This window comes from Pseudophryne corroboree, chromosome 11, assembly GCF_028390025.1.
Source record: "Pseudophryne corroboree isolate aPseCor3 chromosome 11, aPseCor3.hap2, whole genome shotgun sequence".
NCBI classification, from domain to species: Eukaryota; Metazoa; Chordata; class Amphibia; order Anura; family Myobatrachidae; genus Pseudophryne; species Pseudophryne corroboree.
Window position 1 is genome coordinate 170,410,642 of NC_086454.1, and position 278,927 is coordinate 170,689,568.

Sequence of the window (278,927 nt, forward strand, 5' to 3'; positions counted from 1 at the left end):
ACTGGTGGTCAGCAAACTGTGCAAAACTGAAATGCACCACAGGTATGGATGGATAGTATACTTGACGACACAGAGGTAGATACATTAGTGGCCTACTGTACCGTAATGCTATATATTATATACTGGTGGTCAGCAAACTGTGCAAAAATGAAATGCACCACAGGTATGGATGGATAGTATACTTGACGACACAGAGGTAGGTACAGCAGTGGCCTACTGTACCGTACTGCTATATATTATATACTGGTGGTCAGCAAACTGTGCAAAACTGAAATGCACCACAGGTATGGATGGATAGTATACTTGACGACACAGAGGTAGCTACAGCAGTGGCTTTCTGTACCGTACTCCTATATATTATATACTGGTGGTCAGCAAAATTATGCACTGTACTCCTACTATATACTGTCTACAATGCAGCACAGATATGGAGTGTTTTTCAGGCAGACAACGTATACTGGTGGTCACTGGTCAGCAAAACTCTGCACTGTACTCCTATATAATATTATACTGGTAGTCCCCAGTCCCCACAATAAAGCAGCACACTGAGCACAGATATGGAGTGTTTTTCAGGCAGACAACGTATACTGGTGGTCACTGTCAGCAAAACTCTGCACTGTACTTCTGCTATATAATACAGCTGCTCCCCAGTCCCCACAATTAAGCAGTGTGAGCACAGATATATGCAGCACACTGAGCACAGATAAGGAGTGTTTTTTTCAGGCAGAGAACGGATAAAACTGGTGGTCACTGATCAACAAAACTCTGCACTGTACTCCTCCTATATTATACAGCTGCTCCCCAGTCCTCCCCACAATTAAGCAATAAAGCACAATCAAGTTCAACAATAAACGGAGAGGACGCCAGCCACTTCCTCTCCCTAACATTTCCAATGCACGAGTGAAAATGGCGGCGACGCGCGGCTGCTTATATAAAATCCGAATCTCGCGAGAATCCGACAGCGGGATGATGACGTTCGGGCGCGCTCGGGTTAACCGAGCCATACGGGAAAATCCGAGTATGCCTCGGACCCGTGTAAAATGGGTGAAGTTCGGGGGGGTTCGGTTTCCGAGGAACCGAACCTGCTCATCACTAGTCTTAGATGACACTACTAACTTTGTAAAATCAGTTCCTCTGAGCCATAACAGACACCACGCAAGAGGAACCACAGGCAAATGTTAGTGTCAGAATACCACTGTGTGTAACAATTTCATATATCCCAACATATACAGTATCCTGTTAAAATCCTGATAAACCCCACCCCCAATGTATGCAGGTTGCTAATTTGCATAACCACTCACACTTTCCAAGGCAGTGCTATCCATTTCCATGCCTTCAAATCAGAGTGATCCTAAGCTGGACATACATTATACAATTATCTGTCTGATCTGACTGGTTGGAATTCAAATCTGTTAATGGATGAGAGAAAATGGCAATTGGCCATTTGCTCCCAAACACTGCACAAATCAAAAATGACCGCTGCACCATTTTCCTGGTATTCTGTGCATGCGCAGTGGCAAAATCACAAGGAAAATGGCTGCCATGCCATCTTCTCAGAGACTTGCGCATGTGTACTAAACTCTGGCACAGTGCTAGGTTCTACTAGTGACCCTAGTGCTCTCTCTACGGCGCTGATGTGAGAGAGGAGGGGGCCTGGGTGGAGGCTGCACACGAAGAGAAAAATATGAAAGAGTGGTCCTGTGCACACCTGGAGCTGCAGGTCTATACGTAATACATGTAAAACACCCATTTACATAGTAAATTAGCACAAATACAAATGGATACCACATATTGATCAGCGCTCACAAGTCCAAAGTCTTAATAGGATTAATGAGATGATGTTCATAATGTCCTTCTGAATTGTCATCTGCGCGATAGTAATGTCCTGCACGTCCTTTTCCTCATGACAGTCATGAACATAGGATAGGAGGAAAAGAAATACAATAGTGTAATACTGTATGTCTTAAAAATTGGGTAACAAGCCCCCTTGGTGGTAAACACAGACTAGATGAGGGATAGTCAGAAATCCTGATCCTCCATTATAGTGCGCTTATTGAGTGTCATACCGTACTCAACGATGGGGGTGAAAACTTCCACATATAAAGGTTTCTTTTCATGGGGGTATGCCTTCCCTCTTTCCCTTCACTATGCTTATTATGGTCAGCACAGGGGTTATGTGGAATAGGAGCATACCTAAACCTACGGGTTTAGATGTTCTCTTAATCGTGTAAAGGTTTCTTTTCCGGGGGTTCTCCTCGGTGTGTCCCCGTCTCACTTCTCGTATAATCGCAGAAATACGTGACAGGCTTGCTGCCTGTTTTCCCAGGTGCTGTAGTAAGCGGCTTACTACAGTACATGGGAAAACAGGCAGCAAGCTTGTTGTAAGACACTGATTTGATGACTTCTGCCACATATCACTTACTTCTGTTATTATTAGTGATGAGCGGGTTCGGCTCCTCGGAAACCGAACCCCCCCGAACTTCACCGATTTTACACGGGTCCGAGGCATACTCGGATTCTCCCGTATGGCTCGGTTAACCCGAACGCGCCCGAAAGTCATCATCCCGCTGTCGGATTCTCGCGAGATTCGGATTCTATATAAGTAGCCGCGCGTCGCCGCCATTTTCACTTGTGCATTGGAAATGTTAGGGAGAGGACGTGGCTGGAGTCTTCTCCGTTTATTACTCTTGATGCAAAAATATTTGTGCTTATTCCTTAATTGTGGGGACTGGGGAGCAGCTGTATTATATAGGAGGAGTATAGTGCAGAGTTTTGCTGACAGTGACCACCAGTATACGTTGTCTGCCTGAAAAACACTCCATATCTGTGCTCAGTGTGCTGCATATATCTGTGCTCACACTGCTTTATTGTGGGCACTGGGGACCACCAGTATATTATATAGGAGGAGTACAGTGCAGAGTTTTGCTGACCAGTGACCACCAGTATACGTTGTCTGCCTGAAAAAACACTCCATATCTGTGCTCAGTGTGCTGCATATATCTGTGCTCACACTGCTTTATTGTGGGCACTGGGGACCACCAGTATATTATATAAGAGGAGTACAGTGCAGAGTTTTGCTGACCAGTGACCACCAGTATACGTTGTCTGCCTGAAAAACACTCCATATCTGTGCTCAGTGTGCTGCATATATCTGTGCTCACACTGCTTTATTGTGGGCACTGGGGACCACCAGTATATTATATAAGAGGAGTACAGTGCAGAGTTTTGCTGACCAGTGACCACCAGTATACGTTGTCTGCCTGAAAAACACTCCATATCTGTGCTCAGTGTGCTGCATATATCTGTGCTCACACTGCTTTATTGTGGGCACTGGGGACCACCAGTATATTATATAGGAGGAGTACAGTGCAGAGTTTTGCTGACCAGTGACCACCAGTATACGTTGTCTGCCTGAAAAACACTCCATATCTGTGCTCTGTGTGCTGCATATATCTGTGCTCACACTGCTTAATTGTGGGGACTGGGGAGCAGCTGTATTATATTGGAGGAGTACAGTGCAGAGTTTTGCTGACAGTGACCACCAGTATACGTTGTCTGCCTGAAAAACACTCCATATCTGTGCTCAGTGTGCTGCATATATCTGTGCTCACACTGCTTTATTGTGGGCACTGGGGACCACCAGTATATTATATAGGAGGAGTACAGTGCAGAGTTTTGCTGACAGTGACCACCAGTATATATAGCAGTACGGTACGGAAGGCCACTGCTCTACCTACCTCTGTGTCGTCAAGTATACTATCCATCCATACTTGTGGTGCATTTAAGTTGTGCGCAGTATATATAGTAGTAGGCCATTGCTATTGATACTGGCATATAAATCCACACATTAAAAAAATGGAGAACAAAAATGTGGAGGTTAAAATAGGGAAAGATCAAGATCCACTTCCACCTAGTGCTGAAGCTGCTGCCACTAGTCATGGCCGAGACGATGAAATGCCATCAACGTCGTCTGCCAAGGCCGATGCCCAATGTCATAGTAGCAAACATGTAAAATCCAAAAAACAAAAGTTCAGTAAAATGACCCAAAAATCAAAATTGAAGCGTCTGATGAGAAGCGTAAACTTGCCAATATGCCATTTACGACACGGAGTGGCAAGGAACGGCTGAGGCCCTGGCCTATGTTCATGGCTAGTGGTTCAGCTTCACATGAGGATGGAAGCACTCATCCTCTCACTAGAAAACTGCAGTGCCACACAGCGACCTTGGTGCGCCTCTTTTTTTCTTTGCATCATGTGCTGTTTGGGGCCAATTTTTTTGAAGTGACATCCTGCCTGACACTGCAGTGCCACTCCTAGATGGGCCAGGTGTTTGTGTCGGCCACTTGTGTCGCTTAGCTTAGTCACACAGCGACCTTGGTGCGCCTCTTTTTTTCTTTGCATCGTGTGCTGTTTGGGGACTATTTTTTTGAAGTGCCATCCTGCCTGACACTGCAGTGTCACTCCTAGATGGGCTAGGTGTTTGTGTCGGCCACTTGTGTCGCATAGCTTAGCCATCCAGCGACCTCGGTGCAAATTTTAGGACTAAAAATAATATTGTGAGGTGTGAGGTGTTCAGAATAGACTGAAAATGAGTGGACATTATGGTTATTGAGGTTAATAATACTATGGGATCAAAATGACCCCCAAATTCTATGATTTAAGCTGTTTTTGAGGGTTTTTTGTAAAAAAACACCCGAATCCTAAACACACCCGAATCCGACAAAAAAATTTCAGGGAGGTTTTGCCAAAACGCGTCCGAATCCAAAACACGGCCGCGGACCCGAATCCAAAACCCGAAGAATTTCCGGTGCACATCACTAGTTATTATACGAGGAGAAGTGAGATGGGTACATACCAAGGAGAACCACCGGAAAAGAAACCTTTACATGATTAAGAGAACATCTAAACCCGTAAGTTTAGGTATGCTCCTATTCCATTGATTCCACCTAACCCCTGTGGTGACAATAATAAGCATGGTGAAGGGAAATAAGGAAGGCATACCCCCACAAAAAGAAACCTTTATACGCAAGGGGATTTATGGCACCTGCAAGGGGCTTTGTGGATCTTGCCAGCCCCCCTCCTCCCTGCTCCGCCGGCAATGTGGAGACCGGGATCCCAGGGTTGGTATGGTGACCGACGGTCTCCCAAACCCAACTCCTTCCCAATTGTTTGTATATTAGCAGATTGTATGGGGGCAATTTACATGCAGGTACTGTGTGTGGACAGCAAGGGGCACACCCTCTGGGGCGGAAGCTTCATGATTGGAGCAGTCCCGCATTACACTGGATTGTGCTTTGCTCCTCCCCTCCTCCTTCCTGATCATCCTATCACATGCCTGATGCTGCCGTGTGAGTGTTTGTACTAGGAGTTGGATGAGAAAGTCTCTGACATGCAGCAAGTCCTGTCCTTGTGTCACTTGCATTGTGCTTCTTACAGCAGGCCAGGGCTGCCATCAGAAATTGCGGGGCCCGGGACTGAGAAAATATGCAGTGTTCCCTGCATCTCTAATATACACCCTTCCAGTGCTGGTTGTTACCGGTGTCTCTAATATACATCAGTGCTGAGTTACTGGCGTGTCTAATATACACCCTTCCATTGCCGAGTGTTACAGAAATCTCTAGTATACACCCTTCCATTGCTGAGTGTTACAGACACCTCTAGTATACAACTTCCAGTGCAGAGTGTTACAGGCACTTCTAGTATACACCCAGTGCTGAGTGTTACCTGCATCCGTAGTATATACCCTTCCAGTGCTGAGTGTTGAGTGTTACCAGTGTTTCTAATATACACCCTTCTAGTGTTGAGTTATACAGGCATCCTTAGTATAGACCCTTCCAGTGCTAGTTGTTACCAGCATCTCTAATATACACTCTTCCAGTTCTGAGTGTTACTGGTGTCTCTAGTATACAGCCTTCCAGTGCTGAGTGTTACCTGCATCCCTAGTATACTGTACACCCTTCTAGTGCTGAGTTTTACCGGCATCTCTAGTATACACCCTTCCAGTGCTGAGTATTACCTGCTTCCCTAGTATACTCCTTTCCAGTGCTGAGTGTTACTGGCGTCTCTAATATACACCCTTCCAGTGCTGAGTGCAGTGGCGTAACTAGAAATTTTCTCCCTCAAGCCAAAAAATTCTCTGGCGCCCATAATTGCCACTAGAAAAGTGATGTGTGCACTCGCCACAGGCGCACACTTGGAAAAGGGGCATGGCCTTGTTAGAATGGGTGAAGCTTCACTGGAAGGGGCATGGCATTGTGGGAAAAGACTACCTTATACCCCAGTTTTGCAACCTGCACACCGAGACATTGGCCACCACTGATTCATGCCAGTTACATTATTTGTGATTTTTCCACCTTATAGTAATGCCCCTTACACATTATGCTACACAGGAAAAAGGATATGATAGAGTCTGCACAAGATCACTCAATATGGGTAATAGATGTTATAAAGTGATGTTGTTAGAGCAAAGGCTCTAATATATGAACCAACATCTGGCCAATATACAAACAAAAAATTACTATTAGGCGCTAGGTTGGTGGTGCTCCCAGAGATAGTTCAGTAAACTGATACACAACAAGAGGGGGATGGTTCCCGTATAGTACCGGAGCCAAAAGAAAAAAGAAAGACTATGGGGTAAATTTACTAAGATTCGTATTTTCCCGTTTCAGGTCAAAGTTCAATCACGAATGACATCGAAAGTGTAAAACTGCAACTTTTTGAATTTGTTACGATGGATTTACTAAGCTGTCGTATTCGGGTTTTTCTTTTCTTCCGATGTCGATGTCATTCGTGTTTTTTTTGTGTTTTTTACGGCAGTGATTAGCAAAACACTGCCGACTTTTTTACAATTAATCTCGGCCGGATCTGTGTGATCCGTGCTGGGGTTCTATTTTTTTTTTTTTTTTTAATTAAACACTGTAAAATTTTAAAAAAAAATTGCGTGGGGTCCCCCCTCCTAAGCATAACCAGCCTCGGGCTCTTTGAGCCGATCCTGGTTGCCGAAATATGGGAAAAAAAATGACAGGGGTTCCCCCATATTTAAGCAACCAGCATCGGGCTCTGCGCCTGGTCCTGGTCCCAAAAATATGGGGGACAAAAAGAGTAGGGGTCCCCCGTATTTTTAAAACCAGCACCGGGCTCCACTAGCTGGACAGATAATGCCACAGCCGGGGGTCACTTTTATATAGTGCCCTGCGGCCGTGGCATCAAAAATCCAACTAGTCACTCCTGGCCGGGGTACCCTGGGGGAGTGGGGACCCCTTCAATCAAGGGGTCCCCCCCCCCAGCCACCCAAGGGCCAGGGGTGAAGCCCGAGGCTGTCCCCCCCCCCATCCAATGGGCTGCGGATGGGGAGGCTGATAGCCTTTGTTGTAAAAGAAAAGATATTGTTTTTAGTAGCAGTACTACAAGGCCCAGCAAGCCTCCCCCGCATGCGGGTACTTGGAGAACCACAAGTACCAGCATGCGACGGAAAAACGGGCCCGCTGGTACCTGTAGTACTACTACTAAAAAAATACCCAAAAAAAGACAAGACACACACACCGTGAAAGTATAATTTTATTACATACATACACACATACATACATACTTACCTTAAGTTCCCACGCAGGTCGGTCCTCTTCTCCAGTAGAATCCAAGGGGTACCTGTTGAAGAAATTATACTCACGAGATCCAGGGGTCCAGGCTCCTCGGGAAATCCAGGGGTAATCCACGTACTTGAAAAAAATAACAAAACGGTGTCTTTTTTCTGTAGTAGTACTACAGGTACCAGCGGGCCCGTTTTTCCGTCGCATGCTGGTACTTGTGGTTCTCCAAGTACCAGCATGCGGGGGAGGCTTGCTGGGCCTTGTAGTACTGCTACTAAAAACAATATCTTTTCTTTTACAACAAAGGCTATCAGCCTCCCCATCCGCAGCCCATTGGATGGGGGGGGACAGCCTCGGGCTTCACCCCTGGCCCTTGGGTGGCTGGGGGGGGGGGGGGAAATATCAATAAATAAAAAATAACAAATAAACAAATAAACAAACAATTTTTTATTTATTGATATTTTTCTCCCAGTGATACTTTCACTACCCATTCAATTATCATAATTACAGGGAGACAAGCTCATACTTACATATATGGTTTCTACCATATTAATCATTTGGAGACACCCATATAATTTTGCTCACAGAACCATTATGCCAATTTGTTTTTGTTATTTTCTTAGTGATTTATTTAGATAACAACCAAATTTTTTTTATTTGATTTATTTAGACTATAGTCTTTCAATCAATACCTGTTATATATCAGTGCCTTTCCTCACTTCCCCCTCCCTCCCTTTGCCTATAGTCAATATTTTATGAAGGTTGACAATAAAAGTTATATTTTAATGCAACTCATCATTTCATTTCATTTCATTTACAAGTGTGCCCCAGAAAAGATATATAGTCTTTCTTTTTTCTTTTGGCTCCGGTACTATACGGGAACCATCCCCCTCTTGTTACATTATGCTACACATCATAATGCCCATTACACAATATGCCACACAACGTAATGCCTGTGACACATAATGCCACACACCATAATGCCCGTTATAAATTATGCCACACACTGCAATGCCCCTGAGACATTATACCACATACAATGTTCGTGATGCCATACATCGCAATGCTTGTGATACGTTATGCCACACATCGCAATGCCCATTACACATTAAGGCCTACATTAAAGCTGCTAATTACTTTTAAATGATCTGATCATTGCCAAGGGTTTCATGATCTTGGTTCCATTCACAGTGCCAGGGGTTTTCATGCTCAGGGTTTCATGCTCATTGCCAGAGGTTTCATGCGCCTCCTCCCATGTTAATATGTCTGGGTGCTGTAGTGTATGAGGAGGGGGTTGTCTGTGTGCTGTAGTGTATGAGGAGGGGGTTGTCTGGGTGCTGTAGTGTATGAGGAGGTGGTTGTCTGGGTGCTGTAGTGTATGAGGAGAGGGTTGTCTGGGTGCTGTAGTGTATGAGGAGGGGGTTGTCTGGGTGATGTAGTGTATAAGGAGGGGGTTGTCTGGGTGATGTAGTGTATGAGGAGGGGGGTGTCTGGGTGATGTAGTGTATGAGGAGGGGGGTGTCTGGGTGCTGTAGTGTATGAGGAGGGGGTTGTCTGGGTGCTGTAGTGTATGAGGAGGTGGTTGTCTGGGTGCTGTAGTGTATGAGGGGGGGTTGCCTGGATGCTGTAGTGTATGAGGAGGGTGTTGTCTGGGTGCAGTAGTGTATGAGGAGAGGGTTGTCTGGGTGCAGTAGTGTATGAGGAGGGGGTTGTCTGGGTGCTGTAGTGTATGAGGAGGGGGTTGTCTGGGTGCTGTAGTGTATGAGGAGGGGGTTGTCGGTGCTGTAGTGTATGAGGAGGGGGTTGTCTGGGTGCTGTAGTGTATGAGGAGGTGGTTGTCTGGGTGCTGTAGTGTATGAGGGGGAGTTGCCTGGATGCTGTAGTGTATGAGGAGGGGGTTGTCTGGGTGCTGTAGTGTATGAGGAGGGGGTTGTCGGTGCTGTAGTTTATGAGGAGAGGGTTGTCGGTGCTGTAGTGTATGAGGAGGTGGTTGTCTGGGTGCAGTAGTGTATGAGGAGAGGGTTGTCTGGGTGCAGGAGTGTAACCCTACCCTCAATACCTTGAACGAGAGCTGTCTATGTATTCTATTAAGGGATGGTTACCTAATAGCTGTGCCTCCACTCAAGCTATGTGTAGTATTTAACTACCGTTAAGGCTTGCTTGAGTAAGCCTGATCTCTATCCTTAGGGGATGATTCCCTTATATCATAGATATATTATCTAATATACCTGTCTCTTTCTTCCAGGATCTTCAGATCAACTTCCAGATGGACCAGACACACATGGAAAGTATAACACTTTAATGACCAGTACCAAATGGATTAAGTATACATTAACATTTCATCAATTACACATTCCCCTTTAAGTCATTAATCCATGCTAACCCCCTGTCAATTAGGCCTATACACAGTACCTGCATGCAATACAACAAATCCTTTTTCTTTTCAAGACACCCTTAGGTGTTAGAGTGACCCGGGTACTCTTAATATGATAGTGCACTATAAGGGCCCATAAACTTCCTAAAAATAACAGCAGTTAATACAGAATGTCTGACACTATGTTTTAGTATCAACTATCAGTTCTCCCTTCAGTTAAAGAGAAAGATGTTTGGCTCAGTCTACTTATGGTAGCGATTACTTTCTCCTATAAGGTTACTTATAGTTCCTCCTTGGCAGATAACAGAAAGTATCTATTTAGCTCATAGATAGTAACATCAACAGTTGATTACCAAGGAATCTGTATCCTTTCCTCAGTAAAAATGTTACCGTAGTTGTCCAGTATTAAACTAAACTCCTAAGAAGCTGGTATGATAAACCTTTGTTATGCTGCGTCCTTGTGTCCACTTGAAGTAGCTGATGCTTTCTATATTTCAGAGCATATATAGCTTTTCGATTCCTGTATGCCTCAAATTATTGTTGTCTCTTAGGATGAGTCTATATTAAATATATCTGCAAGAGATTGTTTCTCTTATCATAGTCACAGCGAGCTCAAATCCTTTAACTTTAAAACTAATAGTCTCTTACGTGTCAGTCCTTCTTACGGGTTCACGAATATACATATAACACAGTTGTATTAAAATGCCACAAGCTAGTCCTTGAATCGGGATGATATTCTAATCCTTTGTGGCTAAGAGGCTTTAACATCCATCCAATGTCACTGTAGTATGGCTACCTTTAATGTCCTTGACTCTAATTCTGTTAATTCAGGGGCATAAATACACACATTAGGTGGCAGCTTTAGGGTGTTACTTTCTATTTAGCGCTGCGGAACAATGTCTCTGGCTCTCCTTTGACTGATGTGATGCTGATATATGGGGGAGCTTTAAAACTATTTATGAAGCGTTAAACAGTTCTAGTTTCACTCCACTCCTCCTGTTACATATATATATACCCAGTGCTTTCTACCTTCTCCTTAGCACTATGATTAAGCCATACATGGAACTGTAATTATAGGTCACTCTGACTACTGTGACCCATTACTATCCTCCTGCTTAATAGCCATTATTGCGGCCTAGCCCTGGAGTCCTTAGTCCCAATATGAAATTGACTATGTACCATAGTCACCTATGGCTTGCTGTGCTTAGTGTAGGGGTAATATAAATGGCTGGATTATGCACTCACACTTCTAAGATCTAGTGATGCTGCAGCAGGATGCTCCCCCGACTCCTCCCTTACACTTACAGCCACACAGAATGGAGCCTCTGCTGCTGGTCCTGGCTTTTTTGTTGTGGCTGTCAGAGTCTGTGCCGGTAATAGGTAGGAAGGAACCCGCTCTGTCTCCCTGTCATAGGTGCGCCCTTCCAATACAGCTGGGTGAGTTGACTAGCGCTAATGACGGGTTCTGTGAACAGTGCTGAGTCTCAATGCTGCTGTCACCACCTTTACAGTAAGGAAGCCCTGTTCTGGCTACACACACTAAGCCCCCTCCGGCCGCCGCAATGTATACCACTCAGCTCTAATGCGGGCGACGGCCGGAGCAGCAAAAAACTATGTCCTCTCACCAAGGGATATGCAGTCTCTCCCCCAGCTACACTCACAGCACCTCTCCACCCCTCTCTAGTAGTCACATGACCCACTCTGAGGTGATGCCCCGCCCACTGGCAATTACCCCACTAGGTGATTGACAGTTAGGAGCACAAGGACATTAACCCTTTAGATACACTGTGAAACCATAAAATAAGCCTTAATTGTATTCACCACTACATTTACATCAATGTACATACAATTACATATATGTGAACTGTATTATTTACCTCAAAACATGCATACAGTATTACAACATCCATTAACTTTTATATGAATAATATATAGGCTTATACTCCATTTTAGTCACCATATTATAACTACCTCAGTATAAGTGTTGTTTAAACCCTAAATCAGGGTTACATTTCTCCCCCTGGTGCATTGTCACTGTTTAACATCTTTAGGTGCCAATGCACCATCTACCTTACTCACTATGCTAAAATAGTATATATTCATTCACATCCATTAGCAAGCCACCTCATCTCAACCATTTTAACTGTTGGCCAAATAGGGAGGGATGGAACTACATAGCCTTCATGCCTCCCAGGGATAGTGTTCTCTGATCGTGCTGGTTTCCCTAGCTCTTCTACACCTGATTTATTGACTTCTTTTAGTACTGGACTTCGGATGGAAGATTTAAGAGATTGTGCTAGGGTAAAGTTATCATGTACCTCACTACGATTGTCACTGAGACTAGTTTCTTTCTCTGACGAAGCTTCTAAAGTTATCAAGTCTTTAGCATCTGAATTTTCCATTTCTTGATCCTGGGACTGATTTAATCTACCATTGAATCTCGAGAGAGGTCGGTAATGTAAGGTTGTAGAAGGATGACATGGAGCTGGATCTCTCCCTTGCCTTTGTTCTGAATATGCACTTCCTTCATCAACCGCTTTTTCTCGTGGTTGATAACAATAACTGTATGATCCTCGTCGGTTTGGAGCAAATCGACTCCCTTTCACTGGTACTCCACCTATGCCAGTCACATTTGCTGCATGTACACCTTTTTCCCCTTCCAACACTTCAAATTCTACTTTCTCTCCATCTCCTACACTGTACAACAGTTTTAGGGGGTTATTCTTCGTTATGGATGTCCAATGTACAAATATATCTTCTCCGGTGTCATGCCTTTTAATGAAGCCATAGCCTTTCTTCACATGGAACCACATTACTGTGCCAGTCATTTTAAGAGACATATACTGTGTCCCTTTACTATCAACTTTATTCATAGAAGATTGTCTCAGCAATATACCATCCACTACCTCAGTCTGTAATGCTATGTCCTTAGTGTCCGGTCGCATAGAAAATTCATGGATACGGTCTTCAGGACAGTTGTTTAGGAAGTTGGCATCCTTGAGTATTTTATTCTCAGATTCTAGCTGAGACAGTCTTTCTTTCATTTCATTCAGACGAATATGATCCTCCTTTTCAGTTTCTTTACCCACTTCCAATAATTCAGACAACTCAGTTATTTTTGATTCCAGAGAATGAATATTGTCTTCCTGCTGCTGGTACATTATCAACATTTTTTGCTCCTGATCCACTCTGGTTTGTCTTTCATCAGATGCCATGGTTTCCATCTCTCTCTGTATAAACCAAAGTTCTCTTTCAAGCTCTTTGTTCCTCTCATCAATTTTGGTGTTAAACATCTGTTCTTCTTTTAGCTTCCATCGGGTTTCATCTAGAACCTCCAACAACTGATAAATATGTTTAGACCTGTCCAGTGCTATATGTCTTATCACCTCTATCGGGGTCTGTAGATCCACTGGGCTATCTCTTCTTGTTGGTTCCTCAATGGAAGTTGGAAACAGGGAAAGCAGGTCCTTCTGTTGATCTTTTGGCAGAGCTAATACTAATTGTCCATGTTTCTTATAATCCTCAGCTATTTGCTTTAGCACAGTTTCTAATTTCTGTATACCTACATCTATCTTCACTTCCCCTGGAACTCTCTCTTTCAGTGGTAGAACATTCTTATCTCCTTTCATTCCATAATCCATGTTAGCGACCAAAGTATGAGCAAGGTTGTCACTAACACCTCCCTCACTATCCTTTAGGTGGGGATCAAGTCTGACTTTCTTGTCCTTTGATTTTTTCTTTCTCTTCTCCAACTCTACAGGGACATCTAATATTTTTTCATTTTTCACACCTAGGTTATTTACAAAAGTTCCCACAAACTTGCATGTCACCTCTTCCTTTAAGCCTGGTCCCTTATGGTACTCTTGTTTGTCCGTACTTTTACATTCTCTATTGGCTTCAACTCTCCCAACTGATACAGCAATGGCTTTATGTCCAACCTTCTCCCTGTTCCTTTGCTTCTTTCCCATATTTGTATTTTATTTTTAGGGATGTGATGACTTTATCAATAATAATTAATGGCAGCTGACACCTGTGGTGTAACAGGGCCTGAGTGTAACTTCTATCTCAGCAGTGCCTCCAAATGTAACCCTACCCTCAATACCTTGAACGAGAGCTGTCTATGTATTCTATTAAGGGATGGTTACCTAATAGCTGTGCCTCCACTCAAGCTATGTGTAGTATTTAACTACCGTTAAGGCTTGCTTGAGTAAGCCTGATCTCTATCCTTAGGGGATGATTCCCTTATATCATAGATATATTATCTAATATACCTGTCTCTTTCTTCCAGGATCTTCAGATCAACTTTCAGACGGACCAGACACACATGGAAAGTATAACACTTTAATGACCAGTACCAAATGGATTAAGTATACATTAACATTTCATCAATTACACATTCCCCTTTAAGTCATTAATCCATGCTAACCCCCTGTCAATTAGGCCTATACACAGTACCTGCATGCAATACAACAAATCCTTTTTCTTTTCAAGACACCCTTAGGTGTTAGAGTGACCCGGGTACTCTTAATATGATAGTGCACTATAAGGGCCCATAAACTTCCTAAAAATAACAGCAGTTAATACAGAATGTCTGACACTATGTTTTAGTATCAACTATCAGTTCTCCCTTCAGTTAAAGAGAAAGATGTTTGGCTCAGTCTACTTATGGTAGCGATTACTTTCTCCTATAAGGTTACTTATAGTTCCTCCTTGGCAGATAACAGAAAGTATCTATTTAGCTCATAGATAGTAACATCAACAGTTGATTACCAAGGAATCTGTATCCTTTCCTCAGTAAAAATGTTACCGTAGTTGTCCAGTATTAAACTAAACTCCTAAGAATCTGGTATGATAAACCTTTGTTATGCTGCGTCCTTGTGTCCATTTGAAGTAGCTGATGCTTTCTATATTTCAGAGCATATATAGCTTTTCGATTCCTGTATGCCTCAAATTATTGTTGTCTCTTAGGATGAGTCTATATTAAATATATCTGCAAGAGATTGTTTCTCTTATCATAGTCACAGCGAGCTCAAATCCTTTAACTTTAAAACTAATAGTCTCTTACGTGTCAGTCCTTCTTACGGGTTCACGAATATACATATAACACAGTTGTATTAAAATGCCACAAGCTAGTCCTTGAATCGGGATGATATTCTAATCCTTTGTGGCTAAGAGGCTTTAACATCCATCCAATGTCACTGTAGTATGGCTACCTTTAATGTCCTTGACTCTAATTCTGTTAATTCAGGGGCATAAATACACACATTAGGTGGCAGCTTTAGGGTGTTACTTTCTATTTAGCGCTGCGGAACAATGTCTCTGGCTCTCCTTTGACTGATGTGATGCTGATATATGGGGGAGCTTTAAAACTATTTATGAAGCGTTAAACAGTTCAAGTTTCACTCCACTCCTCCTGTTACATATATATATGCCCAGTGCTTTCTACCTTCTCCTTAGCACTATGATTAAGCCATACATGGAACTGTAATTATAGGTCACTCTGACTACTGTGACCCATTACTATCCTCCTGCTTAATAGCCATTATTGCAGCCTAGCCATGGAGTCCTTAGTCCCAATATGAAATTGACTATGTACCATAGTCACCTATGGCTTGCTGTGCTTAGTGTAGGGGTAATATAAATGGCTGGATTATGCACTCACACTTCTAAGATCTAGTGATGCTGCAGCAGGATGCTCCCCCGACTCCTCCCTTACACTTACAGCCACACAGAATGGAGCCTCTGCTGCTGGTCCTGGCTTTTTTGTTGTGGCTGTCAGAGTCTGTGCCGGTAATAGGTAGGAAGGAACCCGCTCTGTCTCCCTGTCATAGGTGCGCCCTTCCAATACTGCTGGGTGAGTTGACTAGCGCTAATGACGGGTTCTGTGAACAGTGCTGAGTCTCAATGCTGCTGTCACCACCTTTACAGTAAGGAAGCCCTGTTCTGGCTACACACACTAAGCCCCCTCCGGCCGCCGCAATGTATACCACTCAGCTCTAATGCGGGCGACGGCCGGAGCAGCAAAAAACTATGTCCTCTCACCAAGGGATATGCAGTCTCTCCCCCAGCTACACTCACAGCACCTCTCCACCCCTCTCTAGTAGTCACATGACCCACTCTGAGGTGATGCCCCGCCCACTGGCAATCACCCCACTAGGTGATTGACAGTTAGGAGCACAAGGACATTAACCCTTTAGATACACTGTGAAACCATAAAATAAGCCTTAATTGTATTCACCACTACATTTACATCAATGTACATACAATTACATATATGTGAACTGTATTATTTACCTCAAAACATGCATACAGTATTACAACATCCATTAACTTTTATATGAATAATATATAGGCTTATACTCCATTTTAGTCACCATATTATAACTACCTCAGTATAAGTGTTGTTTAAACCCTAAATCAGGGTTACATTTCTCCCCCTGGTGCATTGTCACTGTTTAACATCTTTAGGTGCCAATGCACCATCTACCTTACTCACTATGCTAAAATAGTATATATTCATTCACATCCATTAGCAAGCCACCTCATCTCAACCATTTTAACTGTTGGCCAAATAGGGAGGGATGGAACTACATAGCCTTCATGCCTCCCAGGGATAGTGTTCTCTGATCGTGCTGGTTTCCCTAGCTCTTCTACACCTGATTTATTGACTTCTTTTAGTACTGGACTTCGGATGGAAGATTTAAGAGATTGTGCTAGGGTAAAGTTATCATGTACCTCACTACGATTGTCACTGAGACTAGTTTCTTTCTCTGACGAAGCTTCTAAAGTTATCAAGTCTTTAGCATCTGAATTTTCCATTTCTTGATCCTGGGACTGATTTAATCTACCATTGAATCTCGAGAGAGGTCGGTAATGTAAGGTTGTAGAAGGATGACATGGAGCTGGATCTCTCCCTTGCCTTTGTTCTGAATATGCACTTCCTTCATCAACCGCTTTTTCTCGTGGTTGATAACAATAACTGTATGATCCTCGTCGGTTTGGAGCAAATCGACTCCCTTTCACTGGTACTCCACCTATGCCAGTCACATTTGCTGCATGTACAACTTTTTCCCCTTCCAACACTTCAAATTCTACTTTCTCTCCATCTCCTACACTGTACAACAGTTTTAGGGGGTTATTCTTCGTTATGGATGTCCAATGTACAAATATGTCTTCTCCGGTGTCATGCCTTTTAATGAAGCCATAGCCTTTCTTCACATGGAACCATATTACTGTGCCAGTCATTTTAAGAGACATATACTGTGTCCCTTTACTATCAACTTTATTCATAGAAGATTGTCTCAGCAATATACCATCCACTACCTCAGTCTGTAATGCTATGTCCTTAGTATCCGGTCGCATAGAAAATTCATGGATACGGTCTTCAGGACAGTTGTTTAGGAAGTTGGCATCCTTGAGTATTTTATTCTCAGATTCTAGCTGAGACAGTCTTTCTTTCATTTCATTCAGACGAATATGATCCTCCTTTTCAGTTTCTTTACCCACTTCCAATAATTCAGACAACTCAGTTATTTTTGATTCCAGAGAATGAATATTGTCTTCCTGCTGCTGGTACATTATCAACTTTTTTTGCTCCTGATCCACTCTGGTTTGTCTTTCATCAGATGCCATGGTTTCCATCTCTCTCTGTATAAACCAAAGTTCTCTTTCAAGCTCTTTGTTCCTCTCATCAATTTTGGTGTTAAACATCTGTTCTTCTTTTAGCTTCCATCGGGTTTCATCTAGAACCTCCAACAACTGATAAATATGTTTAGACCTGTCCAGTGCTATATGTCTTATCACCTCTATCGGGGTCTGTAGATCCACTGGGCTATCTCTTCTTGTTGGTTCCTCAATGGAAGTTGGAAACAGGGAAAGCAGGTCCTTCTGTTGATCTTTTGGCAGAGCTAATACTAATTGTCCATGTTTCTTATAATCCTCAGCTATTTGCTTTAGCACAGTTTCTAATTTCTGTATACCTACATCTATCTTCACTTCCCCTGGAACTCTCTCTTTCAGTGGTAGAACATTCTTATCTCCTTTCATTCCATAATCCATGTTAGCGACCAAAGTATGAGCAAGGTTGTCACTAACACCTCCCTCACTATCCTTTAGGTGGGGATCAAGTCTGACTTTCTTGTCCTTTGATTTTTTCTTTCTCTTCTCCAACTCTACAGGGACATCTAATATTTTTTAATTTTTCACACCTAGGTTATTTACAAAAGTTCCCACAAACTTGCATGTCACCTCTTCCTTTAAGCCTGGTCCCTTATGGTACTCTTGTTTGTCCGTACTTTTACATTCTCTATTGGCTTCAACTCTCCCAACTGATACAGCAATGGCTTTATGTCCAACCTTCTCCCTGTTCCTTTGCTTCTTTCCCATATTTGTATTTTATTTTTAGGGATGTGATGACTTTATCAATAATAATTAATGGCAGCTGACACCTGTGGTGTAACAGGGCCTGAGTGTAACTTCTATCTCAGCAGTGCCTCCAAATGTAACCCTACCCTCAATACCTTGAACGAGAGCTGTCTATGTATTCTATTAAGGGATGGTTACCTAATAGCTGTGCCTCCACTCAAGCTATGTGTAGTATTTAACTACCGTTAAGGCTTGCTTGAGTAAGCCTGATCTCTATCCTTAGGGGATGATTCCCTTATATCATAGATATATTATCTAATATACCTGTCTCTTTCTTCCAGGATCTTCAGATCAACTTCCAGACGGACCAGACACACATGGAAAGTATAACACTTTAATGACCAGTACCAAATGGATTAAGTATACATTAACATTTCATCAATTACACATTCCCCTTTAAGTCATTAATCCATGCTAACCCCCTGTCAATTAGGCCTATACACAGTACCTGCATGCAATACAACAAATCCTTTTTCTTTTCAAGACACCCTTAGGTGTTAGAGTGACCCGGGTACTCTTAATATGATAGTGCACTATAAGGGCCCATAAACTTCCTAAAAATAACAGCAGTTAATACAGAATGTCTGACACTATGTTTTAGTATCAACTATCAGTTCTCCCTTCAGTTAAAGAGAAAGATGTTTGGCTCAGTCTACTTATGGTAGCGATTACTTTCTCCTATAAGGTTACTTATAGTTCCTCCTTGGCAGATAACAGAAAGTATCTATTTAGCTCATAGATAGTAACATCAACAGTTGATTACCAAGGAATCTGTATCCTTTCCTCAGTAAAAATGTTACCGTAGTTGTCCAGTATTAAACTAAACTCCTAAGAATCTGGTATGATAAACCTTTGTTATGCTGCGTCCTTGTGTCCATTTGAAGTAGCTGATGCTTTCTATATTTCAGAGCATATATAGCTTTTCGATTCCTGTATGCCTCAAATTATTGTTGTCTCTTAGGATGAGTCTATATTAAATATATCTGCAAGAGATTGTTTCTCTTATCATAGTCACAGCGAGCTCAAATCCTTTAACTTTAAAACTAATAGTCTCTTACGTGTCAGTCCTTCTTACGGGTTCACGAATATACATATAACACAGTTGTATTAAAATGCCACAAGCTAGTCCTTGAATCGGGATGATATTCTAATCCTTTGTGGCTAAGAGGCTTTAACATCCATCCAATGTCACTGTAGTATGGCTACCTTTAATGTCCTTGACTCTAATTCTGTTAATTCAGGGGCATAAATACACACATTAGGTGGCAGCTTTAGGGTGTTACTTTCTATTTAGCGCTGCGGAACAATGTCTCTGGCTCTCCTTTGACTGATGTGATGCTGATATATGGGGGAGCTTTAAAACTATTTATGAAGCGTTAAACAGTTCAAGTTTCACTCCACTCCTCCTGTTACATATATATACCCAGTGCTTTCTACCTTCTCCTTAGCACTATGATTAAGCCATACATGGAACTGTAATTATAGGTCACTCTGACTACTGTGACCCATTACTATCCTCCTGCTTAATAGCCATTATTGCGGCCTAGCCCTGGAGTCCTTAGTCCCAATATGAAATTGACTATGTACCATAGTCACCTATGGCTTGCTGTGCTTAGTGTAGGGGTAATATAAATGGCTGGATTATGCACTCACACTTCTAAGATCTAGTGATGCTGCAGCAGGATGCTCCCCCGACTCCTCCCTTACACTTACAGCCACACAGAATGGAGCCTCTGCTGCTGGTCCTGGCTTTTTTGTTGTGGCTGTCAGAGTCTGTGCCGGTAATAGGTAGGAAGGAACCCGCTCTGTCTCCCTGTCATAGGTGCGCCCTTCCAATACTGCTGGGTGAGTTGACTAGCGCTAATGCCGGGTTCTGTGAACAGTGCTGAGTCTCAATGCTGCTGTCACCACCTTTACAGTAAGGAAGCCCTGTTCTGGCTACACACACTAAGCCCCCTCCGGCCGCCGCAATGTATACCACTCAGCTCTAATGCGGGCGACGGCCGGAGCAGCAAAAAACTATGTCCTCTCACCAAGGGATATGTAGTCTCTCCCCCAGCTACACTCACAGCACCTCTCCACCCCTCTCTAGTAGTCACATGACCCACTCTGAGGTGATGCCCCGCCCACTGGCAATCACCCCACTAGGTGATTGACAGTTAGGAGCACAAGGACATTAACCCTTTAGATACACTGTGAAACCATAAAATAAGCCTTAATTGTATTCACCACTACATTTACATCAATGTACATACAATTACATATATGTGAACTGTATTATTTACCTCAAAACATGCATACAGTATTACAACATCCATTAACTTTTATATGAATAATATATAGGCTTATACTCCATTTTAGTCACCATATTATAACTACCTCAGTATAAGTGTTGTTTAAACCCTAAATCAGGGTTACAGTAGTGTATGAGGAGGGGGTTGTCTGGGTGCTGTAGTGTATGAGGAGGGGGTTGTCTGGGTGCTGTAGTGTATGAGGAGGGGGTTGTCGGTGCTGTAGTGTATGAGGAGGGGGTTGTCTGGGTGCTGTAGTGTATGAGGAGGTGGTTGTCTGGGTGCTGTAGTGTATGAGGGGTGGTTGCCTGGATGCTGTAGTGTATGAGGAGGGGGTTGTCTGGGTGCTGTAGTGTATGAGGAGGGGGTTGTCGGTGCTGTAGTTTATGATGAGAGGGTTGTCGGTGCTGTAGTGTATGAGGAGGGGGTTGTCGGTGCTGTAGTGTATGAGGAGAGGGTTGTCAGTGCTGTAGTGTATGAGGAGAGGGTTGTCTGGGTGCTGTAGTGTATGAGGAGAGGGTTGTCTGGGTGCTGTAGTGTATGAGGAGGGGTTGTCGGTGCTGTAGTGTATGAGGAGGGGGTTGTCGGTGCTGTAGTGTATGAGGAGGGGGTTGTCTGGGTGCTGTAGTGTATGAGGAGAGGGTTGTCTGGGTGCTGTAGTGTATGAGGAGGGGTTGTCTGGGTGCTGTAGTGTATGAGGAGGGGTTGTCGGTGCTGTAGTGTATGAGGAGGGGGTTGTCGGTGCTGTAGTGTATGAGGAGGGGGTTGTCTGGGTGCTGAAGTGTATGAGGAGGGGGTTGTCTGGGTGCTGTACTGTATGAGGAGGTGGTTGTCTGGGTGCTGTAGTGTATGAGGAGAGGGTTGTCTGGGTGCTGTAGTGTATGAGGAGGGGGTTGTCTGGGTGCTGTAGAGTATGAGGAGGGGGTTGTCTGGGTGCTGTAGTGTATGAGGAGGGGGTTGTCTGGGTGCTGTAGTGTATGAGGAGGTGGTTGTCTGGGTGCTGTAGTGTATGAGGAGAGGGTTGTCTGGGTGCTGTAGTGTATGAGGAGGGGGTTGTCTGGGTGCTGTTGTGTATGAGGAGGGGGTTGTCTGGGTGCTGTAGTGTATGAGGAGAGGGTTGTCTGGGTGCTGTAGTGTATGAGAGGGGGTTGTCTGGGTGCTGTAGTGTATGAGGAGGGGGTTGTCTGGGTGCTGTAGTGTATGAGGAGAGGGTTGTCTGGGTGCTGTAGTGTATGAGGAGGGGGTTGTCTGGGTGCTGTAGTGTATGAGGAGGGGGTTGTCGGTGCAGTAGTGTATGAGGAGGGGGTTGTCTGGGTGCTGAAGTGTATGAGGAGGGGGTTGTCTGGGTGCTGTAGTGTATGAGGAGGGGGTTGTCTGGGTGCTGTAGTGTATGAAGAGGGGTTGTCTGGGTGCTGTAGTGTATGAGGGGGGGTTGTCTGGATGCTGTAGTGTATGAGGAGGGGGTTGTCTGGGTGATGTAGTGTATGAGGAGGGGGTTGTCTGGGTGCTGTAGTGTATGAGGAGAGGGTTGTCTGTGTGCTGTAGTGTATGAGGAGGGGGTTGTCTGGGTGATGTAGTGTATGAGGAGGGGGTTGTCTGGGTGCTGTAGTGTATGAGGAGGGGGTTGTCTGGGTGCTGTAGTGTATGAGGGGGGGTTGTCTGGGTGCTGTAGTGTATGAGGAGGGGGTTGTCTGGGTGATGTAGTGTATGAGGAGGGGGTTGTCTGGGTGCTGTAGTGTATGAGGAGGGGGTTGTCTGGGTGCTGTAGTGTATGAGGAGGGGGTTGTCTGGGTGATGTAGTGTATGAGGAGGGGGTTGTCTGGGTGCTGTAGTGTATGAGGAGGGGTTGTCTGGGTGCTGAAGTGTATGAGGAGGGGGTTGTCTGGGTGCTGTAGTGTATGAGGAGGGGGTTGTCTGGGTGCTGTAGTGTATGAGGAGGGGGTTGTCTGGGTGCTGTAGTGTATGAGGAGGGGTTTTCTGGGTGCTGTAGCGTATGAGGAGGGGGTTGTCTGGGTGCTGTAGCGTATGAGGAGGGGGTTGTCGGTGCTGTAGCGTATGAGGAGGGGGTTGTCTGTGCTGTAGTGTATGAGGAGGGGGTTGTCTGGGTGCTGTAGTGTATGAGGAAGGGTGTCTGGGTGTTGTAGTGTTGAGGGGGGTGCCTGCGTGCTGTAGTGTATGGGGGGGTATCTGGGTGCTGTAGTGTATGGGGGGGTCTGGGTGTTGTAGTGTATAGGTGGTGGGTGTCTGGGTATTGTAGTGTACGGGTGGTGGGTGTCTGGGTGTTGCAGTGTATGAGGTGGAGTGTCGGCATTGTAGTGTACAAGAGGGGATGGTATCTGGGTATTGTGTGTGTGTGTGTGTGTGTGTGTGTGTGTGTGTGTGTATGTGTGTGTAGTGCACCAACCACTATTTTGCCTCCATATTTCTAGGAGGGCACAAATTTATAGTTTGAAGGGGGGGGTGTTGTACACCCTAGCACCATCCCTGCACCTACCCCCCTGTATCATTCAGGCTGCGCTGAGAGGAGCAGCCAGCAAGGTGGACGGCAGACTGCACATAACAGGAATCGCATTCATTACCAACAAGGAGGATTAATAGGAGGAGTGAAGCAGAAGAGGATGGTGGGGGCGTTGGCACCATGGTGGCTGCTGCAAGACTTAGAAGTCAGGAGCAGCAGGATGACCTAGTCGCCCAAGCCCCACTGGCCCTGAGGCACAGGAAGGATGGAGGTCTGGTCAAAAGTTGTGGGAAAGCTCATGTACTGTGTATCAGTGTGTTGTGTTGTGTTGTGTTGTGTTGTGTGGCCTGGAACGGTTTGTGGTAGATAGTTGCAGATTTCAATTTTCACTGATGCTTTTTGTATAAATCTATTTATTGTAGAATCAGTAGTGTACTGTAATGGTTAACATTACTGCTTCACAGCACAGAGTTCATGGGTTTGATTCCCTCCATCGCCCTAACTGTGTGGAGTTTGTATGTTCTACCCGTACTTGTGTGTGTTTCCCCTGGCTACTTCGGTTTCCTCCCACAATCCAAAAATACACTGATAGGTTAATTGGCTCCCAACAAAATTGAACCCTAGTATATGTGTGTACACAGGCAGACTAGATGGGCCAAGGGGTGCAGCGGCGGCTGCAGTGAAAAGGGGACGGGGGGCACCTGGGCCCTCCACTCTATAGTTCCGCCACTGGCCACACTGTAGGTCCCATATTCATATTATGCGACACTGTAGGTCCCATATTTATATTATGCCACACTGTAGGTACCATGGGGGTCATTCCGAGTTGATTGCTCGCTAGCTAGTTTTAGCAGCCGTGCAAACGCTATGCCGCCGCCCACTGGGAGTGTATTTTAGCTTAACAGAACTGTGAACGGTTGTATCGCAGAGCGGTTACATAAAATTTTTGTGTGGTTTCAGAGTAGCTCAAAACCTACTCAGCGCTTGCGATCACTTCAGACTATTCAGTTCCGGATTTAACGTCACAAACCCGCCCAGCGTTCACCCAGCCATGCCTGCGTTTTTCCTGGCACGCCTGCGTTTTTCTGCACACTCCCTGAAAACGGTCAGTTGCCATCCAGATACGCCCACTTCATGTCAATCACTCTGCGGCAAGCAGTGCGACTGAAATGCATCGCTAGACCCTGTGCAAAACTACATTGTTTGTTGTGCCCGTACATCGCGCGTGCGCATTGCGCCGCATGCGCAGAACTGCAGATTTTTAGCCTGATCGCAGCGCTGCGAACAGATTCAGCTAGCGATCAACTTGGAATGACCCCCCATATTCATATTATGCCACACCGTAGGTCCCATATTCATATTTTACCACACAGTTAGCCCTATATTTATATTATGCCACACTGTAGGTCCCATACTCATATTATGCCACACCGTAGGCCCTATATTCATATCATGCCACACCGTACGGCCCATATTAAATTTATGCCACACAGTAGAGCCCATAGTCATATTATGCAACACCATAGGGCCCATATACATGTTAAGCAACACAGTAGGGTGCAAATTAATATGTCACACAGTAGTCAGGGTGTTGCAGAAAGAATTTAATAGCAGAATACAGTACAAACAAATGTGACCTAAGAAATAAATAGTGAGGGCACGGCTAAAACCAACAAGATTCTGGGGTACATAAATGTAAGAAAATTCATACCAGGGCCTCATGTGGACTACGGATTAATGTTGTGAGGGATTTTGATAGAGATGAGCGGGTTCGGTTCTCAGAGAACCGAACCTTACCGGACTTCACTACCTGAGCCCGGATCCGAGTCAGGCTCGAGGATTTCCAGCCTGACTCAGAAACCAGAACAAGGCAAAACGTCATCATCCCGCTGTCAGATTCTCGCAGGGTTTGGATTCCATATAAGGAGCCGCGCGTCCCCGCCATTTTCACTCCGGCATTGGAGAGTGTAGAGAGAGGACGTGTCTCCGTCCTCAGTGTCCGTGTCTTGTGCTGCATCAGTCCAGTCACAGTGGTGGTGTCCTCTGCTGCCATATGTCCAGTGCTGCTGTATAACTTCAGTCCATTGCAGTGGTGCTGTGTTGTCCTGCATCAGTCCAGTGGTGGCGTCCCTGTGCTGCAGTATATGTCGAGTGGTACTGCCGTATATGTCCAGTAATCCTGCCGTATATGTCCAGCGGTACTGCCTTATAAATCCAGTGATCCTGCTGTATAATTACAATGATCCTGCCATATAATTACAGTGGTACTGGCGCATAAATCCAGTCCAGTGATACTGCCGTATATGTCCACCGGTACTGCTGTATACTTACAGTGTTCCTGCCGTATAATTACAATTATCCTGACATATAATTCCAGTGGTACTGGTATATAAGTCCAGTGATCCTGCCGTAAAATTACAGTGGTACTGGCGTATAAGTCCAGTCCAGTGATACTGCCGTATATGTCCAACGGTACTGCCATATAAATCCAGTGATCCTGCCATATAATTCTGTACGAGTCCAGTCCAATGGTGCTGCCATATAAGTTCAATGGTGCTGTCCTGTCCTGTATATTATTTACTCCACATAAAGGGGTTATTAATATTTAATCCAAATAATTTTCACAGGTTTTGCCCTGTGTGGTGTAGAGGTACGCTCTCCTGTACCGCATATTGTTTTATAACTCCAGAAAAATAATGGAGAACACAAATTTTGAGGATAAAATAGGGAAAGATCAAGAACCACTTCCTCCTAGTGCTGAAGCTGCTGCCACTAGTTATGACATAGACAATTAAATCCCATCAACGTCGTCTGCCAAGGCCGATGCACAATGTGATAGTAGAGGGCATGTAAAATCCAAAAAGCCAAAGTTTAGTAAAAAGACCCAAAAAAAGAAATTTAAATGTTCTGAGGAGAAACGTAAACTTTCAAATATGCCATTTACGACACGGAGTGGCTAAGGCCCTGGCCTATGTTCATGACTAGTGGTTCAGCTTCACATGACGATGGAAGCCCTCATACTCCCACTAGAAAAATGATAAGAGTTATTCTGGCAAAAGCACAGAAAAGAACTGTGCGTTCTAAGATGGTATCACAAATCCCCAAGGAGAGTCCAAGTGTGTCGGTGGGTGCAATGCCTGACCTTCCCAACACTGGACGGGAAGAGGTGGCTCCTTCCACCATTTCCATGCCCCCTGCAAGGGCTGGAAGGAGCACCCACAGTCCAGTTTCTGATATTCAAACTGAAGATATCACTGTTGAAGTACACCAGGATGAGGATATGGGTGTTGCTGGCGCTGAGGAGGAAGTTGATGATGAGGATTCTGATGGTGATGTGGTTTGTTTAAATCAGGCACCAGGGAAAACACCTGTTGTCCGTGGGATGAAGAAGCCCATTGTGATGCTTGGGCAAAATACCAAAAAAGCCACCTCTTTGGTGTGGAATTATTTCGCCACAAATCCGGGCAACAGGTGTCAAGCCGTGTGTTGCCTCTGTCAATCTGTAATAAGTAGGGGTAAGGATGTTAACCACCTAGGAACATCCTCCCTTATACGTCATCTGCAGCGCATTCATCAGAAGTCAGGGTCAAGTTGTGAAACTTTGGGTAAGAGCGTAAGCAGTCCACTGACACCTAAATATCTTCTTCTTCTTGTACCCAAGCTCCTGCAAGCCACCCCACCAACTCCCTCAACGTCAACTTTCTCCTCAGTCAGGAACATCAGTAGTCCTGCAGGCCATGTCCCTGGCAAGACTGAGGAGTCCTCTCCTAACTGGGATTTCTCGGGAGGATCCTTGAGTGGTATGCCTGCTGTTGCTGCCGCTGCTGTTGTTGCTGCCTGGAGTCGATCGTCATCCCAGTGGGGAAGTCGGAAGACCACTTGTACTACTTCAACTAAGCAATTAACTGTCCATCAGTCCTTTGTGAGGAAGATGAAATATGACAGCAGTCAACCTTTTGCAAAGCGGATAACTAAGGCCTTGACAGCTATGTTGGTGATAGACGTGCGTCCGGTATCCACCATTAGTTCAGTGGGACTTAGAGAATTGTTTGAGGTACTGTGTCCCCGGTATCAAATCCCATACAGGTTCCACTTCACTAGGCAGGTGATACCGAGAATGTATAGAGACGTCAGAAAAAGTGTCCTCAGTGTCCTACAAAATGCCGTTGTACCCACTGTCCACTTAACCAAAGACATGTGGACAAGTGGAACAGGGCAGACTAAGTACTATATAACTGGAACAGCCCACTGGGTAGATGTATGGCCTCCCGCAGCGGCACCAGTAGCAGCATCTCACAAATGCCAACTTGTTCCTAGGCAGGCTACGCTATGTATCACCACTTTCCGTAGGAGGCAAACCACTCACAACCTCTTACAGAAACTGAGGGCCATCACTGCACAATAACTTACCCCAATTAGACTCTCCTGGGGATTTGTGATATCGGACAACGCCACCAATATTGTGCGTGCAATACATCTGGGCAAATTCCAGCACGCCCCATGTTTTGCACATATAATTAATTTGGTGTGTAAATACCAAATTGCTTTCTAACAAATATTTAAAATGCCCGCTCTAATATATACTGCAGATGCCAGTCGCATCTTATTACCATATACGATAAAAGTGCGCTGTACATCTCAAAACACTACATCCCTTTAGAGAAAAGAATACACCCACACATTATCTGAGTTCCAAAGCTCATTGATGTATATATTTGTTATTAAAAGGATATGTATTCAATATATCACAATGCACAGTATACATATAGTTACATGGTTACAATTTATACAGTAAGCAGTTAATACAAAATACATACAGTTACAGGCCAGCATACCATACCATTCCCTCAATGCATCCTCCTCTTAATATATCTCTCTCTCAGCAAATAAATACAGGAACTGGTCTGGCAACATCTCCACCATCGTCTTGGACAAAACAGCAACTAACTCCTGTGTATGTCTGATCAGCAATGTGTTATCTAGTTTGGGGGAGTGCACACATCTAGACTAAGGGAGGGAACTTTCTCATTCATGATGAGTCACTGGTCTGTTCGTATGCTAACCAGGTTCAGCCTTGAAGACATCAAAAGGGCTGGCCTGAGTTTCCTGTCCACCACCTGTTTGGAATGTCCATTGTCCTAATAAGAGTGATTTTAGCTTTCATACATTTAATCATAACTACTTGTTGCAATGTCCTACAACTTAATAACATGTATCAAAGGAATCTACACATTAACCTGGTTGCTTTAATACCAAATATGACATGTCTATCTTGCTCCGCTCCAATAATACGCATACATGACGTTACTCCATTATATAATTTTAAATCATTATGATGTCTGGCACTTGATTTGTTATAATTATGTGCTGTATGAAATAAGTGTCGAATCTATCTCTGTGGCATGTCCGTGTAAATGCATGTGTTACCATATATTGCTGTGCTCGCTGCGCGTATTTGCAAGCATAGCAACTCATATTGTGTGTAGTCTGTATGTTCTCTCTATGTAATATTTTTGACTTCGACAGGTGGTGCAGAAATTCTTTTAAAAATGATAGGGGCATGCAGGAGATGCTGTCGGTGGCCCGAAAAATTGCAAGCCACTTTCGGCATTCAGCCACGGCGTGCCAAAGACTGGAGCGCCATCAAACACACCTGAACCTGCCCTGCCATCACCTGAAGCAAGAGGTGGTAACGAGGTGGAATTCAACACTCTATATGCTTCAGAGGATGGAGGAGCAGCAAAAGGCCATTCAAGCCTATACATCCACCTATGATATAGGCAAAGGAGGGGGAATGCACCTGACTCAAGCGTTATTGAGAATGATTTCCGTCTTGTGCAAGGTTCTCCAACCCTTCGAACTTGCCACACGTGAAGTCAGTTCAGACACTGCCAACTTGAGTCAGGTCATTCCCCTCATCAGGCTTTTGCAGAAGCAGCTGGAGAAATTGAAGGACGAGCTAAGAAGAAGTGATTCCGCAAAGAACGTGGGACTTGTGGATGGAGCCCTTCATTGGCTTTGCCAGGATTCAAGGGTGGTCAATCTGTTGAAATCAGAGCACTACATTTTGGCCACCGTGCTCGATCCTAGGTTTAAAGCCTATGTAGTGTCTCTCTTTCCGGAAGACCTGCTGGTGAGAAAATGGTCAACTCATGCGGAATGTGACCCGTCAACAGCTCCTTCTTCACTTTCTCCCACAACTGGGGCTGCGAGGAAAATGATAAGATTTCCGAGCCCACCCGCTGGCCAGTCAGGAATGAGTGCTGACATCTGGTCCAGACTCAAGGAACTGCCAACGATTACTGTCATGTCTACTGTCACTGCTTAGGATTCTGTCACCATTGAAAGAATGGTGGAGGATTATATGAGTGACAGCATCCAAGTAGGCATGTCAGACAGTCCATATGTATACTGGCAGGAAAAAGAGGCAATTTGGATGCCCTTGCACAAACTGGCTTTAATTTATCTAAGTTGCCCCCCCTCCAGTGTGTACTCTGAAAGAGTGTTTAGTGCAGCCGGTAACCTTGTCAGCGATCGGCGTAGGAGGTTACTTCCAGAAAATGTGGAGAAGATGATGTTCATCAAAATGATTTATAAATTCCGCCGGGAAGACCTTGACCAGCAATTGCCCCCAGAAAGTACACAGGGACCTGTGATGGTGGATTCCAGTGGGGACGAATTAATACTTTAATACTCTGTGAGGAGGATGTACACAGTGAAAAGGGTGAGGAATCGGAGGATGAGGTCGACATCTTGCCTCTGTAGAGCCAGTTTGTACAAGGAGAGATTGATTGCTTCTTTTTTGGTGGGGGCCCAAACAAACCAGCCATTCCAGCCACAGTCGTGTGGCAGACCCTGTCGCTGAAATGATTGGTTTGTTAAAAAGTGTACATGTCCTGTTAATACACCATAAGGGTGGGTGGGAGGGACCAAGGACAATTCCATCTTGCACCTTTTTTTCTTCTTTGCATGATGTGCTGTTTGGGGCCTAGTTTTTAAAAGTGCCATCCTGTCTGCCACTGCAGTGCCACTCCTAGATGGGCCAGGTGTTTGTGCCGCATACTTGTGTCGCTTAGCTTAGTCATACAGCCACCTCGATGCAACCTTTTAGCCTAAAAACAATATTGTGAGGTATTCAGAATAGACTGGAAATGAGTGTAAATGAATGTTATTGAGGTTAATAATACCATAGGATCAAATTGCCTCAAAATTCTGTGATTTTAGCTGTTTTTATGTTTTTTTCCAAAATCATCCAGATCCAAAACCAAAACAGGAAAGGGTGGTTTTGGCAAAACCAACCCAAAACCAAAACACGAGCGGGGGATTAGAACCAAAACACGAAAAGTGCCCGCCGCACATCTCTAGATTTTGATCAGGGTTACTTGCAATTAATCCAGCATTGAATAGTTACTATCCTATAGTACCAGGAACTGCAGAACAGAAACTCTGTCATGATCTGGGCAAGCCCTGCCTTCAGCTCCCGTGTGCGTGACTCGTGGCCTCACGTCCTTTTGTGCAGCTCTATGTAGTCTTCTCCAGGTTATGGTGTGGCAGCAGGTGGCCGCACGGGTCCGAGCAGCAGCAGAAGAGGGGGATAGGTCGGAGCGGGGTTTGCCTGTGCAGACAATATCCTGGATGGCAGCACCCAGTTGGTGTACCACACTGCTGAAAATGCATTAATTAGTGCATACAGCAGTGTTTTTCAACCACTGTGCCGTGGCACACTAGTGTGCCCTGAGCAGTCTCCAGGTGTGCCGCCAGAGAAACAGAGCCAGGCCCTTCAGTGTTTTGCTGCTACCGAGGCCCTGGAAGGATCAATACTGGTGGGGTTAGTGGTTACAGAGCCAGTTCTAATTTTGGGCAAGGGCAGTGTTGGGCTCTTCTGGCTTTCTCAGATGTGGCTCAGGCGTTACCTATAGAGAAGCTGAGACATGACATCCTAAGACACGCAACTGCACCATGCATCACCATATTTGAGTGTTCCTTGGCAATATTTAAATCTTGTTCAGTGTGCCGCGAGTTGTAAAAGGTTGAAAATCTGTGGCATACAGTGCTTCCATCCCACCCGTTCCCACACCACGCCCCCTCACAGGTGCAGGACCGCAGGTGCTGCTCCGGGAGACTGGCAGTCACAGGTCCCAGCAGCAGGAAGGACACTGAATCAGTGGTAGCGCCCTTGCAGTCCTGCGCCTCCAAGCCTCTGCAGTGGCTGCGGGGTGGTAGTTACGCCACTGGCTGAGTGCTACCGGTGTCTCTAGTATACAGCCTTCCAGTGCTGGGTGTTACAGACACATCTAGTATACACAGGCCCAGCGACACAGTGGGACAAAGGGGACACTTGTACAGGGCCCGAGGTTCAGGGGGCCCCCAAGGATCAGGGACACAAAAAACGGGGCCACAGTGCCAATATTGCTTTTTAAAGTGTATGCTCCAACTGCTCAATTTAACTTGGAAAACAATTAACAGGCCCCCTACACTCTCCCCACTCCTTTTACCCCATCACTTTGTCCAGTCCCTGTGGTCCATGCTGTATTGGCATCATTATGAATGTTGCTGCGCTGTCGCTTTTCTGTATGTCCCTGCCACCGCCACTGAACTGCCGGGTAGCCCAGCAGGAAAACCACCTGCCGGGCTCACTGACAGTCTAAATCAAAGGCTCCACACAGAAGCCCGCAGTCCTACAGCTATGTAATTCCGCTCCCTACAGACAAGAGGGGAGAGAGCCCCTTTTCATACAGTGTGTATATATGTGTCTGTGAAAATATAACACAACAATAGTGAAATTGGTGCCCTAGTGGAGGTGTATTCCTGACCCCTCTTATGTTAATATATCTATCAATATACAGTATCTTACAGAGAGTAATTTAAAATATCAATTATGTCCTTATATCTTTAAATGCATTAACAGATGACAGGGTAATAGGGTATTCTATTATGCTTTGATGCAACTTCCAACCTGTATGATTGGAAAGAGGATCTCATGAAAGAAGCAATCTGTTCATCTATGAGAAATCAAACCTCCATGTTATGTGAGGAGACTGTCATCTGTTAATGCATTTAAGGATATAAGGACATAATTGATATTTTAGCAACGTTTTAATAAAAAATCTGTATATTGGAACTCACTGTGTATTTTATGCTCTCTGTAATGGTGTGTACACACGGTGAGATAAATCTGTAAGATTTTGACTATATAGTCAAAATCTTATGAAAAGTTAGTGCATATCTCAAGGTATTAGGCAGCTTGTGATACAGATTCGATCCCAATGCGTACTCCCTTGGGTCGGTATCGTAAGGCTAGATAGACTGTGCAGGCAAGTCAATCTTGACTATCTAGTGTACTATCTAGTACAAAGTAGTGATGTGCACCGGAAATTTTTCGGGTTTTGTGTTTTGGTTTTGGGTTCGGTTCCGCGGCCGTGTTTTGGGTTCGGATGCGTTTTGGCAAAACCTCACCGGAAATTTTTTGTCGGATTCGGGTGTGTTTTGGATTCGGGTGTTTTTTTCAAAAAACACTAAAAAACTGCTTAAATCATAGAATTTGGGGGTCATTTTGATCCCATAGTATTATTAACCTCAATAACCATAATTTCCACTCATTTTCAGTCTATTCTGAACACCTCACACCACACAATATTATTTTTAGTCCTAAAATTTGCACCGAGGTCGCTGGATGGCTAAGTTAAGCGACACAAGTGGCCGACACAAACACCTGGCCCATCTAGGAGTGGCACTGCAGTGTCAGGCAGGATGGCACTTCAAAAAAATAGTCCCCAAACAGCACATGATGCAAAGAAAAAAAGAGGCGCAATGAGGTAGCTGTGTGACTAAGCTAAGCGACCCTAGTGGCCGACACAAACACCTGGCCCATCTAGGAGTGGCACTGCAGTGTCAGACAGGATGGTACTTCAGAAAAATACTCCCCAAACAGCACATGATGCAAAGAAAAAAAGAGGCGCAATGAGGTAGCTGTGTGACTAAGCTAAGCGACCCTAGTGGCTGACACAAACACCTGGCCCATCTAGGAGTGGCACTGCAGTGTCAGACAGGATGGCACTTCAAAAAAATAGTCCCCAAACAGCACATGATGCAAAGAAAAAAAGAGGCGCAATGAGGTAGCTGTGTGACTAAGCTAAGCGACCCTAGTGGCCGACACAAACACCTGGCCCATCTAGGAGTGGCACTGCAGTGTCAGACAGGATGGCACTTGAAAAAAATAGTCCCCAAACAGCACATGATGCAAAGAAAAAAAGAGGCGCAATGAGGTAGCTGTGTGACTAAGCTAAGCGACCCTAGTGGCCGACACAAACACCTGGCCCATCTAGGAGTGGCACTGCAGTGTCAGACAGGATGGCACTTGAAAAAAATAGTCCCCAAACAGCACATGATGCAAAGAAAAAAAGAGGCGCAATGAGGTAGCTGTGTGACTAAGCTCAGCGACCCAAGTGGCCGACACAAACACCTGGCCCATCTAGGAGTGACACTGCAGTGTCAGGCAGGATGGCCCTTCAAAAAAATACTCCCCAAACAGCACATGATGCAAAGAAAAAAAGAGGCGCAATTAGATAGCTGTGTGACTAAGCTCAGCGACCCAAGTGGCCGACACAAACACCTGGCCCATCTAGGAGTGGCACTGCAGTGTCAGACAGGATGGCACTTGAAAAAAACAGTCCCCAAACAGCACATGATGCAAAGAAAAAAAGAGGCGCAATGAGGTAGCTGTGTGATTAAGCTAAGCGACCCTAGTGGCCGACACAAACACCTGGCCCATCTAGGAGTGGCACTGCAGTGTCAGACAGGATGGCACTTGAAAAAAATAGTCCCCAAACAGCACATAATGCAAAGAAAAAAAGAGGCGCAATGAGGTAGCTGTGTGACTAAGCTCAGCGACCCAAGTGGCCGACACAAACACCTGGCCCATCTAGGAGTGATACTGCAGTGTCAGGCAGGATGGCCCTTCAAAAAAATAGTCCCCAAACAGCACATGATGCAAAGAAAAATAGAGGCGCAATGAGGTAGCTGTGTGACTAAGCTAAGCGACCCTAGTGGCCGACACAAACACCTGGCCCATCTAGGAGTGGCACTGCAGTGTCAGACAGGATGGCACTTGAAAAAAATAGTCCCCAAACAGCACATGATGCAAAGAAAAAAAGAGGCGCAATGAGGTAGCTGTGTGACTAAGCTAAGCGACCCTAGTGGCCGACACAAACACCTGGCCCATCTAGGAGTGGCACTGCAGTGTCAGACAGGATGACACTTGAAAAAAATACTCCCCAAACAGCACATGATGGTAAGAAAAAAGAGGCGCAATGAGGTAGCTGTGTGACTAAGCTCAGCGACCCAAGTGGCCAACACAAACACCTGGCCCATCTAGGAGTGACACTGCAGTGTCAGGCAGGATGGCCCTTCAAAAAAATACTCCCCAAACAGCACATGATGCAAAGAAAAAAAGAGGCGCAATGAGGTAGCTGTGTGACTAAGCTCACCGACCCAAGTGGCCGACACAAACACCTGGCCCATCTAGGAGTGGCACTGCAGTGTCAGACAGGATGGCTCTTGAAAAAAATAGTCCCCAAACAGCACATGATGCAAAGAAAAAAAGAGGCGCAATGAGGTAGCTGTGTGACTAAGCTCAGCGACCCTAGTGGCCGACACAAACACCTGGCCCATCTAGGAGTGACACTGCAGTGTCAGGCAGGATGGCCCTTCAAAAAAATACTCCCCAAACAGCACATGATGCAAAGAAAAAAAGAGGCGCAATGAGGTAGCTGTGTGACTAAGCTAAGCGACCCTAGTGGCCGACACAAACACCTGGCCCATCTAGGAGTGGCACTGCAGTGTCAGACAGGATGGCACTTCAAAAAAATACTCCCCAAACAGCATATGATGCAAAGAAAAATGAACGAAAAAAGAGGTGCAAGATGGAATTGTCCTTGGGCCCTCCCACCCACCCTTATGTTGTATAAACAGGACATGCACACTTTAACGAACCCATCATTTCATTTCAGCGACAGGGTCTGCCACACGACTGTGACTGAAATGACTGGTTGGTTTGGGCCCCCACCAAAAAAGAAGCAATCAATCTCTCCTTGCACAAACTGGCTATACAGAGGCAAGATGTCCACCTCATCATCATCGCCCGATTCATCACCCCTTTCACTGTGTACATCCCCCTCCTCACAGATTATTAATTCGTCCCCACTGGAATCCACCATCTCAGGTCCCCGTGTACTTTCTGGAGGCAATTGCTGCTGGTGAATGTCTCCACGGAGGAATTGATTATAATTCATTTTAATGAACATCATCTTCTCCACATTTTCTGGAAGTAACCTCGTACGCCGATTGCTGTCAAGGTGAGCGGCTGCACTAAACACTCTTTCGGAGTACACACTGGAGGGAGGGCAACTTAGGTAGAATAAAGCCAGTTTCTGCAAGGGCCTCCAAATTGCCTCTTTTTCCTGCCAGTATACGTACGGACTGTCTGACGTGCCTACTTGGATGCGGTCACTCATATAATCCTCCACCATTCTTTCAATGGGGAGAGAATCATATGCAGTGACAGTAGACGACATGTCAGTAATCGTTGGCAGGTCCTTCAGTCCGGACCAGATGTCAGCACTCGCTCCAGACTGCCCTGCATCACCGTAAGCGGGTGGGCTCCGAATTCTTAGCCTTTTCCTCGCACCCCCAGTTGCGGGAGAATGTGAAGGAGGAGCTGTTGACGGGTCACGTTCCGCTTGACTTGACAATTTTCTCAACAGCAGTTCTTTGAACCCCTGCAGACTTGTGTCTGCCGGAAAGAGAGATACAACGTAGGTTTTAAATCTAGGATCGAGCACGGTGGCCAAAATGTAGTGCTCTGATTTCAACAGATTGACCACCCGTGAATCCTGGTTAAGCGAATGAAGGGCTCCATCCACAAGTCCCACATGCCTAGCGGAATCGCTCTGTTTTAGCTCCTCCTTCAATGTCTCCAGCTTCTTCTGCAAAAGCCTGATGAGGGGAATGACCTGACTCAGGCTGGCAGTGTCTGAACTGACTTCACGTGTGGCAAGTTCAAAGGGTTGCAGAACCTTGCACAACGTTGAAATCATTCTCCACTGTGCTTGAGTCAGGTGCATTCCACCTCCTTTGCCTATATCGTGGCCAGATGTATAGGCTTGAATGACCTTTTGCTGCTCCTCCATCCTCTGAAGCATATAGAGGGTTGAATTCCACCTCGTTACCACCTCTTGCTTCAGATGATGGCAGGGCAGGTTCAGGTATTTTTGGTGGTGCTCCAGTCTTCTGTACGCGGTGCCTGAACGCCGAAAGTGGCCCTTAATTCTTCGGGCCACCGACAGCATCTCTTGCACGCCCCTGTCATTTTTTAAATAATTCTGCACCACCAAATTCAAGGTATGTGCAAAACATGGGACGTGCTGGAATTTGCCCAGATGTAATGCACGCACAATATTGCTGACGTTGTCACAAATCCCCAGGAGAGTCCAATTGGGGTAAGCCATTCTGCGATGATCTTCCTCAGTTGCCGTAAGAGGTTTTCAGCTGTGTGCGTATTCTGGAAAGCGGTGATACAAAGCGTAGCCTGCCTAGGAACGAGTTGGCGTTTGCGAGATGCTGCTACTGGTGCCGCCGCTGCTGTTCTTGCTGCGGGAGGCAATACATCTACCCAGTGGGCTGTCACAGTCCTATAGTCCTGAGTCTGCCCTGCTCCACTTGTCCACATGTCCGTGGTTAAGTGGACATTGGGTACAACTGCATTTTTTAGGACACTGGTGAGTCTTTTTTTGAGGTCTGTGTACATTTTCGGTATCGCCTGCCTAGAGAAATGGAACCTAGATGGTATTTGGTACCGGGGACACAGTACCTCAATCAAGTCTCTAGTTGGCTCTGAATTAACGATGGATACCGGAACCACGTTTCTCACCGCCCAGGCTGCCAAGGCCTCAGTTATCCGCTTTGCAGCAGGATGACTGCTGTGATATTTTATCTTCCTCGCAAAGGACTGTTGGACAGTCAATTGCTTACTGAAAGTAGTACAAGTGGTCTTCCGACTTCCCCTCTGGGATGACGATCGACTCCCAGCAGCAACAACAGCAGCGCCAGCAGCAGTAGGTGTTACACTCAAGGATGCATCGGAGGAATCCCAGGCAGGAGAGGACTCGTCAGACTTGCCAGTGACATGGCCTGCAGGACTATTGGCTTTCCTGGGTAAGAAGGAAATTGACACTGAGGGAGTTGGTAATGTGGTTTGCAGGAGCTTGGTTACTAGAGGAAGGGATTTAGTGGTCAGTAGACTGCTTCCGCTGTCACCCAAAGTTTTTGAACTTGTCACTGACTTATGATGAATGATCTGCAGGTGACGTATAAGGGAGGATAATCCGAGGTTATTAACGTCCTTACCCCTACTTATTACAGCTTGACAAAGGCAACACACGGCTTGACACCTGTTGTCCGCATTTGTGTTGAAATAATTCCACACCGAAGAGCTGATTTTTTTTGTATTTTGACCAGGCATGTCAAGGGCCATATTCCTCCCATGGACAACAGGTGTCTCCCCGGGTGCCGGACTTAAACAAACCACCTCACCATCAGAATCCTCCTTGTCAATTTCCTCCCCAGCGCCAGCAACACCCATATCCTCATCCTGGTGTACTTCAACAGTGACATCGTCAATTTGACTATCAGGAACTGGACTGCGGGTGCTCCTTCCAGCACTTGCAGGGGGCGTGCAAATGGTGGAAGGCGCAAGCTCTTCCCGTCCAGTGTCGGGAAGGTCAGGCATCGCAACCGACACAATTGGACTCTCCTTGGGGATTTGTGATTTCGAAGAACGCACAGTTCTTTGCTGTGCTTTTGCCAGCTTAAGTCTTTTCTTTTTCTAGCGAGAGGATGAGTGCTTCCATCCTCATGTGAAGCTGAACCACTAGCCATGAACATAGGCCAGGGCCTCAGCCGTTCCTTGCCACTCCGTGTCGTAAATGGCATATTGGCAAGTTTACGCTTCTCCTCAGACGCTTTTAATTTTGATTTTTGAGGCATTTTACTGATCTTTTGTGTTTTGGATTTTACATGCTCTGTACTATGACATTGGGCATCTGCCTTGGCAGACGACGTTGATGGCATTTCATCGTCTCGGCCATGACTAGTGGCAGCAGCTTCAGCACGAGGTGAAAGTGGATCTTGATCTTTCCCTATTTTTTTAACCTCCACATTTTTGTTCTCCATATTTTAATGCGCACAACTTAAAGCCACCACAGGTATACAATGTAGATGGATGGATAGTATACTTTATGGATGACGAGTGACGACACAGAGGTAGGTACAGCAGTGGCCTACCGTACTGCTATATACAGTATAATGGACCTGGTGGACACTGTCAGCAGACTGCTAAACTACTAGTATAAAAAAAAGCCACCACAGGTATACAATGTAGATGGATGGATAGTATACTTTATGGATGACGAGTGACGACACAGAGGTAGGTACAGCAGTGGCCTACCGTACTGCTATATACAGTATAATGGACCTGGTGGACACTGTCAGCAGACTGCTAAACTACTAGTATAAAAAAAAAAGCCACCACAGGTATACAATGTAGATGGATGGATAGTATACTTTATGGATGACAAGTGACGACACAGAGGTAGGTACAGCAGTGGCCTACCGTACTGCTATATACAGTATAATGGCCCTGGTGGACACTGTCAGCAGACTGCTAAACTACTAGTATAAAAAAAAAGCCACCACAGGTATACAATGTAGATAGATGGATAGTATACTTTATGGATGACGAGTGACGACACAGAGGTAGGTACAGCAGTTGCCTACCGTACTGCTATATACAGTATAATGGACCTGGTGGACACTGTCAGCAGACTGCTAAACTACTAGTATAAAAAAAAAAGCCACCACAGGTATACAATGTAGATGGATGGATAGTATACTATTACGTTATGGATGACGAGTGACGACACAGAGGTAGGTACAGCAGTGGCCTACCATACTGCTATATACAGTATAATGGACCTGGTGGACACTGTCAGCAGACTGCTAAACTACTAGTATAAAAAAAAAAAAGCCACCACAGGTATACAATGTAGATGGATGGATAGTATACTTTATGGATGACGAGTGACGACACAGAGGTAGGTACAGCAGTGGCCTACCGTACTGCTATATACAGTATAATGGACCTGGTGGACACAGTGTCAGCAGACTGCTAATCTACTAGTATAAAAAAAAAAGCCACCACAGGTATACAATGTAGATGGATGGATAGTATACTTTATGGATGACGAGTGACGACACAGAGGTAGGTACAGCAGTGGCCTACCGTACTGCTATATACAGTATAATGGACCTGGTGGACACAGTGTCAGCAGACTGCTAAACTACTAGTATAAAAAAAAAAGCCACAGGAGTGTTTTTCAGGCAGACAAACGTATACTGGTGGTCACTGTCAGCAAAACTTTGCACTGTACTCCTGCTATAGCTGCTCCCCTGTCCCCACAATTAAGCAGTGTGAGCACTCAGCACAGATATATCATGCAGCACACTGAGCACAGATATGGTATGGAGCGTTTTTACGGATAAAAAAAACTGGTGGTCACTATCAGCAAAACTCTGCACTGTACTCCTCCTAACAGCTGCTCCCCAATCCTCCCCACAATAGTAAAATAAACAAGCAAAGCAAAGCAATCAGATCAACTGTAGTGTCTCGTATAAACGGAGAGGACGCCAGCCATGTCCTCTCCCTATCAATCTCAATGCACGTGTGAAAATGGCGGCGACGCGCGGCTGCTTATAGAATCCGAATCTCGCGAGAATCCGACAGCGGGATGATGACGTTCGGGCGTGCTCGGGTTAGCCGAGCAAGGCGGGAGGATCCGAGTCTGCTCGGACCCATGTAAAAAAAGGTAAAGCTCGGGTGGGTTCGGTTTCTCGGAAACCGAACCCGCTCATCACTAGTACAAAGTATAGTCAAAATTATCACTTAGTCAAAATCGTGGGTGTGGATCATTAGATCGACAGTGTCTAGGTCGACAATGTTTAGGTCAACAGTCACTAGGTTGACAGGGTTGGAAGGTCGACATGTGCTAGGTCGACAGCTGTTTTTTTGTGTGTGTCATTTTCTGCGTACTGTGACCGGGAAGCCAAATTAGTGCACCGTGTCCCCTCACATGGCTCGCTTCGCTCGCCATGCTTCGGGCATGCTGCCTCGCTCCGCTACCGCTTTGCTTGGCACAGATTACCGTTCCAATCGTAGTCCACGTGGATCGTTAAATATGAAAAAGTTCAAAAAAGAAAAAATAAGATTTTAAACCTACCGGTAAATCTTTTTCTCGTAGCCCAGTAGAGGATGCTAAGGACTCCGTAAGGACCATGGGGATAGACAGGCTCCGCAGGAGACATGGGCACTTTAAGAAAGACTTTAGATCTGGTGTGCACTGGCTCCTCCCTCTATGCCCCTCCTCCAGACCTCAGTTAGAGAAACTGTGCCCAGAGGAGATGGACAGTACGAGGAAAGGATTTTTGTTAATCCAAGGGCAAGATTCATACCAGCCACACCAATCACACCGTATAACTTGTGATATACTATCCAGTTAACAGTATGAAAACGACATAGCATCAGTCCAAGACCGATGAGACTATAACATAACCCTTATTTAAGCTATAACTATATACAAGTCTTGCAGAAGTAGTCTGCACTTGGGACGGGCGCCCAGCATCCTCTACGGACTACGAGAAAAAGATTTACCGGTAGGTTTAAAATCTTATTTTCTCTTACGTCCTAGAGGATGCTGGGGACTCCATAAGGACCATGGGGATTATACCAAAGCTCCCAAACGGGCGGGGAGAGTGCGGATGACTCTGCAGCGCCGATTGAGCAAACAGGAGGTCCTCCTCAGCCAGGGTATCAAACTTATAGAACTTTGCAAAGGAGTTTGAACCCAGCCAAGTAGTAGCTCGGCACAGCTGTAGCGCCGAGACCCCTCTGGCAGCCGCCCAAGAAGAGCCCACCTTCCTAGTGGAATGGGCCTTGACCGATTTATGTAACGGCAATCCCGCCGTAGAATGCGCCTGCTGAATCGTGTTACAGATCCAGGGAGCAATAGTCTACTTTGAAGCAGGGGCACCAATCTTGTTGGTTGCATACATGACAAACAGTGCTTCTGTTTTTCTGACTGTTGCCGATCTGGCCACATAAATTTTCAAAGCCCTGACCACAACAAGGGACTCGGGATCCTCCAAGTCATGCGTAGCCACAGGCACCACAATAGTTCATATGAAAGGATGAAACCACTTTTGGCAGGAATGGAGGACGGGTCCGCAATTCCGCTCTATCCATATGGAAAACCAGATAGGGGCTTTTATGTGATAAAGCCGCTAATTCCGACACTCGTCTAGCCGAAGCCAAGGCTAATAACATGACCACCTTCCAAGTGAGATTTTTCAACTCCACCGTTTTAAGTGGTTCAAACCAGTGTGACTTAATGAAACTTAACACCACGTTAAGGTCTCAAGGCGTCACCGGAGGTACAAAAGGAGGCTGAATATGCAGTACTCTCTTCACAAAAGTTTGTACTTCAGGGAGAGAGGCCAATTCCTTTTGAAAGAAAATGGATAAGGCCGAAATCTGAACCTTAATAGATCCTAATTTTAGGCCGAAATTCACTCCAGTTTGCAGGAAGTGAAGGAAACGGCCCAGATGGAATTCTTCCGTAGGAGCATTCCTGGCCTCACACCAAGAAACATATTTTCGCCATATACGGTGATAATGTTCAGCCGTCACATCCTTCCTAGCCTCTATCAGCGTAGGAATGACCTCATTCGGAATGAATTTTTCTGCTAGGATCCGGCGTTCAACCGCCATGCCGTCCAACGCAGCCACGGTAAGTCTTGGAATAGACATGGCCCCTGTTGCAACCGGTCCTGTCTTAGAGGAAGAGGCCACGGATCTTCTGTGAGCATTTCCTGCAGATCCGGGTACCAGGTCCTTCGTGGCCAATCTGGAACAATGAGGATTGTTCTCATTCCTCTCCCTCCTACTATTCTCAACACCTTGGGTATGAGAGGAAGAGGGGAAAATACATAGACCGACTAGAACACCCACGGTGTCACTAGGGCATCTACAGCTACTGCCTGAGGGTCTCTTGACCTGGTGCAATACCTCTGTAGCTTCTTGTTGAGGCGGGACGCCATCATGTCTATCTGTGGCAGTTCCCACTGACTTGCAATCTGTGCGAAGGCTTCCTAAAGAAGTCCTCTCTTGGATGCAGGTCGTGTTTGCTGAGGAAGTCTGCTTCTCAGTTGTCCACTCCCGGAATGAACTGCTGAAAATGCGCTTACATGATTTTCCGCCCCGCGGAGAATCCTGGTGGCTTCTGCCATTTCCACTCTGCTCTTTGTGCCGCCTTGGTGGTTTACATGAGCCACTGCGGTGATGTTGTCTGACTGGATCAGAACCGGTAGGTCGCAAAGCAATGTTTCCGCTTGCCGAAGGGCGTTGTATATGGCCCCCAGCTCCAGGATGTTGATTTGAATACAAGTTTTTTGACTTGACCCAAAGACCTTGGAAGTTTCTTCCCTGTGTGACTGCTCCCCCACCTCGGAGGCTCGCGTCCGTGGCTACCAGAATCCAGTCCTGGATAGCGAACCTGCGACCCTGCAGAAGGTGAGCACTCTGCAGCCACCATAGGAGAGACACCCTGGTCCTAGGGGACAGGGTGATTAATTGATGCATCTGTAGATGTGATCCGGACCACTTGTTCCGTAGATCCCATTGGAAAGTCCTTGCATGGAACCTGCCGAAGGGAATGGCCCCGTAAGATGCCACCATCTTTCCCAGGACCCGAGTGCAGTGATGCACTGACACCTGTTTTGGCTTTAATAGGTTTTTTACCAGAGTCATTAGTTCCTGGGCCTTCTCTATCGGAAGATAAACCCATTTCTGGTCCGTATTCAGAATCATACCCAAGAAGGGCAGACGAGTCATAGGAACCAACTGTGACTTCGGGATATTGAGAATCCAGCCGAGTTGCTGTGACACCTTCAGCGAAAGTGACACGCTGTTCAACAACTGCTCTTTTGATCTCGCCCTTATTAGGAGATCGTCCAAGTATGGGATAACTGTGACTCCTTGCTTGCGTAGGAGCACCATCATTTCCGCCAATTACCCTGAAATTGGTAATGACAATACTGTACTGTAATTCTCAGGTACGCCTGATGGGGTGGATAAATCGAAACATGAAGGTATGCAGCCTTTATGTCTAGATACACCATAAAATCCCCCCCTTCCAGGCTGGCGATAATCGCTCTGAGCGATTCCACCTTGAATTCGAACATTTTCAAGTTTAGGTTCAGAGATTTTAAGTTTAAAATAGGTCTGACTGAACCGTCCGGTTTCGGGACTACAGCCAAGGTTGAGTAATATCCCCTTCCTTGTTGAAAGAGGGGAACCTTGAGCACCACCTGTTGGAAATACAATGTGTGAATTGTATTTAATATTATCTCCCTTTCTGGGGGAGAAGCCGGTAGGGCCGATAAGGATGCACCTCTACGAATTCCAGCTTGTAACCCTGAGAAACAATTTCTATTGCCCAGAGATCCACCTGTGAGTGAACTCTGATGTGGCTGAAGAGTCGAAGACGTGCTCCCACTGGGGCGGACTCCCTTAGCGGAGCCCCAGCGTCATGCGGTGGATTTAGTAGAGGCCGGGGAGGACTTCTGTTCCTGGGAACTAGCTGTGCCCTGCGCCCTTACCTCTGGTAAGAAAGGACGCTCCTCGTACTTTCTTCTTTTTCTGCGACCGAAAGGACTGCATTTGATAATGTCGTGCTTTCTTAGGCTGTGAGGGAATATAAGGCAAAATATCAGATTTACCAGCTATAGCTGTGGAGACCAGGTCCGAGAGCCCTTCTCCACACAATTACTCACCCTTGTAAGGTAAAACCTCCATATGCCTCTTTTAGTCGGCATCACCTGTCCATTGCATGTTCCACAGGACACGTCTAGCAGAAATCAACATAGCGTTGACTCTAGAACCCAGTAGACCAATGTCTCTTTGAGCATGTCTTATATATAAGACAGCATCTTTTATATATCCTAGGCAGAGCCGGATTAAGACCATGGGGGGCCCAGGGCACTCAAGAGAGTGGGGCCCCTAATAGAGAAGGCAGAATATATATATATATATATATATATTTGCCTCCCCAAGCAGCACACGGCGGACCTCCTGCCCTGCACTCCTGTCCCCTCTGCAGCAGCGGGCGCATAGACAGGACAGCTGAGCTGAGCGACGGCTCAGCTGTCCAATAAAGTATGAATGAAGCAGCCTGCCGCTCAGTCATTGACTGGGCACGCAGGCTGTTTCATTGATACATTATTGGACAGCTGAGCCAGGGGCAAACGCAGGATTTTTGCAGGGGGGTTTCCAAAATAATAATTAAAAAAAATTATATATATATATATATATATATATATATATATATATATATATATATATATATATAGAATCCACGATAAGCCGGCACTCCATGTACTAATAGCAGCGTGCTCTGGTGCTACACCAAAGAAGAAAAATCCAATGCAAAACAGAGGAGGCACTCAGAGTCAGCAACATGTAGAAAAATGATGTATTCAAAATAAGGTCAAGTACTTTCGAGGTCAGCACCCCGTCATCAGGACCACATCACAACATGGCTGTAATTTGTTATGATGTGGTCCTGATGACGGGGTGCTGACCTCGAAAGTACTTGACCTTATTTTGAATACATCATTTTTCTACATGTTGCTGACTCTGAGTGCCTCCTCTGTTTTGCATTATATATATATATATATATATATATATAAAATGTGTGTGTACCCTGAAGAAGGGTGTTAATCGATGGATGATTCACAGACAGAGGAGTGCCATCATTGATTTTTTATATACAGTATGTATATATATATATTATATATATAATACAGCTATATAGATATGGCACACATGTATGTCTGACACACATGCATACAGCTGTATATTTAGCACACATGTATGTTATAAACACACACACAGCAATATATGGCACAAATGTATGTCACACACACACACACCACAGTTACAGTACATAGCACACATGTATGACACACACACACACACACACACACACACACACAACGCAGTTACAGTATATAGCACACATGTATGACACACACACACACACAACGCAGTTACAGTATATAGCACACATGTATGACACACACACACAACGCATTTCCAGTATATAGCACACATGTATGACACACACACACCACAGTTACAGTATATAGCACACATGTATGTCAAACACACACACCACAGTTACAGTATATAGCACACATGCATGTCTCACACACACACACACACACACACACACACACACACACACACACACACACACACACAGTATATAGCACACATGCATGTCACACTCACACACACACAGTTACAGTATATAGCACATTTACACTGTCACACACACACACCTTTTTCACAATAAAATAAAACAGCCATGTAAAGCAAGAAAATAGTCAATAAGCACCCATTATTTATAAAAGCCCCCCCCCCATATACCCAGGAATGCGAGTCAGAGTCAGACACACTCCTGCTGATGGGATTACTGAGTACTGACCCAGCCAACATCAAAGTCACCCACACATCACTCTCCCAGCCTGGCTCCCCCGAAAGAGACACAAACCTTTTGGCTTCCGCAGTCCGTGCCACTCAGTGGAGCCTCACATCCGTACAGCCTAACCAGCTCTCCCCAAGGGAACTTCCTGAGAGGAGCTCCCTCTACTGGTCATTCAGGCAGCCTCCAGCGCTCAGAAAATATGTGGAGACAGCTACCGCGTTCTACACACACCCTGCGGAGCTCCTCCATCTCCATAAAAAAAAAAACAGATGTATCGGTAAGTTGTGCGATAGATCGGTGGGCTGGGGGGGTTTCCAGGTACTCTGAAACCCCCCCTGCGTGCACGTCTGAGCTGAGCCGTCGCTCAGCTCAGCTGTCCTGTCTGTGCGCAGCTGCTGCAGTGAGGAAGGGAGCCGGGGAGCACAGCACGGATCGGAAGAGAGATCTGATCTGCGGTGTGGCAGGGGGCCCTTTTGGAAAGGGGGGCCCGGGGTACGTATCCCCCGGGCCCCCCCCTTAATCCGGCTCTGATCCTAGGGTCAATAACATGGTATCCTTATCTAGGGTTTCAATCTCCGCTGATAAGGTATCTGTCCACGCTGCTACAGCGCTATAAACCCCTGCCGACACAATCGCCGGTCTGAGTAGTGTACCAGAATGTGTGTAAATGGACTTCAAAGTACTTTTCTGCATGCTATCTGCAGGATCCCTGAGGGTAGCTGTATCTTGGTATGTCAGCGCTACCTTTTGGGTAAACGTGTCAACGCCTTGTCCACCCTAGGGGAGGATTCCCATCGTATCCTGGCCCTAGCAGGGAAAGGATACGCCATGAGAATTCTTTTGGGAAACTGCAGTTTCTTGTCTGGAGATTCCCTGAAGGTCCCTGCGACATAGGGACAGACATGGGTAGATTCCCTGTCTGTTCTCTAATCTTTTGGGCAATAAATTTACCTCAGCACTTAATTCCACATATCCAGTCAGGTGTCGGCGTTGTAGACGGAGACACCACACACACACACATTTGCTCCATCTCCTCCTTAGAAGAGCCTTTTACCTCAGACATGTCGACACACACGTACCGACACATCACACACTCAGGGAATCCTCTTATCTGAAGACAGTTCCCCCACAATGCCCTTTGGAGAGACAGAGAGAGAGAGAGTATGCCAGCACACACCCAGCGCTAATACCCCAGGAAAAACACACAATGTGTTTACCCAGAAGCGCTGTAATACTATTATTTGCTGCCAATTATGTGCCCCCCCCCCCCCCCTCTTCTCTGAAACCCCCTTTCACCGTGAATAAGCAGGGGAGAGTCCGGGCAGCTTCCTCTCAGCTGTGCTGTGGAGAAAATGGTGCTGGTGAGTGCTGAGGGAGAAGCCCCGCCCCCTCGGCGGCGGGCTTCTGTCCCGCTTAAATATAATAAAAACTGGAGGGGGCTCTTTATATATACAGTGCCTAGCTGTATATATATCTCTTTTGCCAGAAATGAGGTTTATATTGCTGCCCAGGGCGCCCCCCCCTGCGCCCTGCACCCTTACAGTGACTGCCGTGTGTGAGGTGTGTGGGAGCAATAGCGCACAGCTGCACTGCTGTGCGTTACCTCAGTGAAGATCATGAAGTCTTCTGCCGCCTCTGAAGTCTTCTTTTCTTCTCATACTCACCCGGCTTCTATCTTCCGGCTCTGTGAGGAGGAGGACGGCGCGGCTCCGGGACGAACTCCAGGGTGAGACCTGTGTTCTGACTCCCTCTGGAGCTAATGGTGTCCAGTAGCCTAAGAAGCAGAGCCTTGAAACTCACAGAAGTAGGTCTGCTTCTCTCCCCTCAGTCCCTCGATGCAGGGAGTCTGTTGCCAGCAGGCTCCCTGAAAATAAAAAACCTAACAAATATACTTTCTGTCAGAAAGCTCAGGAGAGCTCTCTGAAAAGCACCCAGTCTCCACTGGGCACAGTATCAAACTGAGGTCTGGAGGAGGGGCATAGAGGGAGGAGCCAGTGCACACCAGATCTAAAGTCTTTCTTAAAGTGCCCATGTCTCCTGTGGAGTCCGTCTATCCCCATGGTCCTTACGGAGTCCCCAGAATCCTCTAGGACGTAAGAGAAAAATGTGAAAAACTCATGTCGACCTTTTGACCTGTCGACCTAGAAACCCTGTCGACCTGGTCAGGTAGACAAGTATGGATCAGGAGTATACCATACCTCCCAACATGACCCTCTCCAGGACGGACAAAATGCTCTGCTTCTGGACTTCCCTCTAATGTATGATTGCTGGCACCTGTGTTGAACAGGTAATGGATAAGATAGGTGGTTCACTACAGGTGATGGCAATCATACAGTAAGAAGGAAGTCCAGAAGCAGAGCATTCTGTACCTCCTGGAGAGGGTCATGTTGGGAGGTAAGATGTCATGCTCCGGTGAGTGCATACTGCCCAATAACTCCAGGAGGTACAGAATGCTCTGCTTCTGGACTTCCTTCTTACTGTGTGTTTGCCATCACCTGTAGTGATACACCTTTCTTATCTATTACCTGTTCAACACAGGTGCCAGCAATCATAAATTAAGAGAAAAATCCAGAAGCAGAGCATTTTGTCCCTCCAGGAGACGGTCATACTGGGAGGTATGTGAGTGGGGAGATCTTGTGTGCTAGACATGCCCCTAGAGTGGTGCAGCCATGCAACTAACAGGGTGTGGCCACACCCCCTACAGGGGGCCCCCCGGAAAGGTTACTGTACCGGGGCCCAGGCTGTGTGTGTGTGTCAGGCCAAGGGGGTAGCTGGTTAGGGAGCAGTGGAGTTTAGAGTCTCAGTGCAGAAATAGAGACTCGCCAGATGTCCCCCAAAATCTGTACGCTCTATGCGGCAGCCTGATTAGCCTGATGGTGATCAGGCACTGTTCCCACGGCATCCCAGGGTGCCACAGCACCCAGTTTGGGAACCACTTATTTAAACTATTCATGTAAAATATCTCCTGAAAGACTGTGTACTGTGATTCTCAAACTGTGTTCCTGGGCACCCTGGGGTACCGCAAGGCTCTTGCAGGGGTGTCTTGGGTTGGTGGTACAGGGCCAAATCAAATTATTTATGGTTAGTGATAGGCAAAACCAGTGCCAGTGGCTGCCATCATGATACATGTTAACAATCAGAAGCACCAGTACATACTGACCCTAAGGATGACCGGTAGGCACAATTTCCTAAATTTTATATTTTATCCCAAATTTATATATACACAAAACTTTTTTCCTAGGGGTGCCGTGAAAAAAATGCTAATACTCTAGGGCGCCGTGATACAAGAAGGTTTGGGAACCACTGCATTACTGTAAAGACGAAGCTGATTCTGTGTAAAGTATATACCAAACATTTACTGTACATAAGAGTATAACAACACAAGTAAAAAAGTAACACCAATTCCTCACAGATGTTTGCCCATAAGCACAGTTACACATTTCCCTACACAGGCATCGTATTACACCTAACGGAAGAGCCGGCAGCTGCTGGAGAAGGCTCTGGGTTTGGTCGGAAAAAAAACCCAAAACACATTTCCTTCCTGTTCTCGTGAGATTTCCCCACTGAGGAGAGAATCCTGTAAGTAAGTAGACATAATAGTCTGATGATCCAGTGTCAGTAGTTGGGTAATCAGTAACTATGGCAGTAAGGTGAGCACTAATAATGAGGCACTGCAGAAGATGTGGGTTGTGGTATGGGAAGAGCACAGAGAACAATGGGAGAATGACAGACAGCAGAACATATCACAGCAGTGAGCTAATAACAGGCTTTTATCTGTACAGTATGTAATAAAGCAGAAAAGGGAACTTTTTAGTTGTAGGAGAACTGCAGGGCATGCTGGGAGGAGTAATTCATCAACATCTGCAGAGGTTTTGTGTTTAGCAACAAACTAATATTGTTTGGAGTACGGGGGTATATTTACTAAAGGTCGATTTTGTTTGTTTTTGTTCGATTAAGATCGATGCTAAATCGATTTTAATCGATGTTGGGCTTCCAGGGTTAAAACATACATTTACTAGCAGATGATTTCTTACAGAATTTTTTAAATGTTAGTAAATGTGTGTTTTAACCCTGCATGCCCAACATCGATAAAAAACGATTTAACATTGATCTAAAATCTAACAAAAACAAACAAAGTCGACCTTTAGTAAATATACCCCAGATGATCAAATAGTTTTTGCAAAATACAGGATCAGGCAACACACTTCTATTAAACTTTACAAATGATTGTCTGTGCTACTTCTCACTAAAGTTTTATATGTTATGTCTTACCTACACTAAGTAAGTACTGTATAAATGCATATATGTATTATAGAGATTACTGTACGTTCCTAAATGCACTGAAATGGGACAAGGAGTGTTTGAAAAAATATACATGTAATTATGGCCAGCCAAAGCTTTTTTATTTTTTGGGTAAGCAATACAAAATTTGTCGACCTTTGATGGGATAAACTTCTTAAAGGGACAGCGTGTGGCGAAGGGGAGCAAAAAGGGGTATGGTCTCACAAGAATGGGGCATGGACACATTACTGTACCCCCAAATGTACAGGTAGATAGTAGGTAACTGGGGAGGCAGGAATGATACATTGAGTGACAGGGGAGGCAGGGGTCACAGGTAGGTAGTGGGTGACTAAGGCAGGGGTGACAGGGAGATAGGTGACTGGAGAGGCAGGGGTGACAGGGATATAGTGGATGACTAAGGCAGGGGTGACAAGGAGATAATGGGTGACTTAGCAAGGGTGACAGGGATATAGTGGGTGACTGGGGCAGGTGTGACAGGTAGATAGTGGATGACTGAGGCAGGGGTGACAGGGAGATAGGTGACTGGAGAGGCAGTGGGCACTCACCTCAGACTGGGAGCAGGCAGCAGGATAGCAGAGGCACAGCACCCAACAAAGCTCCCATGTTCTTCCCAGCCGCGTGACCCCCCCTTCCTCGTCTGCGTCTCTGTCCGCTCTGAGTCCGACCCTCTGTCAGGCAGCTCTGAGTCCCGTCGCACGGAAGCAGCACGCTCATCAGTTTGGCACTTTACGCAGCCGCATACCTTGCGTATGCATCGGGTCGGCCCTGCAATGTAATGGATGTAAAAACGCAAATGGGTATGGTATCACTTGATACTGTATAAGTTGTTTAACTATCAAACCTTGCAGATGCAGCTGATCACTATGGGGGGCAGGGTGGGGCATAGTCATCATTAGACCCACCCCTTTACAACATGAAGAAGAAGTTTTGCGTTCAAGATGACGCATTTCTCCGGGAACAGCGTTGCTGCTACTACTGTCCTGCACATTTCAGTAGGAAGTGGGAAGGTAACCTACCCTTTCAGGAGTCCACAGAAGTTTCAGGAGAATAGACAAGTATTACAGACAGGAAATTAACACCTTATGCTGGGTACACACTAGTCGATATATCAGCCGTTCATGTGAATGGCCAATATATTGTGAGCCCGTCGGCGGGTGTGTACTCCCAATATGTCTGAGAATTACATCATTCGCAGACATATTGTGTTGGCTGTGCAGCACAGCCAATGGCTGATATATCTTCAGATATATGTGGCCATCTGGCTGTGTGTACGGGTGGTCTGCCGACTGCCCCTACACTTGTTGCGGGGGGCTGGCGTCACAGCTAGGGGGGGCAAACGCAACTGCTCGCCCAGATCCTCACCAACACGTGTACACTTACCTTGATCAGTCCCTCAGTTGGCGTGACAGCCGGTCTGCTGACGTGTTGGTGAGGTATGCACCCAACCTAAGCTTGATGTTGACTGTTCAGTCCCCGCATGTTATGCCCACAGTCAATGAGGGGCAAATAATTTGTTGTTCATGATATATTGGCACACCAATACATTGGATGCAGTTTTGTAATATTGTATTTGTGGGTATCTGGTCAAATGCTCGACAGTAATAATGTCAATGTTAATAAGGTGGCCACTACAATGTTGATATCAGAACGTTGATATGGTTCAAACTGTGGATAGGTACCTGGCCAACATCCTCAAACTGTTGACAGACACCAGGCCAAAATCAATAACCTGTTGACGGGTTCACAGTGTCAACATCTGAATTGTCACTATGTGAAATGTCAACATTCTGAGAATGCCAACAGTTAGGGTTAGGGGCCACTGGAAGGGTTAAGGTTGGGCTGCGGGTGGAGGTTAGGATTAGGCTGCTGGGTAGTGAAGATGTTGGGGTTAAGCACTTGGTGGAGGGTTAGGGATGGGGGCAGAAATACTCACTGGAACGCTGGAGCATCAGAAGGCTGCACCGGTAGTCACTCTCACATGACTGCAGGAAACCAGAAGCAGACTCTGGAGCCGCCGCTGCCTCCAGGAGATGGTAAGTGGCCATTAGAACACCAGGGACAGTTTGTAGAAAGTTCATCATGTTGAAATATCATCTAGATAGACATGGATGAATGCCGTAATGGTCACTGTTGACATACTGAGCATGTCATATTGACATATTGACCCTGTCGACATCCTCATATCAACCTTGTGAGTTATATACCACACCTGTATTTGTGGATCTAACAAAATGTTGAATCCGTGTAGACAATAGCGTTCCTGGTATCTATGCTTTTTTAATTGCAACTATATGACTTGCCCGTCTTCATTTATTTGCAGTTAATTAGAGGCAAAACAATGTCATTTGTGGAAGATGATCCTTGGATATTCTCTGCAAAGTCCTTACCTTCCGACCCTCGCCTCATGGCAACGATGGCTAATGGTTATCTGGGTACAAGAGTGTATGGAGATTTCCTGCATGTGAACGGTGTGTACAATGGGACAGTAGGAGACTGCCACAGAGCAAATGTTCCAAGTCCTCTCAATGTCCAGCTTTATGTTCCCAAAGAAAAGGTTCTGGATGAGAGTTTCTCGCTAGATATTAAAACAGGTAATAAACAGTCTTTTCACTTTTCCCAGACATTTCTCATTGCCTTACCATTATATGTGTTTTATATTGCTCTTCCATTACTGAAACATATGCCATGCAGGTCCTAGGCAATAATGCTTTCCATCATGGCTGGCTTCCTCCGCCATGGGTATATATGGTCACTGAATACTTATATATTCTCACAGATCAGTTGGTGTAGTCTCTCTCTGCACTATTGCTGATGATGTGACTTACAGATTCAACCAATATTTCAAACGATTAATTTTAGGTTGAAAAAATAAGATTTTAAACCTACCGGTAAATCTTTTTCTCGTAGTCCGTAGAGGATGCTGGGACTCTGTAAGGACCATGGGGAATAGACGGGCTCCGCAGGAGACATGGGCACTTTAAGAAAGACTTTGACTCTGGGTGTGCACTGGCTCCTCCCTCTATGCCCCTCCTCCAGACCTCAGTTAGAGAAACTGTGCCCAGAGGAGATGGACAGTACGAGGAAAGGATTTTTGTTAATCCAAGAGCAAGATTCATACCAGCCACACCAATCACATCGTATAACTTGTGATAAACTACCCAGTTTACAGTATGAACAAACAACATAGTCTCGGTCCAAAACCGATGAAACTATAACATAACCCTTATGTAAGCAATAACTATATACAAGTTTAGCAGAAGAAGTCCGCACTTGGGACGGGCGCCCAGCATCCTCTACGGACTACGAGAAAAAGATTTACCGGTAGGTTTAAAATCTTATTTTCTCTAACGTCCTAGAGGATGCTGGGACTCCGTAAGGACCGTGGGGATTATACCAAAGCTCCCAAACGGGCGGGAGAGTGCGGATGACTCTGCAGCACCGACTGAGCAAACAGAAGGTCCTCCTCAGCCAGGGTATCAAACTTATAGAACTTTGCAAAGGTGTTTGACCCCGACCAAGTAGCTGCTCCGCACAACTGTAGTGCCGAGACCCCTCGGGCAGCCGCCCAAGAAGAGCCCACCTTCCTAGTGGAATGGGCCTTAACCGATTAAACTTGCCGTAGAATGCGCCTGCTGAATCGTGTTACAGATCCAGCGAGCAATAGTCTGCTTTGAAGCAGGAGCGCCAATCTTGTTGGCAACATATAGAACAAACAAAGCTTCTGTCTTCCTGACCCTAGCTGTTCTGGCCACATAAATCTTCAAAGCCCTGACCACATCAAGGGACTCGGAATCCTCCAAGTCACTCGTAGCCACAGGCACTACAATAGGTTGGTTCATATGAAAAGATGAGACCACCTTAGGAAGGAAGTGAGGACGAGTCCTCAATTCCGCCCTATCCACATGAAAACCAGATAGGGGCTTTTATGTGACAAAGCCGCCAATTCCGAAACTCGTCTAAGCTAAGGCTAGTAACATGACCACCTTCCAAGTGAGGTACTTCAACTCCACCGCGTTGAGTGGTTCAAATCAATGTGACTTAAGGAAACTTAACACCACGTTAAGGTTCCAAGGCACCACCGGAGGTACAAACGGGGGCTGAATATGCAGTACTCCCTTCACAAATGTCTGAACTTCAGGAAGAGAAGCCAATTCCTTTTGAAAGAAAATGGATAAAGCCGAAATTTGAACCTTTATGGACCCTAATTTTAGGCCCAAATTCACTCCAGTTTGAAGGAAGTGAAGGAGACGGCCCAAATGGAATTCCTCCGTAGGAGTATTTCTGGCCTCCAAGAAACATATTTTCTCCATATGCGGTGATAATGTTTCGATGTCACGTCCTTCCTAGCCTTAATCAGGGTAGGAATGACCTCCTCCGGAATACCTTTTTCCGCTAGGATCCGGCGTTCAACCGCCATGCCGTCAAACGCAGCCGCGATAAGTCTTGGAACATACAGGGCCCCTGTTGCAGTAGATCCTGTCGTAGAGGAAGAGGCCACGGATCTTCTGTGAGCAACTCCTGCAGATCCGGATACCAAGTCCTTCGTGGCCAATCCGGAGCGACGTAGATTGTTCTCACTCCTCTTCGTCTTATTATTCTCAACACCTTGGGTATGAGAGTAAGAGGAGGGAACACATAGACCGACCTGAACACCCAAGGCGTCACCAGGGCGTCTACCGCCACCGCCTGAGGGTCCCTTGACCTTGCGCAATACCGCTTTAGCTTTTTGTTGAGACGGGACGCCATCATGTCTATTTGGGGCAGTCCCCACCGACCCACGATCTGTGCGAAGACTTCCTGATGAAGTCCCCACTCTCCCGGATGCAGATCGTGTCTGCTGAGGAAGTCCGCTTCCCAGTTGTCCACTCCCGGAATGAACACTGCTGACAGTGCGCTTACATGACCTTCCGCCCAGCGAAGAATCCTGGTGGCTTCTGCCATTGCCACCCTGCTCCTTGTGCCGCCTTGGCGGTTTACATGAGCCACTGCTGTGACATTGTCCGACTGAATCAGAACTGGCTTGTTGCGAAGTAATGCCTCCGCTTGACGTAGGGCGTTGTATATGGCCCTCAATTCCAGGACGTTGATGTGGAGACAAGTTTCTAGACTTGACCAGAGACCTTGGAAATTTCTTCCCAGTGTGACTGCTCCCCAACCTCGGAGGCTTGCGTCCGTGGTCACCAGGATCCAGTCCTGAATGCCGAACCTGCGGCCCTCTAGGAGGTGAGCACTGTGCAGCCACCACAGGAGAGATACCCTGGCTCTGGGAGACAGGGTGATCCTTTGATGCATTTGTAAATGAGACCCGGACCACTTGTCCAGTAGGTCCCATTGAAAAGTCCTCGCATGGAACCTGCCGAAGGGGATGGCCTCTTAAGATGCCACCATCTTCCCCAGGACACGTGTGCAGTGGTGCACTGAAACCTTTTTTGGCTTCAACAGGTTCTTGACCAGAGCCATGAGCTCCTGAGCCTTTTCCATCAGAAGAAAAACCTTTTTCTGGTCTGTGTCCAGAATCAGGCAAAAAAAGGTCAGACTCGTTGTAGGAACCAGCTGTGACTTTGGAATATTGAGAAACCAGCCGTGTTGCTGTAACGTCTTCACAGACAGTGATACGCTGTCCAGTAACTTCTCTCGAGATCTCGCCTTTATGAGGAGATCGTCCAAGTATGGGATAATTGTGACACCCTGCTTGCGCAGGAGCACCATCATTTCCGCCATTACCTTGGTAAAAACCTCGGGGCCGTGGAAATCCCAAACGGCAACGTCTGAAATTGGTAATGACAGTCCTGTACCACAAATCTCAGGAACGCCTGATGAGGAGGAAATATTGGAACATGAAGGTATGCATCCTTTATGTCTAGGGAAACCATCCAATCCCCCCCCCCCCCTCTAGGCTGGCGATGACCGCTCTGAGCGATTCCATCTTGAACTTTAACTTTTTTAAGTACAGGTTCAGGGATTTTAAATTCAAAATGGGTCTGACCGAACCGTCCGGTTTCGGTACCACAAACAGGGTTGAGTAATACCCCTTTCCTTGTTGCAGAAGGGGAACCTAGACTATCACCTGTTGAAGATACAATTTTTGAATTGCATTTAACACTAACTCCTTCTCTGAAGGAGAAGCTGGCAGAGCCGACTTGAAAAACCGGCGAGGTGGCACCTCTTCGAATTCCAGCCTGTATCCCTGAGAAACAATCTCTAGTGCCCAGGGATCCACCCGTGAGTGAACCCAGATGTGGCTGAAAAATCGAAGACGTGCCCCCACTTGAGCTGACTCCCCCAGGGAAGCCTTAGCGTCATGCGGTGGATTTTGCCGACGCAGGGGAGGACTTCTGCTCCTGGGAGCTAGCTGTGTGCAGCTTCTTCCCCTTGCCCTTACCTCTGGCAAGAAAGGACGATCCCAGTACCTTTTTGCCTTTATTTGAACGAAAGGACTGCATTTGATAATGAGGCGCCTTCTTAGGTTGCGGGGGAACATAAGGCAAAAAATTAGATTTACCTGCTGTAGCAGTAGAGACAAGGTCCGAGAGGCCTTCTCCAAACAACTCTTCCCCCTTGTAAGACAACGACTCCATATGCCGTTTTGAGTCGGCATCCCCCGTCCACTGCCGGGTCCACAAGAGTCGCCTAGCAGAAATAGACATAGCATTTATTCTAGAGCTTAGTAAACAAATGTCTCTTTGAGCATCCCTCATATATAAGGCAGCATCTTTTATATGCCCTAGGGTCATTAAAATGGTATCATTATCCAGAGTTTCAATCTCTGCTGATAAGGAATCAGTCCATGCTGCGACAGCACTACAAACCCAGGCCGATGCCATAGCCGGCCTAATAATAGTACCAGAATGCGTGTAAATGGACTTCATGGTAACTTCCTGTTTGCGATCAGCAGCATCTTTGAGGGTAGCAGTATCCTGGGATGGCAGTGCTACCTTTTTTGATAAGCGTGTTAACGCCTTGTCCACCTTAGGCGAAGATTCCCATCGTATCCTGTCCTTTTGTGGGAAGGGATACGCCATAAGAATCCTTTTGGGAATTTGCAGTCTCCTGTCTGGAGATTCCCAAGCCTTTTCGCACAATTCGCTTAGCTCATATGAGGACGGAAAGGTGACCTCAGGTTTTTTCTCTTTATACATGTGTACCCTCGTGTCCGGGACAGGGGGTTCCTCAGTGATATGCAAAACCTCTTTTATAGCAATAATCATATAACGTATACCCTTAGCCACTTTTGGCTGTAATTTTTCATCCTCATAATCGACACTGGAATCTGAATCCGTGTCGGTATCTGTGTCAGTGATTTGGTATAATGTGCGCTTCTGAGACCCGGAAGGTCTCGGTGCTACTGGGACAGGCATGGTCTGACTACCTGCCTGTTCCCTAGCCTCAGCTTTGTCTAATCTCTTATGTAACAAATTTACATTAGCACTCTAGACATTCCACATATCCATCCAGTCCAGTGTCGGCGCTGCCGACGGCGACCTAGCATTCATGCACTCCCCCTCCTCCTTAGGTGAGCCTTCAGCATCAAACATGTCGACACACACGTACCAACACACTCCACACACACAGGGAATCTCTTTTCTGAAGACAGGATCCCCCTAGGCCCTTTGGAGAGACAGAGAGAGAGTATGCCAGCACACACCCCAGCGCTATAACCCAGGAAAAAAACACAGAATGTTCCTTCCAATAGCGCTGAAACACTTGTATACCGCCAATTATGTGCCCCCCCCCTCTTGAAAACCCACTGTCACCGTCTGTAAGCAGGGGAGAGTCCGGGGAGCTTCCTCTCAGCTCTGTGCTGTGGAGAGAAATGGCGCTGGTGAGTGCTGAGGGAGAAGCCCCGCCCCCTCGGCGGCGGGCTTCTGTCCCGCTCAAAATATGTAAAACATGGTGGGGACTCTTTTATATACATGTACAGTGCCCAACTGTACATGTATATATCTCTTTTTGCCATAGGAGAGGTTTATATTGCTGCCCAGGGCGCCCCCCCTGCGCCCTGCACCCTTACAGTGACCGGAGAGTGTGAGGTGTATGGGAGCAATGGCGCACAGCTGCAGTGCTGTGCGTTACCTCAGTGAAGCTCACAAAGTCTTCTGCCGCCTTTGAAGCCTTCTTTCTTCTCATACTCACCCGGCTTCTTTCTTCTGGCTCTGTGAGGAGGACGGCGGCGCGGCTCTGGGACGAACGTCCAGGACGAACCTGTGTTCCAATCCCTCTGGAGCTAATGGTGTCCAGTAGCCTAAGAAACAAGACCTTGCAACTCAGAGAAGTAGGGTTGCTTCTCTCTCCTCAGTCCCTCGATGCAGGGAGTCTGTTGCCAGCAGTGCTCCCTGAAAATAAAAAACCTAACAAATATACTTTCTTAGCAGGAAACTCAGGAGAGCTCCCTGCAGTGCACCCATCTCCTCTGGGCACAGTCTCAAACTGAGGTTTGGAGGAGGGGCATAGAGGGAGGAGCCAGTGCACACCCAGAGTCAAAGTCTTTCTTATAGTGCCCATGTCTCCTGCGGAGCCCATCTATTCCCCATGGTCCTTACGGAGTCCCAGCATCCTCTAGGACGTTAGAGAAATATGAATTCATATTTATTTTAATACCTAGTCTTAAATTGATTGCTTCAATATTAAAAACTCCTAAGAAAGTTTCCATCCACGATTCTAAATCAGTCCATCCTGAATGGGTGATACTGCCTCTATGAGGGGATGGGTTTGCTTGACCTTACAGAATCGCTGCTGCCATATAATACTAGGGCTCTTCTTCTCTACACTGGCTGCTACTATATCATACTAGGGCTCTTCTTCCCTACAATGGCTGCTGCCATATCATACTACGGCTCCTCTTCCCTAAAATGGCTGGTGCCTTATCATACTAGGGTTCCTCTTCCCTACAATGGCTGCTGCCATATCATACTAGGGCTCTTCTTCCCTACAATGGTTGTTGCTATATCACGCTAGGGCTCCTCTTCCCTACAATGGCTGCTGCTATATCATGCTAGGGCTCCTCTTCCCTACAATGGCTGCTGCTATATCACGCTATGACTCCTCTTCCCTACAATGGCTGCTGCTATATCACGCTAGGGCTCCTCTTCCCTACAATGACTGCTACTATATCACGCTAGGGCTCCTCTTCCCTACAATGGCTGCTGCTATATCACGCTAGGGCTCCTCTTCCCTACAATGGCTGCTGCTATATCACGCTAGGGCTCCTCTTCCCTACAATGGCTGCTGCTATATCACGCTAGGGCTCCTCTTCCCTACAATGGCTGCTGCTATATCACGCTAGGGCTCCTCTTCCCTACAATGGCTGCTGCTATATCACGCTAGGGCTCCTCTTCCCTACAATGGCTGCTGTTATATCACGCTAGGGCTCCTCTTCCCTACAATGGTAGTTGCTATATCACACTAGGGCTCTCTTCCCTACAATGGCTGCTGCTATATCACGCTATGGATCCTCTTCCCTACAATGGCTGCTGCTATATCATGCTAGGGCTCCTCTTCCATACAATGGCTGCTGGTATATCAAGCTAGGGCTCCTCTTCCCTACAATGGCTTGTTACTATTTGCAGCAAAAGTTTAAAGTGATATGCACATGTACAGCTAAAGTCTATGCAACATTGTTATCTGATCTGGCTGCTCCCCATTGCCAAGTATAGGTAATGTCATCCAGATATGGCGTTAGCTAGCAGCGAAAAGCTATAGACACCGCAAATGATTTAATTAATGTACTCATTGGGGCTGATTCTGAACAGAGAGCAAAGCATAAAAAGCCATAACAGTACAATGCAAGGGGGGCAAATACATTTTTTATAATTGACATCCAACCCCATCTGACCCCATCCCCCCCACAGTGCAACGTACAGTACTTGCCTTTTTCTGCTTCAAACTCAGAATTAGCCATGTAATCTCTCACATTGCCTATTACATTTCCTTTCTTCCTGGTCTTTCCCTAAATGTTATTTCACCCCTAATAATTGTTTAGAATGCAGATGCCCATTGCCACGCAGATACCCTGGAAGCCATAACTTCCGGAGCCCTTGTCCCTGAGGATACTGATTGATACACTGAAGATTTTAATTTTAAAATCTTTGTCTCAATCCCGGGTATCCTGGGAATGATAATTTTTCAATCTCGATACCCGGGATTGAAAAAAAGACACGGGATTGGCCTCCCTAACTTTTACCAATAGGTGTTTCTTTTATTAATCAAATGTGTTTATTTAATTTACTGCGGAGATTAAGAGTAATGTAATGTGCAGCCCTTTTAAAAGTTTTAGGGGGCCGCCCAGCGCAGCCTCCTAAGTATATCTGGCTGCCTGTCAGTGGGATACACAAAGTGGGGTATACACTATATAATAATCAGGCCAAAAAATCAATTAACGACCATTTGGTCCAAGTATCTGTAAGTGTGTACGCTGCTCCTGCGGGCGACTGTCGGGCTAAAACCAGGGGTATTGGGCCCTGATAAAAGGACAACATTCACGGACCCGGCAATAAATTAGCTTGAAAATTTTAATATATCACCTTTGTGGTGTTTGTCTTTAAATCAGCAATGACGTGCCTCTTCCCAGCTTAATAATTGTATAGTGTGTACACTCGAAATCGGATGTTCTCTGAATCACTTTTAAGCTCCATAAATTGTGTGCCCCTAGCATAGTTTGGCAAATCTGTTAGGTGTGCACCCAGGTTAAGCACCCATCCACATACCGTCTGCCCTAATTCATACTTGCCTACCTGACCCTCTCCATGAGGGAGAAAATGCTCTGTTCCTGTACTTTCCTGGTAATGTATGATTGCCATCACCTGTGGTGAGCTAGTTAATTGATAAGAAAGGTGTTTCACCACAGGTGATGGCAATCATACATTACCAGGAAAGTCCAGGAACAGGGCATTTTCTCCCTCATGGAGAGGGTCAGGTAGGCAAGTATGCCCTAATTCTTAACAGCAGCTGGTGACTGAATGATGATCAAACAAATCCTTAATACACATTTGCTTATATTAGATCTAATATTGCATACAATGATTCCAAAAGGGAGGCTGGCCTTGCAAACACTGTATATCCTACCAACACCGACTTCTCTGCTAGGAAGTGTCAGTGATGGTTCTCAGTAGGCACATCATGATGGATAGTTGGATACTGCTGGAAATTTGTCAATGAAATGTTTGGTAATTGTGTTGAGTGGTCTTCTAAGAGCTGTTCAGTTGTCGTACCTCCAAGTCTGACTCTCCATTCGATGACATTCTAGGTTGTTCCTCTGATGTTTTTTAGGTACATTTAGGCATATGCTCCAGTGCTCTTCATTTACAGCTACCCAGCATCTCTTTGCTCATCGTTCTCACAGAAATCTCTTGGTCAATATTATAACCTTAACGCTCACAGAAGGTACCAGTCCTGTTACTGTCAACCTTCAAGCTCCATTTAAGGCAGAAAGCCAAGACCTAGATCTTCAGGAAGGCCCTGATTACTGTAACGCTAAGTAAGTACCAACAGACTATGCAACCATGAGGGTTTACACTGCTGTAACGCATTCCTTGTTCCAAAAACTGGTGAAGTCTGCCACCTTGTGGTTGAATACTGCTATACCACTTATCTGTTTAAATATGGCTAAGAATTTACAGAGGCAGTGCAGCAATTTATGAGTTGTTCAAGTAGTGAGAAAAACTAAGCTGGCAGTGAATAAGGGTCGCCCTTCATGTGTTCATATAACTTGTATTTTTTGTGCAGTGTGCATACATAGAGCTCATTGTACATATTGAATCACATGTTTGCTGACAGTCAGAAAGCTGACAATCCATTTGTCGGCAGTATGATATCGAGGAACGTTACCTTCTGCACATTATTGCTATAGCATAGTGCAATTGTGTTTCGTAGATTTACGATTAGTATATTATTTCTCTATATGGAATGTTTTATGTTTGTTCAGCATAGATGGTTTTATACTGCAACTGCTAATTAAAAAGCTGCTAATTATCAATATGTTTCCGTTAGTAATGTTCATTTCTGGGTTGTATGCAGATTCTTTGCTTTATGTTTGGTGCGCAAACTACACTGTGACAACCTACACAGTAAAATACATAAGAGTCTGTTCATGAAGCAGTAAAAAGGTGGGAGAAGTGAGCCAATCCGCATTGAAATAACATTTATAATATGCATACTATACAATTGTACGGAGCAGCTGATTGGTTGCCATGGGCAACTTCTCCACAGGCTCCCTTCTCCATTCCTTTCACTACTTCATGAATAGACCCCTAGAGTTAACATTAGCATGTTAAGGTCTGTTATGTGCTACAATACTGTATACATGTTGCCGCAATTCAAACCAGTTTAGTGTGCAGATTTTCAAAAAACGAGTTTTATGGTAAGAACTTACCTTTGTTAAAACTCTTTCTGCGAGGTACACTGGGCTCCACAAGGAATGGCCAATGGGGTGTAGAGTAGGATCTTGATCCGAGGCACCAACAGGCTCAAAGCTTTGACCTTCTTCCCAGAATGCATAGTGCCGCCTCCTATATCACCCCGCCTCCCTGCACAGGATCTCAGTTTTTAGTTAACCAGTCCAATGCAGTAGCAGGAAAAGAGACGACAACAGTTAGTAGCCACAACACCGCATTCTCACGACAGGAGACGTGTCAGCGGCTAATGCCATACCAAACCAAAGAAGCTAAGTGCGTCAGGGTGGGCGCCTTGTGGAGCCCAGTGTACCTCACAGAAAGAGTTTTAACAAAGGTAAGTTCTTACCATAAAACTCGTTTTCTGCTGCGGGGTACACTGGGCTCCACAAGGAATGGACAATGGGGATGTCCTAAAGCAGTTCCTTATGGGAGAGGACGCACTGTAGCGGGAACAAGAACCCAGCGTCCAAAGGAAGCATCCTGGGAAGCGGCAGTATCGAAGGCATAGAACCTTATGAACGTGTTCACAGAGGACCACGTAGCCGGCTTGCACAATTGTTCAGGGGTCGCACCACGTTGGGCCGCCCAAGAAGGTCCAACAGACCGAGTAGAATGGGCCTTAATGTGATCAGGAGCAGAGAGACCAGCCTTCACATAAGCATGTGCAATCACCATTCTAATCCATCTGGCCAGAGTTTGCTTGTGAGCAGGCCAGCCCCGTTTGTGAAACCCAAACACAACAAAAAGAGAATCAGATTTCCTAATAGGAGCAGTTCTCTTCACATAGATACGGAGAGCCCGTACCACATCCAAAGACCGCTCTTTGGGAGACAGATCAGGAGAAACAAGTGCCGAAACTACAATCTCCTGATTAAGGTGGAACGAAGAAACCACCTTAGGTAGATAGCCGGGACGAGTCTTAAGAACCGCCCGGTCACGGTGAAATATCAGATATGGGGAACTACAGGACAAAGCACCCAAATCCGACACTCTTCTAGCTTAAGCAATAGCCAGCAGAAACACCACCTTAAGGGAAAGCCACTTAAGGTCAGCTGAACCAAGAGGTTCAAACGGAGACTCTTGTAACGCCTCCAAAACCACCGACTAGTCCCAAGGAGCCACAGGCGGGACATAGGGAGGTTGGATACGCAACACGCCCTGAGTAAAGGTATGCGCATCAGGTAAGGTTGCAATTTTTCTCTGAAACCACCCCGACAAGGCAGGTATTTGAACCTTGAGGGAGGCCAGACGCAGGCCTAAGTCCAGGCCCTGCTGAAGAAAAGCCAACAACTTGGCTATACTAAACTTGGAAGCGTCATAATCGTTAGATGCGCACCAAACAAAGTAAGAATGCAAGACCCTATAGTAAATCCGAGCCGAAGCCGGTTTCCAGGCCTGCAACATCGTTTGAATGACCGCCTCTGAAAACCCTTTAGCCCTTAAGACGGAAGCTTCAAAGACAGCCGGGCTAGGTCTTGGTAGACACAGGGGTCCTGAACGAGGAGGTCTGGGCGTTGTGGAAGTAGAATTGGACGCTCTGACGATAGGCCTTGCAGGTCTGAGAACCAGTGCCGTCTGGGCCACGCTGAAGCTATGAGAAGCAGAATTCCTTTTTCTTGCTTGAACTTCTGAATTACCCTGGGCAGGAGTGACACCGGGGGGAACACGTACGGCAGCCGAAACCTTCACGGTACCGCCAGCGCATCCACGAATGCTGCTTGAGGATCCCTTGTCCTTGCTCCGAAGACCGGAACCTTGTGATTGTGTCGAGACGCGATCAGATCTACATCTGGAAGGCCCCACCTTTCCACTAGGAGTTGAAACACTTCTGGATGGAGGCCCCACTCGCCGGCATGCACGTCCTGACGACTGAGAAAGTCCGCTTCCCAATTCAGGACTCCCGGAATGAATATTGCCGATGTGGGCGGTAGATGGCGTTCTGCCCACTGTAGAATCCATGAGACTTCCTTCATTGCTAGGCAGCTTCGAGTGCCGCCTTGATGATTTATGTAAGCCACTGTGGAGGCGTTGTCCGACTGTACTTGAACAGGACGGTTCTGAATTAAGTGCTGGGCTAGGTTCAAGGCATTGAAGACGGCCCGCAACTCCAGAATATTGATCGAGAGGAGGAACTCCTCCTTGGTCCACCGCCCCTGAAGGGAGTGTTGCTCCAGCACCGCGCCCCAACCTCTTAGACTGGCATCTGTCGTCAACAGGACCCAGTCGGAAATCCAGAACGGACGGCCCCTGCACAGTTGTTGGTCCCGGAGCCACCAGAGCAGCGACAGACGGACCTCCGGAGTCAATGAGATCATTTGAGACCTGATCCGGTGAGGTAGGCCATCCCATTTGGCTACAATCAGCCTCTGGAGAGGGCGAGAGTGAAATTGAGCGTACTCCACCATGTCGAATGCTGACACCATGAGGCCCAGCACCTGCATCGCCGAATGTATCGACACTTGTGGACGAGATAGGAAGCAACGAATCCTGTCCTGAAGTTTCAGGACTTTCTCCTAAGACAGGAACAACCGCTGGTTGTAAGTGTCCAATAGTGCTCCCAGATGCACCATGCTCTGAGCAGGGATCAGGGATGACTTCTTCCAGTTGATGAGCCACCCGTGGGCTTGCAGAAACCGGACCGTCACATCTAGATGAAGCAGGAGAAGTTCTGGGGAATTTGCCAGGATTAAGTCGTCCAAATACGGCAGTATCCTGACCCCTTGACGGCGGAGTACCACCGTCATCACCGCCATGACTTTTGTAAAGACTCGCGGAGCCGTTGTTAAACCAAAAGGTAACGCCCGAAACTGATAATGGCAGTTGCCAATCTCAAATCTCAGGCATTGCTGATGAGACACTGCTATAGGAATATGCAGGTAAGCATCCTGTATATCCAGGGAGACCATGAAGTCCCCAGGTTCCAAGGCCAAAACTATAGAGCGAAGAGTTTCCATCCGGAACTTGGAAACCTTCACAAACCTGTTCAATGCCTTGAGGTTGAGAATGAGCCGGGAAGACCCATTCGGTTTCGGGACTAGAAACAGCGGAGAATAGTACCCCCGGACCATCTGCGCAAGAGGTACCTGTACTACGACTCCTGTATCCAGGAGGGCCTGTACCACCGAATGTAGAGTGTTTGCCTTTGTCTTGTCCAACGGGACATCTGTCTGGCAAAATCGATGAGGGGTCGGTTTATGAAGGCTATGGCGTAACCTCGAGTGACGACTTCCCGTACCCAGGCATCTGAAGTGGTCTTCAACCATTCCTGGGTATACCCTAGAAGCCGGCCCCCCACCCTGGGATCCCCCAGAGGGAGGCCCGCCCCGTCATGCGGCAGGCTTATCTGTCTTGGAAGCTGGCTGACGGGCCGCCCAGGCTCTTTGGGGCTTAGGTTTACCAGGTTTGGAAGTGGGGGCCTGCTTGTTGTACGCCTGACCTTTTGCTTTACCTGAAGGACGAAAGGGGCGAAAGGAAGTACCTTTAGCCTTGACACAGAAGGAGCAGTACTTGGCAGACAGGCAGTTTTGGCAGTAGCCAAGTCAGCCACAATCTTATTTCTCTGACGTCCTAAGTGGATGCTGGGGACTCCGTCAGGACCATGGGGATTAGCGGCTCCGCAGGAGACAGGGCACAAAACTAAAGCTTTAGGATCAGGTGGTGTGTACTGGCTCCTCCCCCTATGGCCCTCCTCCAAGCCTCAGTTAGGTTTTTGTGCCCGTCCGAGCAGGGTGCAATCTAGGTGGCTCTCTTAAGGAGCTGCTTAGAAAAAGTTTTTAGGTTTCTTATTTTCAGTGAGTCCTGCTGGCAACAGGCTCACTGCATCGAGGGACTTAGGGGAGAGAAGTTCAACTCACCTGCGTGCAGGATGGATTGGCTTCTTAGGCTACTGGACACCATTAGCTCCAGAGGGAGTCGGAACACAGGTCTCACCCTGGGGTTCGTCCCGGAGCCGCGCCGCCGACCCCCCTTGCAGATGCTGAAGATTGAAGGTCCAGAAACCGGCGGCAGAAGGCTTTTCAGTCTTCATGAAGGTAGCGCACAGCACTGCAGCTGTGCGCCATTGTTGTCACACACTTCACACCAACGGTCACGGAGGGTGCAGGGCGTTGCTGGGGGCGCCCTGGGCAGCAATGTATAATACCTTATTCTGGCTAAAAATACATCACATATAGCCCCTGGAGGCTATATGGATGTATTTAACCCCTGCCAGGTCTCTGAAAAACGGGAGAAGAAGCCCGCCGAAAAGGGGGCGGGGCCTATTCTCCTCAGCACACAGCGCCATTTTCCCTCACAGAAATGCTGGTGGGAAGGCTCCCAGGCTCTCCCCTGCACTGCACTACAGAAACAGGGTTAAAACAGAGAGGGGGGGCACTTATTTGGCTATATGTATATATATATTAAAATGCTATAAGGGAAAAACACTTATATAAAGGTTGTCCCTGTATAATATAGCGTTTTTGGTGTGTGCTGGCAAACTCTCCCTCTGTCTCCCCAAAGGGCTAGTGGGGTCCTGTCCTCTATCAGAGCATTCCCTGTGTGTGTGCTGTGTGTCGGTACTTGTGTGTCGACATGTATGAGGACGATGTTGGTGAGGAGGCGGAGCAATTGCCGGTAATGGTGATGTCACTCTCTAGGGAGTCGACACCGGAATGGATGGCTTATTTAAGGAATTACGTGATAATGTCAACACGCTGCAAGGTCGGTTGACGTCATGAGACGGCCGGCAAACCAATTAGTACCTGTCCAGGCGTCTAAAACACCGTCAGGGGCGTTAAAACGTCCTTTTTACCTCAGTCGGTCGACACAGACACAGACACGGACACTGACTCCAGTGTCGACGGTGAAGAAACAAACGTATTTTCCTTTAGGGCCACACGTTACTTGTTAAGGGCAATGAAGGAGATGTTACATATTTCTGATACTACAAGTACCACAAAAAAGGGTATTATGTGGAGTGTGAAAAAACTACATGTGGTTTTTCCTGAATCAGATAAATTAAATGAAGTGTGTGATGATGCGTGGGTTTCCCCCGATAGAAAATTATTGGCGGTATACCCTTTCCCGCCAGAAGTTATGGCGCGTTGGGAAACACACCTTAGGGTGGATAAGGCGCTCACACGCTTATAAAAACAAGTGGCGTTACCGTCTCCAGATACGGACGCCCTCAAGGAGCCAACTGATAGGAGGTTGGAAAATATCCTAAAAAGTATATACACACATACTGGTGTTATACTGCGACCAGCGATCGCCTCAGCCTGGATGGGCAGCGCTGGGGTGGCTTGGTCGGATTCCCTGACTGGAAATATTGATACCCTTGACAGGGACAGTATTTTATTGACTATAGAGCATTTAAAAGATGCATTTCTATATATGCGAAACTCTGGCATCAAGAGTAAGTGCGATGTCCATATCTGCCAGACGATGTTTATGGACACGACAGTGGTCAGGTGATGCAGATTCCAAACGGCACATGGAAGTATTGCCGTATAAAGGGGAGGAGTTATTTGGGGTCGGTCCATCGGACCTGGTGGCCACGGCAACAGCTAGAAAATCCACCTTTTTTACCCCAAGTCACATCTCAGCAGAAAAAGACATAGTCTTTTCAGCCTCAGTCCTTTCATCCCCATAATATCTGCCCAGGGATAGAGGTAAGGGAAGAAGACTGCAGCAGGCAGCCCATTCCCAGGAACAGAAGCCTTCCACCGCTTCTGCCAAGTCCTCAGCATGACGCTGGGGCCGTACAAACAGGTGCGGTGGGGGGTCGTCTCAAGAGTTTCAGCACGCAGTGGGCTCACTCGCAAGTGGACCCCTGGATCCTACAAGTAGTATCCCAGGGGTACAGATTGGAAATTCGAGACGTCTCCCCCTCGCAAGTTCCTGAAGTTTGCTTTACCAACGTCTACCTCCGACAGGGAGGCAGTATTGGAAACAATTCACAAGCTGTATTCCCAGCAGGTGATAATCAAAGTACCCCTCCTACAACAAGTAAAGGGGTATTATTCCACACTATATTGTGGTACTGAAGCCAGACGGCTCGGTGAGACCTATTCTAAATGGAGTCACTCAGAGCAGTGATAGCCAACCAGGAAGAAGGGGACTATATGGTGTCCCTGGACATCAAGGATGCTTACCTCCATGTCCAAATTTGCCCTTCTCACAAAGGGTACCTCAGGTTCGTGGTACAAAACTGTCACTATCAGTTTCAGACGCTGCCGTTTGGATTGTCCACGGCACCCCGGGTCTTTACCAAGGTAATGGCCGAAATGATGATTCTTCTTCAAAGAAAAGGCGTCTTAATTATCCCTTACTTGGACGATCTCCTGATAAGGGCAAGGTCCAGAGAACAGTTGGAGGTCTGAGTAGCACTATCTCAAGTAGTTCTACGACAGCACGGGTGGATTCTAAATATTCCAAAATCGCAGCTGTCTCCGACGACACGTCTGCTGTCCCTAGGGATGATTCTGGACACAGTCCAAAAAAAAGGTGTTTCTCCCTGAGGAGAAAGCCAGGGAGTTATCCGAGCTAGTCAGGAACCTCCAAAAACCAGGAAAAGTGTCAGTGCATCATTGCACAAGGGTCCTGGGAAAAATGGTGGCTTCTTACGAAGCGATTCCATTCGGCAGATTTCACGCAAGAACTTTTCAGTGGGATCTGCTGGACAAATGGTCCGGATCGCATCTTCAGATGCATCAGCGGGTAACCCTGTCTCCAAGGACAAGGGTGTCTCTTCTGTGGTGGCTGCAGAGTGCTCATCTACTAAAGGGCCACAGTTATGCATTCAGGACTGGGTCCTGGTGACCACGGATTCCAGCTTGAAAGGCTGGGGAGCAGTCACACAGGGAAAAAATTTCCAGGGAGTGTGATCAAGTCTGGGGACTTCTCTCCGCATAAATATACTGGAGCTAAGAGCAATTTACAATGCTCTAAGCTTAGCAAGACCTCTGCTTCAAGGTCAGCCGGTATTGATCCAGTGGGACAACATCACGGCAGTCGCCCACGTAAACAGACAGGGCGGCACAAGAAGCAGGAGGACAATGGCAGAAACTGCAAGGATTCTTCGCTGGGCGGAAAATCATGTGATAGCACTGTCAGCAGTTTTCATTCCGGGAGTGGACAACTGGGAAGCAGACTTCCTCAGCACGACCTCCACCCGGGAGAGTGGGGACTTCATCGAGAAGTTTTTTCCACATGATTGTGCACCGTTGGGAAAGACCAAAGGTGGACATGATGGCGTCCCGCCTGAACAAAAAACTGGACAGGTATTGCGCCAGGTCAAGAGACCCTCAGGCAATAGCTGTGGACGTTCTGGTAACACCAGGGGTGTACCAGTCGGTGTTTGTGTTCCCTCCTCTGCTTCTCATACCAAAGGTACTGAGAATTATAAGACGTAGAGGAGTAAGAACTATACTCGTGGCTCCGGATGGGCCAAGAAGGACTTGGTACCCGGAACTTCAAGAGATGCTCACAGAGGACTCAGGGCCTCTGCCGATAAGAAGGGACTTGTTTCAGCAAGTACCATGTCTGTTCCAAGACTTACCGCGGCTGCGTTTGACGGCATGGCGGTTGAACGCCGGATCCTAAGGGAAAAAGGCATTCCGGAAGAGGTCATTCCTACCCTGGTCAAAGCCAGGAAGGAGGTGACCGCACAACATTATCACCACATGTGGCGAAAATATGTTGCGTGGTGTGAGGCCAGGAAGGCCCCACGAAGAAATTTCAACTCGGTCGATTCCTGCATTTCCTGCAAACAGGAGTGTCTATGGGCCTCAAATTGGGGTCCATTAAGGTTCAAATTTCGGCCCTGTCGATTTTCTTCCAGAAAGAATTGGCTTCAGTTCCTGAAGTCCAGAAATTTGACAAGGGAGTACTGCATATACAACCCCCTTTTGTGCCTCCAGTGGCACTGTGGGATCTCAACGTAGTCCTGGGATTCCTCAAATCACGTTGGTTTAAACCACTCAAATCTGTGGATTTGAAATATCTCACATGGAAAGTGACCATGATGTTGGCCCTGGCCTCGGCCAGGCGAGTGTCAGAATTGGCGGCTTTGTCTCACAAAAGCCCATATCTGATTGTCCATTCGGACAGGGCAGAGCTGCGGACTCGTCCCCAGTTTCTCCCTAAGTTGGTGTCAGCGTTTCATCTGAACCAGCTTATTGTGGTACCTGCGGCTACTAGAGACTTGGAGGACTCCAAGTTGCTAGATGTTGTCAGGGCCCTGAAAATATAGATTTCCAGGACGGCTGGAGTCAGGAAAACTGACTTGCTGTTATCCTGTATGCACCCAAAAAACTGGGTGCTCTTGCTTCTAAGCAGACGATTGCTAGTTGAATGTGTAGTACAATTCAGCTTGCACATTCTGTGGCAGGACTGCCACAGCCAAAATATATAAATGCCCATTCCACAAGGAAGGTGGGCTCATCTTGGGCGACTGCCCGAGGGGTCTCGGCTTTACAACTTTGCCGAGCTGCTACTTGGTCAGGGGCACACCCTGGCTGAGGAGGACCTGGAGTTCTCTCACTCGGTGCTGCAGAGTCATCCGCACTCTCCCGCCCGTTTGGGAGCTTTGGTATAATCCCCATGGTCCTGACGGAGTCCCCAGCATCCACTTAGGACGTCAGAGAAAATAAGATTTTACTTACCGATAAATCTATTTCTCGTAGTCCGTAGTGGATGCTGGGCGCCCATCCCAAGTGCGGATTGTCTGCAATACTTGTACATAGTTGTTGTTACAAAAAAAAAAATCGGGTTGTTATTGTTGTGAGCCGTCTGTTCAGAGGCTCCTACGTTTGTCATACTGTTAACTGGGTTCAGATCACAAGTTATACGGTGTGATTGGTGTGGCTGGTATGAGTCTTACCCGGGATTCAATATCCTTCCTTATTGTGTACGCTCGTCCGGGCACAGTATCCTAACTGAGGCTTGGAGGAGGGTCATAGGGGGAGGAGCCAGTACACACCACCTGATCCTAAAGCTTTAGTTTTGTGCCCTGTCTCCTGCGGAGCCGCTAATCCCCATGGTCCTGACGGAGTCCCCAGCATCCACTACGGACTACGAGAAATAGATTTATCGGTAAGTAAAATCTTATTTTAAATCCTCCCCAAACAGAATATCTCCCTTAAAAGGGAGTACCTCCAGGGTTTTTCTAGAGTCCAGATCCACAGACCAGGATCTCAGCCACAATATCCGGCGAGCCAGGAATGACGTAGTAGAGGCCTTGGCTGCCAGGATACCGGCATCAGAAGCCGCCTCTTTAATATAACGAGAAGCTGTGACAATATAAGGCAAGCATTGTCTAGCATGGTCAGAGGAGATTTCAGCATCTAACTCCAAGTCCCATGCTTCAATGGCCTCTGCAGCCCAAGTAGCTGCAATAGTGGGCCTTTGTGCAGCACCCGTGAGGGTGTAAATCGCTTTCAGACAACCCTCCACACGTTTATCCGTAGGCTCTTTTAGAGACGTGACAGTGGTGACCAGTAGAGCTGAGGAAACCACCATCCTAGCCACATGTGAGTCCACTGGAGGAGGCGTTTCCCAATTCTTAGACAGCTCCGGCGTGAGGGGATAGCGAGCCAGCATCTTCTTTTGAGGCACAAACTTCGTACCCGGGTTTCCCCAGGGTTCCTGACGTATATCAATTAGGTGGTCAGAGTGAGGTAAAACTTGTCTAATCACCTTCTGACGCTTGAACCTATCTGGTTTCTTAGGAGGAACGGATGGCTCGGGATCATCCGTAATCTGTAAAATTAATTTAATAGCCTCCAAAAGATCAGGAACGTCCACATGTGAACCACCCTCCCCATCAGCCGTATCTGAGTCAGAACCTGTGGGGTCAGTGTAAGTGCCGTCTTCATCCGACGAGGTGTCAGTGACAGCAGTGGATTGTGAGGAGACAAGCGCTCGCTTAGAGGACCCCTTGGACGTAGGCGAGCGACGGTCAGACTTTTTAGTAGTCAGGGACTAGTTCAACTTCTTTATTTGAGCAGATAAATCGTCCGCCCACGGCGGGTTAGCTGCAGGGACCACAAACGGTTGCACCGGCATTGGGGGTCCCATAGGGGGTGTTAGTTTATGAACTAGCGTATGCAGAAGCGTGGAAAAAGCGGCCCACGGTGGGTCATTATTTGCCCCCGTTGCCACCGTCCCACTGGGGGGCAACGAGCCCCCAGAACCAGAGCCCAAAGCTGCTATATTCTCCTCATAGGTATCTGCGGCTTTAGCAACACCGGCAGTGTGTTCAGCCCCAGAACTGTTACCCTCAGAAGCAGACATGATATAACTTGCAGTATCAGGTAACACAGTACAATTTGTCAGCAGCACAATACCTCTAGCCCAAACCCCTGTGCAGTGTAGTCAGCACCAGCAGAGATAAAGGAGAGATATGGTGACTAAATCCCAGAGAAAAAATAGGATTTTGGTACTTACCGGTAAATCCTTTTCTCTTAGTTCGTAGAGGATGCTGGGGACTCCAACAGGACCATGGGGTATAGACAGGATCCGCAGGAGCTTGGGCACACTATAAAGACTTAAACTGGGTGTGAACTGGCTCCTCCCTCTATGCCCCTCCTCCAGACCTCAGTTGGAAAACTGTGCCCAGGAGAGATGGACATTTCGAGGAAAGAATTTATAAACACGGTGAGTGTCATACCAGCTCACACCACGAACATACCGCAGAACGTGGTATCCGGACTCCAGGTCGACAACAAAAAGGTCGACACACCGTAGGTCGACGCCAATTGGTCGACGCACCTTAGGTCGACATGGACAAACGGTCGACATGGACAAAAGGTCGACAGGAACAAGGTCGACATGGAAAAAGGTCGCCATGGATTTTTTATGTTTTTTTTCTTTTTTTGAACCTTTTCATACTTAACGATCCACGTGGACTACGATTGGAACGGTAATCTGTGCCGAGCGAAGCGGAGCGGAGCGAAGGCACCATGCCCGAAGCATGGCGAGCGAAGCGAGCCATGCGAGGGGACGCGGTGCACTAATTGGGGTTCCCGGTCACTCTACGAAGAAAACGACACCAAAAAAACATAAAAAACTCATGTCGACCTTTTTCCATGTCGACCTTGTTCCTGTCGACCTTTTGTCCATGTCGACCTTTTGTCCATGTCGACCTAAGGTGTGTCGACCAATTGGCGTCGACCTAAGGTGTGTCGACCTTTTTGTTGTCGACCCTGAGTCCCAGACCCGCAGAACGTGGCATTCAATAGAAAACCAGCCTACAGCATGAAAAAAACACAGCCACATGCTGAAAGAATATGTAACACAACCTGTGTGCTAACACAACCAATAATGAGACACCTCATACCATGGCCTGAACAGCATCAGCAACAGTCTGACAGAGAAGAACCCCACGAAAGTATAACCAAAAACAATAACTGCAGACACAGTACGCACTGGGACGGGCGCCCAGCATCCTCTATGGACTAAGAGAAAAGGATTTACCGGTAAGTACCAAAATCCTATTTTCTCCTACGTCCTAGAGGATGCTGGGGACTCCAACAGGACCATGGGGTCAATACCAAAGCTCCAGAACGGGCGGGAGAGTGCGAACGACTCTGCAGCACCTATTGAGCAAACAAAAGGTCCCCCTTGACCAGGGTATCAAACTTGCAGAGCATAGCAAAAGCGCTTGAACCCGACCAAGTATCCACTCGGCAACGTTGACCCGCCGAGACTCCTCGGGCATCCGCCCAAGAAGAGCCCATCTTCCCAGTATAATGGGCCTCCACCGACTTCGGTGACGGCAATCCAGCCGTAGAACGAACATGGCAAATAGCATCCAGGTCCCGCGCGTAACCAAAATGGTGACCTAAATATTCAAATCCCTGACTACATCGAAGGAATTTGAATCAGCTAATGCCTAAGTAACCCCCGGCATCAAAATAGGCCAAATTCTGCGAAACCCAGAAACCACTCTCGGCAGAACTACTAAACAAGTTCTCAATTCCTTTCTATCCACACGAAAGAACAAACAAGGCTCTTGTGAGACAAAACCACTACATCCGACACCCGCTTTACGGATGTCAATCCCAAGAGCATGACCACTTTCCAAGAAAGAAGTTTTCGTAAAGAAATTATTAGGAAAGGACTTCACTGGGAACACCCTTTCGGATCAGGATATGGCATTTCACCACCACGACGTCAGCCGCAGCCGCGGTAAGCCTTGAAACACGCCCTGATCTTGTTGTCACAGATCCTCACGTAAAGAAAAAGGTCCGGAATCTTCCATGAGTAAATCATGAAAACCTGGATAGCAACCCCTCCGTGGCAAGACCGGATCCAAGAGGATTGCTTGAACCTTTGTTCATCCCACATTCATTACCTTCAAACCAAAATGAAAGCGGAGAGACCACCTAGACCGACTAAAGACCACGGTGTCACGAGGTTGTCCACTGCTATAGCTTAAGTGTCCCCTGACCTGGAACAATAACCCTGAGGCCTCTCCTGGAGGCAAGACGCCAACCTATCCAATTGCAACAATCCTCAAAGACTTGTCACGACTGTGGAAACTCCTCGATGACGACCGAATTTTTCCCAGATGGAGATCACAGCAGCAGAGGAAAACTATTTCTCCGTCGTTCACCTCCGGAACGAAGCTTGATAATATAGCGGTTACCAGACTCTCCACCCAACGACAAAAACTGTGCATCAACTGCCATTGCTGCTTTGCTCCTTGTTCCGCCATAGCGGTTCACTTATGTCACTGCTGACAAGACGTCGAGCAGAACTAACACGGGCAGAACACGAAGAATACATTTGTCGAAACTAACTCTTAATTCAAGCAAGTTTCTATCAGACAAGTTTTCCAACTCTACCCTATCTCCTGGAAACACTTCTCTTGGAAGTACTGCTCCTCCATCTTGGAGATCTGATTGCACGGACACCAGGACTTACACCCGGAACCCGAACCTTCATCCCTCTAGAAGGAGAGAACCGAGCAGACACCACAGGAGCGATGTCCTGGCTGTTAGGCTTATATCCATGTGCGTGCGCAGGTGAGACCCAGACCACTTTTTCAACTATGCTCTTGAAAACCACTCCGGCAATAAAGCCTCTCACCAAAAAAGGCCTCTCCGGCCGCAGCCAACCGGTTAAGTAACTGAACACCTTGATGAAGTGTCACAGGAAAACCGATCCAACCCTGGATCTGCAGATCTCTTTTCACATGGAAAAACCTCAAATGTTTACCGGTCATTGGGGGTAATTCCAAGTTGATCGCAGCAGGAAATTTTTTAGCAGTTGGGCAAAACCATGGAAATACCGTTGATGCCGACAGGGCATCCCCAACAACTGTATCTCCCCTATCGTGTTTTCTGTTTTAATCACACAAACACCCATGTGCTAATACTTAATCTCCCGAATCAAGTACCGCCATGCGCCGGCGAAGCTGACAGTTATCCCCACAGCAGCTTGTGACAAAGCCCTCACACCTGCCAACATATGTCGACTAACCAATAGTGGGAACAAACAGGGAAACCCTGAATATATGTAATTATGCGCCCAATATCAAACCTAAGGCTATATGACACCTATATAGCTTTACAACACTGTGCCCCCCTTCCAACTCACTATCCAGCAAGTCCTGGCGGGGATCTGAGGAAAATGGCGCTGATTTCCTGTGAGGGCTAAGCTCCGCCCCTTCCCGACGTGCTTAAGCCCGCTCAAATTATATAAATATATAAAACAAAAACTAGCTGGGGACCCCATATATAGGGGGTAACCCCCTGTATAACTCGCTTTATGTCCCCATGCATCCAAGGGTGCCCCCCCTGCGCCCTGCACCCACGGAAGCCGTTGGTGTGTGTGAGCCATGGACCGCAGCGTGCGCGCTGCGGTATCCTGGCGGGGCGAAGACACCCGGTGTCCGGGTATGTTCCCCCGCCTGGGATCCTTTCATAAATGCCGTCCAGGGCGCTCCCCCCCAGCGCCCTGCACCCTGCAGGCCGATGGAGAGCGGGAGCAGAGAGCGCAGCGCTACCACTGCTGCTCCCTCCCGTTCGCGGCGCACTGGCGGGGCGGGCACCGAAGCCTGTCCCCCGCCAGCGATCTACTGACACAAGCTATATAAATTCATATGTTATATGCTGCTCAGGGAGCTCCCCCCCAGCGCCCTGCACCCTGCAGGCCAGTGGAGTGCGGGAGCAGGGAGCGCAGCGCTACCGCTGCTGCTCCCTCCCGTTTGCGGCGCACTGGCTGGGCGGGCACCGTAGCCTGTCCCCCCGCCAGTGATCTACTAACAAAAGCTATACAAATTCCTATGCTATATGCTGCCCAGGGCGCTCCCCCCAGCGCCCTGCACCCTGCAGGCCGGTGGAGTGCGGGAGCAGGGAGCGCAGCGCTACCGGTGCTGCTCCCTCCCCTTCGCGGCGCACTGGCGGGGCGGGCACAGAAGTATGTCCCCCTGCCAGTGAACTACATATTATGCTATATGCCGCCCAGGGCACTTCCCCCCCCCCCAGCGCCCTGCACCCTGCAGGTGATGGTATGTGTGGGAGCAGGGAGCACCCTGCCAGAGACGTTGGTGTGTGGGAGCCTGGAGCGCAGCACTACTGCTGCCGTTACCTCCGTTACTGAAGTCTTCTGCCGTCACTGAAGTCTTCTTTTCTTCCAATACTCACCCGGCTTCTGGCTTCTGTAAGGGGGGTGATGGCGTGGCTCCGGGAACAAGCAGCTAGGTGCACCAAGTGATCGAACCCTCTGGAGCTAATGGTGTCCAGTAGCCGAGAAGCAGAGCCTTTGAACTAAGAAGAAGTAGGTCTGCTTCTCTCCCCTCACTCCCACGCTGCAGGGAGCCTGTAGCCAGCAGGTCTCCCTGAAATTTAACAAACCTAACTAAAGTCTTTCAGAGAAACTCAGTAGAGCTCCCCTAGTGTGTGACCCATCACTACTGGGCACAAAGTCTAACTGAGGTCTGGAGGAGGGGCATAGAGGGAAGAGCCAGTTCACACCCAGTTTAAGTCTTTATAGTGTGCCCAAGCTCCTGTGGATCCGTCTATACCCCCATGGTCCTGTTGGAGTCCCCAGCATCCTCTAGGACGTAGGAGAAATACGTAATACAGTATATCTTTGTGAAAATCCTATATTAGATAAAACCTGACGCACCAAGCCCCCTCAATTTACAGAATATAGGGATAGCAGGTTGAGTGAAAGACACAAAATGGACACCACTCAGCTATCAAATGCACACACAAATAGTCACAGTCTGTACAATGCAGAGGTTATTACTAACAATAATACTGCACTGGACTAGCTTACACAGCTATATAACAATAGATATAACAGTACACAGTAAGAACTGGATGTATATCACAGGGTAATTGTACTAGGAAACCCTGACTAAGTGCACTCTTTCTTAACTAACACTGACTAAAAAAGGCAGGTAGAATACTTAAGTGTCTTGTAAAGTCACAGCACTGACAACAAGGCGGCTTTACATAGGAGGATTTGCCCAAGCATTCCCAGGAACAGTGAGCTGAGGGATAATGGCGCCGCAGACACTGCCAGGGAGTGAGGGAGAGACAGATATGCAGCTCCAGGGCGGGAACAAATGGTTTATAGAGAAAACCTGACCTGTCCCATGCCCTGGTGATCTAGTGGGATCGCCTGTACTGCCACAGTGTCCACCGCGCGCGGCCCGCCTCCCACTGACCGCGCCGGATCGCGATAAAGACCGGGTCCCGCAAGGGGGACCCACTTACCACCTCCCGAAGCGTGGCCACGCGATCCCGGAGAGCCCCCGTCATGTGTGCCTGACAAGAAGAAAACCGGAGCCTCCTGCTGTAGTTACCCGGCAACCAGGGCTTGGGAGTGTACAGCGCCGCTGGGGAGAGCCGAAGCTGCAGCCGTGAATGTCCACTGACATGTAACACTGCTGCTGCCCTTGAAATCTTCACTTTTTTCCTCAGAAAAAAAGCTCTTCTTAGGGCTGCCTGGAGCAGCCCCTCTGTTAAGTGCCTGCTACTGCTGCACCAACTACAAAACTGAGATCCTGTGCAGGGAGGCGGGGTGATATAGGAGGCGGCGCTATGCATTCTAGGAAGAAGGTCAAAGTTTTGAGCCTGTTGGTGCCTCGGATCAAGATCCTACTCTACACCCCATTGTCCATTCCTTGTGGAGCCCAGTGTACTCCGCAGCAGAAATAATACATGAGAACCCAGAGTAAATATCTCTTCCTCTACATTATTTTGATAGTGCATAAGGGATTACAGTAGGGAGTACTCATTTCTGTATTGTTGCACTGTTTTTGTAGGTACGTCTATGGGAGCACGCTAATCCCAGAGATTACATCTTGTCCACTGAAGTCTGTCCATATGATCTACACCCCAGTCCCTGAAAGTCTCACCCTCTCCTCTGAGACAGAAACCTGGGCGTTCCTGACAGCAGTGTCAGAGACCGAGATGGATGTGAAAGACAAATTTGATGAAGGCCTTGCCCTAGTGGATGAGAAGCAACTTTTCTCTGCACATAAAAAAGCATGGGCACAGTTATGGGAAGGGAGCTGGGTGGAAGTGGAAGGTTCCTTGGCTCTGAGACAGGCTGTCTATGGATGCCTTTATTATCTAATAAGCTCCCTACCACCTTTAGGTTCAAATGAGGAGTTTAATGGAATTAGTCCTGGAGGTCTCTCTAATGGTCAGTGCAATGAAGATTACTGGGGACATGTTTTCTGGGATCAGGTACGTTTTTAGTTGTACAGCTAAATAACTATTGTAACTTAGCAGGATGTCAAGTTAATGAATAAAACATACTGTATCTTACTGTACATTTAATTCGAAATTAGAGATGTGTGTCGGGCACTTTTCGTGTTTTTGTTCTGGCTCCATGCCCATGGTTTGGATCTGAATTGGTTTTGCCAAAACCACCCTTTCGTGTTTTGGATTTGGATCTGGATGATTTAAAAAATAAGATTTTAAACCTACCGGTAAATCTTTTTCTCCTAGTCCGTAGAGGATGCTGGGGACTCTGTAAGGACCATGGGGTATAGACGGGCTCCGCAGGAGACATGGGCACTCTAAAGACTTTAGAATGGGTGTGCACTGGCTCCTCCCTCTATGCCCCTCCTCCAGACCTCAGTTAGAGAAACTGTGCCCAGAGGAGACGGACAGTACGAGGAAAGGATTTTTGTTAATCTAAGGGCAAGATTCATACCAGCTCACACCATCCACACCGTATAACATGGAATATACGCAACCAGTTAACGGTATGAACAAAACAGCATCAGCCCAAGACTGATCTTAACTGTAACATAACCCTTATGTAAGCAACAACTATATACAAGCCTTGCAGAAATATGTCCGCACTGGGAAGGGCGCCCAGCATCCTCTACGGACTAGGAGAAAAAGATTTACCGGTAGGTTTGAAATCTTATTTTCTCTTACGTCCTAGAGGATGCTGGGGACTCCGTAAGGACCATGGGGATTATACCAAAGCTCCAGACCGGGCGGGAGAGTGCGGATGACTCTGCAGCACCGATTGAGCAAACATGAGGTCCTCATCAGCCAGGGTATCAAACTTGTAGAATTTTGCAAAAGTGTTTGAACCCGACCAAGTAGCTGCTCGGCAAAGCTGTAAAGCCAAGACGCCTCGGGCAGCCGCCCAAGTAGAGCCCACCTTCCTAGTGGAATGGGCCTTTACCGAATTTGGTAACGGCAATCCAGCCGCAGAATGAGCCTGCTGAATCGTGTTACAGATCCAGCGAGCAATAGTCTGCTTAGAAGCAGGAGCGCCAACCTTGTCGGCTGCATACAGGACAAACAGTGCCTCTGTTTTCCTAACCCGAGCCGTCCTGGCTATGTAAATTTTTAAGGCCCTGACTACATCAAGGGACTTGGAATCCTCCAAGTCTCCCGTAGCCACAGGCACCACAATAGGTTGGTTCATATGAAACGATGAAACCACCTTAGGCAAAAATTGAGGACGAGTCCTCAACTCTGCTCTATCCACATAGAAAATCAGATAGGGGCTTTTGTGAGACAAAGCCGCCAATTCTGACACCCGCCTTGCAGATGCCAAGGCCAACAACATGACCACCTTCCAAGTGAGGAATTTTAATTCAACCGTTTGAAGAGGTTCAAACCAGTGAGATTTTAGGAACCGTAACACCACGTTAAGGTCCCATGGTGCCACTGGGGGCACAAAAGGAGGCTGGATGTGCAGCACTCCCTTTACAAAAGTCTGGACTTCTGGGAGAGAAGCCAATTCCTTCTGAAAGAATATAGATAGGGCCGAAATCTGTACCTTAATGGAGCCTAAATTCAGGCCCATATCCACTCCTGTCTGTAGAAAGTGGAGAAAACGGCCCAGGTGCAAATCTTCCGTAGGAGCATTCTTGGCTTCACACCAAGATACATACTTTCTCCAGATACGGTGATAATGTTTCGCCGTCACCTCCTTCCTAGCCCTTATCAGAGTAGGGATGACTTCCTCCAGAATACCTTTCCCAGCTAGGTGTTCAACCACCATGCCGTCAAACGTAACCGCGGTAAGTCTTGGAACACGCAGGGCCCCTGCTGTAACAGGTCCTCCCTAAGAGGAAGAGGCCATGGATCTTCTGTGAGCATCTCCTGAAGATCTGAATACCAGGCCCATCGAGGCCAATCTGGAACAATGAGTATTGTCTGCACTCTTTTTCGTCTTATGATTCTCAATATTTTTGAGATGAAAGGAAGAGGAGGAAACACATAGACCGACTGAAACACCCATGGTGTCACCAGGGCATCTACCGCTACTGCCTGAGGGTCCCTTGACCTGGCACAATACCTCCGAAGCTTCTTGTTGAGGCGTGATGCCATCATGTCTATTTGAGGAAGTCCCCAATGACTTGTTATCTCTGCAAAAACGTCTTGATGAAGTCCCCACTCTCCTGGATGGAGATCGTGTCTGCTGAGGAAGTCTGCTTCCCAGTTGTCCACTCCCGGAATGAAGACTGCTGACAGAGCGCTCACGTGATTTTCCGCCCAGCGAAGAATTCTGGTGGCTTCCGCCATTGCCACTCTGCTCCTTGTCCCGCCTTGGCGGTTTACATGAGCCACAGCTGTGATGTTGTCTGATTGAATCAGAACCGGTAGGTCGCGAAGAAGATTATCCGCTTGTCGTAGGCCATTGTATATGGCTCTTAATTCCAGTATGTTGATGTGTAGACAAGCCTCCTGGCTTGACCATAGTCCCTGAAAATTTCTTCCTTGTGTGACTGCTCCCCATCCTCGGAGGCTCGCGTCCGTGATCACCAGAACCCAGTCTTGAATGCCGAACCTGCGACCCTCACGAAGGTGAGCACTCTGCAGCCACCACAGGAGAGACACCCTGGCCCTGGGGGACAGGCTTATTTTCTGATGAATTTGAAGATGGGACCCGGACCACTTGTCCAGAAGGTCCCACTGAAATGTCCTCGCATGAAACCTGCCGAAGGGGATGGCCTCGCAGGTCGCCACCATTTTTCCCAGTACTCGAGTGCATTGATGGACTTACACTCTTTTCGGTTTTAACAGGTCTCTGACCATGTTCTGGAGTTCCTGGGCTTTTTCCATTGGGAGAAAAACCCTCTTCTGTTCCGTGTCCAGAATCATGCCTAAGAAAGATAGCCGAGTCGTTGGAACCAACTGTGACTTTGGTAGATTTAGAATCCAGCCATGTTCCTGCAGCACTCTCAGGGAGAGCGACACGCTTTTCGGCAACTGATCTCTCGATCTCGCTTTTATTAGGAGATCGTCTAAGTACGGGATAATTGTGACTCCCTGCCTGCGGAGGAGCACCATCATTTCCGCCATTACCTTGGTGAAAATCCTCGGGGCCGTGGAAAGCCCAAACGGCAACGTCTGAAACTGGTAATGACAGTCCTGTACAGCGAATCTCAGGTACGCCTGATGAGGGGGATATATGGGGACATGAAGATATGCATCCTTTATGTCTAGTGACACCATAAAATCCCCCTCCCCCTTCCAGGCTAGAGATCACTGCCCAGAGCGATTCCATCTTGAATTTGAACTTTAGGGATTTTAGATTTAGAATGGGTCTGACCGAGCCATCCGGTTTCGGAACCACAAACTGGGTTGAATAGTACCCCTTCCCCTGTTGAACTAGGGGAACCTTGACAATCACTTGCTGTTGACACAGCTTTTGAATTGCAGCTAAAACTATCTACCTCTCTGGGGGAGAAGCTGGTAAAGCCGATTTGAAAAATCGGCGCGGAGGCACCTTTTTGAATTCCAGCTTGTAGCCTTGGGATACAATTCCCATCGCCCAAGGATCCACGTCTGACTGAACCCAGAAGTGGCTGAAGAGTCGAAGACGTGCCCCCACCAGCGCGGACTCCCTCAGTGGAGCCCCAGCGTCATGCGGTGGATTTAGTAGAAGCCGGGGAGGACTTCTGCTCCTGGGAACTAGCCGTAGCAGGCTTTCTTTTCCCTCTACCCTTACCTCTGGCGAGGATGAAAGAGCCCCGACCTCTTCTGGACTTATGCGACCGAAAGGACTGCATCTGATATTGTGGTGTTTTCTTTTGCTGTGGGGGAACATAAGGTAAAAAAGTAGATTTACCCACGGTAGCTGTGGAAACCAGGTCCGCGAGACCTTCCCCAAATAAAACCTCACCCTTGTAAGGCAAAACTTCCATATGTCTCTTTGAGTCGGCATCACCTGTCCATTGGCGGGTCCACAGGGCTCGCCTAGCAGAAATTGCCATGGCGTTGGCTCTTGAACCTAACAGCCCAATGTCTCTCGAAGCGTCTCTCATATATAAGACTGCGTCTTTAATGTGACCCAAGGTCAATAAAATGCTATCCCTATCTAGGGTATCAATGTCAGCTGACAAGGTATCTGCCCAAGCTGCTACAGCGCTACAAACCCAAGCCGACGCTATTGCCGGTCTGAGCAAGGCACCCGTATGTGCATAAATTGATTTCAAGGTAGTTTCCTGTCTGCGATTAGCAGGATCCTTGAGGGCTGCCGTGTCTGGAGATGGTAGTGCCACCTTTTTGGACAAGCGCGTTAAAGCCTTGTACACCCTGGGTGAGGATTCCCACCGTAACCTGTCCTGTGCAGGGAAAGAATACGCCATAAGAATTCTCTTGGGAATCTGCAGTTTCTTGTCTGGAGTTTCCCAAGCTTTTTCAAATAACGCGTTCAGCTCATGAGATGGGGGAAAGGTTACCTCAGGTTTCTTTCCATTAAACATGCATACCCTCGTGTCAGGGACAGAGGGGTCATCTGTGATATGCAAAACATCTTTTATTGCAATAATCATATAATGAATACTTTTGGCCACCCTTGGGTGTAACCTCGCATCATCGTAGTCGACACTGGAGTCAAAATCCGTGTTGGTATCAGTGTCTGCTACTTGGGACAGGGAACGTTTCTGAGACCCGGAAGGGCCCTGTGACACAGTCAAAGCCATGGATTGACTCCCTGTTTTTATCCTTGGACTCTGCTTTGTCCAATCTCTTATGTAATAAAGACACATTTGTATTTAAAACATTCCACATATCCAACCAATCAGGTGTCGGCGTTGCCGACGGAGACACCACAATCATCTGCTCCACCTCCTCCTTAGATGAGCCTTCCGCTTCAGACATGCCGACACATACGTACCGACACCCCCACACACTCAGGGATATATCTATATGGAGACAGTCCCCCAATAAGGCCCTTTGGAGAGACAGAGAGAGAGTATGCCAGTACACACCCAGCGCCACCGGACACTGGAATAAAATCCCAGTTAGTACAGCGCTTTTATATAAATATATTAAACATCTTAGTGATATTTGGTGGACCCCTTTCTTTGAAAGTAAAGCATTCATAACCTAGAACCAGAAATAACGACACTGAGACTTGAATTTTGGCAGAAAATTGCTAGCTATTTATTTGTCCCTATCCATTAGGAAACCTGTAATAAAGAAATTAATTTAATATGCCGCTCCAGCTGGCATATGGTGGCGGCCCAAAAGAACGGCTCAATTAATCTAAATTAACCTTAAATAACTAACCCTATAAATTTACTAAAACTTACCATAAACCGGTAATAGGTGACAACTCAACCCCCACAGTGACTACCCACCGCTCCTGGGTGCCCTGCCGCTGCCTTCCCGGACGGGTGGTCAAGCGGCCATAAGTCGATGGAGGTGAGTGCACCTAAACCACAACAAACTGTAAAACACTACAGTTTTCCCTACAATACAAAACTGCCGTTCTTTTCCGCCAATAAATAGCCAACGAAAACAGCCAACAACTTAAAGCCAAAGCACCACGTGCCAAAATTTCCTACTACCAGGGCGGGAGGGTGGGAAAGCAAATCACCAAGAGACTTAAGATGGCCTCACCTTCCCTATATATATCAAACCCTCCTCCTAAAGAAGGCTGTACTTTCCTCACAGCTAGGTCCACCCCTCCCCAGATGTTTAACTCTTTCCTCTCCTATACAGTCAATACTCTCTCCTAAACATCTTAGTGATATTTGGTGGACCCCTTTCTTTGAAAGTAAAGCATTCATAACCTAGAACCAGAAATAACGACACTGAGACTTGAATTTTGGCAGAAAATTGCTAGCTATTTATTTGTCCCTATCCATTAGGAAACCTGTAATAAAGAAATTAATTTAATATGCCGCTCCAGCTGGCATATGGTGGCGGCCCAAAAGAACGGCTCAATTAATCTAAATTAACCTTAAATAACTAACCCTATAAATTTACTAAAACTTACCATAAACCGGTAATAGGTGACAACTCAACCCCCACAGTGACTACCCACCGCTCCTGGGTGCCCTGCCGCTGCCTTCCCGGACGGGTGGTCAAGCGGCCATAAGTCGATGGAGGTGAGTGCACCTAAACCACAACAAACTGTAAAACACTACAGTTTTCCCTACAATACAAAACTGCCGTTCTTTTCCGCCAACAGTGAAAGACTCATCCCCACAGTCTTTCGCACCGCCACCATAAACCTACCCTAACTCCCGCAAAGCGAAACCTAGATCCTCCAGAAACAACATCATCCCCTCATTGGATAGATGTACTCCATCGCGCCGGAAAAGGTGGCTGTCTCTGAACCGTATCCTCGGGTGGCGAACCACCCTCCCACCGTGGGACAGCACCCACTTTGCCACCGCTCCGTTCACCTTTTTCCGGGCCTCATCAATCTGGTGACCATCCGCCACACCCCTCCAACACAATCTTGGCACCATCATTAAAAAAACCAACACACAAGTGGTCCATGCCGCGGTCACACTTGCCAGATCATGTATCATGGCCCACCGCAGATCCAAGGATGTCCTCTTCCCCAGGTCGTTGCCACCTAGATGGACAACCAAAACCCTAGGGACTCCATGCTTGCTGGCCTGACTCACTAACCTACTCCTCAGCTCACCCCACATCATTCCTCGCCAGCCAAGCCATCTGACACCCTGTACTCCAAGCAATGCCTGAGACCCTTCCGAGGCCACAAACCTGGCCGCCCAGTAAATGTAAGAGTGGCCAACCACCCAAATGGTCAAGTAGTCGTCAAACCATCCTGAAGGGAAAAAGAGGGGTAGAATTGATTACTAAGAGGCTTATTAATTGTTTATACTGAAGGATCTGCCAAAAAGAAAAACTTTAGATCTCGCTATTGCAGCAGTCACGGCCTAGCCGACTGCACCATGTTTCGTTGCCAATTTAAAGCGCAATTAAAGACACAAAGGGGGAAGATCAAATAAAAACAAACGAAATAAAAACAGGGAGGGGGGGGGTATAAAATGGGAAACACATGTAATAACTCAGCTGGAGGTGAAAGCGTAAAGACCTGCTGAGGGACTCTGATTAGACCAGATTAGCCGAATTGTAGATTAGAATTCAGTCCGTCAAGTCAGGCAAAAAATCGCAAAATAACTCCAGACCCCCGCTGCCGACTCATGCCAGCAACGGCGAGTAGCTAATCTCTGAGTAGGATAAAAAGGGGGGAAAACACCAACAAACGCACAACTCCACAAACTCACAGAACTGGAACAGCATAATACATTGCAAATAAACAAAGCACCAAGCGCAAACCGACCTCTCATGTGACAGGGCGAATATATCGTCTGTAACTTGACGACTTCCATCGCCCCACCGCCTGGATTTCAGTTCTGGAGCAACCCGCCGCAGCAGCCGACGTCGCTGCGCCTATACGAAAGGAATGGGTACCGAAAGCAGCGGGTGGGAGGCCCAAGCCCGCCAAACAACGACCCAGCATCCAACGGAACTGGTATTTCGTGACTGGCAGCCCGTCATAATGCAATAGCCAAGACCCCTCCTTAACGGGTCGCACCACCACATATTGCATTGCCAGACCCACTGGGCAAACGCTTTCCTCTAGCGCTGGAACCATTGTAACCCAGCGCCCTCTCCCCACTTGATCCGTCTTGGAGCGCCGCAATCTGCACAGCAAGGACCTCTCACCCACTACCACGTCTCCGACCAGCATGCGCAAATCTGCTCTCTTGGAAGGCGCTACCAACTCAGAAACTCGAAAGGCCCCGTGGTAAGCCATTGAGAACGCCAAACTGAACAAAAGCGCCTCAAACCTGGACGACGCAACTCGCCCTACCGCCGCGATGACGGCCGGCAACAAAGCCGCATCGATGGGCCGCCTCCTATCTGGTGGCGACGGCGCAACTCGCGCCTACCCTTTCATTGCCTTCCGCAGAACCTCGCTTTTCGTTACGTCAGGGACGCCTCGCAGCTTGCAGAAAAATGAGACGCCAGCCAGGTACCGTGATACCACCGCTCGTGACCTACCGGAAACGTAAAGCTGCCACATAAAAGAAAGCATCAGCCGATGCCTGCTCTTACCTTGATGCTGACGACCCTGGACAAACTCCTCCCATTCACTCCAAGCTTGTCCGTAAGCCTTGAGCGTGGCCGGCGCGATTGACCGCAACGCTAGACCCTCCAGTCCGGCCCGATCACCTGCCAAACATAACCAGGACAGTGAAAACCTTGCTCTTCGGCCTCGGGTGCCAAATCCCAAAATCTCTCCCACTGTCCACGCGACATTGCGTCTGCGATTCCGTTTTCCAAACCGGGCACGTGCTGAGCCCGGAACCATAGGTTCCTACGCAAGCATGTCAAAAGCAATTGTCCGAGCACCCGCAGAACCACTAGCGATTTCGCCCTCTGGTTATTAATCGCATGCACCACGCCCAGATTATCGCACCTAAACACTATGCTGCGGTTAGCCAACCGATCGCCCCAAACTTCCAACGCTACCATAATGGGAAAAAGCTCCAGCAGCACCAGATCTCTCGTAAGACCCTCGCTATGCCAGTTTTCCGGCCAAGATGCCGCACACTATGATCCCTCCAAAAAACAACCGAATCCAGAGGCACCTGCAGCATCGGTAAAAAGCTGCAAACGCTCGCTGTCTACGGCTGGCGCTTGCCATATGCTCACCCCGTTGAAATCCTCCAGGAACGAAGCCCAGACGGCCAAATCCCTTTTTAATTCAGAGGACAATCGAACGAAATGATGCGGCCTGACACACCCCGCCGTTGCCCTTTCGAGCTTCCGTCAGAAAACCCTGCCCATCGGTATTACCCGACAAGCAAAGTTCAGCATGCCCAGCAAGGACTGCGCCCGTCGCAGCGTGACTTTACGCGAGCCGTTGAAACGGCAAATGGTTTCGCGGAGCTTCGACACTTTGTCCTGGGGCAGGCGACACTCTCCCGCCACGGTGTCAATTTCAATCCCCAAAATTGATAGGCAGGAGTCCGGACCCTCCGTTTTGTCCCTGGCTACAGGAACACCGAAGTGGTAAAAAAGAGCCCGGGTGCTAAACAGCAAGTCGCCGCACCTTGTGTCATTAGCCGGACCCGCACATAGGAAATCATCGAGGTAATGTCTTGGCAAATCCCCCGTCTGCGCCCGGCCCCTGGGCTGATGACCCCGCGCGACGCCCACCTGCTCCCTGTTTCTGGGGTTCCTCCTCCTGCTGGGATGCCCGGGTCACTTTGAGCCAGACCTCCACGTCCTTGAACCCAAAATCCATGACCCGCAGCCCGTCCTGTTTCTCCCGAAACTCTTGGTCATACCGCCGCCATTCCGAGCCCGAGGACGTACGCTGCATGTCGTGGACGAGATGCAGGTACCGGATAATATTCATGTGCTCTTCCGGCCTATCCTCCAAATAGCATGCCGCAAACACCCAGAAACCGGCCAGCCAATTATCAAAAGACCGGAAAACCTCTGTCCCCATGCCCTTCTTAGCGGCCGCCGCTTTGTAGTCCTTCTTCATGGCCTTAGTCAAGACGAATAAGTCCACGAAGTCACCCCTACGTATCTTCTTGCGGCAGCTGTCTCGCAGCCCCCGCATAACTGCGGTGTACTCGCAGCGCACTACCCCAGGCAGATCGCGCCGCTTCTTTGCCCTACGCTCCTCCTCGCTAACTCGCTTGCGCCGCTTACGCCTCTTCTGCTGTTTTGCTGCCCGCTTGGCAAATTTTTCGGCCTCTTTCCTTGCCCTAGAAGTACTGTCTGCGTCGGACGCTTGCGACGCCAAAGAAGAGGAAGAGGAGGAAGACGAAGAGCTATGCGAACTCGAGCTCGTGGTGGAACTTGATATAGACTGTACCAACTCACCGGATGCCATCGACCCCTCCGACCCGGAGTCTTCGTTTCCTTCAGCCCAACCATCGTCCTCCACGAAATCTGCCGAATCCTCTTCATCTCGGCCCTCTGTGGAAGACAAAGCAGAAGAGGGCCCGGCCTGTGCTTGCGGCGCACGCCGTGCCCCCCGTGTGGCATGCGGAGTGAGCGCGCGCCCCTGCTGCTCCCGGTCCGACCTTAGCTCCAGCTCCGCAGCAGCGGCCCCCAGCTCTCGGCAGGCTCGTGCCACTCGCTGCGCCGCTGAGGCCCTCCGATTGCCAGACCCCCTGCCCCCTGCAGACTGGCCGAAATCCGCCATCGCCCTAGGGGAGGCCACTGCAGCTAACGGCCCCAGAGCCTCCACCACCGTGGCCAGCGCCGACGCTATGGCCCCAGGAGGATCACGCTTGGCGCGACCCCCGTCAACGCCGCCCGAATGACGACCGGTCCTCGGTTGGGCGCGAGCCCGCGCCCGCCGACCGGCCGATGCGATCCGGGGACCTTGCCCCTCCTGTTCCGACATAAAAGCAAGTGCCCCCCGACTGGACCAATCGCTCCCTACTTCTGATCCTTCGCCCTCCCTCCCTAACGAAGCCGAAGAATCCCCCGGTCCAGGGGAGGACCCGCTGTCGTGCGCAGCGGCCCGTGCCGCGGCCCTGCGGCCGCTGACCCATTCCCTGTCTCCCCTCCGCCCGCGGGACCACCTGCGTCCCGCCTCTGCAGTGTTGGTGTGGGGAGTCACAGGGACCCGTTGCGCACCCACCTGACCTGCGGAGTGCGCACGCGCATGCTGCTCCCGGCCACCCCTTGCTGCCGTGGCCCCATCTCCTGATGTGAACCTTATGCGCCCAGCGCTGCCTACCCGAGGCACGCGCTGCACCCCCCTATTGTGACCCCTCCCTCTGCCGGATTCCGGCATCCGGGGAGCCGAACTGGGTGGCCGGTGTGTTGGCGGCGCCGCTGCGCGCACACGTGCGCGGCCGGCGCCGTCCGGAGCCGTCCCACCTCTACCCGACATCGGGCTCCCGCACTGCTCCTCCTCCTCGGCCGCCGCGCGAGGCTCCTGCACAGGCCCCGCGCGGCGACCGCCAGCTCCCTCTCCCGTCCTCTCCCCCCGCCCGGCACGAGCATTCGGCCGTGGCGAGGAAGGAGAGCTAGGGCCTGCAACCACCGGGCGCCCCCGCGGTGCGCACGCGCGCGCCCGCGGGCGCCCGACATGATCCCGGGCTCGGCGGCTCCCGGAGGGGACGGCCGCCGCCCGCCGAACCTCGAGCGGCTTGAAGGGACCCCTGGTCCCCCACGCCGCCCTCGCCCGGCCGGTGTGCCCGACTCGGCTGCCGGCGGCGAGCCCGCCCGGGCCCCGCTTGTGTTGTTTGCGGCCGTGTTTGATGAGGCCCTAGGGGACTGAGCCCCGTCCCTCATGCTGCCCACTGCCGCCTCAGGGCCCGCTCGGCCGTCTGACCCACGGTACCGAGCCGGGGCCCTTAGCACACAGCAGACATCTCAGCAGATAATAATAATAGGAGGGGAGAAGGAGTATAGCAATAAGGTAGGGGTTATTCTGGAGAGGAGGAGTATTACAAAAGGTGAGGGTTATTCTGTGTACTGTTTGCACAGTAAGTGAGAAAAACAAAATTGCTTGCACTGCAGCACTCACCTAAAAGCAAATCACCAAGAGACTTAAGATGGCCTCACCTTCCCTATATATATCAAACCCTCCCCCTAAAGAAGGCTGTACTTTCCTCACAGCTAGGTCCACCCCTCCCCAGATGTTTAACTCTTTCCTCTCCTATACAGTCAATACTCTCTCCAAATACACTCACTGCGCCAACTAAATGTGCCCCCCTCCCTCTTTTTTGCCCTCTGTAACCGTGTTCAGCAAGGGAGAGTCCGGGGAGCCAGCTTCTCTGCAGTGTGCTGTGGAGAAAATGGCGCTGGTTAGTGCTGGAGGATCAAGCTCCGCCCCCTCACCGGCGGGCTCAAATTATTTATGCTGGCGGGGGTTTTTCAATACACCGCCTCTGCAGTATCTAATCTATTTGCCAGTGTCCCTTGAGGTTAATATTGCTGCCCAGGGCACCCCCCTGTGCCCTGCACCCTTACAGTGCCCTCTGTGTGTGTATGTGTGAGAGCAATAGCACCCAGCGTTACCGCTGCGTCAGTGAAGATCTGAAGTCTTCTGCCGCCTTTGAAGTCTTCTTTCTTCTTAATACTCACCCGGCTTCTATCTTCCGGCTCTGTGAGGAGGACGGCGGCGCGGCTCCGGGACGAACGGCGAGGGTGAGACCTGCTTTCCGACCCTCTGGAGCTAATGGTGTCCAGTAGCCTAAGAAGCATAGCCTATCATTTAAGTAGGTCTGCATCTCTCCCCTCAGTCCCACGATGCAGGGAGCCTGTTGCCAGCAGTGCTCCCTGAAAATAAAAAACCTAACAAAAAGTGTTTTTCAGAGAAACTCAGGAGAGCTCCCCTGCAGTGCACCCAGTCTCCTCTGGGCACAGGATCTAACTGAGGTCTGGAGGAGGGGCATAGAGGGAGGAGCCAGTGCACACCCATTATAAAGTTTTTAGAGTGCCCAAGTCTCCTGCAGAGCCCGTCTATACCCCATGGTCCTTACGGAGTCCCCAGCATCCTCTAGGACGTAAGAGAAAAAAAACAACACATAAAAACAGCTAAAATCACAGAATTTGGGGGTAATTTTGATCCTACTATATTATTAACCTCAATAACATTAATTTCCACTAATTTCCAGTCTATTCTGAACACCTCACACCTCACAATATTGTTTTTAGGCAAAAAGGTTGCACCGAGGTGGCTGTATGACTAAGCTAAGCGACACAAGTGTGCGGCACAAACACCTGGCCCATCTAGGAGTGGCACTGCAGTGGCAGACAGGATGGCACTTAAAAAAACTAGACCCCAAACAGCACATGATGCAAAGAAGTAAAAGAGGTGCAATGTGATAGCTGTATGGCTAAGCTAAGCGACACAAGTGTGCAGCACAAACACCTGGCCCATCTAGGGTTGGCACTGCAGTCCCACTGCACTAATGGCGGATACCGGACGCACGTCTAACACCAACATAGCTGTCAAGGCCACCGTTATCCGCTTTGCAAAAGGATGACTGCTGCTATTTCATCTTCCTCGCAAAGGACAGTTGGACAGTCATTTGCTTAGTTGAAGTAGTACAAGTGGTCTTCCGACTTCCACTCTGGGATGACGATCGACTCCCAGCAGCAACAACAGCAGCAGCAGCAGCAGTAGGAGGAAGTGGTTCTTGATCTTTCCCTATTTTATCCTACAAATTTTTGTTCTCCATTATTTTTCTGGATTTATATAACAAAATCCAGCAAAGGAGAGTGTACCGCTACACCACACACGGAAAACCCTGTAAAAATTATTTTGATTAAATATAAATAACCCCTTTATTTGGAGCAAATAATAAACAGCACAGGACAGCACCGTGGGACTGGACTTATATGGCAGTACCACTGGACTGTATTTATATGGCAGTACCAGTGGTGCAAGTGGGCGGGTACGGGTGGGTACGGCGTACCCGTAAGAATTTAGCCGTGGGTACGCCGTACCCACACCGACGGGCCGCCGCTCCTCGCACCGCCGCTGATGTGAGGGAAGGAGAGCGTAGCCTGTGCCTCTCCTTCCCCTCAGTCTCCAGCGTGCGAGCTCTGATTGGCTCACGGATCGGCGCTGAATTAAACTGTGAGACACCCGCCGGAGACTGAGGGGAAGGAGAGGAGCAGGCTGCGCTCTCCTTCCCTCACACAGGACGGCAGCGGCCAGCGGCAGCGGTGAGCAGGGAAGGGGGGGGGGGAGGGGGGGCATGTTATACCTGGCACTGGGGGATATCTGGCACTGGGGGGGCATTTCTATCTGGCACTGGGGGATATCTGGCACTGGGGGGGCATATATACCTGGCACTGGGGGATATCTGGCACTGGGGGGCATATATACCTGGCACTGGGGGATATCTGGCACAGGGGGGCATATATACCTGGCACTGGGGGATATCTGGCACTGGGGGGCATATATACCTGGCACTGGGGGATATCTGGCACTGGGGGGCATATATACCTGGCACTGGGGGATATCTGGCACAGGGGGGCATGTATACCTGGCACTGGGGGATATCTGGCACAGGGGGGCATGTATACCTGGCACTGGGGGATATCTGGCACAGGGGGGCATGTATACCTGGTACTGGGGGATATCTGGCACTGGGGGCATATCTGGCACTGTAGGGGCATTTCTGTATCTGGCAGGGGGGGCAATGTATATCTGACACAGTGGGAGCATTTGTGTATCTGGCACTGTGGGGCAATGTGTATCTGGCACTGTGGGGCAATGTATATCTGGCACTGTGGGGCAACGTGTATCTGATACTGCGAGGCAATGTATATCTGGCACTCTGGGGGCATTTCTGTATCTGGCACTGTGGGGCAATGTGTATCTGGCACTGTTAGTCAATGTGTATCTGGCACTGTGGGGCAATGTATATCTGGCACTGTGGGGCAACGTGTATCTGGCACTATTGGGGTCATACGTGTATCTGCCCCTCCCCCATATGTGTATCACGCCCCCATTTTCATTGGCCACGCCCCATGTGGCATTTGGCCACACCCATTTTTTTGCGCGCGCGCCTTCGGCGCGCGCACACAGTACCCGTAAGTCATTTTTTCTACTTGCACCACTGGGCAGTACCACTGGATTTATACGGCAGTACCACTGGACATATATGGCAGTATTACTAGAATTATATGGCAGTACCACTGGACATATACGGAAGCATCACTGGGCTTATACGGCAGTATCACTGGACTGGATTTATACGCCAGTACCACTGGATTTATACGGCAGTACCACTGAGCTTATATGGCAGTACCACTGGACATACAGTATACAGCAGTATGACTGGAATTATATGGCAGTACTACTGGACATATTTCGCAGTATCACTGGACTTATATGACAGTTTCACTGGACTGGCTTTATACGGCAGTACCACTGGATTTATATGGCAGTACCACTGGGTTTATACGGCAGTTCCACTGGACTTGATGTACACGGCAGTATCACTGGAATTATACGGCTGTTTCACTGGAATTATACGGCAGTACCACTGGATTTATACGGCAGTACCACTGGATTTATACGGCAGTATCACTGGACTTATACGCCAGTACCACTGGAATTATATGGCAGTATCAGTGGAATTATATGGCAGTATAACTGGACTGGATTTATACGCTAATACCACTGGGCTTATACGGCAGTACCACTGGACATATACGTCAGTATTACTGGAATTATATGGCAGTACAACTGGACATATACGGCAGTATCACTGGATTTATACGGCAGTTTCACTGGACTGGATTTATACGGCAGTACCACATGACATATACGGCAGTATAACTGGAATTATATGGCAATACCACTGGACATATACGGCAGTATCACTGGACTAGATTTATACGGCAGTACCACTGGATTTATACGGCAGTACCACTGGATTTATACGGCAGTATCACTGGAATTATACGGCAGTATCGCTGGAATTGTACAGCAGTACCACTGGATTTATACGGCAGTTCCACTGGACTGGATTTACACGGCAGTATCACTGGATTTATACACCAGTACAACTGGAATTATACGGCAGTACCACTGGATTTATACGGCAGTTCCACTGGACTGGATTTATAAGGCAGTATCACTGGATTTATATGCCAGTACCACTGGAATTATATGGCAGTATCACTGGAATTATACGGCAGTATAACTGGACTTGATTTATACGGCAGTACCACTGGACTTATACAGCAGAACCACTGGACATATACGTCAGTATCACTGGAATTACATGGCAGTACCACTGGACTGGATTTATACGGCCGTACCACTGGATTTATACGGCAGTACCACTGGACATATACGGCAGTATCACTGGAATTATATGGCAGTATCACTGGAATTGTACAGCAGTACCACTGGAATTATATGACAGTACCACTGGACTTATACGACAGTACCCCTGGACTGGATTTACACGGCAGTATCACTGGAATTATATGGCAGTATCACTGGAATTATACGGCAGTACCACTGGACTGGATTTATATGGCAGTATCACTGGATTTATATGCCAGTACCACTGCAATTATATTGCAGTATCGCTGGAATTATATTGCAGTATCACTGGAATTGTATAGCAGTACCACTGGAATTATACGACAGTACCACTGGACTTATACGCCAGTACCCCTGGACTGGATTTACACGGCAGTATCACTGGAATTATACGGCAGTATCACTGGAATTATACGGCAGTACCACTGGACTGGATTTATACGGCAGTATCACTGGATTTATATGCCAGTACCACAGGAATTATATTGCAGTATCACTGGAATTATATGGCAGTATCACTGGAATTATACGGCAGTATCACTGGAATTATACGGCAGTATCGCTGGAATTGTACAGCAGTACCACTGGACTTATACGGCAGTTCCACTGGACTGGATTTACACGGCAGTATCACTGGACTTACACACCAGTACAACTGGAATTATACGGTAGTACCACTGGATTTATATGGCAGTACCACTGGACTGGATTTATAAGGCAGTATCACTGGATTTATATGCCAGTACCACTGGAATTATATGGCAGTATCACTGGAATTATACGGCAGTATAACTGGACTGGATTTATACGGCAGTACCACTGGACTTATACGGCAGTACCACTGGACATATACGGCAGTATAACTAGAATTATATGGCAGTACCACTGGACTTATACAGCAGAACCACTGGACATATACGTCAGTATCACTGGAATTATATGGCAGTACCACTGGACTGGATTTATACGGCCGTACCACTGGATTTATACGGCAGTACCACTGGACATATACGGCAGTATCACTGGAATTATATGGCAGTATCACTGGAATTGTACAGCAGTACCACTGGAATTATATGACAGTACCACTGGACCTATATGACAGTACCCCTGGACTGGATTTACACGGCAGTATCACTGGATTTATACGTCAGTATCACTGGAATTATACGGCAGTACCACTGGACTGGATTTGTACGGCAGTATCACTGGATTTATATGCCAGTACCACTGGAATTATAGTGCAGTATCACTGGAATTATATGGCAGTATCACTGGATTTATATGCCAGTACCACTGGAATTATAGTGCAGTATCACTGGAATTATATGGCAGTACCACTGGAATTATATTGCAGTATCACTGGAATTATATTGCAGTATCACTGGAATTATATTGCAGTATCACTGGAATTGTATAGCAGTACCACTGGAATTATACGACAGTACCACTGGACTTATACGCCAGTACCCCTGGACTGGATTTACACGGCAGTATCACTGGAATTATACGGCAGTATCACTGGAATTATACGGCAGTACCACTGGACTGGATTTATACGGCAGTATCACTGGATTTATATGCCAGTACCACTGGAATTATAGTGCAGTATCACTGGAATTATATGGCAGTATCACTGGAATTATACGGCAGTACCACTGGACTGGATTTATACGGCAGTATCACTGGACTTATACACCAGTACCACTGGAATTATACGTTAGTATCACTGGATTTATACGGCAGTATCACTGGAATTATATGGCAGTATCACTGGAATTATATGGCAGTACCACTGGACATATACGGCACTATGAAAGGTTATATATATCAAGTATATATACAGGCGCTGTGATGAGTGTGCTTTTCCTAGCAGCTGAATAAATAAGGGGTAGTCAAACCCTTTCAATAACAAGAGGAAGAAGAAAGGTATACAGCGCTCAATGACACAGTGTAATCTAAAAAGGTAAGTATTTAATAATACATTTTCTTTAAAAAAGACTTGGACAATTAAAAAACATGCAATCTAGGATATAATGTGTCTCAATAATGACTTCAGGTGGACTTATAAATCTATTAATACTGACACCAACTGGTGAGTTTGGCACTCATCAACATATTTTAAAACCAGCACATATACAGTCATAATACCGGACCAAATGTATATTAATTCATCCAATTGGATGTGATTACCAAGTCTGTGTTCCTTTTAGAGAGGCTCCCGTAAGATACAAGTCCGTATGGCAACGGCGACAGTTGTTGGGGTCCTGGTTCACAGTTCACTTGGAACTCCGTGTTCCATTGTGTGGGTTCTCCTGTGGATGTAATGGGCAATAGCAATGCCGGTAGGAGTCCTGGTTCACGGAGATGAAAGAGATGCAAGGTCCTGACTGTAGATGGTGGCGTAGTGATGGTGCTAGTTGTCAGATGTCCACATGGGTCTCAACCTGAACTGTGAACCAGGACCCCAACAACTGTCGCCGTTGCCATACGGACTTGTATCTTACGGGAGCCTCTCTAAACGGAACACAGACTTGGTAATCACATCCAATTGGATGAATTAATATACATTTGGTCCGGTATTATGACTGTATATGTGCTGGTTTTAAAATATGTTGATGAGTGCCAAACTCACCAGTTGGTGTCAGTATTAATAGATTTATAAGTCCACCTGAAGTCATTATTGAGACACATTATATCCTAGATTGCATGTTTTTTAATTGTCCAAGTCTTTTTTAAAGAAAATTTATTATTAAATACTTACCTTTTTAGATTACACTGTGTCATTGAGCGCTGTATACCTTTCTTCTTCCATATACGGCAGTATCACTGGAATTATATGGCAGTACCACTGGACTGGATTTATACGGCAGTACCACTGGACATATACGGCAATATCACTGGAATTATATGGCAGTACCACTGGATATATATGGCAGTATCACTGAATTTATATGGCAGTTCCGTTGGACATATACGGCAGTATCACTGGATATATACGTCAGTACCACTGGACTTATACAGCAGCACAGGGACACCACCACTGGACTTATGCAGGACAACACAGCACCACTGCAATGGACTGGACTTATACAGCAGCACTGGACATATGGTAGCAGAGGACACCACCACTGTGACAGGACTGATGCAGCACAAGACACTAGTGATGAGCACCGGAAATTTTTCGGGTTTTGTGTTTTGGTTTTGGGTTCGGTTCCGCGGCCGTGTTTTGGGTTCGAGCGCGTTTTGGCAAAACCTCACCGAATTTTTTTTGTCGGATTCGGGTGTGTTTTGGATTCGGGTGTTTTTTTCAAAAAACCCTAAAAAACAGCTTAAATCATAGAATTTGGGGGTCATTTTGATCCCAAAGTATTATTAACCTCAATAACCATAATTTCCACTCATTTTCAGTCTATTCTGAACACCTCACACCTCACAATATTATTTTTAGTCCTAAAATTTGCAGCGAGGTCGCTGGATGGCTAAGCTAAGCGACCCAAGTGGCCGACACAAACACCTGGCCCATCTAGGAGTGGCACTGCAGTGTCACGCAGGATGGCCCTTCCAAAAAACACTCACCAAACAGCACATGACGCAAAGAAAAAAAGAGGCGCAATGAGGTAGCTGTGTGAGTAAGCTAAGCGACCCTAGTGGCCGACACAAACACCTGGCCCATCTAGGAGTGGCACTGCAGTGTCACGCAGGATGGCCCTTCCAAAAAACACTCCCCAAACAGCACATGACGCAAAGAAAAAAAAAGAGGCGCAATGAGGTAGCTGTGTGAGTAAGCTAAGCGACCCTAGTGGCCGACACAAACACCTGGCCCATCTAGGAGTGGCACTGCAGTGTCACGCAGGATGGCCCTTCCAAAAAACACTCCCCAAACAGCACATGACGCAAAGAAAAAAAGAGGCGCAATGAGGTAGCTGTGTGAGTAAGCTAAGCGACCCTAGTGGCCGACACAAACACCTGGCCCATCTAGGAGTGGCACTGCAGTGTCACGCAGGATGGCCCTTCCAAAAAACACCCCCCAAACAGCACATGACGCAAAGAAAAATGAAAGAAAAAAGAGGTGCAAGATGGAATTGTCCTTGGGCCCTCCCACCCACCCTTATGTTGTATAAACAGGACATGCACACTTTAACCAACCCATCATTTCAGTGACAGGGTCTGCCACACGACTGTGACTGAAATGACGGGTTGGTTTGGACCCCCACCAAAAAAGAAGCAATTAATCTCTCCTTGCACAAACTGGCTTTATAGAGGCAAGATGTCCACCTCATCATCATCCTCCGATATATCACCGTGTACATCCCCCTCCTCACAGATTATCAATTCGTCCCCACTGGAATCCACCATCTCAGCTCCCTGTGTACTTTGTGGAGGCAATTGCTGCTGGTCAATGTCTCCACGGAGGAATTGATTATAATTCATTTTAATGAACATCATCTTCTCCACATTTTCTGGATGTAACCTCGTACGCAGATTGCTGACAAGGTGAGCGGCGGCACTAAACACTCTTTCGGAGTACACACTTGTGGGAGGGCAACTTAGGTAGAATAAAGCCAGTTTGTGCAAGGGCCTCCAAATTGCCTCTTTTTCCTGCCAGTATAAGTACGGACTGTCTGACGTGCCTACTTGGATGCGGTCACTCATATAATCCTCCACCATTCTTTCAATGGGGAGAGAATCATATGCAGTGACAGTAGATGACATGTCCGTAATCGTTGGCAGGTCCTTCAGTCCAGACCAGATGTCAGCATAAGCAGTCGCTCCAGACTGCCCTGCATCACCGCCAGCGGGTGGGCTCGGAATTCTGAGCCTTTTCCTCGCACCCCCAGTTGCGGGAGAATGTGAAGGAGGAGATGTTGACAGGTCGCGTTCCGCTTGACTTGACAATTTTGTCACCAGCAGTTCTTTGAACCCCAGCAGACTTGTGTCTGCCGGAAAGAGAGATCCAAGGTAGGTTTTAAATCTAGGATCGAGCACGGTGGCCAAAATGTAGTGCTCTGATTTCAACAGATTGACCACCCGTGAATCCTTGTTAAGCGAATTAAGGGCTCCATCCACAAGTCCCACATGCCTAGCGGAATCGCTCTGTGTTAGCTCCTCCTTCAATGTCTCCAGCTTCTTCTGCAAAAGCCTGATGAGGGGAATGACCTGACTCAGGCTGGCAGTGTCTGAACTGACTTCACGTGTGGCAAGTTCAAAAGGTTGCAGAACCTTGCACAACGTTGAAATCATTCTCCACTGCGCTTGAGACAGGTGCATTCCACCTCCTATATCGTGCTCAGTTGTATAGGCTTGAATGGCCTTTTGCTGCTCCTCCAACCTCTGAAGCATATAGAGGGTTGAATTCCACCTCGTTACCACGTCTTGCTTCAGATGATGGCAGGGCAGGTTCAGGCGTTTTTGGTGGTGCTCCAGTCTTCTGTACGTGGTGCCTGTACGCCAAAAGTGTCCCGCAATTCTTCTGGCCACCGACAGCATCTCTTGCACGCCCCTCTCGTTTTTTAAATATTTCTGCACCACCAAATTCAAGGTATGTGCAAAACATGGGACGTGCTGGAATTTGCCCAGATTTAATGCACACACAATATTGCTGGCGTTGTCCGATGCCACAAATCCACAGGAGAGTCCAATTGGGGTAAGCCATTCTGCGATGATCTTCCTCAGTTGCCGTAAGAGGTTTTTAGCTGTGTGCGTATTCTGGAAAGCGGTGATACAAAGCGTAGCCTGCCTAGGAAAGAGTTGGCGTTTGCGAGATGCTGCTACTGGTGCCGCCGCTGCTGTTCTTGCGGCGGGAGTCCATACATCTACCCAGTGGGCTGTCACAGTCATATAGTCCTGAGTCTGCCCTGCTCCACTTGTCCACATGTCCGTGGTTAAGTGGACATTGGGTACAACTGCATTTTTTAGGACACTGGTGAGTCTTTTTCTGAGGTCTGTGTACATTTTCGGTATCGCCTGCCTAGAGAAATGGAACCTAGATGGTATTTGGTACCGGGGACACAGTACCTCCAACAAGTCTCTAGTTGCCTCTGCAGTAATGATGGATACCGGAACCACGTTTCTCACCGCCCAGGATGCCAAGGCCTCAGTTATCCGCTTTGCAGCAGGATGACTGCTATGATATTTCATCTTCCTCGCAAAGGACTGTTGGACAGTCAATTGCTTGGTGGAAGTAGTAAAAGTGGTCTTACGAGTACGACTTCCCCTCTGGGATGACCATCGACTCCCAGCAGCAACAACAGCAGCGCCAGCAGCAGTAGGCATACACGCAAGGATGCATCGGAGGAATCCCAGGCAGGAGAGGACTCGTCAGAATTGCCAGTGACATGGCCTGCAGGACTATTGGCATTCCTGGGGAAGGAGGAAATTGACACTGAGGGAGTTGGTGGGGTAGTTTGCGTGAGCTTGGTTACAAGAGGAAGGGATTTACTGGTCAGTGGACTGCTTCCGCTGTCGCCCAAAGTTTTTGAACTTGTAACTGACTTATGATGAATGCGCTGCAGGTGACGTATAAGGGAGGATGTTCCGAGGTGGTTAACGTCCTTACCCCTACTTATTACAGCTTGACAAAGGCAACACACGGCTTGACAAATGTTGTCCGCATTTCTGTTGAAATACTTCCACACCGAAGAGCTGATTTTTTTGGTATTTTCACCAGGCATGTCAATGGCCCTATTCCTCCCACGGACAACAGGTGTCTCCCCGGGTGCCTGACTTAAACAAACTACCTCACCATCAGAATCCTCCTGGTCAATTTCCTCCCCAGCGCCAGCAACACCCATATCCTCCTCATCCTGGTGTACTTCAACACTGACATCTTCAATCTGACTATCAGGAACTGGACTGCGGGTGCTCCTTCCAGTACTTGCAGGGGGCGTGCAAATGGTGGAAGGCGCATGCTCTTCACGTCCAGTGTTGGGAAGGTCAGGCATCGCAAACGACACAATTGGACTCTCCTTGTGGATTTGTGATTTCGAAGAACGCACAGTTCTTTGCTGTGCTTTTGCCAGCTTGAGTCTTTTCATTTTTCTAGCGAGAGGCTGAGTGCTTCCATCCTCATGTGAAGCTGAACCACTAGCCATGAACATAGGCCAGGGCCTCAGCCGTTCCTTGCCACTCCGTGTGGTAAATGGCATATTGGCAAGTTTACGCTTCTCCTCCGACAATTTTATTTTAGATTTTTGAGTCCTTTTTTTACTGATATTTGGTGTTTTGGATTTTACATGCTCTGTACTATGACATTGGGCATCGGCCTTGGCAGACGACGTTGCTGGCATTTCATCGTCTCGGCCATGACTAGTGGCAGCAGCTTCAGCACGAGGTGGAAGTCGATCTTGATCTTTCCCTATTTTTGGAACCTCAACATTTTTGTTCTCCATATTTTAATAGGCACAACTAAAAGGCACCTCAGGTAAACAATGGAGATGGATGGATACTAGTATACTTATGGATTGACGAGCGACTGCCGACACAGAGGTAGCTACAGCCGTGGACTACCGTACTGCATCTGCTGCTAATATAGACTGGATGATAATGATATAAAAAATATATATATATATATCACTACTGCAGCCGGACAGGTATATATTATATAATGACGGACCTGCTGGACACTGTCAGCTCAGCACTGCAGACTCCTAAAGTAAGCTACTAGTATCAAGAAGATAGAAAAAAAAAAAACACCACAGGTAGGTGGTATACAATTATGGATTGACGAGCGACTGCCGACACAGAGGTAGCTACAGCCGTGGACTACCGTACTGCATCTGCTGCTAATATAGACTGGATGATAATGATATAAAAAATATATATATATATATATATCACTACTGCAGCCGGACAGGTATATATTATATAATGACGGACCTGCTGGACACTGTCAGCTCAGCACTGCAGACTCCTAAAGTAAGCTACTAGTATCAAGAAGATAGAAAAAAAAAAAAACACCACAAGTAGGTGGTATACAATTATGGATGGACGAGCGACTGCCGACACAGAGGTAGCTACAGCCGTGGACTACCGTACTGCATCTGCTGCTAATATAGACTGGATGATAATGATATAAAAAATATATATATATATCACTACTGCAGCCGGACAGGTATATATTATATAATGACGGACCTGCTGGACACTGTCAGCTCAGCACTGCAGACTCCTAAAGTAAGCTACTAGTAGTATCAAGAAGATAGAAAAAAAAAACCACCACAGGTAGGTGGTATACAATTATGGATGGACTAGCGACTGCCGACACAGAGGTAGCTACAGCCGTGGACTACCGTACTGCGTCTGCTACTAATATAGACTGGATGATAATGAGATATAAAATATATATATATCACTACTGCAGCCGGACAGGTATATATTATATAATGACGGACCTGCTGGACACTGTCAGCTCAGCACTGCAGACTCCTAAAGTAAGCTACTAGTATCAAGAAGATAGAAAAAAAAAAAACACCACGGGTAGGTGGTATACAATTATGGATGGATGAGCGACTGCCGACACAGAGGTAGCTACAGCCGTGGACTACCGTACTGCGTCTGCTGCTAATATAGACTGGATGATAATGATATAAAAAATATATATATATATCACTACTGCAGCCGGACAGGTATATATTATATAATGACGGACCTGCTGGACACTGTCAGCTCAGCACTGCAGACTCCTAAAGTAAGCTACTAGTATCAAGAAGATATAAAAAAAAAAAAACACCACGGGTAGGTGGTATACAATTATGGATGGACGAGCGACTGCCGACACAGAGGTAGCTACAGCCGTGGACTACCGTACTGTGTCTGCTGCAGTGCTAATATAGGCTGGATGATAATGATATAAAAAATATATATATATATATCACTACTGCAGTCGGACAGGTATATATTATATAATGACGGACCTGCTGGACACTGTCAGCAGAATGCGTTTATAGAATAAAAACACCACACGACGAGTGTTTAACTTTTTCAGGCAGACAATCACAATATACTGGTGGTCAGTGGTCACTGGTCAGTCACACTGGCACTGGCAGTGGCACTCTGGCAGCAAAAGTGTGCACTGTTAAAATATGTACTCCTGCTATAACTGCTCCCCAGTCTCACCCACAATTAAGCTGTGTGAGCAGTGAGCACTCAGCACAGTCAGATATACAGTATTACATAGATGATGCAGCACACTGAGGGCACACTGAGGCTGAGCACAGATATGGTATGTGACTGTGTCACACTGTGTATCGTTTTTTTTCAGGCAGAGAACGGATTAATTAAACTGGTGGTCACTGGTCACACTATCAGCAAGTAGTACTCTGTCCTAATATGCTCCCCAAAATTAGTAAATCAAGTGTCTCTACTCTCTACTACTCTCTAGTCTACTCTAAACGGAGAGGACGCCAGCCACGTCCTCTCCCTATCAATCTCAATGCACGTGTGAAAATGGCGGCGACGCGCGGCTCCTTATATAGAATCCGAGTCTCGCGATAGAATACGAGCCTCGCGAGAATCCGACAGCGGGATGATGACGTTCGGGCGCGCTCGGGTTAGCCGAGCAAGGTGGGAAGATCCGAGTCTGCCTCGGACCCGTGTAAAAAGCGTGAAGTTCGGGGGGGTTCGGTTTCCGAGAAACCGAACCCGCTCATCACTACAAGACACTACCACTGAACTGATGCAGAACAACACAGCACCACTGCACTGGACTTATACAGCAGCACTGGACATATGGTAGCAGAGGACACCACCACTGTGACAGGACCGATGCAGCACAAGACACTACCACTGAACTGATGCAGAACAACACAGCACCACTGCACTGGACTTATACAGCTACACTGGACATATGGCAGCAGAGTACACAACCATTGTGACTGGACTGACGCAGCATAAGACACTACACTGGACTGAGCAGCACAAGACAGCACTGGAATCGCCACCCCACTTTCCCTCTCGCACAGACACTGAGGACAGAGACACGTGCTCTCGCTACACTCTCCAATGCTCGAGTGACAATGGCGTCAAAGCGTGGCTCCTTATATGGAATCCAAACCCCGCGAGAATCTGACAGTGGGATGATGACAGTTTGCTTCGTTCTGGTTTCCGAGGCAGGTGGGAAAACCCGAGCCGGGCTCGGATCCGGGCTCGGGTAGTGAAGTCCGGTAGGGTTTGGTTCTCAGGGAACCGAACCCACTCATCTCTAATTAAAATTAATGGATTTTATTCTTGTGCTCACAAGTGTTGTATACAATATGTTTATCACAGTTATTAGTAACTAGCATCAAATCTCCTTTTGATCGTCTCTGATGATCATAAGGAATATAGTGCCATTATAAGGTGACGTGTTCATGTAGCAAGACGGTCGTAGTGTTCAGGAGAACTGTTTGTGACTCTTATATCTGCAGTAAAACTCATGTCAGAGGATATGCTAACAGATACATATAATTCAGTTTACTTGTTTATTAATATTCTGGCGTCTCCTGTACTACCTTTTGTATGGCACTGCCAAACCTTTATGGCACCATATAAATAAATGGAATCGGTATGATATCCTGGCTGTCGGGATCCCAGCGCTCAGCAAACAAACGCAGGAATCCAGCTGGCATTTCACCCGGTGTCAGGATTTCGGCGTCAGTATCCTGACCGCCAGGATCCCGACAGCCGGCAATGTGATTGCCTCCCAAATAAATGATGATGAATAGTAATAATAGCCATAATAATATTATGGGGTGGATATCTCAGGTATATTATGAATTTGACTGGGGCAATCATAGATATTTTAATGAGTTGTTTGTACTTACTAGCAGAAAGCATTGACAATGCTGAAAGATAATTAGGGATCATACAGTGGGGCAGATGTATTATCCTGGAGAAAGCATAAGGAAGTGATAAACCAGTGATATGTGCAAGGTGATAAAGGCAGTAGCCAATCAGATCTTAACTGTTAATTTACATATTGGAGCTAATTGGCTGGTGCCTTTATCACCTTGCACATATCACTGGTTTATCACTTCCTTATGCCTTTTCCAGTTTAATACATCTGCCCCAGTATTCCTTACTTATATAGAAGGTATAAAGTCAGGATCCCAGCAATCAGGATTCCAACAGTAAGAATCCCAGCACCGGAATCCCTATGCTGAGAATGCCGACGGTTCCCCAAGGTGAGGAGGAGAGATAGGGTTAGGCTGCGGGGAGGGAGGGTTAGAGTTAGGCTGCCGGGGGTGGGGATTGGGTTAGGCTGCAGGGTTGGAGACGGCTAGGCTGTAAGAGGGGACGTTTAGAAAGAGGCTGCAGGAGGGGTAGGTTGGGTTTAGGGGTAAAATACTAACCCAGGAGCCAGTACGGACGGTGTAATGGTTAGCATTACTGCCTCACAGCACTGAGATCATGGGTTTGATTCCCACCATGGCCCTAACTGTGCGGAGTTTGTATATTCTTCCCGTGCTTGCGTGGGTTTCCTCCAGGTACTCCGGTTTCCTCCCACAATCCAAAAATATACTGGTAGGTTAATTGGCTCCCAGCAAAAATTAACCCTAGCATGAATGTGTGCACATGTGATAGGGAATATAGAATGTAAGTTCCACTGGGGCAGGGACTGATGTGAATGGGCAAATATTCTCTGTACAGCGCTGCAGAATATGTGTGTGCTATATAAATAACTGGTAATAAATAAGTAACCCAGAAGCCATTAGCATTCTCAGTATCACGATTACTGTGTCAGGATTCCTACTGTCTAAATGCTGACTCGGATTTTGTACCTAACCCATATAGAACCTTATTCTAAACCAATTTAAGGAATACCAATGTCAGGTATTTAACCTACATGAAAAACTTCCCTTGAACCATGAATCTGTTCTTTGAATCACTTACTGTAGTAGGTGCTGCATTTCCACTGAGACACATATCAGTATGTCACATATAAATTATTCTTTGTGCAAGTGAGAAATGTTGTTGCGACTGTATCTTGTGTGATCATAATTATTTATACTTATCTTTGTATTGCATCTAAGGACACTTGGGTATATCCAAATATTCTGCTGTTTTACCCAGAGTTGGCACGTCATGTTCTTAAATACCGGATTCGGACACTTCAGGGAGCAATGCAGAATGCTAAACAGCAAGGATACAAGGTAAGTGATTAGAATATTTAATTCAAAATGTTTGTTTCTAGGTTTAGATATTTAGAGTGAGTTTGATTTTAATCAGTGTTTGTCATGTGCATGTTGGGGGTCATCATGACCCGATTGCACGCTGCAGTTTATCGCAGCGGCGCGATCGGGTCAGAACTGCGAATGCGCCGCAGTGCGCTGGCGCATGCCCGAAGGCCGTCGCTGCGCTACGATCGCCTCTGCCTGATTGACAGGCAGAGGCGGTCGATGGGGCGGAACGGCGGCGTTTGGCCGCCATTTCGTTGGCACGGTCCAGCCAACGCAGGCGTGGCCAGACCGTGGGGGGGGGGGGCGGGCTGCAGCGGCTGCGTGACGTGACACGCAGCCGCTGTGGGCCGGGGAAGGAGGAGTAGCGCCCGGCCAGCACGCTAAAGCTGCGCTGGCCGGGAGCTACTCCTAAAGTGCAAAAGCATTGTGCTTTTGCACTTCTTTGAGGGGGACCGGTACTGACATGCGGGGCAGGATAGCCCTGTGCTGGGCATCCCCCCGCATGTCTATGGACATGATCGTAGCCCTGCAAAATTTTGCAACTCGGAATGACCCCCGTTATCTGTGGATGTACAGATTTAGTGTAATGGACAAAAAATATAAAAAGACCAGTATACCTTTAATACTGTACATGGAATGCAGGTAATGTTAGCAAATGATAGAATATGGGCGTTTTCTTTATGTACATAAATGGACGTGATGAATAAGCAATTTTTAGAAATTTTCAAAACGTTATCCAATATGCTGCATTTGTAAAGTGTAAGACATTACAGCATAATGCTAGGCATAAGCAGTATATGTTGTGCTTGTAGTATGTGTCCATAGGATAGTCTCCACTGTTTATTGGTCCATAACGCCCCACATTATATGGACATGTTATCTATGCCCTGATCTTGTTTACCATGCCCACAATGTACCTCTTCCATGCTCACTGATCCCTGCATGATTTGGGCTCCATATCTCCATGCAAGAAACTGGACTTTTGGTGAGTAAATGAGTAAGTTATCACCCTTACCCCACTTGAATGCTGTTGAGCTATACTTCACAATCTCATATCTTCTTCCACAAAAGTCAATACCGTAAGATGTAATTTTCATTACTTTTAACTTAAATGGACTGTTGCCTAAGCACAAGTGAGCATTAAACAAATATGTAACCAAATAACACATAGCTAAAAACAGTGGCGTAACTATAAATTTTTCTCCCCCAAGCCAAAAAATTATTCGGCGCCCCCCCCCCCATACCCCCCATAATTGGCACTAGTAAAGGGAAAAATATGCAGCCAAAAAGGGGGGTGGCTTCACGTAAAGGGGCGTGGCATTGCAGGAAAAGACTACCTTATACCCCAGTTTTGCAACCTGCACGCCCAGACGTTAGCCACCACAGGGAAGCAAAATAATCCTGATTCATGCCCCTTACATTATTTGTCATTTTTCCTCCTTATAGTAATGCCCAGTATACATTATTCCACATACTGCAATGGCCTTAGCCATTATGCCACACACAATAATGCACATGACACAATATGCACACACTGTAATGCCCCCGACACATTATGCCACACACCGTAATGCCTGTGACACATTATGACAGGAATCGCAATGCCCGTTATACATTATGCTACACACTGCAATGCCCCTGATACATTATAGCACATACAATGTCTGTGACACAGTATGACACACACCACAATGATCCTGAGACATTATACCACATGCCACAATGCCAGTGATATAGTATACAACACACCTTAATGCCTGACACATTATGACACACACCGCAATGTCCGTGATACATTATGCCACACACCGTAATGCCCATTACACATTAAGTTCTACAGTAAGGCTTCTAATTACTTTTAAATAACCTGCTCATTGCCAGGGGTTTCATGCTCTTGGTTCCATGCACGGTGCCAGGGGTTTTCATGCTCAGGGTGTCATGCTCGTTGCCAGGGGTTTCATGCACTGGGTGTCATGCTCGTTGCCAGCGGTTTCATGCTCTTGGTTCCATGCACGGTGCCAGGGGTTTCCATGCTCAGGGTGTCATGCTCGTTGCCAGGGGTTTCATGCACTGGGTGTCATGCTCGTTGCCAGGGGTTTCATGCACTGGGTGTCATGCTCGTTGCCAGGGGTTTCATGCACTGGGTGTCATGCTCGTTGCTAGGGGGTAGTGCTTGTTGCTAGCGCCGTGCTCCCAGTGCCACATATGCCCCCAGTGCCAGATATTCCCCCACAGTGCCAGGTATATGCCCCCAGTGCTAGATATTCCCCCACAGTGCCAGGTACATGCCCCTAGTGCCAAATATACCCCCCCCAGTGCCACATATACCCCCTCAGTGGCTGCTCCCCCCAGTGCCAAATATTCCCCCACAGTGCCACATATGCCCCTCAGTGCCTGCTCACCCCAGTGCCAGATATTCCCCCACAGTGCCAGGTATATGCCCCCAGTGCCAGATATTCCCCCACAGTGCCAGGTATATGCCCCCAGTGCCATATATTCCCCCACAGTGCCAGGTATATGCCCCCAGTGCCAGATATTCCCCCACAGTGCCAGGTATATGCCCCCAGTGCCAGATATTCTCCCACAGTGCCAGGTATATGCCCCCAGTGCCAGATATTCTCCCACAGTGCCTGCTCCCCCCCCCCCCCCCCCCCCCAGCTCTTTTGTGTTCGGGGACACGGAGGGCACAGCGCGCGCCTCTCAAGTGTCCCTCCTGGCTCTCCGGCCGCTCTAATAAAGGAAGTGCCGGTTCGTGAGCCAATCAGAGCTCACGAACGGCACTTCCTTTATTAGACCGTCCGGAGAGCCAGGGAGGGACACAGGAGAGGCGCGCGCTGTGCGCTCCGTGTCCCTCCTTACAGCAGCGGAGGGAAGGAGACCGCAGATTGACATGCGGACGCTCGTCCGCATGTCAATCTGTGCAAAGTCAGTGGCGCCCCCCGCAGCCCCTCGCCCCCAAGCCACCGCGAGGACTGCGGGGGCAGTAGTTATGCCACTGGCTAAAAACATTAACTTACATTTATTGTCGGCGATTCAATTGTCTTACCCCGCAGCTGCCAATAGATGGCTCAAGACAGAGCAATTCAATTGTAGCTCCGTTCAGGTGCGAATAGATGCGGAAGACACATTTTAGCTCACAGCCTTTTGAGGTGCTCGTTGAAATGTACGATAAATCAGCACTTTGGGCACCCAAACTCCCGTTTAACTTCTGTTTAGGCGGCCAAAGCATTACTTTAGACAGGTTCAGCTGCTTTGCGCAGCTAAACCCAGTACTTCTAGGTGCACACATGCAGCATGCACACCAAAGGGGAGGAACAACTGAATTGCTCCGATGGGCGCTCATTGCAAAATAATGGAATTCTCTACCACTGTATGTTACAGCTTTTTCTAAATTTGCATTTATACATGTGAGAATGAATATTCCTGACTTTAAGAAGAATATGAACTTTCCATGTACTGGCAGGACTGTATCATGCCTATGATTTGTATGACACAGATGGGTTGATTCTGAGTCACACGCTGCTACGACCATGTTAGCAACCTGCTAATTTACATGAGCATTGGCATTGTGTGCGACTCAGGATCAGCCCTAGCGGGAGGGGGCAAATTGCTGATGTTACATTTACTATTTGTAACAATAAAGAGAAAATGTAACACAATACACTCTAATATATAAAAATGAATATTTGTCCTTCTGTCTTTCTATACAAATCCACAGTTTACAAGCGAAGATCGTGACATTTTACATACAAGCGTATTTAAACACGGCGGAGGCAACTAAAACAATTTGAAATCCCTAGCACCCCTAGGGGGGCAGACAGCAGCACAGAGTATATCAGGAGACAGCATAACTCCGGAATTACTCAAAAATTGGTACATGTATGCCTTACAATCTGGTAACAAACACTGTGGGGGTTAGACACCCCTAGCATCCCTAGGGGTGAGGCAGCAGCACTGAGTATTTCAGCAGACAGCATAACTCTGGAATGCCTGCAGCAATTAACACCAAACTTGGTACACAAATGACTTACACTCTGGAAACAAACACTGTGGGGGTCAGACACCCCTAGCACCCCTAGGAGTGGGACAGCAGCACAGAGTATGTCAGCAGACAGCAAAACTGTGGAAGGCCTGGAGCAAATTACACCAAACTTGGTACACATCTGACTTACAATCTGGGAACAAACTGTGTGGGGGTAGACACCCCTAGCACCCCTAGAGATGGGACAGCAGCACAGAGTATTTCAGGAGACAGCATAACTGCCGAATGCCTGGACCAATTTACACCAAACTTGCTACACATATGACTTACACTCTGGGAACAAACACTGTGGGGGTAACACACCACTAGCACCCCAAGGAGTGGGCCAGCAGCACAGACTATATCAGGACATGCATGATATGTCAGCGATGACAAGGCTGCATGTGACAGGGCCAGTGACATGATTTGAGGAGGGGAATGCAGGTATCACAAATCCACACACTGAGAGTTATATAGTGGAAGTAGCACGGTCCCCCAGCAGCACAGAGTATATCAGGAGAAACTGTAATAAAAACGATAATTTCACAGGGGCACTGACATGATGTGAGGAGGGCAATGGAGGCAGTAGGAAGCCACAGACTGAGAGTTGTATAGTGGGAAGAGCAGGGTCCCTTGGGGGACCAAAAAGGGGTCCGGCCAATACACAAAGTGCGTCAGGGAAGCAAGATATGCCTATATACTAGATCTCCAACCAACGTAAATTAACGAACAACTAACATACTAATTTACCATCCTCATCCCATAGCAAAGCGCGGGTATTCAGCTATCTACAAGGGATCGGTATGAAATACCTCCAATGAAAATCCCGACGCCAATTGACCAATGGTCAAAATCCCGACAAGGTCAAAATCCCGACATGGACAAAATATCGATATTTAAAATACCGACAAGGTCAAAATACCGACATGTAAAATGCCGACAGGTCAAAATATCGACACACATTTTCTTGTTGTTTTTTGTGTGTATGTCGACATAAGTCAACATGGACACCATATAAAGTGTACCGCGTCCCCTCGCATGGCTCGCTGCGCTCGGCACACTATTATATTCCCCCTCCAGGTCCACTGGGATGGTAAAGCATGAACAAGTCGGTTTCAATGAAAAAAATCATGAAAAACTCATGTCAGTATTTTGACCTGTCTGCATTTTACATGTCGGTATTTTGACCTTGTCGGTATTTTAAATGTCGGTATTTTGTCCATGTCGGGATTTTGACCTTGTCGGGATTTTGACCATCGGTCAATTGGTGTCGGGACTGCATCCCATCAACAATATTATTTAAACTGTATGTTTAATATTTACATTTATTTTTGTAAACAGACATTCTTAAATTCCCGGGCAATGCAGAGTACTCCAGCTAGTACAGTCAGTGTCGGACTGGGGCATGTAGGGACCACCGGGGGAATGCAGTAGTAGGGGCCCATGTTTTGGGGTGTGGCCAGTCTGCTGAGGGGGGGTGGCCTGCCACCTCATTGGTTTGACTAACTATTAGAGAGTGCAACATCTGGGCCCCTTCATAAATATATACAGTAAATTCAGCTGCTGCATGCATGATAATGTACCAGATTAATAACAGATTAATAACAGCAATGCACTGTAGAAAATACACCACAGTCCAGTATAAGTTAAAATATGTATAATGTACAGTTCAAGTGCACAGTCTAGAACCTGATCCTTAGAGTAGGAGGTGGGCCCCCAGGCAATAGGGCCCACCGGTGGTTTCCCCATTACCCCTGTGGGCCAGTCCAAGCCTGAGTACAGTATAGATTGAAACAGCTAGAATCTCATGTATTACAAAGTAAAGAGGCATATATAATCACGGGAAAGCAAGGAAGGGGAGAAGCCGAGCGTATACAGTAACCACAAAATATAAAATCTTCTTCATGCAAAGAGACCCTGAGTATACAAAGACTGACAATTGTCACACCCTCTCCTGCTTCCCCTTGTATTGTTCTTTACATATTTTTCTCTTTCTCTTTACCTTATGTGCTGACATTGGGGGATATTTAATAAAACATAATTATCTCATAAAGGCCCAGATATATCAAGCCTTGGAGAGTGATAAATAGCATGGTGATAAAGTACCAGCCAATCACCTCGTAACTGTCATTTTTCAAACACAGACTGTAACATGGCAGGTAGCACAGTGATAAAGTACCAGCCAATCAGCTCCTATTTATCACTCTCCAAGGTTTGATAAATCTGGAGTCTACCTGCCGTACTGTGTAAAAGGGGACTCTACTTGCCGTAATGTGTAAAAGGGAGCTCTGCCTGCTGTAATGTGTAAAAAAAGGGGGGGGGGGGGACTTCCTGAACAACTATTGGGTTATTCAGAGATGGATGCAGATCTTGCTTCCAGCAGCAAGATTTGCGTCCATCTACTCACATGCTGGGGGCCGCCCAGAACAGGGAAAGGCCGCCCAGCATGTGCATGGCACCGCACCACGATGTGTTAACAATTTAATTGTGAACATATCGTCCACAACACTCATCACCCCTCACCCAACACAGCAACCTCCCTAGCAGCACAGCATGTCAGCACTCCTCCCCCAGCAACTCACCCTCATCCAGCATCCCTCTCCCAGCACAGGAACCCTCACCCAGCAGCACAGTTCACAGCAGCACCCCATGCCCAACCTAGCACCCCCTCTAGCAGCACAGCATGTCAGCACTCCTCTCCCAGCACATTCAGCACCCCACAAACATTTTGAAACATTTCAAAATCTGCGCGAGCGGCCAAAAAAGGATGTGGTCTATACAAAAGGGGCATGGCCTTGTGACAATGCCACGATCGCGAGCCATGCTCCAATTTTCAGTCACTGAGGGGGCATGCACAGCATTCTGTGAGCTGCTGGCATGCTCCCAGTCCCTCTGTCTCCATTAAATAGATGCTGTGCGCATGCGAGTAACAGGAGCCTCCCAACCGCACCCCCACCACAACCACCGCGGGACACTGCGATCTGCGGGTGGGACAGCGGGACGAGCAAAAAATAAAAGGGACTGTCCTGTGAAAATCAAACAGCAACACAGATCACAGCAGCAGCAACACCCACATACTTCCCAACATGACCACTCTCCTGGACTTCCCTCTTAATTTATGATTGCCATCACCTGTGCTGAAACACCTTTCTGTTCCATTACCATGTTCAAAACAGGTGCTGGCAATAATAAATGAAGGAAAAGTCCAGAAGCAGAGCATTTTCTCCCTCCTGGAGAGGGTCATGTTGGGAGATATGCACCCATCACCCCTCACCTGGCCAGCCCAGCACCCCTAGCAGCACAGTCAGTACAGCACTCGTCACTCATACATGCTGAGCTGACTAAAAACTCACTCTTAAGAGGTACTGAATCCGTGTCGGCCTCTGCAGTTGTTCTGGCTCCTTGCTGTGCTTGGTGAGCCGGCTGCAGTCAGTGCAGCTTGCTGGTAGCCCATTGGAGGAGATGCTGTAGCTGGGCATGTGCAGCAGCACTCCAGCGGCCATTTTACATGCATTACAGAATGAGCTTCTACGCATGTGCAGAAGCTAATTGTGCCCGATCACAGCTGAGCCCCGATCATAGTAGCTGCAATATGCCGGTGGCCCTAGGCTTGGGATGCACTTAGACATTCCAGTCAAGATCCCGGTGGTCGGGAGACCGGCAGTTGAAATTATGAAGCCAAGATCCCGACTCTACTCGGAATACTGACACCGGCATCCTGAATAGGGTCACAAGGCCGGCGCCAGAATCCAATCCGCCGGGATCCTGAATGATCATGCGTCGGCCACCAGGATAGGTAAGCCATGGGGGAGGAGGTGGTGCTTAGGTTTAGGCTGTGGGGGGTGTGTTAGGGTTAGGATGTGGCCAGGGGGGGTTAGGTTTAGGCTGTGGAAAGGGGATGTTAGGGTTAGGCACCCTCTCGGAGGGTTAGGGTTAGATCCCGGGAGAAGGAAGGTTAGGCTTAGGCTGCGGGAAGGTGGGGTTAGGTTCAGGCGTCACCACGGAGGGTTATGCTGCAGGTGCCTACAATGTCTATGCCTAGGGTTTTCTCTGTCGCTGGTTTATAGAGCTGCCTGTAGTGTTTACTTATTGCCTGTTATAGTGTTAGCAATAGGCATTTTGCTCTGTATCGGTTAGAGCAGGCATTCCCAACCACGGTCCTCAAGGCACACCAACAGTGCAGGTTTTAGTGATATCCAGGCTTCAGCACAGATGGTTAAATCAAAATAACTGAAGTACTAATTAAGTCAGCTGTGTTCAAGCTGGATATCACTAAAACCAGAACTGTTAGTGCGCCTTTAGGACCGAGGTTGGGAAACACTGGGATAGAGGATTGTTCCTTCTCTGACCTTGCTTGCTCTGACTCTTATGGCCTCTGCCTGCCCGGACTTCTGCTTGTTCTGACTGCTCCTTGACTGTTAGCGATATCTGTTTTTTATGATTTGCCTTGTCTGTTGCTTGCCCAGACTATGGTTTGTGATCCTGAAGACGCTGCCTTCCCTGATTTAAGATTATACTGTATCTGATTACTTTTGATGTTTGTATTACTCGGCTTTCTTAATGTGCACTTGGCATTTTTCCTGGTCTCTGCACAGGGATCTAGGGTGAGATGTGTCCATCCTTCTAACGGAACAAGGGCAGAAGTTGCCCATAGCAACCATTCACCTTCTAGGTATAATTTATTTAGTGCATTCTTTTAAGTAGCTAGAATCTGACTGGTTGCTATTGGCAACTTCTCCTCCTCTCCTCTGTATACGATTTAGAATGTACTTTGTCTTAATGGCAAATAACCCTTTGCAAATATGTCTTGTAATGTCCTTTATATTTTAGGGTGCAAAGTTCCCATGGGAAAGTGCGGTAACAGGATGTGAAGTTTGTCCAGAGAAAATATATGGAGAACAGGAAATTCACATTAATGGAGATGTTTTGATGACATTTAAACAATACTACCAGATGACTAAGGTATATAAATATTACATGGTTTATATTACTAATTTCATCAGTAAAATATTGTTGAACAATTATTAAACTATAGAATTTCTAGGGTTTTTGCCATTTTAAAAAGCAATCCTTCTGCAGATCAGATTTTATACTTCTATCCTTACAGTCCCCCTCCTTTGAAGTATCTATGATGGATGCAGTGTGTGTGGTGCACATGGGCTCTTGGGCCCAGTTGCCCCACACCGCACCCACTGCATCCATGTTTAATTACATACCTTTCCGGAGTCCCACGTTGGCACTGCAGCTGCGTGAAAAGTCACAAGAAAAATGTCCGCCACGCAGGGCCGGTGCTAGGGGGTTCGGCGCCCTCCTGCAAACTATAAATTTTGCGCCCTACTACTGCCGCATCATAGTCATTGGCCCAAATTTAGTAGGCCTTAAAAGGTGATAATGTGAAGATGGATAAAGTAGCAGCCAATCAGCTCCTAACTGACATGTTACAGGACGTGTTTGAAAAATGACAGTTACAGTAGGAGCTGGTTGGCTGGTACTTTATTACTATTTATCCATCTCCACTTAATCACTTGTAAAGCTTAGTACAGGAAGGGGGGGGGGGTGACAATGAGAGGTAGAGAGTGACCAGCAGAGGGTGAAAAGAGGATGACAGGGAGAGGGTGAGAGTCAGTGGGTGACAGGAGAGAGGTGACAGGGAAATGGTGAGAATCACTGGGTAACAGGAGAGATAGGTGATGGGGAGGCAGTGACGTGCAGAGAGGTGAGGCAGGAGGGCAGAGCCTTTCTTGTCATACTAACATATAAGACAAAGTTTTGACTATATAAAGTATATGAAAAATACAAATAAGATATAAGAAATATCTTTTTATATTATTCTAATAATTTTTATAGTCAAATCTCTGAAGTAAAAAGTCTGTGAAAGTTACGAAAGTGCCGCCCCTGCCTATCTTTTCCGCACATCTCTGATCAAAACTCACCAGATTTCCAGCAGTATATATTGCTGCACCTGTGTATAATGCCCACATGAACCCTAGAGCTCATATATTCTTTAAATCTGGCTCTGGTACTAGATAGTGCCACCTGAGCAATTTACCTCACCGCACGTCCACCTGCAGGTGGCAGATTTTACAGGGCGTACTGCAACCCCTAGTTAAATCCGTCTACTTGCCTGGGACAAAACGTCAGAGCTTCTCATTCCCCATCCACTACAAAGAGCCAAATTTGGAGCAGGAGGAGGGGAGCAGCAGATCCTACATATCCCTTGCCACTTGCCAGGTAAATTTTGTGAAATGTAGCCCACAGGCTACAATAACTATTGCTATCTAAAGATGGTGTCAGCTACTGGAGCCATATAACTCCTGAAAACATTGCTACAAATACTTCCATATCCTTTACTATTATCATCATTTACTTGTATGGCACAACAAAGGGTTTGCACTACCTTACAAAGTTAATAAACAGGAACAGCATAAACAGAACAAGAAAAAAGTGACCTACAGTACAAATCATAAGCAGTCATCGTAACCAAAGAAGCAGTGGGACGGCAGAACCATTGAAAGCAGTGGGGAGAAGATGATGGTATATTGGGCCCTACACACTGGGCGACATAAGTAAAAGATATGAACGATCTCGTTCATTAATGAACGAGATACCGTTCATATCTTTCAGTGTGGAGGCACCAGCGATGAATGATGCACGGCCCCGTGCTCGTTCATCGCTGGTGCCCTGTCGCTTGTACATGCAGGCCAATATGGACGATCTCATCCATATTTGCCTGCTGTGCTATGGAGCCGGGTGACGGAGGAAGTAAAGAAACCCGACTCCCCCGTCACTCCCCCCCCCCCCCGCCGGTTTGCCAGGCGGCCGTATCCGCCGTCGGGCAGCTCGACGGCGGATTGTTAAATGTATAGTGCCCTTAAGTGTGTATGGCGTGTACAGTATACACAGTAGAGATGAGCGGGTTCGGTTCCTCGGAATCCGAACCCGCCCGAACTTCAGCTTTTTTTACACGGATCCGAGCGACTCGGATCTTCCCGCCTTGCTCGGTTAACCCGAGCGCGCCCGAACGTCATCATGACGCTGTCGGATTCTCGCGAGGCTCGGATTCTATCGCGAGACTCGGATTCTATATAAGGAGCCGCGCGTCGCCGCCATTTTCACACGTGCATTGAGATTGATAGGGAGAGGACGTGGCTGGCATCCTCTCCATTTAGATTAGAAGAGAGAGAGTGAGATTGAGACAGAGACACTTGATTTACTGGAGCTTAGGAGTACTAGAGAGTGCAGAGTTTACTAGTGACTGACCACTGACCAGTGACCACCAGTGCAGTTTTATTTAATATAATCCGTTCTCTGCCTGAAAAAAACGATACACAGTGACTCAGTCACATACCATATCTGTGCTCAGCCCAGTGTGCTGCATCATCTATGTATAATATCTGACTGTGCTCACACAGCTTAATTGTGGGGGAGACTGGGGAGCAGTTATAGGTTATAGCAGGAGCCAGGAGTACATACATATTATTAAAATTAAACAGTGCACACTTTTGCTGCAGGCAGGAGTGCCACTGCCAGTGTGACTGACCAGTGACCTGACCACACTGACCACCAGTATAGTATACTATATTGTGATTGCCTGAAAAAGTTAAACACTCGTCATGTGACTTGTGTGGTGTTTTTTTTTTATTCTATAAAAAACTCATTCTGCTGACAGACAGTGTCCAGCAGGTCCGTCATTATATAATATATACCTGTCCGGCTGCAGTAGTGATATATATATATTTTTTATATCATTATTTATCATCCAGTCGCAGCAGACACAGTATGGTAGTTCACGGCTGTAGCTACCTCTGTGTCGGCACTCGGCAGTCCATCCATAATTGTATACCACCTACCCGTGGGTTTTTTTTTCTTTCTTCTTTATACATACTACATCTCATTATCATCCAGTCTATATTAGCAGCAGACACAGTACAGTACGGTAGTCCACGGCTGTAGCTACCTCTGTGTCGGCACTCGGCAGTCCATCCATAATTGTATACCACCTACCCGTGGTTTTTTTTTTTCTTTCTTCTTTATACATACTACATCTCATTATCATCCAGTCTATATTAGCAGCAGACACAGTACAGTACGGTAGTCCACGGCTGTAGCTACCTCTGTGTCGGCACTCGGCAGTCCGTCCATAATTGTATACCACCTACCCGTGGTTTTTTTTTCTTTCTTCTTTATACATACATACTACATCTCATTATCAACCAGTCTATATTAGCAGCAGACACAGTACAGTACGGTAGTCCACGGCTGTAGCTACCTCTGTGTCGGCACTCGGCAGTCCATCCATAATTGTATACCACCTACCCGTGGTTTTTTTTTCTTTCTTCTTTATACATACTACATCTCATTATCATCCAGTCTATATTAGCAGCAGACACAGTACAGTACGGTAGTCCACGGCTGTAGCTACCTCTGTGTCGGCACTCGGCAGTCCATCCATAATTGTATACCACCTACCGTGGTTTTTTTTTCTTTCTTCTTTATACATACTACATCTCATTATCATCCAGTCTATATTAGCAGCAGACACAGTACAGTCCGGTAGTCCACGGCTGTAGCTACCTCTGTGTCGGCACTCGGCAGTCCGTCCATAATTGTATACCACCTACCCGTGGTTTTTTTTTCTTTCTTCTTTATACATACATACTACATCTCATTATCATCCAGTCTATATTAGCAGCAGACACAGTACAGTACGGTAGTCCACGGCTGTAGCTACCTCTGTGTCGGCACTCGGCAGTCCATCCATAATTGTATACCACCTACCTGTGGTTTTTTTTTCTTTCTTCTTTATACATACTGTGACAAGAACACAGGGATAGTGTTTGAGGGCAGGTATATTTGTCCCAGGTTCTTGTCTTACATGTTTTAGAAAATGTTAACTTCTAGGAAAAATGCTTTTTGTTTTGTCTGAACCTTTTCAGTTTGCTGTAAAAGCTGGGAAAAGGCTCTGAGAGAGAGATAAGGCGAGTTCTAGACATTGGGCCCAGTTCGGGTCTTTGGCCTCACAGAGGGCTAATCAGGGTTTCAGATGTGTAAGAGTGATATAGTGCTTCTAACCTGATTAGTATGGGCAGACTGCCTTGGAAGGCTGCAGGATCTGTGTGTGAGAGACACGCTTTCTGATGCAAGTAAGCTATACAGTATGTACTGAAGAACTCTGTGTTTTGTTTAGTGACAGTTAGGAACATCTTATGTTTAGTTAGTGCCGGACAGGCAAGGTATTTTTATTTTGGGGTTTGTTTTATTTTCTGTTTCAATAAAACTGGCCGGGGTCGGTTGTACCAGAAACTGGACTTGTGTTGTTCCTCAGCTGCTGCGGGCTGCCATATTCCCCAGGAAAAGGCACCTTGCACCCCTACAGTGTTACAACTTGGTGGAGAATGCGAGTAGGCCGTTCTGCGCATAAGTGAAAGCAGCAGCTTTGTGAGGCCTGCAGAAAACGGTGGTTTATGCAGATACAGCCCAGTGTGAAGTTACTGAGACTCACCCCTGAGGGTTTGATATATGTCCTGGGTGAAAGCAGCTGCAAAGCCGCCTGAAAAATCTGTTGACATGGAGGATCTGCTTAAAGCCTTGCTGCAAGCTACAGCGGCTCAGCAGGAGGCCAACCGACAGCAGCAGGTGGCAATGGAGGAAAATTGGAGACTACAGCAGGTGGCAATGGAGGAAAATAAGAGACAACAGCAGGCAGTTGTTGATGAACTTTACAGGCAACAGCGTCAGGATAGAGAGGCCTTAACAGAAGTGGTGCAGAGACTTGCAGCTCGGGTTGGAGATGTGGCCGTCAGTGCTCCAACCAGCTCTAGTTCTATACGAGCCAGTCACTTCCTGCAGAAAATGACAGAGGCTGATGATGTGGAGGCCTATCTGACCACGTTTGAAAGGACTGCCGAGCGTGAGAACTGGCCGAAAGCACAGTGGGCCAGTCTGCTGGCACCTTTCCTGTCAGGTGAGCCCCAAAAAGCTTACTTTGATTTAAGCCCTGCTGAGGCTCGGGACTATGATAAACTAAAGACTGAGATCCTGACCCACCTGGGAGTCACGCTGTCAGTACGAGCGCAACGGGTGCACCGTTGGCTGTACGCCATGGAGAAGCCTCCGCGCTCCCAGATGCACGACCTTATTCAGCTAACAAAAAAATGGCTGCAGCCAGAGACATTAACTGGTCCCCAGATGGTGGAAAGAGTCGTCATGGACCGCTACTTGAGATCTTTGCCCATGGTCCTGCGCAAGTGGGTGAGCCATGGAAACCCGGGTACTGCTGACCAGTTAGTGGACATGGTAGAGAGGTATTTGGCAGCAGAGGAACTACTGATGACCACCCAGCAACCCATAGGTCCTCGACAGCGCCCTTCAGTAAAGACTGGTAAGACTGTTCCGTGGGAAAATGTTGCTGGGCGGTTAAGAGAACGCAAGGCTGGAGAGACTGTAAACACTGGCCCTGGAAACAGGCCAATGGGGCTAGAACGGTCTATGCTGCCCAAATGGGTTGACAATCGTGTGGTTAAATGTTTTAGGTGTGGTATGCCAGGTCATGTTATTGCCAATTGCCCAGTCACGCAAGAACCCATGCAATGTGATGCTGCCTTTGAATGTCGCAGAATGTCTTTCTTTGCTAGGTTAGCTTGTACAGTGGTACCTTCACCTGAGCTGGAAAAACAAATGTGTGATGTGTTCTTAGAAGGTAACCGGGTAGAGGCCTTGCCAGATTCAGGAAGTTTAGTTACCCTCGTGAAAGCTGGGTTAGTGAACCCCTTAAAGGTCCAGCAAATACCTATTGGGGTAACTTGCATACATGGGGATACCCAACATTATGCCACTGCTGAGGTGAATATAGAAACTTGTTGTGGGTCAGCAATGGTTAAAGTGGGACTGGTCCCTACCTTGGTGCATGAGGCCATAATAGGGAGGGATTTTCCTCATTTTTGGAAACTGTGGGAATCACGGTTATCAACAGATGTGAGAAGTAAAAAGCCAGTTGATAATACCGGTGATTTTATGGATGTACGTGGGTCTTCGGAACTTTCTGGCCCTTTGCCTTTTGCTAGTTTGGCTGGGGAAGTGACAGATGGGGAGTCCAGTGAGGACCCTCTTGCCGGGAACAGAGACATAGTAGTTAGAACTGAAAGCGTGCCTGACCTGGAGGTAAAGAAGGATCTGTTTGCGTCTGAACAGTTAAAGTATCCTACCTTAATAAAGGCTAGAGAGAATGTTAAGATTGTTAATGGGGAACCTGTGGTACCAGGTGACAGGGTTACGTATCCCCACATGGCCATCTGTAATGAGCTCTTGTACCACATTGTCAAAAGGGGTGAGGATGTGGTGGAACAGCTGGTAGTTCCCCAGCCTTATCGGAGAACGGTACTAGATTTAGCTCATAGTCACGTTACCGCAGGACATTTAGGGGCAGAAAAAACCACTGAAAGAGTTTTACAAAGGTTCTTTTGGCCAGGGGTTTATAAAGAAGTGTCTGAATATTGTTCTTCCTGTCCTGAATGCCAGTATCATGCCCCTAGACCCCATTTCAGGAGCCCACTAGTTCCCATGCCTATTATAGAGGTCCCGTTTGACAGAATAGCCATGGATCTCGTGGGGCCCTTGTTAAAGTCTGCTCGGGGCCATCAGTATATCCTGGTAATTATGGACTATGCCACTGAGGCTGTCCCTTTACGCACTATCACAACCAAGGCGATAGCTAGGGAGCTGGTGCAGGTATTTAGTAGAGTGGGAATACCAAAAGAAATTTTGACTGACCAAGGTACTCCATTTATGTCAAGGATCATGAAAGAATTGTGCAAGTTATTTAAGGTCACTCACCTCAGGACGTCCATCTACCATCCCCAAACTGACGGGTTGGTGGAAAGGTTTAATAAAACATTAAAAAGTATGTTAAAAAAGGTTGTTGAGAGAGATGGGAAAAACTGGGATTGTTTGTTGCCCTACTTGTTAATGGCCATCAGAGAAGTCCCTCAGTCCTCTACGGGGTTTTCTCCATTTGATTTGTTGTATGGTAGACACCCCAGAGGGCTGTTGGATATTGCCAAAGAGACGTGGGAAGGACAGCCCACTCCTTATAGAAGCGTTATTGAGCATGTAACACAAATGCAGGATAGGATTGCAGCCGTGGTACCTGTTGTCAGAGAGCACATGGAACAGGCCCAAAGTGCTCAACAGAGGGTCTATAACCGGAGTGCCAAGATACGGGAATTTGCTCCTGGAGATAGAGTTCTTGTTTTGGTACCCACTGTGGAAAGCAAATTCCTAGCTAAATGGCAGGGTCCATTTGAGATTAGGGAAAAAGTGAATGAGGTTAATTACAAAGTATACCAGCCGGGAAAGAGAAAACCCGAACAGATCTACCATGTTAACTTAATCAAACCCTGGAAAGATAGGTTGTCTCTGTCAGCGGAGCCTTGCCCTTCGGTGTCTTCACCCCGGTTGCTTCCCGCAGTGAAGGTGTCAGAGACATTATCAGCTGATCAGAACAATCAGGTTAAAGAATTTCTCATCCAAAATAGGGAGGTATTTTCAGAGCTGCCTGGCCGAACGACCATAATAAAACATGACATTGTCACAGAACCAGGGGTCAGGGTTCATTTAAAGCCATATAGGATTCCTGAAGCTCAGCGAGAAGCTATTTCTAAGGAAGTTAAAACCATGTTAGAACTTGGAGTCATAGAGGAGTCTAACAGTGAGTGGTCCAGTCCCATAGTGCTCATCCCGAAGCCCGACGGTAGCATACGCTTCTGTAATGACTTTCGTAAGTTAAATGAGGTGTCCAAGTTTGACGCATACCCCATGCCCCGTGTGGATGAGCTTGTAGAAAGGCTGGGAACAGCCAGGTTTCTCACCACATTGGACCTGACCAAAGGTTACTGGCAAATACCTTTATCTGATAGCGCCAAAGAAAAAACAGCCTTTTCGGTTCCGGAGGGGCTGTACCAGTATAAGATGTTACCCTTTGGGTTGCATGGGGCTCCAGCAACCTTTCAACGGGCGATGGATAAAATTTTGAGGCCCCATAGAAAATATGCAGCTGCCTATTTGGATGATGTGGTAATTCACAGTACAGACTGGGGGTCCCATTTGGTTAAAGTACAAGCAGTACTGGACTCAATCAGAGAGGCAGGGTTAACTGCTAACCCAAAGAAGTGCTGCCTCGCAATGGAGGAGGTCAAATACTTGGGCTTCACCATAGGCAGAGGTCTGATTAGGCCCCAATTGAATAAAGTTGATGCTATTCAAAACTGGCCTCGTCCAGTGAATAAAAAACAGGTAAGGGCTTTTTTGGGAATTACTGGGTACTATAGACGGTTTATTCCTAATTTTGCGACCACAGCGGTGCCGTTGTCAGACCTTACCAAAGGGAAGCAGTCAAATGTGGTGAAATGGAACCCTGATGCAGAAAAGGCGTTCCAAGCATTAAAAGTGGCTTTGTGTTCACAACCGGTGTTGATAACACCAGATTTTTCAAAAGAATTTGTGGTACAGACAGATGCCTCAGAGGTAGGGATAGGTGCTGTGCTGTCCCAAACCAGAGATGGGGATGAACACCCTATCATTTATTTGAGTAGGAAACTCAATGAGCATGAAAAAAGGTATGCCATTGTGGAAAAAGAGGCTTTAGCCATTAAGTGGGCACTAGATACCTTGAGATATTACCTCTTGGGTAGACAATTCAGACTAGTGACAGACCATGCCCCTTTAAAATGGATGTATGTAAATAGAGGCAAGAATGCTCGTGTAACTAGATGGTTTCTAGCGTTGCAGGACTTTAAGTTTACTGTCGAACATAGACCGGGAACACAATTGGCCAACGCAGATGCATTGTCTCGCATCTTCTGTTTGGGGGCTACAAGTGTTCCGGCCCCTAGGTCGAAACAGGGGAGGGGGATATGTGACAAGAACACTGGGATAGTGTTTGAGGGCAGGTATATTTGTCCCAGGTTCTTGTCTTACATGTTTTAGAAAATGTTAACTTCTAGGAAAAATGCTTTTTGTTTTGTCTGAACCTTTTCAGTTTGCTGTAAAAGCTGGGAAAAGGCTCTGAGAGAGAGATAAGGCGAGTTCTAGACATTGGGCCCAGTTCGGGTCTTTGGCCTCACAGAGGGCTAATCAGGGTTTCAGATGTGTAAGAGTGATATAGTGCTTCTAACCTGATTAGTATGGGCAGACTGCCTGGGAAGGCTGCAGGATCTGTGTGTGAGAGACACGCTTTCTGATGCAAGTAAGCTATACAGTATGTACTGAAGAACTCTGTGTTTTGTTTAGTGACAGTTAGGAACATCTTATGTTTAGTTAGTGCCGGACAGGCAAGGTATTTTTATTTTGGGGTTTGTTTTATTTTCTGTTTCAATAAAACTGGCCGGGGTCGGTTGTACCAGAAACTGGACTTGTGTTGTTCCTCAGCTGCTGCGGGCTGCCATATTCCCCAGGAAAAGGCACCTTGCACCCCTACAGTGTTACAATACATACTACATCTCATTATCATCCAGTCTATATTAGCAGCAGACACAGTACAGTACGGTAGTCCACGGCTGTAGCTACCTCTGTGTCGGCACTCGGCAGTCCGTCCATAATTGTATACCACCTACCCGTGTTTTTTTTTCTTTCTTCTTTATACATACATACTACATCTCATTATCATCCAGTCTATATTAGCAGCAGACACAGTACAGTACAATAGTCCATGGCTGTAGCTACCTCTGTGTCGGCACTCGGCAGTCCATTCATAATTGTATACTAGTATCCATCCATCTCCATTGTTTACCTGAGGTGCCTTTTAGTTGTGCCTATTAAAATATGGAGAACAAAAATGTTGAGGTTCCAAAATTAGGGAAAGATCAAGATCCACTTCCACCTCGTGCTGAAGCTGCTGCCACTAGTCATGGCCGAGACGATGAAATGCCAGCAACGTCGTCTGCCAAGGCCGATGCCCAATGTCATAGTACAGAGCATGTCAAATCCAAAACACCAAATATCAGTAAAAAAAGGACTCCAAAACCTAAAATAAAATTGTCGGAGGAGAAGCGTAAACTTGCCAATATGCCATTTACCACACGGAGTGGCAAGGAACGGCTGAGGCCCTGGCCTATGTTCATGGCTAGTGGTTCAGCTTCACATGAGGATGGAGGCACTCAGCCTCTCGCTAGAAAAATGAAAAGACTCAAGCTGGCAAAAGCAGTAGCACCGCAAAGAACTGTGCGTTCTTCGAAATCCCAAATCCACAAGGAGAGTCCAATTGTGTCGGTTGCGATGCCTGACCTTCCCAACACTGGACGTGAAGAGCATGCGCCTTCCACCATTTGCACGCCCCCTGCAAGTGCTGGAAGGAGCACCCGCAGTCCAGTTCCTGATAGTCAGATTGAAGATGTCAGTGTTGAAGTACACCAGGATGAGGAGGATATGGGTGTTGCTGGCGCTGGGGAGGAAATTGACCAGGAGGATTCTGATGGTGAGGTGGTTTGTTTAAGTCAGGCACCCGGGGAGACACCTGTTGTCCGTGGGAGGAATATGGCCGTTGACATGCCTGGTGAAAATACCAAAAAAATCAGCTCTTCGGTGTGGAACTATTTCAACAGAAATGCGGACAACAGGTGTCAAGCCGTGTGTTCCCTTTGTCAAGCTGTAATAAGTAGGGGTAAGGACGTTAACCACCTCGGAACATCCTCCCTTATACGTCACCTGCAGCGCATTCATAATAAGTCAGTGACAAGTTCAAAAACTTTGGGTGACAGCGGAAGCAGTCCACTGACCAGTAAATCCCTTCCTCTTGTAACCAAGCTCACGCAAACCACCCCACCAACTCCCTCAGTGTCAATTTCCTCCTTCCCCAGGAATGCCAATAGTCCTGCAGGCCATGTCACTGGCAATTCTGACGAGTCCTCTCCTGCCTGGGATTCCTCCGATGCATCCTTGCGTGTAACGCCTACTGCTGCTGGCGCTGCTGTTGTTGCTGCTGGGAGTCGATGGTCATCCCAGAGGGGAAGTCGTAAGACCACTTTTACTACTTCCACCAAGCAATTGACTGTCCAACAGTCCTTTGCGAGGAAGATGAAATATCACAGCAGTCATCCTACAGCAAAGCGGATAACTGAGGCCTTGGCATCCTGGGTGGTGAGAAACGTGGTTCCGGTATCCATCATTACTGCAGAGCCAACTAGAGACTTGTTGGAGGTACTGTGTCCCCGGTACCAAATACCATCTAGGTTCCATTTCTCTAGGCAGGCGATACCGAAAATGTACACAGACCTCAGAAAAAGAGTCACCAGTGTCCTAAAAAATGCAGCTGTACCCAATGTCCACTTAACCACGGACATGTGGACAAGTGGAGCAGGGCAGGGTCAGGACTATATGACTGTGACAGCCCACTGGGTAGATGTATGGACTCCCGCCGCAAGAACAGCAGCGGCGGCACCAGTAACAGCATCTCGCAAACGCCAACTCTTTCCTAGGCAGGCTACGCTTTGTATCACCGGTTTCCAGAATACGCACACAGCTGAAAACCTCTTACGGCAACTGAGGAAGATCATCGCGGAATGGCTTACCCCAATTGGACTCTCCTGTGGATTTGTGGCATCGGACAACGCCAGCAATATTGTGTGTGCATTAAATATGGGCAAATTCCAGCACGTCCCATGTTTTGCACATACCTTGAATTTGGTGGTGCAGAATTTTTTAAAAAACGACAGGGGCGTGCAAGAGATGCTGTCGGTGGCCAGAAGAATTGCGGGACACTTTCGGCGTACAGGCACCACGTACAGAAGACTGGAGCACCACCAAAAACTACTGAACCTGCCCTGCCATCATCTGAAGCAAGAAGTGGTAACGAGGTGGAATTCAACCCTCTATATGCTTCAGAGGTTGGAGGAGCAGCAAAAGGCCATTCAAGCCTATACAATTGAGCACGATATAGGAGGTGGAATGCACCTGTCTCAAGCGCAGTGGAGAATGATTTCAACGTTGTGCAAGGTTCTGATGCCCTTTGAACTTGCCATACGTGAAGTCAGTTCAGACACTGCCAGCCTGAGTCAGGTCATTCCCCTCATCAGGCTTTTGCAGAAGAAGCTGGAGACATTGAAGGAGGAGCTAACACGGAGCGATTCCGCTAGGCATGTGGGACTTGTGGATGGAGCCCTTAATTCGCTTAACAAGGATTCACGGGTGGTCAATCTGTTGAAATCAGAGCACTACATTTTGGCCACCATGCTCGATCCTAGATTTAAAGCCTACCTTGGATCTCTCTTTCCGGCAGACACAAGTCTGCTGGGGTTGAAAGACCTGCTGGTGAGAAAATTGTCAAGTCAAGCGGAACGCGACCTGTCAACATCTCCTCCTTCACATTCTCCCGCAACTGGGGGTGCGAGGAAAAGGCTCAGAATTCCGAGCCCACCCGCTGGCGGTGATGCAGGGCAGTCTGGAGCGACTGCTGATGCTGACATCTGGTCCGGACTGAAGGACCTGACAACGATTACGGACATGTCGTCTACTGTCACTGCATATGATTCTCTCAACATTGAAAGAATGGTGGAGGATTATATGAGTGACCGCATCCAAGTAGGCACGTCACACAGTCCGTACTTATACTGGCAGGAAAAAGAGGCAATTTGGAGGCCCTTGCACAAACTGGCTTTATTCTACCTAAGTTGCCCTCCCACTAGTGTGTACTCCGAAAGAGTGTTTAGTGCCGCCGCTCACCTTGTCAGCAATCGGCGTACGAGGTTACATCCAGAAAATGTGGAGAAGATGATGTTCATTAAAATGAATTATAATCAATTCCTCCGCGGAGACATTGACCAGCAGCAATTGCCTCCACAAAGTACACAGGGAGCTGAGATGGTGGATTCCAGTGGGGACGAATTGATAATCTGTGAGGAGGGGGATGTACACGGTGATATATCGGAGGATGATGATGAGGTGGACATCTTGCCTCTGTAGAGCCAGTTTGTGCAAGGAGAGATTAATTGCTTCTTTTTTGGGGGGGGTCCAAACCAACCCGTCATATCAGTCACAGTCGTGTGGCAGACCCTGTCACTGAAATGATGGGTTGGTTAAAGTGTGCATGTCCTGTTTTGTTTATACAACATAAGGGTGGGTGGGAGGGCCCAAGGACAATTCCATCTTGCACCTCTTTTTTCTTTTATTTTTCTTTGCGTCATGTGCTGTTTGGGGAGGGTTTTTTGGAAGGGCCATCCTGCGTGACACTGCAGTGCCACTCCTAGATGGGCCCGGCGTTTGTGTCGGCCACTAGGGTCGCTTATCTTACTCACACAGTCAGCTACCTCATTGCGCCTCTTTTTTTCTTTGCGTCATGTGCTGTTTGGGGAGGGTTTTTTGGAAGGGACATCCTGCGTGACACTGCAGTGCCACTCCTAGATGGGCCCGGTGTTTGTGTCGGCCACTAGGGTCGCTTATCTTACTCACACAGTCAGCTACCTCATTGCGCCTCTTTTTTTCTTTGCGTCATGTGCTGTTTGGGGAGGGTTTTTTGGAAGGGCCATCCTGCGTGACACTGCAGTGCCACTCCTAGATGGGCCCGGTGTTTGTGTCGGCCACTAGGGTCGCTTATCTTACTCACACAGTCAGCTACCTCATTGCGCCTCTTTTTTTCTTTGCGTCATGTGCTGTTTGGGGAGGGTTTTTTGGAAGGGCCATCCTGCGTGACACTGCAGTGCCACTCCTAGATGGGCCCGGTGTTTGTGTCGGCCACTAGGGTCGCTTATCTTACTCACACAGTCAGCTACCTCATTGCGCCTCTTTTTTTCTTTGCGTCATGTGCTGTTTTGGGAGGGTTTTTTGGAAGGGCCATCCTGCGTGACACTGCAGTGCCACTCCTAGATGGGCCCGGTGTTTGTGTCGGCCACTAGGGTCGCTTATCTTACTCACACAGTCAGCTACCTCATTGCGCCTCTTTTTTTCTTTGCGTCATGTGCTGTTTGGGGAGGGTTTTTTGGAAGGGCCATCCTGCGTGACACTGCAGTGCCACTCCTAGATGGGCCCGGTGTTTGTGTCGGCCACTAGGGTCGCTTATCTTACTCACACAGTCAGCTACCTCATTGCGCCTCTTTTTTTCTTTGCGTCATGTGCTGTTTGGGGAGGGTTTTTTGGAAGGGCCATCCTGCGTGACACTGCAGTGCCACTCCTAGATGGGCCCGGTGTTTGTGTCGGCCACTAGGGTCGCTTATCTTACTCACACAGTCAGCTACCTCATTGCGCCTCTTTTTTTCTTTGCGTCATGTGCTGTTTGGGAGGGTTTTTTGGAAGGGACATCCTGCGTGACACTGCAGTGCCACTCCTAGATGGGCCCGGTGTTTGTGTCGGCCACTAGGGTCGCTTATCTTACTCACACAGTCAGCTACCTCATTGCGCCTCTTTTTTTCTTTGCGTCATGTGCTGTTTGGGGAGGGTTTTTTGGAAGGGCCATCCTGCGTGACACTGCAGTGCCACTCCTAGATGGGCCCGGTGTTTGTGTCGGCCACTAGGGTCGCTTATCTTACTCACACAGTCAGCTACCTCATTGCGCCTCTTTTTTTCTTTGCGTCATGTGCTGTTTGGGGAGGGTTTTTTGGAAGGGCCATCCTGCGTGACACTGCAGTGCCACTCCTAGATGGGCCCGGTGTTTGTGTCGGCCACTAGGGTCGCTTATCTTACTCACACAGTCAGCTACCTCATTGCGCCTCTTTTTTTCTTTGCGTCATGTGCTGTTTTGGGAGGGTTTTTTTGGAAGGGCCATCCTGCGTGACACTGCAGTGCCACTCCTAGATGGGCCCGGTGTTTGTGTCGGCCACTAGGGTCGCTTATCTTACTCACACAGTCAGCTACCTCATTGCGCCTCTTTTTTTCTTTGCGTCATGTGCTGTTTGGGGAGGGTTTTTTGGAAGGGCCATCCTGCGTGACACTGCAGTGCCACTCCTAGATGGGCCCGGTGTTTGTGTCGGCCACTAGGGTCGCTTATCTTACTCACACAGTCAGCTACCTCATTGCGCCTCTTTTTTTCTTTGCCTCATGTGCTGTTTGGGGAGGGTTTTTTGGAAGGGCCATCCTGCGTGACACTATAGTGCCACTCCTAGATGGGCCCGGTGTTTGTGTCGGCCACTAGGGTCGCTTATCTTACTCACACAGTCAGCTACCTCATTGCGCCTCTTTTTTTTCTTTGCGTCATGTGCTGTTTGGGGAGGGTTTTTTGGAAGGGCCATCCTGCGTGACACTGCAGTGCCACTCCTAGATGGGCCCGGTGTTTGTGTCGGCCACTAGGGTCGCTTATCTTACTCACACAGTCAGCTACCTCATTGCGCCTCTTTTTTTCTTTGCGTCATGTGCTGTTTGGGGAGGGTTTTTTGGAAGGGACATCCTGCGTGACACTGCAGTGCCACTCCTAGATGGGCCCGGTGTTTGTGTCGGCCACTAGGGTCGCTTATCTTACTCACACAGCTACCTCATTGCGCCTCTTTTTTTCTTTGCGTCATGTGCTGTTTGGGGAGGGTTTTTTGGAAGGGACATCCTGCGTGACACTGCAGTGCCACTCCTAGATGGGCCCGGTGTTTGTGTCGGCCACTAGGGTCGCTTATCTTACTCACACCAGCGACCTCGGTGCAAATTTTAGGACTAAAAATAATATTGTGAGGTGTGAGGTATTCAGAATAGACTGAAAATGAGTGGAAATTATGGTTTTTGAGGTTAATAATACTTTGGGATCAAAATGACCCCCAAATTCTATGATTTAAGCTGTTTTTTAGGGTTTTTTGAAAAAAACACCCGAATCCAAAACACACCCGAATCCGACAAAAAAAATTCGGTGAGGTTTTGCCAAAACGCGGTCGAACCCAAAACACGGCCGCGGAACCGAACCCAAAACCAAAACACAAAACCCGAAAAATTTCAGGCGCTCATCTCTAATACACAGTAACTATTGGGAGAGTTCTACCATGTCCAAACTCTATATGTTTCATGTCTAACTGCTGTGGGACATCCCATACAATCAGGAATGTCTTCAAGACAGTTTTTCCTAAAAATCTATATCTTTAGGAAAAATGGTTGGAATTGTTATGAACTGCTGTGGTAACCGTCCCAATGACTAATTAAGCAATTGGAATTTTCTAATTACCTTATTTAGTCTTTAATTACTCACCTTCCGCAACACTGCCTCTCCTGCAGTTCTCTTCTTCTTCAGCGTCACAGAGCAATTTTCCAGGGACCTGTCGGGCACAGGACAGGTACATACTATACCTCCTCCCCCTCCACGCACAATACACTGCAGCCAATACCCTGAACCTCCCTCCCCACACACAACACTACCACTGCTACCCTGCATCCCTCTCCATACACACACTACATTACACTACCACTGCTACCCTGCACTCCTCTCCATACACACACTACATTACACTACCGCTGCTACCCTGCACCCCTCTCTACACACACACACACACTACATTACACTACCGCTGCTACCCTGCACACCTCTTCACACACACTACATTACGCTACTGCTGCTACCCTGCACACCTCTCCACACACACACTACATTACACTACCGCTGCTACCCTGCACCCCTCTCTACACACACACACACTACATTACACTACCGCTGCTACCCTGCACACCTCTCCACACACACACACACACACACACACACACACACTACATTACACTACTGCTGCTACCCTGCACCCCTCTCTACACACAGTAGTGATGTGCACCGGAAATTTTTCGGGTTTTGGTTTTGGATTCGGTTCCGCGGCCGTGTTTTGGATTCGAACGCGTTTTGGCAAAACCTCCCTGAAAATTTTTTGTCGGATTCGGGTGTGTTTTGGATTCGGGTGTTTTTTACAAAAAACCCTCAAAAAACAGCTTAAATTATAGAATTTGGGGGTCATTTTGATCCCATAGTATTATTAACCTCAATAACCATAATTTCCACTCATTTTCAGTCTATTCTGAACACCTCACACCTCACAATATTATTTTTAGTCCTAAAATTTGCACCGAGGTCGCTGGATGGCTAAGCTAAGCGACACAAGTGGCCGACACAAACACCTGGCCCATCTAGGAGTGGCACTGCAGTGTCAGGCAGGATGGCACTTCAAAAAAATTGTCCCCAAACAGCACATGATGCAAAGAAAAAAAGAGGCGCACCAAGGTCGCTGTGTGACTAAGCTAAGCGACACAAGTGGCCGACACAAACACCTGGCCCATCTAGGAGTGGCACTGCAGTGTCAGGCAGGATGGCACTTCAAAAAAAATGTCCCCAAACAGCACATAATGCAAAGAAAAAAAGAGGCGCACCAAGGTCGCTGTGTGACTAAGCTAAGTGACACAAGTGGCCGACACAAACACCTGGCCCATCTAGGAGTGGCACTGCAGTGTCAGACAGGATGGCACTTCAAAAAAATTGTCCCCAAACAGCACATGATGCAAAGAAAAAAAGAGGTGCACCAAGGTCGCTGGATGGCTAAGCTAAGCGACACAAGTGGCCGACACAAACACCTGGCCCATCTAGGAGTGGCACTGCAGTGTCAGGCAGGATGGCACTTCAAAAAAAATTGTCCCCAAACAGCACATGATGCAAAGAAAAAAAGAGGCGCACCAAGGTCGCTGTGTGACTAAGCTAAGCGACACAAGTGGCCGACACAAACACCTGGTCCATCTAGGAGTGGCACTGCAGTGTCAGGCAGGATGGCACTTCAAAAAAAAATGTCCCCAAACAGCACATGATGCAAAGAAAAAAAGAGGCGCACCAAGGTCGCTGTGTGACTAAGCTAAGCGACACAAGTGGCCGACACAAACACCTGGCCCATCTAGGAGTGGCACTGCAGTGTCAGATAGGATGGCACTTCAAAAAAATTGTCCCCAAACAGCACATGATACAAAGAAAAAAAGAGGCGCACCAAGGTCGCTGTGTGACTAAGCTAAGCGACACAAGTGGCCGACACAAACACCTGGCCCATCTAGGAGTGGCACTGCAGTGTCAGGCAGGATGGCACTTCAAAAAAATTGTCCCCAAACAGCACATGATGCAAAGAAAAAAAGAGGCGCACCAAGGTCGCTGTGTGACTTAGCTAAGCGACACAAGTGGCCGACACAAACACCTGGCCCATCTAGGAGTGGCACTGCAGTGTCAGGCAGGATGGCACTTCAAAAAAATTGTCCCCAAACAGCGCATGATGGAAAGAAAAATGAAAGAAAAAAGAGGTGCAAGATGGAATTGTCCTTAGGCCCTCCCACCCACCCTTATGTTGTATAAACAGGACATACACACTTTATCGAACCCATCATTTCAGCGACAGGGTCTGCCACACGACTGTGACTGAAATGACTGGTTGGTTTGGGCCCCCACCAAAAAAGAAGCAATCAATCTCTCCTTGCACAAACTGGCTCTACAGAGGCAAGATGTCCACCTCATCATCATCCTCCGATTCCTCACCCCTTTCACTGTGTACATCCCCCTCCTCACAGATTATTAATTCATCCCCACTGGAATCCACCATCTCAGGTCCCTGTGTACTTTCTGGAGGCAATTGCTGGTGAATGTCTCCACGGAGGAATTGATTATCATTCATTTTGATGAACATCATCTTCCCCACATTTTTTGAAGTAACCTCGTACGCCGATTGCTGACAAGGTGAGCGGCTGCACTAAACACTCTTTCGGAGTACACACTGGAGGGTGGGCAACTTAGGTAAAATACAGCCAGTTTGTGCAAGGGCCTCCAAATTGCCTCTTTTTCCTGCCAGTATACGTACGGACTGTCTGACGTGCCTACTTGGATGCGGTCACTCATATAATCCTCCACCATTCTTTCAATGGTGACAGAATCATATGCAGTGACAGTAGACGACATGTCAGTAATCGTTGCCAGGTCCTTCAGTCCGGACCAGATGTCAGCACTCGCTCCAAACTGCCCTGCATCACCGCCAGCGGGTGGGCTCGGAATTCTTAGCCTTTTCCTCGCATTCCCAGTTGCGGGAGAATGTGAAGGAGGAGCTGTTGACGGGTCACGTTCCGCTTGACTTGACAATTTTCTCACCAGCAGGTCTTTGAACCTCTGCAGACTTGTGTCTGCCGGAAAGAGAGATACAACGTAGGTTTTAAATCTAGGATCGAGCATGGTGGCCAAAATGTAGTGCTCTGATTTCAACAGAGTGACCACCCGTGAATCCTGGTTGAGCGAATTTAGGGCTCCATCCACAAGTCCCACATGCCTAGCGGAATCGCTCTGTTTTAGCTCCTCCTTCAATGTCTCCAGCTTCTTCTGCAAAAGCCTGATGAGGGGAATGACCTGACTCAGGCTGGCAGTGTCTGAATTGACTTCACGTGTGGCAAGTTCAAAGGGTTGCAGAACCTTGCACAACGTTGAAATCATTCTCCACTGCGCTTGAGTCAGGTGCATTCCCCCTCCTTTGCCTATATCGTGGGCAGATGTATAGGCTTGAATGGCCTTTTGCTGCTCCTCCATCCTCTGAAGCATATAGAGGGTTGAATTCCACCTCGTTACCACCTCTTGCTTCAGATGATGGCAGGGCAGGTTCAGGAGTGTTTGGTGGTGCTCCAGTCTTCGGCACGCGGTGGCTGAATGCCGAAAGTGGCCCGCAATTCTTCGGGCCACCGACAGCATCTCTTGCACGCCCCTGCCGTTTTTTAAATAATTCTGCACCACCAAATTCAATGTATGTGCAAAACATGGGACGTGCTGGAATTTGCCCAGATGTAATGCACGCACAATATTGGTGGCGTTGTCCGATGTCACAAATCCCCAGGAGAGTCCAATTGGGGTAAGCCATTCTGCGATGATGTTCCTCAGTTTCCGTAAGAGGTTATCAGCTGTGTGCCTCTTATGGAAAGCGATGATACAAAGCGTAGCCTGCCTAGGAACGAGTTGGCGTTTGCGAGATGCTGCTACTGGTGCCGCCGCTGCTGTTCTTGCTGCGGGAGGCAATACATCTACCCAGTGGGCTGTCACAGTCATATAGTTCTGAGTCTGCCCTGCTCCACTTGTCCACATGTCCGTGGTTAAGTGGACATTGGGTACAACTGCATTTTTTAGGACACTGGTGAGTCTTTTTCTGAGGTCTGTGTACATTTTCGGTATCGCCTGCCTAGAGAAATGGATCCTAGATGGTATTTGGTACCGGGGACACAGTACCTCAATCAAGTCTCTAGTTGCCTCTGAATTAACGGTGGATACCGGAACCACGTTTCTCACCACCCAGGCTGACAAGACCTGAGTTATCCGCTTTGCAGCAGGATGACTGCTGTGATATTTCATCTTCCTCGCAAAGGACTGTTGGACAGTCAATTGCTTACTGGAAGTAGTACAAGTGGTCTTCCGACTTCCCCTCTGGGATGACGATCGACTCCAAGCAGCAACAACAGCAGCGCCAGCAGCAGTAGGCGTTACACTCAAGGATGCATCGGAGGAATCCCAGGCAGGAGAGGACTCGTCAGACTTGCCAGTGACATGGCCTGCAGGACTATTGGCTTTCCTGTCTAAGTAAAAAATTGACACTGAGGGAGTTGGTGGTGTGGTTTGCAGGAGCTTGGTTAGAGAAAGGGATTTAGAAAGAGAAAGGGATTTAGTGGTCAGTGGACTGCTTCCACTGTCATCCAAAGTTTTTGAACTTGTCACTGACTTCTGATGAATGCGGACCAGGTGACGTATAAGGGAGGATGTTCCTAGGTGGTTAACGTCCTTACCCCTACTTATTACAGCTTGACAAAGGCAACACACGGCTTGACACCTGTTGTCCGCATTTGTGTTGAAATAATTCCACACCGAAGAGGTGATTTTTTTTGTATTTTGACCAGGCATGTCAATAGCCATATTCGTCCCACGGACAACAGGTGTCTCCCCGGGTGCCTGACTTAAACAAATCACCTCACCATCAGAATCCTCCTTGTCAATTTCCTCCCCAGCGCCAGCAACACCCATATCCTCATCCTGGTGTACTTCAACAGTGACATCTTCAATTTGAGTATCAGGAACAGGACTGCGGGTGCTCCTTCCAGCACTTGCAGGGGGCGTGCAAATGGTGGAAGGCGCAAGCTCTTCCCGTCCAGTGTTGGGAAGGTCATGCATCGCAACCGACACAATTGGACTCTCCTTGGGGATTTGTGATTTAGAAGAACGCACAGTTCTTTGCTGTGCTTTTGCCAGCTTAAGTCTTTTCATTTTTCTAGCGAGAGGATGAGTGCTTCCATCCTCATGTGAATCTGAACCACTAGCCATGAACATAGGCCAGGGCCTCAGCCGTTCCTTGCCACTCCGTGTCGTAAATGGCATATTGACGCTTCTCATCAGACGCTTTCAATTTTGATTTTTGGGTCATTTTACTGAACTTTTGTTTTTTGGATTTTACATGCTCTCTACTATGACATTGGGCATCGGCCTTGGCAGACGACGTTGATGGCATTTCATCGTCTCGGCCATGACTAGTGGCAGCAGCTTCAGCACGAGGTGGAAGTGGATCTTTATCTTTCCCTATTGTAACCTCCACATTTTTGTTCTCCATTTTTTAATGTGTGGAATTATATGCCAGTATCCATAGCAATGGCCTACTACTATATATACTGCGCACAACTGAAATGCACCACAGGTATGGATGGATAGTATACTTGACGACACAGAGGTAGGTAGAGCAGTGGCCTTCCGTACCGTACTGCTATATATACTGGTGGTCACTGTCAGCAAAACTCTGCACTGTACTCCTCCTATATAATATACTGGTGGTCCCCAGTGCCCACAATAAAGCAGTGTGAGCACAGAGATATGCAGCACACTGAGCACAGATATGGAGTGTTTTTCAGGCAGACAACGTATACTGGTGGTCACTGGTCAGCAAAACTCTGCACTGTACTCCTCCTATATAATACAGCTGCTCCCCAGTCCCCACAATTAAGCAGTGTGAGCACAGATATATGCAGCACAATGAGCACAGATATGGAGTGTTTTTCAGGCAGACAACGTATACTCATACTTGCCTACCCTCCCGGAATGGCCGGGAGGCTCCCGAAAAACGGGTGACCCTCCCGGCCCCCCGGAAGAGCAGGCAAGTCTCCCGATATCCGCGGGTCACCCCCTGCCCGCCGCCCACTTAACGAGTAAAGTGGGCGGTCCGGTCAGGCAATGACGCGATTCTTGTTGAATCGCGTCATCGTAACCACGCCCCCTGCTGTATAATGCCGGTAATCGCGGCATTACACAGCGGGGGGCGTGGCTTAATTGACGCAGTCCAGAAGCCACGCCCCGTTCCACCTCTGGCCCGCCTCCGTTCCGCCTCTGGCCCGCCCCCCTGTCACGTCACCTCACTGCCCGCCCCCCCTGCTGAGCCGACGGGCTGCTCTCTCCCGGAGAGAGCAGCCCAGAAGTCGGCAACTATGCGTATACTGGTGGTCACTGGTCAGCAAAACTCTGCACTGTACTCCTCCTATATAATACAACTGCTCCCCAGTCCCCACAATTAAGCAGTGTGAGCACAGATATATGCAGCACACTGAGCACAGATATGGAGTGTTTTTCAGGCAGACAATGTATACTGGTGGTCACTGGTCAGCAAAACTCTGCACTGTACTCCTCTTATATAATACAGCTGCTTCCCAGTCCCCACAATTAAGCAGTGTGAGCACAGATATATGCAGCACACTGAGCACAGATATGGAGTGTTTTTCAGGCAGACAACGTATACTGGTGGTCACTGGTCAGCAAAACTCTGCACTGTACTCCTCCTATATAATACAGCTGCTCCCCAGTCCCCACAATTAAGCAGTGTGAGCACAGATATATGCAGCACACTGAGCACAGATATGGAGTGTTTTTCAGGCAGACAACGTATACTGGTGGTCACTGGTCAGCAAAACTCTGCACTGTACTCCTCCTATATAATACAGCTGCTCCCCAGTCCCCACAATTAAGCAATAAGCAGCACAAATATTATTAATAAACGGAGAGGACGCCAGCCACGTCCTCTCCCTAACATTTCCAATGCACGAGTGAAAATGGCGGCGACGCGCGGCTGCTTATATAGAATCCGAATCTCGCGAGAATGCGACAGCGGGATGATGACGTTCGGGCGCGCTTGAATTAACCGAGCCATACGGGAGAATCCGAGTATGCCTCGGACCCGTGTACAATGGGTGAAGTTCGGGGGGGTTCGGTTTCCGATGAACCGAACCCGCTCATCACTAACACACACACATACTACATTACACTACCGCTGCTACCCTGCACACCTCTCCACACACACATTACATTACACTACCGATGCTACCCTGCACCCCTTTCCACACATACACTACCGCTGCTAACCTGCACCCCTCTCTACACACACACACACACACACACACACACACACACTACATTACACTATATTTGCTACCCTGCACCCCTTTCTACACACACACACTACATTACACTACCGCTGCTACCCTGCACACCTCTCCACACACACACTACATTACATTACCGCTGCTACCCTGCACCCCTCTCCCCACACACTACACTGCCGCTGCTACCCTGTACATCTCTCCACACACACACATTACATTACACTACCGCTGCTACCCTGCACCCCTCTCCCCACATACACTACATTACACTACCGCTGCTACCCTGCACCCCTCTCCCCACACACTACACTACCGCTGCTACCCTGCACCCCTCTCTGCACACACACACACACTACATTACACTACCGTTGCTACCCTGCACACCTCTCCACACACACACACATTACATTACACTACAGCTGCTACCCTGCACCCCTCTCCCCACATACACTACACTACCGCTGCTACCCTGCACCCCTCTCTACACACACTACATTACTCTACCGCTGCTACCCTGCACCCCTCTCTACAAACACACACTACATTACACTACTGCTGCTACCCTGCACACCTCTCCACACACACACTACATTACATCACCGCTGCTACCCTGCTCCCCTCTCCCCACACACTACACTACTGCTGCTACCCTGCACATCTCTCCACACACACACTACAATACACTACCGCTGCTACCCAGCACCCCTCTCCACACACACACACTACATTACACTACCGCTGCTACCCAGCACCCCTCTACACACACACATTACACTACCGCTGCTACCCTGCACACCTCTCCACACACACACATTACATTTCACAATCGTTGCTACCCTGCACCCCTCTCCCCACACACTACACTACTGCTGCTACCTTGCTACCCTCTCCACACACACACTACATTACACTACCGCTGCTACCCAGCACCCCTCTCCCCACATACACTACATTACACTACCGCTGCTACCCTGCACCCCTCTCTACACACACGCACTACATTACACTACCGCTGCTACCCTGCACCCCTCTCTACACACACACACACTACATTACACTACCGCTGCTACCCTGCACACCTCTACACACACACACACACACACACACACACACACACACACACACACACACACTACATTACATTACCGCTGATACCCTGCACCCCTCTCCACACACACTACACTACATTACCGCTGCTACCCTGCACCCCTCTCCACACACACTATACTACCGCTGCTACCTTGCACACCTCTCCACACACACACACTACATTACACTACCGCTGCTACCCAGCACCCCTCTCCACACACACACTACATTACACTACCGCTGCTACCCAGCATCCCTCTCCACACACACACACATTACATTACACTACCACTGCTACCCTGCACACCTCTCCACACACACATTACATTACACTACCGCTGCTACCCAGCACCCCTCTCTACACACACACTACATTACACTACCGCTGCTACCCAGCATCCCTCTCCACACACACATTACATTACACTACCACTGCTACCCTGCACCCCTCTCCACACACACATTACATTACACTACCGCTGCTACCCTGCACCCCTCTCCCCACACACTACACTACCGCTGCTACCCTGCACACCTCTCCACACACACACACTACATTACATTACATTACCGATGCTAACCTGCACCCCTCTCCACACACACACACTACATTACACTACCACTGCTACCCTGCACACCTCTCCACACACACATTACATTACACTACCGCTGCTACCCTGCACCCCTCTCTACACACACACACACACTACATTACACTGCCGCTGCTACCCAGCACCCCTCTCCACACACACAACATTACACTACCGCTGCTACCCAGCACCCCTCTCCACACATACATTACATTACACTACCGCTGCTACCCAGCACCCCTCTCCCCACACACTACTGCTGCTACCCAGCACCCCTCTCCACACACACACTACATTACACTACCGCTGCTACCCTGCTCCCCTCTCCACACACACACATTACATTACACTACAGCTGCTACCCTGCACCCCTCTCCCCACACACTACACTACTGCTGCTACCCTGCTCCCCTCTCCACACTCACACTACATTACACTACCGCTACTACCCTGCACCCCTCTCTACACACACACTACATTACACTACCGCTGCTACGCTGCACACCTCTCCACACACACACACTACATTACATTACCGCTGCTACCCTGCACCCCTCTCGCCACACACTACACTACCGCTGCTACCCTGCACACCTCTCCGCACACACACTACATTACACTACCGCTGCTACCCAGCACCCCTCTCCACACACACACTACATTACACTACCGCTGCTACCCAGCACCCCTCTCCACACACACATTACACTACCGCTGCTACCCTGCACCCCTCTCTACACACACACACTACATTACACTACCGCTGCTACCCTGCACACCTCTCCACACACACACTACATTACATTACCGCTGCTACCCTGCACCCCTCTCCCCACACACTACACTGCCGCTGCTACCCTGCACATCTCTACACACACACACACACTACATTACACTACCGCTGCTAGCCTGCACACCTCTCCACACAAACACATTACATTACACTACCGCTGCTACCCTGCACCCCTCTCCCCACATACACTACATTACACTACCGCTGCTACCCTGCACCCCTCTCCCCACACACTACACTACCGCTGCTACCCTGCACCCCTCTCTGCACACACACACACACACTACATTACACTACCGCTGCTACCCTGCACACCTCTCCACACACACACACATTACATTACACTACAGCTGCTACCCTGCACCCCTCTCCCCACATACACTACACTACCGCTGCTACCCTGCACCCCTCTCTACACACACTACATTACACTACCGCTGCTACCCTGCACCCCTCTCTACACACACACACTGCATTACACTACTGCTGCTACCCTGCACACCTCTCCACACACACACTACATTACATCACCGCTGCTACCCTGCTCCCCTCTCCCCACACACTACACTACTGCTGCTACCCTGCACATCTCTCCACACACACACTACATTACACTACCGCTGCTACCCAGCACCCCTCTCCACACACACACTACATTACACTACCGCTGCTACCCAGCACCCCTCTCCACACACACATTACACTACCGCTGCTACCCTGCACACCTCTCCACACACACACATTACATTTCACAATCGTTGCTACCCTGCACCCCTCTCCCCACACACTACACTACTGCTGCTACCTTGCTACCCTCTCCACACACACACTACATTACACTACCGCTGCTACCCAGCACCCCTCTCCCCACATACACTACATTACACTACCGCTGCTACCCTGCACCCCTCTCTACACACACGCACTACATTACACTACCGCTGCTACCCTGCACCCCTCTCTACACACACACACACACTACATTACACTACCGCTGCTACCCTGCACACCTCTACACACACACACACACACTACATTACATTACCGCTGCTACCCTGCACCCCTCTCCACACACACTACACTACATTACCGCTGCTACCCTGCACCCCTCTCCACACACAATATACTACCGCTGCTACCTTGCACACCTCTCCACACACACACACACTACATTACACTACCGCTGCTACCCAGCATTCCTCTCCACACACACACTACATTACACTACCGCTGCTACCCAGCATCCCTCTCCACACACACACACATTACATTACACTACCACTGCTACCCTGCACACCTCTCCACACACACATTACATTACACTACCGCTGCTACCCTGCACCCCTCTCCACACACACACATTACATTACACTACCGCTGCTACCCTGCACCCCTCTCCCCACACACTACACTACCGCTGCTACCCTGCACACCTCTCCACACACACACACTACATTACATTACATTACCGATGCTAACCTGCACCCCTCTCCACACACACACACTACATTACACTACCACTGCTACCCTGCACACCTCTCCAAACACACATTACATTACACTACCGCTGCTACCCTGCACCCCTCTCTACACACACACACACACTACATTACACTGCCGCTGCTACCCAGCACCCCTCTCCACACACACTACATTACACTACCGCTGCTACCCAGCACCCCTCTCCACACATACATTACATTACACTACAGCTGCTACCCAGCACCCCTCTCCCCACACACTACTGCTGCTACCCAGCACCCCTCTCCACACACACACTACATTACACTACCGCTGCTACCCTGCACCCTTCTCCACACACACACATTACATTACACTACAGCTGCTACCCTGCACCCCTCTCCCCACACACTACACTACTGCTGCTACCCTGCTCCCCTCTCCACACTCACACTACATTACACTACCGCTACTACCCTGCACCCCTCTCTACACACACACTACATTACACTACCGCTGCTACGCTGCACACCTCTCCACACACACACACTACATTACATTACCGCTGCTACCCTGCACCCCTCTCGCCACACACTACACTACCGCTGCTACCCTGCACACCTCTCCACACACACACTACATTACACTACCGCTGCTACCCAGCACCCCTCTCCACACACACACTACATTACACTACCGCTGCTACCCAGCACCCCTCTCCACACACACATTACACTACCGCTGCTACCCTGCACCCCTCTCTACACACACACACACACTATATTACACTACCGCTGCTACCCTGCACCCCTCTCTACACACAGACACTACATTACACTACCGCTGCTACCCTGCACCCCTCTCTACACACACTACATTACACTACCGCTGCTACCCTGCACACCTCTCCACACACACATTACATTACATTACCGCTGCTACCCTGCACCCCTCTCCCCACACACTACACTAGCGCTGCTACCCTGCACACCTCTCCACACACACACTACATTACACTACCGCTGCTACCCAGCACCCCTCTCCACACACACACTACATTACACTACCGCTGCTACCCAGCACCCCTCTCCACACACACATTACACTACCGCTGCTACCCTGCACCCCTCTCTACACACACACACACACTATATTACACTACCGCTGCTACCCTGCACCCCTCTCTACACACAGACACTACATTACACTACCGCTGCTACCCTGCACCCCTCTCTACACACACTACATTACACTACCGCTGCTACCCTGCACACCTCTCCACACACACATTACATTACATTACCGCTGCTACCCTGCACCCCTCTCCCCACACACTACACTAGCGCTGCTACCCTGCACACCTCTCCACACACACACTACATTACACTACTGCTGCTACCCAGCACCCCTCTCCACACACACATTACACTACACTACCGCTGCTACCCTGCACCGCTCTCCACACACACACACATTACATTACACTACCGCTGCTACCCAGCACCCCTCTCCACACATACATTACATTACACTACCGCTGCTACCCAGCACCCCTCTCCCCACACACTACTGCTGCTACCCAGCACCCCTCTCCACACACACACTACATTACACTACCGCTGCTACCCTGCACCCCTCTCCACACACACACATTACATTACACTACAGCTGCTACCCTGCACCCCTCTCCCCACACACTACACTACTGCTGCTACCCTGCTCCCCTCTCCACACTCACACTACATTACACTACCGCTACTACCCTGCACCCCTCTCTACACACACTACATTACACTACCGCTGCTACGCTGCACACCTCTCCACACACACACACTACATTACATTACCGCTGCTACCCTGCACCCCTCTCGCCACACACTACACTACCGCTGCTACCCTGCACACCTCTCCACACACACACTACATTACACTACCGCTGCTACCCAGCACCCCTCTCCACACACACACTACATTACACTACCGCTGCTACCCAGCACCCCTCTCCACACACACATTACACTACCGCTGCTACCCTGCACCCCTCTCTACACACACACACACTACATTACACTACCGCTGCTACCCTGCACCCCTCTCTACACACAGACACTACATTACACTACCGCTGCTACCCTGCACCCCTCTCTACACACACTACATTACACTACCGCTGCTACCCTGCACACCTCTCCACACACACATTACATTACATTACCGCTGCTACCCTGCACCCCTCTCCCCACACACTACACTAGCGCTGCTACCCTGCACACCTCTCCACACACACACTACATTACACTACTGCTGCTACCCAGCACCCCTCTCCACACACACATTACACTACACTGCCGCTGCTACCCTGCACCACTCTCCACACACACACACATTACATTACACTACCGCTGCTACCCTGCACCCCTCTCCCCACACACTACACTACTGCTGCTACCTTGCTACCCTCTCCACACACACACTACATTACACTACCGCTGTTACCCAGCACCCCTCTCCCCACACACTACACTCACACTACCGCTGCTACCCTGCACACCTCTCCACACACACTACATTACACTACCGCTGCTACCCAGCACCCCTCTCCACACACACACTACATTACACTAGAGATGAGCGGGTTCGGTTCCTCGGAATCCGAACCCGCCCGAACTTCAGCTTTTTTCTCACGGGTCCGAGCGACTCGGATCCTCCCGCCTTGCTCGGTTAACCCGAGCGCGCCCGAACGTCATCATCCCGCTGTCGGATTCTCGCGAGACTCGGATTCTATATAAGGAGCCGCGCGTCGCCGCCATTTTCACACGTGCATTGAGATTGATAGGGAGAGGACATGGCTGGCGTCCTCTCCGTTTATAGAGAAGAGACTAGAGTAGAGAGAGACACAGTATTTAGTAATTTTGGGGAGCATTAGGAGTACTACTACTTGCTGAAGTGATAGTGTGACTGTGTATATCTGACTTGTGGGGGAGACAGTGGGGAGCAGTTAGAGTCTGAGAGCAGGAGTACATATTTTAACATACAGTGCACACTTTTGCTGCCAGAGTGCCACACTGCCATTGTGACCACACTGACCACCAGTATATTGTGATTGTCTGCTTAGGAGTACTACTTGCAAGTTGCTGATAGTGTGACCAGTGACCTGACCACCAGTTTAATTAATCACCACCAGTTTAATATATATATATAATTGTATATATATATAATTTTAATATACCACCTACCCGTGTTTTTTTTTTTTTCTTTCTTCTTGATACATACTATAGTAGCTTACTGTAGCAGTCTGCGGTGCTGAGCTGACAGTGTCCAGCAGGTCCGTCATCAGTCATTACATAATAAATATATATACCTGTCCGGCTGCAGTACTAGTGATATTATATATATATATATTAATTTCATCTCATTATCATCCAGTCTATATTAGCAGCAGACACAGTATGGTAGTCCACGGCTGTAGCTACCTCTGTGTCGGCAGTCGCTCGTCCATCCATAATTGTATACCACCTACCCGTGGTTTTTTTTTTTCTTCTTGATACATACTACTATAGTAGCTTACTGTAGCAGTCTGCGGTGCTGAGCTGACAGTGTCCAGCAGGTCCGTCATCAGTCATTACATAATAAATATATATACCTGTCCGGCTGCAGTACTAGTGATATTATATATATATATATTAATTTCATCTCATTATCATCCAGTCTATATTAGCAGCAGACACAGTATGGTAGTCCACGGCTGTAGCTACCTCTGTGTCGGCAGTCGCTCGTCCATCCATAATTGTATACCACCTACCCGTGTTTTTTTTTTTTCTTCTTGATACATACTACTATAGTAGCTTACTGTAGCAGTCTGCGGTGCTGAGCTGACAGTGTCCAGCAGGTCCGTCATCAGTCATTACATAATAAATATATATACCTGTCCGGCTGCAGTACTAGTGATATTATATATATATATATATATATATTAATTTCATCTCATTATCATCCAGTCTATAATAGCAGCAGACACAGTACGGTAGTCCACGGCTGTAGCTACCTCTGTGTCGGCAGTCGCTCGTCCATCCATAATTGTATACCACCTACCCGTGGTTTTTTTTTTTTCTTTCTTCTTGATACATACTACTATAGTAGCTTACTGTAGCAGTCTGCGGTGCTGAGCTGACAGTGTCTAGCAGGTCCGTCATCAGTCATTACATAATAAATATATATATACCTGTCCGGCTGCAGTACTAGTGATATTATATATATATATATATATATATATATATTAATTTCATCTCATTATCATCCAGTCTATATTAGCAGCAGACACAGTACGGTAGTCCACGGCTGTAGCTACCTCTGTGTCGGCAGTCGCTCGTCCATCCATAATTGTATACCACCTACCCGTGGTTTTTTTTTTTCTTTCTTCTTGATACATACTACTATAGTAGCTTACTGTAGCAGTCTGCGGTGCTGAGCTGACAGTGTCCAGCAGGTCCGTCATCAGTCATTACATAATAAATATATATACCTGTCCGGCTGCAGTACTAGTGATATTATATATATATATATATATATATTAATTTCATCTCATTATCATCCAGTCTATATTAGCAGCAGACACAGTACGGTAGTCCACGGCTGTAGCTACCTCTGTGTCGGCAGTCGCTCGTCCATCCATAATTGTATACCACCTACCCGTGGTTTTTTTTTTTCTTTCTTCTTGACACATACTACTATAGTAGCTTACTGTAGCAGTCTGCGGTGCTGAGCAGACAGTGTCCAGCAGGTCCGTCATCAGTCATTACATAATAAATATATATACCTGTCCGGCTGCAGTACTAGTGATATTATATATATATATATATATATTAATTTCATCTCATTATCATCCAGTCTATATTAGCAGCAGACACAGTACGGTAGTCCACGGCTGTAGCTACCTCTGTGTCGGCAGTCGCTCGTCCATCCATAATTGTATACCACCTACCCGTGGTTTTTTTTTTTTTTTCTTCTTGATACATACTACTATAGTAGCTTACTGTAGCAGTCTGCGGTGCTGAGCTGACAGTGTCCAGCAGGTCCGTCATCAGTCATTACATAATAAATATATATACCTGTCCGGCTGAGGTACTAGTGATATTATATATATATATATATATATATATATTAATTTCATCTCATTATCATCCAGTCTATATTAGCAGCAGACACAGTACGGTAGTCCACGGCTGTAGCTACCTCTGTGTCGGCAGTCGCTCGTCCATCCATAATTGTATACCACCTACCTGTGGTTTTTTTCTTTTCTTTCTTCTTGATACATACTACTATAGTAGCTTACTGTAGCAGTCTGCGGTGCTGAGCTGACAGTGTCTAGCAGGTGTCACGATCCGGGTATCTGGACGCCATTTCTTACCTATCAGATGCCTCCTAAGGCTGGCTCAGCGCTCCAGGACCGGATCCCATCTGTTATCCTGATGTGCACATTCCCGCATCCTCTCCTGTCTCTCTGGACGCAGTCACAGTAACGCCTTATACATCTGGCATGGCGTCTCCCGCGGCCTCCGCCGCCGTCCCTGAGCTTCTGCATTCAGAGTAGCGATTACGTCAGCCGCGGCCTCCGCTGTGTCCGCGTGGTCGGATGTGCATCTGTCAGCCTGACGTCTCCTGTCTCCGGTGGCCGGCGCCGCCATTACTGTTTTCCAGACCACATGGATTACAATCCAAACTTCCCTCCAAGTGTCTGCATGGGTGCAGCCATCTTGGATTCTGTCAGCTGATCATTCCTACCAATCCGTTGTCAGTATTATTAATTTGCATAATTGCCTAGCCAATGCCTTCCTTGCTGCAGGTATAAATAGGTTGTGCCTGAGCAAGGAAGGTGTCAGTGCTTTGGTTGTCAAACCTAGTTCCAGTTTGTCTCTCTTCTGTGAATGTCTTTCAAGTTCCAGCTCCTGTCTCCAGACTTCTGCTATAGAGACCCGCACCAGCATTCCATCTGCGGTGTAGCCTGACTCTCCGATCCATTCTGGACTCACCTGTTTCCAGCTACAACATCACCTGCTTCCAGCTCAGCTTCCAGCAGTGTACAGCTTCTCTTAAAGGGCCGGTGTCCTTTCTGCAGTTTACCACTCTCCACCGGTATTATTATTTCTCCGCTCTCAAATTCTACATTTCATCTATATTGCATCGCTCTCAAGCTTTATTTATTATTTAACTGGTTCCAGCCAGTATCCACTCCGTGCCAACACCTGTCTGGTTCTAACCAGTACCCACAGCAGCATTTTATCTACAGCAGTCCAGCTTTCCCTGGAACACCAGCTGGTACGACCCTGGGCTTTCCTCATTGCTACAGTTGAGCCTGGTAAGGACTTTCCAACTTGCAGATAATAAGAACTGTCTCATACCACCAGAGCTCTGTGGCCCCTGCCACCCTGTAGTACCCAGGAACTGTATTATTATTTCTCTGCTGATTTTTATGTTTCTTTTTACTGCTACTGTGATGCATGGAGTTTGTCATAAATAAATATCATTGACTTTTACTCAAGTTGTCGTGGTCACGCCTTCGGGCGGTTTCTCTTCATGTTACTTACATGTCCAGGGGTCTGATACAACCTCCCAGGTTCCGGTACATCTCAGCCCCTACAACTGAGGCTGCCTTCCGTCAGCTCAGGCCCTCAGTTGTGACAGTAAGCACTGACCTAATGAATCCAGCCGGAGACCAGGATCAAGCGGCCAGGCCGATGCAAGAACTGGCAGCCCGACTTGAACATCAGGAGGCTGCACAGGGCCACATCATCCGCTGTCTCCATGATCTCTCTACTCTGCTGGATGGGATTCAGACAACTCTCAGTGGATCAGACGCATCTGGGGCATCAACCACAGTGACTCCAACTATAACCCCACCCACCTTACCCGTTTCTGCTCCACGTCTTCATCTTCCAACGCCAGCAAAATTTGACGGATCTCCAAGATTCTGCAGGGGATTTCTCAACCAGTGTGAGATTCAGTTTGAGCTACAACCTGGCAATTTTCCCAGTGACCGTACAAAAATTGCCTACATCATCTCTCTTCTCAGTGGCTCAGCCCTTGACTGGGCATCACCGTTATGGGAGAGGTCCGACACCCTGCTATCTTCTTACACTGCATTCGTGTCAACATTCAGGCGCATCTTCGACGAGCCAGGCCGGGTAACTTCAGCTTCGTCTGAGATTCTCCGTTTACGCCAGGGATCACGTACTGTAGGACAATATCTTATACAGTTCCAGATCCTGGCATCTGAACTGGCATGGAACGACGAGGCCTTGTATGCTGCATTCTGGCATGGTTTATCCGAGCGTATTAAAGATGAGTTAGCTACCAGAGACTTACCCTCCAAGTTAGATGAGCTAATCTCACTTTGTACGAAAGTTGACTTACGTTTTAGAGAGAGAGCAACTGAGCGTGGAAGATCATCTGCTCCAAAATCTTCTGCTCCTCCTCCTCGCCAACTGTCACCAACTAAAGATGAACCCATGCAAATTGGCCGTTCCCGTTTAACTCCTGCTGAGCGCCGAAGACGTCTCTCTGAGTCTCTTTGTCTGTATTGTGCAGCTCCGTCTCACACTATTAATGCCTGTCCCAAACGTCCGGGAAACTCCAAATCCTAGCTCGCCAAGGAGAGGGCCGGCTAGGAGTAATGATCTCCTCTCCATCTCCTCAAGATTGTAATCTCCCAGTCTCGCTTCAAGTTGCTCAACGTTATCAGAACGTCATTGCCCTCCTGGATTCCGGAGCAGCTGGGAACTTTATTACCGAAGCCTATGTTAAACGGTGGTCCCTACCCACCGAGAGACTTCCTTCCTCCTTTTCCTTAACTGCCGTGGATGGCAGTAAAATTTTTGATACAGTTATTGCTCTAAGGACTCTACCAGTTCGTCTGAGAGTGGGAGTTCTTCATTCCGAACTTATTTCACTTTTAGTGATTCCAAGAGCCACACATCCTGTGGTCCTGGGCCTTCCATGGCTCCGTCTTCACAATCCTACAATTGATTGGACGACTACGCAAATTCTGGCATGGGGTCCCTCCTGTGCTGAGACATGTTTGTTTAAAGTGTTGCCTGTCTGTTCTTCCTCCCCCAGGTCGTCTGATGTTCCACCTGCTCCATATCAAGATTTCACGGATGTGTTCAGTAAAGCTTCTGCTGATATCCTTCCTCCTCATAGAGAATGGGACTGCCCGATTGATCTCGTTCCAGGGAAGGTTCCACCTCGAGGCCGAACTTATCCATTGTCTCTGCCTGAGACGCATTCTATGGAGGAATACATTAAAGAGAACCTAGCAAAGGGGTTCATTCGACCTTCTTCTTCTCCAGCCGGCGCAGGCTTCTTTTTTGTAAAAAAGAAAGATGGTGGTCTGCGGCCGTGCATCGACTACAGAGGTTTGAACGACATTACCATCAAGAACCGTTATCCTTTACCCCTAATTACTGAGCTCTTTGACAGAGTTAGCGGAGCTACCATCTTTACAAAGCTGGACTTGAGAGGTGCATACAATCTCATCCGGATCCGTGAGGGTGACGAGTGGAAGACCGCATTTAACACCCGTGACGGACATTATGAGTACCTCGTCATGCCCTTCGGATTGAGCAATGCTCCAGCTGTCTTCCAGCATTTCGTCAATGAGATCTTCAGAGACATTCTATACCGTCATGTCGTTGTCTATCTAGATGATATCCTCATTTTTGCCAACAATTTAGAGGAACATCGTTTTTGGGTAAAGGAGGTTCTGTCCCGTCTCCGTGTCAATCATCTCTATTGCAAATTAGAGAAATGCGTCTTTGAAGTCAAGTCCATTCCGTTTCTAGGGTACATTGTGTCCGGTTCCGGACTAGAGATGGATCCTGAGAAACTACAAGCAATCCAGAATTGGCCGGTACCCTTAACCCTCAAAGGGGTCCAGAGGTTCTTAGGGTTCGCCAATTATTACCGAAAGTTTATACGAGACTTTTCCACCATTGTGGCGCCTATTACTGCTTTCACCAAGAAGGGTGCTAACCCGTCCAAGTGGTCTGAAGAAGCCATGCAAGCTTTTCATCTTTTAAAACAGAGGTTCATCTCTGCGCCTGTCCTGAAACAGCCTGACATCGACTCTCCTTTCATCTTAGAGGTGGATGCCTCCTCCGTTGGAGTAGGAGCGGTGTTATCTCAGAGGGCTAAAGATGGCCATTTACATCCTTGCAGTTTCTTCTCACGGAAGTTCTCCCCAGCGGAGCGCAACTATGCCATTGGCGACCAGGAGTTGCTAGCCATCAAGCTCGCTCTAGAGGAGTGGAGATATCTGTTGGAGGGAGCTTCTCATTCAATCACCATCCTTACAGACCACAAGAACCTTCTATATCTGAAAGGCGCACAATGTCTCAACCCTCGTCAGGCCAGATGGGCACTTTTCTTTTCCAGGTTCGACTTTAAACTCCAGTTCTGTCCGGGCTCTCAGAATCGCAAGGCCGATGCCCTTTCCCGCTCATGGGAGCAAGAAAATGAGTCAGAGTCTTCAGACAAGCATCCTATTATAAATCCGTTGGCATTCTCCACGGTAGGGATGGACTCTACGCCCCCATCAGGGAAAAGTTTTGTGAAGCCGACACTAAGGAAGAAGCTCATGCATTGGGCCCATGCTTCCCGCTTTGCCGGACATACAGGTATCCAAAAAACCCTGGAGTTTATCTCTAGGTCCTATTGGTGGCCAACTCTGAAAAAGGACGTTTTGGAGTTTATTGCATCTTGCCCAAAGTGTGCTCAACATAAAGTATCCCGCCAGTCGCCTGCGGGGCAACTGGTTCCACTATCTGTTCCCCGTCGACCATGGACCCATTTGTCGATGGATTTTATTACAGATTTGCCCATGTGCAACAAGTTTAATACCATCTGGGTGGTAGTTGACCGGTTCACCAAGATGGCACACTTCATTCCTCTCACCGGTCTTCCGTCAGCTTCCAAGTTGGCTCAAATATTCATACAAGAGATCTTCCGACTCCACGGTCTTCCTGAAGAAATCATCTCAGATCGAGGAGTTCAATTCACAGCCAAATTCTGGCGAAGTTTATGTCAAGTCCTCCAAGTCAAGCTAAAGTTTTCCACGGCTTACCATCCTCAGACCAATGGTCAAACTGAGAGGGTGAATCAGGACTTGGAGGCCTTCCTCCGCATCTATGTGTCCTCCTCTCAAGATGACTGGGTTCAATTACTTCCCTGGGCCGAGTTCTGTCATAACAACCAGTATCATTCTTCATCTGCTTCAACACCATTCTTCACTAACTTTGGATTCCACCCTAAAGTCCCTGAGTTCCAACCGCTTCCAGCAACTTCTGTTCCCGCAGTGGATATCACCTTGCATCAGTTTGCCAATATCTGGAAGAGCGTACGATCAGCTCTGCTCAAGGCATCGTTCAGGTACAAGAAGTTTGCGGATAAGAAGCGTCGAGCAGTTCCTGCTCTCAAGGTGGGTGATCGGGTATGGTTATCCACGAAGAATTTGAGGTTAAGAGTTCCCAGTATGAAGTTTGCACCTCGCTACATCGGTCCTTTTAAAATTGATCAAGTCATCAATCCTGTTGCTTACAGACTCCAGTTGCCTCCCTTCTTAAAAATACCCAGGACATTCCATGTTTCCCTGTTGAAACCGCTAATCTTGAATCGGTTTCATTCCTCACTTCCTCCAACTCCGAAAGTCCAAACTCAACGAGGCGTTGAGTATGAAGTAGCCAAGATCCTGGACTCACGTCACCGTTACGGTCAACTTCAGTATCTTATTGACTGGAAGGGTTATGGCCCTGAGGAACGTTCATGGACCAATGCTTCTGATGTCCATGCTCCTGCCTTGGTCCGGAGATTCCATTCCAAGTTTCCTCAAAAGCCAAAGAAGTGTCCTGGGGCCACTCCTAAAGGGGGGGGTGCTGTCACGATCCGGGTATCTGGACGCCATTTCTTACCTATCAGATGCCTCCTAAGGCTGGCTCAGCGCTCCAGGACCGGATCCCATCTGTTATCCTGATGTGCACATTCCCGCATCCTCTCCTGTCTCTCTGGACGCAGTCACAGTAACGCCTTATACATCTGGCAAGGCATCTCCCGCGGCCTCCGCCGCCGTCCCTGAGCTTCTGCATTCAGAGTGGCGATTACGTCAGCCGCGGCCTCCGCTGTGTCCGCGTGGTCGGATGTGCATCTGTCAGCCTGACGTCTCCTGTCTCCGGTGGCCGGCGCCGCCATTACTGTTTTCCAGACCACATGGATTACAATCCAAACTTCCCTCCAAGTGTCTGCATGGGTGCAGCCATCTTGGATTCTGTCAGCTGATCATTCCTACCAATCCGTTGTCAGTATTATTAATTTGCATAATTGCCTAGCCAATGCCTTCCTTGCTGCAGGTATAAATAGGTTGTGCCTGAGCAAGGAAGGCGTCAGTGCTTTGGTTGTCAAACCTAGTTCCAGTTTGTCTCTCTTCTGTGAATGTCTTTCAAGTTCCAGCTCCTGTCTCCAGACTTCTGCTATAGAGACCCGCACCAGCATTCCATCTGCGGTGTAGCCTGACTCTCCGATCCATTCTGGACTCACCTGTTTCCAGCTACAACATCACCTGCTTCCAGCTCAGCTTCCAGCAGTGTACAGCTTCTCTTAAAGGGCCGGTGTCCTTTCTGCAGTTTACCACTCTCCACCGGTATTATTATTTTTCCGCTCTCAAATTCTACATTTCATCTATATTGCATCGCTCTCAAGCTTTATTTATTATTTAACTGGTTCCAGCCAGTATCCACTCCGTGCCAACACCTGTCTGGTTCTAACCAGTACCCACAGCAGCATTTTATCTACAGCAGTCCAGCTTTCCCTGGAACACCAGCTGGTACGACCCTGGGCTTTCCTCATTGCTACAGTTGAGCCTGGTAAGGACTTTCCAACTTGCAGATAATAAGAACTGTCTCATACCACCAGAGCTCTGTGGCCCCTGCCACCCTGTAGTACCCAGGAACTGTATTATTATTTCTCTGCTGATTTTTATGTTTCTTTTTACTGCTACTGTGATGCATGGAGTTTGTCATAAATAAATATCATTGACTTTTACTCAAGTTGTCGTGGTCACGCCTTCGGGCGGTTTCTCTTCATGTTACTTACATGTCCAGGGGTCTGATACAACCTCCCAGGTTCCCGTACATCTCAGCCCCTACAACTGAGGCTGCCTTCCGTCAGCTCAGGCCCTCAGTTGTGACAGCAGGTCCGTCATCAGTCATTACATAATAAATATATATACCTGTCCGGCTGCAGTACTAGTGATATTATATATATATATATATATTAATTTCATCTCATTATCATCCAGTCTATATTAGCAGCAGACACAGTACGGTAGTCCACGGCTGTAGCTACCTCTGTGTCGGCAGTCGCTCGTCCATCCATAATTGTATACCACCTACCCGTGGTTTTTTTTTTTTCCTTTCTTCTTGATACATACTACTATAGTAGCTTACTGTAGCAGTCTGCGGTGCTGAGCTGACAGTGTCCAGCAGGTCCGTCATCAGTCATTACATAATAAATATATATACCTGTCCGGCTGCAGTACTAGTGATATTATATATATATATATTAATTTCATCTCATTATCATTCAGTCTATATAGCAGCAGACACAGTACGGTAGTCCACGGCTGTAGCTACCTCTGTGTCGGCAGTCGCTCGTCCATCCATAATTGTATACCACCTACCCGTGGTTTTTTTTTTCTTTCTTCTTGATACATACTACTATAGTAGCTTACTGTAGCAGTCTGAGGTGCTGAGCTGACAGTGTCCAGCAGGTCCGTCATCAGTCATTACATAATAAATATATATACCTGTCCGGCTGCAGTAGTAGTGATATTATATATATATATATATATATTAATTTCATCTCATTATCATCCAGTCTATATTAGCAGCAGACACAGTATGGTAGTCCACGGCTGTAGCTACCTCTGTGTCGGCAGTCGCTCGTCCATCCATAATTGTATACCACCTACCCGTGGTTTTTTTTTTTTCTTTCTTCTTGATACATACTACTATAGTAGCTTACTGTAGCAGTCTGCGGTGCTGAGCTGACAGTGTCTAGCAGGTCCGTCATCAGTCATTACATAATAAATATATATACCTGTCCGGCTGCAGTACTAGTGATATTATATATATATATATATATTAATTTCATCTCATTATCATCCAGTCTATATTAGCAGCAGACACAGTATGGTAGTCCACGGCTGTAGCTACCTCTGTGTCGGCAGTCGCTCGTTCATCCATAATTGTATACCACCTACCCCTGGTTTTTTTTTCTTTTCTTCTTGATACATACTACTATAGTAGCTTACTGTAGCAGTCTGCGGTGCTGAGCTGACAGTGTCCAGCAGGTCCGTCATCAGTCATTACATAATAAATATATATACCTGTCCGGCTGCAGTACTAGTGATATTATATATATATATATATATATATATTAATTTCATCTCATTGTCATCCAGTCTATATTAGCAGCAGACACAGTACGGTAGTCCACGGCTGTAGCTACCTCTGTGTCGGCAGTCGCTCGTCCATCCATAATTGTACACCACCTACCCGTGGGTTTTTTTTTTTTTCTTCTTGATACATACTACTATAGTAGCTTACTGTAGCAGTCTGCGGTGCTGAGCTGACAGTGTCTAGCAGGTCCGTCATCAGTCATAACATAATAAATATATATACCTGTCCGGCTGCAGTACTAGTGATATTATATATATATATATATATTAATTTCATCTCATTATCATCCAGTCTATATTAGCAGCAGACACAGTACGGTAGTCCACGGCTGTAGCTACCTCTGTGTCGGCAGTCGCTCGTCCATCCATAATTGTATACCACCTACCCGTGTTTTTTTTTTCTTTCTTCTAGATACATACTACTATAGTAGCTTACTGTAGCAGTCTGCGGTGCTGAGCTGACAGTGTCCAGCAGGTCCGTCATCAGTCATTACATAATAAATATATATACCTGTCCGGCTGCAGTACTAGTGATATTATATATATATATATATATATATATAATAATTTCATCTCATTATCATCCAGTCTATATTAGCAGCAGACACAGTACGGTAGTCCACGGCTGTAGCTACCTCTGTGTCGGCAGTCGCTCGTCCATCCATAAGTATACTAGTATCCATCCATCTCCATTGTTTACCTGAGGTGCCTTTTAGTTGTGCCTATTAAAATATGGAGAACAAAAATGTTGAGGTTCCAAAAATAGGGAAAGATCAAGATCCACTTCCACCTCGTGCTGAAGCTGCTGCCACTAGTCATGGCCGAGACGATGAAATGCCATCAACGTCGTCTGCCAAGGCCGATGCCCAATGTCATAGTACAGAGCATGTAAAATCCAAAACACCAAATATCAGTAAAAAAAGGACTCAAAAATCTAAAATAAAATTGTCGGAGGAGAAGCGTAAACTTGCCAATATGCCATTTACCACACGGAGTGGCAAGGAACGGCTGAGGCCCTGGCCTATGTTCATGGCTAGTGGTTCAGCTTCACATGAGGATGGAAGCACTCAGCCTCTCGCTAGAAAAATGAAACGACTCAAGCTGGCAAAAGGACAGCAAAGAACTGTGCGTTCTTCGAAATCCCAAATCCACAAGGAGAGTCCAATTGTGTCGTTTGCGATGCCTGACCTTCCCAACACTGGACGTGAAGAGCATGCGCCTTCCACCATTTGCACGCCCCCTGCAAGTGCTGGAAGGAGCACCCGCAGTCCAGTTCCTGATAGTCAGATTGAAGATGTCAGTGTTGAAGTACACCAGGATGAGGAGGATATGGGTGTTGCTGGCGCTGGGGAGGAAATTGACCAGGAGGATTCTGATGGTGAGGTGGTTTGTTTAAGTCAGGCACCCGGGGAGACACCTGTTGTCCGTGGGAGGAATACGGCCATTGACATGCCTGGTGAAAATACCAAAAAAATCAGCTCTTCGGTGTGGAAGTATTTCAACAGAAATGCGGACAACATTTGTCAAGCCGTGTGTTGCCTTTGTCAAGCTGTAATAAGTAGGGGTAAGGACGTTAACCACCTCGGAACATCCTCACTTATACGTCACCTGCAGCGCATTCATCATAAGTCAGTGACAAGTTCAAAAACTTTGGGCGACAGCGGAAGCAGTCCACTGACCAGTAAATCCCTTCCTCTTGTAACCAAGCTCACGCAAACCACCCCACCAACTCCCTCAGTGTCAATTTCCTCCTTCCCCAGGAATGCCAATAGTCCTGCAGGCCATGTCACTGGCAATTCTGACGAGTCCTCTCCTGCCTGGGATTCCTCCGATGCATCCTTGCGTGTAACGCCTACTGCTGCTGGCGCTGCTGTTGTTGCTGCTGGGAGTCGATGGTCATCCCAGAGGGGAAGTCGTAAGCCCACTTTTACTACTTCCACCAAGCAATTGACTGTCCAACAGTCCTTTGCGAGGAAGATGAAATATCACAGCAGTCATCCTGTTGCAAAGCGGATAACTGAGGCCTTGACAACTATGTTGGTGTTAGACGTGCGTCCGGTATCCGCCGTTAGTTCACAGGGATTTAGACAATTTCTTGAGGTAGTGTGCCCCCGTTACCAAATACCATCTAGGTTCCACTTCTCTAGGCAGGCGATACCGAGAATGTACACGGACGTCAGAAAAAGACTCACCAGTGTCCTAAAAAATGCAGTTGTACCCAATGTCCACTTAACCACGGACATGTGGACAAGTGGAGCAGGGCAGGGTCAGGACTATATGACTGTGACAGCCCACTGGGTAGATGTATGGACTCCCGCCGCAAGAACAGCAGCGGCGGCACCAGTAGCAGCATCTCGCAAACGCCAACTCTATCCTTTGTATCACCGGTTTCCAGAATACGCACACAGCTGAAAACCTCTTACGGCAACTGAGGAAGATCATCGCGGAATGGCTTACCCCAATTGGACTCTCCTGTGGATTTGTGGCATCGGACAACGCCAGCAATATTGTGTGTGCATTAAATATGGGCAAATTCCAGCACGTCCCATGTTTTGCACATACCTTGAATTTGGTGGTGCAGAATTTTTAAAAAAACGACAGGGGCGTGCAAGAGATGCTGTCGGTGGCCAGAAGAATTGCGGGACACTTTCGGCGTACAGGCACCACGTACAGAAGACTGGAGCAACACCAAAAACGCCTGAACCTGCCCTGCCATCATCTGAAGCAAGAAGTGGTAACGAGGTGGAATTCAACCCTATATATGCTTCAGAGGTTGGAGGAGCAGCAAAAGGCCATTCAAGCCTATACAATTCAGCACGATATAGGAGGTGGAATGCACCTGTCTCAAGCGCAGTGGAGAATGATTTCAACGTTGTGCAAGGTTCTGCTGCCCTTTGAACTTGCCACACGTGAAGTCAGTTCAGACACTGCCAGCCTGAGTCAGGTCATTCCCCTCATCAGGCTTTTGCAGAAGAAGCTGGAGACATTGAAGGAGGAGCTAACACAGAGCGATTCCGCTAGGCATGTGGGACTTGTGGATGGAGCCCTTAATTCGCTTAACAAGGATTCACGGGTGGTCAATCTGTTGAAATCAGAGCACTACATTTTGGCCACCGTGCTCGATCCTAGATTTAAAACCTACCTTGGATATCTCTTTCCGGCACACACAAGTCTGCTGGGGTTCAAAGACCTGCTGGTGAGAAAATTGTCAAGTCAAGCGGAACGCGACCTGTCAACATCTCCTCCTTCACATTCTCCCGCAACTGGGGGTGCGAGGAAAAGGCTCAGAATTCCGAGCCCACCCGCTGGCGGTGATGCAGGGCAGTCTGGAGCGACTGCTGATGCTGACATCTGGTCCGGACTGAAGGACCTGACAACGATTACGGATACGGACATGTCGTCTACTGGCACTGCATATGATTCTCTCCCTATTGAAAGAATGGTGGAGGATTATATGAGTGACCGCATCCAAGTAGGCACGTCAGACAGTCCGTACTTATACTGGCAGGAAAAAGAGGCAATTTGGAGGCCCTTGCACAAACTGGCTTTATTCTACCTAAGTTGCCCTCCCACAAGTGTGTACTCCGAAAGAGTGTTTAGTGCCGCCGCTCACCTTGTCAGCAATCGGCGTACGAGGTTACTTCCAGAAAATGTGGAGAAGATGATGTTCATTAAAATGAATTATAATCAATTCCTCCGTGGAGACATTGACCAGCAGCAATTGCCTCCACAAAGTACACAGGGAGCTGAGATGGTGGATTCCAGTGGGGACGAATTGATAATCTGTGAGGAGGGGGATGTACACGGTGATATATCGGAGGATGATGATGAGGTGGACATCTTGCCTCTGTAGAGCCAGTTTGTGCAATGAGAGATTAATTGCTTGTTTTTTGGTGGGGGTCCAAACCAACCCGTCATTTCAGTCACAGTCGTGTGGCAGACCCTGTCACTGAAATGATGGGTTGGTTAAAGTGTGCATGTCCTGTTTTTACAACATAAGGGTGGGTGGGAGGGCCCAAGGACAATTCCATCTTGCACCTCTTTTTTCTTTAATTTTTCTTTGCGTCATGTGCTGTTTGGGGAGTATTTTTTGGAAGGGCCATCCTGCGTGACACTGCAGTGCCACTCCTAGATGGGCCAGGTGTTTGTGTCGGCCACTAGGGTTGCTTATCTTACTCACACAGCTACCTCATTGCGCCTCTTTTTTTCTTTGCGTCATGTGCTGTTTGGGGAGTGTTTTTTGGAAGGGCCATCCTGCGTGACACTGCAGTGCCACTCCTAGATGGGCCAGGTGTTTGTGTCGGCCACTAGGGTCGCTTATCTTACTCACACAGCTACCTCATTGCGCCTCTTTTTTTCTTTGCGTCATGTGCTGTTTGGGGAGTGTTTTTTGGAAGGGCCATCCTGCGTGACACTGCAGTGCCACTCCTAGATGGGCCAGGTGTTTGTGTCGGCCACTAGGGTCGCTTAGCTTACTCACACAGCTACCTCATTGCGCCTCTTTTTTTCTTTGCGTCATGTGCTGTTTGGGGAGTGTTTTTTGGAAGGGCCATCCTGCGTGACACTGCAGTGACACTCCTAGATGTGCCAGGTGTTTGTGTCGGCCACTAGGGTCGCTTATCTTACTCACACAGCTACCTCATTGCGCCTCTTTTTTTCTTTGCGTCATGTGCTGTTTGGGGAGTGTTTTTTGGAAGGGCCATCCTGCGTGACACTGCAGTGCCACTCCTAGATGGGCCAGGTGTTTGTGTCGGCCACTAGGGTCGCTTAGCTTACTCACACTGCTACCTCATTGCGCCTCTTTTTTTCTTTGCGTCATGTGCTGTTTGGGGAGTGTTTTTTGGAAGGGCCATCCTGCGTGACACTGCAGTGCCACTCCTAGATGGGCCAGGTGTTTGTGTCGGCCACTAGGGTCGCTTATCTTACTCACACAGCTACCTCATTGCGCCTCTTTTTTTCTTTGCGTCATGTGCTGTTTGTGGAGTGTTTTTTGGAAGGGCCATCCTGCGTGACACTGCAGTGCCACTCCTAGATGGGCCAGGTGTTTGTGTCGGCCACTAGGGTCGCTTAGCTTAGTCATCCAGCGACCTCGGTGCAAATTTTAGGACTAAAAATAATATTGTGAGGTGTGAGGTATTCAGAATAGACTGAAAATGAGTAGAGATGAGCGGGTTCGGTTTCTCTGAAACCGAACCCGCACGAACTTCATGTTTTTTTCACGGGTCCGAGCAGACTCGGATCCTCCCGCCTTGCTCGGTTAACCCGAGCGCGCCCGAACGTCATCATGACGCTGTCGGATTCTCGCGAGACTCGGATTCTATATAAGGAGCCGCGCGTCGCCGCCATTTTCACACGTGCATTGAGATTGATAGGGAGAGGACGTGGCTGGCGTCCTCTCCATTAGAAATTAGATTAGAAGAGAGAGAGAGATTGTGCAGAGTCAGACAGAGTTTACCACAGTGACCAGTGCAGTTGTTGTTAGTTAACTTTTATTTATTTTAATATATATCCGTTCTCTGCTATATCCGTTCTCTGCCTGAAAAAAAACGATACACAGCAGCAGCCAGTCACACAGTGTGACTCAGTCTGTGTGCACTCAGCTCAGCCCAGTGTGCTGCACATCAATGTATAAAAGGCAAAGCTTATAATAATTGTGGGGGAGACTGGGGAGCACTGCAGGTTGTTATAGCAGGAGCCCCCAGGAGTACATAATATTATATTAATTTAAAATTAAACAGTGCACACTTTTGCTGCAGGAGTGCCACTGCCAGTGTGACTAGTGGTGACCAGTGCCTGACCACCAGTATAGTAGTATATTCATTGTTGTATGTATTGTATACTATCTCTTTATCAACCAGTCTATATTAGCAGCAGACACAGTACAGTGCGGTAGTTCACGGCTGTGGCTACCTCTGTGTCGGCAGTCGGAACTCGGCAGGCAGTCCGTCCATCCATAATTGTATTACAATATATACCACCTAACCGTGGTATTTTTTTTTCTTTCTTTATACCGTCATAGTGTCATACTAGTTGTTACGAGTATACTACTATCTCTTTATCAACCAGTGTACAGTGCGGTAGTTCACGGCTGTGGCTACCTCTGTGTCGGCAGTCGGCAGGCAGTCCGTCCATCCATAATTGTATTATTATTATAATATATACCACCTAACCGTGGTTTTTTTTCCATTCTTTATACCGTCGTCATAGTGTCATACTAGTTGTTACGAGTATACTACTATCTCTTTATCAACCAGTGTACAGTGCGGTAGTTCACGGCTGTGGCTACCTCTGTGTCGGCAGTCGGCAGGCAGTCCGTCCATCCATAATTGTATTATTATTATAATATATACCACCTAACCGTGGTTTTTTTTCCATTCTTTATACCGTCGTCATAGTGTCATACTAGTTGTTACGAGTATACTACTATCTCTTTATCAACCAGTGTACAGTGCGGTAGTTCACGGCTGTGGCTACCTCTGTGTCGGCAGTCGGCAGGCAGTCCGTCCATCCATAATTGTATTATTATTATAATATATACCACCTAACCGTGGTTTTTTTTCCATTCTTTATACCGTCGTCATAGTGTCATACTAGTTGTTACGAGTATACTACTATCTCTTTATCAACCAGTGTACAGTGCGGTAGTTCACGGCTGTGGCTACCTCTGTGTCGGCAGTCGGCAGGCAGTCCGTCCATCCATAATTGTATTATTATTATAATATATACCACCTAACCGTGGTTTTTTTTCCATTCTTTATACCGTCGTCATAGTGTCATACTAGTTGTTACGAGTATACTACTATCTCTTTATCAACCAGTGTACAGTGCGGTAGTTCACGGCTGTGGCTACCTCTGTGTCGGCAGTCGGCAGGCAGTCCGTCCATCCATAATTGTATTATTATTATAATATATACCACCTAACCGTGGTTTTTTTTCCATTCTTTATACCGTCGTCATAGTGTCATACTAGTTGTTACGAGTATACTACTATCTCTTTATCAACCAGTGTACAGTGCGGTAGTTCACGGCTGTGGCTACCTCTGTGTCGGCAGTCGGCAGGCAGTCCGTCCATCCATAATTGTATTATTATTATAATATATACCACCTAACCGTGGTTTTTTTTTCATTCTTTATACCGTCGTCATAGTGTCATACTAGTTGTTACGAGTATACTACTATCTCTTTATCAACCAGTGTACAGTGCGGTAGTTCACGGCTGTGGCTACCTCTGTGTCGGCAGTCGGCAGGCAGTCCGTCCATCCATAATTGTATTATTATTATAATATATACCACCTAACCGTGGTTTTTTTTCCATTCTTTATACCGTCGTCATAGTGTCATACTAGTTGTTACGAGTATACTACTATCTCTTTATCAACCAGTGTACAGTGCGGTAGTTCACGGCTGTGGCTACCTCTGTGTCGGCAGTCGGCAGGCAGTCCGTCCATCCATAATTGTATTATTATTATAATATATACCACCTAACCGTGGTTTTTTTTCCATTCTTTATACCGTCGTCATAGTGTCATACTAGTTGTTACGAGTATACTACTATCTCTTTATCAACCAGTGTACAGTGCGGTAGTTCACGGCTGTGGCTACCTCTGTGTCGGCAGTCGGCAGGCAGTCCGTCCATCCATAATTGTATTATTATTATAATATATACCACCTAACCGTGGTTTTTTTATACCACCTAACCGTGGCAGTCCGTCCATAATTGTATACTAGTAAACTATCCAATCCATCCATCTCCATTGTTTACCTGAGGTGCCTTTTAGTTCTGCCTATAAAATATGGAGAACAAAAAAGTTTAGGTTCCAAAATTAGGGAAAGATCAAGATCCACTTCCACCTCGTGCTGAAGCTGCTGCCACTAGTCATGGCCGAGACGATGAAATGCCAGCAACGTCGTCTGCCAAGGCCGATGCCCAATGTCATAGTACAGAGCATGTCAAATCCAAAACACCAAATATCAGAAAAAAAAGGACTCCAAAACCTAAAATAAAATTGTCGGAGGAGAAGCGTAAACTTGCCAATATGCCATTTACCACACGGAGTGGCAAGGAACGGCTGAGGCCCTGGCCTATGTTCATGGCTAGTGGTTCAGCTTCACATGAGGATGGAAGCACTCAGCCTCTCGCTAGAAAACTGAAAAGACTCAAGCTGGCAAAAGCACCGCAAAGAACTGTGCGTTCTTTGAAATCCCAAATCCACAAGGAGAGTCCAATTGTGTCGTTTGCGATGCCTGACCTTCCCAACACTGGACGTGAAGAGCATGCGCCTTCCACTATTTGCATGCCCCCTGCAAGTGCTGGAAGGAGCACCCGCAGTCCAGTTCCTGATAGTCAGATTGAAGATGTCAGTGTTGAAGTACACCAGGATGAGGAGGATATGGGTGTTGCTGGCGCTGGGGAGGAAATTGACCAGGAGGATTCTGATGGTGAGGTGGTTTGTTTAAGTCAGGCACCCGGGGAGACACCTGTTGTCCGTGGGAGGAATATGGCCGTTGACATGCCAGGTGAAAATACCAAAAAAATCAGCTCTTCGGTGTGGAGGTATTTCACCAGAAATGCGGACAACAGGTGTCAAGCCGTGTGTTCCCTTTGTCAAGCTGTAATAAGTAGGGGTAAGGACGTTAACCACCTCGGAACATCCTCCCTTATACGTCACCTGCAGCGCATTCATAATAAGTCAGTGACAAGTTCAAAAACTTTGGGTGACAGCGGAAGCAGTCCACTGACCAGTAAATCCCTTCCTCTTGTAACCAAGCTCACGCAAACCACCCCAACAACTCCCTCAGTGTCAATTTCCTCCTTCCCCAGGAATGCCAATAGTCCTGCAGGCCATGTCACTGGCAAGTCTGACGAGTCCTTTCCTGCCTGGGATTCCTCCGATGCATCCTTGCGTGTAACGCCTACTGCTGCTGGCGCTGCTGTTGTTGCCGCTGGGAGTCGATGGTCATCCCAGAGGGGAAGTCGTAAGCCCACTTGTACTACTTCCAGTAAGCAATTGACTGTTCAACAGTCCTTTGCGAGGAAGATGAAATATCACAGCAGTCATCCTACTGCAAAGCGGATAACTGAGTCCTTGACAACTATGTTGGTGTTAGACGTGCGTCCGGTATCCGCCGTTAGTTCACAGGGAACTAGACAATTTATTGAGGCAGTGTGCCCCCGTTACCAAATACCATCTAGGTTCCACTTCTCTAGGCAGGCGATACCGAGAATGTACACGGACGTCAGAAAAAGACTCACCAGTGTCCTAAAAAATGCAGTTGTACCCAATGTCCACTTAACCACGGACATGTGGACAAGTGGAGCAGGGCAGGGTCAGGACTATATGACTGTGACAGCCCACTGGGTAGATGTATGGACTCCCGCCGCAAGAACAGCAGCGGCGGCACCAGTAGCAGCATCTCGCAAACGCCAACTCTTTCCTAGGCAGGCTACGCTTTGTATCACCGCTTTCCAGAATACGCACACAGCTGAAAACCTCTTACGGCAACTGAGGAAGATCATCGCGGAATGGCTTACCCCAATTGGACTCTCCTGTGGATTTGTGGCATCGGACAACGCCAGCAATATTGTGTGTGCATTAAATATGGGCAAATTCCAGCACGTCCCATGTTTTGCACATACCTTGAATTTGGTGGTGCAGAATTTTTTAAAAAACGACAGGGGCGTGCAAGAGATGCTGTCGGTGGCCAGAAAAATTGCGGGACACTTTCGGCGTACAGGCACCACGTACAGAAGACTGGAGCACCACCAAAAACTACTGAACCTGCCCTGCCATCATCTGAAGCAAGAAGTGGTAACGAGGTGGAATTCAACCCTCTATATGCTTCAGAGGTTGGAGGAGCAGCAAAAGGCCATTCAAGCCTATACAATTGAGCACGATATAGGAGATGGAATGCACCTGTCTCAAGTGCAGTGGAGAATGATTTCAACGTTGTGCAAGGTTCTGATGCCCTTTGAACTTGCCACACGTGAAGTCAGTTCAGACACTGCCAGCCTGAGTCAGGTCATTCCCCTCATCAGGCTTTTGCAGAAGAAGCTGGAGGCATTGAAGAAGGAGCTAACACGGAGCGATTCCGCTAGGCATGTGGGACTTGTGGATGCAGCCCTTAATTCGCTTAACAAGGATTCACGGGTGGTCAATCTGTTGAAATCAGAGCACTACATTTTGGCCACCGTGCTCGATCCTAGATTTAAAGCCTACCTTGGATCTCTCTTTCCGGCAGACACAGGTCTGCTGGGGTTGAAAGACCTGCTGGTGACAAAATTGTCAAGTCAAGCGGAACGCGACCTGTCAACATCTCCTCCTTCACATTCTCCCGCAACTGGGGGTGCGAGGAAAAGGCTCAGAATTCCGAGCCCACCCGCTGGCGGTGATGCAGGGCAGTCTGGAGCGACTGCTGATGCTGACATCTGGTCCGGACTGAAGGACCTGACAACGATTACGGACATGTCGTCTACTGTCACTGCATATGATTCTCTCAACATTGATAGAATGGTGGAGGATTATATGAGTGACCGCATCCAAGTAGGCACGTCACACAGTCCGTACTTATACTGGCAGGAAAAAGAGGCAATTTGGAGGCCCTTGCACAAACTGGCTTTATTCTACCTAAGTTGCCCTCCCACAAGTGTGTACTCCGAAAGAGTGTTTAGTGCCGCCGCTCACCTTGTCAGCAATCGGCGTACGAGGTTACATCCAGAAAATGTGGAGAAGATGATGTTCATTAAAATGAATTATAATCAATTCCTCCGCGGAGACATTGACCAGCAGCAATTGCCTCCACAAAGTACACAGGGAGCTGAGATGGTGGATTCCAGTGGGGACGAATTGATAATCTGTGAGGAGGGGGATGTACACGGTGATATATCGGAGGGTGAAGATGAGGTGGACATCTTGCCTCTGTAGAGCCAGTTTGTGCAAGGAGAGATTAATTGCTTCTTTTTTGGGGGGGGTCCAAACCAACCCGTCATATCAGTCACAGTCGTGTGGCAGACCCTGTCACTGAAATGATGGGTTGGTTAAAGTGTGCATGTCCTGTTTTGTTTATACAACATAAGGGTGGGTGGGAGGGCCCAAGGATAATTCCATCTTGCACCTCTTTTTTCTTTTCTTTTTCTTTGCATCATGTGCTGATTGGGGAGGGTTTTTTGGAAGGGACATCCTGCGTGACACTGCAGTGCCACTCCTAGATGGGCCCGGTGTTTGTGTCGGCCACTAGGGTCGCTAATCTTACTCACACAGCTACCTCATTGCGCCTCTTTTTTTCTTTGCGTCATGTGCTGTTTGGGGAGGGTTTTTTGGAAGGGACATCCTGCGTGACACTGCAGTGCCACTCCTAGATGTGCCCGGTGTTTGTGTCGGCCACTAGGGTCGCTAATCTTACTCACACAGTCAGCTACCTCATTGCGCCTCTTTTTTTCTTTGCGTCATGTGCTGTTTGGGGAGGGTTTTTTGGAAGGGCCATCCTGCGTGACACTGCAGTGCCACTCCTAGATGGGCCCGGTGTTTGTGTCGGCCACTAGGGTCGCTAATCTTACTCACACAGTCAGCTACCTCATTGCGCCTCTTTTTTTCTTTGCGTCATGTGCTGTTTGGGGAGGGTTTTTTGGAAGGGCCATCCTGCGTGACACTGCAGTGCCACTCCTAGATGGGCCCGGTGTTTGTGTCGGCCACTAGGGTCGCTAATCTTACTCACACAGCTACCTCATTGCGCCTCTTTTTTTCTTTGCGTCATGTGCTGTTTGGGGAGGGTTTTTTGGAAGGGCCATCCTGCGTGACACTGCAGTGCCACTCCTAGATGGGCCCGGTGTTTGTGTCGGCCACTAGGGTCGCTAATCTTACTCACACAGCTACCTCATTGCGCCTCTTTTTTTCTTTGCGTCATGTGCTGTTTGGGGAGGGTTTTTTGGAAGGGACATCCTGCGTGACACTGCAGTGCCACTCCTAGATGGGCCCGGTGTTTGTGTCGGCCACTAGGGTCGCTTATCTTACTCACACAGCGACCTCGGTGCAAATTTTAGGACTAAAAATAATATTGTGAGGTGTGATGTGTTCAGAATAGGCTGAAAATGAGTGTAAATTATGTTTTTTGAGGTTAATAATACTTTGGGATCAAAATGACCCCCAAATTCTATGATTTAAGCTGTTTTTTAGGGTTTTTTGAAAAAAACACCCGAATCCAAAACACACCCGAATCCGACAAAAATAATTCGGTGAGGTTTTGCCAAAACGCGTTCGAACCCAAAACACGGCCGCGGAACCGAACCCAAAACCAAAACACAAAACCCGAAAAATTTCAGGCGCTCATCTCTAAAAATGAGTGGAAATTATGGTTTTTGAGGTTAATAATACTTTGGGATCAAAATGACCCCCAAATTCTATGATTTAAGCTGTTTTTTAGTGTTTTTTGAAAAAAACACCCGAATCCAAAACACACCCGAATCCGACAAAAAAAATTCGGTGAGGTTTTGCCAAAACGCGGTCGAACCCAAAACACGGCCGCGGAACCGAACCCAAAACCAAAACACAAAACCCGAAAAATTTCAAGTGCACATCTCTACATTACACTACTGCTGCTACCCAGCTCCCCTCTCCACACTCACATTACACTACACTACCGCTGCTACCCTGCACCGCTCTCCACACACACACACACATTACATTACACTACCGCTGCTACCCTGCACCCCTCTCCCCACACACTACACTACTGCTGCTACCCTGCTCCCCTCTCCACACACACACACACTACATTGCACTACCGCTGCTACCAGTCATCCCTCTCCACACACACATTACATTACACTACCGCTGCTACCCTGCACCCCTCTCCCCACATACACTACATTACACTACCGCTGCTACCCTGCACCCCTCTCTACACACACACACACACACTACAATACACTACCGCTGCTACCCTGCACCACCCTCCCAGCACACAGTACATTACACTCTTGCTGCTACCCTGCACCCCCTCTCCACGCACACACACTACCGCCGCTACCCTGCACACACACACTACCGCCGCTATCCCGAACCCCACACATGACACTGCCACTACCCTGCACCCTCTTTGTCCGCACACACTACACATGCTGGAGCTGGCCCAACGGGCAGAGAGCGCAGCAGCGGGGAACAGATGACAGCAGAGCACCAAAGCAGATGAACATTTCCCTTTTTCTTTCCTCGCACCGCTTCAAAGCAGAAAACCCAGCCCGCAACATACTGTAAATATGCCACTTCTGCCCCCTCCCCCATCTGCAGCACACACTTTATTTGCCACACCCCAGCACAAATTAATATGACACCCCACTTCCCCAGCACACATGAATTTGATACTACCCCCCCTCCCTGGCGCTCATGAATATGATACTATCCCCCTTCCCTAGCACATGCATACATGAATATAATACTAACCCCTTCCCCGGCACACACAAAAAGGATACTACCCCCCTCCCCCGCAACATGCACACATGAATATAATACTACCCCCCCCTCCCCAGACACGTGAATAGGATGCAACTACCCCCCCCTCCCCAGACACGTGAATAGGATGCAACTACCCAACCTCCCCAGACACATGAATAAGATGCAACTACCCCCCCTCCCCAGACACATGAATAGGATAATACCCAACTGAGTTTCCAAGGAAACATTAAGAAGCGCTAATAATATATGTATTCAGAATATATTTTAATATTGCTTAGAACCATAAAAACAAAATATCAATGTTCAACCAAATAAATAAATAACAAGTAACAAGATTGTATAGTAGCAACAATAAAAATGTATAATCAGTATAGCTTGCTTATTATTTGTGTGCAGAACTGCAGTCCATTGTTAAAGGAGACATGCTGGGATTATCCGCTGATTAATATAACTCAAGTGCACTGGAGAAACTTCCCCTGATTTTCTGGGGAATAGAAAATGCTTAGTTCGAGCCCCTGAATTACGGGGCACTGATCTCACCCAATACTGGAGGTCTCCGCTGATTCCCGTCAATAGCGTATTGCAGCTTGTACTATGTGCGGTTAGATGGCTCTTATCTCGATGTATCCGGAAGAGAAGCCGCAAATTTCCATAGGCAAGTCTACAGACAGGGCTTTTCAAGCACAGCGGTGGGCACTTGTGGTGTGATGTCCGGCCAGGCACCAATTGAGGAGAATTAATTTAGCAGAAGCAGGGTTGAGAATGGTAAACAGAGGTCTCCTTTCAGGGGCTAGCAGTTGCCACGATCCTCAACGCGTTTCTCTGCCCAACGTAATCGCAGTTTCATCAGGAGGTGTAGATACCAAACAGGCAGATAGAGAAGTATTTAAATCGATTCCAGCCAATAAGCTCTAGGGTGTTATTAAACACACCTGTGTAGTCAGTCCCTACTGCATAATTAATGGTAAGTTCATTCACATGTTATTATGAGTTAAGGTGCTTTTATAAAAAATCTCAATACAACATATAAAATTCAGAAATATTTTAAAAAATATTACATAATGACATTAGTATTAGTATACATATTGGTAGATGATGAGAAAGCAAAGAAAGCGTCTAAACCCCCACTAAGATTGAAATAAAGAGTGTATACACCCGATTATACTTAATATATCCCACTAATATTGGGCATTGGTATATTCACCCTATTTATCCTACAAAGCAAATCGGTCAAGTTTCTGAAAATATTTATATAGAAGTTTTATTAATTATTTTTGCTTTTTGTCTATTATTTATTGTTTCTGAGGTGGGGTTTCAGCTTTCCAATTTTTCTCACCATTCCCCTGAAGTGTAAATAAATAAAAATCATTTGTGTTCGGTAGAAATGGCATCCAAGAGGAGAGGAGAGGAGCAATTATCATTACCATTTTTAATTTTTGTTTCTATCTCTATTATTGTCTGCACATATATATTGCTGTAGCCCTTAAAAGTCTATATAATAAGAGGACCCAAATCAGCCATAAGGCTGCCGTGGCTCAGCAAACAAGCAACTGAGCCAGAGCACACAGGGCCACCAGTTCAAGCCCGACCCGGGCACACACAACTCGCGCAGATCTTTTGCAGATATAGATAGTTATTATGATTGTTTATGTAGCCCTTGAAAATCTATATAGTAAAAGGACCTAAATCGGTCATATGATTGCCGTGGCCCAGCGAACAAGCAACTGAGCCACAGCACAAAGGGCCACCAGCTCAAGCCCAACCCGGGCACACACACAAACCCCACAGCTCTTTTATAGATGTAGATAGTTATTGTATATTGTTTATGTAAACAGCAATAAGAATAAAAATAATAAAGAGTGGAGCGGGTGTTTCACCTGAATATATAGGTAGTAGAGCAATGCTTCAATTAAAAGATTTAAATGAGACGCGTAAGTTAGCAATACGTCTTTTCAATCACGTTACATACAAAAACAGTCAATAGTTCTATGAACCTATTTTCCTTTTCTCCTATTCATTTCTAGGGGGACTCTTCTCCACAATGTACGAGTCACTCCTTTCAAAAATTAGTAATATTATTTAGGAGAACATAGAACCAAAGAAAGACCAAAAAGGAGAGGAGAGCTAGGATCGAAAAGTGCATTAACATATGGAGAGGGAGGATAAGGGAGAGGAAGAGGAAGAAACATAAGTTACATGTTTATACGTTGTTAAGCTCAATGTTTTCATTGAGTCCTAGAGGGAACAAGGTGTCTAAGATACAAATCCAGTAGGCTTCCCTATTACAAAGGTGGTTATATCTATCCCCACTGCGAAAGGTCTGTTCTATATGTTCCACTCCCTGTATGGATAGAGCCCCACAATCTCCTTCATGCAGTGTATTAATATGTCTTGGTACACTGTGATTTGTTGATTTGTTAAGAATTAATCTTCTGTGTTCTAGAAACCTAGTATTAAGTGGGCGGGTGGTTCTGCCCACATATTGGCTCCCACATTTACAGGAAATTAAATATACAACAAAAGAAGTTTGGCAGTTTATATTGCCAACTATGTCAAAGGATTCCTTAGTTCTAGATGATATCAAGTGTTGGCCCTGCTTGACATACCTACAGGTAATACATTTTAACCTGTTGCATCTATAGCAGCCTGTTCTAGTGCCACTCGTATTGGAACTTAGAGCTTTCTGCTCATTAGATATAGAGAAATGGCTAGGAGATAGATAGTTTTGAAGATTCTTAGTTTTCTTAAAAATGATTTTAGCTTCATTTTCCAAGGAATCTGCAAGGATTCTGTCCATTTTTAAGGTTGAAAAATTCTTCTGTATTATCTTCCGAATTGTATTTGAGGCATTATTAAATTTTGTAATAAAAATAGGTTCATTGTTAGTTAGTGCCAACAAAGGGGGAGGTTTGGTGGTTTTCATCACTAGAAGATCTTCTCCGTCTCTTTCAAAAGTTTCAGAAAGTGCTTTATCCAAAATCTCGCGAGGGTATCCCTGATCTCTAAATGATTGTGTTAGTTCATTGCTCTGAATTAAAAAATCAGAGTCACTTGAGCAATTTCTCTTCAGCCTTAAATACTGGCTTTTTGGGATGTTAGTTAGCCAAGGACGATAATGACAACTCGAGAAGTTTAGAAAAGCACTACAGTCAACCTTTTTCTTATGAGTTTTTGTAGACAGTATACCTGTTGTGAGCTCTGCATGTAGTGCAATATCCAGAAAGGTAATATCAGTGCAGTGAACAGTGCTGGTAAAAGTAAGACCGTAAGTGTTAGTGTTCAGATAATTAACAAAAGATGTGACTGAAGAGGTATCCCCATCCCAAATTATGAAAAGATCATCTATGTTTCTGCCATAGAGCACCAGGTTCGCCCGATAGGGACCGTCCCAGATGTAATGTTCCTCAAGACGTCCCATGTACAGATTAGCAAAGCTTGGGGCAAACCTGGTGCCCATGGCAGTACCATGTGTCTGTAAATAATAATCACCATTAAACGTGAAGTAGTTACGTGTTAGTATGAAATGAATAGCATCCATAATAAATTGATTCAAGTGAACAAAAATAGAGGAATCAAGGTCTAAATAGTGTTTAATTGTTTGCAAACCTTTGTTATGTGGAATATTGGTGTAGAGTGATTCAGCATCGCAGGTGACTAGTAAATATCTCTCCTGCCAATGAATATTCTTAATCATGTGTAGAAAATGAGTAGTGTCTCTAATGTAAGATTTGAGGTTCTTGACAAAGGGTTGCAAAAATGAATCCACAAATGCTGAAAGGTGAGAAGTGAGGGATCCCACTCCCGAAATAATAGGACGGCCAGGTGGTGATGTGAGGGATTATGAATAGGATGCAACTACCCCCCGTCCCCAGACACATGAAAAGGATGCAACTACCCCCCCTCCTGAGACACATGAATAGGATGCAACTACCCCCCCTCCATTGACACAAAAATAGGATGCATCTACCCCCCCCAGACACATGAATAGGATGCAACTACCCCCCCCAGACACATGACTAGGATACAACTACCCCCCCCCTCCCCTGACACATGACTAGGATACAACTACCCCCCCTCCCCTGACACATGACTAGGATACAACTACACCCTCCCCTGACGCATGACTAGGATACAAACCCCCTCTCCCCCTTCCTTTGTTTGTCAGCAGCAGACTTTACCTGATTGTCTGCTCCTCTGTAGCTGATGGCTAGTGCTGCAGGCTGTCACACTGGCTGGCTGCTCCTCCTCTCCTCACGACAGCTTGCTCCTCCAGATAGTGCACACACAGTCACATGTATATCATGTGACTTCTTGTTGTGTCTCCTTTTTGAATCTGTAATAATTGATGGAAGGGGAGAGAGGGGGGCGGTGCCGAAGACCTGCTGCATCTTCAGTGACATAGGGGAGGGAAGAGAGGAGTTGGGGGAGGCGACGCTGCTGCCTGTCTTCCACTGACATGGGCAGCAGGGAGGAGCAAGGAGAAGAAGGAGGGGCAACTGATTTACACTAGGAGCTCACGCAGTCAAAGTGACAAAAGAGCTTCTGTTCACACTTATGGCGCCGCTGCCTGTCACAGTGTGACAGGTGCTGCGGCAGCCAGAAGCAGCACGGCGCAACAGCAAGGCAGCAGATCGGGGAGAGCGCCTCCCTGCTTTGCGAACCTTGCTGAGCGGGTTGCGCCGGCTCTGCCGCCACACATGCACAGTATTGATTAGTCACCAGAACACGCCGAGCACCATGTTTCTGGAGACCTATGCACGCGCAGTAGACTCTGGAACAATGCCTGAGTCTTCTGCGGCACACTGCCAGAGTCTACTGTGCCGTTGAGAGGAGGGGGCCTGCACGGAGTGTGCACACGAGCTCCCTTCTCTGTTAATCTGCTCCTGTCCTCATCTCTGTGGCATGGACTGAGAGCATAATTCAGATCTGATGGCAGCAGCAAATTTGTTAGCTAATGGGCAAAACCATGTGCAGTGCAGGTGGGGCAGATATAACGTGTGCAGAGAGAGTTAGATTTGGGTGTGGTGTGTTCAAACTAGCAGCAGAACTACCAGCAGTGCCTTGCACTGGGGCCCACTGTCACAACTGAGGGCTGAGGCTGACCTGGGGAAGCCTCAGATGTAGGGGCTGGTCTGTAGGTGAACCGGGGTAGTAGTATTGGGTTCCTAGACATACAGGAGATCTAGTACCATTTGCCCAAAGGTGTGACCACGAAAATAAAGATGTAAAAAGGTAAAGTCAGTTTTATTGAACATACAGCTTTAGACACCTTGGATATGCAATAACGTCACAGTAGATGTGCAGTGATAAATTACAGTACAGTTCCCAGAAGCGCAGAGGTAATTAGTGCTGTGACTTGCAGAACAGAATGTTAGAGTCCTTGCCAGAACTGGAGATGGTAAGTCCTTATGCCACAGCTAACCGCTGAGGATAGGTATGAACTGGTACTGCCCAGCAGATGGTAAACAGAGGCTGGAGCAACACAGATGCACAGAAGTAGATGGTACTTGGTATAATTGCAGAGAGTGCCGGTTGGAACCGGTATGAATGAAAGGTGTGCAGAATTCACCACTGTAGATTTAGAGTCCGATGGTGAGCATCAATGGACGCTGTGGTTCAATGGTAGAATGGTCACAGATGCAGGCGATATGGGAATACCACTGATAACGTGGAAATAAACTGAAGAAACTGTGGAGCACCGCTAGCAGAATACCAGCGACTCAGGAGCACTGTGGAAAGCTGGAAGGCCGTGGTAAGTACGCTGTGAAGTATGGAGAGCGGTGCTGCAGTAAAGAGAAATTGAAAACGATACCAGGACACCACTGGAGGCTAGAAGCGAAGCAGGACCAATGCTGTGAGCAGGAAGCCGGTGTCTGATCGTAGAGAGTAATCAGAAGCAATGCTGGAACACTGCAGAAGTCAGGCTGCACCGCAGGATGGAAACAGGTGCGGGTCTCTTAGTGGAGCTGAATCACAGGAGCTGGACTACCTGGAGAAACAAGCAGTAGAATCCACAAGCAGGAGAGACATGTGTATAGGTTAGACAACCAAAGCACTGACAATTATCCAGCCCAGGAGCAGGATATTTATACCAGCTGGGAAGCAGGCATTGGCTGGATAATTAGGCAGGGTTCAGAGTGCAGCGGATAGGTTGTAGAATGACATGTGATGAGGAAAGACATGGCTGCGCCCATGCATTTGGAGGGAAAGTCCTTTTGTATATTCTATGTGGTAAACAGCAGTAATTGCGGCAGAGACCGCAGAGGGCAGGAGACGCCATTCTTTAAAACAGTGCAACTAAACTGTAAGGCTGCCATGACAGCGCTGCAGGATCACAGGGAAGAGACTTGAGGTAAAGGCAGACAGCGCAGATGGAATCCCATTTTGGAACGCTGGACCAGTCTCAGGAGACACTTGGAAGGTAAATAATGATGTCCAATTACCCGGATCGTGACACCCACCGCCGTCAAGGGGCCCAAAGCCAGCGGCATGTAATGAGTCAAACTGACTCATTACATGCTGCCTGCCGCTGTGTGCTGCGGGCTGCCATAGAAGAGAGCAGCAGAGCGCAGGGACGCAGAACCCCCCCCCCCCCGGTCTTCTTCTGTTTCTCACTGAGAAGTATTTACCTTCAGGCGTCAGCAGGGGGAGCCAAAAGATTACCGGCTTCCCAGGAGCAGCTGCGGAAGACAGGAGCGGAAGATGCAGCTACGAGGGAAGGGAGGAGGAGGAGGAAGCTGTACTCGGGGAGCCTGGGAGCCGCAGCCCGGACACCTGCTTTCTACCCCCACTGCTTCAATGAAAGGAGCTCTGCCAGTCCAGCGGATGCAGCGTGGGGAAGAAGGGGTGGGGGGGAAGGGAGAAGCGTGCTCACACAGACATAGCACACAGCGGCAGAGGTGTCAGGGTGAGGAAACAGTTGCACGTGACCCCCGTCGGGATGTGCCCAACACTAAACTGGTCGACTTTGGCAATTACTTGCCACTCAGCAGCACGAATCAATCACATGCTCCTCAAGTAAGGAGACAGATACTGACGCCGAGGAGGGCCACCTTTATATACTGTATATATATCGGTCACTAATGCTATCTGTAGTATATGGCAGCCACTGATGCTGAGTGTAGTATGTGTAGGTCACTAATTCTGTGTGTATTATAAGCAGGTCACTAATGATGTGTGTAGTATATGAGTATACAGTATGTAGGTTTTAATGCTGTATATAGTATATGTAGGGCACTAATGCTGTTTGTAGTACATTTCAGTCACTTACTATCTGTATTACTATATGTGGTGGTCATATAGGTAAAGGGAGGAACGGGGTCACTGTGATGAATCTTTACCAAGTTGACAGGCTAGCTTCACCCCTGGAAAGTAGGAGGAGGCGCCCCTTACCCTTTCCGAGTCCCCGCACTCCTTCTCTGTCTCTTGCCAGCGTGAATCTTACATTGTTATCTCGTGACCGTCTCAGGTGAAAAAACCCAGGAAAGAGAGGAGGAGCTCCTATTCACAAGCTGCAGTTCTGGCACGGGCCCAGGAAAGTAAAAGCTCTTTGGAAGCTCTGTCTACCCCCCCCCCCCCCCCCCATCCCCCTCCTCATTTACATTTCTGCTGTGCAATCCGACTCATTTCCAACATACATAGCACACTACACACAGGGTGTCCGTACTACTCATTTACAGTGCAGAATTGTCTTCAATCAAAGCAGAATTATCCTGATTTAATTAAATACTGTTTTGCATTGTACATGAATAATACAAATTCCCAGTGTGCCCATTTTCCAGGAGTGCACAGTCCCTAATTTGGAGTTGGGGGACCCACAGCATTTTGTTGCACCTGGGCCCACCACTCACTAGTTCCGCCAGAGCCAGCCTTAGGCATATGCAAACTAGGCAAATGCCTAGGGCATTTGGAATGCCTAGGGGCACAAGCAGCTTATGTTGATTAAAATGATATGCGGCATGCCTATATTCTGTGCGTGACTGCGGCTCTATCTGCATATGAAATGCTACGTTACAGTGTATCCCTGGAAATCAATGTAACGTAGCATTTCGTATGCAGATACATCCATAGTCGCACCCAGAATATAGGCATGCCACATATCATTTTAATCAGCAGAAGTTGCTTGTGCATCCTAGTCACATAGAAATGCAAATAAGATGCATTCTCGGCAAAAACAGCTTCCGGCGTTAGCAAAGCTGCCAGCTGACTCATGCCAGGCATCTCCTGCTGCATGGCTTATTGATGCAAGATGTATAAGAACGTATCTGTATGTAAGCAGGGGCATAAGGGGCACTACTGTGAGCAATAATATATACAGGTTGAGTATCCCTTTTCCAAAATGCTTGGGACCAGAGGTATTTTGGATATCGGATTTTTCTGTATTTTGGAATAATTGCATACCATAATGAGATATCATGGCAATGGGACCTAAATCTAAGCACAGAATGCATTTATGTTTTATATGCACCTTATACAGACAGCCAATATTTTTTATAACTTTGTGCATTAAACAAAGTGTGTCTACATTCACACAATTCATTTATGTTTCATATACACCTTATATACACAGTCTGAAGGTAATTTAATACAATATTTTTAATAACTGTGTGTATTAAACAAAGTTTGTGTACATTGAGCCATCAAAAAACAAAAGTTTCACTATCTCACTCTCGCTCAAAAAAGTCCGTATTTCGGAATATTCCGTATTTCGGATATTTGGATATGGGATACTCAACCTGTATAAGGTAAAGTGTTACTACTGTGTGATGTAACGTGAATTAGGGACACTATCGCATGCTAAAGTGTGAATATAGATTCACTACTGTGTGGCATAATTTGAATTGGGGTACTATTGTGTGGCCATGCCCCTTCCCAGCAAGAACATATCCCTTTTTGGGAAAACAATGGATAATAAGGATAGTGCTCGTGCGCAAAATAGCAGCTGGAAGGAATACACTTTCCTGAAGGATCCCTCACCCTTCACCAAAGGTGCAACAATACAAGAAATAATGGAAAGCGTAACTTATCCTGCACTTGTCTTTGTTTCAGAATGGCAACACTCAGACTCCCATACACTCAGTATATGTTTTTTTGAGCATGTAAAAAAATTAAGGGAGATAGATATAGTGAAGCACAATTTAATACATATAAATTCATAAACAATAAATATAAAATTCATAGGTTGGTAAAATGATTATAGCAGCATAATATATTGCACAGTCTCCAATGGGAAAGACAGATGGATAATTACCAAATCGTTCAGAACTGTAAAAACAGTTCTTATCCAGCTTGCGGGTTTTTATTAAAGAGGATCCTGGATAAGAACTGTTTTTACAGTTCTTAACGATTTGGTAATTATCCACCAGTATATAATATATAGCAGTACGGTACAGTAGGCCATTGCTATTGATATATTACTGGCATATAATTCCACACATTAAAAAATGGAGAACAAAAATGTGGAGGTTAAAATAGGGAAAGATCTAGATCCACTTCCACCTCGTGCTGAAGTTGCTGCCACTAGTCATGGCCGAGATGATGAAATGTCATCAACGTCATCTGCCAAGGCCGATGCCCAATGTCATAGTAGAGAGCATGTAAAATCCAAAAACAAAAGTTCAGTAAAATGACCCAAAAATCGAAATTAAAAGCGTCTGATGAGAAGCGTAAACTTGCCAATATGCCATTTACGACACGGAGTGGCAATGAACAGCTGAGGCCCTGTCCTATGTTCATGGCTAGTGGATCAGCTTCACATGAGGCTGGTAGCACTCATCCTCTCACTAGAAAAATGAAAAGAATTAAGCTGGCAAAAGCACAGCAAAGAACTGTGCGTTCTTCTAAATCACAAATCCCCAAGGAGAGTGCAATTGTGTCGGTTGCGATGCCTGACCTTCCCAACACTGGACGGGAAGAGGTGGCGCCTTCCACCATTTGCAAGCCCCCTGCAAGTGCTGGAAGGAGCACCCAAAGTCCAGTTCCTGATAGTCAAATTGAAGATGTCACTGTTGAAGTACACCAGGATGAGGATATGGGTGTTGCTAGCGCTGAGGAAATTGACAAGGAGGATTCTGATGGTGAGGTGGTTTCTTTAAGTCAGACACCCGGGAAGATACCTGTTGTCCGTGGGACGAATATGGCCATTGACATGCTTGGTCAAGTTACAAAAATAATCACCTCGTCGGTGTGGAATTATTTTAACAGAAATGCGGACAACATTTGTCAAGCCGTGTGTTGCCTTTGTCAAGCTGTAATAAGTAGGGGTAAGGACGTTAACCACCTCGGAACATCCTCCCTTATACGTCACCTGGAGCGCATTCATCAGAAGTCATTGACCAGTTCAAAAACTTTGGGTGACAGCGGAAGCAGTCCACTGACAACTAAATCCCTTCCTCTTGTAACCAAGCTCCTGCAAACCACACCACCAACTCCCTCAGTGTCAATTTCCTCCTTAGACAGGAAAGCCAATAGTCCTGCAGGCCATGTCACTGGCAAGTCTTACGAGTACTCTCCTGCCTGGGATTCCTCCGATGCATCCTTGAGTGTAACGCCTACTGCTGCTGGCGCTGCTGTTGTTGCTGCTGGGAGTCGATCGTCATCCCAGAGGGGAAGTCGGAAGACCACTTGTACTACTTCCAGTAAGCAATTGACTGTCCAACAGTCCTTTGCGAGGAAGATGAAATATCACAGCAGTCATCCTGCTGCAAAGCAGATAACTCAGGCCTTGGCAGCCTGGGTGGTGTTAAACGTGTGTCCGGTATCCACCGTTAATTCACAGGGAATTAGAGAATTTATTGAGTTAGTGTGTCCCCAGTACCAAATACCATCTAGGTTCCACTTCTCTAGGCAGGCGATACCAAGAATGTACACAGACCTCAGAAAAAAAGAGTCACCAGTGTCCTAAAAAATGCAGTTGTACCCAATGTCCACATAACCACGGACATGTGGGCAAGTGGAGCAGGGCAAACTCAGGACTATATGACTGTGACAGCCCACTGGGTAGATGTATTGCCTCCCGCAGCAAGAACAGCAGCGGCGGCACCAGTAGCAGCATCTCGCAAACGCCAATTCGTTCCTAGGCAGGCTACGCTTTGTATCACCGCTTTCCATAAGAGGCACACAGCTGACAACCTCTTACGGAAACTGAGGAACATCATTGCAGAATGGCTTACCCCAATTGGACTCTCCTGGGGATTTGTGACATCAGACAATGCCACCAATATTGTGCGTGCATTACATGTGGGCAAATTCCAGCACGTCCCATGTTTTGCACATACATTGAATTTGGTGGTGCAGAATTATTTAAAAAACGACAGGGGTGTGCAAGAGATGCTGTCGTGGCCCCGAAGAATTGTGGGCCACTTTCTGCATTCAGCCACCGCGTGCCGAAGACTGGAGCACCAGCAAACACTCCTGAACGTGCCCCGCCATCATCTGAAGCAAGAGGTGGTAACGAGGTGGAATTCAACCCTCTATATGCTTCAGAGGATGGAGGAGCAGCAAAAGGCCATTCAAGCCTATACATCTGCCTACGATATAGGCAAAGGAGGGGGAATGCACCTGACTCAAGCGCAGTGGAGAATGATTTCAACGTTGTGCAAGGTTCTGCAACCCTCTGAACTTGCCACACGTGAAGTCAGTTCCGACACTGCCAGCCTGAGTCAGGTCATTCCCCTCATCAGGCTTTTGCAGAAGAAGCTGGAGAGATTGAAGGAGGAGCTAAAACAGAGCGATTCCGCTAGGCATGTGGGACTTGTGGATGGAGCCCTTAATTCACTTAACCAGGATTCACGGGTGGTCAATCTGTTGAAATCATAGCACTACAATTTGGCCACCGTGCTCGATCCTAGATTTAAAACCTACGTTGTATCTCTCTTTCCGGCAGACACAAGTCTGCAGAAGTTCAAAGACCTGCTGGTGAGACACTTGTCAAGTCAAATGGAACGTGACACGTCAACAGCTCCTCCTTCACATTCTCCCACAACTGGGGCTGCGAGGAAAAGGCTAAGAATTCCGAGCCCACCCGCTGGCGGTGATTCAGGGCAGTCTGGAGTGAGTGCTGACATCTGGTCCGGACTGAAGGAACTGCCAACGATTACTGACATGTCGTCTACTGTCACTGCATATGATTCTGTCACCATTGAAAGAATGGTGGAGGATTATATGAGTGACCGCATCCAAGTAGGCACGTCAGACAGTCCGTACGTACACTGGCAGGAAAAAGAGAAAATTTGGAGGCCCTTGCACAAACTGGCTTTATTTTACCTAAGTTGCACCCCCCTCCAGTGTGTACTCCGAAAGAGTGTTTAGTGCAGCCGCTCACCTTGTCAGCAATCGGCGTACGAGGTTACTTCCAGAAAATGTGGAGAAGATGATGTTCATCAAAATTAATTATAATCAATTCTTCTGTCGAGACATTCACCAGCAATTGCCTCCAGAAAGTACACAGGGACCCGAGATGGTAGATTCCAGTGGGGACGAATTAATAATCTGTGAGGAGGGGGATGTACACAGTGAAAGGGGTGAGTATCGGAGGATGAGGAGGAGGTGGACATCTTGCCTCTGTAGAGCCAGTTTGTGCAAGGAGATATTGATTGCTTCTTTTTTTGGTGGGGGCCCAAACCAACCAGTCATTTCAGTCACAGTCGTGTGGCAGACCCTGTCGCTGAAATGATGGGTTTGTTAAAGTGTGCATGTCCTGTTTATACAACATAAGGGTGGGTGGGAGGGCCCAAGGACAATTCCATCTTGCACCTCTTTTTTCTTTCATTTATCTTTGCATCATGTGCTGTTTGGGGACTATTTTTTAAATCGGCCATCCTGTCTGACACTGCAGTGCCACTCCTAGATGGGCCAGGTGTTTGTGTCGGCCACTTGGGTCGCTTAGCTTAGTCATCCAGCGACCTTGGTGCAAATTTTAGGACTAAAAATAATATTGTGAGGTGCGAGGTGTTCAGAATAGACTGGAAATGAGTGGAAATTATGGTTATTGAGGTTAATAATACTATGGGATCAGAATGACCCCCAAATTCTATGATTTAAGCTGTTTTTGAGGGGTTTTTGTAAAAAAAAAACGGAATCCAAAACACACCCGAATCCGACAAAAAAATTTCAGGGAGGTTTTGCCAAAACGCGTCCGAATCCAAAACACGTCCGCGGAACCGGATCCAAAACCAAAACCCGAAAAATTTCCGGTGCACATCACTACTTTTTGGGTTGTATGCCGAATGTGCGCAATGTTCCTATTTAAAATATAAGAGGTAGGAGCACCAAAATGAGTACTGCTATGGGTGAGAGTTGAATGGTGCTGGGAAAGGGGTGCAGGGTCAGAGGCAGAACTAGCGGCGGAGATAAGGGGCACCAACCAAAATCTTGCCTAGGGCATCATATTGGTTTGGGCCGCCTCTGAGTTCCGCCACTGGTTCAAACTGAAATTTATATTGCAGTGTCAAAATAAAGCAGCCTGCATTTACCCTGCACATAAACAAAATAACCCACCCAAATCTAACTCTCTCTGCAATGTTATATCTGCTCCCCTGCAGTGCACATGGTTTTGCCCATTAGCTAACAAATTTGCGATCAGATCAGAATTACCCCCTGAGTTGTGTGGTACATAATGTCAACATTCTCACTGTTGACAATCCTAATTTAGCCTAACCTTAATTACAGCATAACCCTAATTTCATGTATTGACATTCGGATTTGTCGACATTAATAATGTTGACATTTTGAATATTACAGCAGTATGTCGGTGTCAACATTCAAACCATGCTAACATTATGGTATTGACATTTTGTATGTTGACACATTGAGCAAATTGGGTTTTACTATTATGTACAGTGCTATAATTTGGGTAGAAAACAACCAGCTAAATGTTAGCTGTCCTGTGAACTGTTTTTCCAGCTAGCAGTGTCTGGAGGGGTGTGGTAGGGTATGCCGGCGGCCGGGCTCCCGACGACCAGCATACCGGCGCCAGAAGCCCGACCGCCGGCATACCGACAGCGTGGCGAGCGCAAATGAGCCCCTTGCGGGCTCACTGCACTCGCTACGCTGCGGGCACGGTGACGCGCATTTATTCTCCCTCCAGGGGGGTCGTGGACCCCCACGAGGGAGAAAAACTGTCAGTATGCCGGCTGTCGGGATTCCGGCGCCGGTATACTGTGCGCCAGGATCCCAACAGTCGGCAACCTGAAGACCACCCGTCTGGAGAATCCCAGCTTCAGAAATATTTATATCAGGATGTGGCAGGTTTATTGGCACTCAGCAATAGGAGGACTATTGCACAGCTGTATCATCCTATGTTTCCAGTAACATGCGTTTATGAGAAGTAGTGTAGAGGCAATGATCAGCACTGAAATAAAATGTAATAAAAGTTTTAACTATAGGGGTAATTCAGACCTGATCGCAGCAGCAAATTTGTTAGCAATTGGGCAAAACCATGGCCCTCATTCCGAGTTGATCGCACCAAGCAACTTTTTGCTGCTGGTGCGATCAACTAATCTCCATGCAGTTGTCGGAATGGACCCAACAACCCCTATTCAAAGAGCGGCCAAATCCGACTGTCGGATTTGCCCGTTCCCTGTGTGTCTTATCCTGCCGCTGCTGCCAGCGGCTGGCAGGTACGCTGACAGCAGCGGCGGGGGGAACAGTGAGCAGCGGCCGGTGGGGGAGCTGAGATTGGCGGCCAGAGCTGACAGCGGTGGTGATGTCTGCGGCGGCGGGGGAGGCACCGCAGGGAGAGAGGTGCCTGGCCGGGGGGCGGCCGTCAAAGTACCTCTTATCCCCGCTCCCTGTAGCCCGCCGCACCGCAGCCCCGTTTCCTCACCTCAATCCTTGTTTTCAAGTCAGATTGAGTTTGTCGGAAAGGGGGCCAAAACCTGTCGGATTTGGCCCCGTTTCCGTCAGCAGCAGGCGGATCAGCTGGTATGCCACTGATCCACCTGCTTTCCGACAGCATTCTGACAAGTCGGGTTTCCCGTATTTGCCCGTATTGAATAGGCCGGAACCCCTCTGACAAGACAGCAGTTTCTGACTCTTATTGAATATACCCTTAAGTGTAAAATAACCTTGTGCATCATCTAGTACTCCTCCATGAATACAAGAGGGGTCACACCTGACAAAAGACAATTAGTAATTAGTGTATTTATTTACGTTTAGTCCTCTTCTTCCCATTTCCATTTTTAGGATTCAGGCTTTTTTGCTATGAGCGGAGGCTGGGATGTGGTGAGTTCAATCGCTGATTACTGGTGCAGCCGTGTTGTGTGGAGTGAGGAGGAACAGTGCTATCATATCACAGGTAGGTGCAAGGTTGGTGCATATCAATTTACCAGATGGAATAGTGCCAGTGTTCCTTTTCCAGTATCAGGACAGGTCTGTTGGTGAGAAGTTCCTTACTGTATAGTTTTCTTTAAATACGTTGAATACGGGACTTAAGATGGATACACACTATACGATATATCTAAGGATTTGTGATCAGCTAAAGATTGCAATGGCCATCATATTTCTCTAGCATCCATAAGGGATATTGGGGAGACTTAATACGATGGGGTATAGACGGAAGCCGATGCACTTTAAATTTCTTCACTGGGTGTGCTGGCTCCTCCCCTCTATGCCCCCTCCCACAGGCAGTTTTAAAAAAAAGTGCCCTCAGGAGAGGATGCACATCTCTGCAGCTCCAGAGAGTTTTCTTCAGTTTCTTTTAAACTTCTATTATTTTCGGTATGCTGTTTGGGCAACGGCATACCTGCACCATGGGAGTTTGGGGGAGGAAGGAGCGGTCACCGGCCTTGCGAGGTGTCAGAGCCGCTTCCCCTGCTGCAGGACCACCATCCTGAGAGGTTATTTGTACAGCAGGGCACTGCGCCTTAGCTGTCGCAATCGCAGCACGCCACACACCCCTAACATATGCCTGAAGGGGACGTCTGTGGTGAGAACTAACCAGGGGCCCTGCTAGGGGAGTCCCCCGGTTCAAAGTGCGGCTGACATGCAGGGGAAACATATGGGACCCTCCTGGGGGGGACCCGCTATAGCCCCCTGTGTACACTGGCTAGCGGTGGCTTAAACTAGCACTTGTGTGATGTTTTTACGCTAATTGGGTGACATTGCCAGTATAAAAAACACTGTAGCTCTGGCGCCATTGGTGGGGGAGGGGGGGGGGGTGGAGGTACCTCAGAGAGTCAGAGAGGGACCAGCGGTATTTTGGCACCTTCCTCTGCTTACAGCAGCAGCAGGCACACACAGCTCCTCCTGACACTCAGAAAATGCTGGAAAACTGGTACAGGGTGCAGCAAAGGGGGAGAGCCGCTATTGTACATGATCTGTGTCCTCTAAGGGACTGTAATCATACGTGTTTCATTGTAATATAACAGCTTACAACCTCACTGGGGCTGTGTAGCTGGGGTGTGCTAGTCCCCTCTATCTCCCTCTCACATACAGCATACCCTCCAACTGTACCTTTTTGCCAGGTACAGTACCTTTTTTATGGTCTGTACTGAGTTTTGACTCTCCAAATTCCCATTAAAAGTATAGAAAAGGGGGCGTGACCACGCTCCCTTTACCGTGACCACGCCCCCTTTCCTAATTTGTACAGATTTTTATGTGTAAAATGTTGGAGGGTATGATACAGCAAGGGGCAGGCTTGCTAGTTATTACTTGTCTGTGTATGTGATTGTGCGTTACCAGGGCTGCCATCAGAAATTGCGGGGCCCGAGACTGACAAAATTTTCAGCCCCCTGCCTCCCCACTGTGGAGGAGTCAGCTTTAGAATTGCACCAGTTAATGAATGTGTGTGTGTGTGTGTGTGTGTGTGTGTGTGTGTGTGTGTGTGTATTATATACACACATGCATGCATACATACATACCTACATGTACCGCTGTTGGGAGGGCCCGGGATGCTGATGCCGCTGCTTGCCCGCCTCCATCCCTGCTGTTCTGCTGCTCTCCTCCATCCTCCTACAGCTGTATTGAAAACGTCCCTTCCAAAATGGCCGCCACCTAAGAGGAGACAGTTATTCAAGATACTAGAGGGCTCCTCTAGTATCTTAAATAACTGTCTCCTCTGTGGCAGCGGCCATTTTTGAAGGGAAGTATTCAATATAAAGCTGCTGGAGAGTTGGAGGACAGTGGCAGAACAGCGGGGACGACCACGGAATGGCGCGGACTGCAGCGGGTGGACAGGTGGCTGCATGAGCATCCCGGGCTCTCCTCTCCCTGTCAGAGAGGCTGGGCCCGGGACAGATGTGCCCCCAGCACCCCCCTGATGGCGGCCCTGTGCTTTACTGGGAACATGGGTAAACACAAACTATGCAGTGTATGCCACACCAGATTCTCTCCCTTATCATTTGATTCTGTGTCATGTAAACAATGCAGCCAATCTTCACAACTCAGTGAGGGGGCTGGGGGAGAGGGTCAAGAGCCTTCCTGGCTAGGTGCCCTTAAAAATTTGATGTCTGATATGTCATCACAACTCACTGCTAATGCTCAAAAAACTCAGCTACTACAACAGGCTGTTGCAGACCTAGCTGCCAGGGCGGATGTTACACAGTCCCCTCCTCTCTAACTCAGGACCACAAAAGCATGGTTTACTACTACTCTCTGATTAAGATGAAGATGTACAGGAGGATAGGGAGGACTTGGATCCCATTAGTGGGGATTCCACTTCTGCTCAGGGTATTAAACCCCTCATTCTGGCTATATGGGACGTGTTATATGGGATGTGTTAAAACTCCCTCTAGAGGACGCTGCATCACAGCAGTCATTTTTCTTTACACAGAACAAGCCTAATGTCACTTTCCCTGATTCTGCAGAGTTAGATGACCTGTTTAAGTTAGCCTGGCAGAATCCAGAGAAAAAATACCAAGTGTCAAAAAGATTTTTGCACACTTTCCCATTTGCTACTGAAGGTAGGAAATTCTGGGAAGAACCCCCAGGGGTTGATGTATCAGTCTCTCGACTGTCTAAAAAGGTGGTGCTGCCTGCCCCGGGCTCAGTTACCAAAAAGGACCCTGGGAACAGAAAAATAGAGACTACACTAAAGTCTATCTATACAGCAGCAGGTGTGTCGCAAAGGCCGGTCATAGCAGGTTGCTGGATGACCCATGCCATTCACACGTGGGCTTCTCAAATTCAGGAGGGCCTCTCCAGGGATATGCCTCTGGTCACTACAGTGACTCCCCTGAAGCACATTCAGGTCACTGCAAACGACCTGTGTGATTGGCTCAAGGAAATGGACAATATTAATGCTAGGACCTCTGCCATGGCAGTGTCAGCGCGCAGTGCCTTGTGGTTGCGTCAATGGATAGCGACCGCAGAGTCCAAGTGCAGTGTGGAATCTCTCCCCTTTTCTGGGGAATGGCTCTTTGGGGTTGAGTTGGATACGTGGATTTATAAGGTTACTGTGGCGAAATCCACGTTTCTCCCCTCTGGGGCCCCGCCGGCTAGGCATTCCTACCCGGGGCTGTCTGTTCAGTCTTTTTGGTCTAACAGATCTTGATCTAGGGCCAGAGGTGCCTACAATGCGGCTAGAGGCACCAGAGGTAAGACCAGAAGACCTGCGAACACTGGTTCTCAGGAACAGAGCACCAGTTCTGCTTCCACTAAGTTCTCAGCATGACGGTGCCCACTCATCCCAAGGTGGGAGCTCGACTGCGTCACTTCAGCCGCGTCTGGGAAGGTTCCTGCCAGGATACCTGGGTCAAGGACCTCATTTCTCAGAGCTACAAGCTGGCGTTCGACAGCTCTCATCCCCAACGATTTTTAAAATCAAGCTTACCAGCTTTGGAGGATACGCAAGTTACGTTGCAACAGGCCATCCAAAAGTTGGTCTAGTCCCACGTTATTGTTCCAGTACCAATACAACAATGTGGAAAGGGTTATTCCTCCAACCTGTTTGTTGTACCAAAGCCGGACGGTTCGGTAAGGCCCATTTTGAATCTAAAGTCCTTGAACCCTTACCTAAAGGTTTTCAAGTTCAAAATAGAATCCTTAAGAGCAGTGATTGTGGGCCTGGAAGAACAGGAATTCATGGTTTCCCTGGATATCAAGGACGCCTACCTTCATATTCCGATTTAGGTCAATGTTGTCCCTTACTTGGACGATCTTCTGATAAAAGCAAAATCCAGGGAGCTTTTATTGCTCCATATCGACCGCACTATCCAACTTCTGTCACACCATGGGTGGATTCTCAATTTACAGAAGTCCCACCTGGAGCCAACTCAGTGGCTCCTGTTCCTGGGGATATTACTGGATACTGTGGCCCAGAAGATGTTCCTCCCGGAGGACAAGGTGAGAACACTTGAGGAGATCGTCCACATGGTGCTCCGACCTGCTCGAGTATCCATCTTTGCATAAGATTGTTGGGGAAGATGGTTGCTTCATATGAGGTGATTCAATATGGGAGGTTCCATGCCAGAACATTTCATTTGGATCTCCTGAGCAAGTGGTCCGGATAACCTCTACAGATGCACCAGATGATATGGTTGTCACCTCAGGCCAGGATTTCCCTCCTGTGGTGGTTGCAGTATTCCAATCCACTGGAAGGCTGGAGTTTCAGGATTCAGGATTGGATCCTCTTCACGACATATGCAAGTCTGAGAGGATGGGGAGCTGTCACCCAAGGTGCTCAGTTCCTGGGCAGGTGGTCAGCCCACAAAGCCCTCTTTCCTATCAACATTCTGGAACTTCGGGTGATCTACAATGCTCTGCTTCAGGCCTCTCCTCTACTTAGGGATCACGCGATTCAAGTACAGTCGGACAATGCCACAGCAGTGGTGTACATCAATCGGCAAAGAGGGACAAAAAGCAGGGCTTGCATGCGAGAGATGTCAAAGATACTCCTCTGGGCAGAAAGAAATGTAAGGGCAATGTTGGCAATCTTCATTCCGGGAGTGGACAAGTGGGAAGCGAACTTCCCGAGTCATCACAATCTCCACCCCGGGGAGTGGCGGCTCCACCATCAGGTGTTTCAGAAGATCATCGACCGGTGGGGCTGCCCACAAATAGACATGATGGCTTCTTGACTCAACAAGAAGCTTCATTGGTATTGCTCATGAACCAGGGACCCTCAGTCGAGGGCAGTGGATGCACTGACGTCACCTTGGCCTTACCGACTGGTCTACCTGTTTCCTCTGATTCCGTTGCTGCCAAGGGCGCTCAAGCGAATCAGAAATGAAAGAGTCCAGGCAATTCTGATTGCCCCGGATTGGCCTCGGGGGGCATGGTACACGGATCTTCTGGACATGTCCGTTGAAGACCCTTGGCCTATACCACTAAGAAGAGATCTTCTTTAACAAGGACCATTCGTCTACCCAGACTTACGGTGACTTTGTTTGATGGCATGGAGGTTGAGCGGTACATCCTAGCTCACAAGGGCCTTTCCAAAAGAGTCATTGCTACCATGGTTCAGACCAGGAAACCTGTAACGTCAAAACACTATCATCATATCTGGAGACGATGGGGGTCATTCCAAGTTGAACGCTAGCTGAAAATGTTCGCTGCGCATGATGCGATGATGCAAAGAAACGGCACTTCTGCACATGCGTATGCGGCGCAATGCGCACACGTGACGTACTTTCACAACGGCCAATGTAGTTTCACACAAGGTCTAGCGAAGCTTTTCAGTCGGACTGCCGGCCGCAGAGTGATTGACAGGAAGTGGGCGTTTCTGGGTGTCAACTGACCATTTTCAGGGATTGTTCCGAAAAACGCAGGCGTGCCAGGAAAATTGCAGGCGTGGCTGGTGGAAAGCAGGGCGTGTTCGTGACGTCAAAACAGTAACTGAACAGTCTGAAGTGATTGCAAGCGCTGAGTAGGTCTGAAGTTACTCTGAAACTGCACAAAATTATTTTGTAGCCGCTGTGCGATCCTGTCGTTCGCACTTCTGCTAAGCTAAAATACACTCCCAGTGGGAGGCGGCATAGCATTTGCACGGCTGCTAAAATTCGCTAGCGAGCGATCAACTCGGAATAACCCCCAATTTGTCTCCACTTGGGATGTTTCTTACATTTCTTGCAGGCTGGTGTGGATAAGGGCTTACATCTGGGTTCCATTAAGGCCCATGGGGGTAATTCCAAGTTGATCGCAGCAGGAATTTTTTTAGCAGTTGGTATAACATTTGCAGAGAGAGTTAGATTTGGGTGTGGTGAGTTCAATCTGCAATCTAAAATGCAGTGTAAAAATAAAGCAGCCAGTATTTACCCTGCACAGAAACAAAATAACCCACCCAAATCTAACTCTCTCTGCAAATGTTATATCTGCCCCCCCTGCAGTACACATGGTTTTGCCCAACTGCTAAAAAATATCCTGCTGCAATCAACTTGGAATTGCCCCCCATATTTCAGCCCTCACAATTTTCTTCCAGAAGAAATTGGCAGTATTGCCAGAAGGTCAGACCTTCTTGCACGGAGTACTTCACATTCAACCTCCTTTTGTGCCGCCCACGGCACCCTGGGATTTGAATGTAGTGTTGGAATTTCTACAGTCCTCCTGGTTTGATCCTCTGACGATGGTAGAAGAGAAGTACCTCACGTGGAAGACGGTGATGTTACTGGCCCTGGCTTCTGCTAGGCGTGTCTCGGAATTGGAGGCCTTATTGTGTAGAAGCCCTTACTTGGTCTTCTATGAGGACAGAGCGGAGCCCAGGACTAGGCAGCAGTTCCTGCCGAAGGTTGTCTCTGCGTTCCACCTGAATCAACCTATTGTGGTTCCGTCAAGTTCTGGCGTTTCTGCTCCTCTGGAGGCATTGGATGCTGTGCGAGCCTTGAAGATCTATGTCAAGAGAACAGCTCACATCAGAAAGATGGATTCCTTGTTCGTGCTCTATGATGCGCAGAAAAAGGCTTGCCCTGCTTCAAAGCAGTCCATTGCTCGTTGGCTTAGGCTAACTATCCAGCAGGCCTATGTGTTGGCAGCCTTGCCTGTTCCTAAGTCTCTAAAAGCCGACTCTAGAAGATCGGTGGGCTCTTCCTGGGTGGCTGCCCGTGGAGTCTCGGCCTTGCAGTTATGCCGAGCTGCTACCTGGTCTGGGAAGAACGCTTTTGTTAAGTTCTACAAGTTTGATACCCTGGCCAAAGAGCAGACGTCTCCACACGTTCCTGCCCAGGAAGCTTTGGGACATCCCCATCGTACTAAGTCTCCCCAGTATCCCTTATGGATACTAGAGAAAATAGGATTTTAATTACCTACCGGTAAATCCTTTTCTTGCAGTCCATAAGGGATATTGGGCTCCCGCGTTGACTTTTCTGCAGGTAGTTTTTTCTATAGTTACCTGTTCAGTTGTTGCCGTTTGGTTACCAGCCATTGCTGGTTGTTTTATGTTCGTGGTGTGCTGGTGTATAAATCTCACCGCTCATTGTTGTTCTGTTCCTTCTCTCATGTATGTTCTTTCTCCTTCGGGCACTGTTTTATATATAACTGCCTGTGGGAGGGAGCATAGAGGGGAGGAGCCAGCACACCCAGTGAATAAATTTAAAGTGCACCGGCTCCTTTGGACCCCGTCTGTACCCCATCGTACTAAGTCTCCCCAATATCCCTTATGGACTACGAGAAAAGGATTTACCGATAGGTAATTCAAATCCTATTTTTGTGTACCCTCAAATCGTCCCATAGGATGTGCACGTCTAATTATTATTTAGACAGGTAAAAATTGGTATAACTTGCATTAAAACCAGAATCACAGTCTCCTTCTCCTCATAATTAAAAATCTCCGTCCATTAGCAAGTATCACACACATTTATATACCTGTAGTAGACATAATGGCCTAGTATCATATCACCATTTCTTTTGTCTGTGTACAGAATAATTGTGTGATATGACAAAGACACTGGATTCTTATGTTTATTGTACCAGGCTTGATAGAGAATAAGGAGGCATACATACAGCATCATGCAATATCTAGAATTAATATAACGGTAAAAAAATAAGCTTAGTCAACAGATGGCAGTAGAGACATACCTAAGGATCGATATAAAAATGTAAGAAATACAGGATGGTTGATATGATATACGTAATCCTTACATTCTGTATGAGGGAAAGGAGAAAATACTAAATATGAGGGGGTTAGGGTTAGGCCTTTGGAGGAGGGTTAGGCAGCTGGGGTGGGGTAGGTTAAGGTTAGGTTACGGGGATGGAACGGTTAGGGTCAGGCTGCAGGAGGGGGGTTAGGGTTCAGCTGCAGGGGCAACTGGTTAGGGTTAGACTGCGGCAGGGACGGTTAGGTTTTGGAACTAGGGGGAAAGTTATGGTTAGGCTGCGGGAGGGTGGGGTAGGGGTAAAGTTTAAATACGTACCGTGATCCATGGGGATTATGACTGATGGGATGCTGCTGTTATCATCCTGACCTTTATGATACTGAATGCCGATATTTCGTACTCAACCCCATTAAATTACACACAGCAGCGATCAGGTCCGAATCGTGCCCAATATACAGCTTTCTCGTTAAATTGTTATGCAATATTATTATACAGATAATGATATACATGTGTTCTAAAATAGAATTTCTGTTCAAAATATAAGAAGTGTCATAGCCATCTCTTTGTTTAAGACCTAGTGATTGTTTGTTTGTTTTCTAACCTTTGGAGCATCAGCTCTGCAACTGGATGTATATCTAAGAGGTTTAGGTTCGGGTGACCAATGTTTGGGATCCCGCCGGTCACTATACCGACTCCGAGATCCCAAGTTTTAGATTGCCGGGGGGGAGGGGGCAAGTGCAACGAAGCCCCCTTGCGGGCTCCGGGGCTTGCTGCACTCGCCACAGGTTTTATTCCCACTCTATGGGTGTCGTGGACACCCTTGAGTGGGAATAGTCCCTGTTAGTCGGCATACCGATTATCAGGCAGGCATTCGGTCGGTGTGTCGGTATAGTGACCAGCGGTCTCCCGTCCGCCGGCCACATAACTACATCCCTATCTAAGAAATGGCTATTATTAACCTGATACTGTAGGTGATTAAGGAGTACATTTACTAAGCAGTGATAAGAGTGGAGAAGTGAGCCAGTGGAGAAGTTGCCCATGGCAACCAATCAGCACTGAAGTAACATCCATAATTTGCATACTATAAAATGATACAGAGCTGCTGATTGGTTGATGGTGAAATTTCTCCACTGGCTCACTTCTCCGTTCTTATCACTGCTTAGTAAATATACCCCAAAGTGTATTACTCTTTATCTGCCATTGTCATGGTGATGCCATTCTCTTGCATCCTGCCACAGGGGTGATGCCTCCAGATGAATACCACAGCGATGTAGATAACTCCGTCTATACAAATGCTCTGGCACAGATCAGGTGAAAACTGCTCAAACCCTGACTAATATGTTCAGATAAAGCTCTAGCTTGTATAACAAAACATGTATGACTTACTGTACTCTTCTGTTCCTGCGCTGTGGATTATGGTACATTGGGACTAATTATCTCACCTGCCTGGCACTGAACAGAAAAGTGTTTTCCAAGTAAATTCTTCCATGTCTCTTTTCTGCCTGTACTGAGCAAGTGTTATCAGTTAATAAAGGAAGTATGGAAAGAAAAGAAAAAGTCAACAAGTCCAGGGTAGGACTGGCCCACAGGAGGACAGGGGAAACCTCTGGTGGGACCCACTGCCTGTGGGCCCCCTCCTCCTCTAGGGTGCACTTGAATTATGCATTATACATATGTTACACTTCACAATAATATGGTTTATTATATATTTACCAAGTGGCCTAGCCCATGTACTCTATAATGGTCAGCCAAACCTCTGTGGTGGCTGGCCACACCCCCACTGGAGCCTGGCCATACCTTTAAGCATGGGCCCTTACAACAGTATCCCCCCGGTGGGCCCTTCATGCCCCAATCCGACATTGAGCAAGTCTGATACACATTTTATAATTTCATTACGGTTGCACCATTCCTATGGAAGTTACCATAGGAGCAATTAAACAGGTGGGTGTTGAATACTACAGTTCAATTACTGTATAAATCAGAAAAGGCCACTACAGGTATGGATGATCCCTGTAAAAAGCAGTTCCAGAATGCAGTTCCCAGGGCTCCAATAAATTGACACATTTAGGGCCTAATTCAGACCTGATCGCAGCATCAAATTTGTTAGCTAATGGGCAAAACCATGTGCACTGCAGGGGAGGCAGATATAACATGTGCAGAGAGAGTTACATTTTGGGGGGTTATTTTGTTTTTGTGCAGGATAAATACTGGCTGCTTTATTTTTACACTGCAATTTAGATTTCAGTTTGAACACTCCCCACCCAAATGTAACTCTCTGCACGTTATATCTGCCCACCTGCAGTGCACATGGTTTTGCCCATTAGCTAACAAATTTGCTGCTGCGATCAGATCTGAATTAGGAGGGTCATGCCGAGTTGACCACGCGCTAACTTTTTTGCTGTGCAAGGGTGCAATCGCATGTGCAGCCGAGCAGTACAAAAATAGTTTGTGCAGTTTCTGAGTAGCTCAGAACTTACTCAGCCCTTGCGATCACTTCAGCCTGTCCGGAACCGGAAGTGACGTCAGACACCTGCCCTGCAAAGGCTTGGACACGCCTGCGTTTTTCCAAACACTCCCAGAAAACGGTCAGTTGACACCCACAAACGCCCTCTTCCTGTCAATCTCCTTGCGATCGGCTGTGCGAATGGATTCTTCGTTAAATCCATCGCAGAGCAACGATCCGCTTTGTACCCGTACGACGTGCCTGCGCATTGCGGTGCATGCGCAGTAGTGACCTGTTCGCTGCGCTGTGAAAAACGTCAGCGTGTGATCAGGTCGGAATGACCCACTAGGCCCTTACAGTACCAACTGGCAAATTCTGCTTAAAATGACTGCAGCTCTCCATGAAAACCTCTAGGTGTCAGTAGATAATTATATAAAGATAAGAGGGTATACAGTAGTTACTAATGTTCGATTTGGGGGTTTTGGTGATTTTTCCTCCAATTTGCATTCAATTTTGCAATGTGGAGACTTACTAAAGGCAAATTTGATGTAAAATCAAATATAACACCAAATCCCACTCAAAATCGAATATTGGCAAAACATTGGTACTTTTACATAGATCAATATAGGATCACCTAATTCATTTACTAGCATTAGAACACGAAATGGAACTGCAAATCCCCAAAATACTAGCAATCGATGTCTTTGCAATTAAGCGCATGCACCAAAGTCTAATAGCGATTCTACTTGAAGTGCATACCTTTACTCAGAGTGACTGACAGACACCATTTGTGGGCGTTGACGGGGTAGTGGTGGAATAAAACACAGGTGTGTCGTAATAATTTTTGGGGCGTGTTGTTTGGTGAGCCTGCAAATCCATACTCCGTGGATTTAATCAAGCAGATGAATTGAAGGATCTGCGTGTGACCTGGGAACGTGTTCGCAGTTGCTGTGCCTTTGTGATGGCTCCGGTGGGCGTCTCTGCACTTTTTCAGGGCTGCTGTTTAAAAAATAATAATTTTGCACATCCTCAGCGTACAGAATCGCAGGTGTAGCCGCCATAGCGCCTGTCAATAAATCAGACCAGATATTAAGAATACTGTAAATCCTCTATGTGATAGGTACAAATTACATGATTTTAGAGGTTTTGATTAATTTTAAAAAGAAATCAAGAAAAATTTGAGGATCTGCACACATCTCCAAATAAAAGGGTCCCAAACGTGGTTCACTGTGGATGTAGGAATTATGGGCCTCATTCAGAGATGGAAGCAGTGCACATCGCTCCTGTGTCTTTGGGCTCCCCACCCCCAAGCGGTGACAGTCTGCGGCTTAGGGGGCACTGTGTGCGACGATGCAGAACCCTTTCTGCACATACACAGAACGGCTCCTGTGCATACGCAGGTGCCCCTACAATCAGAGACGTACGCAAACCAGAATTAGAGGAACCACAGCAACTTCTTGCATGTGATATATTTGGACTAATACGAATAAATGAGAAAGCTTTTTCGATTTTGCATTCGACTTTATAGGTGATTTTATATTTGATTGTGAAATGGATATCCTAAACCGAATGCAAATCACTAGTCAAAATCGAACAACATCGAATTTTATTTTGCAAATCGATTTCAAAATGGAACTTTAGTAAATGTGCGATTTGATGAGTGTAAAAGATTGTCAATTTGATTCGGCTTCGCTCGAACTTAAAATCGAATAAAAACTCTGCCCTCCAGCATCCTCCCCCAGTGTTGCCGTACTGACGATCATTGCTGATCGGTCAGCATGGCAGGACCCCGCACCCCCAGCGACTGCAGACAATAGCAGCCACTACTAAGTGTAAAACAACCTCCCCAAGCCACCCCCGGACCTCCCCTTCCTGTGTACCTGGCAGCTGTCCAGGCTCTAAAAACTAAAGTCTTGATGTTACCGATGTTCCAATGGTCGTGATGTTCCCGATCGATATTTCGGAAAAAATATTATTTAAAAAAAAAAACACTTTTTTTTTTTTTTAACTAAAATCATTTTGGATAGGGTTAAATTCATGTTCTTCACATAATTCACTCATGAAAAAAAAAATTCTGAGCATTTTTTGGGGGGAAAAATCGTCAGTTAAGTGGTTAATCTAAAACACATTTTTCAAAGGCGAACTATCACAGAAATACTGTACTATTTTATTTAGACTGGAAGTGCTTTGGAAAGGTGTCCTCTTTACTTACGGCTTTTTATCCTTTATTTGTTTTTATAATCTCATATTTATGTGCATTTTGTACATTTGTAGATCATTATTCATTTTCTGTGACCCCAGGAACACCACATATACTGTATATGAGGTGTTTTATTTTATTAGACATAAGCATTGGTTACATTTAGGACTTGGTGCCGAGTTTGAGGTAATTGGGCATATGTCACTTAAAAGAATCATGCAAAGACAAAAAGTGTATACTCGCCAGAGCCAGACTAAAACTCCGGGGGACCCGGGGTACATAAGACAAGGGAGATCTTAAGGACTAATGTATAAACACACCAGACAAAATAATATGGAATGTGGAAAGACAAGAGGAGCCATTGTTTTTGGCCGAGATCATGGCCATAAGAAGCATGGACACCCAGAATCTCAGTGGCAGAACAGTGGCCAAAAGTTTATAATGACAAATCGGGACTGCAGGCAGTTAGGGTGCCTAGCAACCACTAATCAGTTCCAAACACGTCCAGAACTGCTCCAACAGTACAATGCCGGATCCATCCAAACATTCCCAAAGTGCCAGATCTGGAGAATTGGAGGACCACGTGATTTGAGGCACTTCAGTCTGGTACTCTGCAAACCATTCCAAGCCTTTCGGTCATTGTTCCACCACTGAGATGCTTGGTGTCTATGCTTCTTTCACTGTAGATGGATACTACTCACTGTCTTTGAGGGCACACCCACAAACACCGCCACCTCCTCTAGGCTATGGCCATGCTCTAGGCCAAAAACAATGGCTCCCTTTTGCCACTCAGTCACGTCACGTGTACAATCCATGGTTCCACATGATAGCACTGCTGGACATCTTCCAATTTCGAAGGGAAGTAATCACAATGTATCTTTCAACTGATGCACTAAGTTTCCTTGGCCAATCACTGCATCTGCGTTCCTCAATGTTAGCCCTTTTCTTTGTGCTTCACTGCTGAGAAATACAGGCAGGTACTTATCCATCATGCAGTACCAGAGAGGCGTCTGATTGGCTCCAAATTTATTCTGTAGCAGGACATAGACCACAAACATACAGCCAATGTCATTAAGTACTATCTTCAGTGTAAAGAAGAACAAGGAGTGATATGGCCCCCACAGAGCCTTGATCTGAACATCGAGTCTGTCTGGAATTACATGAACAGACAGAAGGATTTGAGCAAGACTACATCCACAGAAGAACTGTGGTTAGTTTTCCACGATGTTTGAAACAACCTTCCCGCAGAGTTCCTTCAAAAACTCTGTGCAAGTGTACCTAGAAGAATTGATGAAGTTTTGAAGGCAAAGGGTGATCGCACTAAATATTGATTTGATTCTCTTCTGTTCATTTACTTTGCATTTTGTAAATTGATAAAAGTAAACTATTAACACTTTTCTATTTTTGAAAGCATTGTTACTTTGCAGCATTTTTTCGACACCTGCCTAAAACTTTTGCACAGTACTGTATATATAATGTTCTGTTGGAAATACTGACAGACGTAATATATGTATGACTGTTCATATACTAAACATTCTACCCTTTTCCTTCCATAGTTTAAACTTTTCCATAGACCTGGCTATAAATTTACAGCATCCCATCCCAGACACTTGGAAAGATGTAGCAAGCAAGATCAAGGTGCCCTTGGACCCGAAGTTGAATTATCACCCGGAATATGATGGCTACAAAATAGGTAATTTTAACAGCATATAACACTGAAGTTTCTAATTATGAAATAAATTAATATTGTGGTTTGACCCTATTTTCTTATTGTTATGAGAATAGTTATTAAAATAAGGGACTGGCAGGGTGATGCATTGGGAAATTCAAATTACGCGCCTAATTCAGAGTTGATCACAAAAGCAAAATCTTTCTCTAATGGGCAAAACCATGTGCACTGCAGGCGGGGCAGATATAACGTGCAGTGAAAGTTAGATTTGGGTGGGTGTATTCAAACTGAAATCTAAATTGCAGTGTAGAAATAAAGCAACCAGTATATTTACCCTGCACAGAAACAAAATAACCCACCCAAATCTAACTTTTTCTGCACTTGTTATATCTGCCCCACCTGCAGTGCACATGGTTTTGCCCATTAGAGAAATATTTTGCTTTTGCGATCAACCCTGAATTAGGCCCTACAGCTGTATGTGCTGTTTACACCTGGTGACACAAACACAATTGATTTTATTTATTTCTGAATAATGCTCATATAGGTCACAAACATTACATAATATTCAACACAAAAGAGCTAGTTTCTTTCTACGACTTTTGCTCTGAGTCTTTAAACAAGGTTTATGTCCCAGGGTACAATTTGCCCAGGAATAAACTGCTAATACCGTGTACCCCAGGCACAAGCTGCTCTCCCACATAACCCTGGGAACAAGCTGCTTGCCCCCATCCAGCAGCAGTATTGTCCACACACAGTACCCCGGGAATAAGCTGCTTCTATACAGTACCCTGCGCACAAGCTGTCCTCTCACATAACGCTGGGAACAAGTGGCTTGCACACTTCCAGCAGCAGTATTGTCCACACACAGTACCCCAGGAATAAGCTGCTTCTATACAGTACCCTGCGCACAAGCTGACCTCCCACATAAACCTGGGAACAAGCTGCTTGCCCCCATCCAGCAGCAGTATTGTCCACACACAGTACCCCGGGAATAAGCTGCTTCTATACAGTACCCTGCGCACAAGCTGTCCTCTCACATAACCCTGGGAACAAGCGGCTTGCACACATCCAGCAGCAGTATTGGCCACACACAGTTGCACACACATTTCGATAGCAGAAATATTCTGCCCACATTTACCAACAGATTATGCGACACAGGGCCTAATATTAAGGGTTGCAGCAGCTTTGTATTTGCAGTCTAGCAATGCAAATGCATACCACCTCCTCCCTGCATTTGCGATGCGATTGCATATCAGATGAACATCGCGACCATCCGTCATGATGTTCATCTGCGACGGCAGGCTGAGTAAGATTCAGTTTACTCAGCCTTGCCATCGCCAGGAAAACAGGGGCGACACCCTCCCATTTTCCCGAACCTGACCCCATTTTCCTGCAGCCGCATGACCCATTCTGTACATGCGTAGAATGTGTCCTGCGCATGTGCAGTTTCCCCACCATTGGTTAACTGCACATAGGATCGCATAAGCGATCCATAATGAGTCAGGCCCACAGTCCACATTTGGGTTCACGTGCACTATATGGGGACAGCTTTGCAGCATCTGTGGCTGTCTTAGCGGAAGAATGGCTCCAGCTGTTCACCAGCAGGATCACTATTTATGAAGGCCTTACATTAGGAGTTATTTGTTGTTTCAATTGTTATTTATTTTTAGCATACATTTTTGTCTTATTATGAGTCCTCTTACATTATACAGGTGAAGAGGTGAAGCAGGCAGATGCTGTGTTGCTCGGTTTCCCTCTTATGTTCCCAATGACTCCTGAACAACGTAGAAATGATCTCAAAATCTATGAAGCCGTTACTGATCCTGGTGGACCTGCCATGACATGGGTAATAATCTCACACATGTGAATTTAACATTTGTATACAACTCTTCATTTTCTTTTAATTTACATTTTCTTTTAGTGCTTTTGTGTGAACACTTTTCTTTACATTTTTCTGTGACCTCCAAAAACTCTAATATATATATATATATATATATATATATATATATATATAAATAATTTATTTCAGTGTTCTCCCCAGCAATTACCCAAAGTCAGACGGCACCATGATGGAGCTGGGAAGGGAAAGAGGTGGGGAAGGGGCGAAGAGTAAAGGGAAATGCTATACCCTGTAGATGGTGCCTGCATCGCCATGGCAGAGACCAACGTCTTATGAACACTGCCACTATCCTTCCTAGACAAAGTTTCAAACCGAAACATCAATGCAGCGCGACTTTTGACCACATCACAGTGCCGGGTGTCATGGAATTTTGCCGGATGGACCGCCCAACAAATATACAGTAGCTCAAGGAGAACACTGAATTTTATTAGAGCAAAGAAAGCTGGAAAAGTCTTGCACAACCCTGACTTTGAGGGAAAAGTCTCTCAATGGGCAGCACAGTTGGTATAATGGAGCATTGCTACCCCCGACACTGAGAACTTAGGATCTAGAGTTTTGAACCCAAGTGTGTAGAGGTTGAATGGGTTTCATCCCACAATCCAAAGCCATTACAATTGTGTTTTTACTTTAATAGAGAGATAAAGTTGAGAGAGAAAATACCAGTCAATCAGCTCCTAACTGCCATGTTACAGCCTATGTTTGAAAAATGTCAGGAGCTGGTTGGTACTTTCTCGCTCTACTTTATCTCTCTCCAGTGCTTATTACATAGACCCCATAGATTATAAACTCCACTGGGACAGGGACTGATGTGACTGACTATAAATATTCTATGTAAAGCACTGTATAACATGTGTGCGCTATATAAATCAGTACCTCTGGTGAGTAAGGGGCAGCTAGGTCGGCTCAGCGGGAAGCATGTCATGAAAAAGTGTGTGGAGTCGGTCGGCGTGATGATGTGAATGTAATTACAGGCAATGTTAAGCAGGGGCAGGGCCATGATGATGCGATTCAGTGCAAATCGCGTAATTTGTAACCTCCACCGCCCAACATAGGGGTGTCTGAACCGTTTGCCGCTGCGACCCAAAATATGGTGGGTTGCAGCCTGCCTTTGCATCTAGGCTGTGTAAGCAGAGGGCTGCCCTAAACATTCAAAAGCATCACCGCCGTGCATTGCCTGTATTCACGCACCCTAATTTCCAGAGCATGCTTAGTGTTTGCTCTAATACTCAGGGGTGGTAATTCCGAGTTGATCGCAGCATCAAATTTGTTAGCAGTTGGGCAAAACTATTTGCACTGCAGGTGTGGCAGATATAACATGTGCAGAGAGAGTTAGATTTGGGTGGGGTGTGTTCAAACTGAAATCTAAATTGCAGTGTAAAAATAAAGCAGCCAGTATTTACCCTGCACAGAAACAAAATAACCCACCCAAATCTAACTCTCTCTGCAAATGTTATATCTGCCCCCCCCCCCCCCCCCCCTGCAGTGCACATGGTTTTACCCATCTGCTAACAAATTTGATGCTGCGATCAACTCGGAATTACCCCCAGTGTCACTAGTACAGGGGTGGGGATACTCTGACACTGGGAATGGAGTGACTGTATGGATCTTCTCCGGAGTGATAGTAAACAATACTATAAACATGGACTAATAATATGTGCATAAACGGAAAGACAGAGCTGTCTCTGTTATATCCTCCCAACACACAGAGAGAGAGAGACACACATACACTCTTCCTGATATCATGCTATAAGAAATGTGATGTAATAGTACCATTGGATGTCGCCGACTGTACCGCTTGCTTTGGCTTATGTTTCCAGTTGGTGATATGAAGAGGACAGCTCTGTATAAATGGTCCTGTGTGTAAACTGTGAGCTGCAATGACAGCACCTTTATCATATAAATGGAATGTAGTTAAAAGTAATTGCTATTTTCTAAAATATTGTTTTATATCTGTTATTTATTTCTTGCTGCAGTAATTGTGAGCTAATATCTGTGATCTCTAATGTAAGCTGTCATAAGATAGTACCAACTCACATATACAGCGACAAACCTATACTTTATAAATAGATGACTGGACTGCCGTATGGCCAGGACATTACCTAACATGTTTCATAATGGCTGAGAGGAAAACATCACATACAAAATGGCCACAGTCACTTTACCATTTGTTTTAAATTACCCTAACAAATATAGATATAGTAGTATGCAAATCTCAAAGAGCCAAGAACTAGTACAGCATCTGTAATCACCTAATTGCCCAGAGACAGGAGCTAGCACAGGGCCTGTATTTACCAGCTGCCCAGACCCAAGAACCAACACCGTGCCTGTGATCACCAACTACCCAGACACAGGAACTAGTACAGGGCCTGTGATCACCAACTACCCAGACCCAGGAACTAGCTCAGGGCCTGTAACCACCTACTACCCAGACCCAGGAACTAGCACAGTGCTTGTAATCACCAACTGCACAGACCCAGGAACTAGTACAGGGCCTGTGATCACCAACTGCACAGACCCAGGAACTAGTTCAGGGCCTGTAACCACCAACTACACAGACCCAGGAACTAGCTCAGGGCCTGTAACCACCTACTACCGAGACCCAGGAACTAGCACAGTGCCTGTAATCACCAACTGCACAGACCCAGGAACTAGTACAAGGCCTGTGATCACCAACTACCCAGACCCAGGAACTAGTACTGGGCCTGTGATCACCAACTGCATAGACCCAGGAACTAGTACAGGGCCTGTGATCACCAACTACCCACACCCAGGAACTAGTACAGTGCCTGTGATCACCAACTACCCAGACCCAGGAACTAGTACTGGGCCTGTGATCACCAACTGCACAGACCCAGGAACTAGCTCAGGGCCTGTAACCACCTACTACCCAGAGCCAGGAACTAGCACAGTGCCTGTAATCACCAACTACCCAGAGCCAGGAACTAGCATAGTGCCTGTAATCACCAACTGCACAGACCCAGGAACTAGCACAGTGCCTGTAATCACCAACTGCACAGAGCCAGGAACTAGCACAGTGCCTGTAATCACCAACTGCACAGAGCAGCAAGCTGGTACCTGTGTCCACTAGCTGCTTGGACCGAGGAACTAGCACAGGGCCTGCAATCACCAACTTTCCGGTCCCAGGAATTTGCACAGGGCCTGTATCCACTAGCTGCACAAACCCATGAACTAGCTCAGGGCCTGTAGTCCCAGACCCAGGAACTAGCACAGTGCCTGTAGTCACCAACTGCCCAGACCTAGGACGTAGCACAGTGCCTGTAATCACCAATTGCCCAGACCCTGGAACTAGCACAGTGCCTGTAGTCACCAATTGCCCAGACCCTGGAACTAGCACAGTGCCTGGAGTCACCAATTGCCCAGACCCTGGAACTAGCACAGTGCCTGTAATCACCAATTGCCCAGACCTAGGACGTAGCACAGTGCCTGTAGTCACCAACTGCCCAGACCTAGGACGTAGCACAGTGCCTGTAGTCACCAATTGCCCAGACCCTGGAACTAGCACAGTGCCTGTAGTCACCAATTGCCCAGACCTAGGACATAGCACAGTGCCTGTAGTCACCAACTGCCCAGACCTAGGACGTAGCACAGTGCCTGTAGTCACCAACTGCCTAGACCCTGGAACTAGCACAGTGCCTGTAGTCACCAATTGCCCAGACCTAGGACATAGCACAGTGCCTGTAGTCACCAACTGCCCAGACCTAGGACGTAGCACAGTGCCTGTAGTCACCAACTGCCCAGACCCTGGAACTAGCACAGTGCCTGTAGTCATCAACTGCCAAGACCCAGGAACTAGCACAGTGCCTGTAGTCACCAATTGCCCAGACCCTGGAACTAGCACAGTGCCTGTAGTCACCAATTGCCCTGACCCTGGAACTAGCACAGTGCCTGTAATCACTAATTGCCCAGACTTAGGACGTAGCACAGTGCCTGTAGTCACCAACTGCCCAGACCTAGGACGTAGCACAGTGCCTGTAGACTACAGGCACTGTGCTACGTCCTAGGTCTGGGCAGTTGGTGACTACAGGCACTGTGCTACGTCCTAAGTCTGGGCAATTAGTGATTACAGGCACTGTGCTAGTTCCAGGGTCTGGGCAATTGGTGACTACAGGCACTGTGCTAGTTCCAGGGTCTGGGCAATTGGTGACTACAGGCACTGTGCTAGTTCCTGGGTCTTGGAGTTGATGACTACAGGCACTGTGCTAGTTCCAGGGTCTGGGCAGTTGGTGACTACAGGCACTGTGCTATGTCCTAGGTCTGGGCAATTGGTGACTACAGGCACTGTGCTAGTTCCAGGGTCTGGGCAATTGGTGACTACAGGCTGTAGTCACCAATTGCCCAGACCCTGGAACTAGCACAGTGCCTGTAGTCACCAATTGCCCAGACCTAGAACGTAGCACAGTGCCTGTAGTCACCAACTGCCCAGACCTAGGACGTAGCACAGTGCCTGTAGTCACCAACTGCCCAGACCCTGGAACTAGCACAGTGCCTGTAGTCACCAACTGCCCAGACCTAGGACGTAGCACAGTGCCTGTAGTCACCAACTGCCCAGACCCTGGAACTAGCACAGGAACTTGAAAGACAAATGCCCAGAGCCACGTATTAGTGCTGCATCTGAAATTACCAGAGCCAGACCTAGAGCTCTACTTTTAACTGCTCCGAAATTGTCGTTTTTTTATTTTATTTATTAGTGACTTAGGTGAAGAACATGAATCTTATCCTTATCTTGAACCTTATCCTAAATGATTTTAGTAAAAAAAAAAGAAAACAAAAAAAAAGAAGGATTTTAATTACCTACCAGTAAATACTTTTCTCGTAGTCCGTAGAGGATGATGGGGTCCACATTAGTACCATGGGGTATAGATGGGTCCCTTGGGAGCCATGGGCACTTTAAGAGTTTAATAGAGTGGGCTGGCTCCTCCCTCTATGCCCCTCCTACCAGACTCAGTCTAGAAACTTTGCCCGAAGAGACTGACATACTTCGAGAGAAGGAAATCCACAGATAGTGGTGAGATTCACATCAGCTCACATATAACAGAAAATCAAGCTAACTAGCTTGAAACAATTCAGCAATGGCTGAACAACAGTACTTAACCAATAACAATGCAGTACTTAACCAAGTAACACCGCAGTACTTAACTAAGTAACAAATGCAGGAAAACGAAGCGCTGGGTGGACGCCCAGCATTCTCTATGGACTATGAGAAAAGGATTTACCGGTAGGTAATTTAAAATCCTATTTTCTCTTACATCCTACAGGATGCTGGGGTCCACATTAGTACCATGGGGATGTACCAAAGCTCCCAGTACGGGGGAGGGAGAGCACGGAGGCTCCTCCACAACCGATTGACCAAACTTTAGGTTCTCTGAGGCCAAAAGTAGCGAACTTGTAGAACTTGGCAAACGTGTTCGATCCTGACCAAGTAACCGCTCAGCAAAGTTGTAAAGCCGAGACACCCCGGGCTGCTCTCCTGGATGGAGATCGTGTCTGCTGACGAAGTCCACTTCCCAGTTGTCCACTCCCGGAATGAAGATTGCTGACAGCGCCACCACGTGCTTTTCCGCCCAGAGGGTTATTCTTGTTACCTCTGACATTGCAGCTCTGCTCTTCGTTCCACCTTGTCGGTTTATGTAGACCACTGTCGTTACCTTGTCCGACTGAACCTGAATGGCCCGATCTTTCAGAAGATGTGCCGCTTGTAGAAGACCGTTGTACATGGCCCTTAGATCCAGAATGTTTATCGGAAAGATGGATTCCAGACTTGACCACCTTCCTTGGAAGTTTTCCCCTTGGGTGACTGCTCCCCAACCTCTGAGACTTGCATCCATGGTTAGGAGGATCCAATTCTGGATCCCGAACCTGCGACCCTCTAGTAGGTGAAAAGTTTGCAGCCACCAGACGAGCAAGATTCTGGCTTTTAGTGACAGACGTATCCTCTGGTGCATGTGAAGATGAGATCCCGACCATTTGTCCAGAAGATCCAGTTGGAAAGGCCGTGCATGAAATCTTCCATACTGTAGCGCCTCATAGGAGGCAACCGTCTTCCCCAGAGGGCGAATGCACTGATAAACCGATACCTGGGCTGGCTTCAGGACATCCCGGACCATTGTTTGTATCACCAACGCTTTCTCCTCCGGCAGAAACACCCTCTGTACTTCCGTGTCGTGGATCATCCCCAGAAAGGACAGACTCCTTGTCGGCTCCAGAAGCGACTTTGGCAGATTCAGGATCCATCCATGGAGTAGTTGAGTTGAGAGAGCAATGCTCTGCAACAGCTTTTCCCTGGAAGATGCTTTTATCAGCAGATCATCCAGATAAGGAATTAAGTTCACACCCTGCTTGCGGAGGAGTAGCATCATCTCCGCCATGACCTTGGTGAACACCCTCGGTGCCATGGAGAGTCCAAACGGCAGTGCCTGGAACTGATAGCGACAGTCCAGCAACGCAAATCTTAGATAAGCCTGGTGAGGTGGCCAGATCAGAATGTGAAGGTACGCATCCTTCATATCTAGGGATACCAGGAATTCCCCCTCCTCCAGACCTGAGATCACCGCTCTCAGAGACTCCATTTTGAATTCCCTCAAATAAGGGATCAATGACTTTAGGTTCAATATTGGCCTGACTGAACCATCCGGTTTCGGTACCACAAACAGGTTTGAGTAATAACCCTTGTTCATGAGGTTCATGTTGGTGCAGGTTTACTGGATTTCCCCCGACCTCCTCTAAAGAAAGTGGAAGGGGATTTGGACTTTAACTTTTGCGGTCCGAAAGGACTGCATTGTAGATGTAGGACAAGATTTCCTAGTCGGCGGTGCTGCTGAGGGAAGAAAAGTTGACTTGCCCTGAGTTGCTGTGGAGATCCATGCATCTAATGCTTCCCCAAATATAGCCTGACCTGTGAAGGGTAGGTTCTCCACACTCTTCTTGGATTCCGCATACGCAGACCATTGGCGTAGCCAGAGTTCCCTGCGTGCTGTCAGGTCTCAGGTTTTGTCTGTCCCCAGAGGGGGCACTAGTGGGTCAGTGTTGGTGCAATGTACAAAGCGTGGAAGCAATATGAAAGTCCTGCGCATATGCGCTGATGTTTATTAGCACAGAGGTAACAAAGCAGATGGTATAACAATGAATAATAACTGAAGACCGGCAATGTAGCAAACAATGATTGATAACTGAATCCAAAAGTAACTGAAAGTCTCTTGCAACAAAGTATGAAATAACTTATTTGGCTGAATGCAGATGAATAAACAAAACTCCGGTAATACTTGAAAGCACAGTCTCTGTATAATATGAAATGAACAGATAGTTAAATGCAAATGGATTGAAAAGCAGAACTCCGGTATTATTTAGAAACACACAGGCCAGTATTTACTAAAAATCCGAGTTTGCCCGATTTGTGTTTTTTTTTCTAAGTCCCAATCCGGGAATTCACTAAGCACCAATCTCGGCAGTGTTTGGATTATTCGTAATGGTTTGAATGACAACGTTCACAAATACAAATGAATAGACCATCGGTCAAACGTGGCTGTTATTTCTTAGAATATGGGCATTCACTATTCATTCGTATTTGGGTGTTAGTTTCTGAGTGCTCAAGTGCGGGTCTGTTTTTTTTCGATTCGTTAAAAAAAGCAGCAATAAAATAGACCTGCTTTTTCCAGTCGAGTTTGGATAACCATGCACGGATCAGTGAGAACTGTGCATCGTTATCTATGGGAAAGGGTCTGTTTAGTGTAAAAACGGGAAAAAAAATTGCGTGGGGTCCCCCCTCCTAAGCATAACCAGCCTTGGGCTCTTTGAGCCGGTCCTGGTTGAAAAAATATGGGGAAAAAAATGACAGGGGTCCCCCCATATTTAATCAACCAGCACCGGGCTCTGCACCTGGTCCTGGTTCCAAAAATACGGGGGACAAAAAGCGTAGGGGTCCCCCGTATTTCTGAAACCTGCACCGGGCTCCACTAGCTGGGGAGATAATGCCACAGCCGGGGGACACTTTGATATCGGTCCCTGCGGCCGTGCGGCCGTGCCATTAAAACCCCAACTAGTCACCCCTGGCCGGGGTACCCTGGAGGAGTGTGGACCTCTTCAATCAAGGGGTCCCCCCCCTCCAGCCACCCAAGGGCCAGGGGTGAAGCCCGAGGCTGTCCCCCCCCATCCAAGGGCGGCGGATGGGGGGCTGATAGCCAAGTGTGAAATTGTGAATATTGTTTTTAGTAGCAGTACTACAAGTCCCAGCAAGCCTCCCCCGCAAGCTGGTACTTGGAGAACCACAAGTACCAGCATGCGGTGGAAAACCGGGCCCGCTGGTACCTGTAGTACTGCTACTAGAAAAAAATACCCCAATAAAAACAGGACACACACACCGTGACAGTACAACTTTATTACATACATGCACACTCACATACTTACCTATGTTCCCACGAGGCTCGGTCCTCTTCTCCATGTAGAATCCTAGGGGTACCTGTGAAAAAAATTATACTCACAAAATCCAGTGAAGAATCCGGCCTTTGAATAATCCACGTACTTGGCAAAAAAAACAAACAGAAACCCGACCACGCACTGAAAGGGGCCCCATGTTTACACATGGGACCCCTTTTCCCGACTGCCAGGACCCCCCCTGACTCCTGTCAAAGAGGGTCCCTTCAGCCAATCAGGGAGAGCCACGTCGTGGCACCCTCCTGATTGGCTGTGTGCTCCTGTAGTGTCTGTCAGGCAGCACACGGCAGTGATACAATGTAGCGCCTATGCGCTCCATTGTAGCCAATGGTGGGAACTTTGCGGTCAGCGGTGAGGTTACTTTCGGTCAACCGCTGACCGCAAAGTTCCCACCATTGGCTACAATGGAGCGCATAGGCGCTACATTGGCTGTGTGCTCCTGTAGTGTCTGTCAGGCAGCACACGGCAGTGATACAATGTAGCGCCTATGCGCTCCATTGTAGCCAATGGTGGGAACTTTGCAGTCAGCGGTGAGGTTACTTTCGGTCAACCGCTGACCGCAAAGTTCCCGGACGGGATTCCTTGTGTTTTTTCAGGCAGTGTTTTACTCATCACTCCCGTAAAACACTGCCTGATATTACGAATCACATCGACATCGGAAAAAACGAATGTGCAAAACTCGGCAGCTTAGTGAATAATCGTATCAGGATTCAAAAAGTTGCAGTAAAATGCACCCGATACCATTCGAGTTCAAACACCCTTCAAAACGGCCAAAACACGAATATTAGTAAATATTGGCCACAGTCTCTGTATAATATGAAATGAACTGAAAGCTGAAATGCAAATAGTAAAAGCAGAACTCCGGTATTATTTGAAAATACACAGTCTCTATATAGCATAAGTCCTTATGGCCTCACTAGGCCCAAGCAGGAGACATTCTCAATGCAATTAGTTGGTATTACTACCGAGATACACAGGTTGATATACTGATAACGAAGTGCACAGGTAAGGAAATGGAATGAACACCTGAAGAGAGTCTCTTACTGCTGATGAGCTTGTAGCTGGCTGTGGTTTGAAGTCCGGAGTAAACAGGAGAATTGCAGAGTGATGAATGATGAGAGTAACCACGGTGAATAACTGGAGACAGGAACAACAACGGAGGAATCACTGGAGACAGGAACACTTGAACCCGGAGAACTAAACACACCATATGTGACTTGTTGTCCAAGGTGATGAGAATGAACCAGGAACTGGAGTTAATACCCCTTGCTCTGTGATGATTGGATGAATCTCTGTGAGAACACACCCTCCAGGATTGGGTGCCCAGATCAGCTGAGAGTTAACTGGAGCTGGTGATTAACCGGGAGAATAATTCTGTAGACAGTTAATGCAATGCACTGCTGGTTGCTGGCTGGGATCAGTAGTGCACCGGGAGTTAATGCTGTTTAACTAGAAGCACTGTGTACTCCAGGCTGCTGGCTGAAACCAGTGGTTACCAATAGATAGAACTGGTTAAGTGGAGCACAGTGAGCTGTGGGCTGCAGGAGACTGAGGACTGGAACTGCTGGGACCTGTAGTTCCACAGGTCCAATTCACAGGGAATACTCTGAAAACAGAGGACTGAAGCCAGGAGACGCCTGTTCACTGGAAGTGATGCAATGGAGAATGCGGATTCCTGACAGTACCCCCCCTTTTATGGGTGGGCACTGAACACCCATGCTGGAACTTGGAGGATCCTTGAAAAAGAACTTAGGAATAAACAAAATCAGAGGTCCTCAAAAGTCTTCCCAACTTTCATCTTCAGAAGACCGATTTTTCTCGTCAGAACAAGTAGACCATTCATGGTCATTTGAGACAGAATTTACGTCCTGGGAAAAGGCATAGCTAGGAAGGATAGAACCTCCCATAATGTAACTTGAGTCTTCATCAACAAACTCACTTTCAGAGTCAGAGTCCAGGTCTAGTGTGGTCATGGGAGCCTTTTGTATAGGAACAACAGTATCTGAGACAACCTGTGGACCAGTGAATTTGAAGCTATATGAGACACCAGGACTAGGGTTAACGGCAGAATAGCCAACACACGTCAACAGATGGTAGACTTTGAACTGGTTTTGGAGCTCTCCAATTCCTGTAATTCTTGAAATCTCTGATACATTGATTCAACAGAACCTGATCGTGTTTGGAAAGAGTTGGAGTCGAAAAACTGAGAACTGGAAGAATGATCAGAAGACTGAGCAGATGTTGAATCCGGGGAGTCAATACTTTCAGAAGTGTTGCTGTAGGATGGAGACACGGAAGTATATGCAACTTTCAAATCCAAAGTCTGAGAACCTTGTCTTGACTTTGCAGCTTGGAAATCTTTAATAACTTGGTCTAATGTATCCTGATTTTGCACAGACAGAGATGTTGGAGAGAATTTAGCAGTAGGCAGACTGTTGACAAATTGGCCAGAATACCCAGATGACTTTGAATGCATTAACTTTGGAGCAAACTCCTGTTTTACTGCTTCGCAGAAAGCGGGATCTTTAGATTCAATGAGAGGATTCGCCCAGTCCAGTGCTCTACCTTTGAAGAACAGGAGGAAGTATCTGATTGCATTGGCTGGAGTAATACTCACTGAAGATTCCGACTCAGTAAAAGCGAGGTATTGGCTCGCCACTGCACGGAACTGAGCATAGTCACCATCAAAGTAGACTGGAGCTTGTGTATCTAGTGGACACTTGGAAGGCTGAATGTCAGTTGAAGTCTCGGAAGACAATGTAGGACACTTGAGAGTAGAGGACTGGAATAAGCATTCAGAAGCAGGAGTAGAATCAACTTGAAATGCTCTAGGGTGGAGAGAGGACGTCATCTCCTGGATTGACTGACGGGAATTCTCAGCTGAGGTTGACTGAACACTAGAGGCTTCACCTTGGGGTGAGATGCTTAGAGCCTACATCTGGGTTGAGGCAACTGCAATATCTGCAAGAACTGTAGACTCTGGACATAGCGACAGGAGTTGCTTACTTGAAACACTGGAGAGAACCACATCGGGTTCGGAGGAACTGGAATCGGCAGGGACAGACGGCAACTTTGGACAAACGGATGGAACCGGGATTTGTACAGGACTACTTGAATTGACTTGAACTGAAGGAGGCAGATCTGGACAGACGGATGGGATCGGATTGGGTCCAGAAAAGCTTGAACCGGAGGAGTCTTCGGACTGACGGACAGGACCGGATTTGATCCGAAGAGGCTTGAATCGGCTGAAACCGAAGGAGGCTGATCCGGACAGACGGATGGGACCGGATTGGGTCCGGAAGAGCTTGAACCGGCTGGAACCGGAGGAGTCTTCGGACTGACGGATAGGACCGGGTTTGATCCGAAGATGCTGGAATCGGCTGGAACCGAAGGAGGCTGATCCGGACAGACGGATGGGACCGGATTGGGTCCGGAAAAGCTTGAACCGGCTGGAACCAGAGGAGGTAGCTCATCATTGGAAACAGAGCTACTCGTGCTGGCTAGAACCAGTGGAGACTTTGGACCGACGGCTAGAACCGGGCTAGGTCCATTGACACTTGACTCTGTATAGACAGAATCCGGATGTTCTGATGATCCCTCTTGGAGTGGTACTGAGCTGGTAGCACTCTCTGAAGTTGGCAAACAAAAGTTCATGTCTGTATCTGTGGCTTTAAGAATTCTTCCTGGGATCTTGGCCCTGGATTCCTCTTTTGAGACTGAAACTCCAAAGACCCCTCCTGGGGTTAATAGATCAGACACACTTCTTTGAGTTGCATGCCCGAATGCTACTTCTGGAACCTGAACATCAGGTACCCCTTCTGGGGTCACAACATCAGATGCCCCACCTGGGGCTGTAAACACAGACGCCCCTTCTCGGGCTGTAGACACAGATGCCCCTTCTCGGGCTGTAGACACAGATGCCCCTTCTCGGGCTGTAGACACAGATGCCCCTTCTCGGGCTGTAGACACAGAAACTACTTTAGTTATGGGTAACATAGATTGTCTCTTTTGATTTCCGAATTTGGGATTGGGTCTATTTGTCACAGGACCCCAATCGTAGACTTTTTGGACACTCCTGTCTGGGGTAAAGGAACTTGAAACTGTAGAGGATACGTTGGAAGGTTTGCAGGTGAAAACTCTGATGTTGGGACCTGTCACTAACTTTTGAGTTGCGGAAGGAACAGTCCTTAATAAGATGACTAGAACTCCCACAGTAAAAGCAGAGGTGAAGCTGCTTGCGATGCCGGCGTTCAGCTTCCGTGAGTTTGGAGCGCGGGTAGCTCTGGAATCTGCCCTCTCTCTGCATAGGAGAAGAGACTTTAGTTTGAAGGAAGCTTGACACGAAGGTCGCACTAGTCTCAATACTTTGAGCAGGACTCTTCACTGCGTTTAAAGCACCACCCAGGATTTCTGGCATTATTGGAATGATTTTTGTTAGGAGACTTTGAAGTTGTTCCAATAGATGATAAAGAGTGCTTATTGGTTCAGAGTTCACAGCAGACAACAAAGGAGTCTTGAAGCTTTCAAAGGAGGAAGTCGCTCTCTCAGGAGAATTAGCTGTGAAGGGACTGCCATAGGACTGACTTGAGCAAGATCCATCCACAGGAATGGATTGTGCAGGGAAAGTTGAAATGACTGGAGCAGGAGTGACTTGAACAGGAACTGGAGAAACAACAGAACTTGGAAGGGATTACTGCAAGGTATCCAAACGGATAGACATTCCCTGTAGAAACAGGATCACTTGTTGTTGTGCAGCCTAATAATCATTGAGTCGTGATACCAAACTCTGGAGTAGCCCTGACCCCACACTCTGACCACCGTCCGGGTCCATGGGCCTTGGACAAACTGTCATGTCTCAGGTTTTGTCTGTCCCCGGAGGGGGCACTAGTGGGTCAGTGTTGGTGCAATGTACAAAGCGTTTAAGCAATATGAAAATCCTGCGCATATGCGCTGATGTTTATTAGCAGAGGTAACAAAGCAGATGGTATAACAATGAATAATAACTGAAGACCGGCAATGTAGCAAACAATGATTGATAACTGAATCCAAAAGTAACTGAAAGTATCTTTCAACAAAGTATGAAATAACTTATTTGGCTGAATGCAGATGAATAAACAAAACTCCGGTAATACTTGAAAGCACAGTCTCTGTATAATATGAAATGAACTGAAAGCTGAAATGCAAATGGTAAAAGCAGAACTCCGGTATTATTTGAAAATACACAGTCTCTATATAGCATAAGTCCTTATGGCCTCACTAGGCCCAAGCAGGAGACAGTCTCAATGCAATTAGTTGGTATTACTACTGAGATACACAGGTTGATATACTCATAACGAAGTGCACAGGTAAGGAAATGGAATGAACACCTGAGGAGAGTCTCTTACTGCTGATGAGCTTGTAGCTGGCTGTGGTTTGAAGTCCGGAGTACACAGGAGAATTGCAGAGTGATGAATGATGAGAGTAACCACGGTGAATAACTGGAGACGGGAACAACAACGGAGGAATCACTGGAGACGGGAACCAGGAGAACTAAACACACCATATGTGACTCGTTGTCCAAGGCGATGAGAATGAACCAGGAACTGGAGTTAATACCCTTTGCTCTGTGATGATTGGATGAATCTCTGTGAGAACACACCCTCCAGGATTTTGTGCCCAGATCAGCTGAGAGTTAACTGGAGCTGGTGATTAACCGGGAGAATAATTCTGTAGACAGTTAATGCAATGCACTGCTGGTTGCTGGCTGTGATCAGTAGTGCACTGGGAGTTAATGCTGTTTAACTAGAAGCACTGTGTACTCCAGGCTGCTGGCTGAAACCAGTGGTTACCAATAGATAGAACTGGTTAAGTGGAGCACAGTGAGCTGTGGGCTGCAGGAGACTGAGGACTGGAACTGCTGGGACCTGTAGTGCCACAGGTCCAATTCACAGGGAATACTCTGAAAACAGAGGACTGAAGCCAGGAGACGCCTGTTCACTGGAAGTGATGCAATGGAGAATGCGGATTCCTGACACGTGCCGAGACAGCCATGGAAGAAGCCCTCGCATTAAGATGGCCAAGGTCCTTCATGGCCTCCACCATGAGTCCTGTATGTGACGTAAAAACAATTCAATGTCACTTCTATCCATAGAATCTAATTCTTCTAGTAATGTGCCTGACCACTTTACTATGGCTTTAGAAATCCACGCATAAGCAATAGTGGGTCTTAATGCTACGCCAGTGGCTGTGTATAAGGATTTGAGTGTAGTCTCAATCTTACGGTCAGCCGGCTCTTTTAAAGCGGTGGACCCAGGGACAGGTAAAACCACTTTTTTAGACAACCTAGACACAGAAGCGTCTACTACAGGCCGGATTTCCCACTTTTTCTTGTCATCCTCAGGGAGAGGAAAAGTAATGAAAACCCTTTTTTGGGATCTGGAATTTTTTCTCTGGGTTTTCCCAGGATTTTTCAAACAATGCGTTTAATTCCTTTGACGCAGGGAATGTAAGGGAGGATTTCTTATTGTCAGTAAAATAAGCCTCCTCTACTTGCTCAGGTACCTTATCAGTAATGTGTAAAATGTCCCTGTTAGCTTCAATCATGAGTTGTACCCCCTTAGCAAGGGATGCATCCCCCCCCCCCCCCCCTGCATATCCCCATCACCATCCTCTGTATCAGAATCGGTATCCATGTCAGTTTGCATAATCTGGGCAAGAGCACGCTTCTTAGGGTAAACAATTGGGGTCTTTGAAGAGGTAGTGGGAGCCGAATACGACAAAACTTCAGTAGACTTACTCAAAACCTGTGTTTCAGTCTCATTTTGAGCTATCCAAGACGAAATCTGGGATATCATTCCCCTAAGAGAATCCACCCATGGGAGTTCGGATTCAGAAGGCTGAGACAGTATATTACAGTCCTGAGTACATGGAATAGACTCTTCAAGAGAAGATACACACTCTGCAGCACAAGATACAGAGTTCCTAGACATGTTTATGTGAGCTAACACACACACACACACACACTGGAAAATGCAGACACAGTTTCCCCCAGAGTACCTTCAGAAAGACACAGAGAATATGGAGCCAGCCGCACAGCGCCCCAGTAGGCAGTTTATACAGTAAACAGCCGGCGCTGACTGAATAACCTTAATAGATTAAACAGCTACTGTATATCTACACTCTCCCCCCGTCTTTAACACCCTGGTCACGCAGAGTTATGTGGACAGTGCTCCCTGTCAGCGTCTCTTCAGTGTGATCTGCAGGGAGAAAATGGCGGTGTTGAGTGCTGGATCCTCTCTGAGGAAGAAGCCCCGCCCCCTGTAATAGCGCGTCTTCCAAAATCAAGGATTATACTGGCCCGAGGTGATTTGGCTGCTAACAGTGGGATTATCCCCTGTTAGCATCTGTGACCAGTGTAGGGTATTTGCGCTGGCCCACGGCGCCCCTCACAGTGCCGCACATCAGTATCGCTGAGCCCTCCGGAGCACAGCCTGTCAGAGCTGCGCTCCTACCTTTATGGCGCCATTCCCGCCAGCGTCATACTCACCACTCTTCTATCTTCTGGCTCTGTTAGGGGGTGGCGGCCGTGCTGCGGGAGTGAGCAGTCGCCTCGTGGGCTTGCAATCAGCACCCTCAGGAGCTCAGTGTCCTGTCAGCGGAGATAGAGAACCATTAACGTCTAGGGTTGGTTCCTACTCCCCACCCCCCCTAAGTCCCACGAAGCAGGGAGGCTGTTGCCATCAGCCTTCCTGAACCTAACTCTTAGAAAAAATAATAAAACTAGAAAAACTCCTAGGAGGTCCCCTAGCTGTGACCGGCTCCACCAGGCACATTTTCTAAACTGAGTCTGATAGGAGGGGCATACAGGGAGGAGCCAGCCCACACTATTAAACTCTTAAAGTGCCCATGGCTCCCAAGTAACCTGTCTATACCCCATGGTACTAATGTGGACCCCAGCATCCTCCAGGACGTAAGAGAGATATATTCAAAAAATGTTTTTTAAAAAACAAAACCTTTTTTCTCAAACATCAGAACATCGGTCGGGAAGAGCGGTAACATCAGAACATTGGTAACATTGCGACGTTACACTTTTTACCCCTAAGACAGCTGCCAGGTACACATAGAGGTCTGGGGGTGGCTTGGGGGGGGTTGTTTTACACTTTTCCAGCGGCTGCTATTGTCTGCAGCCGCTGGGTGGGTGGTCCTGCCATGCTGACCGATCAGCAATGATCGGCAGTTTGGCAACACTGAGGAGAGGATGCAGGGAGGCAGAGGGACCTTCTGGTCCCTCTGAGTGCAGCAGTGGAGGAAAGTTTCCCTTCCCTGGCGCTATTAACAAAGGGGGCGGGATGTACTAACATATGCGATCAACATCGCAGTGCGGTGACGGAGGCCCCCCGCGATACCTGTGAGGTGGTGTGCGGGGTCTCCGTCACCTCCCTGGGCTCTCCACCCCCCCCCCCCATGCCGGGAAGCAGCAGCAGGCTGTCCCCGGTGCCACCTCCTCCTCCCCCCTGCAGCTGGAAGGACCTCTGGCTGCGTTGCTAGGTTGGAGGAGGAGTTTACCTTCCGGGTCCAGGCTTCCTGGAGGAAGGTATGCCGGGGGATTGGGGGGTCGGCGTCTGCGGCGGGATGCAGCGGCTGGCGATAAGAAGCCCATAGGCTTCTATAGGGTATCGCCATGGCAATACCCTGGGCGGCGAAAACCCGGCGGCCGGTTCTTAGTACATTTGAAAATCCGGTAAAACCCCCGAAAACGGGGGTTTTACCGCATTTTCCCTTAGTACATCCCACCCTGTGTATCTGACTGATCGCATCCTGTGCAAGTGGTTAATTGTCATCTGTCTTGATCCATGAACTAGCATAATGCCTTCATAATATTGTGGTGCATCATAAATAAAATATATTGGTTAATACTCAACAAAAGCAACTTGTTGCCTTTTTTTTTTGTTTTTGATTTTTACAAAACAAAGAAAATTTCCTTTTCATGCATATAAAGAGCAAAAGACGGCGTTAGCAGAGGCGGAACTACTGCCAGTGCAACCAGTGCGTTGCACTGGGGCCCGCTTCTGTCCAGGGGCCCAAAGCATGTAATGAGTCAAACTGACTCATTACATGCCCCTGCGTGCTGCGGGCAACCGCTGCCCGCAGCGCACAGCTGCCCAGAGAGGAGAGGAGCAGCAGTACGGGGGAGAAGGAGGAAGAGGGAGCCGGAGGAGGGAGCCGCAGCAGCGCTTTGTTACTGGTGGAGGCGCTGCTGCTGCTGCCCCTCTGCTTCACTATAGGCTGTCTTCCGAGAACAGCCTATAGTGAAGCAGAGGGGCAGCAGCAGCAGCGCCTCCACCAATAACACAGCGCTGCTGCGGCTCCCTCCTCCACCGTCAATCGTCTGACGCTGCACCGAGGAGCCAGAGCCAGCGGGGAGGGTAAGTATAATTCTTCTTTCTTTCTTTCTTTCTTTCTTTCTTTCTTTCTTTCTTTCTTTCTTTCTTTCTTTCTTTCTTTCTTTCTTTCTTTCTTTCTTTCTTTCTTCAAAAAAGGGGGACTGTCTGCCACAATGTGTAAAAAGGGGGAATCTGCTTGCCGCAATGTGTAAAAAGGGGGAGCCTGCCGTAGTGTGTAAAAAGGGGGAATCTGCTTGCCGCTATGTGTAAAAAGGGGGAATCTGCCTGCCGCAATGTGTAAAAACGGGGAATCTGCCTGTCACAATGTGTAAAAATGGGGAATCTGCCTGCCGCTATGTGTAAAAACGGGGAATCTGCCTGCCGTAGTGTGTAAAAAAGGGGAATCTGCCTGCCGCAATGTGTAAAAACGGGGAAACTGCCTGCCGCATTGTGTAAAAAGGGGGAATCTGCCTGCCGCAATGTGTAAAAACTGGGAATCTGCCTGCCACAATGTGTAAAAATGGGGAATCTGCCTGCCGCTATGTGTAAAAACGGGGAATCTGCCTGCCGTAGTGTGTAAAAAAGGGGAATCTGCCTGCCGCTATGTGTAAAAACGAGGAATCTGCCTGCCGTAGTGTGTAAAAAAGGGGAATCTGCCTGCCGCAATGTGTAAAAACGGGGAAACTGCCTGCCGCATTGTGTAAAAAGGGGGAATCTGCCTGCCACAATGTGTAAAAACGGGGAATCTGCCTGCCACAATGTGTAAAAATGGGGAATCTGCCTGCCGCTATGTGTAAAAACGGGGAATCTGCCTGCCGTAGTATGTAAAAAAGGGGAATCCGGGGAATCTGCCTGCCGTAGTGTGTAAAAAAGGGGAATCTGCCTGCCGCAATGTGTAAAAACGGGGAATCTGCCTGCCGCATTGTGTAAAAAGGGGGAATCTGCCTGCCGCAATGTGTAAAAACGGGGAATCTGCCTGCCGCAATGTGTAAAAAGGGGGAATCTGCCTGTCGCAATGTGTAAAAACGGGGAATCTGCTTGCCGCAATGTGTAAAAAGGGGGACTGTCTGCCGCAATGTGTAAAAAGGGGGAATCTGCTTTCCGCAATGTGTAAAAAGGGGGAATCTGCCTGCCATAATGTGTAAAAAGGGGGAATCTGCCTGCCGCAATGTGTAACAAGGGCACGCTGTCTGCCGTAATGTGTAAAAAGGGCACGCTGTCTGCCGTTATGTGTAAAAAGCGTACGCTGTCTGCCGCAATGTTTAACAAGGGCACGCTGTCTGCCGTTATGTGAAAAAAGTGTACGCTGTCTGCCGCTATGTGTAACAAGGGCAGGCTGTCTGCCGTTATGTGTAGAAAGGGTACGCTGTCTGACGCTATGTTTAACAAGGGCACGCTGTCTGCCGTTATTTGTAAAAAGTGTACGCTGTCTGCCGCTATGTGTAACAAGGGCACGCTGTCTGCCGTTATGTATAAAAAGGGGACGCTGTCTGCCGTTATGTGTAAAAAGAGGAATCTGTCCGCCGTAAGGTGTAAAAGGGTCTCTACCTGGTGTAGTGGTGCTACTGTTCGGCGTAATTTGAATAATGGACACTACTGTGCACCGTTTTATGAATTGGTATTATTTTGTGGCCACACCCCTTCCCCACGAAGCCACGCCACTATGTATTTTTGCGCGTGCTTACGGCGCACACTGCCCCTGTTTTGCATGCAGGGGTGGGGCTCCGATGCCGTATTTTGCACACAGTGCTAAAATGTCTAGTTACGGCACTGTTGCTAGGTATCCACTTCCCTGAGCAGGTCCCCCTCACCAGATCCTCTCCAGGGGTGAGGGGGTGGACTTGGATGGGATGGGGGGGGGGGCAAGCCATTTTGTCGCACATGGGCCCACCGTTCGCTAGTTCCGCCACTGGGCGTTTGGTTTAGGATCTAAAAATAAGAGTTAGCTGAAAGAATGAAAAATGATAGAATGTAACTTAAGCATGGCCTTCATGTACTTCACTGACTGATTTTCTCAGGTAACTAGACTAGCATCTGCTATGATTCATGTTGTATTCAATTTTAAATAACAGTGATTTCTCTTCCAGAGCATGTTTGCGATTGGCTTTATGGAATTAAGAGAGATTACAATTGCACAACAGCAAATACAGAAGTCATTTGCAAATATCACAGAGCCTTTTAAGGTGAGATTTATAACAAGTATGTTTATGTGTGTATATACAATGCAGATGAGCTGTGCATGTTTCTGACTCTCCGCACTAGCGCTGTCCAAAGATTTATAACAAGTATGCTTATACTAGGTGACTCATCGCGCCCTACGGGCCCTCTTCACACCCTCGCAAGTGGCTACGCCCCCTTAACCCTTGCACGCCCTTGGGCCGTGCAATATTTTGATTATATGGAGTATTACCTCCAATCATAATTCTGTGTGTGGTTAAATATTGCACGGACAAAGGGTGTGCGAAGGTTAAGGGGCCGTAGTCCCTTGTAGCGGGGTGAACAGCGCACGCAGGGCATGATGAATCACCTAGTAGATTCTGTGGTAGGGGGAGTGGTCGGTGCGTGGGAGACGCGGATGGGGTCCGGGGGTGCCGTGGATGGGGGAGGGGCAGTTGCACGGGTGCTGCGGGTGGGGGAGGGGCAGTTGCGGTGGAGCGGTGGGTGGGGAGGCGGGTGTGCCGTGGACGGGGGTGGGAGTCCAGAGCCACCGCGGGTGGGGGTGGGGCTGGGGTAGGGGTGCCGTGGGTGGGGGAGGGACGGTTGTGGGGGTGGCGCGGGTGGGGGATGGACGGGTACGGGGGTGTTGCGGGTGGGGTAGGGGGTCCAAAGGTGCCGCGGGTGGGGGAAGGGCGAGTGTGGGAAGGCCGCAGATGGGGGAGGTATGGTATGCAGTGTATGTATGGTGTGTAGTAATGCAGTGTATGATGTATGTATGTATGTATGTATGTATGTATGTATGTATGTGTATATATATATATTTCTCTAACGTCCTAAGTGGATGCTGGGGACTCCGTAAGGATCATGGGGATTAGCGGCTTCGCAGGAGACTGGGCACATCTAAAGAAAGCTTTAGGACTAGCTGGTGTGCACTGGCTCCTCCCCCTATGACCCTCCTCCAAGCCTCAGTTAGATTTCTGTGCCCGAACGAGAAGGGTGCACACTAGGTGGCTCTCCTGAGCTGCTTAGTGAAAAGTTAGTTTTAGGTTTTTTATTTTCAGTGAGTCCTGCTGGCAACAGGCTCACTGCATCGAGGGACTAAGGGGAGAAGAAGCGAACTCACCTGCGTGCAGAGTGGATTGGGCTTCTTAGGCTACTGGACATTAGCTCCAGAGGGACGATCACAGGCCCAGCCTGGATGGGTCCCAGAGCCGCGCCGCCGGCCCCCTTACAGAGCCAGAAGCCTGAAGAGATCCGGAAAATCGGCGGCAGAAGACGTCCTGTCTTCAAAAAGGTAGCGCACAGCACCGCAGCTGTGCGCCATTGCTCTCAGCACACTTCACACTCCGGTCACTGAGGGTGCAGGGCGCTGGGTGGGGGCGCCCTGAGACGCAATAAAAATACCTTAAATGGCAAAAGATGCATCACATATAGCCCCTGGGCTATATGGATGCATTTAACCCATGCCAAAAATACACAAAAAACGGGAGATAAGGCCGCCAATAAGGGGGCGGAGCCTATCTCCTCAGCACACTGGCGCCATTTTCCCTCACAGCTTCGTTGGAGGGAAGCTCCCTGTCTCTCCCCTGCAGTCACTACACTACAGAAAGGGTTAAATAAAGAGAGGGGGGCACTAATTAGGTGCAGTATAAACAATACAGCAGCTATAAGGGGAAAAACACTTATATAAGGTTATCCCTGTATATATATAGCGCTCTGGTGTGTGCTGGCAAACTCTCCCTCTGTCTCCCCAAAGGGCTAGTGGGGTCCTGTCCTCTATCAGAGCATTCCCTGTGTGTGTGCTGTATGTCGGTACGTTGGTGTCGACATGTATGAGGAGAAAAATGATGTGGAGACGGAGCAGATTGCCTGTAATAGTGATGTCACCCCCTAGGGGGTCGACACTTGAGTGGATGAACTGTTGGAAGAATTACGTGACAGTGTCAGCTCTGTATAAAAGACAGTGGTTGACATGAGACAGCCGGCTACTCAGCTTGTGCCTGTCCAGAAGTCTCATAGGCCGTCAGGGGCTCTAAAGCGCCCGTTACCTCAGATGGCAGATATAGACGCCGACACGGATACTGACTCCAGTGTCGACGGCGAAGAGACAAATGTGACTTCCAGTAGGGCCACACGTTACATGATTGAGGCAATGAAAAATGTTTTACACATTTCTGATAATACGAGTACCACCAAAAAGGGGTATTATGTTCGGTGAGGAAAAACTACCTGTAGTTTTCCTAAATCTGAGAAATTAAATGAAGTGTGTGATGATGCGTGGGTTTCCCCCGATAACAACTGATAAAAATGTTATTGGCATTATATCCTTTCCCGCCAGAGGTTAGGGTGCGTTGGGAAACACCCCCTAGGGTGGATAAAGCGCTCACACGCTGGTAAGAACAAGGGCTCTACCCTCTCCTGAGATGGCCGCCCTTAAGGATCCTGCTGATAGAAAGCAGGAGGATATCCTAAAATGTATTACACACATACTGGTGTTATACTGCGACCAGCAATCGCCTCAGCCTGGATGTGCAGTGCTGGGTTGACGTGGTCGGATTCCCTGACTGAAAATATTGTTACCTTAGATAGGGACAGTATATTATTGCCTATAGAGCATTTTAAAGATGCATTTCTATATATGCGTGATGCACAGCGGAATATTTGCCGACTGGCATCAAGTCTAAGTGCGTTGTCCATTTCTACCAGTAGAGGGTTATGGACACGTCAGTGGTCAGGTGATGCGTATTCCAAACGGCATTTGGAAGTATTGCCTTATTAAGGGGAGGAGTTATTTGGGGTCGGTCTTTCAGACCTGGTGGCCACGGCAACAGCTGGGAAATCCACGTTTGTACCCCAGGTCGCCTCTCATCATGAGAAGACGCCGTATTATCAGGCGCAGTCTTTTCATGGACAAGCGGGCAAAAGGTTCCTCTTTTCTGCCCCGTGACAGAGGGAGAGGAAAAAGGCTGCAGAAATCAGCCAGTTCCCAGGAACAGAAACCCTCTCCCGACTCTGCCAAGCCCTCAGTATGACGCTGGGGCTTTACAAGCAAAATCAGGCACGGTGGGGGGCCCGTCTCAATGAATTTCAGCGCGCAGTGGGCTCACTCACAAGTAGACCCCTGGATCCTTCAGGTGATACTCAGGGGTACAAATTAGAATTCGAGACGTCTCCCCCTCGCCGTTTCCTAAAGTCGGCTTTACCGATGTCTCCTTCTGACAGGGAGATAGTTTTGGAAGCCATTCACAAGCTGTATTCCCAGCAGGTGATAATCAAGGTACCCCTCCTGCAACAGGGAACGGGGTATTATTCCACACTGTTGTGGTACCAAAGCCGGACGGCTTGGTGAGACCGATTATAAATCTAAAATCTTTGAACACTTACATACAGAGGTTCAAATTCAAGATTGAGTCACTCAGAGCAGTGATTGCGAACCTGGAAGAAGGGGACTACATGATGTCTTGGGACATCAAGGATGCTTACCTTCATGTAAAAAATGTACCCTTCTCATCAAGGGTACCTCAGGTTTATGGTACAGAACTGTCACTATCAGTTCAGACGCTGCCGTATGGATGGTCCACGGCAACCCGGGTCTTTACCAAGGTAATGGCCGAAATGATGATATTCTTTCGAAGGAAGGGAATATTAGTTATCCCTTACTTGGACAATTCCCTGATAAGGGTAAGATCCAGGGAACAGTTGGAGGTTGGTGTAGCACTATCTCAGGTAGTGTTGCGGCAGCACGATTGGATTCTCAATATTCCAAAATCGCAGCTGGTTCCGATGACTTGTCTTCTGTTCCTAGGGATGATCCTGGACACAGTCCAGAAAAAGGTGTTTCTCCCGGAGGAGAAAGCCAGGGAGTTATCCGAGATAGTCAGGAACCTCCTAAAACCGAGCCAAGTCTCAGTGCATCAATGCACAAGGGTTCTGGGTATAATGGTGGCTTCCTACGAAGCAATCCCATTCGGCAGATTCCACGCAAGAACTTTCCAGTGGGACCTGCTGGACAAATGGTCCGGGTCGCATCTTCAGATGCATCAGCGGATAACCCTGTCACCAAGGACAAGGGTGTCCCTCCTGTGGTGGTTGCAGAGTGCTCATCTTCTAGAGGGCCGCAGATTCGGCATTCAGGACTGGGTCCTGGTGACCACGGATGCCAGCCTGCGAGGCTGGGGAGCAGTCACACAGGGAAGGAATATCCAGGGCTTATAGTCTAGCCTGGAGACGTTTCTTCACATAAATATCCTAAAGCTAAGGGCCATTTACAATGCTCTAAGCTTAGCAAGACCTCTGCTTCAAGGTCAGCCGGTGTTGATCCAGTCGGACAACATCATGGCAGTCACCCACGTAAACAAACAAGGGTGGCACAAGAAGCAGGAGGGCAATGGCAGAAGCTGCAAGGATTTTTCGCTGGGCGGAAAACCATGTGATAGCACTGTCAGCAGTATTCATTCCGGGAGTGGACAACTGGGAAGCAGACTTCCTCAACACGACCTCCACCCGGGAGAGTGGGGACATCACCCAGAAGTCTTCCACATGATTATAAACCGTTGGGAAAAACTCGACAGGTATTGCGCCAGGTCAAGGAACCCTCAGGCAATAGCTGTAGACGCTCTGGTAACACCGTGGGTGTACCAGTCAGTGTATGTGTTTCCTCCTCTGCCTCTCATACCCAAGGTACTGAGATTGATAAGATGGAGAGGAGTAAGCACTATATTCGTGGCTCCGGATTGGCCAAGAAGGAATTGGTAACCGGAACTTCAAGAGATGCTCACGGAGGATCCGTGGCCTCTACCTCTAAGAAGGGACCTGCTCCAGCATGGACCCTGTCTGTTCCAAGACTTACCGCGGCTGCGTTTGACGGCATGGAGGTTGAACGCCGGATCCTGAAGGAAAAAAGGCATTCCGGATAAAGTCATCCCTATCCTGATCAAAGCCAGGAAGGATGTAACTGCAAAACATTATCACCGCATTTGGCGAAAATATGTTGCGTGGTGCGAGGCCAGTAAGGCCCGACGGAGGAAATTCAACTGGGTCGATTCCTACATTTCCTGCAAACAGGAGTGTCTATGGGCCTGAAATTGGGGTCCATTAAGGTTCAAATTTCGGCCCTGTCAATTTTCTTCCAAAAAGAACTAGCTTCAGTCCCTGAAGTTCAGACATTTGTAAAAGGGGTACTGCATATACAGCCTCCTTTTGTGCCTCCAGTGGCACTTTGGGATCTCAATGTAGGTTTTGGTTTCCAAAAGTCACATTGGGTTGAACCACTTAAATCTGTGGAGTTAAAATATCTCACATGGAAAGTGGTCATGCTGTTGGCCCTGGCCGGGGCCAGGTGCGTGTCAGAATTGGCGGCTTATCCTGTAAAAGCCCTTATCTGATTTTCCATTCGGACAGGGGGAATTGAGGACTCGTCCTCAGTTTCTCCCTAAGGTGGTTTCAGCGTTTCACCTGAACCAACCTATTGTGGTGCCTGCGGCTACTAGGGACTTGGAGGACTCCAAGTTGCTAGATGTTGTCAGGGCCCTGAAAATATCCAGGACGGCTGGAGTCAGGAAAACTGACTCGCTGTTTATCCTGTATGCACCCAACAAGCTGGGTGCTCCTCCTTCTAAGCAGACTATTGCTCGTTGGATTTGTAGTACAATTCAGCTTGCACATTCTGTGGCAGGCCTGCCACAGCCAAAAAATCTGTAAATGCCCACTCCACAAGGAAGGTGGGCTCATCTTGGGCGGTTGCCCGAGGGGTCTCGGCTTTACAACTTTGCCGAGCAGCTACTTGGTCAGGAGCAAATACGTTTGTAAAATTCTACAAAATTGATACCCTGGCTGAGGAGGACCTGGAGTTTCTCCCAATTGGTGCTGCAGAGTCATCCGCACTCTCCCGCCCGTTTGGGAGCTTTGGTATAATCCCCATGGTCCTTACGGAGTCCCCAGCATCCACTTAGGACGTTAGAGAAAATAAGAATTTACTTACCGATAATTCTATTTCTCGTAGTCCGTAGTGGATGCTGGGCGCCCATCCCAAGTGCGGATTGTCTGCAATACTGGTACATAGTTATTGTTACCAAAAAGATCGGGTTATTGCTGTAGTGAGCCATCTTTTCTAGAGGCTCCTCTGTTATCATGCTGTTAACTGGGTTCAGATCACAAGTTATACGGTGTGATTGGTGTGGCTGGTATGAGTCTTACCCGGGATTCAAGATCCTTCCTTATTGTGTACGCTCGTCCGGGCACAGTATCCTAACTGAGGCTTGGAGGAGGGTCATAGGGGGAGGAGCCAGTGCACACCAGCTAGTCCTAAAGCTTTCTTTAGATGTGCCCAGTCTCCTGCGGAGCCGCTAATCCCCATGGTCCTTACGGAGTCCCCAGCATCCACTACGGACTACGAGAAATAGAATTATCGGTAAGTAAATTCTTATTATATATATATATATATATATAGATGGTGTGCAGGAGTGTAGTGCTGTATGTAATGTGTGCAGTGTATATATGTATGTATAGTAATGCAGTGTATATGTATGTATGTGTGTATATATATATATATATTTATATATATATATGTGTAATGTGTGCAGTGTATGTATGCAGTGTATGTGTATATATATATATATATATATGTAGTGTAGCAGTGCAGTGTAGTGTGTGTGTATGTATGTATAGATATATAGATATATATATATATATATATATATATAGGTAGGAAAAAATGCTGGCACTCACAGAGACTTGCAAAGATGACACAAATGCTGTAGTTTAAGGACCTTAAACTACAGCATTTGTGTCATCTTTGCAAGTCTCTGTGAGTGCCAGCATTTTTTCCTACCTATATCCTGCAGCTGTGGCTGTCGCAGGGCACCGGAGCAAACTGCACACGTTTACTGGGAGTGCCATACAGTACTTGACAATATATATATATATATATATGTATGTATGGTTTGTAGTAATGCAGTGTATGGGCGGGCAGGAGGAATGGGAGCAGAATCCGGGCAGTGTATACAGTCGGAGTGGAATATTATCCCCTGTACCCTTCGACACAGAGGCTGTCGCAGGCTGGATGGAGGTGGACACAAAGGTGCAGGCGGGCCGGGTGGAGGCCGCTCCGGGGAGATATTCACCGTGCTGCTTCCCTGGGTGGACGCTCTGCGGCTCCTCCACGCGGTCTCCGTGTGGCTGTCTCCGGCGGGTAGCCATTGATATGATGCGGTCTCTCTCCACCTGAGCCTAGGAGTCCCCACCGGCCCGGGAGAGTAAGCTGAGCCGGGGAGGGCGGGGGGAGAGAGGAGGAGGCGGTGGTGGGAGACAGAGCGATAATGTAAGAGGGTGGCGGTGCGGTGTAGGGCCTGCTGCCGTGCAGGTGTAGATTCACCACTTACCAGGCGCCGCACTCTCTCACTTTCAGGTACCGAAACCTTCAACGGACCTGGAAATCTTCAGTTGGACCCGGACACGGCGATCCCTCTCGGAGCTAACGACGGACGAACTGGGGAGAAAGTAAACTAACTTAAGAGGGGTATCAACCCTTCTTTCACCGGGAAAGGAGATACCCCAGGTTGTGGCGGCGACCTTTACCGGTTGGGTGTAAGGTCATCACCGGCACAAAGCCTCAGCCACCCAAATTTCACACACTCGCACTCTCGCGCGTAGTGTGATAGAGGGGTTCTCACGTCCGTGAGCAAACCCCTATTCCGGCGCTCAGGGGACAGACGGACACAGATGTTACTCTCCGTTGTCAGTCTTGCACTGTATCTTCCTTTCCACTTACAGGTCCCTGTAAGGAGGCAAACAAACAACAGCCGTGCAGGGCTTAATTCTAACCTAATGTAACACCCCTATACCAACTATAACAGCAGAACCCTCAACTAACTCTGTGGGTGTGGTGAACAAAACTAGACACAAACTTTAAAACAAACACTTTGCCCTGCACGGTAACAACATACATCACAATACACAGTGCGAGTGAAAACCACGGTGCTGTCCCTTTAATTACCTGAATCAGAACACCAGGGAGTGGGCGCCGTACAGCTCACCCACCTCCCGCATACCTACTTGGGCCTACTGCCCCCTATCTGCACACAGGCCAGAGGCCTGACTTTAGCCTCAGGCCTAGCGCCCACCTAACGTGGTGCCCGTTGGGTGACCTGGGCCTAATGCCCAGGGGCACCTTATGTCCCTAGCAGCCGCCAATGAACTAGGGCCTAATGCCCTCTAATGCTCCACAGGCCTAGTGCTTGATCTTGGCCACGGGCCTAGTGCCCACCTAACATGCGCCACGGACCGAGGCCCGACTATATGTATGCCCCGGGCTGAGAGGGCCCGACTACTTGCCCACAGGCCGGGAGGGCCTGACGGTACCCATGGGCCTAATGCCCGAACACCTGGTGGTCTAGAGAGGAAAGGGGTAGCAGGGGCACCTGAAAAGGGCCTACCTGACCCAGTGGGAGAGGCACCAGGGGGGAGCTTCGTCAGCTCTTTTCTTCCCACCCCTGTTGGCCTCTCCGGTGCTGCTCTTCACTCTTCTGCCGCTGGCCCGTCCTGGCCAGCTGCGCTGCCATCGCCTCTCCAAGTCCAGCCGCCAATGGACATCTTCTTCCAGGAGCCTGGCCTCTTCTGGCCTCTTCCGCGGCCTCAGGACCTTCCACGGCGATGTCCTCTTCATCCTCGCGCCGCCCGGATCTTCACCGCTCTTCGGCGCGGCTTCTTCTCTTTTCGGCTCCCGCCCAGCGTCTGACGTCACACGCCGGGGCAGGGCCTATGACACAATGAGCGCCGATTGGCTCGCCGCGCCCTCTCCTGATTGGCCGGCGCCCCGCGAGCCGTGATTGGCTCACGGACGGCGCCGGGTTTGAAAAGACGCGAGCGGCGCTTCTCATTGGCGGGCAAAGTGGCGCCAAGTTTGAAACGCCGCCGCGCCGCTGCCCGCCGCTGCTTCTCGCCCGGTGCAGGGAACCGATACACTGTCCCTGCACCGGACACCCGCCACTGCTGCACAGTGACAGGCGCTGGGGACAGACAAGCTGCCCCAGCGCTGCCCACAGCTAGAATCTGCACCTCTGATGTGCCCTGGGACACAGGGCACATCTCTACAGTGACACATACTGCGGTGGTGCTGACTGACTGAGGGGGCGCCAGCCTCCTCCTCCTATTGGCCTAGCTCTGTGACTCCGCCCAGCATTAGCCACACAGTCAGAGTGACCGATCTGGACAATTATAGAGGAGATGCGTACTGAATATAAGATGCAGATGAGCTGTGCATGTTTCTGACTCTCCACACTACAGCATACCTCCCAACATTTATTAATCGGGACTTCGCTTGGTAAAGGGGCATGACCTATGTGAAAGGGGGCGTGGCTTCATGGGAGCATTGCTATTGCGAACCACGCCCCCCATTTTCGTCACTGAGGAGGCATGCCCAGCACTCTGTGAGCTGCTGGCATGCCCTCTCTCCCTCTGTCACCTGTGAATAGACGCTGTGCGCATGCAGAGCAGTGCGTGACAGGAGCCTCCCAACTGCCCCCCCCCACATACACCGTTCACCTCAAACATAGACTCCAAACTTGAATTGTGTTCAGGATCCATATAAAGTGTATGTTTTTCTTCCTGTTAAATAATAGTTTTCTTAAGTTAAGATTTTACATTGTATATTCTATTTTCAAAGTAAATTGCAAGTACTGGAGCTACTGTAAGCTTGGAGTAAAGCAAAACCATTTTGCCCTGCAAGTGGTCACGCAGACTGTAACGACCGCAGCAGTAACGACGCTGGCGCCATGTTTCTCTATGTATATGATCACAACTGATACATGCCCCAAAAATGGCTGTGGCAGGTCTGTGTTGCTGCCACCTTTCCCCATTACCTTCCCCAAATGCTCTTTTGCTGACAATCACTCTATGATTAAGTCATACTTATCTACTCTCCCGGAAGCTGCGGGAGGCTCCCGTTTTTTGGGGTAGCCCCCCGCACCCCCGGAAGAGTGGGCAGGTCTCCCGCATCCTGCTCGCACCCTAGTGATGCGAGCAGGATGGAGAGAGAACCTCCCACATTCGCGGGTCCGTCGGGTGGAGAAGGGGTTAAAAAGACGCAAATTGCGTAATTTTAGCTCCGCCCCCTTCCCGCGGACCCGCGAATCGCAGCATTTCCCGGTGCGGGGGCGGGGTTAGTGAGGTCACAGTCCGGCCCCGCCCCCCAAAGACACCTGCAGCGTCTCCTCTCCGGGCTTCTCCCGGAGAGGAGAAATAAAATGTAGGTAAGTATGGATTAAGTATTCACTGCGTGGCATCACAAGGTACCTTGTCTACCAATGATCGCTCAGTTGCATGAACATCGGCATTGTGTACAAATAGGAATCAGGCCCAGAGCTGAGAAGGGCACGTTCTAGCTCAGATCTAAACTGTAGTATAATATAAAGCTGGCCTGCATTTGTGGGTTACATGCAACAGCAGCCAAACTTGCTTCTGATGAAGCTGTGAGACGATACCTCAGTGAAACGCTTTTTAAAGACACAGCAGCATCTGAATCCCCTAATTGCACACCTTTAACTAAGACCAGGATAGAACAAAACTATGGCCAGCATAAATCCATTCACAGCCACTGAAGCTGCAAGGGAGCCTTGCTAAGGACTGCATGGATCATTTCATTATAGACAGGTAACTAAAATCCTCTAATACTGGTTTACCTGGACTGAGTACATTTATACCTCACATCCAAGAACAATACTGCTGATTATAAAGGCAGAAACTTTAGGTGCGCTATCTTTGTGGGGATAAATATACCATCTGACCAGCTGTTGCCATTTTATGGATTATTATTTATGCATTTATATGAAATATATGCTTAATTATTTATAAACCTATGTATTTATGTTTAAAATATAAAAGTCATTTTTAATATCAATTCTTGTTTATACCAATAGTGAGGTTCTACCTTTCTTTCTTTCTTTCTTTCTTTCTTTCTTTCTTTCTTTCTTTCTTTCTTTCTTTCTTTCTTTCTTTCTTTCTTTCTTTCTTTCTCATAGAAACATAGAATTTGACAGCAGATAAAAAGAAGAACCACTTGGCCCATCTAGTCTGCCCCTTTTTACATTAGGTACCCTCAACCCTATATAATCTTTAGTTCTTTGTAAGGATATTCATATGCCTATCTCAAGCATGTTTAAATTGCTCTACAGGCTTATCCTCTACCACCTCTGCTGGGAGACTATTCCACTTATCTACTACTCTATCTGTGAAGTCATATTTTCTTAAATTTCCCCTGAACCTGCCTCCCCCAGTTTCGGTGTATGTCCTTTACCCCTTTCACACCAAAAATGCAGGGGTCTTACCCGGGAATACGGTCCCTGGATCATGCAGGGACATTCCCGGGTAAGACCCCTTGCATACCGCAGTCAGCAGCCCGGCATATTGCCGGGTTGCTGACGTCAGCGGTGACGCAGTGGGTGCGTCGCAAGAGATCACATGATCTCCAAGCGCCGCCTGCTACATAGAGAGTGAACGGGAGCTGGGGCACATTGACCTGGCTCCCGTTCACACTGACCAGGTTCCCGGGAAGATCCCGGGACCAACCCTGGTCAATTGTAGGGTTGAAATGCCAGGGCAGGAATGGTGCACGTTCATGTGCAATAACCCGGGAAATTTTGGTCTGTGTAAAAGGGGTTCTTGTGTTCTAATACTTCTCTTCCTTTGAAGAATGTTTCCCTTCTGGACTTTGTTAAAACCCTTGTTATATTTGAAAGTTTCTATCCTGACCCTCCTTTCCCTTCTCTGGTCCAAACTATACATTTTAAGATCTTTTAGGGGTCTGTTCATCAAGCAGGGAAAAGTGTGGAGATGTGAGCCTGTACAGATGTTGCCTGTGGCAACCAATCAGCTGCTCCGTACAACTGTATATTATGCAAATTCTAAATGTTACTTCAGTGCTGATTATAAATGTTACTTCAATGCTGATTGGGCACCATGGGCAACTTTTACACTGGCTCACTTCTCCACACTTTTCACTGCTTCATGAATAGATCCCTAAGAAGTGAGCCTGTGGAGAAGTTGACCATGGCAACCAATCAGCTGCTCTGCACAATTGTATATTATGCAAATTATAAATGTTACTTCAATGCTGATTGGGCGCCATGGGCAACTTTCCAGTGGCTCACTTCTCCACACTTTTCACTGCTTCATGAATAGACCCCTAAGGGGTCTATTCATGAACCAGTAAAAAGTGTGGAGTAGTGTCCCAGTGGAGAAGTTGACCATGGCGCCCAATCAGCATTGAAGTAACATTTATAATTTGCATACTATGAAATTGTACGAAGCAGCTGATTGGTTGCCATGGTCAACTTCCCCACAGGCTCACTTCTCCACGTTTTTTTTCACTGCTTCATGAATAGACCCTGTGTCTCTCCGGGTATGTTATGTGAAGTTGTCCATGCACCATTTTAAAACCAAAATGGAGATTACTCTGCGCTATGAAACACTCTATATCTTAAATCTGTGTGGTCTGTCATGGAGAATAATTGACTCAGTTAGACTCAGTATAATTAAAAATTTATTATTTTATCCAAAATTCATAACGCAGAGTAATCTCCATTTTGGTTTTAAAAATCTTTGTAATTTTGCAGCCTAGCTAGCTGTTTTTTCTCAGCTGCTTTAAAGGAACATTGATACAATATAGCCAATCCATTTAGCGCCAGGTTTTACAGTTTGAGACTTTTTCTCCACATGCACCATTTTAGTTGCCTTTCTGTGTACACTCTGATGTATTAATATCCTTCTGGAGATATGACCTCCAGAACTGCACAGTATTCTACATGAGGCTGTACCAATGATCTACAGGTATATGGTGGCATTATTACTTCTTTCTTCCTGTTACTGATTTCTCTCCCTATCCAACCAAGCATCTTACTCACCTTCCTTATTTCTTTGTTACATTGCTTCTCTGCCTTTAAATCACTTGTAATAGTGACTCCTAAATCCCTTTCCTCCTCAGTAGTTTCCATTATAGTACCCTTGATACTAAATTTACCCTTTGGATTTGAGACTCAAGTGAATGATTTGGGTCTCAATCTGTGTGTGCTACTACAGCGTAGGAAGCTAACACCCTCCTATTACACCTTGGAATCAGCCCCATAGTGTTTGGCACTCAATGGACGTCTTTCAGATAAAAACACGCCAAAACATTTCAAAAAGAACCTTTTCAGATTTCTCACTAAATTTTTATTGCATTTCAAAAATCCCCCAAATTAATATAGATTTTATAACGATTTTGTGGAGGTGGATTCGAGCATATGTACTCTGCACAGAAAATTCCACTTCTGTATCAGTGCTGTTTATTGTACCCTATGTTTTGCTAAATACTGTTTTATATATTACCGACCATGTGTTCTATGCTTCCAGATATGGACCGAGAATGCTGATGGATCTGGAGCTGTCAATTTTCTCACGGGAATGGGAGGATTTCTGCAGGCTGTGCTATTTGGTTACACTGGATTCAGGTTTGTATCTATAGCATACGGTTGTTGCTCCTTTCTGGGAGTAGCCCAGAGGGTAGATGCAGCTGGCTACTTTGGGGGCCGGGCTGTTATGTCATTAAGCCACACAAAATGCAGCAAAATACAGTAAATGGCAAATCAGGAAGGGGTGGGGTTACAATGCTGCAATTTGCATCATTTTGCCTCGCCCCCTCCATATGGATTTACATTTTTGGCTATTATCCTCCCATCCTTCCTACTTTACTAAGAAAGGGGTGGGATGTAGGAGATACACCCAGTCTTCTGGGGGGAGGTAGGGGGAGGAAGGGTCAAGCGGGGAGAGTAGAGCAAGTAAATCTTAGATATAATAATAATTAAAATGATAACACAAATTTTTTTTGAATTGTAATGTGAAATGTATAACTGCTTTTACTACAGATGTGTCCTCTTACATCCTTGCTGCAGTCATGCTAAACAGCCCTTCAAGTAGAGTCATGCCGTGGCGGGACTTGGTAGTGCCAAGCGCCTTTTTTTTTGCATTTTTTCCCACTAAATGTAATGTAATGCACTAGGATGCACAAGCAGTTTTGATGATTAAAGTGATATGCAGCGTGCCTATATTCTATGTGTAACTGTGGCTGTATCTGCATCCAAAATGCTGCGTTACAGTGTTTTCAATGAAATATAATTTTAATCGGCAGAAGCTGCTTGTGCATCCTATTACATTACTTTGGGGACGGGCAAAAATAGACACTTTGAGCTACCGAGTCACATGGCACTCACGCGTTATGTGTAATGCAACTTGTAGCGCACGGAGCAAAGATATAAGTGGACAACTCTCCACAATAGTGCGGTTAGATTTCATGCTGCTGTTCTCACAGGTATGAAGTCAATATTGTGGCTTTGTTGATAAGTTAGTTTTAGAACTTATGTTGTAGTCCATGAACAAACTCCAGAATTGGAATTAAATTTCATTACAAGCATCACAATCACATTTCTTATATCTAATAAGCTCAGCTCTTGAGTCAGTGTCATGTTTATTAAATGGCCACATTTTGTTGGTCATTTTTTGGGGGTAGCATCCCACAATAATGCCAATACAGACAGTTAGAAAGCAAGCTCCAAAAATGTTGGACCTAACTACCTTAGTAGTATTATGTCAGTTATTTACATTCATATGTTCAGAGATAAAATTGGCCACGCCAACATCTGCGCTACTCCCGAGTAATAGTGTTATATGGATAGGGAGTTACTGCGTGTCCCATTGCATCTCTTTTCAATAACACTGGAGTCAGTCACTTGTCTTTTTATTTATTTTTTGTGTTTTTTTCACTCAGCTGCTCTGCCACTGACTTTCTGAGCTACAGTAGAGAGTGGTTCCCAAACTGGGTGCCACGGGGCGCTTGCAGGTTTTGCAACAGGTTGTAGTTCTAGGACCAAATCAAATTATATATGGTCAGTGTGATAGGCAAAACCAGTGCTAGTGTCTGCCAGTTATTTAGTATGTGAGAAATAGATGAGCTGCCCTGGCCACCACCACATAACTGAACCTAAGGATGACAGATAAGCACAATTTACAAAATGCCGATACTCTAGGGCACCGTGATTCTGTTTGGGAACCACTGGGATACACTATCTGGCACGTCACATTGTAGTATGTAATGCCTGAAAAAGTATTAAAGTAATGCAATTTCTGTAATAGCATTTTATTATTCTAAAGCTGAAAAGAAAAGAAAATGACCCTTGAATCTGGGAAAAAAGTGACCTCTATTGTGGTAACTGCAGGTGTACTATGTAGGGACAAGTGGCCTAATTCAGACCCGATCGCTGCTGTGCGTTTTCCCACAGCGGGCGATCAGGTCTGAACCGCGCATGTGTATGCACCGCAATGCGCAGGGGCGTCGGTCTGCAGCGACGGGGAGTGTAGGGCAGCGACGGGATGTTGCGAACAAAGCGATCGTATGGGCGATCGCAAAGGTGACTGACAGGAAGTGGCCATTTGTGGGTGGCAACTGATCGTTTTAGAGGAGTGTCTGGAAAATCGTAGGAGGGACCAGGCGTTTGAAGGGAGGATTCCTGACGTCGGCTCCGGCCCCGATCATCGCAGCGGCTGAGTAAGTCCTGGGCTGTGCAGAGTGCATAAAGTTTTGTTTGTGCAGCTCTCCTGCACATGTGATAGCACACCTGCACAGTGAATTCCCCCTCCCCCTGTAGGCGGCGACTACCTGATCGCAGGGATGCAAAAAGCGCACCCTAGCGATCAGGTCTGAATTACCCCCAATAACAGCTGTCCACCCTGCAGCTTAAATAAGCCTTGGGTGTATGTAATGGTAATGTAGTCCTTACCAAGCAGTTACAGGAGTCAGACTGATCTCTTTGAACAGATGCAATTAGTGAGCTTTAGCGCATGCGCAGGAGCAAATTTGTTGCACATCTCTGTCTAAGTTGAACAGATCTTGACCGGATCTGTCTGCGTGAAATTGGTGTTTCGGGAAAGGAACTGGGCGGCCACAATGCTTGCACATGGAACTGTTTTGTCTTGTTGGCATGTAGCTTGACTTGTGGGTACGGAGAAGGGAAGCCTGATTCAGGCGGATCTTATGCACTAGCATGGGGCTGGTGCATGTGCCAATACTATTGTTATCCTATGCGGCTGCGGGCGGAGCAGCTTCCTGCTTGAAGCCGCACAGACCCTTTCGTTAGCTCTATGGAACTTGCATTAGCCTAAGGTAGTAACTCCTGTTCCATGGCATCGTGCACACAGTCTCCACCTCACACCCCAATCTGACACACAGACCAATAAAGATCACCTGTCCTACTCAGCCCTGCTTATCTTTAGATTTCATGTAGAAAAATTACTAATTTACAGTTTTGGGTAAGAAGAAGGCTTTCAGTGTTTCTTTTTCTCACATCTAGAATCACTAATCAAGGTCTGGACTTTGACCCAATTTTCTCTGAGGATTTCACAAAACTGCACCTTACTGGGGTTTGTTATCTCGGTAATAAGCTTAATTTCTCTTTTACCAAAGACATCACAATGGTAGAGTTGACTTCAGGACTTGGATCACAGACTTATGCGCTAGTTATATCATTTGGACAGTTAATACCGTATATACCATTATATGTTGGTAAGTTACTGACGTTTACTATCTTCCTTTCTCAGTTACTGTCGTGCAATAATACACTTTCTTTACAAATCTGTTTATTTATTAAAACCACTCTGCCATGCATTTGACATAATTACAATATCCATAATGAATTCAGTGTATTTGTTAAACTACTTGTGTGCAAAAAAAGTCAGGGTTGGGTTAACCGTGCTGACAATTTCCTTGGTCATTTGCCTAATCCATTTTAATACACTTAGAAGAATGTATCAGTTCTTCTAAAGAGGTCAAATGGAGAAGTTTCAAGAACAACCAATCAGTTTCAGTCATTTACCTAGTACATTATATAAATTGATGGGTAGAATTTGAGTGGTTGCTACAGTATATGCAACTTTTCCACTTAAGAAGATTTGATACATCTCCCCACTAGACTGGATGCCTCCTCCAACAGCCTGTAAAGGCTTTCTGTAAAAAAATAGGCAGTACTTACAAAGACATAGAGACCCATTTATCAAATAATATTTGTGGCTATGTCCCCGCTAGCCGCAAATATTCTGTATCCCTGCAATGTTGTCCACAGCTGCAGCCCCCATAGGTTTCCATGGGGGATGCGATGCTGCCAGATTTTCCATTATCAGGAATGCTTCGCATTCCCGATATTGGCTACCGCAGTTACCGCAATCTTTTCATTCGGGTAGCCTGTTGTAGGCTATGGCCTACACTTTACAGGATGTAGTTCTGGCAGGGTTCCCGAGGAACCTTTTGCCGGAAATAGCCGATGTGCATGGCAGTCACCCTGACAGTGCATGTGCAGCGGCCCGGCACCACACTTGGTGCATCGCAGGGACGGGATCCTTTTGGAGCACGTGTCCCTTCCTGTGCCAGGTGATACATACACCCGATATGATCGCATTCTGTAGTGCGATCCTGGTTGCTAATATCACACCCAGGTTGCTTTGCATAAAGTGATCATTGATAAATGGGCTCCATAATATGGTAACTTTATTGTACAAATTCATTGTTATCTAGATCTTAGTAGATATTTACATTCAGTGCAGATATGCACTTTTTGTTTTAAGAAACTATAATATACAGTGTTTATATATTTATACATTAAGCATTGCGATTACTTTTAGTCATATAATCTCTCTGTTTTACAGGCAAGAAAGTATCTTTTCCCACCAAAGCAGGCCGGGTTCAACCAAAGACTTCCTGTTATCCACTTTGATTTGAGGGTTAATATCCTTTGATTTTCAAGATTATATAATAATCTGTCACTGTACACAAATAAAGTACATTTTGCATCAAAATGTTTGACTTACTGCTACATTTTATTAAACACCTTTACTGCTGAGACTTTTTTGGTACTTTCTGGCCTCGTCACAGTCCAACATCAATGCAATTAATTAGTTATGCAGTACACACACAAGTTATACCTTGTGTTTTTAGTGTACCCCAAAATAGCATCAGTTTGCTTATTTCTCCTCACACGGCAAAAGCAATCTTCCCAAAAATTTGATTTATTGAAATTGAGAGAAAGTGAAATAAAGGAAAATGTTTCTATTTTTTTTTTCTGTATACCACCAGCAACATTTTTTGTAGCTCTTTATTCTATATTAATCCATCTTTCCAAAACAACCAAATGCTGGATTCTATTTCTACACATAGGTTTTCATAATACAATCTGCACCTGAATATTATACATTTTTGTTATGAGTGAAACATACAGTATAGCTTGAGTACTATAATTTTCACTTCCTTTAATTAGGGTGTGAAACGCAGAATCCAATCTTTTAATATGGCTTTCTTCTTCGAGGTCCATGGTCTCAACAGGGTTAACCTTTGGTATTGCTGGTGGAAACCAAGACTGGCACAGAATAATAAAGCTTTTGTGAGCCTCCCAGGATGCACTGGGCTCCTCTCTCCACATACCCCGCCCCCTTGCTCAGACACTTCAGGTTTTTTCGGTGCCAGCAGGGGGTGGTCTTCTGTTTGCCGGCGGTCGGGCTCCCGGCGCTCAGTATACCGGCGCCGGGAGCCCGACAGCCGGCATACCGACAATTATTTTCCCTCGTGGGGGTCCACGACCCCCATAGAGGGAGAATAAAATAGTGTGGCGCGCGTAGCGCGCCACCGTGCCCGTAGCGTGGCGAGCGCAGCGAGCCCGCAAGGGGCTCATTTGCGCTCGCCAAGCTGTCGGTAAGCCGGCGGTCGGGCTCCCGGCGGTCGGGCTCCCGGCGCCGGGATGCTGGTCGCCGGGAGCCCGACCGCCGGCCACCCGTAGTGAACCCCCAGCAGGAGCTGGTCACACTGAACAGGGGTTGCACACTGCAGCCCAAGCTTTTAAATTTTTGATGATTTTTATTTTTTGTTTGAGCAATCAGTGCCTGTCAGTCCCACAGTATGCCTGTGCTGATTCTCCAACACCCCCACTGGGTCACGACACCACGGATAGGTGCGTGATTTCGGTGGGACCCCCTAGGGCTGCATGCAGGTTAAATAAGGTTTCTCATGGCCACTTACAGTATATGGAATCTCTTGTAAAACACAAATACACAAACAATTTCTGAAAAATATCAGTGTATTTTCTTTAACAAGCAGATCTTAATAACTTTGGGGCTCATTTACGTTTGGATGTAAGTCATTTTTATGACACGCCTCTTAGATGTAGCACTGCACGTCCACGCTGATAGGCTTTACTTTCACAATCTCCCTGAAATACTTTTTCAAAAGTAGGAAAGTATGATCTACAGTAACTGTCTTTATCATAAGGCTGACACCACCCCTTTTCACTTTGATCATACCTCCCAACTGTCCCGATTTTCGCGGGACAGTCCCGTTTTTTGCTTAGCAGAGCATCTATTCACTGGAGTCAGAGGGAGAGGGGGCATGCCAGCGTCTCACAGAGCGCTGGGCATGCCCCCTCAGTGATGAAAATGGGGTGTGGCTCGCGACCGCGGGTCCTCCCACGAAGGCACACCCCTTTTCTTAGGGCACGCCCCTTTTCCGGGAACACGCGCGGCTTCGCGTGTCCCTCTTTTTCAAGATAAAAAGTTGGGAGGTATGCTTTGATTGTTTCACCTGCAGTCCAATTTGCTGGTCATTTTAGATTAAAGAAGCTTTGATCTTTTAAAGGAACTTACATGTGTCATTGCATGATAATACTGTAGAAAGGGCGATTTTAGCCATCTCCATTTGTATTTCATGTTGCACAGCACTGGTGGGACAGAACTATGTTTTGTGACTTTATAAGGGGCATTACTGTGTGTGGCATAATGTATTATGGTGGTCATTCCGAGTTGATCGCTTGCTAGCAGTTTTTAGCAGCCGTGCAAACGCTATGCCGCCGCCCACTGGGAGTGTATTTTAGCTTAGCAGAAGTGCGAACGAATGTATTGCAGAGCGGCTACAAAATATTTTTGTGTAGTTTCAGAGTAGCTCAAAACCTACTCAGCGCTTGCAATCACTTCAGACCATTCAGTTCCGGATTTGACGTCACAAACCCGCCCAGCGTTCAGCCAGCCACGCCTGCGTTTCCCCAGCCACGCCTGCATTTTTATCTGGCACGTCTGCGTTTTTCCGCACACTCCCTGAAAACGGTCAGTTACCACCCAGAAACGCCCACTTCATGTCAATTACTCTGCAGCAAGCAGTGCGACTGAAAAGCATCGCTAGACCCTGTGCAAAACTACATTGTTCGTTGTGCTCGTACGACGTGCGTGCGCATTGCGCCGCATACGCATGCGCAGAACTGCCAATTTTTAGCCTGATCGCTGCGCTGCGAACAAAATTCAGCTAGTGATCAACTCGGAATGACCACCTATAAGTAGAGCTGTGCGGCGGACACTTTTCGTGTTTTGTATTTTGGTTCTGGTTCCATGCTCGTGTTTTGGATCTGGATTGGTTTTGGCAAAACCACCCTTTCGTGTTTCGGTTTTGGATCTGGATGATTTTTGAAAAAAACATAAAAACAGCTAAAATCCCAGAATTGGGGAGTAATTTTTATCCTACGGTATTATTAACCTCAATAACATTCATTTCCACTCATTTCCAGTCTATTCTGAACACCTCACAATATTGATTTTAGGCCAAAAGGTTGCACCAAGGTGGCTAGATAACTAATCTGAGCGACACAAGCGTACGGCACAAACACCTGGCCCATCTAGGAGTGGCACTGCAGTGGCAGACAGGATGGCAGATTTAAAAAATAGGCCCCAAACAGCACATGATGCAAAGAAGAAAAAGAGGTGCAATGACTAAGCTAAGCGACACCAGTGTGTGGCACAAACACCTGGTCCATCTAGGAGTGGCACTGCAGTGTCAGACAGGATGGCACTTAAAACTAGCCCCCAAACAGCACATCATGCAAAGAAGTAAAAGAGGAGCAATGAGGTAGCTGCATGACTAAGCTAAGTGACACAAGTGTGCAGCACAAAAACCTGGCCCATCTAGGGTTGGCACTGTAGTTCCACTGCACTAATGGCAGATAATGGACACACGTCTATCATCAACATAGCTGTCAAGGCCTCATTTATCCGCTTTACAACAGGATGACTGCTGTCATATTTCATCTTCTTCGAAAAGGACTGTTGGACAGTCATTTGCTTAGTTGAAGTAGTACAAGTGGCCTTCCGACTACCCCTCTCGGATGACGATCGACTCCCAGCAGCAACAACAGCAGCAGCAGTAGGAGGAAGTGGTTCTTGATCTTTCCCTATTTTATCCTCCAAATTTTTGTTCTCCATTATTTTTCTGGAGTTATATAACAAAATGCAGCAAAGGAGAGCATACTTCTACACTACAAAGGGCAAACCCTGTAAAAATTATTTGGATTAAATAGTAACCCCTTTATTTGGAGTAAATAATATGCAGCACATGACAGCACCACTGAACTTATATGGCAGCACCACTGGACATATGTGGCAGTACCACTGTACTGGATTTATACGGCAGTATCATTGGACTTATACGCCAGTATCACTGGACTGGATTTATACGGCAGTACCACTGGACATATACGGCAGTATCACTGGACATATACGGCAGTATCACTGAACTGGATTTATACGCCAGTACCACTGGATTTATACGGCAGTACCACTGGACATATAAAGCAATATCACTGGAATTATATGGCAGTACCACTGGACATGTACAGCAGTATCACTGGATTTATATGGCAGTACCACTGGACATATACGGCAGTATCACTGGACATATATGTCTGTATTATTTTATTTATTTATTTATTAGCAGTTTCTTATATAGCGCAGCATATTCCGTTGCGCTTTACAATTAGAACAACAATTATAGAACAAAACTGGGCAAAGACAGACAGACAGAGGTAGGAAGGCCCTGCTCGCAAGCTTACAATCTATAGACTTATACGGCAGTACCAGTGGATTTATATGGCAGTACCACTGGACATACACGGCTGTATCACTGGACTTTTATACGGCAGTATCACTGGACTGGATTTATACACCAGTACCATTGGATTTATATGGCAGTACCACTGGACTTATATGGCAGTACCACTGGACATATACGGCAGTATCACTGGACAGGACATATACTGCAGTACCACTGGACATATACTGCAGTATCACTGGACATATACGGCAGTATTACTGGACTGGACATACAGTATACGGCAGTATCACAGCACTGGATTTATACGGGAGTACTACTGGACATATACGGCAGTATCACTGGACTGGATTTATACACCAGTACCACTGGATTTATAAGGCAGTATCACTGGATTTACATGGCAGTATCACTGGACATATACGGCACTACCACTGGACTTATACAGCAGCACAGGGACACCACCACTGGACTGATGCAGGACAACACAGCACCACTGCAATGGACTGGACTTAAACAGCAGCACTGGACTTATGGCAGCAGAGGACACCACTACTGTGACCGGACTGATGTAGCACAACACAGCACCACTGGACTGGACTTATACTGCAGAACTGGACATATGGCAGCAGAGGACACAACCACTGTGACTGGACTGATGCAGCACAAGACACTAACACTGAACTGATGCAGGACACTGAGGACAGAGAAATGTCCTTTCTCTACACTCTCCGATGCCGGAGTGAAAATGGTGGTGACGTGCGGCTCCTTATATGGAATCCAAACCCTGTGAGAATCTGACAGCGGGATGATGACGTTTTGCCTTGTTCTGTTTTCCGAGTCAGGTGGGAAAACCCGAGCCAGCCAAGGATCCTGGCTCGGGTAGTGAAGTTCGGGGGGGTTTGGTTCTCAGGGAACTACTTCTCTACTTATAAGGGATATGTCTACTGTGTGACATAACGTGAATGGGAACCCAACTACCCTGTGGCTTAATGAGAATGGGGGGCCCTACTACTGTGTGACATAACGTGAATGGGGAACCCTACTACTGTGTGGCGTAATGTGAATTGGGGACCCACTACTGTGTGGTGTAACGTGAATGGGGGCCCTCACTACTCTGTGGTGTAACGTGAATGGGGGACCCCACTACTGTGTGGCATAATGTGAATAGAGGGCCCTACTACTGTGTGGCATAATGCGAATGGGAGGCCTACTACTGTGTGGTGTATTATGAATGAGAGGCCTATTACTGTGTGGCATAACTTGAACTGGGGCACAAGGTATAATGGGATTTATTTAATATATAAAATCAGTCCTTAAAATTCTTCTCCTAACTAAATGAAGACACATATAAAAGCACATAAAAAATATAATAAACTGCTGTAAAAAAAAATCAAGGTGTATAAATCATCCTGGTTTTGCCATGTAATTAATTGCCACTTTAAAAAAATCAGGAGAAATCTCCCAAAATCTCTCACTTTCTGATTCTCACACCTTATTACATTCCCCCCATAATCTCTTGAAGGTAGTGTATCATTCACAAACAAATCCAGATATGTAAGGTTCCTTTGCAAGTAGTGGCTCCTTTTCCACAGGTGCAGACTCCCGTCTCAGCTTTATGAGACCCGTTCGGTTCTTGGGTATGTTTTCTGCTCTCCCTCTCTTTCCTCTTTCCTTTTCTCTGGCACTGTTGGCTCAGAAGATCCAGAATTGGGTAGCAGCCTACTGCACTGGGTGTTGGGAGCACAACTTGTGCTTGGCTTGCTGCTTCCTGGTTTGAGTCCACAGAGTAAACAGGTGCACATAATTTTATGTCATGGTAAAGCACTCATCCTAGGCATGCTAATAATGTGCATTATTGATTCATTTACTATCCCTGATATCTTTCATATAGACCTTGATTGTTTCTTACTACTGTTAATTAGCGGGATTTTGATCTACTGTGTACAGCTGTTTAATTATTATTATTTTTTGTATGTTTCTTTTTATAAGTGTCTTCATTTAGTTATTATTATTATTATCCTTTATTTATATGGCGCCACAAGGGTTCTGCAGCGCCCAATTACAGATTACATATGCACATAATCAAAACAGGAAGACAGTGACATACAGGTGAAGACAATATAGGACAAGTACAGGGTAACTAAGTATAAATACACTAGTAAACGACAGAGATAAGTTCCAAGGTGGCCACAAAACTGCGGGATTTGGGCAGTTGAGGATTATTAAAGTAAGAAAAGGATAAGCACATGAGGGAAGAGGGCCCTACTCGTGAGAGCTTACATTCTAAGGGGAGGGGTGGACAGGCAGGGGTGACACAGATGGGGTACATAGAGAGCGTGGAACAGAGGGTTAGGATGAGATTTGTCTGGGTATGGTAAAGAAGTGGGTCTTAAGAGCCCGTTTGAAGTTTTGTAGAGAGGTGGAGAGTCTGAGGGGGAGAGGTAAAGAGTTCCAGAGAAAGGGAGCAGCACGTGCAAAAAAATCTTGGAGATAGGAGTGGGAGGTATTGATCAGAAGACAGGAGAGTCGGCGTGCATTGGCAGAGCGAAGAGGACAGGTGGGAGAGTAAAGGGAGATAAGGTCAGAGATGTAGATGGGAGAGGAGTGGCTGAGGGCTTTGTGAGTGTGAGAAGTTTGAATTGGATTCTGAAAGGGAAGGGAAGCCAGTGAAGGGCTTGTAGGAGAGGGGAGGTGGACGTAGTGTGTTTGGTGAGGAAGATGAGCCGGGCAGCAGCACTGAGGATAGATTGGAGTGGAGCGAGGTAATTGTCAGGGAGGCCAGTTAGGAGGAGATTACAGTAATCCAGTCTGGAAATAATCAGTGAGTGAATAATGATCTTAGTGGCCTCCTGGGTGAGAAAAGGGTCTGATTCTGGAAATGTTTTTGAGATGAAAATGACAGGTTTGTGAGAGGTGCTGAATGTGTGGTTTGAATGAGAGGGAGGAGTCAAGGATTACACCAAGACAGCATACCTGGGGCTAGAGGAGATAGTCATGCCATCAATGGATAATGATATTGTCTGAGGTGAGGTTGTGCGGGAGGGTGGGAAGATGATCAGCTCAGTCTTAGACATGTTGAATTTAAGAAAGCGCTGGGACATCCAGGAAGAGAAAGCAGAAAGACAGTTGGAGGTACGAGTGAGGAGAGCGCGGGAGAGGTCAGGGGAGGAGAGGTAGATTTGAGTGTCATCAGCATAGAGGTGGTATTGGAAGTTAAAAGAACTAATGAGTTCACCTAAAGAGGACGTATAGAGGGAGAAAAGGAGAGGGCCAAGAACAGAGCCTTGGGGGACACCAACAGTTAGTGGAAGTGGGGGGGGAGGTAGCATCATGAGAGGAGACAGAGAAGGAACAATCAGAGAGGTAGGAGGACAGCCAGGAGAGGGCAGTATCACGCAGACCAGGAGAGTGAAGGATTTGCAGAAGGAGAGGGTGATTCACCGTGTCAAAAGCAGCAGAGAGGTCAAGAAAAATAAGCAGAGAGTAGTGGCCCTTAGCTTTGGCTGCATGGAGGTCATTGCATACCTTTGTGAGGGCTGTTTCAGTGGAGTGGAGAGAACGGAAACCAGACTGGAATGGGTCAAGCAATGAGTGAGAGGAAAGAAAGGCAGTGAGGCGATTATAGACAATACGCTCAAGAAGTTTGGAGGCAAAAGGGAGGCGAGAGATGGGTCGATAGTTGGAGAGAGTGTTTGGATCAAGGGTAGGTTTTTTAAGAATAGGGGAGACAAGAGCATGCTTAAAAGCAGAGGGCACAGTGCCTGATGAGAGGGAGAGATTGAGAAGGTGAGCAAGATTGGAACCGGCAGAAGGAGAGAGGTAGCAGAGGAGGTGGGAAGGGATACGGTCAAGTGGGGAGGTAGTGGGGGGAGAGGAACGGATGAGGGCCATGACTTCCTCACCAGATACATGGGAGAAAGATGTCAGAGTTGGTAAGAGGGAAGGGGAGGGGTGGCAAGGGATAAGGTGGTGGCTGGTTGCTGGTCTGGTGGGATGTGATGTCCTGACGTATGGAGTCAATCTTGGATGTGAAATAAGTGGCAAAGTCAAGCGCAGACAATGAGGAAGGGAGAGGAGGTGGTGGTGGGCAGAGGAGGGAGTTAACAGTGGCAAAGAGGCGCCGGGGGTTGGAAGACTGAGTAGAGATGAGGATTCTGAAGTATGATTGTTTAGCGAGGGAAAGGGCAGTACTGAAGGATGAGAGCATAAATTTGAAATGGAGGAAGTCTGCTTTAGAGCGTGATTTCCTCTACTGTCGCTTGGCAGTACGTGAGCATTTTTGAAGATATCTGGTGCATTTGGTGTGCCAGGGTTGAGGTGTTGATCTGAGACGGTGAATAGTGGTTGGCAGAGCTACAGAGTCAAGGGCAGAAGCAAGAGATGCATTTTATAGGGTTGTTGCTTGTTCAGGGCATGTGAGAGAGAGAAGAGGAGAGAGAAGTGAGTCAAACAGGGAGGATAGGGATGAGGCGTCAATGGCCTCAATGTTACGCTTAGTGATAGTAGCCTTAGGAGGGAGAGATGGGGAAGTAGAGATAGATAAGTTGAAAGAGAGCAGGTGGTGGTCAGAGAAGGGAAAAGGGGAGTTGGAGAAATCAGAAATATCACAGCGGTGAGTGAAAACCAGATCCATTGAGCTCCCGTTCACATGGGAGGGTGAGGTGGTCCACTGGGAGAGACCAAGTGAAGAGGTGAGGTTAAGGAGTTTAGAGGCAGGTGATTTTGTTGGGTTATCGATAGGGATGTTGAAATCACCTAGAATAATGGAGGGAATGTCAGGAGAGAGGAAGTGAGGTAGCCAGGAAGCAAAGTTGTCGAGGAATTTGGAGGATACTTTTTGACTGTAATTAATAAAACCCATTATACAAAATTAAAGGGATTGTGTTTTGGTTCACTCTAATTTGATTAGCACCAGGGATACACCATTCACTGCTGTGTGGTATACTATGAATGGGGGACCTAATGTGTTGCATAGTTTGAATTGGGGGGTCTGGCAGTTTGGCTTACTATGAACTGGGGGGTCCTGCATTGGGGCATGCTATGAATTGGCTCTGCTGTGTAGCTTAGGCCTATTTGGAAGGAGGAGGTGGGCAGTGATATCACTGCAGTTTCCGACCAGTTTCCGACATCAGGTCTGATGTCACTGTGTGAATCCGGGCTCAGTGTCACTCTCTGCAGTCCCCCTTACTTGCAGGTGTGACTGTGTCATATCCGCTGCTTGGGTAAGGAGGAGCAGTATGAGTACAGCTCCTTCCCACATGTCGCTGAGCAGATAATACATCATTGTAGTTGTAAATGTGAGATTAATTCTATATATTATTATTTTCCATCCAAATGTTTGTTTCCCGTGTTCTCCTCGTGTATCTTTAGTATGTGAGGGCATATTGGGCAAACCTTATACTGTGGTTTGGTTGTTTACATTCATTCAACTGTCATCTGTCTCCTTTTTGGTTGAATGAGTGATGGAAAGGGGCGGAGCATGCCATGAGACCACGGCCCTCACATGGAGACCTCCTCAGTGCTCACTACTGCTCTAACAATAACCTACAGTGAACACTACACAGGACATCAAAATATGTAGTTACTACTCTGCTTTGGTGTGCACAGCACAGATGTGTCCTTCTCTGTGTTCAGCAGCCACCCTATAAAAATACCTACAGTGAACACTATCTAATCCTCCACAACTGCTAAACTAAGGATTGGTCAATTGGGAAAATGCCTTCCCTTTTCTTCATGCATGACACACCAATGAAGTGCCAGCTTTCCTCACAGAATACCAAATGTCTGACTGGCAAATATTTGAATCCCCTGCAGGAGGAGCTCTGTTGTGTGCATTTTATTACAGAGAATGATGTTCACTTTTTATGTTGTTCTAATATTAATCAGTGGCGCACACAGGAGGGGTTTCCGAGTACCTGGAAACCCCCCCTGATGACCCCAAAAAATGTTTTGAGACAGAGACACAGCTGTCTCCGTCTCAACAAAAGCAAAAGCCGTGGCCGCGATCGCGATCGCGGACGGAGCTGCAGCAAGAGCAGAGAGCTATGCAGCTCTCTGCTTAGAGAATGTCCCGGGTGCCGGGGGAGCTGCTGGCTGCGCATGCTCAGCCACAGCAGCTCCCTCCGTCCTCACTCTGCCTCACGCTGCCGTGGCCGCCCCTCTGTATGTAAGTTTGAAATAATTGTTTAAGTGTGTTTTTGTATGATATGTATGTATGTATGTATGTGTGTTTACATATGTGAGTGTATGTATGTGTGTTTAACTTTACATGTGTGAATATATATATATATATAAATGTGAGATATATATATATATATATATATATATATATATATAAAACCGGTAATCCTCCTTGGGTCCTGTGATAGGACCTCTATTGAAAAAAAATAGGCGGCACTCCAGGGACTTTAATAAAGTCAAACTGTATTCAAAAAATAAATTTAATGGTGCAAAAAACAACGTTTCAAGGCTCTACGGCCTTTTCATCTGGTTATGCATTATAGGTGAGATCAATAAACAAAATACCTCTGTTTTTTTCCACCTCACTTATAATGCATAACCTGATGGAAAGGCTGTAGAGCCTTGAAACGTTGTTTTTTGATCCATGAAATTTTTTTTTTTTAATACAGTTTGACTTTATTTAAGTCCTTGGAGTGCCACCTATTTTTCTTCAATAGAGGTCCTAACACAGGACCCAAGGAGGATTACCAGATATATTAATTTCAGGAGGCCACCCTGGCATCTTTGCTTTTTATCATCCAGAGTGCCAGATGACCACACAAATATATATATATATATATTAGAGATGTGCACCGGAAATTTTTCGGGTTTTGTGTTTTGGTTTTGGGTTCGGTTCCGCGGCCGTGTTTTGGGTTCGAACGCATTTTGGCAAAACCTCACCGAATTTTTTTTGTCGGATTCGGGTGTGTTTTGGATTCGGGTGTTTTTTTCAAAAAACCCTAAAAAACAGCTTAAATCATAGAATTTGGGGGTCATTTTGATCCCAAAGTATTATTAACCTCAATAACCATAATTTCCACTCATTTTCAGTCTATTCTGAACACCTCACACCTCACAACATTATTTTTAGTCCTAAAATTTGCACCGAGGTCGCTGGATGACTAAGCTCAGCGACCCAAGTGGCCGACACAAACACCTGGCCCATCTAGGAGTGGCACTGCAGTGTCACGCAGGATGGCCCTTCCAAAAAACACTCCCCAAACAGCACATGACGCAAAGAAAAAAAGAGGCGCAATGAGGTAGCTGTGTGACTAAGCTCAGCGACCCAAGTGGCCGACACAAACACCTGGCCCATCTAGGAGTGGCACTGCAGTGTCAGGCAGGATGGCCCTTCCAAAAAATACTCCCCAAACAGCACATGACGCAAAGAAAAAAAGAGGCGCAATGAGGTAGCTGTGTGACTAAGCTCAGCGACCCAAGTGGCCGACACAAACACCTGGCCCATCTAGGAGTGGCACTGCAGTGTCAGGCAGGATGGCCCTTCCAAAAAATACTCCCCAAACAGCACATGACGCAAAGAAGAAAAAAAAGAGGCGCAATGAGGTAGCTGTGTGACTAAGCTCAGCGACCCTAGTGGCCGACACAAACACCTGGCCCATCTAGGAGTGGCACTGCAGTGTCAGGCAGGATGGCCCTTCCAAAAAACACTCCCCAAACAGCACATGACGCAAAGAAAAAAAGAGGCGCAATGAGGTAGCTGTGTGAGTAAGCTCAGCGACCCTAGTGGCCGACACAAACACCTGGCCCATCTAGGAGTGGCACTGCAGTGTCACGCAGGCTGGCCCTTCCAAAAAACACTCCCCAAACAGCACATGACGCAAAGAAAAATGAAAGAAAAAAGAGGTGCAAGATGGAATTGTCCTTGGGCCCTCCCACCCACCCTTATGTTGTATAAACAGGACATGCACACTTTAACCAACCCATCATTTCAGTGACAGGGTCTGCCACACGACTGTGACTGAAATGACGGGTTGGTTTGGACCCCCACCAAAAAAGAAGCAATTAATCTCTCCTTACACAAACTGGCTCTACAGAGGCAAGATGTCCACCTCATCATCATCCTCCGATTCATCACCGTGTACATCCCCCTTCTCACAGATTATCAATTCGTCCCCACTGGAATCCACCATCACAGATCCCTGTGTACTTTGTGGAGGCAATTGCTGCTGGTGAATGTCTCCATGGAGGAATTGATTATAATTCATTTTAATGAACATCATCTTCTCCACATTTTCTGGAAGTAACCTCGTACGCCGATTGCTGACAAGGTGAGCGGCGGCACTAAACACTCTTTCGGAGTACACACTTGTGGGAGGGCAACTTAGGTAGAATAAAGCCAGTTTGTGCAAGGGCCTCCAAATTGCCTCTTTTTCCTGCCAGTATACGTACGGACTGTCTGACGTGCCTACTTGGATGCGGTCACTCATATAATCCTCCACCATTCTTTCAATGGGGAGAGAATCATATGCAGTGACAGTAGACGACATGTCCGTAATCGTTGGCAGGTCCTTCAGTCCGGACCAGATGTCAGCATCAGCAGTCGCTCCAGACTTCCCTGCATCACCGCCAGCGGGTGGGCTCGGAATTCTGAGCCTTTTCCTCGCACCCCCAGTTGCGGGAGAATGTGAAGGAGGAGATGTTGACAGGTCGCGTTCCGCTTGACTTGACAATTTTCTCACCAGCAGTTCTTTGAACCCCTGCAGACTTGTGTCTGCCGGAAAGAGAGATCCAAGGTAGGTTTTAAATCTAGGATCGAGCACGGTGGCCAAAATGTAGTGCTCTGATTTCAACAGATTGACCACCCGTGAATCCTTGTTAAGCGAATTAAGGGCTCCATCCACAAGTCCCACATGCCTAGCGGAATCGCTCTGTGTTAGCTCCTCCTTCAATGTCTCCAGCTTCTTCTGCAAAAGCCTGATGAGGGGAATGACCTGACTCAGGCTGGCAGTGTCTGAACTGACTTCACGTGTGGCAAGTTCAAAAGGTTGCAGAACCTTGCACAACGTTGAAATAATTTTCCACTGCGCTTGAGACAGGTGCATTCCACCTCCTATATCGTGCTCAGTTGTATAGGCTTGAATGGCCTTTTGCTGCTCCTCCAACCTCTGAAGCATATAGAGGGTTGAATTCCACCTCGTTACCACTTCTTGCTTCAGATGATGGCAGGGCAGGTTCAGGCGTTTTTGGTGTTGCTCTAGTCTTCTGTACGTGGTGCCTGTACGCCGAAAGTGTCCCGCAATTCTTCTGGCCACCGACAGCATCTCTTGCACGCCCCTCTCGTTTTTTAAATAATTCTGCACCACCAAATTCAAGGTATGTGCAAAACATGGGACATGCTGGAATTTGCCCATATTTAATGCACACACAATATTGCTGGCGTTGTCCGATGCCACAAATCCACAGGAGAGTCCAATTGGGGTAAGCCATTCTGCGATGATCTTCCTCAGTTGCCGTAAGAGGTTTTTAGCTGTGTGCGTATTCTGGAAAGTGGTGATACAAAGCGTAGCCTGCCTAGGAAAGAGTTGGCGTTTGCGAGATGCTGCTACTGGTGCCGCCGCTGCTGTTCTTGCGGCGGGAGTCCATACATCTACCCAGTGGGCTGTCACAGTCATATAGTCCTGAGTCTGCCCTGCTCCACTTGTCCACATGTCCGTGGTTAAGTGGACATTGGGTACAACTGCATTTTTTAGGACACTGGTGAGTCTTTTTCTGAGGTCTGTGTACATTTTCGGTATCGCCTGCCTAGAGAAATGGAACCTAGATGGTATTTGGTACCGGGGACACAGTATCTCCAACAAGTCTCTAGTTGGCTCTGCAGTAATGATGGATACCGGAACCACGTTTCTCACCGCCCAGGATGCCAAGGCCTCAGTTATCCGCTTTGCAGCAGGATGACTGCTGTGATATTTCATCTTCCTCGCAAAGGACTGTTGGACAGTCAATTGCTTGGTGGAAGTAGTAAAAGTGGTCTTACGACTTCCCCTCTGGGATGACCATCGACTCCCAGCAGCAACAACAGCAGCGCCAGCAGCAGTAGGCGTTACACGCAAGGATGCATCGGAGGAATCCCAGGCAGGAGAGGACTCGTCAGAATTGCCAGTGACATGGCCTGCAGGACTATTAGCATTCCTGGGGAAGGAGGAAATTGATACTGAGGGAGTTGGTGGGGTGGTTTGCGTGAGCTTGGTTACAAGAGGAAGGGATTTACTGGTCAGTGGACTGCTTCCGCTGTCGCCCAAAGTTTTTGAACTTGTCACTGACTTATGATGAATGCGCTGCAGGTGACGTATAAGGGAGGATGTTCCGAGGTGGTTAACGTCCTTACCCCTACTTATTACAGCTTGACAAAGGCAACACACGGCTTGACAAATGTTGTCAGCATTTCTGTTGAAATACTTCCACACTGAAGAGCTGATTTTTTTGGTATTTTCACCAGGCGTGTCAATGGCCATATTCCTCCCACGGACAACAGGTGTCTCCCCGGGTGCCTGACTTAAACAAACCACCTCACCATCAGAATCCTCCTGGTCAATTTCCTCCCCAGCGCCAGCAACACCCATATCCTCCTCATCCTGGTGTACTTCAACACTGACATCTTCAATCTGACTATCAGGAACTGGACTGCGGGTGCTCCTTCCAGCACTTGCAGGGGGCGTGCAAATGGTGGAAGGCGCATGCTCTTCACGTCCAGTGTTGGGAAGGTCAGGCATCGCAACCGACACAATTGGACTCTCCTTGTGGATTTGTGATTTCGAAGAGCGCACAGTTCTTTGCTGTGCTTTTGCCAGCTTAAGTCTTTTCATTTTTCTAGCGAGAGGCTGAGTGCTTCCATCCTCATGTGAAGCTGAACCACTAGCCATGAACATAGGCCAGGGCCTCAGCCGTTCCTTGCCACTCCGTGTGGTAAATGGCATATTGGCAAGTTTACGCTTCTCCTCCGACGATTTTATTTTAGATTTTTGAGTCCTTTTTTTACTGATATTTGGTGTTTTGGATTTTACATGCTCTGTACTATGACATTGGGCATCGGCCTTGGCAGACGACGTTGATGGCATTTCATCATCTCGGCCATGACTAGTGGCAGCAGCTTCAGCACGAGGTGGAAGTGGATCTTGATCTTTCCCTATTTTTGGAACCTCAACATTTCTGTTCTCCATATTTTAATAGGCACAACTAAAAGGCACCTCAGGTAAACAATGGAGATGGATGGATACTAGTATACTTATGGATGACGAGCGACTGCCGACACAGAGGTAGCTACAGCCGTGGACTACCATACTGCGTCTGCTAGTATAGACTGGATGATAATGATATAAAAAATATATATATATCACTACTGCAGGACAGGTATATATTGTATAATGACGGACCTGCTGGACACTGTCAGCACTGCAGACTCCTAAACTACTAGTATGAAGAAGATAGAAAAAAAAACCCACCACAGGTAGGTATACAATTATGGACGAGCGACTGCCGACACAGAGGTAGCTACAGCCGTGGACTACCGTACTGCGTCTGCTAGTATAGACTGGATGATAATGATATAAAAAATATATATATATCACTACTGCAGGACAGGGATATATTGTATAATGACGGACCTGCTGGACACTGTCAACACTGCAGACTCCTAAACTACTAGTATGAAGAAGATAGAAAAAAAAAAACCCACCACAGGTAGGTATACAATTATGGACGAGCGACTGCCGACACAGAGGTAGCTACAGCCGTGGACTACCGTACTGCGTCTGCTAGTATAGACTGGATGATAATGATATAAAAAATATATATATATCACTACTGCAGGACAGGTATATATTGTATAATGACGGACCTGCTGGACACTGTCAGCACTGCAGACTCCTAAACTACTAGTATGAAGAAGATAGAAAAAAAAAACCCACCACACGTAGGTATACAATTATGGACAAGCGACTGCCGACACAGAGGTAGCTACAGCCGTGGACTACCGTACTGCGTCTGCTAGTATAGACTGGATGATAATGATATAAAAAATATATATATCACTACTGCAGGACAGGTATATATTGTATAATGACGGACCTGCTGGGCACTGTCAGCACTGCAGACTCCTAAACTACTAGTATGAAGAAGATAGAAAAAAAAAACCACCACAGGTAGGTATACAATTATGGACGAGCGACTGCCGACACAGAGGTAGCTACAGCCGTGGACTACCGTACTGCGTCTGCTAGTATAGTCTGGATGATAATGATATAAATATATATATATCACTATTGCAGGACAGGTATATATTGTATAATGACGGACCTGCTGGACACTGTCAGCACTGCAGACTCCTAAACTACTAGTATGAAGAAGATAGAAAAAAAAAAACCCACCACAGGTAGGTATACAATTATGGACGAGCGACTGCCGACACAGAGGTAGCTACAGCCGTGGACTACCGTACTGCGTCTGCTAGTATAGACTGGATGATAATGATATAAAATATATATATATATATATCACTACTGCAGGACAGGTATATATTGTATTTATTTATTTATTTATTTATTAACAGTTTCTTATATAGCGCAGCATATTCCGTTGCGCTTTACAATTAGAACAACAGTAATAGAACAAAACTGGGTAAAAACAGACAGACATAGAGGTAGGAAGGCCCTGCTCGCAAGCTTACAATCTATAGGGAAATAGGCATAGATACACAAGGATAGATGCTACCTATTGCATAATGGTCCACCAGATTGCTAGGTTCTTAATGGGTTGTATGATGATACCCCACAAAGTTATCCAAGTGTCAGGAGGGTGTGAGACTAAAGAAAGACAAGATATGTGATGTTATGAATACTCTACAGAGGATGTAATTAGATAGGGAAGCACTGAAGGTTATGTGGGTGGGTCTGGAATTTGATAGGCTTGTCTGAAGAGGTGAGTTTTCAGGGAACATTTAAAGGTTTGGAGACTAGAGGCGAGTCTTACTGTGCGTGGGAGGGCATTCCACAGAGTGGGTGAAGCCCGGATAAAGTCCTGTAATTTTGAGTGTGAACAAGTAATGCGTGTGGATGAGAGACGTAGATCTTGTGCAGAGCGGAGAGGTCGGGTAGGGAGATATTTTGAGATGAGTGAAGAGATGTATGTTGGTGCAGTTTGGTTAATAGCCTTGTATGTGAGTAAAAGTATTTTATATTTAATACGGTAGAATACCGGTAACCAATGGAGGGACTGACAGAGCGGATCTGCAGACGATGAACGTCTGGCAAGGAAGATTAGCCTCGCAGCTGCATTCAAAATGGATTGTAGTGGTGAGAGCCTATGTTTGGGAAGACCGGTCAGGAGACTATTACAATAATCAATGCGGGAGATAATGAGAGCATGGATTAGAGTTTTTGCTGTGTCTTGTGTAAGATAAGGGCGTATTTTGGATATGTTTCTTAGATGTATGTAACATGATCTTGAGACAGATTGAATGTGGGTAACAAAGGACAGTTCAGAGTCAAGAATGACACCTAGGCAGCGAGCTTGTGGGGTAGGGGTGATTGCAGAGTTCTCAACAGTGATAGAGATATCAGGTTGGAAACTACTATTGGCCGGTGGAAATATAATTAATTCTGTTTTGGAAATATTAAGTTTGAGGTGGCGAGATGTCATCCAAGATGAAATGGCAGAAAGGCATTCAGTGACACGGCCCAATACAGATGGTGACAAATCAGGGGAGGATAGGTAGATTTGAGTATCATCCGCATACAGATGATACTGAAATCCGAAAGAGTTGATTAGTTTGCCAAGAGATGTGGTATAGATAGAGAAAAGCAGAGGACCTAGGACTGAGCCTTGCGGTACTCCAACTGAGAGAGGTAGCGAAGTAGAGGTGGAATCAGAGAAACGAACACTGAAGGAGCGATTAGATAGGTAGGATGAGAACCAAGAAAGGGCTGTGTCCTGAATACCTAGGGATTGTAGTGTTTGTATGAGAAGAGAGTGGTCAACAGTGTCAAAGGCAGCAGAGAGATCAAGGAGAATAAGGAGAGAGAAATGTCCTTTAGATTTAGCAGTGACCAAATCATTCACTACCTTAGTCAGTGCTGTCTCTGTGGAGTGTTGGGTACGAAATCCTGACTGAAGTGGGTCCAGTAGGCTGTGTGAGTTAAGAAAGTGTGTGAGGCGAGTGTAGGCAAGTCTCTCCAGTAGCTTGGAGGGGCATGGGAGCTGAGAGATGGGACGGTAGTTAGAGAGAGAGTTCGGGTCAGAGTTTTGATTTTTTCAGAATGGGAGTAATCACTGCATGCTTGTATAGAGAAGGAAAGATACCAGTAGACAGGGAGAGATTACAGATTTTCGTTAAGGTTGGGATGAGCACAGTAGACAGAGCTTTACTAATTTGTGAGGGTATAGAGTCAAGGGGAGAGGTATTAGAGTAGGCAGATGAAAAGAGTGCAGATACTTCATCTTCATTTGTAGGATCAAAGGAAGAGAAGGTGTTAGAGGGTTCAGGCAGGAAATTGAGCAGGTCACTTGCTGTGGAAGAGCATACCATTTCATTTCGGATCTTCTCAATCTTGTCCTTGAAATAGGAAGCAAGATCTTGCGCACTGACAGTGGCTGGTGGGTTAGGTGAGGGAGGGGCAAGAAGTGATTTAAATGTATTAAAAAGTCGCTTGGGGTTAGAGGCTTGAGCAGAGATGAGAGATTGAAAATATGTTTGTTTGGCAGTGTCCAGAGCAGTACGATAAGAGTGGTAGGTGGTCTTATATGTGAGAAAGTCACTTGAACTACGAGATTTATGCCACTGGCGTTCAACTTTTCTTGAGAGTTTTTGTAAGTGTCTAGTGTATTTAGAGTGCCACGGTTGACATCTAAGTCTACGTGGAGTGTGATGGGTAGCTGGAGCCACTTCATCAAGTGCTGTTACTAGAGTTTGGTTAAGGTGTGACACAGCAGTCTCTGGAGAGGTGAATGTAGAAATTGGTGAAAGCAGTGGTTGCAGAGAGGTAGATAGTTGTTGAAAATTAATAGCGTTAATATTTCTGCGGGTAAGAGGTGTCCGTGTAGACTTTAGGGACATGGAGTTTGAAGTAATGGAGGAGAGCATGCATGTGATAAGGTTGTGATCTGAGAGAGGGAAAGGAGTGTTAGTGAGTTCAGAAACAGAGCATAGTCTGGTGAATACAAGATCAAGGCAGTGGCCCTCCTGATGAGTAGGGGAGTCAGTCCATTGGGAGAGGCCAAGAGAGGAGGTTAGAGAAAGTAGTTTAGAGGCATGGGGAGATTGTGGACTGTCAATAGAGAGATTGAAATCACCCATAATGATGGTGGAGATGTCAGAGGATAGAAAGTGAGGGGTATAATGACGGACCTGCTGGACACTGTCAGCACTGCAGACTCCTAAACTACTAGTATGAAGAAGATAGAAAAAAAAAAACACCACAGGTAGGTATACAATTATGGACGAGCGACTGCCGACACAGAGGTAGCTACAGCCGTGGACTACCGTACTGCGTCTGCTAGTATAGACTGGATGATAATGATATAAAAAATATATATATATCACTACTGCAGGACAGGTATATATTATATAATGACGGACCTGCTGGACACTGTCAGCACTGCAGACTCCTAAACTACTAGTATGAAGAAGATAGAAATATAATGAATGACGGACCTGCTGGACACTGTCAGCAGAATGCGTTTATAGAATAAAAAAAACAACAACCACCACACGAGTGTTTAACTTTTTCAGGCAGACAATATACTGGTGGTCACTGCTGGTCAGTCACACTGGCACTCTGGCAGCAAAAGTGTGCACTGTTAAATATGTACTCCTGCTATAACTGCTCCCCAGTCTCCCCCACAATTAAGCTGTGTGAGCAGCGAGCACTACTCAGCACAGTCAGATATACATAGATGATATTATCATGCAGCACACTGAGGCTGAGCACAGATATGGTATGTGACTGTGTATCGTTTTTTTTCAGGCAGAGAACGGATTATATTAAATAATAAATAAAACTGGTGGTCACCACTAGTATAACTATCAGCAAAACTCTGCACTCTCTGAGTACTCCTAATGCTCCAGTAAATCAAGTGTCTCACTCTCTATCTAAACGGAGAGGACGCCAGCCACGTCCTCTCCCTATCAATCTCAATGCACGTGTGAAAATGGCAGCGACGCGCGGCTCCTTATATAGAATCCGAGTCTCGCGATAGAATACGAGCCTCGCGAGAATCCGACAGCGGGATGATGACGTTCGGGCGCGCTCTGGTTAGCCGAGCAAGGCGGGAAGATCCGAGTCTGCCTCGGACCCGTGTAAAAAGCGTGAAGTTCGGGGGGGTTCGGATTCCAAGGAACCGAACCCGCTCATCTCTAATATATATATATATATATATATATATATATATATATGTATATATATATATATATATATCTGCAAATGATATGAATGGCACGTCAGAATCAGATAAAATGTACGGAAGCAGGATGGCACTCATAGAGACTAGTAAACCATAGAAAATCAGCACAGTGAACGCTGTAGCTGTATGTCAACGTTTCAGAGTTAGACTCTTTTGAAGGAGTCTAACTCTGAAACGTTGACAAACAGCTTCAGCGTCCTGTGCTGATTTTCTATGGTTTACCAGTCTCAATGAGTGCCGTCCTGCCTCCGTACATATATATGTATGTATGTTTGTGTGTGTGTATATATCTATATATATTTATTACACATACCTGCGCATATACATACACACCCACCCACCCACGGAAACCCCCCTCGCTAAATCCTGCGTTTGTCACTGTTAATTATACTACTATTATTATTATTATTATTATTATTATCCTATATATGGTGCCACAAGGGTTCCGCAGCGCCCAATTACAGAGTACATAAACAAATAATCAAAACAGGAAAACAGCAACTTACAGTTGAAGACAATATAGGACAAGTACAGGGTAAATAAACATAGCTACATCAGCAGATGACACTGGAATAAGTATCAGGTGGCAGAAGACTGCTGGATTTGGTGCAACTGAAAATGATTAAAATAAGAAAAAGGATAAGCACATGAGGGAAGAGGGGCCTACTCGTGAGAGCTTACATTCTAAAGGGGAGGGGTAGACAGACAGGGGTGACACAGATGGGGTACATAGAGAGCGTGGAACAGAGGGTTAGGATGAGATTTGTCTGGGTCTGGTGAAGAAGTGGGTCTTGAGAGCCTGTTTGACGTTTTGTAGAGAGGTGGAGAGTCTGAGGAGGAGAGGTAGGGAATTCCAGAGAAATGGAGCAGCACGTAAAAAATCTTGGAGGTAGGAGTGGGAGGAAGTAATCAGTAGGCAGGAGAGTCGGCGTGCATTAGCAGAGCGAAGAGGATGGGTGGGAGTGTAAAGGGAGATAAGGTCAGAGATGTAGATGGGAGAGGAGTGAGTGAGGGCTTTGTAAGTGAGTGTGAGAAGCTTGAAATGGATTCTGAAAGGCATGGGGAGCATACACTAAGAGGTAAGAGGAGTTAGGAATAGAAAGGGGAGGAGTCTATGCCAGGAGCAAGATGATGAGACGAGGTGGACCTGTGTACTTTAAATGCCGGTCCTGACAGTAACTATTACAGCAGTGATTTTCAACCTTTTTTAACTCGCGGCACACCGAACAATATTTTAAAATTGCCAAGGCACACCATTCGTTCCCCACAGAAAAAAACAAAAAACACACATTGCCCCTCATAGTAAAAAAAAAATCCATACATACATTGGCCTACACAGAAAAAACAATCACATTGCTCCCCACATAAATCCTATTGCTTCCCACATGAATTATTCACAGTGTTCCTTCCATAAATCCTTATTCTCCCCACATGAATTCTATTGTTCCCCACAGGAGAACTAAAATAACAAATATTAGCCCCTACCGGTCAGCTGTCCTCCTCCCTGTCCCTCAGTGGCGGGGGTTGTTCATAGTGGAGTGCTGCGAATACCGAGCAGCGGGTGGTCGGGCAGGTGTGGAAGTGGGTGGGCAAGGAAAGCTGTGTATGCAGGCAGGAACTGGAAGATATGTATGCAGGCGGGTGAGCTGGCTGGGTGGTGAGACGCGGCGGCGTGACCTAAGATATCACACCGCCGCGTCTTCAAGGCATACGTCACGGCCGGAGCACGACTGAACCTCTAAGAAGAGCCCGGTCCAACAGTTCACTCTGAAGGTGCAGGAAGCTGCTCTGGCTCCGCGGCACACCTTGCAACTGGTCGCGGCACACTAGTGTGCCACGGCACACTGGTTGAAAAAGCCTGTATTACAGTATAGACAGGTTGGGACCTGGAGTCAAAGTCACGCGTCGGTGGAGGAGCCAGTTACAACACTAATGATTTTAAGTTTTGTGTCACAGAGCACCTGAACTTTCATGGAATAGGTATGATTCCTATTAGTATAAACATGTGCAGTATTCAACTCTTGAAGCTGCTGATTGTTGCTCCTAGGTTCTCTCAGTCAGTCATTGATTTGCAGTTAGGTGCACAGCATAGCATAGCCTTGCGCAGCCATTATTCCTACAGCCACACTGCCCCACATGCTTTTGGGAAGTTTTAAAATCATCACAATCAATTTCCAAAAACTAGAATGGTGTTTACAAGCTCAAATTTAATGTCTTGCGTTAATCTATTCATTTGAGGATTTGACGTTCGATTTAGAGTTCGATTTGAAATAAGTTTGCAAATCAAATTTTAGTAAATCCCTCATTTATATATTACTATATTTGACTATGGGAAAACATCAATGTTTTTCAGATATTTGATTTTGAGTGGGATTTGAGTTGCATTCAGGTTTAGATTTGTTTCGATATTCGATTTTGCTTTAGTAAATCTCAAGTCAAAATCAAATGGAAATCTGAAGGAAACCGAATGACAAATCCCTCAAAACTGAAAATCGAACGTTAGTAAATATACCCACATACTGTACCTCTTTATCTTTAGAGTAGGGGTGGGCAAAATACGGCCCGCGGGCCGGTTGCGGCCCGCAAACCGATCCTGCCCGGCCCGCTGCCTCCCACCAGCGAGTAATGACAAGCGGCCCGACCGGCTGAACTGCTTGTCATTGCTCTGCACTGCAGTACCTCCTAGCTGCCGGCGGAGCCTCTCTCCCCTGCTGCGTTGTAGCAGCCTCCTCCCGTCCACAGTGACAACGGCTGTGTTCAGCCGAAAAGGGGGCGCAGCTATGTGCCGATGGGGGGGCGGGACTACATGGGACCTCAGGGGGCGGAGCTACACGGGACAAGAGGCCAGCCAGATCAGTAAGTAAATGGGAAAAGTGAAAGAAAGTGTGTGTGTGAGAGATAGTGTGTGTATATTTGTGTGTGCGGGCAGTGGCGTCAGACTTTTTTTAGGTTGCGGGGAGAGAACTTTAGCTCTCGCTGTACCATCCCCTCCTGTGTTCTGTCACCATGTCACCCCTGTGTTCTGTCACGTGTCACCCCCCCATGTTCTGTCACCGTGTCATCCCCGTGTTCTGTCACAGTGTCACACCCCCGTGTTCTGTCACTGTCCTCCCCCCCGTGTTCTGTCACTTTGTCACCCCCCCGTGTTCTGTCACTATCACCCCCCCCGTGTTCTGTCACTGTGTCACCCCCCCGTGTTCTGTCACTGCGTCACCCCCGCCGTGTTCTGTCACTGTCAACCCCACCGTGTTCTGTCACCGTGTCGCCCAGAGGCATCACCGGGTGTGGTGACACCTGGAGCGCACTCTGTACTGTTACACCCCCCCCCCCGCTCGGGCCGCGTGGCGCCCGAAAAGTGGGTGTGACCTAATTTAGAAGGGGTGTGGCCTGGTGGGTCTTTTCTCTTTCGCTCCGAGGGCATGTCCAGATTCCCCAAAGATGCTGGCTGACCCCGGAGATTGGACTGTGTGTGTGCCGGCTCTTATCTGTGACAGGAGCCGAGTGCTGCAGGAGATTATCTCACTGCAGCACTCGGCTCCTGTCACAGCATAAGAGCTGGCACTTTGGTGTCACCCCGTCCAAAGGGGACACCCGAGTGCCGGTCGCACCCCCGCACCCGCCTACTGACACCACTGGTGTCACCCCCCATGTTCTGTCACTGTGTCACCCCCACGTGTTCTGTCACTGTGTCACCCCCCTCCCCGTGTTCTGTCACTGTGTCACCTCCACCATGTTCTGTCACTGTGTCACACCCCCCGTGTTCTATCACTGTGTCACACCTTTCCCCAGGGGCTATAAGACACTGGATAATTTGCTTGCTGCGCAATAATTATCCTAAATAAAATGTTAATGTGTAAAAGGGGGCTCTACCTGCTGTAATGTGTAAAAGGGGGCTCTACCTGCCGTAATGTGTGTAAAAGGGGCTCTACCTGGTGTAATGTGTGTAAGTGGCGCTGTGTGGCGCAATTTGAATAATGGAGACTATTGTGCAGCCTTATATGAATCTGTATTATTTTTTGCCCACACCCCTTCCACATAAAGCCACGTCCCTATATTTTTGGCAAGTGGGGGGAGCTGCTATTTTGTTTGTGGCCCTCTGATACTGACAGGAAATGTGAAGTGGCCCCTCAGCTGAAGTAATTGCCCACCCCTGCTTTAGAGAGTACCACTCTCAATATATAAATAGATCACCTTGATAAAGGCCATAAGATGGCTAAAACATGTTGGTGAAGGAGGCTATGGACTACTATAAAGATGAGAGGGCAACCGAGATACTGGATTGTCTAGAGGTCGCTCCGTCTATACCGTCTATTTCAAACATACATATTGAGGCTTTATGTCTCATAATCATTTGGAAGTCCAACTTATATGCAACTAAGTCCATTTATGTTTAATCTGCTTTTTTTAATTTATTTAACAAAACAGTATTATGCTATGGTCTTCCCTTCTATTCTGTATGTTTATTTAGTCAGGATTTATTCTAGACAAGTACTGTACTTTCATAGCCTTAATTTATCTTCCATTCGGAGACTGTGATGAAACCTTTTTTCATTTGAGTTTAACATTTACAAGTCAATACATACAACGATTGTTTATGTATAAGGAAGTACTTACAGTATATAAAATCCTCTATTCTCTTGCTTTTTACTTTGATTCTGATGAGGTAAAACCCAAGTGGTTTTCGTGCTGGACATTTCTTTGCGCACAAATTGGTTATTATAAATATTTCTGCTTATACTCGCACAATGTAATATCCTCTAACTTAATGGGAAGCGTTCTAAATATACACCTTCATACTAATCATTATACAGGTTGAGTATCCCTTATCCAAAATGCTTGGGACCAGAGGTATTTTGGATATGGGATTTTTCCGTATTTTGGAATAATTGCATAGCATAATGAGATATCATGGTGATGGGACCTAAATCTAAGCACAGAATGCATTTATGTTTCATATACACCTTATACACACAGCCTGAAGGTCATTTTAGCCAATATTTTTTATAACTTTGTGCATTAAACAAATTGTGTGTGCATTCACACAATTCATTTATGTTTCTTATACACCTTATACACACAGCCTGAAGGTCATTTAATACAATATTTTTAATAAATTTGTGTATTAAACAAAGTTTGTGAACATCGAGCCATCAAAAAACAAAGGTTTCACTATCTCACTCTCACTCAAAAAAAAGTCCGTATTTCGGAATATTCCGTATTTCGGAATATTTGGATATGGGATACTCAACCTTTATACAGTATATGGGTATTATCAAAGCGCAGTGATCCATTAAATATTAATATTCTCTCTTATTCTTAAAGTTGGCGAGCTTTTTTTTTCATTTGCTGCTGATGCTTCCCGTTAAGTAATCATCATAATATACAGTGCTGAGGCGCAGGAGTTCTCCACCTCCCCCCCACCCCCCCTTTTTCTTTTATAAAAATTTATAAGATATATAAATATTTCTGCTTATACTTGCACAATGTAATATCCTTGAACTTAAAAACGTGCAGGCTGTTACATTTGCTGAGTTTTGGGACAAACTCGCACACTTGTGCGTGAAGGTGCGAGTTTGTCCTGCACAAATAGCTCAGACCCTATTGCATTTCCCCCCATGTCTCCATATGTGACAGGTATATCTGAGGTTGGCAGTACCTTGAAGCGTAAAAGATCGCACAGACCTGCAATGTACTTAATTTTTTGTATATTATTGTCCTTTCCCCATTTAGAGAATGATTTGTCTAAAGAAATAAATGACAATTCCATAGACAAAAAACCTTACGGTTTCACATGTCCCATTAAGGCTTCTTACACATGATCTGGCATTTCAGAAACCTGTTGTAACTCTTCCACTCAAACTCCAAAAAGCAATGAAATTCCGATCATTAAGGCTGACGCCTTAATGGACGTGTTCCTTGCGCAATACAGATATGGTATGCCATCACAGCCTGTGGGTAAGTGCAGATTCAGCACTCTCACAGAGTGAGATTGCTGTTACTCACACAATGGTGGAGCTGCTAATTCACAGATTTGTGTGCTCATTGGAATACACACATGGGCCCTCATTCCAAGTTGTTCGCTCTGTAAATTTCATCGCATCGCAGCGATTTTCCGCTTAGTGCGCATGCGCAATGTTCGCACTGCGACTGCGCCAAGTAAATTTGCTATGAAGTTAGGATTTTTACTCACGGCTTTTTCTTCGCTCAGGCGATCGTAGTGTGATTGACAGGAAATGGGTGTTTACTGGGCGGAAACAGGCCGTTTTATGGGCGTGTGGGGAAAAAACGCTACCGTTTCCGGAAAAAACGCAGGAGTGGCCGGAGAAACGGAGGAGTGTCTGGGCGAACGCTGGGTGTGTTTGTGACGTCAAACCAGGAACGACAAGCACTGAACTGATCACAGATGCCGAGTAAGTCTGAAGCTACTCAGAAACTGCTACGAGGTGTGTAATCGCAATATTGCGATTACTTCGTTCGCAATTTTAAGATGCTAAGATTCACTCCCAGTAGGCGGCGGCTTAGCGTGAGCAACTCTGCTAAAATCGCCTTGCGAGCGAACAACTCGGAATGACCTCCATGGGCCCTCATTCCGAGTTGTTCGCTCGGTAAATTTCATCGCATCGCAGCGATTTTCCGCTTAGTGCGCATGCGCAATGTTCGCACTGCGACTGCGCCAAGTAAATTTGCTATGAAGTTAGGATTTTTACTCACGGCTTTTTCTTCGCTCAGGCGATCGTAGTGTGATTGACAGGAAATGGGTGTTTACTGGGCGGAAACAGGCCGTTTTATGGGCGTGTGGGGAAAAAACGCTACCGTTTCCGGAAAAAACGCAGGAGTGGCCGGAGAAACGGAGGAGTGTCTGGGCGAACGCTGGGTGTGTTTGTGACGTCAAACCAGGAACGACAAGCACTGAACTGATCACAGATGCCGAGTAAGTCTGAAGCTACTCAGAAACTGCTACGAGGTGTGTAATCGCAATATTGCGATTACTTCGTTCGCAATTTTAAGATGCTAAGATTCACTCCCAGTAGGCGGCGGCTTAGCGTGAGCAACTCTGCTAAAATCGCCTTGCGAGCGAACAACTCGGAATGACCTCCATGCAGTCTATGCAACTGAAGGTCTGAGCAGTTTTATGGTGCTCCCATCCCACACAGTGCCCACAAACATCCCATTCGGTCACCACAACAATCCCTCCCTTCTCACTCCATACATCCATCTCACTTAGTATACACATTTAGCTCCCTCAAAACATCTTGGTTAATTGCTAAAACCATAATACCCCATCTACGGTCTATGCATCTACACTTGCTTCCCCTATACACCCCCATGCTTATGTCTTCCCCAATCCCTACTGCTGTGTTCTCCCATCTGTGCTAGTCTGTACTAACTTATCTGTACCATCTGCCTTTCCCCACCTGTGCCTTGTCTGTACCACTGTTTCCTTCTCTCTGTGCTGCTCAGTGTTTCCCTCTTCAACGTCACTCTGCCTCCTCCAATACATGGTACACTGTCTTCTCTCCCATCTGAACCAGTTTTCTACCCATCCGTGCCAGTGTTTTCAACCCATCTGCACCATTTCCCCCATCTGCACCGCTGTCTCCCTTCCCATACTTGCTGCTTAATCTGCCCCCTATCCACACCACTCTTACCCTATTCATGTAGCTGTCATCCTGAAGGTAAGTTTAATGGGTCACTATTGGGGGGGGGTAGGGGGGTTGCCCTATCCAACCCACCCAAAGATTAGGCCTAGCTGCCACCCCCAAGGGGAGGTAAAAATACTTATCCCCTCCGATGTTGGGACTGTATTCCCCTCATCCATGCTGCTCTGCCTTCCACATCCGTGCCGTTTCTTTCCATCTGTACTGCTCTTACCCCTCCCACATCTGTGCTGCTTTTCCCCCCTCATCCACACGGCACTGTCCACCCATCCACGCAGCTGTCTCCCCACCATCTGTGCCACTGTCTTTCCCCCACCTGTCTTACCCCCGCCCCATCTGTGGGGGTAATTCAGAGTTGACTGTAGATGTGCCAAATTTAGCACATCTACAATCATTTACTCTAACATGCGATGTGACGCCCAGCACAGGGCTAGTCCGCCCCGCATGTCAGGCCCTCCCCCTCACCCCACTGGGCTCCCGGGGTATGCACGCACAGTGTGGCCATTGCGCATTCGCACCCCACAAACTAATTCAGACTGCGATCGCTGCAGCCTGAATTATCCCATGTTTCTTTGTTAACCCCCATCAATGCTGCTTAATCTTCCCTCTATCCACACACTTCTGTTCCCCCATCCACACCGCTCTGTCTCCTCCCTCCAATCAACAACACTCTTACCTCATCCGAGCAGCTTTGTCTTCTGCTCAGACCTTAAGTTGCATAGACTGCATGTGTGTATTCCAATGAGCACACAAATCTGTGAATTAGCAGCTCCTCCATTGTGTGAGTGACAGCAATCTCACTCTGTGAGAGTGATTAATCTGCACTTACCCACAGGCTGTGATGGCATCAGCCTTAATGATCGGAATTTCATTGCTTTTTGGAGTTTGAGTGGAAGAGTTACAACAGGTTTCTGAATTGCCAGATCATGTGTAAGAAGCCTTAATGGGACATGTGAAACCGTAAGGTTTTTTGTCTATGGAATTTCATAGCTTTTTTTCAATTTATTATTTTAATTCAGAAATGTAATATTTCACTGTAAGAATAAACATTTGGGGCCAAATGCAATGGAGTGCGATTTTTCAGGTGTCTAATAAATCGCATCAAATGGCACGTTTGTAAAGTGTGATTTTTTGCTAAAAATCGCAAATGTAATAGGGTGTAATTTTTGGGGTAAAAACGTGAGTCGCATGCAATGTTTTGCGATTTTTTATTAAAGGAAACATGCGTTTTTTTATTAATAAAAACATTCGTTTTTCAAGACGTTTTCATTACTTTATGCACTTAGCCAGTAGCGTGCATAGGGGGTCATTCTGCGTTGATCGCTCGCTAGCAGATTTTTGCTGCCGTGCAAACACCAAGCCGCCGCCCTCTGGGAGTGTATATTAGCTATGCAGAAGTGAGAACGCTTTCATCGCAGAATGACTACAAAAATTATTTGTGCAGTTTTAGAGCAGCTCAAAACCTACTCCGCACTTGCGATCACTTCAGACCATTCAGTTCCGGATTTGACGTCACAAACCCGCCCTGCGTTCGTCCAGACATGCCTGCGTTTTTCCTGGCACGCCTGCATTTGTCCGAACACTCCCTGAAAACGGTCAGTTGCCACCCAGAAACGCCCACTCCCTGTCAATCACTCTGCGGCAGCCAGTGCGACTGAAATGCATCGCTAGACCCTGTGTGAAACTACATTGTTCGTTGTAATAGTACGTCGCGCGTGTGCATTGCGACGCATATGCAGAAGTGACGTTTTTTAGCCTCATCGCTGCACGGTGAACAAATGCAGCTAGCTATCAACTCGGAATGACCCCCATAGATCAGTATGATCTGTGCATGCTTCTCTTTGGAACAGTAGAGTAATAGTTAAAAATAAAACATGCAGGTTTCCCCCAAAAGCATAATCAGCCCCGGGCTCTTTGAGCCGGTCCTGGTTGCATAAATACGGGAAAAAAATTGACTAGGGTTTCCCCGTATTTCAACAACCAGCACCAGGCTCTTGGACCGGTCTTGGCTCCAAAAATATGGGGGACAAAAGAAGTAGAGGTCCCCGTATTTTTAAATCCAGCACCAGGCTACACTAGCTTGGGAGGTGAAGCCACAGACGGGGGACACATTTATACAGGTCCCTGCGGCCACAGCATCACTCATCCCAACTAGTCACCCCTGGCACAGGTTCCCTGGGGGAGTGGGTCCCCTTAAATAAAGGGGTCCCTTCCAGGCACCAAAGGGCCAGGGCTGATAGCAATTAACAGTGTAAAAAAAATTATATATATATATATATATATATTGATAGTTGTTTGGAGAGCGCTCAAGTATGCATTAGAGTCTTTTCGCAATCTTTCTATAGTATCTCACAAAAATGGTCACGGATAGTGGGATGATCCTGAAAAATACCCTCTCACCAGATTCACCAGACAGTAAAATCACTCGTTAGTCCTTCGCAAAAATTAATAAAAATTATTTTATTTTTTTAAAAAGTTTATAACTCTTACATTGGTCTTTAGACAATCATGGGATATGGTCTTATATGGACTAGCTGTCCACCCCAACCGGGGAGGAGCTCAAATGACAGCTTGTCCACCCACTATGTCTCATCATCCAACGCGTTTCGTATAAACATAGACTTCCTCAGGGGTGTCTTTAACAAAAACATATTAAAATTATAATGATATCAAAAAATGACCATAAAATTTACATTCAAACTTCAGTTGACAATTTAAACCAAGATGATTATCTAATTCCATACAAAACAATCTTTTTTGCATAACTGCCTATATATATATCAGTACTCTAAGTGACCTGATCGAGGTGCTGGTGGGTAACAAATCATTTAACAGTATGGAACATACAATACATAGCTAACTGGAAGGTATCAGTACATATAGGTGATATTAAGAAAATAGACTTTTAAATATCCAATAATTAATTTTCAATACTTCATTTTCAAAAATCTATTATATACTTCTTCATTTTAATGAGATTATAATCTGTATATACCTGTATTCACATAAAATTTACATATTAAATTTAACATTGATCAATCATATCATCCATATCATAACACAGGAAACTTACTTTTATATGTAAGAGCGATGTCCTAACTGTAGAAACGTAATGCTTGGGAAAGTATCCCTAAGCATGTACCACTCTGTGGGCACAGGAGCATTAATTAATCCCATTAATCTATTTATATTTACAAATATTTGAAAAATTGACCCAATAGGATACTTACAAAAAATCCTAATGCTAATATCCTAAATTTAGAGGAATATCCAATGTAGGGTACTGCAAACTTCTTAAACCAGCATACAGGAACAATTCAGACTCTCTAAGACAGCTTTTATTTTTCTAAAAATAACAGATATATTAAATATATTAATTAATAACTTCATTAGTGCCCATTTTTGTAGTTAATAAAATAATCAATTAGTGCCCTTTTAATGTAGTTAATAAAATAAAATAGAAGAGAATAATCAATTAGTGCCCCCTTACGTAATTGATAGATAAATTATTGTAATAAACAAAATTTGATTTAAATTAGTTATTTTTTGTTTTTTATATATTTTTTTATAGTGACTAATCTTAATAGAACCTAATGTTAAAGTGAAATTAATTAAAGTGTATAATGAACTACTTACTGTTAGCTGCAATCTGGAGCTGCTGTCCTCAATGCTGTCCTCACACTGAATGAGCCCTAGTGGCTTCATTTGGGCTTTTATCATCCCCTAACTCTTACATCACTTCCTATGGGCTAATTACTTAATTATATCTCTAACCGATCTTATTTTCAAGTTTTTAAACATTTTCCACTTATAATTAAGTATATAGCTTATATTAGTTAACATCCTCTCACATATACTAGTCCTCTATCTTATTATTATATAAATCCGAAATGAATATACCATTTAATAACCCTAATTAGTGATCTAATTTTATACAGGAGCGTCCAGCATTTCCTGTATGAGTGTCAAGCCCCTCTTTGACAAGGTCTTCCTAAGCATGTGTCTTTAACTTATGGGACGCAATCATCCCTTCTTTTAAAGTCCTGTAACAATGGTCGCGCGTGCGCGCGAGCGTCATCTCCCGTCTTAGCACGAGATCACGTGAGCGCCTTCATCGCGCGTCAGCATCAACCCGCCTCCACAGCGGCGGTTGTCTTGGAGACCCGTAGCCGGAACTTAACCCCACGGCCCAGTTCAATTAGCTTGTCATTCGCTTAGGTTACCATGGTGATAACCAGACGGGTTTTTAAACCCTTTACGTGGCACATAGTCACATGACCACGTCTACGAATAGACACTAACCAGATTACATAACAGTTTTTACTATAAGAGTTACCATTAGGAATACTATATTGATAATAAATAGAACTTTTGTATAATTTGTATAGTATATATCCCCTGTATGATCTTGATTCATATTAGCTTGTCTATTGCTTTGGTTTCCATGGTTAATATAATTCATATTAGCTTATCTATTACTTCTGTTTCCATGGTAACAACCAAATAGGTTTTTTTAAAAACAGTAAGTGGCACATATTTACATAACCACGTCCACCTATAATCACTAACCAGTTGGAACGCATTTGTATTCCATCTATGTTTACATAGCGGTTTACCCTATAAGATTTACCATTGGACTTAATATGTTCCCTATATTATTTATAAACAGAACACCAGTATAATCTGTAAATATATATCCCCTGTATAATAATAATTTATATATATATTTATTCATTATAAAGGTAGGTTTAATATGGATAATTTCATATTTGACCAATATTTCACAACTAATCATATACCGTTATAAAAGAATATAAATGTAATTAACCTTATATATAAAAAAGACCATCATCCTTCCATATCGATCCAAAAAAAGAGGGTAAAAAAGCTTCAAAATAATCTATATAAAAGAAACAATATCTATTCCCTCATTTAACCCTTTTGGGGTCAGTGTATCAAGCTCATAGATCCAAAACGATTCCCGCTTTGATAGCTGCAAATCCCTACTGCCTCCTCTAGAGTTTTCTGTAATTTGTTCAAGAATGGAAAATTTCAAGCTGCTAATATCTGAATTATGAAATTTCATAAAATGTCTGGGTACACTATGAGTTTGAATTCTATTTTTTATATTTCTGAGGTGTTCTTGTATACGAAGTTTTAAGCTTCTTTTGGTTTTTCCTACATATTGTAGGTTACACCCACATGTTAAAAGATAAACCACGTAATTAGAGTTGCAATTCAAACTATCTTTGTATTTTATTTTTTCCCACTTTCCATTTCTATTTAGTTTTGGACATATGTCAAAATGCTTACAGCAAATGCACTTTTTACATATGAAACACCCAGGTTTTTTTACCAGAAAGTTATTCTCATTTTTCTTAAGTGGATGACTACTGGTTTTAAGTTGAAGTTCGCTTGGAGCCAATAGGTTCTTCAAGTTTCTAGCTCTTCTATAGACCACTGCAGGTCTTTGCGGGAGTTGTAGACCCAATATAGGGTCTTTCAGGAGGATTCCCCACTGTTTTTCTAACGTTTTTTTAATTTTAATATTTTCTTTGTTGTATTGTGTTATGAATGGACGGCCCTTCTTGTTATCCAACTCCTTCTTTGGTTTAAGTGATAGTAATTCAGATCTATTTGTGTTATATGCTTTTGTTTGAGCTTCCCTTAAATCACTCGGGTCATATCCTCTCTCCATAAACCTTTCATAAAGTTTTCCTGACTGTTCCCAGTATTTTTCCATGTTGCTACAATTTTTACGGTTTCTCAAAAATTGCGCATATGGGACGTTTGTTTTCCAGCTTTTCAAATGGCAGCTATCAGCAGGTATAAAACTGTTTACATCTGTGTCTTTAAAATAGGTTGAAGTCAAAGTCTTATCCTTGTTGTACCCTTCTAATTTTAAATCCAAATAGTCGATAATATTCGTATGGCTTTTGTGGGTGAACCTCAGGTTATAATAATTTTCACTGATGTAATTTACAAATCGTTCTATGTATCAATGTCTCCTTCCCAGATTATAATCAGGTCATCAATATAACGTCGGTAATACTTAATGTGCTGATTTTCAAACTCAGACCCATATATAAACTTGTCTTCCCAGATGCCCATTAAAATGTTTGCGTAGGCCGGGGCAAATTTCGTGCCCATAGCAGTTCCCTGTTTTTGTACAAAAAATTCATTTTCAAATCTGAAAAAGTTGTGGGTCAGAATGAATTCAGTACTTTCTAATAGAAATAATCTCATATCTTCAGACATTTGTTTATCTTCATTAAGCACTGATCTAATTGCTTCTAGGCCTTTACTGTGGGGGATCGAAGAATATAAAGCTTGAACGTCTATTGTTAGCCAAACATATTCTGGGTCCCAATTCAAATCTTGTAGTTCTCTAAGTAGGGATGTAGAGTCTTTTAGGTAGGACTTAAGTGCTTTCACATATCCTTGTAGTTTTAAATCTACGTAATGTGACAAATTGGCTGTTAGGGAATCTATCCCTGAGATGATTGGTCTACCTGGAGGGAACTGTTTGTCTTTATGGATTTTGGGAATGTGATAAAATAATGCTATTTTTGGATATTTTGTAAACAAATAATCAAACTCTTTATCTGCCAGAATCTTCCTATTTTTAGCTTTGTTCAATAGGATGTATAGATCTTCTTGATATTTTCCGGACGGATCTTCTTTCAGTCTTTCATACGTATCAGCCTCGTTGAGGATCCTATAAGCTTCTTCCAAGTAGTTTTTTCTTTCTTGGAGGACTACCCCTCCACACTTATCGGCCTGTCTGATTACTACATTACTATCTGTTTTTAATTGTTTTAAAGCTTGTTTTTCGGCTGGGTTTAGATTGGAATTGTATTTACTCGGCTTAATTTTTAAGGCTCTAAAATCCTCTTTAACCGATTCATAAAATATTTCTATATAACTTCCTCTTGACTCTATGGGGTAATATTTAGATGGAAGAGATACCAAAAGAGCTTCTTGTTGGATTCCTGAAGTATGCAGATTTTTAAAAAAATGTCGTTGTAAGGTCAAAGTTCTAATAAATTTATGAGGTCGATAAACAGGTCGAATTTGTTTACATGTGCATCTGGTGCAAATTTCAATCCACGTTCTAATAATTCACTCTGCGGGTTGGATAACTGTTTCTTTGTAAGATTGAATAATCCACTTTGTTGGACTCCATATTGCTCTGTTGACCTTTCAATTTTTTTGGGGAACCTCCTCCCACTGCCCCTCTTTCCTCGCCTTCGTCTCGCATTCTCCTTTTTGTCCCTTGGGGAGAATCTAATTTTCTGAATAATTCCTCCCTTCAGTGTGTATATGGGAGGTCCCTCTTTTCTCCTAAAAAACCATACCTCGGTGGAAAGTTTGTCGATTGAGAGGGTGATTCATCCAATTCATATCTGGTTTCAGTTCTGGAATAGTAATTGCAATTGTTAACCCGCTGGTATCTTGGTGATCTATAACTTGAACTCCATTTCATTGGATTCCTTATTTGTCTTTGATAGGCAGTTTTATTCCTATATTGGGTTTGATCAAATTTCCTCCAATTTCTAATAATAAAGCGAATATGAATCAAGATCATACAGGGGATATATACTATACAAATTATACAAAAGTTCTATTTATTATCAATATAGTATTCCTAATGGTAACTCTTATAGTAAAAACTGTTATGTAATCTGGTTAGTGTCTATTGGTGGACGTGGTCATGTGACTATGTGCCACGTAAAGGGTTTAAAAACCCGTCTGGTTATCACCATGGTAACCTAAGCGAATGACAAGCTAATTGAACTGGGCCGTGGGGTTAAGTTCCGGCTATGGGCCTCCAAGACAACCGCCGCTGTGGAGGCTGGTTGATGCTGACGCGCGATGAAGGCGCTCACGTGATCTCGTGCTAAGACGGGAGATGATGCTCGTGCGTACGCGCGTCCATTGTTACAGGACTTTAAAAGAAGGGATGATTGCGTCCCATAAGTTAAAGACACATGCTTAGGAAGACCTTGTCAAAGAGAGGCTTGACACTCATACAGGAAATGCTGGACGCACCTGTATAAAATTAGATCACTAATTAGGGTTATTAAATGGTATATTCATTTCGGATTTATATAATAATAAGATAGAGGACTAGTATATGTGAGAGGATGTTAACTAACATAAGCTATATACTTAATTATAAGCGAAAAATGTTTAAAAACTTGAAAATAAGATCGGTTAGAGATATAATTAAGTAATTAGCCCATAGGAAGTGATGTAAGAGTTAGAGGATGATAAAAGCCCAAATGAAGCCACTAGGGCTCATTCAGTGTGAGGACAGCAGCTCCAGATTGCAGCTAACAGTAAGTAGTTCATTATACACTTTAATTAATTTCACTTTAACATTAGGTTCTATTAAGTTTAGTCACTATAAAAAATATATAAAAAACAAAAAATAACTAATTTAAATCAAATTTTGTTTATTACAATAATTTATCTATCAATTACGTAAGGGGGCACTAATTGATTATTCTCTTCTATTTTATTTTATTAACTACATTAAAAGGACACTAATTGATTATTTTATTAACTACAAAAATGGGCACTAATGAAGTTATTAATTTATATATTTAATATATCTGTTATTTTTAGAAAAAGAAAAGCTGTCTTAGAGAGTCTGAAGTGTTCCTGTATGCTGGTTTAAGAAGTTTGCAGTACCCTACATTGGATATTCCTCTAAATTTAGGATATTAGCATTAGGATTTTTTGTAAGTATCCTATTGGATCAATTTTTCAAATATTTGTAAATATAAATAGATTAATGGGATTAATTAATGCTCCTGTGCCCACTGAGTGGTACATGCTTAGGGATACTTTCCCAAGCATTACGTTTCTACAGTTAGGACATCGCTCTTACATATAAAAGTAAGTTTCCTGTGTTATGATATGGATGATATGATTGATCAATGTTAAATTTAAATATGTAAATTTTATGTGAATACAGGTATATACAGATTATAATCTCATTAAAATGAAGAAGTATATAATAGATTTTTTGAAAATTAAGTATTGAAAATTAATTATTGGATATTTAAAAGTCTATTTTCTTAATATCACCTATATGTACTGATACCTTCCAGTTAGCTATGTATTGTATGTTCCATACTGTTAAATGATTTGTTACCCACCAGCACCTCCATCAGGTCACTTAGAGTACTGATATATATATATAGGCAGTTATGCAAAAAAGATTGTTTTGTATGGAATTAGATAATCATCTTGGTTTAGATTGTCAACTGAAGTTTGAATGTAAATTTTATGGTCATTTTTTGATATCATTATAATTTTAATATGTTTTTGTTAAAGACACCCCTGAGGAAGTCTATGTTTAGACGAAACGCGTTGGGTGATGAGACATAGTGGGTGGACAAGCTGTCATTTGAGCTCCTTTCCGGCTGGGGTGGACAGCTAGTCCATATAAGACCATACCCCATGATTGTCTAAAGACCAATGTAAGAGTTATAAACTTTTAAAAAAAAAAAAATAATTCTTATTAATTTTTGCGAAGGACTAACGAGTGATTTTACTGTCTGGTGAATCTGGGGAGAGGGTATTTTTCAGGATCATCCCACTATCCGTGACCATTTTTGTGAGATACTACAGAAAGATTGCGAAAAGACTCTAATGCATACTTGAGCGCTCTCCAAACAACTATCAACATTTTTCAACCACTGGTTCTCAACTGGAAGGAGGACTGTTTTGGAGATTAGCAGCTGATCCTCTTTGAGGAGTATTGTGTTTAAGGCAAATTTTTAGCGCAATATGATTATTTTCTTTTTTTATATATATATATATATATAGTTATAGTCTTTTGTTGTGGAACTACAGGTCCCAGCATGCGGAGCATTAAAGGGCCCGCTGGTACCTGTAGTTCCACAACAGAAGAAATATTCAAATAAAGACACACACACTGCGAAAGTATAAAAGTTTATCAAAACACACTCACACATACCTACATCCCACACCGCCATTCACGTCCCCTTCTCCAGTAGAATCCATTAGGATACCTGTAAAAAAGAAAAAATATACTCACCAACAATCTGGCGGAGAACGATCCTCTTCATTCCAAGTAGGCATCCACAGGGTTAAAAAAAAAAAAAACAACAACAACGAAACAACCCGGTCCTTGCAACTAAAGGGGATACATGTTTACACATGTATTCCCTTTCTCCGAATGCCGGGACCCATCTTGACTCCTATCACTAGAGGACCCGGAAGCCAATCAGGGAGCGCCACGTCATAGCGCTCTCCTGATTGGCTGTGCGCTCCTGGCCTGTCAATCAGGCCGGGAGTGCTTAGGCCAGGCATGTCCAAACTGCAGCCCTCCAGCTGTTGAGAAACTAAACATCCCAGCATGCCCTGACACAGCTTTAGCATTCTCTGACAGCAAAACTGTGGCAGGGCATCCTGGGATATGTAGTTTCACAACAGCTGGAGGGCCGCAGTGTGGACATGCATGGCTAAGGCAATAATAGGATTTTAATTACCTACAGGTAAATCAGTTTCTCGTAGTCCGTAGAGGATGCTGGGGTCCACATTAGTACCATGGGGTATAGATGGGTCCACTAGGAGCCACTTGCACTTTAAGAGTGTGGGCTGGCTCCTCCCTCTATGCCCCTCCTACCAGACTCAGTTTAGAACATGTGCCCAGAGGAGCCGGTCACAGCTAGGGGAGCTCTACAGAGCCTGCAGCATGCCGCCACCCCCTTACAGAGCCAGAAGATTTTGGTGGCGAGTCAGGTGTCCCGCGCGCATGCATGTCAGGTGTCGCGCCTGTATGTGTGTGTCAGGTGCTGCGTTTGTATGCGTTAGGTGGCGCGTGTGTGTTAGGTGTCGCGACTGTATATGTGCTTGTGCCAGGTGCTGCGCGTGTGTGTGTGTGTGTGGGTGCTGCGCGCGCGCGTGGGTGCCGGGTGCTGCGCGCATGTGTGGGTGGGTGCCGGGTGCTGCGCACGTGTGTGGGTGCTGCGCACGCGTGTGTGGGTGCCGGGTGCTGCGCGTGTGTGGGTGTGAGTGCCGGGTGCTGCGCACGCGTGTGTGTTTGTGTGGGTGCCGGGTGCTGCACGCGTGTGTGGGTGCCGGGTGCTGCGCATGCGCGTGTGTGTGTGTGCCGGGTGCTGCGCACGTGTGTGGGTGCTGCGCGCGCGTGTGTGGGTGCTGGGTGCTGCGCGTGTGTGGGTGTGAGTGCCGGGTGCTGCGCACGCGTGTGTGTTTGTGTGGGTGCCGGGTGCTGCACGCGTGTGTGGGTGCCGGGTGCTGCGCATGCGCGTGTGTGTGTGTACCGGGTGCTGCGCGCGCGCACATGTGTGTGTGTGGGTGCCGGGGGCTGCTCGCGCATAT

At 46.9% G+C, this 278,927-nt stretch overlaps 1 protein-coding gene across 5 annotated transcripts; it reads left to right on the forward strand.

The window, feature by feature from the left end:
• Positions 1-48,347: 48,347 nt before the first annotated feature.
• Positions 48,348-239,414, forward strand: PGGHG (protein-glucosylgalactosylhydroxylysine glucosidase). Of its 5 annotated transcripts, none has more exons than XM_063945072.1 (16): positions 48,348-48,402; positions 49,029-49,127; positions 49,240-49,370; positions 52,410-52,680; positions 61,355-61,562; positions 78,740-79,166; positions 107,013-107,132; positions 116,011-116,142; positions 185,584-185,695; positions 194,603-194,675; positions 199,564-199,700; positions 201,389-201,522; positions 221,474-221,569; positions 234,927-235,024; positions 237,917-238,128; positions 239,265-239,414. In XM_063945072.1, exons 4-16 carry the CDS (start codon positions 52,428-52,430, stop codon positions 239,330-239,332), a joined length of 2,070 nt encoding a protein of 689 aa, XP_063801142.1. In that variant the 5' UTR covers positions 48,348-48,402; positions 49,029-49,127; positions 49,240-49,370; positions 52,410-52,427; the 3' UTR covers positions 239,333-239,414. The 5 variants fall into 5 exon arrangements, with proteins under 5 accessions (XP_063801142.1, XP_063801146.1, XP_063801144.1 ...); XM_063945076.1 differs by having other exon boundaries at positions 238,030-238,128; XM_063945074.1 differs by having other exon boundaries at positions 49,240-49,366.
• The last annotated feature ends 39,513 nt before the right edge of the window (positions 239,415-278,927 follow it).

Coding starts and splice junctions, on each gene's coding strand:
- PGGHG (XM_063945072.1), top strand. CDS start 52,428: ATGTCATTTGTGGAAGATGATCCTTGGATATTCTCTGCAAAGTCCTTA. Junction 61,563..78,739: donor CCTGATTACTGTAACGCTAA/GTAAGTACCAAC, acceptor CTGTTTTTGTAG/GTACGTCTATGGGAGCACGC. Junction 194,676..199,563: donor AATGCTCTGGCACAGATCAG/GTGAAAACTGCT, acceptor TTCCTTCCATAG/TTTAAACTTTTCCATAGACC.